We start from the raw sequence: 245,478 nt of genomic DNA on the forward strand, positions 1-245,478 counted from the left end.
AAGTATTTACAAAAACTCAATATTTTTGTAGGGGTTAGCCCATAGATTTTGAGAAAATTTCAAAAAATATGACATATTGTTTTAATGATTGGTGCATCATTCACTAACATATGATATGATGTTCAAAGAGGTTTGGAGCTTTGTCGTCTCCGTTTATCAAGAAAATAATAATTTTATAGTGGTTATTCATCGATTAGGGAGTGTTATGAAGTTTTACTAAATTATTGATAAAAACAATTGAACGATGCTCATTTACCATGAAAAATAGTTTAGCATACCATTAATACAAATTTAGAATATGGTAGAATTTTAAAACAACACTAAAGATTATAGGCTTTAGTATATAAAGTATTTACCAAAAAACTCAATTTTTGTAGGGGTTAGCCCATAGATTTTGAGAAAATTTCAAAAAATATGACAATATTGTTTTTAATGCTTGGTGCATCCTTCACTAACATATGATGATGTTCAAAGAGGTTTGGAGCCTTTGTCGTCTCCGTTTATCAAGAATAATATTTTATAGTGGTTATTCCATCGATTTAGAGAGTGTTATGAAGTTTACTAAATTATTGATAAAAACAATTGAACGATGCTCATTTACCATGAAAAAGAGTTTAGCTACATTAATACAAATGTAGAATATGGTAGAAATTTAAAACATCACTAAAGATTATGGGCTTCAGTATATAAAGAATTTACCAAAAACTCAATATTTTTGTAGGGGTTAGCCCATAGATTTTGAGAAAATTTCAAAAAATATGATAATATTTTTTTAATGCCTAGTTGCATCCTGCACTAACATATGATGATGTTCAAAGAGGTTTGGAGCCTTTGTCGTCTCCGTTTATCAAGAAAATAATAATTTTATAGTGGTTATTCCATCGATTTAGGGAGTATTATGAAGTTTTACTAAATTAATTGATAAAAACAATTGAACGATGCTAATTTACCATGAAAATGAGTTTAGTATACATTAATACAAATTTAGAATATGGTTAGAAATTTTTAAACAACACTAAAGATTATAGGCTTTAGTATATAAGTATTTACAAAAACTCAATATTTTTGTAGGGGTTAGCCCATAGATTTTGAGAAAATTTCAAAAATATGACAATATTGTTTTAATGCTTGGTTGCATCCTTCACTAACATATGATGATGTTCAAAGAGGTTTGGAGCTTTTGTCGTCTCCGTTTATCAAGAAAATAATAATTTTATAGTGGTTATTCCATCGATTTAGAGAGTGTTATGAAGTTTTACTAAATTATTTGATAAAAACAATTGAACGATGCTCATTTACCATGAAAAAGAGTTTAGCATACATTAATACAAATGTAGAATATGGTAGAAATTTTAAAACATCACTAAAGATTATGGGCTTCAGTATATAAAGAATTTACCAAAAACTCAATATTTTTGTAGGGGTTAGCCCATAGATTTTGAGAAAATTTCAAAAAATATGATAATATTTTTTAATGCCTAGTTGCATCCTGCACTAACATATGATGATGTTCAAAGAGGTTTGGAGTCTTTGTCGTCTCCGTTTATCAAGAAAATAATAATTTATAGTGGTTATTCCATCGATTTAGGGAGTGTTATGAAGTTTTACTAAATTAATTGATAAAAACAATTGAACGATGCTAATTTACCATGAAAATGAGTTTAGTATACATTAATACAAATTTAGAATATGGTTAGAAATTTTTAAACAACACTAAAGATTATAGGCTTTAGTATATAAAGTATTTACAAAAAACTCAATATTTTTGTAGGGGTTAGCCCATAGATTTTGAGAAAATTTCAAAAAATATGACAATATTGTTTTAATGCTTGGTTGCATCCTTCACTAACATATGATGATGTTCAAAGAGGTTTGGAGCTTTTGTCGTCTCCGTTTATCAAGAAAATAATAATTTTATAGTGGTTATTCCATCGATTTAGAGAGTGTTATGAAGTTTTACTAAATTATTTGATAAAAACAATTGAACGATGCTCATTTACCATGAAAAATTGTTTAGCATACATTAATACAAATGTAGAATATGGTAGAAATTTTAAAACATAACTAAAGATTATGGGCTTCAGTATATAAAGAATTACCAAAAACTCAATATTTTTGTAGGGGTTAGCCCATAGATTTGAGAAAATTTCAAAAAATATGATAATATTTTTTAATGCCTAGTTGCATCCTGCACTAACATATGATGATGTTCAAAGAGGTTGGAGTCTTTGTCGTCTGTTTATTATTTGTCTCCGTGTTTATCAGAAAATAATAATTTATAGTGGTTATTCCATCGATTTAGAGTATTATGAAGTTTTACTAAATTAATTGATAAAAACAATTGAACGATGCTAATTTACCATGAAAATGAGTTTAGTATACATTAATACAAATTTAGAATATGGTTAGAAATTTTTAAGCAACACTAAAGATTATAGGCTTTAGTATATAAAGTATTTACAAAAAACTCAATATTTTTGTATGGGTTAGCCCATAGATTTTGAGAAAATTTCAAAAAATATGACAATATTGTTTTAATGCTTGTTGCATCCTTCACTAAATATGATGATGTTCAAAGAGGTTTGGAGCTTTGTCGTCTCCGTTTATCAAGAAAATAATAATTTTATAGTGGTTATTCCATCGATTTAGAGAGTGTTATGAAGTTTTACTAAATTATTTGATAAAACAATTGAACGATGCTCATTTACCATGAAAAAGAGTTTAGCATACATTAATACAAATGTAGAATATGGTAGAAATTTTAAAACATCACTAAAGATTATGGGCTTCAGTATATAAAGAATTTACCAAAAACTCAATATTTTTGTAGGGGTTAGCCCATAGATTTTGAGAAAATTTCAAAAAATATGATAATATTTGTTTAATGCCTAATTGCATCCTGCACTAACATATGATGATGTTCAAAGAGGTTTGGAGCCTTTGTCGTCTCCGTTTATCAAGAAAATAATAATTTTATAGTGGTTATTCCATCGATTTAGGGAGTGTTATGAAGTTTTACTAAATTAATTGATAAAAACAATTGAACGATGCTCATTTACCATGAAAATGAGTTTAGTATACATTAATACAAATTTAGAATATGGTTAGAAATTTTTAAACAACACTAAAGATTATAGGCTTTAGTATATAAAGTATTTACAAAAAACTCAATATTTTTGTAGGGGTTAGCCCATAGATTTTGAGAAAATTTCAAAAATATGACAATATTGTTTTAATGCTTGGTTGCATCCTTCACTAACATATGATGATGTTCAAAGAGGTTTGGAGCTTTGTCGTCTCCGTTTATCAAGAAAATAATAATTTTATAGTGGTTATTCCATCGATTTAGGGAGTGTTATGAAGTTTTACTAAATTAATTGATAAAAACAATTGAACGATGCTCATTTACCATGAAAATGAGTTATTATACATTAATACAAATTAGAATATGATTAGAAATTTTAAAACAACACTAAAGATTATAGGCTTTAGTATATAAAGTATTTACCAAAAACTCAATATTTTTGTAGGGGTTAGCCCATAGATTTTGAGAAAATTTCAAAAAATATGACAATATTGTTTTAATGCTTGGTTGCATCCTTCACTAACATATGATGATGTTCAAAGAGGTTTGGAGCCTTTGTCGTCTCCGTTTATCAAGAAAATAATAATTTTATAGTGGTTATTCCATCGATTTAGGGAGTGTTATGAAGTTTTACTAAATTAATTGATAAAAACAATTGAACGATGCTCATTTACCATGAAAAATAGTTTAGCATACATTAATACAAATGTAGAATATGGTAAAAAATTTAAAACATCACTAAAGATTATGGGCTTCAGTATGTAAAGAATTTACCAAAAACTCAATATTTTTGTAGGGGTTAGCCCATAGATTTTGAGAAAATTTCAAAAAATATGACAATATTGTTTTAATACCTAGTTGCATCCTTCACTAACATATGATGATGTTCAAAGAGGTTTGGAGTCTTTGTCATCTCCGTTTATCAAGAAAATAATAATTTTATAGTGGTTATTCCATCGATTTAGGGAGTATTATGAAGTTTTACTAAATTAATTGATAAAAAAAATTGAACGATGCTAATTTACCATGAAAATGAGTTTAGTATACATTAATACAAATGTAGAATATGGTTAGAAATGTTTAAACAACACTAAAGATTATAGGCTTTAGTATATAAAGTATTTACCAAAAACTCAATATTTTTGTAAGGGTTAGCCCATAGATTTTGAGAAAATTTCAAAAAATATGACAATATTGTTTTAATGCTTGGTTGCATCCTTCACTAACATATGATGATGTTCAAAGAGGTTTGGAGCCTTTGTCGTCTCCGTTTATCAAGAAAATAATAATTTATAGTGGTTATTCCATCGATTTAGGTAGTGTAATAAAGTTTTACTAAATTAATTGATAAAAACAATTGAACGATGCTCATTTACAATGAAAATGAGTTTATTATACATTAATACAAATTTAGAATAGGGTTAGAAATTTTAAAACAACACTAAAGATTATAGGCTTTAGTATATAAAGTATTTACAAAAAACTCAATATTTTTGTAGGGGTTAACCCATAGATTTTGAGAAAATTTCAAAAAATATGACAATATTGTTTTAATGCTTGATTGCATCCTTCACTAACATATCATATGATGTTCAAAGAGGTTTGGAGCTTTTGTCGTCTCCGTTTATCAAGAAAATAATAATTTTATAGTGGTTATTCCATCGATTTAGGGAGTGTTATGAAGTTTTACTAAATTATTTGATAAAAACAATTGAACGATGCTCATTTACCATGAAAAATAGTTTAGCATACATTAATACAAATTTATAATATGGTTCGAAATTTTAAAACAACACTAAAGATTATAAGCTTTAGTATATAAAGTATTTACCAAAAACTCAATATTTTTGTAGGGGTTAGCCCATAGATTTTGAGAAAATTTCAAAAAATATGACAATATTGTTTTAATGCTTGGTTGCATCCTGCACTAACATATGATGATTTTCAAAGAGGTTTGGAGCCTTTGTCGTCTCCGTTTATCAAGAAAATAATAATTTTATAGTGGTTATTTCATCGATTTAGGGAGTGTTATGAAGTTGTACAAAATTATTTGATAAAAACAATTGAACGATGCTCATTTACCATGAAAAATAGTTCAGCATACATTAATACAAATGTAGAATATGGTAAAAAATTTAAAACATCACTAAAGATTATGGGCTTCAGTATGTAAAGAATTTACCAAAAACTCAATATTTTTGTAGGGGTTAGCCCATTGATTTTGAGAAAATTTCAAAAAATATGACAATATTGTTTTAATACCTAGTTGCATCCTTCACTAACATATGATGATGTTCAAAGAGGTTTGGAGTCTTTGTCATCTCCGTTTATCAAGAAAATAATAATTTTATAGTGGTTATTCCATCGTTTTAGGGAGTATTACGAAGTTTTACTAAATTAATTGATAAAAACAATTGAACGATGCTAATTTACCATGAAAATGAGTTTAGTATACATTAATACAGATGTAGAATATGCTTAGAAATTTTTAAGCAACACTAAAGATTATAGGCTTTAGTATAGAAAGTATTTACCAAAAACTCAATATTTTTGTAAGGGTTAGCCCATAGATTTTGAGAAAATTTCAAAAAATATGACAATATTGTTTTAATGCTTGGTTGCATCCTTCACTAACATATGATGATGTTCAAAGAGGTTTGGAGCCTTTGTCGTCTCCGTTTATCGAGAAAATAATAATTTTATAGTGGTTATTCCATCGATTTAGGTAGTGTAATAAAGTTTTACTAAATTAATTGATAAAAATAATTGAACGATGCTCATTTACAATGAAAATGAGTTTATTATACATTAATACAAATTTAGAATAGGGTTAGAAATTTTAAAACAACACTAAAGATTATAGGCTTTAGTATATAAAGTATTTACAAAAAACTCAATATTTTTGTAGGGGTTAGCCCATAGATTTTGAGAAAATTTCAAAAAATATGACAATATTGTTTTAATGCTTGGTTGCATCCTTCACTAACATATGATATGATGTTCAAAGAGGTTTGGAGCTTTTGTCGTCTCCGTTTATCAAGAAAATAATAATTTTATAGTGGTTATTCCATCGATTTAGGGAGTGTTATGAAGTTTTACTAAATTATTTGATAAAAACAATTGAACGATGCTCATTTACCATGAAAAATAGTTTAGCATACATTAATACAAATTTAGAATATGTTAGAAATTTAAAAACATCACCAAAGATTATGGGCTTTAGTATATAAAGAATTTACCAAAAACTCAATATTTTTGTAGGGGTGAGCCCATAGATTTTGAGAAAATTTCAAAAAATATGATAATGCTTTTTTAATGCCTAGTTGCATCCTGCACTATCATATGATGATGTTCAAAGAGGTTTGGAGTCTTTGTCGTCTCCGTTTATCAAGAAAATAATAATTTTATAGTGGTTATTCCATCGATTTAGGGAGTGTTATGAAGTTTTACTAAATTAATTGATAAAAACAATTGAACGATGCTCATTTACAATGAAAATGGGTTTATTATTCATTAATACAAATTTAGAATATGGTTATAAATTTTAAAACAACACTAAAGATTATAGGCTTTGGTATATAAAGTATTTACCAAAAACTCAATATTTTTGTAGGGGTTAGCCCATAGATTTTGAGAAAATTTCAAAAAATATGACAATATTGTTTTAATGCCTAGTTGCATCCTTCACTAGCATATGATGATGTTCAAAGAGGTTTGGAGTCTTTGTCGTCTCCGTTTATCAAGAAAATAATAATTTTATAGTGGTTATTCCATCAATTTAGGGAGTATTATGAAGTTTTACTAAATTAATGGATAAAAACAATTGAACGATGCTACTTTACCATGAAAATGAGTTTAGTATACATTAATACAAATTTAGAATATGGTTAGAAATTTTTAAACAACACTAAAGATTATAGGCTTTAGTATATACAGTATTTACCAAAAACTCAATATATTTGTAGGGCTTAAAACATAGATTTTGAGAAAAAATCAAAAATATAAAAATATTGTTTTAATGTATAGTTTCATCCTTCACTAACATATGATGAAGGTCAAAGAGGTTTTGAACTTTTGTTGTCTCCGTTTCTCTAGAAAATAGCAATTTTATTTTGGGTAGTCCACCAATTTAGGGAGTATTATATAGTTTTATTAAATTAATTGACAAAATAATTAAAACGACGCCTATGTACCATGAAAGATAGTTTAATATACCTTAGTACAAATGTAGAATGTGTTTAGAAATTTTAAAACAACACTAAAAATAATAGGCTTCAGTATATAGAGCATATACCAAATAATTCAATATTTTCATAGGTGTTAGTACATAGATTTTCAGAAAAATTTAAAAATATGAAAATATTGTTTTATTGCATAGTTACATTCTTCGCTAACTTATGATGAAGGTCAAAGAAGTTTGAAACTTTTGTTGTCTCTGTTTCTCAAGAAAATGGCGAGTTTATACTGGTTAGTCCATCAATTTTGAGATTGTTATGAAGTTTCACTAAATTAATTGACAAAATATTAAAACGATGCCTATGTACCACGAAAGAGAGTTTAATATACATTAATAGAAATGTAGAATGTGTTTAGAAATTTTAAAACAACAATAAAGATCATAGGCTTCAGTATATAGAGCACTTACCGAAAAATTCAATATTTTCGTAGGGGTTAACACATAGATTTTGAGAAAAAATCAAAAATATAAAAATATTGTTTTAATGTATAGTTTCATCCTTCACTAACATATGATGAAGGTCAAAGAGGTTTTGAACTTTTGTTGTCTCCGTTACTCTAAAAAATAGCAATTTTATTTTGGGTAGTCCACCAATTTAGGGAGTATTATGAAGTTTTACTAAATTAATTGACAAAAAATTAAAACGACGCCCATGTACCATGAAAGATAGTTTAATATACATTAGTAGAAATTTAGAATGTGTTTAGAAATTTCAAAACAACACTAAAGATAATAGGCTTCAGTATATAGAGCATATACCAAATAATTCAATATTTTCATAGGGGTTAGTACATAGATTTTCAGAAAAATTCAAAAATATGAAATTATTGTTTTAATACATAGATACATCCTTCACTAACTTATGATGAAGGTCAAAGAGGTTTGAAACTTTTGTTGTCTCTGTTTCTCTAGAAAATGGTGATTTTATACTGGTTAGTCCACCAATTTTGAGATTATTATGAAGTTTCACTAAATTAATTGACAAAAAATGAAAAAGATGCCATGTACCACGAAAGAGAGTTTAATATACATTAATACAAATTTAGAATGTGTTTAGAAATTTTAAAACAACTATAAAGATCATAAGCTTCAAGTATATAGAGCACTTACCAAAAAATTTAATATTTTCGTAGGGGTTAACACATAGATTTTGAGAAAATTCAAAAATATAAAAATATTGTTTTAATGTATAGTTTCATCCTTCAATAACATATGATGAAGGTCAAAGAGGTTTTGAACTTTTTTTGTCTCCGTTTCTCTAGAAAATAGCAATTTTATTTTGGTTAGTCCACCAATTTAGGCAGTATTATGAAGTTTTAATAAATTAATTGACAAAAAATTAAAAAGACGCCCATGTACCATGAAAGATATGTTGATATATATTAGTACAAATGTAGAATGTGTTTAGAGATTTTAAAACAACACTAAAGATAATAGACTTCAGTATATAGAGCATTTACCAAATAATTCAATATTTTCGTAGGGGTAAGCACATAGATTTTCAGAAAATTCAAAAATTCAAAAATATTGTTTTAATGCATAGTTACATCTTTCACTAACTTATGATGAAGGTCAAAGAAGTTTGAAACTTTTGCTGTCTCCGTTTCTAGAGAAAATGACGATTTTATAATGGTTAGTCCACCAATTTTGAGATTATTATGAAGTTTCACTAAATTAATTGACAAAAAAAATAAAATGATGTCCACGTACCACGAAAGAGAGTTTAATATACATTAATACAACTGTAGAATGTGTTTAGAAATTTTAAAACAGCACTAAAGATCATAGGCTTCAGTATATAGAACATTTACCAAAAAACTTAATATTTTCATAGAGGTTAATGCATAGATTTTGAGAAAAATTCAAAAATATGAAAATACTGTTTTAATGTGTAGTTGCATCCTTCATTAACATATGATGAAGGTCAAAGAGATTTAGGACCTTTGTTGTCTCCGCTTTTCTAGAGAATAGAGATTTTATAGGTGTTAGTCCACCAATCTAGGGAGTATCATAAAGTGTTAATAAATTAATTGAGAAAAAACTAAAAGATGCCATGTACCATGAAAGATTGTTTAATATACATTAATACAAATGTAGAATTTGTTTAGAAATTTTAAAACAACAATAAAGATCATAGGCTTCAGTATATAGAGCACTTACCGAAAAATTCAATATTTTCGTAGGGGTTAACACATAGATTTTGAGAAAATTTCAAAAATATAAAAATATTGTTTTAATGTATAGTTTCATCCTTCACTAACAAATGATGAAGGTCAAAGAGGTTTTGAACATTTGTTGTCTCCGTTTCTCTAGAAAATAGCAATTTTATTTTGGTTAGTCCACTAATTTAGGGAGTATTATGAAGTTTTACTAAATTAATTGACAAAAAATTAATACGACGCCCACGTACCATGAAAGATAGTTTAATATACATTAGTACAAATTTAGAATGTGTTTAGAAATTTTAAAACAACACTAAAGATAATAGGCTTCAGTATATAGAGCATATACCAAATAATTCAATATTTTCATAGGTGTTAGTACATGGATTTTCAGAAAAATTCAAAAATATGAAAATATTGTTTTAATGCATAGTTACATTCTTCACTAACTTATGATGAAGGTCAAAGAGGTTTGAAACTTTTGTTGTCTCTGTTTCTCTAGAAAATGGCGAGTTTATACTGGTTAGTCCATCAATTTTGAGATTGTTATGAAGTTTCACTAAATTAATTGACAAAATATTAAAACGATGCCTATGTACCACGAAAGAGAGTTTAATATACATTAATACAAATGTAGAATGTGTTTAGAAATTTTAAAACAACAATAAAGATCATAGGCTTCAGTATATAGAGCACTTACCGAAAAATTCAATATTTTCGTAGGGGTTAACACATAGATTTTGAGAAAAAATCAAAAATCCAAAAATATTGTTTTAATGTATAGTTTCATCCTTCACTAACATATGATGAAAGTCAAAGAGGTTTTGAACTTTTGTTGTCTCCGTTTCTCTAGAAAATAGCAATTTTATTTTGGGTAGTCCACGAATTTAGGGAGTATTATGAAGTTTTACTAAATTAATTGACAAAAAAAGAAAAACGATGCCCACGTACCACAAAAGAGAGTTTAATATACATTAATACAACTGTAGAATGTGTTTAGAAATTTTAAAACAACACTAAAGATCATAGACTTCAGTATATAGAACATTTACCGAAAAACTTAATATTTTCATAGAGGTTAATGCATAGATTTTGAGAAAAATTCAAAAATATGAAAATACTGTTTTAATGGTTTTGAACTTTTGTTGTCTTATTTTCTCTAGAAAATTGCAATTTTATACTGGTTAGTCCACCAATTTAGAGAGTATTATGAAGTTTTACTAAATTAATTGACAAAAAATTAAAACGACGCCCAGGTACCATGAAAGATAGTTTGATATACATTAGTACAAATATAGAATGTGTTTAGAAATTTTAAAACAACACTAAAGATAATAGGCTTCAGTATATAGAGCATTTACCAAATAATTCAATATTTTCGTAGGGGTTAGCACATAGATTTTCAGAAAAATTCAAAAATATGAAAATGTTGTTTTAATGCATAGTTACATCATTCACTAACTTATGATGAAGGTCAAAGAGGTTTGAAACTTTTGTTGTCTCCGTTTCTCTAGAAAATGGCGATTTTATAATGGTTAGTCCACCAATTTTGAGATTATTATGAAGTTTCCCTAAATTAATTGATAAAAAATTAAAATGATGCACGTACCACGAAAGGAGTTTAATATACATTAATACAACTGTAGAATGTGTGTAGAAATTTAAAAAAAAACACTAAAGATCATAGACTTCAGTATATAAAACATTTACCGAAAAACTTAATATTTTCAGAGAGGTTAATGCATAGATTTTGAGAAAAATTCAAAAATATGAAAATACTGTTTTAATGTATAGTTGCATACTTCATTAACATATGATGAAGGTCAAAGAGGTTTGGGACCTTTGTTGTCTCCGTTTTTCTAGAGAATAGGGATTTTATAGGTGTTAGTCCACCAATTTAGGGAGTATTATAAAGTGTTACTAAATTAATTGAGAAAAAACAAAAAGATGCCCATGTACCATGAAAGATAGTTTAATATACATTAATACAAATGTAGAATGTGTTTAGAAATTTTAAAACAACACTAAAGATAATAGGCTTCAGTATATAGATCATTTACCGAAAAATTCAATATTTTCGTAGAGGGTTAGGTTAAATAATAGATTTTGAAAAAAATTCAGAAACATGAAAATAATATTTTAATGCATACTTGCATCTTTCAATAACATATGATGAAGGTCCAAGAGGTTTGGAACCGTTGTTATCTCCGTTTCTCTATAAAATAGCAATTTTATACTCGTTAATCCACCAATTTAGGGAGTATTATGAAGTTTTACTAAATTAATTGACAAAATAATTAAAACGACGCCCATGTACCATGAAGGATAGTTTAATATACATTAGTAAAAATGTAGAATGTGTTTAGAAATTTTAAACAACACTACAGATAATAGGCTTCAGTATATAGAGCAATTACCAAAAACTTCAATATTTTCGTAGGGGTAGAGACATAGATTTTGAGAAAATTTCAAAAATATTAAAATATTGTTTTAATGCATAGTTGCATCCTTCACTAACGTATGATGAAGGTCAAAGAGGTTTTGAAATTTTTTTTGTCTCCGTTTCTCTAGAAAATAGCAATTTTATACTCGTTAGTCCACCAATTTAGGGAGTATTATGAAGTTTCACTAAATTAATTGACAAAAAATTAAAACGATGCCCATGTACCGCAAAAGAGAATTTAATATACATTAATACAACTGTAGAATGTGTTTAAAAATTTTTAAACAACACTAAAGATCATAGGCTTCAGTATATAGAACATTTACCGAAAAAATTAATATTTTCATAGGGGTTAACGCATAGATTTTGAGAAAAATTCAAAAATATGAAAATACTGTTTTAATGTATAGTTGCATCCTTCATTAACATATGATGAAGGTCAAAGAGGTTTGAGACCTTTGTTGTCTCCGTTTTTCTAGTGAATAGAGATTTTATAGGTGTTAGCACACCAATTTAGGGAGTTTTATAAAGTGTTACTAAATTAATTGAGAAAAAACAAAGATGCCCATGTACTATGAAAGATAGTTTAATATACATGAATACAAATGTAGAATTTGTTTAGAAATTTTAAAACAATAATAAAGATCATAGGCTTCAGTATATAGAGCATTTACCGAAAAATTCAATATTTTTGTAGGGATTAACATATAGATTTTGAGACAAAATTCAAAAATATAAAAATATTGTTTTAATGTATAGTTTCATGATTCACTAACATATGATGAAGGTCAAAGAGGTTTTGAACTTTTGTTGTCTCCGTTTCTCTAGAAAATAGTAATTTTATACTAGTTAGTCCACCAATTTAGGGAGTATTATGAAGTTTTACTAAATTAATTGACAAAAAATTAAAAAGATGCCCATGTACCATGAAAGATAGTTTAATATACATTAGTACAAATGTAGAATGTGTTTAGAAATTTTAAAACAACACTAAAGATAATAGGCTTCAGTATATAGAGCATTTACCAAATAATTCAATATTTTCATACGGTTAGCACATAGATTTTCAGAAAAATTCAAAAATATGAAACTATTGTTTTAATGCGTAGTTACATCCTTCACTAACTAATGATGAAGGTCAAAGAGGTTTGAAACTTTTGTTGTCTTTGTTTCTATATAAAATGGTGATTTTATACTGGTTAGTCCACCAATTTTGAGATTATTATGAAGTTTCACTAAATTAATTGATAAAAAATTAAAATGACGCCCATGTACCACAAAACAGACTTTAATATACATTAATACAAATGTAGAATGTGTTTAAAAATTTTAAAACAACAATAAAGATTATAGGCTTCAGTATATAGAGCACTTCCCGAAAAATTCAATATTTTCGTAGGGGTTACACATAGATTTTGAGAAAATTTCAAAAATATGAAAATATTGTTTTAATGTATAGTTTCATCCTTCACTAACATATGATGAAGGTCAAAGAGGTTTTGAACTTTTGTTGTCTTAGTTTCTCTAGAAAATAGCAATTTTATACTAGTTAGTCCACCAATTTAGGGAGTATTATGAAGTTTCAATAAATTAATTTACAAAAAATTAAAACGATGCCCATGTACCACGAAAGTTTAATATACATTAATACAACTGTAGAATGTGTTTAGAAATTTTAAAACAACACTAAAGATCATAGGCATCAGTATATAGAATATTTACCGAAAAACTTAATATTTTCATACAGGTTAACGCATAGATTTTGAGAAAAATTCAAAAATATAATAATACTGTTTTAATGTATAGTTGCATCCTTCAATAACACATGATGAATGTCAAAGAGGTTTGAGACCTATGTTGTTTCCGTTTTTATAGAAAATAGAGAGTTTATAGTGGTTAGTCCACCAAATTAGGGAGTATTATATAGTTTTACTAAATTAAATGAGAAAAAAAAACTAAAAGATGCCCATGTACCATGAAAGATAGTTTAATATACATTAATACAAATGTAGAATGTGTTTAGAAATTTTATAACAACACTAAAGATAATAGGCTTCAGTAAATAGAGCATTTACCGAAAAATTCAATATTTTCGTAGGGGTTAAGACATAGATTTTGAGAAAATTAAAAAAATATGAAAATATTGTTTAATTGCATAGTAGCATCCTTCATTAACATATGATGAAGGTCAAAGTGGTTTTGAAATTTTTTTGTCTCTGTTTTTCAAGAAAATAGCAATTTTATACTGGTTAGTCCACCAATTTAGGAGTATTATGAAGTTTCACTAAATTAATTGGCAAAAAATTAAAAAGATGTCCATGTACCACGAAAGAGAGTTTAATATAAATTAATACAACTGTAGAATGTGTTTAGAAATTTTAAAACAACACTAAAGATCATAGGCTTCAGTATAAAGAACATTTACCGAAAAACTTAATATTTTCATAGGGGGTTAACGCATAGATTTTGAGAAAAATTCAAAAATTTAAAAATACTGTTTTAATGCATAGTTGCATCCGTCACTAACATATTATGAAGGTCAAAGAGGTTTGAAACTTTTGTTGTCTCTGTTTTTCTAGAGAATAGCGATTTTATAGTGGTTAGTCCATCAATTTAGGAAGTATTATGAAGTTTAACTAAATTAATTGAGAAAAAAATAAAACGATACCCATGTACCATGAAAGATAGTTTAATATACATTAATACAAATATAGAATGTGTTTAGAAATTTTAAAACAACACTAAGGATCATAGGCTTCAGTATATATAACATTTACCGAAAATTTTCATATTTTCGTAGGGGTTGTTAACACATAAATTTTGAGAAAAATTCAAAAATATGAAAATATTGTTTTAATGTATAGTTTCATCATTCACTAACATATGATGAATGTCAAAGAGGTTTTGAACTTTTGTTGTCTCCGGTTCTCTAGAAAATAGCAATTTTATACTGGTTAGTCCACCAACTTAGGGAGTATTATGAAGTTTTACTAAATTAATTGACAAAAAATTAAAATGTTGCCCATGTACCATGAAAAAGAGTTTAATATACATTATTACAAATGTAGAATATGTTTAGAAATTTTTAAACAACACTAAAGATCATAGGCTTCAGTATATAGAATATTTACCGAAAAACTTCATATTTTCATAGGGGTTAACACATAGATTTTGAGAAAAATTGAAAAATATGAAAATATTTTTTTAATGCATAGTTGCATCCTTTAATAACATATTATCAAGGTCAAAGAGGTTTGAAACTTTTTTTGTGTATGTTTCTCTAGAAAATAGCAAATTTATACTGGTTAGTCCACCAATTTAGGGAGAATTATGAAGTTTTACTAAATTAATTGACAAAAAAATAAAACGATGCCCATGTACCATGAAATAGAGTTTAATATAAATTAATACAAATATAAAATGTGTTTAGAAATTTAAAACAACACTAAATATAATAGGCTTCATTATATAGAGCATTTACCAAAAAATTCAATATTTTCGTTGGGGGGGGGTTAACACATAGATTTTAAAAAAAATTCAAAAACATGAAAATAATTTTTTAATGCATAGTTGCATCTTTCACTAACATATGATGAAGGTCAAAGAGGTTTGGAACCTTTGTTATCTCCGTTTCTCTAGAAAATAGCAATTTTATATTGGTTAATCTACCAATTTAGGAAGTATTATGAAGTTTTACCGAAAACCTCAATATTTTGGTACAAATTAACACACGTGTGAATGTTACCTTTTGAAAAATATATTTAAAGCGCATTATAGCAAACTTTCCGTTTAAAGCAAAGGCTTTAGATGATTACTTTTTTTTTTGGTAGGACTTTAGATGATTACTTGCACCAACACTAACCGCTTCTTTCCTTTTATAGGTTTCTAGATGATTGAATTTAAACAAAATGTTGCCATCATTTTCCCCATGACCTTCTTGGCTTCTTTCTTTTCCTTTCTATCTTTTTTTTTCGTTTCATGTACGTGTATGTATGTTTTAGTTATCGATAAATAATGTAACATACTAACTAACATGTCGACTATATATATCTTATATAGAATATGATCATAACTTTTTTTAACTCTTAAGATACGAATCATATCAATTATAATGCACAACGAGTGTTCGAACAAGGATTTTGTGACAAATATTTTACAACAAGTAACTTGCCTTCGTAACCGGTGAGGACAGTCTGGGTGAGGAACATGACTTTTCCACTAATTGGTTTTGAATTTTTCAGTCGAGGTGCCAACAAAAGAAAATAGCATAAAAGGCCCAAACATAAGCCCATATATAATATCTAAGAAGACAAGCACGTATGCGTTTAATGTTCCATGCACGTAACTTTAGAAAATGTCAAAAACCTTTAATAATGCGATAAAAAGAGGCTAAAACTAAATTTCTCCGACACTAATTGTGACCCCACAAAACTTCAAAACTGACCCCATGTCCTAAGAAAAGACCAGTCTAGTCCACAAGCAGAGTCTTGATAACAGAGGAACCATCGATGTAATGCACCAAGACAAGAGAGTCTCCAACCTTACAGATTCCCTTCTCCTTGGCGAACTCAACCGCGAATCTCGTCGCCTCCTCCGCCGAACCACTGTTCGCAACCACCGGAATGATTCCACGGTAAATCAAACCACGTTTCGCCACCGAAAGAGAGCACCTCGACTCCAAATCATCCGAAACAGCCACCGACAGAATCGGAACGCTTGGCCTGTGCTTCGCCACAAGCCCCGCCGTGTATCCTCCCTTGGTGAGAACCACAATCGCCTTGGCTCCATGACTCATCGCCTTGGAGACGGCTGAAGCGGCTAGGTCTTCCACTGTAGACAGCGGCAAGGGCACAGCTTCTTGAATCTTCTTATGCACGGCATCGTAGTCAAGGGTTTCCTCCGCCACCTTACAGATTCTCGCCATGATTTTCACGGCGGCTTCAGGGTGGGCTCCGGCGGCGGTTTCTCCGCTAAGCATGACGCAGTCCGTTCCGTCGAGGACAGCGTTGGCCACGTCTGTAGCCTCGGCTCTTGTCGGAAGAGGAGATTTAGTCATAGACTCAAGCATCTGTGTGGCTGTCACGACTGGTTTCCCGACAGCGTTAGCTCTCTCGATCATCATCTTCTGAGCTTGGAAGATCCTCTCGATCGGAATCTCCATACCTAGATCGCCTCTAGCCACCATGAATGCGTCAGAGTTCTTGAGAATCTTGTCGAAGTTCCTCACTCCTTCTTGATTCTCAACCTGTGAAAACAAGAAACATGTAAGCATATTTTACTTGCGAAACAAGAAACATGTGTTTTGTTTTTTTTAACTCACCTTTGACATAAGCACGATACTCTTTGCGTGATCTCCAAGTAACTCCCTGACTAGATCTAGGTCAGATCCTTTACGAACAAAGGAAAGAGCGATGATATCGATCTTGTTTGGAACACCCCAATTGAGAATATCTTCTTGATCTTTCTCCGTAAGTGTTGGGAGATCAACTACAACTCCTGGGAGATTAACGTTCTTTTTCTCTCCTAGGGTTGCTGAGTTCTCGCATCTGCAACGGACAAGACCGTTAACCTTGTCACAGGACAAGACAGTCATAGAGATTGTCCCGTCGGAACAAAGAATCCTGTCCTCTGACTTGAGATCTTCTGCAAGCTTCTTGTAGCTCATCGAGATTGTGTTTGAATCTCCTTCCAAGGTGTAATCAGTTGAGATTGTTATCTCTTGACCGTGAATTAGCTGAACCGGTTTGCCTTCTTTGAGAAAGCCGGTTCTAATCTCAGGACCCTGAAAACCAAATTAAATTAAAATATTATTATTAGGTCACATATAAAGAGAGGTTTAAAAACGTTTTGGTGAATTAGGTTACCTTTGTGTCAAGCATGACGGCACACAAGATACCAGTGTTCTTCATGGCGATTCTTAGATTATCGAGAGTTCCTTGGTGGTACTCGTGAGTACCATGGGAGAAGTTGAAACGAGCTACGTTCATACCGGCTTTAAGAAGCTTCTCGATCATCTCAACGGACCTGGACACTGGTCCAAGAGTGCACACGATCTTGGTCTTCTTGAGTGCTCCATTAGTTCTTCCGTCAAGAATCTTCTCCATTGTGAACTTTTAATGAAAATTACGAAAAAGGGTTTTAAACTGTGATATTGAGAGCTTGTGAAAGATTATGAATTGTGATTAGAGTCTTGCAGCTATCTTTGTTTATATAGGAATTGGTTTAGAACTTGGAGAGAAATAGTATCCTTTTTCACATTATGAAAAAGGAAAATATTGAGAAACAATTTCCATTTATGTATGGTTTTAATTTGGTAATAATGTTCGACTTTTAGTCGAAACTGAAGGAAAAAGGAAACGCTTTAACTGAATTCTTGTGTCTCAAGTAATGACAGTTATTTCTGTACATGGTTTTTGGAAATAGGAATTTTCGATTTTGCATTCGAATTAATGCTTAAGATTAAAAAGGGAAACGTTACTTCTTAACATTTATTGATGTTCTTGTATATCAAGAATGAAAAGACAAAACCGTCAAAGAGAAAACTTAACAATTTTGATTAGCAGCGTATTGAACAAACCATCGATAAAAACTTTGACAATTTTACTAAATTTGCACAATAAATCAGTAATTTCATAGAGACGCACAGTTTCTTATTATTGAAGCAAAATTTTCTGTCGTTTTCTTGTAAGATACACAATAAGTGAATAACATTGTTATGAATTTTTTTTTGGAAACATCATTTAACTAGGAATGAATTAGTATACACGTCAAACATATAACTACCAAGACGACTAATGTTTCAATTTAGTAAATGCCAAAGACATCTATAACTTTCACTAGTTGAAATATTTTCTACATTGGCAAGGAAAACAAGAGGATGTATAATTGTATATGATTTTTAAACCTGCAGGTGCAGCACAAGCTGATGAAACAACTATTACAGCAAATTACAGGTGGTTCATTGTATGATTTGGTTAAATTTTTAAGCTCCTTAGACTATATATGAACCCGAGACATAAGCCACGATGAACAAGCAATGGAAAAAAAACGAAAAACATTAAATTGAAAGCTAATCTTCTTCTAGTCAATGATGTTAACACGTAATGAAACAAGACTAGCTATAAGTGGCAAGAAAACGAACCTCGAATAGTTTTTTTTTTTTTTTCGTTTTTTTAATTATCATCTGGTTATTCTTGGCTTAAGAATGCGACTCACCTTTTTACACTTTATTTTCCTTCGGAGTTTCTGATTCTCATTCTGCAGAATCGCATGAAGAGAACCCACTTTCTATTTTCCTTTATTTTATTTTATTTTTCATAAGCAAAAGAATACAATTCCGTGGGTTATTTATTTATTTTTCCAGGCGAATGTAGCCCATGTGTACAAGTATTCTCCCTACGCAGAGAGCTTCAAAAGCATCATTAAGAATCTGTTAAATGAACGTACAAGAAAGAACATTTAGTCTCTATCACACACACACACACTCTCTCTTTCTTTTCACTTTCAACAGTGACTATTCAAATGTGTAAAAGGGTGACTGAGAGTGTGTAATAAGAATTGTTACAAAATCTCAAATCTTTCTTGTTCAACTTTTTGCCGTGAACTCAACATATGACTTGCAGTCGATAAAAGTGAAATAATATCAAGAATTGTCTACAAATTATGAAAATTTTGATAGGGTTAGGAACTAGTTCACTGGATAACCTTTACAAAAGCACTGTAATGAGATACAAACTTTTTTATGAGAAGAGTGAGTTTGATGAGATTCATTCAAGTAGACTTTTTTTTATAGAGACTTGCAACGCACAACATGAAAAGCATATTCTCACCCCACATGGGGATCAACTGTTTTGGTAATATGCTTAAGGTTATGATAGGTTCTTCCTTCCCCAATAACCGAATAAAGTGTATTGAGAAATCACAACCATGAGATATATCTCCTATAAAGTTTGGTTCGGTATCAAATAAATGCAAAGATATCATTCAAGGAACATAATATTTGTTTTTTTTCTTCGTTATGAACAATGTAGACCATATCGTAGCACTCATTGAGCTAATGTGGGAGGATATATTCTCAGTTGCATAGAGTAGTACTAGCCTATACTACTTTAACATTTGGCAATCAGAGCCTCTCTATATCTTTGCTAGAGAGTAATAAAGTAGCCAAGCAATAGATGCAGACATGTTTCATTCCTATCTATGTATAATGTGTGAACATATAAACACACACACACATGCACCGGAGAGATAATTGTGATTAGAAGGATACAAACATAATAAAACACATGCAGGCATGGAGGGGCCAAATGTTGTTTTTGTGCTAATCAAAGAATGTTAAGGAAATGGGACCCTCCAGTAATTTTATACTGTGTAGAGAGAATATGTACTAAACTTGTTGAAGGAGACAATATGAAAATATTCCTTGTCATCTTTGAAAGCAAAAAAAAATTCTAACAAAAAACTTCCATGTGTTTGCTATCTTAAACTAATTAAAGGCTTCGTTGCTCGAGTGAGTACCCCCAAAAGTACTTATCAACAAATAACATTCTTGAAACATAGTCAGATAATCCCTTTAAACATCAATAACAGCTGAGGAAAAGTCTTTATAAGATAATTAAACTCATCATAATGAACCTAGAGACCGAAAATGACTCTATGAACAACGAACAAAAACAATCTAGACGAATGAAAAGCATTAAGAATATTATGAGAGAGGTAGAGGTTAGAGCTGTGACTATGAAAAAAATCAAGGAATGAGATACTTCCCTCTGCCAGAATGGCGAGAGAATGCGCATATGATGCATTAATTGTGGATCAATTCTGGTATCTAATTAGTGTTGAAAAGTTGTAGTCCATAGGAATCAATCAATAGATGAAACAAAACCAATAACACTTAAATGATAAGGACACACAACTAGCAACGCATCGATTGGACCAGTTATTCATATTCCATACCTAAATTATCATTCTCTAATTTGCCCCCGTTTTCTCCATTCAACTTCATATATAAAGCAAAGTTGCACCAAACCAACCTTAGAAAATATAAAGAACAAGTAAGAATTAGCAGCAAAAACACCTTCCTTAGTTGCTGGAGTACTTTACATACTCTTGGAACTTCTGAGAGAAGCAGTTTTGATTTAAGATTCTAAGATCTAGTCAGGTAAGATTCATGACAATCATTATTTCATGTAAACTCCAGCTGGTGATAAACTTACATTTTGCTCTTTTGTGAATTAGACTTTATGTATTACCAAAACCAACACCAAGGAAAGAGCATACTCTCATCTTCAAGAATGCACTTACCTTCTGAGAGGCATCATCAATTCCTTAGAGGAGGGAATAGTCCAGGAGGTTCTGGTCTCATCCTTTCAACCGATGCAAAGCCGCGCTTAAAATGGACTCCAGATCTTCATGAGAGATTCATTGAAGCAGTTAATCAACTCGGTGGAGCAGATAGTGAGTTTATATCATCACCAAGAGTATTGATCAGCTTTAGCTAGCTATCAGGCTTTTTAGATATAATAATGTTTTATTAATTTGTTGCAGAAGCTACTCCTAAAACAATCATGAAAGTCATGGGTATTCCAGGTCTTACTTTATACCATCTCAAAAGTCATCTTCAGGTAAACCATCAACACTTGATACACACAAATATGCTTTAAAAAGGTTATTAACTTAATGAAATTGGCTATTAGAAATACAGGCTGAGCAAGAATCTCAACGGACAAGCTAACAGCGGCTTAAACAAAATAGGTAAAAGTTTATTTTCATAATCATATTAACAGATACAATACAAGAAGTTTAAATCCCTAACAAAACCTAAATATAACATGACTCTTAATTATAGGTATGATGACCATGATGGAAGAAAAGAGCCCTGATGCAGATGAAATTCAAAGTGAGACTTTAAGCATTGGACCACAGCCAAATAAGTAAGAAATATAAAATATTTTTATATTTGGCTTCTAACTTATTAGTATGATCACCAAATGACCTAATCTATCTGCAACCAGGAACTCGCCTATAAGTGAAGCACTACATATGCAAATAGAGGTCCAAAGAAGGCTTCATGAGCAACTTGAGGTATCATATCCATACAGCACTTCTACTACAATTGAAAACATTAAAGATTTCTTGCAACTCAAGAAACACTTAGAAATAGCAGTCAATAATAGAGGATATACGTTTGTAGTAGTATCTAGAAATATAAAAGCATTCAGTTTTAAACTTTGTGTTTAAAACTGAGCCAGGTACAGCGACATTTGCAGCTCAAAATAGAGGCTCAAGGAAAGTACCTGCAATCAGTTTTGGAGAAAGCACAAGAGACTCTTGGAAAACAAAACCTCGGTGAAGCTGGACTCGAAGCTGCCAAAGTTCACCTCTCTGAGTTTGTATCTAAAGTATCAGCAGAGTACCCAAACACAAGCTTCCTAGAACAAAAAGAGTTTCGGAACCTATGCACACAACAGATGCAACCACCTGATTGCTCCCTAGAAAGCTGCTTAACCTCGAGCGAGGGAGCTCAGAAGAACCCTAAAACGCTAGAGAACAACAGGTTAGGACTCAGAACATATCTTGGTGATTCAACATCCGAGCAGAAAGAACCAATGTTCAAACGGATGGAGCTCACGTGGACAGAAGGTCTACGAGGGAATCCATATCTTTCAACAATGGTTAGTGACGCAGAACAAAGAGTCTCATATTCAGATAGAAGTCCAGATAGACTGTCAATAGGAGTAGGAATGCATGGACACAGAGGTCATCAACAAGGCAACAATAAGTTTAAAGACGAAAGATTCAATGACAAGAGTGAAGATCATAAGCTTGAAACCCAAGGCACAACAACAGAGTTAGATCTTAACACTCAAGTTGATAACTATTGTACAACGCGTCCTAAACAGTTGGACTTAAATGGTTTTAGCTGGAACTGAAAAGTATCCTCAATATATAGATACAATCTTGAATCAATAGTGTTATTACGCACATCATATATACAGAGCTAATAAAACTGTAGAGCTAATATTTTTCGATTAAAATTTATAATTTTCTCCATTTATAGTTCAAAAAACTTGACAAGAACGAGACAAACCGTTATCGTATATAGGATTTAAGTAACTGGTCATAACCCACCACAACAGGATGATTGTTAATCATACACACAAAAAAACACAACATTACATGTCTCAACTCATCAACGGGTATTAAGGTAATGAACTCCACATTCTTTTATCATCCATTCTTCTCTGTTGACTCCAAATTCAAAGAAAAGTTCGTCTGAAGTCACGTCTGCTTCGAATTCAAAGATGTACAGATGTTCCGTTAAAGGGGGTAACAGAATGTGGTAACTTGGGCTGCACGGGACATCGAGGCTATTCTGTTTGATCCCATGATGTACATGCACTGTTTCTCCTTTACCAGCTTTAACCTCATCTTCACTAACCAGCAAGATGCAAGCCTTCCATATCACTGATGAAGGTGAAGGCCTCTATCACTGATAAGGAACTTGGAAGCTGTGGGAGTGATAAGAGCTCTTTCCATCCGTTGAGTACAAGACGACGAAGACGAGAGCTTCTCTTGATCCAAGGAGGAATCTCTTGTATTTCTGTGTTGCTCATGACCAAATCTGTCATGATGTCAAGAACATGAGGGAACTCCTTGAGGTTCTCGTCGTATGACAGACGCAATTCATCTAGATGAGGCCACAACCTGATCGATGAAGGCACTTCTTTAATCGCAGTTCCAGTTAGATTCATCCACTAAAATCCAAATCCGTGAGATTAGTGGCGTTTCCAATAGAGGAAGGGACTCCCACTAAACTTGAGCATTCACTGAGATTCAACTTTTCGAGATGAATGGCATTCCCAATAGAGTAAGGGAGCTCTACCAAACTTGAACATCTAGCGAGATCCAACTTGTTGAGATGAATGGCATTCCCAATAGAAGATGGAAGCTCCACTAAACTTGAACATCCTCTCAGATCTAATTCCTGTAGACTTGTGGCAGTCGAGAGACTAGAAACATCCTTCAAGTTTTTAGACTCACTCAGATTCACCCACTTGAGATTGCTAAGCGGCTGACGGACAAAATCAACAAGAACACATTTGTTACATGCTATTAGTCTAGGTTTTTCATGTTACATTACTGTACAAATCTGATCAAATAATAACGATAATAAATTGGTTAAAAACATATGATATTCTTATGTTACTTACTTTAGTTCCTTTCCACAAATTCTCAAGTTTGCTTTCACGCATGATTAGTTCCACGAGGAGCTCTGGGTTGGGAATACAATGCAAACATGTCATCGGAAAATAGCTCCAATCTAGTAATCTAAGTTTGCGAGATAAATAGCTTGCTCCACCAAATAGATGAAATGTATCTCCTTCACCATCACGTTCCACTCTGAATCTTAAGAACTGGAGATTAGACATTCCTTCAAAGGCTCTCTCACTCATATATATTTCGTCTCTATAGAACGTTATGCCAATAACACTTGTACTACCCTGATAACAGAACCAAAAATAAGGTATAGATGATTGTAGTTTGTAACGAGCAGTACTGCAATAAAACACTAAAAGCAAAACTTACCGCTGCATCATCAGCCAGTACTTCACAAATCTCTCTTTCATCGACCAGAAACTGGCGTTGTCCAGGCTCACTGGACTGTTTGCGGACAATATCTCTACCCAGCTGGACTAGCAGATCATGCATATCCACATATACACTTTCCAAAGATATGAGAGACTTATCGGCTAAGACGTCAAGCCGTTGCCTCATATTAGAAAATCTCGTTGAAAGATGCTCTGCCACTTTCTCTATCATAACATAGTTGAAAAAGCAGGCAATATGAAGAAACAAATCTTTATTTTCTTGAGATAATGCGTTATAACCGAACATCAAAATGCTCTCAATTTCTCCATCAAGGCATCTCCATAGCTCTGGTAGTTCATTCTCCCACTCCTGCTTGGACATTCCACGAAAATAAGATCCCATAACCCTTAGTCCCAAAGGGAGGTTCCCGGCGAGTGTTGTAACTTCCCATACGAGGTTCTCAAAACCATCTTCAGGGGACTTTTTACCAAAAGCATACATACAAAACATCTGAATAGCCTCACAGTCTGACGGAAAATCAACCTTGTAAATATCAGTGATCCCATGTGCCTTCAAAATCTTACGATCTTGCGTTGTAATGATAATCCGACTTCCATTACCAAACCACCCAGTTTTTTTGGCCATGGCTTCTAGTTGTACTAACCGATCAACGTTATCAAGAACAACAAGAACTTTCTTGTCATTCAGTCTTTCTTGTGCAACTCCCAAGTGAGAAATCTTGAAATCTTCCTTCTGGTTGGTTAATCGAGACAGAAACATTTGCTGCAAATGCAACTTCACGTTGTAGTCGTCTGAACAAACCGGTGGAGTACACATTGCTTTGACATTCATCATAAAGACACTGTATTGAAAAGTATGGGATAGTTGATTGAACAGACACCTAGCAATGGTGGTCTTGCCAATCCCAGCCGGCCCCCAAATCCCTATCATCCTCACTTCATCCAAATCTGTGCCTAAAACCAGCGAAATCTTGTTCATGTGAGCTTCCATCCCAGTGAATTCATCGAAATCTCTTGACGGCGTGGAGTTAAACAACTTTTTTGCAACATCAGTGGCAACATCTTCGATCATTTTTGCCTCATTATCCCTTATACAACATATTCAATATATATATATATATATCAATTAAATTGTTCAAAAGACATTCATATATAGTTTGATTTGTGCTTGGAAAGATTTTAAAGACGAACCAGTTCTTTGAATGGTAACCAGCGAGTGTGGCCACTTTTGCTAGAGCTTTACTCCATTTTCTAATAACCTCATTTTTTTTACCTTTACAAGTTTTCTTAAAGACTTTCCCAAACTCACCGGCCTGCTTCTTGACATCACTTGGATTCACTTCATAGAAAACAGGCATCACTGTTTGACCTAACTCTTCCTTACACTTCATAATCTCCACTAACTCGTCAAGACACCAAGAGGAAGAAGCGTATCTTTTCGAGAGCAACACAATCGCAATTCTTGATCCTTGAATTGCCTTCTTGAGCTCAGGGCCGATAAACTCTCCTCTAGTGATCTCGTTATCGATGAACAGGTTGATTCCTTTGATCCCACACTCCTTGAGAAGATGACTGAGAAAGGATTTACGGACGTCTTTTCCGTGGAAGCTAGGGAAGACATCGTGTATGCAGTTACGAGTCAAAGTTGACTTGGGAGATGGTGGAGATGGTGATGAAGAAGAATAAGCAATTATTTTGTTTTCTTGGACTCTGAACTTTCCATAAACAAAAGAAAAGATTCTACTACACAAAAGCGTAGCAATTATCACAAGGATAAGGTAAAGATCCATTACTACGCTGGAGAGAAGATCTATAGATCACAGAGGTTTTACGAGATAGAGAGTAATGATTTACAAAGAGGTTTTGTATAATCTAATGAGAAAACGTTGACTGTAAACATGCCATCTGATTATCACATATTTAACTAAAAATGTAAACCGGTTCGGTTAATGCATGGTTCTTAAGAAACTGTAATTGAAATCACAAACCGGTATGGTTAGTGAACTTGTTCACAACCTCTTGTTCCATTCCTACAAATTAGAACCTTAACTCTCTCCATTGATACTCATCTCTAGCTTCTTCCTCACTCGGTACCTTTCCCAGCAAGTCAAAACCTTTCTTATCCACGGTCCATGTTGGTAAAATAATTTTTTTCATTGTCACCTTTTATATTAAACTGCTAAATATAAAACTGCAACATATATAAATCTTATATACATAAATTTTATTTCAAAACTGTAAAATACATTAATAAAAGAATAATATAACTTATATAAAAAAATAAAAGATGCAAAAAGTTCTATTATAAAAGAAAAGAAGATGAACATATTAGAATATAGTTGTAAAAATAGGATATATTAAAATTAATTTCAAAACTGTAAAATACATTAATAAAAGAATAATATAACTTACATAAAAAATAAAAGATGCAAAAAAGTTCTATTATAAAAGAAAAGAAGATGAACATATTAGAATATAGTTGTAAAAATAGGATATATTAAAATTAACTAGTCATAATTAACATCTAAGTCATACCTGTAAAAGTAAGAATCAATCAGTAAGGTTTTGTTTATGGACAGACTATACAAAAATATGCCCTATAATTTTTCTACAAAAATATCCAACAGAAGCGAATGTTTCAAATTTCTTTAGGCAGGCACGGCTCTGGCTGTCCTACTTACAGTATATGTTAATTTGAAGGGAGATGTTATGGATTCATAGGTGTAGCATATATTTATACAACGTGATTAGTGGGTTGGAGACAAATAAAAATACTGCTAATATAATCAGTAAACTAGATTTCGATCTGCGCAACCGCGCGGATTTTTGTTTTCATTTATTTTTATATAAACATTTTATTTTTAATTCTAAATTGGTATATATATTATAATATATATGTGTCTATCAATTTTTAAAATATAATAAATTTACGGTATATTTATTTTATTGAATATATTGTTTCAAACTTTTACATGTATTTGTATCTTCTTCTATATATATATATTTGAATTATTATTTCATTACTAATATTGTAAATATATATATATATATATATAAATATTAGTAAAATATTGTTTTATTGTTATATTCAAAGATATTGTAACATTTCACAAATTTAGAAAGTTTTTTAAAAAATTAAACTTTTCGATTCATAGATTTATATTATCGAGTAAAAAATTAAACATTTAGTTTTTGTTTAATTTTTAAAATAAACTATATAGTTTTAAATTTTTTTATTGGTTTAAGGTACTAAAGATTAATCATTGTTAGATAATATGATTTTTGTTATTTAAAAAAAAATCTTTATAATTTTAAAGGTTAACATCGATAAATATTTAAATAATTAACATATGGAGATATTGTATTACAACATTAAATTATATCTATTTAATTTACACTATCTATAAATTCAATGGATCATCTATTGTTTAAATCGAATTATTGATAGCCCAACAAAAATTTCTGATAAGTCTAAAATTTAAATGATAAGATTATAGATGAAATGTAACATGACTTTATAGGAATAAGTCCATTAGGTTTAGTTTTGAAAAAATCACACATGAATCAAAGTCGTGACTTCTATTTTAATATATAAGATAAGAAAAGTATACTTACTCTCTTGGTCAACAAAAAATAGTCTCATATACCAAATTACTGAATTGAAAGTCTTTGTATATATCTCTCATATACCAAAACTATCGAGACTTTCCAATTTCAATTACTCTGCTACCATTAAGTCAAAAAATTTCCACCTCTCCTTTCTTAACCTCGTCCCAAAGGTACTGTAACCGGCTCACATACTTAATGATGAAAGGAAGGTAAAAATTAAAGAAAACCAAACCGGCTAAAAACCGCACATAACCGGAAAAGGAATACAGCGGCCCATAGCCAAGTACGACAATATTAGTTAGTTATTAACTTATCATAGAGATACATTTCAGAAGGAAGATGCATGGAGAGAAGATAACGATGAAAGAGTTATATATATAGCCTTTTCATTATTCAAATCAACATGAATATCATCAAGAGTTGGAGTTTGTCGATGCAGGAGTATGCATTTCATGATGGAAACAGCTACAGAAATAGTCGAGGCAAACTGGCGGATCCCCTGAGATCGGACAGCTATACTTCTGCTTCACACAATCTTCATCTGTTTTACATTCTACAATATTCTGCGTCACAGTCTCTTTCACCATGCCTGTTAATCATTCGTTTACACACCAAAATAGTTAGACATATTAAGGATGTAACATATCAAATGATCGAGATCATTAAACGGATAATGCTTACATGACGAGACCAGGAGGAGGATGGCAAGAAATGCTGAGATTTTCTCCATTTTTTTTATATATTGTCCTACTTATATGTTTGAAGGGAGATGATTATGGATTCACAGGTGCAGCATCTATTTATACAACGTGATTAGTGGGTTGAAGGACAAATAAATATATTGCCAATATAATCAGTCGATAATGAAAGTATTTTTCCTTACAGTCCTGGTCAACAAAAAATAGTCTTTGTATATATCTCTCATATACCAAATTAGTGAATTGAAAGTCTTTGTATATATCTCTCATATACCAAAAATGTTGAGGACTTTCAAATTTAAATTACTCTGTTACCATATTAAGTCAGGAACTTCCACCTCTCTTTTCTTAATCTCGTCCCAAAGGTACTGTAACCAGCTCACATACTTGATCTTCCTTGTACAATCTGCAATGTTTCTTATACGTGGTGTTTAGATGATGACGAAAGGAAGGTAAAAATTAAAGAAAACCAAACCTCAAGAGCTTTGCTGTAGATGTTCGTTTCTCTCCGCAAGTGAGTCTCTCGTGTGCTGAAGTTCAACTCTTTTATATAGTATTGTTTGTTAATCTCTGATTAAGTAAAAGAAAGTTTATTTCTTTTTGGTTTTTGGTTGTGAAAAGATGAATGTGGAAGCTGTGAAAGAAAAGCTGTGGAAGAAATGTGGGACGTCTGTTAATGCTATGGCTTTAGAGCTCTATGATGAAAGTGGCTCCAATGTTGCAGCTCTTAGTGATGATTCAAGACCTCTCGGTTTATACTCCCCTTTTGATGGGTAAATTGGAGCTAATTAGACACAATGTAAACAGTAAACAGAAAATGTAAGCTTTTTACCCTTGCGTTTATATAGAGATAGTATAAACAGAAGAGAATCAAAGCCCGTTTTCTTGATTCGTTCTTGTTGATTCCATCCACAAGTTTTGTAGACCAGCTAGTGCAGAGAGATTCGTCTTGCTTCCATAGGCCCATTAATACTTGTAAGAAACCTCAATAATTGCCCGTTAATATAGTCCCAAAACTATGAAGCAAGCTAATAATCACCACGCGCTGTATTAGCGAACTGTCGACTCGACGCTGCTAACTTTTGTTTTGCAAGTTAAATGGATTTAATTAACCTTATCTTGGATGTTCTGATATCGTGTGTAGCGAACTGTCTAGATAGTCAATTCGTATGCATACTTCTTACAAGTGTTTTCTAGTATTGGGTTTTGTTGTTGTCGTTTTTTGTCTTGTCTCCATCACGTAGAGAAATTTAAGAGAACATGCATGTTTCACACTGTAAAGTGTCCCACAAGGCTAAGCGTATTATTATTATTTTGACTTAAAAAAAGATTATTATATCCAAATCATACCTTTTTGTTTTGTCTTTTTCTTGCTAGTCCATATCTTATTGTTTAGATTTGGCGTCAGAAATTTAAAAGGAGTTTGAAAAAATCCATATTACCATTTAGTTTTAAATTAGAGCCATGTGAAAAAACTCAAATTCAATAACTATAAGAAATAATATGGATGGAGAGACATTAATTTAACATTTCGACCAAAACAATGGATAGAGAGACATTACTATGAAAGTTAGATAAGATTAGATTTGTTTTTTCTTTGTGGGTCTGCAAAAATCAACTGAAAATTAGTATATCTTACGTTTCACAAAGAGTGTTGTTCTAATTTATTGTTTGTTTCTAAAATGTGTCTATAGTTTTAATAGAAAATTTTAATTACTTTAAATTAGAAAATAGTTAATTTATGAACATAAAACAAAACGAATAATTAAATGAGAGAAAAACTCTTAAATGATAGTTTTGTAAAACAAAAATATAAATATTATTGATTATAAAACTAGTGATTAACTAATCTTTTTTTGGTCAAAAAAAAGAAAAAAAAACTAATATTTTTTGGTCGAAAACTCGTGATTAACTAATCAATCATACTCAATACCAAACAAAAATAAAGTAAGAACGCGTTTGTCACGTGTCAAGTGAACAATCTTATCTCCCTAGATTTGAACTGTCCTCCACAAATAGTGTCTCTTCATTACAGACGTGGATCCCACAAAACCCACAAGTCCCATATATATTTTTTCTCTTCTTAAAAAGAAAAATAAAAATTAAAAGTCACCGAGGAAGTGCACGCCGGAGAAACTGAGCCAGCTGCGCCGGAGCACTAAGATGAGGCAAATGCCCTTCAGTCTTAAGCGTCTCCACCTTCGTATCACCACCAAGATTATCCCTTAGATACTCCGCCACCGAAGCAGGAACCGAAACATCCTTAGCCGTCTGAATCACACAACAAGGCACCTTCACCAACCCAAGCACACCTCTAAGATCACTATTAAACACCGTCCTCGACACGAACAGAGATATGTCCGGACGCATGTTAAACAACGTCCGGCTAAACTCTCTAACCGCAGCAGGAACATCAGCTCCAACAGCCAACGGCGCGAACCCCTGAACCCAAGCCTCGTAGTTAGCCTCCATAGCCGAGAACACCTTCTCTATCTCCCCTTCCTCGAACCCTCCGTGGTAGTCATCGTCGTTGAGAAACCTAGGAGAAGCTCCTATGAGGATGAGCTTCGAGAAAAGCTCAGGGCGGCGGATGGAAGCGATGATACCGATCATGGCCGAGACGGAGTGGCCCACGTAGGCGCAGTTTTGGATGCCGAGAGAGTCGATGATGTTGAGGAGGTCGTCGACGTAAGGGTCGAGGGTGGTGTATCGGTTGAAGTCGAAGTAGTCGGGGTTGACGCTGCCGGCGCAGACTAGGTCGTAGAGGACGACTCTATACGTGGGGGTGAAGTAAGGGAGGATTAAGTGCCATGCTGATTGGTCTGTACCGAACCCGTGGGCTAGGACTAGGATCCGGTCGCCTGTGCCAACGACCCGGACGTTAAGAGCTTCGAGGATGTTGTGTTGACTCATGTTTTGGGTTTGTTGTTGTGAAGGGTAAAGAAAAGAAGAGGCTACTGTTTATATAAAAAATAATATGGGTTGGTGTGTGTAATGAAAATGAAAAAGAATTTTTTATTATGTTTATTTTACTTTTTAGTATCCAAAATATAATTTATGCTTTTTGAACAAGACTTTTGGATACAAGAATTGCGTTGATTATTCCTCTCCTACTATGATATTTTTAAAAATTATATAAAGATGCTTGAAGGTTGCCGTTGAGATATTCCACAACCATGTTAGATTCTGTCATTTGTGTGTTTATCAACCAATGTCTATCCATTATCCACTTTTATTTGTAATGTGATTACAAGAATAATGTAAAGCATAACACCGTTTTACTAACGTTCATTCAAATAATAAAAAGATTGAAGACATGAGTAGACAAATGATAAACATTGGATAATTTAGGTTTTTATTTCGATTTGAAAATGAATTAGACGTCATCTAAGAAACAAGAATTTTAAATAGATTCCAAACTCCAGGCACATGAAAGCTTACTGTAAGTCATAATTATCTACAAATTACAAATCAAAGACTAATGATGTGGTAGAAAGAACTAAATGCATAGGTAACAACATCCAGCCTAAAAAGAAAGAAAATCAGCTCTTTTTGAATAATGTTTTCAATCAAAGGGTCGTCCAATCTGCAAGTATGAATGTATGATGCATGAACTAGAGAAATGTATTCCAAGTTCCTTAAACTGTGTGTACACTTATCAATCAAAGTAACTTAAGATTTACAGTAAATCATAACTCTAAAATAGATATAACTAGTCACAGTCAAAAAGAGTTGTATATATGAAAAAACGAATAGGATGTCGACAAAAAAGTTCAATTTGATATTTGAAAAGAAAAAAGCAGAGAATTGAATGTCGACGAATTTGTTGTTATTTGAATACATGTGTTGACTTGTATTCTATTCGTGGGTGCAACACAGTGCCGTGCGAAGGTTTTCGGAGGCCCGAGGCGAGTTCAAAAATATATTTTACATGATATATTTTTAATAATATATATATATAACACTCAAAAGTTTTGAATTATTACATAAACATTTTCTAAATTTTTTTCACCAAAATTTTATAAAATAAATTTTTTAAATCATGAACAAAAAGTATGAATTTGTAATATAAATACAAAGATATAAATTTTTGATTGAAATGTTAGTAGCTGTCAAAAATGTAAATCTTAGCATTTAAATTAACTATAATAAACTATATATTGAAAATATTATATTTTCTTTATCAAATTCTCATAAATATATAAAATAAATCTAACTCATAGCATATAAAAGAAAAGACCAATGTGATCAAATATTTACAGTTTTTCAGCAGTAGAATCTTTATAGTTTTGTTTAAAATATAGCAAAAATAATCACAAACCTAGTTACTTTAAACAGAAGTCCAATTTAAATTCAAATAAAAATAAAAATCTAACTAAGAAAATATGTTAATTACCATGTAAAAGTATTTTTTTTTTTTTGTAATTTGGGGCCTTAAAATTTCTACAAAATTTGGGGGCCCTAGGCAAATGCCTTTTTCAAAAGCCTCTAAGCACGGCTCTGGTGCAACAGCTATAAATTAAGATGAATAAAACATATGTTTTAAACAAGGCTGGATAACAATACCATAGCTTTTTTTTTTAATTTGAAACACAACCATAGCTTCTTCAACTCACAATTGTCTTTATAAAATTTAGAACCAAACCATTACTTCTTCATGTCAATTTTAAACATTACTTTTAAACTATACTGATCAAATCGATTAAAAGGGAAAATTCATTTTCAAATCAAAGGTAATATCCAAGAACTTCTGTTTATAAAACTTGCAAGAATGGTGGAACCTACGTGGTTCACGTATTTTCTATGAAAAGATAACTTTATTTCCATTATTAAGCTTACTTTCTCTCTTGCTAGTGTGAACATTGTTCAGTCAATATCGTCAACGTCTTCTCATTAGATACACAAAGCCTCTCCGTAAATCATTTCTCTCTATCTCGTAAAATCTCTGTGATCTATAGATCTTCTCTCCAGCGTAGTAATGGATCTTTACCTTCTCCTTGTGATAGTTGCTACGCTTTTGTGTAGTAGAATCTTTTCTTTTGTTTATGCCAAGTTCAGAGTTCAAGAAAACAAAATAATTGCTTCTTCTTCTTCATCTCCACCATCTCCCAAGTTGTCTTTGCCTAGTAATCGTGTACACGATGTCTTCCCTAGCTTCCACGGAAAAGATGTCCGTAAATCCTTTCTCAGTCATTTTCTGAAGGAGTGTGGGATCAAAGGAATCAACCTGTTCATTGATAACGAGATCACTAGAGGAGAGTTTATCGGACCTGAGCTCAAGAAGGCAATCCAAGGATCAAGAATTGCTATTGTGTTGCTCTCGAAAAGATACGCCTCTTCATCATGGTGTCTTGACGAGTTAGTAGAGATTATGAAGTGTAAGGAAGAGTTAGGTCAAACAGTGATGCCCGTTTTCTATGAAGTGGATCCAACTGATGTCAAGAAACAGGCCGGTGACTTTGGGAAAGTCTTCAAAAAAACTTGTAAAGGTAAAACAAATGAGGTTACTAGGAAATGGAGTGAAGCTCTAGCAAAAGTGGCCACCCTCGCTGGTTACCATTCAAATAACTGGTTCGTCAAATCTCTCCAAACTATATACGAATGTCTTTTGAACAATTTAAAGGGCATTGACTTTGATATATTTTGAATATTGTTGTATAAGGGATAATGAGGCAAAAATGATCGAAGATGTTGCCACTGATGTTGCAAAGAAGTTGTTTAACTCCACACCGTCAAGAGATTTCGACGAATTCATTGGGATGGAAGCTCATATGAACAAGATTTCGCGGGTTTTACGCACATATTTGGATGAAGTGAGGATGATAGGGATTTGGGGGCCGGCTGGGATTGGCAAGACCACCATTGCTAGGTGTATGTTCAATCAACTATCCCATACTTTTCAACATAGTGTCTTTCTGATGAATGTCAAAGCAATGTGTACGCCACCGGTTTGTTCAGACGACTACAACGTGAAGTTGCACTTGCAGCAAATTTTTCTGTCTCAATTAACCAACCAGAAAGAAGATTTCAAGATTTCTCATTTAGGAGTTGCACAAGAAAGACTGAATGACAAGAAAGTTCTTGTTGTTCTTGATAACGTTGATCGGTTAGTACAACTAGAAGCCATGGCCAAAAAAACTGGGTGGTTTGGTAATGGAAGTCGGATTATCATTACAACGCAAGATCGAAAGATTTTGAAGGCACATGGGATCACTCATATTTACAAGGTTGATTTTCCATCAAATCGTGAGGCTATTCAGATGTTTTGTATGTATGCTTTTGGTCAAAAGTCCCCTGAAGATGGTTTTGAGAACCTCGTATGGGAAGTTACAAGACTCGCCGGTAAACTCCCTTTGGGACTAAGGGTTATGGGATCTCATTTTCGTGGAATGTCCAAGCAGGAGTGGGAGAATGAACTACCAGAGCTATGGAGATGCCTTGATGGAGAAATTGAGAGCATTTTGATGTTCGGTTATAACGCATTATCTCAAGAAAATAAAGATTTGTTTCTTCATATTGCCTGCTTTTTCAACTATGAGTGGAAAGAGAAAGTGGCAGAGCATCTTTCAGCGAGATTTTGTAATATGAGGCAACGGCTTAACGTCTTAGCCGATAAGTCTCTCATATCTTTGGAAAGTGAACGTGTGAGTATGCATGATCTGCTAGTCCAGCTGGGTAGAGATATTGTCCGCAAACAGTCCAGTGAGCCTGGACAACGCCGGTTTCTGGTCGATGAAAGAGAGACTTGTGAAGTACTTGCTGATGATGCAGCGGTAAGTTTTTCTTTTAGTGATTTATTGCAGTTACAAACTGAGTCTGTTTGATAAACTGCAATCATCTCTACCTTATTTTTGGTTCTGTTTTCAGGGTAGTGGAAATGTTATTGGCATAATGTTCAGTGGAGGCGATGTAAATGTGAGTGAGAGAGCCTTTGAAGGAATGTCTAATCTCCAGTTCTTAAGATTGGAAGTGGAACGTGCTGGTGGAGGAGATGAATTTCATCTATTTGGTGGAGCAAGCTATTTATCCCGTAAACTTAGATTACTAGAGTGGAAGTATTTTCCGATGACATGTTTGGATTGTATTCCCAACCCAGAGCTCCTCGTGGAACTAATCATGCATGACAGCGAACTTGAGAAAATGTGGGAAGGAACTAAAGTAAGTAACATACAAATATCATATGTTTTTAACTAATTTGTTATCATTATTAATTGATTAAATTTGTACAAATGTGTTCTTATTGATTTTGTCTGTCAGCCGCTTAGCAATCTCAAGTGGGTGGATCTGAGGTATTCAGAAAACTTGAAGGATGTTTCTAGTCTCTCAACTGCCACTAGTCTAGAGGAGCTAAGTCTCAGTGGATGTTCAAGTTTAGTGGAGCTTCCCTCTTCTATTGGGAATGCCATTCATCTCAAAATGTTGGATCTCAGTGGATGTTCAAGTTTGGTAGAGCTTCCCTCTTCTATTGGGAATGCCATTCATCTCAAAAAATTGGATCTTAGTGGATGTGTAAGTTTGGTAAAGCTTCCTTCCTCTATTGGGAATGCCGTTCATCTCAAAAAGTTGTATCTCAGTAAATGTTCAAGTCTGGTAAAGCTTCCTTCCTCTATTGGGAATGCCATAAGAAACTTCGAGGAATTGGATTTTAGTGACTGCTCAAGTTTAGTAGGAGTCCCTTCCTCTATCGGAAACGCCACTAATCTCAAGCGTTTGGATTTTAGTAGATGCTCAAGTCTTGTGGAACTTCCTGCCTCTATTGGAAACCTCCATAAACTAGAAACTTTGATTTTGGAAGAATGTCGCAAGCTGGAGGCTCTTCCTGTCAACATCAACTTGAAATCTCTGACGACACTTGATCTCACTGATTGCTCCTTGATGAAAAGTTTTCCTGAGATCTCGACAGACATCGAATATATGTATCTCGCTGGAACTGCGATTAAAGAAGTGCCTTCATCGATCAGCTTGTGGCCTCGTCTTCATGTCTTGCATATGTCATACAACGAGAACCTCAAGGAGTTCCCTCATGTTCTTGACATCATGACAGATTTGGTCATGAGCAACACAGAAATACAAGAGATTTCTCCTTGGATCAAGAGAAGCTCTCGTCTTTTTGGTCTTGTAGTCAACGGATGCAAAGAGCTTTTGTCACTCCCACAGCTTCCAAGTTCATTATCAGACCTACACGCAGAAGATTGTGAGTCTCTGGAGAAGCTAGACTGCTCCTTTCTTAATCAAAAGATTGATCTCAACTTCGCCAACTGCTTCAAACTGAATAAAGAAGCGATAGATGTCATCATCAAGTCATCGACTTATTATGTTACGATATTACCCGGCAAAGAAATGCCTAACTACTTCAATTATCAAGCTAATGGAGGTTCACTAGTAATGAAGTTGAACGAGAGGCCTTCACCTTCATCAATGAGATGGAAGGCTTGCATCTTACTTGTTAGTAAAGATGAGGATGAAGCTGGTATAGGAGAAATGGTGAATGTACATCATGGGATCAAACAGAATAGCCTCGATGTCTCGTGCATTCCAAGAAACCACACTCTGTATCGCCCTTTAACCGAACATCTGTACATCTTTGAATTCGAAGCAGACGTGACTTCAGACGAACTTTGCTTTGAGTTCAGGGTAGTCAACAAAGAAGAATGGATGATAAAAGAATGTGGAATGCATTACGTTAATACCAGTTGATGGGTTGATTACATGTAGTGTTGTGTTTTTTTTTTGTGTATGATTATCAATCATCCTGTTGTGGTGGGTTATGAGCAGTTTCTTAATACCCTATGAATAAACGTGGAACCAATTCTCTCATAGTTTACTTATAGGTTAGCTTTCTAACTGAGCATCAAATCAGAATCATTATTGGTTATTATTGTTATATAATCCTTTTACACATATCCACCATTAACAGGAATGATCTGACCGTTGATCCATTCACCACCATCGCCAGCCAAGAACCCAACAAGAGGCACCACGTCTTTGACTTCGCCGACTCTTCCAAAAGGATTCTCTGCGGCTATCTTCTCCACAACCTCCGAGCTCTTCCCTTCGAAGAACATCTCGGTGGCTATGGGTCCCGGAGCAACACAGTTTGCAGTGATCCCTGTTCCTTTGAGCTCTTTCGCAAGAATCTTGACCATCGTTTCCACAGCTGCTTTTGACGCTGCATAGGCGCCGAATCCAGGCTTCAATCCTCGGGTCATGGAAGATGTGAGGAGTATGATCCGACCACCACCTCCTTGTTTGAGTCTGTTAGCAGCTCCCTTGCTGCAAAGAAACGCCCCTTTCGTATTGACACTACACATTCCATAAGAAACAAAGGTCAAACAGAGATAAAGAACATAAAAGTAGCAGCGAATGAAAGAATAAACAAACCTTTAGTTGAAACTTGATTCCATATTAGACATATATACATCTCAAGAACACAAGACATGTTTCATTTGATTCGAAATTAAGGCATACAAATCTCAGTAACTTGTTTTCATTGATTTAAAATTAAGACACACAGTTTACAATTAACATTGGTACATAAAGAAATCATTTTCCTAACTCAAAAAAGAAAAACACAGAACCAATCATATTAGATTCGAATTCAGACATATTAATCATTAATCATCTCACTGTAATAACAACAACCAAATTAACGAAACTGAAAATATTTCTTTTGCTTACTTTTCGACTATTTATCGTGAAGACAAAGATTCTAACCAATGAAAAGTCTCTATTGTACCTGAACGTGCGATCAAAATCTTGGACTGATGTGTTTGCGATCGAAGGGTACTTAGGATCGAGGACTCCCGCCGAGTTTAGAGCTGTAAACTGGATTAGCCCACGTCCATTAACCCATATCTATTTATCCATTTATTGTTTGTGGACAAAGAGTGACCATGTCTATTAGTAACCATGTCCATTAAGAACCAAACCCACAAATACCCATGTTTACATGGACTGCCATGAAATCCATAATGGACCATATAAAGATTTTTTTAATTTTTAATCTATAAGCTTATAAATTTTATAGTTTTGGTAGAAAACTCGATTTTGCGGTTTCGACGCACAAACTCGATTTTCCAATCTTGCAAGGAAAACTCGATTTTCTGGTTTTTGCGGGAAAACTTGATTTTACGGTTTTGACGGGAAAACTCGATTTTACGGTTTTGGCGGCAAAACTCGATTTTGTGGCTTTGACGGGAAAACTCGATTTTGCGGTTTTGACGGACAAACTCGATTTTCCAATCTTACAAGGAAAACTCGATTTTCCGGTTTTTGCGGGAAAACTCGATTTTACGGTTTTGACGGGAAAACTCGATTTTACGGTTTTGGCGGGAAAACTCGATTTTGCTGTTATTTTGCGATTTTGGCGGGAAAACTCGATTTTGCGATTTTGACGGACAAACTCGATTTTCCAATCTTGCAAGAAAAACTCGATTTTTCGGTTTTTGCAGGAAAACTCGGTTTTACGGTTTTGACGGGAAAACTCGATTTTATGGTTTTGGCGAGAAAACTCGATTTTGCGGTTATTTTGCGATTTTGGCGAGAAAACTCGATTTTGCGGTTTTGGCGGAAAAACTCGATTTTGCGGTTTTGACGGACAAACTCGATTTTCCAATCTTGCAAGGAAAACTCGATTTTGCGGTTTTGGCGGAAAAACTCGATTTTGCGGTTTTGACGGACAAACTCGATTTTCCAATCTTGCAAGGAAAACTCGATTTTCCGGCTTTTGCGGGAAAACTCGATTTTACTGCTTTGACGGGAAAACTCGATTTTACGGTTTTGGCGGAAAAACTCGATTTTGCGGTTTTGACGGACAAACTCGATTTTCCAATCTTGCAAGGAAAATTCGATTTTTTGGTTTTTACGGAAAAACTTGATTTTACTGTTTTGACGGGAAACACGATTTTACGGTTTTGGCGGGAAAACTCGATTTTGCGATTATTTTACGGTTTTGACGGGAAACTTAATTTTTACAGTTTTGCCGGAAAAACTCAATTTTGCGATTTTGACGGGAAAACTCGATTTTACGGTTTTGGCGGGAAAAATTGATTTTGCGGTTTTGACGGAAAAACTCGATGTTGCGGTTTTGGCGGGAAAACTCGATTTTGCGGTTTTGGCGAGAAAACTCAATTTTTCGATTTTGGCGGGAAAACTCAATTTCTCCGATGGAACTCAGTTTCAATCACCAAATCGCCAAATGAGTCGCATAAACTCTCTTTCACGATGAAATGAAATTTTCCAATTTTCCCCCAAATTTTAGAACCCTAGAATTTTTTTTAATTGGGCTGCATGTGTCCATATTAACCAAATCCACAAACACCCGTAAATTAAATGGTTTCTCAATTTTGACCATTTAAAGCCCATATGAAAATATGGGTATAACTAATGGAAGCTCAAATATATTTGGACATGGATGCCCATTGGACAGCCCACCCATTTTACAGCTCTAGCCGAGTTAATCAGAATATGAACCGGCGACTCGAAGGCCTTCTCCGCAGCGTCGAAAAGGAATTTCACCTGTCTTGGCTCTGAAATGTTGGCCTGAACCACGATCGCTCTTGGTCCGTTTCCGGTAATGGCTGGAAGACCGTTGATCTCCGCTGCGACAAGCTTGGCGTTAGACTATTTGGTTGTGTAATTGACAACGACTCTCGCACCAAGTTCAGCAAGATGGATCGCTATCGCTCTCCCGATACCGCGAGAAGAGCCGGTGACAATGACAATGGCTCTCCTTGTTTGAGCCTATTGGCAGCTTCCTTGCTGCACAGAAACGCCCCTTTTGTATTGACACTACACATTCCATAAGAAACAAAGGTCAGACAGAGAGTTATTAAGAACATAAAAGTAGCAGCGAAATGAAAGAATAAACCTTTGTCTCGGAATTAGACATACACATCTCAAAAATGCTGGAACATAAACTGTATTAGGATTTTGATCAAGTACAGATCACGAAATGCCAGTTGAAATGCAGTAAAGGAATCATTTATATAACTCAAAAACACACACAGAACATACCACATTTGGTTCTAATTCAGACATAACCATCTCACTGTACAACAAATTAGAAACAGCTTACATCAACCAAGCTAATGAACGGTCTCAATAACATCCGTACATATAAATGTATTAGGATTCATGGAGAGTGAACAATAACATATACAATAACATATACAGCTGAATCACGTACATATAAATGTTATTGGTTTCTGCATTTTAATGGTTTCTGCATTTTAATGGATTTGTAAATCCAAACTAAATGTAGTGTTATTGGTTCTATTATTTTAAAATTCACATTCAAATCCATAGTTATTGGTTTTATGATTTTAAAATAAATTTTAGAATCATTTGTTATTCAATAATAAAGATTTGTGTATGGATTTAATTTTAAACTGGATTTGATTGGATTTGTAACTATTTTAAAGAGTAAAATACAAAGGATCAAATATTGGGGTTAACCTTGTTATTTTGGTTGGATTTGTTTTATATTGTTTTTTTTCATTATTTATAGTTTTGTATCCCAACAAACATCGGTTGATGCATTACTTCAAATTTTATACATTGTTTTTTGCTCATGTTAAAAACATGCACTAAGCACATGTCCATACAACCATATTATATAATGCATACAATAATGAAAAAGAGATGCAACGAGAGATGTATTCCATATGAATGTATCCCCACCAATTGTGTGTGACCAGCTTTTGATGCTTAGCAAAATGAAAAAGAGGCAATAAAGATGATGAATGGTGGAGAAGATGAAGTCGTCAATAAGTTCCGAGAATACTCCGATGAGATTTCTAAAAAGATGACAAGTAAATCTGTTTTGTTAGAAATTTTTACTTTTGATCTGATCAAACTTCCGATAACATGGTGAAAAAATAGTTTGATCCGAAATTTCTGAGGAGATGTCGTGAAAAGTTTATTCTGACAATCCATGTTTTTGGAAGTTGCAGTCGGAGAACATAATGTTCTCTTGTAGTGCTTTATTTAATAAGTCTAGTCACAAATCCATTGATTTATAACAATTCTCATTTATTAGATTTTAAAATACTCATATCAATAATTCTTAAAGCTATTTATTTGATTTGAAAATCACTGGATTTATGGAAGATTTCTAAATATAAGGAAAATTTATAATGGGCAAATCTCCAAAATAGCACATTTCTTAGTTTATATCACAAAAATAGCACTCAAAAACTAAAATGACCAAAATAGCATTTTATTTTTTGAAAAATTTAAATTTTTTTAATTTTCAAAATTTGAAATCTTATCCCCAAAACCTCACTTCTCAACTCTAAACCCTAAAACCTAAACTCTAAACCTTAAACCCTAAATTTTAAACCCTAAACTCCACTCCTTAAATGTTATTTTTGTGACTTTTGGCCTTGAGTGCTAGTTTGGGAACAAAAACTTGATTTAGTACTATTTTGGTCTTATTCTCATTTATAAATCCACTAACCAGAACCAATAACCCCGCTAAAGGAATCATTGTTCTGACACAAAGAAACACAGAACATATATCACATTTGGGTTGAATTCAGACATAACCAAGCTACTGAACTAAAAAAAAAAAACTGCTTAGTTTCGACTGTTTAGCGTTAAGACAAGATTATAACTCAAAAATGCATGTCGAAATTTCAGACATGATCATCTCACTGTACAAAGAGTTTACTGATGTGTTTCTAGTGTACCTGAAAGTGCGATCGAAATCTTCTACTGATGTGTTAGCGATCAAAGGGTACTTGGGATCGAGGTCTCCCGCCGAGTTAACCAGAATATGAACCGGTGACTCGAAGGCCTTCTCCGCAGCTTCGAAAAGCGATTTCACCTGGCTTGGCTCTGAAACGTTGGCCTGAACCACGATCGCTCTTGTTCCGTTTCCGGTAACGGCTGGAAGACCGTTGATCTTAGCCGCGACGAGCTCGGCGTCAGACGATTTAGTTGTGTAATTAACAACGACTCTCGCACCGAGTTCAGCGAGGCGACTCTGCCGTGGAGAGGAAGCGACGACTGTGCAGCCATACTCGCCTCGGGCTCTTTATAACTTTCTAAGCCATCATTGTTTACCCACTCTCAGTTCTAGGGTTTCTATTTTCCGACAATACCAATGAAGAAATGCGATGAGATTGAAGTCTCCTCTAACGAACAAGGGCTTAAAGGGTCTTGGTTCAGAGCCATTCTCGAAACCTCTGTGTCGGTATATGGAAACATAAGGATTCACCACCAGATCTGTTCCAGATCAAGACAGCATTTTGACAGGGTCGGACGAGTATGGGACAGACCACGAAAGAAGGTTCGAGCTTTTCTTTGGTGTGCTTTTTTTTTCTTTTCTTGTGTGTTTATGTGGTTTCTCATTATTTCTTAATTTTTTTTTTTTTGGGTTATTGAAGAGATTTCTATATAAGACATTAACATTTAGCTGTGGAACCATGGTGGAAGTGAATGACACGGATGATGATGATGATGAGGTTGATTTGTGGGTACCATCGGTGATTGTTAAGGTAATGAAGGATAAGAAGAGTTTTGTTGTCAAGCCTTTCAAGCGCATTAACTGGGACGATGGTGAAACACTAAAACCAAACAGAACCGTTGGTTTAAACAGCATTAGGCTCACACCAGTCCATGTTTCTGTTGAAAAAAGCTATGGATTGATGGAGTCTGTTGAAGTGTTTCTCGAACCGGGATGGCATTCAGGGACGGTGACGAGTATCCTCTGTGAGAATAGGTACACTGTGTGTTTGAATGCTACTAATGAGTCTTTGGTGTTCAAACACGATGCTCTAAGGCCTTCAGGGGAGTCAATAACCACACTGGTCTTGGTTGGTTTCTCTAGTTTCAGTCAACTTTGTGTTAGGTTCTTGTTTGATTTATAACTCAGAGTGTTGTGTTGTGTTGTTTCTGTTTTCAGCAAGACACTAGTGAAGTAAATGCTGCCATCACTCCTCAAATGTCTCTGGTTTCAGTAAACTTTGTATGTCTTAACTCTCATTATTTGTCATTATAGTAACAGCAGATGTAGTGAATGTTCTTGATTATTGTTCAATTTATCTGCAAATGTAATATGGATGTTCTTGTTCTTGTTTTCCAGAAACTGAATCTGTTTCATCTCTAGCCCCTTCCCCAGCCAGATCTGCGACAACATTGAATCAAACAGAGGCTGGAACTGAGGGAATCTCTGTTCAGCCGGTGAGTGATCAGAGTGGCTTGGGAAACCATACAACACAAGAGAATGTAAAGCTAAATCTATCTTTGCTTCAGCATTGGCACTCTTACTTTCTAAGCACTTGTATGCACTAACTAAGGTTCCTTTTAAATGGTTTCACGGTTGCAGGAGAGCAGCGGAGAAGTTAACAACAATCAAAAGAGGAGAAGAGAACATAACCTTAGTTCTTCTACTCCTGGTGTTTAGGCCACAACCATTGTTTTGCCTTTTGCGAAAAAGTCACATCTCTGGTAGTGATTATTGGTTAGTCGTTGGTACAAGCTGTTAAAAGAGAAAAGTAGTTAACCATATTCTTTGTTTTATAACTAAGTAATCTATTTTTAACCATCTCTCTTAGCTTCAGTATTTCTTTTTTTTTTGTGATCTCAGGGGAGAAGCCTAAGTAAGAAGGAACAAGAGTTCAAGGAAGTTGTAGATCAAGAGCAGAGTCCGGTGTCTTTTTTCAGTTTTTTGAGTCAAACAAGCTGTTGTGCCATGTGAACCTAAATGGTCTTAGAGCAGGATCATCAGAAATGAAGCTAGCTAACTATTTATTAAACTGAATCTTTTGTTAGTTAATCTGATCTTGACATAGTTAATTAGTATCATTGACTTTGTTTTAAAGTGTTAACCATGTTTGTTCTAAACGTGACTGGACAACGTCACAACAAGACTAACAACACTAGCTTACAGAAGGCACAATGGTCTGGAAATTACAAATCATGGTTTTCTGTCTTATTGAATCTCATTGTAGCAACTTAAAGCAATATTAAGCCTAAGAAGAACAGCAAAGAGGTCTCTCAAGACCAAACATTTTTTTTAACATAATCCACCATTAACATGAATTGATTTGACCATTAACCCATTAGCTGAAGTTTCGCCAATTGATTGCATTTGGAACGATAATCAAAAAAATTGTTGCCTAATTGAAACCATAAATTATATTTAGACAAAAATAAAAGAAAATGATTATAAAAAACAATGAAATAAAAAATGATATGATAGTAAGAATTTTCTGACGTTATTGCAAATTGACCAAACCATAACTCACAGTTTGAAGAAAAGAAAAAACTACTTTTAAACCATGCTGATCAAATCGATTTAAAAAGGAAATTTCATTTTCAAATCAAAGGAAAATATCCAAGAACAATTATCAGCCCATAGCTTCTTCATACTCTGAACCAAATCATAAAAGTAAATTTTAAATATTACTTTTAAAAAGGAAATTTCATTTTCAAATCAAAGGAAATAGCCAAGAACTTCGGTTTATAAAACTTACAAGAATGGTGGAACCTACAGGAAATTTCATTTTCAAATCACAGGAAATATCCAAGAACTTTCGGTCCACTAAAGTCAACCATAACTTCTTCAAGTAAATTTTAAATATTACTTTTAAAAAGGAAATTTCATTTTCAAATCAAACGAAATATCCAAGAACTTCGATTTATAAAACATACAAGAATGGTGGAATCTACAGGAAATTTCATTTTCACATCACAGGAAATTTCATTTTCAAATCACAGGAAATATCCAAGAATTTTCGGTCCAGTAAAGTACACGTCGAGCATATCTCCGGGATCTTCTGCTTCAGTTGTAAACTTTTATGCTCTTTGAGCTTTTTAATATAAGTTTGGTGTTACAAAAATCATTAATTTCTATCTCGTAAAATCTCTGTGATCTTTAGATCTTCTCTCCAGCGTAGTAATGGATCTTTACCTTCTCCTTGTGACAGTTTCTGCAACCATCTTTACGCTTTTGTGTAGTACAATCTTTTTTATTGTTTATGGAAAGTTCAGAGTCCAAGAAAACAAAATAATTGCTTCATCATCTCCACCATCTCCCAAGTCGTCTTTGCCTCGTAACTGGACACCCGATGTCTTCCCGAGCTTCCACGGAGCAGATGTCCGTAAATCATTCCTCAGCCATTTTCTCAAGGAGTGTAGGAGCAAAGCAATCAGCCTGTTCATCGATAACGAGATCACAAGAGGAGAGTATATCGGACCTGAGCTCAAGAAGGCAATCCAAGGATCAAGAATTGCGATTGTGTTGCTCTCGAAAAGATACGCTTCTTCGTCTTGGTGTCTGGACGAGTTAGTGGAGATTATGAAGTGTAAGGAAGAGTTAGGTCAAACGGTGATTCCCGTTTTCTATAAAGTGGATCCAACTGATGTCAAGAAGCAGGCCGGTGAGTTTGGGAAAGTCTTTAAAGAAACTTGTAAAGGTAAAAGAAATGAGGTTATTGTAAAATGGAGTCTAGCTCTAGCAAAAGTGGCCACACTCGCTGGTTACCATTCAAAGAACTGGTACGTCAAATCTCTCCAAACTCTATACGAATGTCTTTTGAAGAATTTATATTGACTTTGATATATTTTAAATATTGTTGTATAAGGGATAATGAGGCAAAAATGGTCGAAGATGTTGCCACTGAGGTTGCAAAAAAGTTGTTTAACTCCACACCGTCAAGAGATTTCGACGAATTCATTGGGATGGAAGCTCATATGAACAAGATTTCGCGGGTTTTACGCACAGATTTGGATGAAGTGAGGATGATAGGGATTTGGGGGCCGGCTGGGATTGGCAAGACCACCATTGCTAGGTGTCTGTTTAATCAACTATCAGATACATTTCAATACAGTGTCTTTATGATGAATGTCAAAACAATGTATACTCCACCGGTTTGTTCAGACGACTACACTGTGAAGTTGCATTTGCAGCAAAAGCTTTTGTCTCAGTTAACCAACCAGAAGGAGGAGGATCTCAAGATTTCTCACTTGGGAGTTGCACAAGAAAGACTGAAAGACAAGAAAGTTCTTGTTGTTCTTGATAACGTTGATCGGTTAGTACAACTAGAAGCCATGGCCAAAAAAACTGGGTGGTTTGGTAATGGAAGTCGGATTATCATTACAACGCAAGATCGAAAGATTTTGAAGGCACATGGGATCACTGATATTTACAAGGTTGATTTTCCGTCAGATCGTGAGGCTATTCAGATGTTTTGTATGTATGCTTTTGGTCAAAAGTCCCCTGAAGATGGTTTTGAGATGCTTGTATGGCAAGTTACAAGACTCGCCGGTAGACTCCCATTGGGACTAAGGGTTATGGGATCTTATTTTCGAGGAATGTCGAAGGAGGAGTGGGAAAACACACTACCAGGGCTAAGGATGTGCCTTGATGGAGAAATTGAGAGCATTTTGATGTTCAGTTATAACGCACTATCTCATGAAAATAAAGATTTGTTTCTTCACATAGCCTGCTTTTTCAACTATGGGTGGATAGAGAAAGTGGTAGAGCATCTTTCAAAGAGATTTTCTGATGTGAGGCAACAGCTTAACGTCTTAGCTGAGAAATCTCTCATATTTTTGGAAATTGGACGTGTGAGTATGCATGATATGCTAGTCCAGCTGGGTGGAAATATTGTCCGCAAACAGCCCACTGAGCCTGGACAACGTCAGTTTCTGGTCGATAAAAGAGAGATTTGTGAAGTACTTGCTGATGGTTCAGCGGTAAGTTTTGCTATTACTGTTTTATTGCATTACTGCTCGTTACAAACTGAGTCTTTTTAATAAGTAGCTACAATCATTCCTACCTTATTTTTGGTTTTATTTTCAGGGTAGTAGAAGTGTTATTGGCATAAAGTTTTATGGAAACAAAATAAATGTCAGTGAGAGAGCCTTTGAAGGAATGTCTAATCTCCAGTTCTTAAGAATCAGACAGGAACGTGATGGTGAAGGAGATACATTTCATCTATTTGGTGGACCAAGCTATTTATCTCGTCAACTTAGATTACTAGATTGGAAATATTTTCCGATGACATGTTTGCATTGTATTCCCAACCCAGAGCTCCTCGTGGAACTAATCATGTTTTGCAGCAAACTTGAGAAGTTGTGGGAAGGAACTAAAGTAAGTAATAAGACTATCATATGTTTTTTTTTTTTTTTGAATTGACTATCATATGTTTTTAACCAAGTTGTTATCATTATTATTAATTTGATCAGATTTGTACAGTTATGTAACTTAAAAAAAAACTAGACTAATAGCATCTAACAAATGTGTTCTTGTTGATTTTGTTTGTCAGCTGCTTAGCAATCTCAAATGGGTGCGTTTGAGGGATTCAAAAAACTTGAAGGATGTTTCTAGTCTCTCAACTGCCACTAGTCTACAGGAATTAGATCTCACAGGATGTTCAAGTTTAGTGAAGCTCCCTTACTCTATTGGGAATGCAACTAATCTCCAGTTTCTGTCTCTTCGTAGTTGTTCAAGTTTGGTAGAGCTCCCTTCCTCTATTGGGAATGCCATAAGAAACCTCGAGGTATTGGATTTTTTTGATTGCTCAAGTTTAGAGGAAGTCCCTTCCTCTATTGGAAATGCCACTAATCTCAAACATCTGAATTTTAGTAGATGCTCAAGTCTTGTGGAGCTTCCTGCCTCTATTGGAAACCTCCATAAACTAGAATCTTTAAATTTGAAAAAATGTTGCAAGCTGGAGGTTCTTCCTGTCAACATCAACTTGAAATCTCTTCGTGAACTTGATCTTGCTGATTGCTCCTTGATGAAAAGTTTTCCTGAGATCTCGACAAACATCGAATATCTGGATCTCACTGGAACTGCAATTAAACAAGTGCCTTCTTCGATCAGGTTGTGGCCTCGTCTAGAAAAATTGCATCTGTCATACAACGAGAACCTCAAGGAGTTTCCTCATGTTCTTGACATCATGACAGATCTGTTCATGAGCAACACAGAAATACAAGAGATTTCTCCTTGGATCAAGAGAATCTCTCGTCTTCGTCGACTTGTACTCAATGGATGCAAAGAGCTTTTGTCACTCCCGCAGCTTCCAATTTCATTATCAGAACTAGACGCAGAAGATTGCGAGTCTCTGGAGAGACTAGACTGCTCCTTTCTTAATCAAAAGATTGCTCTCAACTTCGCCAACTGCTTCAAACTGAATAAAGAAGCTAGAGACATCATCATCCAGACATCGACTAGTTATAAAGGTACGGTCTTACCCGGTAAAGAAATGCCTAACTACTTCAATTATCAAGCTAATGGAGGTTCCCTAGTAATGAAGTTGAACGAGAGGCCTTCACCTTCATCTGTGAGATGGAGGGCTTGCATCTTGCTGGATTGTAAAGATGAGGTTGAAGCTGCTAAAGGTCAAATGTTGTTTGTGCGTCAATGGATCAAACAGAATAGCCTCGATGATGTCCCTTGCAGTCCAATTATGCACATTCTGTATCGCCCTTTAAGGGAACATCTGTACATCTTTGAATTCGAAGCAAACGTGACTTCAAACAAACTTTTCTTTGAATTTGGAGTCATCAGAGACACATGGATGATCAAAGAATGTGGAGTGCATTACCTTAATACCGGTTGATGGGTTGATTACATGTAATATTGTAGTTTTTGTGTATGATTATCAATCATCCTGTTGTGGTGGATTATGAGCAGTTACTTAATACCCTATGAATAAACGAGAAACCAATTCTCTCATACATTTACGTTATCTTTCTAACTGAGCATCAAATAAGAATCACTATGTGGTTATTATTGTTATATAATCATCTGTATAACCAACAACCTAACCACACATCTGCAAACATATGATCAGTAAGCCTCCAAAGAACATCAAAGAGGCTACTAAAGACCAATCCTTTTACACATATCCACCATTAACAGGAATGATCTGACCGTTGATCCATTCACCACCATCACCAGCCAAGAACCCAACGAGAGGCACCACGTCTTTGACTTCGCCGACTCTCCCAAAAGGATTCTCTGCGGCTATCTTCTCCACAACCTCCGAGCTCTTCCCTTCGAAGAACATCTCGGTGGCTATAGGTCCCGGAGCTACGCAGTTTGCAGTGATCCCTGTTCCTTTGAGCTCTTTCGCAAGGATCTTGACCATCGTTTCCACAGCTGCTTTCGATGCTGCATAGGCGCCGAATCCAGGCTTCAAACCTCGGGTCATGGAAGATGTGAGGAGTATGATCCGACCACCGCTTCCTTGTTTGAGCCTATTGTCAGCTTCCTTGCTGCAAAGAAACGCCCCTTTTGTATTGACACTACACATTCCATAAGAAACAAAGGTCAAACAGAGAGTGATTAAGAACATAAAAGTAGCAGCAATGAAAGAATAAACCTTTAGTTGAAACTTGATTCCATATTAGACATACATACATCTTAAGAACACAAGACATACTAATCTCAGTAACATTGGAAAATAGAATGCATCATTTTTTTATTTATTTAAAATTAAGACATCATTTTTCTAACTCAAAAAAGAAAAACACAGAACCAATCACATTTGATTCGAATTCGGACATAATACTGATCTCACTGTAATAACAACAACCAAACTAACGAACTGAATTTTTTTTTGCTTACTTTTCTACTATTTAGCGTGAAGACAAAGATTCTAACCAATGAACAGTCTCTAATGTACCTGAACGTGCGATCAAAATCTTCGACTGATGTGTTTGCGATCGAAGGGTACTTGGGATCGAGTACTCCCGCCGAGTTAACCAGAATATGAACCGGTGACTCGAAGGCCCTCTCCGCCGCATCGAACAGAGATTTCACCTGGCTTGGCTCTGAAACGTTGGCCTGAACCACGATCGCTCTTGGTCCGTTTCCGGTAATGGCGGGAAGACCGTTGATCTCCGCCGCGACGAGCTCTGCGTCATATGATTTAGTTGTGTAATTCACGACGACTCTCGCACCGAGTTCAGCGAGGTAGATCGCTATCGCTCTCCCGATACCGCGAGAAGAGCCGGTGACAATGGCGACTCTCCCGGCGATAGGAAGCAATTGAGACTGTGCAGCCATTACGATGGTTTCGATGAAGAGAAGAAAAATACGAATTCGACTCTTTATTTATTTATTTTTCTTTTGCAACAATTATTTAAAATGGCGCCAAAAATGGAAAATATAATCAAAATTTGTTAACCACTCTTCTGTTTATACTTCTTAAGCCTTGATTATTTATATAGATTTTAACTTTTAGTTTCTACATTTTGAATTTTAGTTTATAAATTTGTTGTTTTCGATCTTGTTTTGTTTTTTTCAAATGATAATTTTATTTTAAAAATCCACCATTAACATGAATGATTTGAACAATTGACTCATTAACTGAAATTTTGCCATTTGATTGCATTGGAATGATACAATGTATTTAGACGAAAATAAAAGAATGATTATGAAAAAGATAAGGAAATACAAATCAAACGATAGTAAGAATTTTCTTTTAGTTAATACAAATTGATCAAGTATATTTGACAATTGTCCTTCCACTGTAATTTGGTCCTCCCACTGTAATTTAATTAAATACTAGAGTTTGATCTCCACATTTAATATGTAGATATTTATTTTTTATTTTATAAATGTTTAACATTGATATATCATGAACATTTTAAATATATGATTTACATTTACCAACCTAAATGCGGGTTTACCAACCTGCTAGCAAGATTACATCTACGCCATTACATCAATTATTTATAATAAGCAACTCTCTCTCTCTGCACGGCCTCTTTCGGGCCTCTCTCTCCTCGGGCTCTCTCTCCTCGGGCTCTCTCCCCCCCATCCGCCCCGCATCTCGCATCCACCCCCATCCGCCCCGCATCTCGCATCCACCCCCATCCGCCCCGCATCTCGCATCCACCCGCCCCTTTCTCCGAAGAGGTGCCTCTTCCCGGGCCGGGCCGCCTCTCGGCTTCTCCCCGGGTTTGGGTTCTCTCCCCACCCGGGTTCTCTCCCCGAGTCCTCCCCGAGTCCTCTCCTCGGGGACCCGAGTCCTCTCCTCGGGTCCTCTCCCCCCGGGTCCTCGGGTCCTCAGGTCCTCTCCCCCCGGGTCCCCCGGGTTCTCTCCCCCCCGGGTCCTCTCCCCCCCGGGTCCTCTCCTCCCCGGGTCCTCTCCTCCCCGGGGGTCCTCTCCTCCGCAGGGGTCCTCTCCTCCCCGGGGGTCCTCTCCTCCCCGGGGGTCCTCTCCTCCCCGGGGGTCCTCTCCCTCCGGGGGTCCTCTCCTCCCGGGGGTCCTCTCCCTCCGGGGGGAGCCCCCCCCCCGGCTCTCCCCGCTCTCTCTCCCTCACTCTCTCTCTCGCCCCCAATAAACCTTCTCTCTCCCCCCCCCATTCTCCCCCTCTCGCCTCACTCTCTCTCTCTCTCCCCACACTCTCTCTCTCTCACCTCTTTCTCTCTAAATATATATATAATTAATAATATAAAAAAATTTTGACAAAAAAAAAATTTGGTGAAAGCTTGATAGTTCCTAATCGGGAAAAGAAGCTGAGAACGATCGTCGTCGGACTTTTTGCTGTCTCTGGCAGCAAGCTCTCTAACACCTGAATCACCACATATCTTAGAATAAGAATGATTTTGGCTAAACAAAAATCAGATCTGAATCGAGATACTTACTTCAGCAGCGAGGTACTCGAGGAGGACGGCGGGACCATGTAAACCGGGAGCTCCACCACTGAGTCTTTCAGCCTTTCTTCGATTTCGAGACCGGTTTGGTCTTTGGGCCTCTGAAACCCCTTGTTCACTTTTTCCGGTGGTTTCTCCATTGCACAGAAACGAGATTACAAGATTAAACAGAGAGAGAGAGAGATTTAGTGGAAGGAGATTGGAGGTTTTGTATTTTTGACATTTAGCGGTCTTCTTCGGACAACGATATCATTGGAGAAGAAAGAAGGAGAAACAATGGTTTGGTTTTTTGTCTGATTATAATGTTTACGAGTTTGGTTTGTTGTCTGATTATAAAAGTGTAGTGTTTTTGAGTTGGAATATTGTATATTTATAGAGAAGCTAGGGCCTTTCGTAACGGCTATATTCTCTCTTAAAGGTTTGAGTCGTTTTCGATAGCCACAAAACGCGTGCTTTTCTCTTAACGGTAATAATTTTGGAATCAAACCGGTCTTTGCAACCCACCTAAACCGGTCTGGCAAGTTCTTCTCGAACCTAAGCACAAAGAGAATATTGGTCCAACATAGATAGACTCTTCATTACTTAACCCAGGCCCAGTAATTTTTGGCCCATTAGCAATTTTTTGGTTTTTTCCATGATAATCTAAATCGCGCCAAAAAAAATGAAAAATACCAAAGTCGGATCATATTTATTTTGTAATCAGTCAACATTTAGATGTGGGACCATGGTGGAAGTGGAAGTTGATAAAGATGTTGATGTGTGGGTACCATCAGTGATTGTTAAGGAGATGGTAAACAGGAAGAGTTTCGTTGTGAAGCCTTTGAAATACCTTAGCTGGAATGATGAAGGTGAAGAGCCAAAACCAAACAGAACCGTTGGTTTAAGCAGCATTAGGCTCACACCAGCGACGGTTACTGTTAAAAGCTTTGGACTGATGGAGTCTGTTGAAGTGTTTTTTATTGAACCGGGATGGTGTCCAGGGACGGTGACGAGTATACGATGTGGTGAACGGTACTCTGTGTGGTTTAAGTCAACAAATCAGTATTTGGAGTTCAAACACGATGCTATAAGGCCTTCCAAGGAGACAATAGCCAAACTGGTCTTGGTTAGTTTTATCTGGCTTTAGTCAACTTTTGTGAATGATTCTTGTTTAATTATATGATTAAATATAATGTTGTTTCTATTTTCAGCAAAACACTAATGAAGTAAGTGCTGCTATCAATCCTCAAATGTCCCTGAGCTTGGGGGAAAATGGAGAGGAAGAGGTAAAAAGTTGGTTTTGTTATTATTTAACTTTAATTTTAATGAGCTCTCCTTTTGGGTTTTGACACTTGTATGCAACAGGTGCCAGAGGAACACAACAGGGAAGATGACAGTCGGAATAGAAAAAGAGGAGAAGTAGAACACACTTCAGACCTCAGTGAGGCTGCTGGTATGTCTTTAACCTTCTCGTTAGTGTGTCATGGACTTAGTTTCTGCCATGTTCTTGAAACAGTTCCACTGTTTTTTTTTCAGCTACTGAATCAGTTTCATCTCTAACTGCAACAGCACTGGAACAATCAGAGGCTGGTACTGAAGAATTCACTGTCCAGCCGGTGAGTAATCTATCTTTGCTTCGGCATTGTCACTCTTACTTATTATCTTCCTTTGGGGATGGCAGGAGAGCAGCGAAGAAGCTAACAACAATCAGGTGGTGCAAATAGTTGTTTTGCCTTTTGCTAAGGAGTCATCGCTTTGGAAGGAACTTGAAACAAAAGAAGTCTTCCAGAGAGCACCACCACAAGCTCCTCACCATTGGTTGGGGAAAGTGAAGTGTTCCGTGAAGGTCAAGCACTTGGTATGATGCTCACCTTTTCCAAGTTGGTGGAGAGCTTTAAAGATCTTGAACCTGACGTTCTCATGAGCCAGCTAGATAGCCTCAAAGTGTCCTTCGCCAAGCTGAAGAAACACGGTTTCGACGTTTCTGCGCCTCTGACACGGATCAACGAACTGTTGGCTCTCAAAGATAGACAACAAAAGGCAATAAAGGAGAAAAATGGTCTAGACAAAGAGGTAATAGCTCTTAAAGAAGAGTTTGGTGGGATGGAAGATAAGATTCTTGAGCTGGAGAGGCAACAAGTGGTTCTGAAAGAGAAGATATGTCAGATGGAGTCATGTGGAAGAGATCGTGGGGTAGAGCTTGACAATTTGGAGTCTGAGTTTAAAGCAACTTCATCTGCTCCCTGGTAAGCAAAACTCTGATGAGCTCTCTGATTATAGTTAAAGGTTTGTCTGAGATAAATGGCTTTTGTGTTTCCAAAAAAAGTGGCTTTTATTGTTAAAATGATTGGTTAGTGGAACTCGTGAGAGATCAGTAAACACATGGTTGATTAATGATTATTGGTTAGTGGTTGGTGCAAGCTATTAAAAGAGCCAAGTAACTAAACCATCTTCTTTGTTTTTATGCTCAGTAATCTATTTTCATAGTGGTTGTTAAGGAGTTGGAAAATGGGAAGGGTTTCATTGTCAAGCCTTTTAGAAACCTGAGCAGGAATGATGGTAGTGAAGCACCAAAACCAAACAGGACCGTTGATTCAGGCAGCTTAAGGCTCACACCGGCCTCAGTTTCTGTTGAAAGATATGGATTGATGGAGTCTGTTGAAGTATTTCTTGAACCGAGATGGCGTTCAGGGATGGTGATGCGTGTCCACTGTGATGAACAGTACAATGTGTTTATAAAGGCTATGAATCAGTCTTTGGTGTTCTTGGTTAGTATCTCAGTCAAAGTTGTGTATGTATGATTCTTGTTTAATTTATAATTGAGTCTTGTGTTTTCTCTGTTTTCAGCAAAACACTAATGAAGTTAATAATTCCGCCATTCCTCAAACGTCCCTGAGCTTGGGGGAAAATGGAGAGAAAGAGGTAAACTTGGTGCCTGAGGAACACAGCAGAGAAGATGAGAGTCGTAAGAGGACTGCTGGTATGTCTTTAGACTTGCTTCTTGTTCAATTTATCTGCAAATGTAATGGATGTTCTTGTTTTCCAGCAAATGAATCAGTTTCACCTCTAAGTCCGTCCTAGGCCAGAACTTCGATAGCGTTGAAACAAACAGGGAATGTAACTCAAGAAATGACTGTTCAAACGGTGAGTGATCAAGAGTGGCGTCGAAAACCATACAACACAAGAGAATGTAAAAGTTAACTCTTATCTTTTGCTTCAACATTGTCACTCTTAGTCTGTTTTAATGATGGCTTACTATAATATCTCCTTTGGTATGCAGGAAAGGAGAACATAACCTTTAGTTCTTCTACTCCTCTTTTTGAGGAAACTCAATCAAAGGACACAACCATTGTTTTGCCTTTTGCTAAGGAGTCATCACTTTGGAAGGAACTTGAAACAAAAGGAGCCTTCCAAAAGAGCTGGAAAAGGCTATTAAAGAGCTGGGTGAAGCGGCCTACCAAAATATATGTCAGATGGAGTCATGTGCAAGAGATTGTGGCTTAGTGCTTGACAGTCTCGAGTATGAGTTTAAAGCAACTTCATTTGTGAAAAGCAAAACTCTCTGATGAGCTCTCTGGGTTTAGTTAATGTTTTAAATGAGATATAAGTGGCTTTTATTGTGTAACATGATTTGTTAGTGGAACTCGTGAGACATCAGTGAGTCAGTGACACATGGTTGATTAATGATAATTGGTTAGTCGTTGGTACATGCTATTAAAAGAGCAAAGTAGTTAACTACCATATTCTTTGTTTTTCAGCTTAGTAATACAATTTTTAACCATCTTTCTTAGCTTGGGTATCTCTATGTGTGGATCGCAGGGGCGAAAACTAAGACAGACAGAAACAAGAGTGCAAACAAGGTGTGGATCAAGATCATCGTGCAATGTCTTTTTTAAGTCTTTTGAGTCAAACAAAATGTTGTTGTCCAAAGGCATGTGAAAATGGTCTTAGAGCAGGATCATCAGAATAAAAGAAATGATCATGAAAAATAAGGAAATAAAAAATCATATGATAGTAAGAATTTTCAAAAGTTAATGCAAATTGACCAAAACGCAAATTTCATTTCGAATCACAGGAAATATCCAAGAACATGGGTTTATACAACTTGCAAGAATAGTGGAACCTACATGATAGCTTTCTCTGTGGTTCACGTATTTTCTATGAAAAGATAACATTTATTTCCATTATTAGGCTTAGTTTCTCTCTTGCTAGTGTGAACATTTTCAGTCAATATCGTCAACGTTTTCTCTTTAGATACACAAAGCCTCTTTGTAAATCGTTACTCTCTATCTCGTAAAATCTCTGTGATCTATAGATCTTCTCTCCAGCGTAGTAATGGATCTTTACCTTATCCTTGTGATAATTGCTACGCTTTTGTGTAGTAGAATCTTTTCTTTTGTTTATGGAAAGTTCAGAGTCCAAGAAAACAAAATAATTGCTTATTCTTCTTCATCACCATCTCCACCATCTCCCAAGTCAACTTTGCCTCGTAACTGCATACACGATGTCTTCCCTAGCTTCCACGGAAAAGACGTCCGTAAATCCTTTCTCAGTCATCTTCTCAAGGAGTGTGGGATCAAAGGAATCAACCTGTTCATCGATAACGAGATCACTAGAGGAGAGTTTATCGGCCCTGAGCTCAAGAAGGCAATCCAAGGATCAAGAATAGCGATTGTGTTGCTCTCGAAAAGATACGCTTCTTCATCGTGGTGTCTTGACGAGTTAGTGGAGATTATGAAGTGTAAGGAAGATTTAGGTCAAACGGTGATGCCAGTTTTCTGTGAAGTGGATCCAACTGATGTCAAGAAGCAGGCCGGTGAGTTTGGGAAAGTTTTCAAAGAAACTTGTAAAGGTAAAACAAATGAGGTTACTAGGAAATGGAGTGAAGCTCTAGCAAAAGTGGCCACCCTTGCTGGTTACCATTCAAAGAACTGGTTCGTCAAATCTTTCCAAACACAAATCAAACTATATATTAATGTCTTTTTTTGAACAATTTAAATGACTTTGTTATATTTTGAATATGTTGTATAAGGGATAATGATGCAAAAATGATCGAAGATATTGCCATTGATGTTGCAAACAAGTTGTTTAACTCCTCGCCATCAAGAGATTTCGACGAATTAATTGGGATGGAAGCTCACATGGAGAAGATTTCGCGGGTTTTACGCACAGATTTGGATGAAGTGAGGATGATAGGGATTTGGGGGCCCGCTGGGATTGGCAAGACCACCATTGCTAGGTGTCTGTTCAATCAACTCTCCCATACTTTTCAATACAGTGTCTTTCTGATGAATGTCAAAGCAATGTGTACGCCACCGGTTTGTTCAGACGACTACAATGTGAAGTTGCTTTTGCAGCAAAAGTTTTTGTCTCAACTACTCAACCAGAAGGAGGATCTCAAGATTTCTCACTTGGGAGTTGCACAAGAAAGACTGAATGACAAGAAAGTTCTTGTTGTTCTTGATAACGTTGATCGGTTAGTACAACTAGAAGCCATGGCCAAAAAAACTGGGTGGTTTGGTAATGGAAGTCGGATTATCATTACACGCAAGATCGAAAGATTTTGAAGGCACATGGGATCACTGATATTTACAAGGTTGATTTTCCGTCAGACTGTGAGGCTATTCAGATGTTTTGTATGTATGCTTTTGGTCAAAAGTCCCCTGAAGATGGTTTTGAGAACCTCGTATGGGAAGTTACAAGACTCGTCGGTAAACTCCCTTTGGGACTAAGGGTTATGGGATCTCATTTTCGTGAAATGTCCAAGCAGGAGTGGGAGAATGAACTACCAGAGCTATGGAGATGCCTTGATGGAGAAATTGAGAGCATTTTGATGTTCGGTTATAACGCATTATCTCAAGAAAATAAAGATTTGTTTCTTCATATAGCCTGCTTTTTCAACGCTGAGTGGAAAGAGAAAGTGGCAGAGCATCTTTCAACGAGATTTTCTAATATGAGGAAACGGCTTAACGTCTTAGCTGAGAAGTCTCTCATATCTTTGGAAAGTGGAGTTGTGAGTATGCATGATCTGCTAGTCCAGCTGGGTAGAGATATTGTCCGCAAACAGTCCAGTGAGCCTGGACAACGCCGGTTTCTGGTCGATAAAAGAGAGAATTGTGAAGTACTGGCTGATGATGCAGCGGTAAGTTTTGGTATTTCTGAGTCTGTTTGATAAACTGCAATCATCTCTGCCTTATTTTTGGTTCTGTTTTCAGGGTAGTGGAAATGTTATTGGCATAACGTTCTTCTATAGAGGCGAAATAAATGTGAGTGAGAGAGCCTTTGAAGGAATGTCTAATCTCCAGTTCTTAAGATTCAGAGTGGAACGTGATGGTGGAGGAGATGCATTGCATCTATTTGGTGGAGCAAGCTATTTATCTCGTAAACTTAGATTACTAGATTGGAGCAAATTTCCGATGACATGTTTGCATTGTATTCCCAACCCAGAGCTCCTCGTGGAACTAATCATGGTTTGCAGCAAACTTGAGAAGTTGTGGGAAGGAACTAAAGTAAGTAACATAAGAATTATTATATGTTTTTAACTAATTTGTTATCATTATTAATTGATTAAATTTGTACAAATGTGTACTTATTGATTTTCTCCGTCAGCCGCTTACCAATCTCAAGTGGGTGAATCTGAGTGATTCAAAAAACTTGAAGGATGTTTCTAGTCTCTCAACTGCCACTAGTCTAGAGGAATTAAATCTCAGTGGATGTTCAAGTTTAGTGGAGCTTCCCTCTTCTATTGGAAATGCCATTCATCTCAAGAAGTTGGATCTCAGTGGATGTTCAAGTTTAGTGGAGCTTCCCTCTTCTATTGGAAATGCCATTCATCTCAAGAAGTTGCATCTCAGTGGATGTTCAAGTTTGGTAGAGCTTCCTTCCTCTATTGGGAATGCAACTAATCTCCAGTTTCTGTCTCTTAATCGTTGTTCAACGTTGGTGGAGCTTCCCTCTTCTCTTGGGAATGCCATAGGAAACCTAGAGGAATTGGATTTTAGTGATTGCTCAAGTTTAGTGAGAGTCCCTTCCTCTATTGGAAACGCCACTAATCTCCAGGAATTGGATTTTAGTAGATGCTCAAGTCTTGTGGAACTTCCTGCCTCTATTGGAAACCTTCATGTCTTGCATATGTCATACAACGAGAACCTCAAGGAGTTCCCTCATGTTCTTGACATCATGACAGATTTGGTCATGAGCAACACAGAAATACAAGAGATTCCTCCTTGGATCAATAGAATCTCTCGTCTTCATCGTCTTGTACTCAGCGGATGCAAAGAGCTTTTGTCACTCCCACATCTTCCAAGTTCATTATCAGAGCTAGACGCAGAATATTGTGAGTCTCTGGAGAGACTAGACTGCTCCTTTCTTAATCAAAAGATTGATCTCAACTTCGCCAACTGCTTCAAACTGAATAAAGAAGCGAGAGATGTCATCATCCAGACATCGACTTATCAATTTTCCATCTTACCCGGTAAAGAAATGCCTAACTACTTCAATTATCAAGCTAATGGAGGTTCCCTAGTAATGACGTTCAACGAGAGGCCTTTCCCTTCACCAATGATATGTAAGGCTTGCATCTTGCTAGTCCGTAAAGATGAGGTTGAAGCTGGTATAGGACAAATCGTGTATGTAAATCATGGGATCAAACAGAATAGCCTCGATGTCCCGTGCAATCCAAGTTACCACACTCTGGATCGCCTTTTATCGGAACATCTATACATCTTTGAGTTCGAAGCAGACGTGACTTCAGACGAGCTTTGCTTTGAGTTTGAGATCGACTGTTACGACTGGATGATAAAAGAATGTGGAGTGCATTACCTTAATACCAGTTGATGGGTTGATACATGTAATGTTGTATTTTTTGTGTATTGATTATCAATCATCCTGTTGTGGTGGGTTATGACTTATGAGTAGTTACTTATACGGTTATACCCTATGAATAAACAAGGAACCAATTTTTTGTGTATTGATTATCAATCATCCTGTTGTGGTGGGTTATTATCAATCATCCTGTTGTATTTTTTGTGTATTGATTATCAATCATCCTGTTGTTATATAATCATCTGGACAGCAGCAGCGAGAGAATCGAGCGCTTGTCAATCACCAGATTCGGTAAAGAGACAACCCCCACCGGCCAAGACCCCTTCTCCGGAAGATTGCACCCTGGTCAGAACAGACGCAGCGTGGAACGAGGCAAATACTACGGCAGGACTTGGATGGGTTGTTGAAGCGCAAAACAGAGTAATGAAGTTCTCTGCTCCAGCTCACTTCGTAGGTTCTCCACTGGCAGCGGAGGGGTTGGCTTTACGTGAGGCACTGATGAAGTGTAGAGATCATGGCATCTCAAAGCTACGGTGTGAATCTGACTGTGCCCAACTGATCAAGGCCCTGTCTTCTGACCATGTCTACGCTGAGCTTTATGGAATTGTTGCAGACATCAAGACTATTAGTCCGTCTTTTGAGTTTATTTATTTTGCTTGGATTTCGCGTGAGAAGAACAAGGAAGCAGATGTAATGGCTAAGCAGTGCTTGGCAGATGAACTTGTGTCTATGAACTCACCTAACAATACCTAGTGTATTGAGTGAATGAAAGTTGTTTGTGTTTCAAAAAAAAAAAAATCATCTGGATAACCAACAACCTAACCACACACACATCTGCAAACATATCATCAGTAAGCCTCAAAAAGAACAGCTACTAAAGACCAATTCTTTTGTTTACACATAACCACCATTAACAGGAATGATCTGACCGTTGATCCATTCACCACCATCACCAGCCAAGAACCCAACGAGAGGCACCACGTCTTTGACTTCGCCGACTCTCCCAAAAGGATTCTCTGCGGCTATCTTCTCCACAACCTCCGAGCTCTTCCCTTCGAAGAACATCTCGGTGGCTATGGGTCCCGGAGCAACACAGTTTGCAGTGATCCCTGTTCCTTTGAGCTCTTTCGCAAGAATCTTGACCATCGTTTCCACAGCTGCTTTTGATGCTGCATAGGCGCCGAATCCAGGCTTCAAACCTCGGGTCATGGAAGATGTGAGGAGTATGATCCGACCACCACCTCCTTGTTTGAGTCTGTTAGCAGCTTCCTTGCTGCAAAGAAACGCCCCTTTCGTGTTGACACTACACAGTCCATAAGAAACAAAGGTCAAACAGAGAGTGATTAAGAACATAAAAGTAGCAGCGAATGAAAGAATAAACCTTTAGTTGAAACCTGATTCCATATTTAGACATATATACATCTCAAGAACACATGACATGTTTCATTTTATTCGAAATTAAGACATACAAATCTCAGTAACATTGGAACATAGAATGCATCATTTTTTTATTGATTTAAAATTAAGACACACAGTTTACAATAACATTGGTACATAAAGAAATCATTTTTCAAACTCAAAAAAGAAAAACACATAACCAATCATATTAGATTCGAATTCGGACATAATAATCATCTCACTGTAATAACAACAACTGAAAATATTTACTTTTCGACTATTTATCGTGAAGACAAAGATTCTAACCAATGAAAAGTCTCTATTGTACCTGAACGTGCGATCAAAATCTTCGACTGATGTGTTTGCGATCGAAGGGTACTTGGGATCGAGGACTCCAGCCGAGTTAACCAGAATATGAACCGGTGACTCGAAGGCCTTCTCCGCAGCATCGAAAAGCGATTTCACCTGGCTTGGCTCTGAAACGTTGGCCTGAACCACGATCGCTCTTGGTCCGTTTCCGGTAATGGCGGGAAGACCGTTGATCTCCGCCGCGACGAGCTCTGCGTCAGACGATTTGGTTGTGTAATTGACGACGACTCTAGCACCGAGTTCAGCGAGGTGGATCGCTATCGCTCTCCCGATACCGCGAGAAGAGCCGGTGACTATGGCGACTCTCCCGGCGAGAGGAAGCGTTTGCGACTGTGCAGCCATTACGATGGTTTTGAAGAAGAGAAGAAAAATACGAATTCGACTCTTTTATTTATTTATTTTTCTTTTGCAACAATTATTTAAGAAGAAGAAGAAGAAGCCAAATCAAATTTTTGTTGTTAACCAGGCCTATTTAGCTTATTTAAAATGGCGCCAAAAATGGAAAAAATAATCAAAATTTGTTAACCACTCTTCTGTTTATACTTAAGCCTTGATTATATATATAGATTTTAACTTTTAGTTTTTAAATTTTGAATTTTAGTTTATAAATTTGTTGTTTCCAATCTTGTTTTGTAGATTTTTTTTTTATTTTAAAATTACATAATTCACCATTAACATGTATGATTTGAACAATTGACCCATTAATTGAAATTTTGTCATTTGATTGCATCGGAATGACACATTGTATTTAGACGAAAATAAAAGAATGATTATGAAAAAAATAAGGAAATACATAATAGTAAGAATTTTCTTTTAGTTAATGCAAATTGATCAAGTATATTTGACAATGGTCCTCCCACCGTAATTTAGTTAGATACTAGAGTTCAATCTGCACATTCGAGCGAATATATTCAATATGTGGATATTCTTCATTTTATAAATGACATTGATATTATCATGAACATTTTTAATATATGATTTATATTTTAGTATACTATATTGTGTGAGTCTTTAGTTTTATTGTTTAGGTTTCTTAATTCATTATTAATATACAGTGATTTATTTTATATATTTTATTTTTTTTATTAATGATTTGAACAATTGACCCATTAACTGAACTTTTGCCATTTGATTTCATTGGAATGATACATTATATTTAGACAAAAATAAAAGAATGATTATGAAAAAATTAAGGAAATACAAATCAAACGATAGTAAGAATTTTTTTTTATTTAATGCAAATTGATCGAGTATTTTGACAATAGTCCTCCCACCACAATTTAATTAGATACTAGAGTTTGATTTGCGCATTCGAGCCAATATTTTCAATATGTGGATATTCTTCATTTTATAAATGTTTAACATTGATATTATCATAAACATTTTAAATATATGATTTATATTTTAGTATTATATATTGTGTGAGTCTTTAGTTATATTGTTTAGGTTTCTTAATTCATTATTAATATATAGTGATTTATTTTATATATTTTATTTTTTTATTAATTGTTATTACGTTTTTGAATTTGGTACAATAATTCTTAATCTGAAATAATCAAATATATATGAAATGAAAATATTACTTAGTTTACAAAGTTTTAACCTAGTTTTGTCATATTTAATTTACATAATAATTCAATTTTAATATAATAGAATAGAATATAAATATATATATATATATATATATATTTAAAAATAGCATAGTACTTTTCATTTTTTAATTACAATAAAATTTAACTAATATTAATTTATATTAATATTATGTTAATAATTAGAGAATTAATTTATGCATTATATCATAAAAATTTTAATAGAATTTTGTTACATTTTTCTTAGCAAATTTTGTTATAATTAAAAATGAAACTCAAATTAATTGTTAAAACTGGTTTATTATTAATATCCTTATTTATTACTATGTTATATTTTATAATTAATGAAATGATAATATAACTTTATAAAAATAGTAACTCTATTTTAGTAGAATAGATACATGCAATTTTTAGAACCAATTAAATATCATAATACACAGGGATTGCATAAATTTTTATAATAATATCACAATTTTGAGAAAAAAATACTATAAATTTTGTAAGGAACACCTTTAAATTTTTGTATTAATCTTATCTGTCATAATGTATGTACGATGATATAAAAAAAAAAATTGGACTTCTTCGTCAGTCATTTAGGACACAGGGTTGGCATTATGTGTTGAAATATATATCAATCGTCTGTCTTACTTTAACATAAAAGGATTTTAGTAATCACATGGACATGTTAAATTATCAAAGGAAATAATTTTTTTTGCACTTCTTCGTCAGTTATTTAAGACACAAGGTTGCATTATGTGTTGAAAATATACATTAATCGTCTGTCTTATTTTAACATAAGCTCCAATTTTGTGGTTTATTTATAGTTAGAGGTTGGTAAAACTAAATGTGGTTTCACGGGTCTGCACCTGCTAGCAAGATTACATCAATTATTTATAATATGCCTCTCTCTTCCCGGGCTCTCTCCCCGAGCTCTCTCTCCCCTGGCTCTCCCCCCGTGTTGCATCTCTCTCGGGCCTCCCGGGCACGTTCTTCGGGCAGGCGGGCCTCCCCCACGCCTCTCCCTGAACACAGGCCTCTCCCCGGACACCTCCAGACGCCTCCAAACCCGGACACCTCCAAACGCCTCTCCCTGAGAGGGGAGATGTGTCTCTCCCCGGGCGCCCTCTCCCCGGGCGCACTCTCCCCGGACGCACTCTCCCCGGGCGCACACTCTCACCGGGCGCTCTGGAAAATTTATTGGGGTTATAAAAAAAAAAAATCTTCGAATTAGACTGAGAAGAATCTTGAAGTCCTAACTTTTTGTTCGATACAAAAAAGTAAAGTATGTAGGTCTAAAATTTTGCACTTATTCTCTTTTGGTAGTTCGACCGTGAATTTTTTTGTATATTTCCGGAATATGAGTGTGTGGCAAAGTCTTAACTAAACCCAGAAAGCCTAAAAAACTCTCCCCGGGGGGCCCTCTCCCCGGGCACCCTCTTCTCGCCCGGGCACCCTCTCCTCGCCCGGGCACCCTCTCCTCGCCCGGGCACCCTCTCCTCGGGTGCCCTCTCCCCGGGTGCCCCAGGTGCCCTCTCCCCGGGTGCCCTCTCCCCGCCCTCTCCCCGGGCCGTCCGTCCTGCGGGCGCCTCTCTCCTCTCGTCCTGCGGGCGCCTCTCTCCCGCTTGCGCCGCTGGCCTCTCCCGCGGCGCTGCATCCTCTCCGCCTCTTCTGGCTGGAGGCCGACGGCAGCCTCGGCCTCTTTCGCCTCTCTCAGTCTCTCTCTCAGTCTCCCTGGACCGTCTGTCCTGCGGGCGCCTCTCCCTGCGGGCGCCTCTTCTCGCTCGGGCACCCTCTCCTCGCCCGGGCACCCTCTCCTCGCCCGGGCACCCTCTCCTCGGGTGCCCTCTCCCCGGGTGCCCCAGGTGCCCTCTCCCCGGGTGCCCTCTCCCCGGGTGCCCTCTCCCCGGGTGCCCTCTCCCCGCCCTCTCCCCGGGCCGTCCGTCCTGCGGGCGCCTCTCTCCTCTCGTCCTGCGGGCGCCTCTCTCCCGCGGCGCAGCTTGCGCCGCTGGCCGCGGGCTGGCCTCTCCCGCGGCGCCGCATCCTCTCCGCCTCTTCTGGCTGGAGGCCGACGGCAGCCTCGGCCTCTTTCGCCTCTCTCAGTCTCTCTCTCAGTCTCCCTGGACCGTCTGTCCTGCGGGCGCCTCTCCCCGCGGGCGCGCCTCTCCCCGCGGTTCCCCGCGGGCGCCTCTCCCCACGGGCGCCTCCCCCCCCCTGGAGGCGCCTCCCCCGGCGCCTCCCCCCGGCGCCTCTCCCCGGCGGGCGCCTCTCCTCTCTCCTCTCTCCGCGGGCGCCTCTCCTCTCTCCTCTCTCCGCGGGCGCCTCTCCTCTCCCCGCCCGCGTCTCTCCCCCCGGCTCCCCGCGGGCGCCTCTCCTCTCTCCTCTCTCCGCGGGCGCCTCTCCTCTGCGAGCGGCGCCTCTCCCCGCCCCCCGCCTCTCCTCTCTCCCCGCGCCCGCCCCGCGCCCGCCTCTCCTCTCTCCTCTCTCCCCGCGGGCGCCTCTCCCACGGGCGCCTCTCCCACGGGCGCCTCTCCCACGGGCGCCTCTCCCACGGGCGCCTCTCCCACTCCCCGCGGGCGCCTCTCCCCGCGGGCGCCTCTCCCACTCCCCGCGGGCGCCTCTCCCCGCGGGCGCCTCTCCCCGCGGGCGCCTCTCCCCGCGGGGCCTCTCCCCGCGGGCGCCTCTCCCCGCGGGCGCCTCTTCCCGCGGGCGCCTCTCCCCGCGGGCGCCTCTCCCCGCGGGCGCCTCTCCCGCGGGCGCCTCTCCCCGCGGGCGCCTCTCCCCGCGGGCGCCTCTCCCCGCGGGCGCCTCTCCCCGCGGGCGCCTCTCCCCGCGGGCGCCTCTTCTGGCTGGAGGCCGACGGCAGCCTCGGCCTCTTTCGCCTCTCTCAGTCTCTCTCTCAGTCTCCCTGGACCGTCTGTCCTGCGGGCGCCTCTCCCCGCGGGCGCGCCTCTCCCCGCGGTTCCCCGCGGGCGCCTCTCCCCACGGGCGCCTCCCCCCCCCCTGGAGGCGCCTCCCCCGGCGCCTCCCCCCGGCGCCTCTCCCCGGCGGGCGCCTCTCCTCTCTCCTCTCTCCGCGGGCGCCTCTCCTCTCTCCTCTCTCCGCGGGCGCCTCTCCTCTCCCCGCCCGCGTCTCTCCCCCCGGCTCCCCGCGGGCGCCTCTCCTCTCTCCTCTCTCCGCGGGCGCCTCTCCTCTGCGAGCGGCGCCTCTCCCCGCCCCCCGCCTCTCCTCTCTCCCCGCGCCCGCCCCGCGCCCGCCTCTCCTCTCTCCTCTCTCCCCGCGGGCGCCTCTCCCACGGGCGCCTCTCCCGCGGGCGCCTCTCCCCGCGGGCGCCTCTCCCCGCGGGCGCCTCTTCCCGCGGGCGCCTCTCCCCGCGGGCGCCTCTCCCCGCGGGCGCCTCTCCCCGCGGGCGCCTCTCCCCGCGGGCGCCTCCTCTCCCCGCGGGCGCCTCTCCCCGCGGGCGCCTCTCCCCGCGGGCGCCTCTCCCCGCGGGCGCCTCTCCCCGCGGGCGCCTCTCCCCGCGGGCGCCTCTCCCCGCGGGCGCCTCTCCCCGCGGGCGCCTCTCCCCGCGGGCGCCTCTCCCCGCGGGCGCCTCTCCCCGCGGGCGCCTCTCCCCGCGGGCGCCTCTCCCCGCGGGCGCCTCTCCCCGCGGGCGCCTCTCCCCGCGGGCGCCTCTCCCCGCGGGCGCCTCTCCCCGCGGGCGCCTCTCCCCGCGGGCGCCTCTCCCCGCGGGCGCCTCTCCCCGCGGGTGCCTCTCCCCGCGGGTGCCTCTCCCCGCGCGCCTCCCCGCGGGTGCCTCTCCCCGCGCGCCTCCCCGCGCGCCTCTCCCCGCGCGGGGAGACGCGCGCCTCTCCCCGCGGGCGCCTCCCCCCCCCGGCGCCGGGGCCTCCCCCCGGCGCCGGCGCCTCTCCCCACAGGCGCCTCTCCCCGCGGGCGCCTCTCTCTTTCCCAGCCCGCCTATCCCCCTCTCTCTCTCCACTCTCTCTCTCTCTCTCTCTCTCCCCCTCTCTCTCACTCTCCCCTATCTTAATATATATATATATAATAATAATATAAAATTACTCTAAAAAAGGTTTGACAAAAAAAAATAAAAAATTGGTAAAAGCTTGATAGAGTTCCTATGCGGCAAAAGAAGAAGATGGGCTGAGAACGATCGTCGGACTTCTTGTTGTCTCTGGCTGCAAGCTCTCTAACACATGAATCACCACAGATCTTAGAAATCAGACAATCAGACAATGATTTTGGCTAAACAAAAATCAGATCTGAATCGAGATACTTACTTCAGCAGCAGCGTGGTATTCGAGGAGGAGGACGGCGCCATGTAAACCGGGAGCTCCACCACTGAGTCTTTGAGCCTTTCTTCAGGAAACGAGTGGCTTTGATCGATTTCGAGACCGGTTGGTCTTTGGGCCACCGAAACGCCTTGTTCACTTTTTCCGGTGGTTTCTTCATTGCACAGAAACGGGATTACAAGATTAGTAGAGAGAGAGAGAGAGAGAGAGATTTAGTGGAAGGAGATTGGAGGTTTTGTATTTTTGACATTTAGTGGTCTTCTTCGGACAACGATATCATTGGAGAAGAAAGAAGGAGAAACAATGGTTTGGTTGTTTGTCTGATTATAATGTTTTCGAGTTTGGTTTGTTGTCTGATTATAAAAGTGTAGTGTTTTTTGAGTTGGGATATTGTATATTAATAGAGAAGAAGCTAGCGCCTTTCGTAACGGCTATATTTCTCTCTTAAAGGTTTGAGTCGTTTTCGATCACCACAAAACGCGTGCTTATCTCTTAACGGTAATAATTTTGGAATCGAACCGGTCTTTGCAACCCACCTAAACCGGTCTTGCAAGTTCTTCTCGAACCTAAGCACAAAGAGAATATTGGTCCAACATAGATAGACTCTTCATTACTTAACCCAGGCCCAGTAATCTTTGGCCCATTAGCAATTTTTTGGTTTTTTCCATGATAATTTAAATCGCGCCAAAAAAATGAAAAATACCAAAAGTCAGATCATATTTATTTTAGAGCCATTTGCACAGAAAATATCAAATAAGTTGATAATTTGCATAGATGGAAAAACAGACAAAAGTGGAGAGAGAAAGAAGTTAAAATGACATTTTAGTCCTTTCTCTTTCTTACATCTATTTTTATGGCTTAGGTAATTATATATTGTTTCTCTTTCTTAAGTTGATATTTCTCACGTTAATTACAAAAGAAAATCAATAGTTTCTAGCCGAAAACTCTCAAACTCATTTTTCGAGAGTCGTCGACTGATATACTATTCGACGCCGACGTCGATCTCGTTCCTCCTCTTTCATTCTTCTCTTTAACATATGATTCTTCATGGCTACTCTCTTTGTGTTCGCTGGTTCATTCCTTCCGGTGTCGTCATCTTTATTGGTTGTGCATCACCGGACATTCCTCGTCACACTATAAAAATGGTAGATTTGGTTCAGATTGTTTTACTGAGTTGACTAGGTGAGTTTGTTTTGAGTTAACTCAACATAACGACCCGGCTCATTATATAATTTGAAGTTGCAGATAAAATTTTACTTGTTCTAATAGCTGACACACAAATAGCTGAAATTTATTAGTCGGATAAACCTTTTCATGTTCAGCTAAGAAAAATATAAAACCACATGTACGAAAATGTTATAGGTGTGCACTTAAAATTATTGTTCGGATAAATTTTTTCATGTTCAGCTAAAAATAATAATAATAGATGTTTGGATTGTGTCTGAATAATTGGATGTAAAAAATTCACATATTCGGCTAAGTATAATATTAGCTTCCTAATAATTCACAACAAGAAATAATTTAAAAAATTGTTAGCCGGATAAAAATTGCTTTGTAGAACTAATTATTTTATTAGCTCTCATTTGAAACTGGTAGAAATTTAAAGAACACTGTTATATGTTAATAGATATGCTAACATGCCAACAATGTCATAAAACATGCTAACAATACCACAATATTATTCGAAGATACATAAACAGATAAATGGTTATATGCTATTAAAATTGTTAGCAGTCTAACATTGAAGGCTATTAAATATGTTAACAGTCTAGCAGTTAGTTATAGATATGTTGATAGCATTTGCTCGTAAAGAATCACAAAGAACACTGTCCAAGAAGTCCATATACGCTGCTCCTCTGATTCCAGTATACACGTAATTTGCCAAGGTGCTTTTGTGGAGGTTGTTGACTAGGCAGTTCATTGATGGTTCCAAAGATTGATATCCAGAAGCCATTATGTGCTCATCAAACAAAACAATAACATCAACTAGTGACATGATCTAGTCATCAAACAAAGCAATAGCATCACTTAAAGGTTATCTTGTTGCTCAAAGATCATGGCGGATCGGATAAGTATACAAATATACGGCTAAGTATATAAAGCTACGGATAAGTATACAAAAATACGGATAAGTATATAAAGCTACAGATAAGTATACAAAGATACGGCTAAGTATACAAAGAATATGTCTAGGTATATAAAGATACAGCTAAGTATATAAAGATCCGATGCAATAAGGGATAAATAGCCGGTTATTTAACAGGTACGACACACACAAAAAAAACAGACAACAACATTTATGGCCATCTTGCAAACATTACTAGCATGAGTACTGTCAGTAGATCAACTCTGGATTAAAGATGTCCTAAATAAACATGGCTATCGTCTTAACTGACCAGAGTATGGTGTCTGATCAGAAAGCTCTAAGAACTTCCTGATAGATGATCTCTTTATAACATTGATTTCGTTTGCATCCAGAAAAACGCAAATAATCAGACAACTATAAATCTACGAGATAGGTCCAAAAATCAAACAAAAGAAGAACTGGATCTACCAAAACAGAGAAACACAATGAAAAAAATCAGAAAGACAAAACACCAAGAGTAAAAATCCATCGGACACTGGCCCTAAAACCCAGATGTGTGTTGCTTTGATTCGCGCATACTCTAATCAAACCTTAAACAAGACAATATGACATTAACAACTAGGGACATGCTTTACTTCCGATGATATCAAACCCAGAAAATTCAGACATAAGCTTAGCAAATCAAATACTCAAACCGAAGTTAAAAAAACCCCACAAATAGAAAACCCATAATGAAATCGTGGATCCAGTCAAAGAAACCAAATCAAGAATCATATAAGAGAAGAGGATGATATACCCTGAAGACGAAGGCGTTGAGCAGCGTCATGGGATTCATATTGCATACAAGGAGGATTGCGTGAATCTCATCCTCACTATAGTTCCCAGCAGTGATCTCTTCGTCTTCTTGGTATCCGCCGGAATCGAAACCCTAGTACCACTCCCAACCATCCTCTATTTTTCAAACGAATATAGCTTCTGGTAACTGAATCTGGGACCAAATCGAAAAGGTTTGAGCAGTTCTGTATATGTATTTATACGAATACGCAAGAGAGTGGAGGATGGGATTTGAAACTAGATTGGTGCTTCGAGGAGGAAGGAGTAGAAGAAGAAAGAAAAGGGGGCGAGATAAGGAGAGAGGAGAGAGATATAGAGATTTTGGAAAACATACGAAATAAGTTGTGTAGAAAAAGGTAGGGACAAAACTGCCATTAAAAAAAACACAGCATCAAAAAAAGCATAATTCCATCGGTGCAAATATAGCAGTTATCGGTGTATAGGAGTGCTAATTTCTTTATTTTACTTATCACTCTCTCTCTTTACTTACACTCAGTTTCTACGGATAGAAAGTTTGGATTTTTTGTAACGACCCTGATTTTGGTTTAGTAGCTCATGGTTTAATTTAATTATTTGATTGAACCTAACCACTAATGAACCGAGTTATATATATATATATATCCATGTGTATATAATCCCTTCTAAAACCTAAAGCGAGAGAAGGTTTGGTGTATCGAGAGAAAGATCAGCCGCCTCCTCCATTAATCTATATCTCTCTCTCTGGTTCCCTTCTTCTTCACATGTGCATGGCTGTCTATCGGAGAAGACGAGACGTAATCACCGTTCACCAACCACCACGGCTCACACCTTGAGTCATCACAGTCCACCGAAGAGACATGCCGTTCCATCACAACACCACCGTTTGTCATAGTCGTCACCTGAGATCCTTGCCGCGCCGGAGTCCTTACCAACTCTCGTCATGGCCGTGATCATAACCGAGAGATGCGGAGGAGACACGATCCAAGCCGGAGCTGTGGCGTTTAACACCAACCACCACCATCGTTAATGGTGACCCATCGGAGATGTAGTTCATGTCACCGGAGTTCAAGATCCATCGTCGCAAGTCAAAGCCGTGAAGGTTATGGAGTCTTCTCCTTTGTTTCTTGTTTTACAAGTAACGTTTATAACTTAAAAACGTAAGGGTTTCATGCGTAGGAAATAATCATGGAACCTTGGATATTAATTGATTGACAAGAAACCCATTCAAAAGCCTAGCCCACCGAGTCTTGTTGCATACAGTTTTTGGGAGGTCATGATCCATCTCTGATCTTGGCTGGCTAAGGTGAGGGTCTTTTCCCGAGCTTCTCTTACACGGCTTAAGACCTCGAATAAGTATAATTTATTTCTAATGTGTTCCGTCTGTGTGAAATCGAGTCTGTCATTGCTTGTTTAGTTATAGGCTCTTTGCTTAAACCGGAACTAGGGTGTTAGATGGTTCAACAGTGCTTGTTCATTTATAATTGATAATATATATGTATATAATATATTGAGATGCTTTGGATGCTAGCCGACCATAGAGACGTAATTCTATGTGTCGGCCGGAGCCAGTACATTGGGTGTGGTGTATGCTGCGGCACAGCTTAGTCGACCTGTTGTGCCAAGGCTTCGAGGTTGATAAATCGTCTACGGGCGTGTGTTACCGAGCACGTATTCGGTGGTGTTTTGGCCTGTTAGTGGGCAGCTTATTTGATCTCTGGGTACTTTAGGTACCGTGTTTTGTAACATGTTAGGATTAAATTATATTTATTCGGAGTGCTCTGTCCGGGTCCATGGACTTCGGGTTTAGTATCCCCATACCTCACTGGGTAACTCACCTGTTACTCACCCCTCTCTCTTCCTCATTTCAGGTGAGACTGACGAGTATACGATATTTGGATGGATTGGTGCTATTGGACTTTTTATTCGGATTTTTATTTGGGCTTTGGGTGAGTGTAATTGGGTATATGGGCTTTTATTATACGAGATATTGTTGGTGGCCCACTGTTCTCCGGATTGGAGGTGACGGGTGTCACAATTTGGTATCAGAGCGGGGTTCCGTCCCGGCCTCGACCCGGGATGGCGATTAGGGGATTCGGTTTTGTACGTTTTAAAAAAAAAGTATAAAATAATTTTTATATATATATAATAAGAAAAAAAAAATGTTTGCGAAGTTCTTTTAGCACCATTCTGTCCAGTAATTACTAACTCAATTGTCTCTTTCTATGACGATGAGTAAAATCATCGTCATTCATCCTTCAACTAACAGGGTTTTAGCCAGATGTTCAGCAGCAGTTGTGTGATGTCTCAGCTCGTCAGTTTTCTCGAGAGTTATCAGTTTCTCCGATCATGATTTCGAGATTATCCAGGAGTGGATATGTGACGTTTCTGCTTCCACCCTACTTCAAGCAATTGTTCCACGAGTTTTTGTTACTAGAGATTATGTGGTGTGACGTATGAGCCATTGGTTGGCATGTGTTGTTTTGTGTACGAGTATATCGACTACCTTGGAGGTATATTTTGTTTGTGAACTCGTGGAGATCGCTTTTGAATTGGGGTGCAGCAGCTTGCGTTATGTTGATATTGGAGTTACGCTTGGTTTTGTTTGCCAGTTTTTGGTATTGTTGATCGTTTCAGAGGTGTGTTAGTTCGGACAGCTGACATAGGACATTGAGAGCTATTTATATACGAGTTGTACCATTTATGTATGGAGGAGTCGAGTTATTCAGAGATTCGTCAGAGATGGAGCTAAAGGATGTCAGTGTTGATTTGCCTGAGGGCGAGAGTTCTTATTCTGGGATACGATGAGAGTTTTTACTATCTGCTTGCTACATGCTAAGGAGTTATTGGATATATGAGTAAATAGATGTTTGGTGACCATTTCGATGGTTAAGGACGATGGACAACATGAGTTGCAGGATCTTGGGGTTATTGCATAGTATCGGGATGTAGTTGAGGCCTTTGGAAGGGCTGTCACCAGCAAGAGGAGCCGTTTTCTTACGATCGGGTTGGAGTAAGGGACAGAACCGGTTTCACGTTTTCTATACAGATTAGCGGCAGCAGAGATGACCGAGCTGAAAGAGCATATGGAAGATTCACCATACATGGGTTTTACTACTTCACCATGGAGAGCATCATTATTTTTGTAAAGAAGAAAGATGAGAGTTTCAGAATTGTATCGACTACAGAGATCTGAACAAAGGGACCCTTAAGGATAAGTATCGCTTCCACGTATTTGATGAGTTGTTGGATTACCTACAAGAGGTTCATGGTTCTTGAAGATTGACTTGGCATCAGGATACCATCAGATTGTTATACCTGAGGAGTTGCTATGGATGTGGATTTTTGTATATGTTATGGATATTATGAGTTGCGGTGATACTATTTAGCTTGACGAATGCACCGTTAGTATTCGTGAAGCTTATGAATGATGTTTTCATGAACACTTGGATAAGTGCGCAATTATATTCATCGATGACATCCTGATTTATTCTTGGAGCAAAGAGGAGCATCTTGAGCAGTTACGGATCGTGAGCATAAATTGGTTGCTAACGGAGTAGGTGTAGTTTCTGGAAAAGGAAAAAAAATTAAATTAAATTTTTGGATCACGTGTTCAGAAGCAGGAGTTGCTGTTTATTCAGAAAGAATTATTACAAGTTCAGAATGGCCGACACCTAAGAGGTGCATAGATCTGAAATGTTACCATCATTGGTCTAGAGTGAAAAAAAAAAAGAGAAAAAGATGTAGCTACATTGTATCTCCATGTCAGACTTATCTGATGGTTAAAACAGAACATCAAAATTATTTATGGGATTATTACACAATCTACTTCTTCCAGATTGGAAATGAGATATGTTGATTATGGGCTTACTGATTGGACTATCGGAGTCAAGTTTCATGAAGAATAATATATGAGCGATCATGGACCGTATCACTAAGTTAAAATCTAGAGGACGTGCCCTTGACTTAGTGCTTAGCTACGAAAAAAAAAAAATAATTTAGTAAAGTATGTACTGCCGAAATAGTTCATGTACAGTAACAATTATTATTCGAGCATTCAGATATCACCTTGCGAAGCTCTTTATGGAAGATCATTCACACACATCATAGACCAAAGTAGGGAAGCACTATGACATATAGCAACCAATGGTTTAAAGGACATTGAAGCAAATAGAAATGCTCAATAACCACCTAAAAGAAGTTGATGACAAAAAAAAATGCAATTAATACTAGAGAAACTGTGAAGTTCAGTTGGATAATTTAGTGTACCTAAAAATGAAGACATTTCAGAGAGGATCTAAGACTCGGGAGCTAAAGGAAGCTTAAACCTAAATATATGTGACCGTACCCCCTTTGTGGAACAATGGTTTATAGATTGCAGTTATCAGCAAAGTTGTCAGAATTCCATGACGGGTTGGTATTGAGGAAGGTCGTGAGAAAGCCATAGTTTATTTTGTAGTAGCCACGACGTGATCTTGGTAATAAAAAAAAAAATAAATTGTATGCACCTATTCATTCAATTGAGATTTTGGGTCGACAAGTGAAAGCAGATCAGGGGATGATGACCATGTTGGTCAAAGCTCGTTGGGATAAACTTGGAATCGAGGAAGAGATCTCGGAGACCAAGACTCAGATGAGGATTAATTATTCATAGTTTTGTTTTGGATGGTATTGGACTGTTAGTCAGGATTTGAATTCGAGGACGAATTCCTTATAAGTGTGGGAGAATTGTAACGACCCTGATTTTGGTTTAGTAGCTCATGGTTTAATTTAATTATTTGATTGAACCTAACCACTAATGAACCGAGTTATATATATATATATATCCATGTGTATATAATCCCTTCTAAAACCTAAAGCGAGAGAAGGTTTGGTGTATCGAGAGAAAGATCAGCCGCCTCCTCCATTAATCTATATATCTCTCTCTGGTTCCCTTCTTCTTCACATGTGCATGGCTGTCTATCGGAGAAGACGAGACGTAATCACCGTTCACCAACCACCACGGCTCACACCTTGAGTCATCACAGTCCACCGAAGAGACATGCCGTTCCATCACAACACCACCGTTTGTCATAGTCGTCACCTGAGATCCTTGCCGCGCCGGAGTCCTTACCAACTCTCGTCATGGCCGTGATCATAACCGAGAGATGCGGAGGAGACACGATCCAAGCCGGAGCTGTGGCGTTTAACACCAACCACCACCATCGTTAATGGTGACCCATCGGAGATGTAGTTCATGTCACCGGAGTTCAAGATCCATCGTCGCAAGTCAAAGCCGTGAAGGTTATGGAGTCTTCTCCTTTGTTTCTTGTTTTACAAGTAACGTTTATAACTTAAAAACGTAAGGGTTTCATGCGTAGGAAATAATCATGGAACCTTGGATATTAATTGATTGACAAGAAACCCATTCAAAAGCCTAGCCCACCGAGTCTTGTTGCATACAGTTTTTGGGAGGTCATGATCCATCTCTGATCTTGGCTGGCTAAGGTGAGGGTCTTTTCCCGAGCTTCTCTTACACGGCTTAAGACCTCGAATAAGTATAATTTATTTCTAATGTGTTCCGTCTGTGTGAAATCGAGTCTGTCATTGCTTGTTTAGTTATAGGCTCTTTGCTTAAACCGGAACTAGGGTGTTAGATGGTTCAACAGTGCTTGTTCATTTATAATTGATAATATATATGTATATAATATATTGAGATGCTTTGGATGCTAGCCGACCATAGAGACGTAATTCTATGTGTCGGCCGGAGCCAGTACATTGGGTGTGGTGTATGCTGCGGCACAGCTTAGTCGACCTGTTGTGCCAAGGCTTCGAGGTTGATAAATCGTCTACGGGCGTGTGTTACCGAGCACGTATTCGGTGGTGTTTTGGCCTGTTAGTGGGCAGCTTATTTGATCTCTGGGTACTTTAGGTACCGTGTTTTGTAACATGTTAGGATTAAATTATATTTATTCGGAGTGCTCTGTCCGGGTCCATGGACTTCGGGTTTAGTATCCTCATACCTCACTGGGTAACTCACCTGTTACTCACCCCTCTCTTTTCCTCATTTCAGGTGAGACTGACGAGTATACGATATTTGGATGGATTGGTGCTATTGGACTTTTTATTCGGATTTTTATTTGGGTTTTGGGTGAGTGTAATTGGGTATATGGGCTTTTATTATACGAGATATTGTTGGTGGTCCACTGTTCTCCGGATTGGAGGTGACGGGTGTCACATTTTTATTTTCCGACAACAGACAATGAAGAGAGGCTATGAGATTGAAGTCTCCTCCGACGAAGAAGGCTTCAAAGGGTCGTGGTTCAGAGCAATTCTCGAAGACCCTCTGCCTAAATCCGAAAACAAAAAGCTGAATGTCTCTTTGCTAGCCAACGATGGCTCCTCCTCCACTACTCTGAAAACCACTTACCGGAGATTCCTCCGGCCGATTCCGCCGGAAAGTCTGTTCACGGCGGCGGTGGAGTTTGAAGAAGGGTGTGTAGTGGAGGCGTCTCTGAGAGGTGGGTGGTGGACTGGTGTGGTTTTCAAGAAGATAAACGATGAGGAAGTTTGGGTTTACTTCGATTCTCCACCGGATCTGCTCCAGTTCAAGACAGGACAGCTCAGACAACACTTTGACTGGGTCAAACAAAAATGGGTCAGACCACAAAACAAGGTTCGAGCTTTTTTGTTTTTCTGCTTTTTGTGGTTTGGTTTCTCATTATTTCTGTTTTTTTCTTTTGGTGTTATTGAAGGTTTTTGTGAGTAAGAAGTCAAGATTTAGATGTGGGACCATGGTGGAAATGAAAGTTGATGATAATGTTGATGTGTGGGTACCATCGGTGATTGTTAAGGAGATGGTAAACAGAAAGAGTTTCGTTGTGAAGCCTTTGAAATACATTAGCTGGAATGATGAAGGTGAAGAGCCAAAACCAAACAGAACCGTTGGTTTAAACAGCATCAGGCTCACACCGCCGACTGTTTCTGTTAAAAGCTTTGGATTGATGGAGTCTGTTGAAGTGTTTATTGAACCGGGATGGCGTCCAGGGATGGTGACGAGTATACTATGTGATGATATGTACACTGTGTGTTTGAAGGCAACAGATAAGACTTTGGTGTTCAAACACCATGCTATAAGGCCTTCAGAGGAGACAATAGCCAAACTGGTCTTGGTTAGTTTTTATTTGGCTTTAGTCAACTTTTGTGTATGATTCTTGTTTAAATATAATGTTGTTTCTATTTTCAGCAAAACACTAGTGAAGTTAATGCTGCTATCAATCCTCAAATGTCCTTGAGTTTGGGTGAAAATGGAGAGAAAGAGGTAAAAGTTGGTTTTGTTATAATTTAACTTTAATCTTAATGACCTCTCCTTTTGGGTTTTGACACAACAGGTGCCTGAGGAACACAACAGGGAAGATGACAGCCGTAAGAAGAAAAGAGTAGAAGTAGAGCACACTTCAGACCTCGGTGAAGAAGGTACCATTCGAAAGAGGCAAAGAGAACATAACCTTAGCTCTATTCCTGTTGTTGAAGAGCCTCAAGCAAAGGACACAACCATGGTTTTGCCTTTTGCTAAGAAGTCACCGTTTTGGAAGATACTTGAAACATCAGAAGGCTTTCAGAGAGCACCACAGAGTCCTCACTTCAGTCCACTGGTTGGGGAAAGTAAAGAACAGTTCCGTGAAGGGCAGGCCATTGGTATGATGGTGACTCACTTCAGTTTACTGGAGAGCTTTAAAGATCTGGAGCCTTACGTTTCCGTGAGCGAACTAAACAGCCTCAAAGTGTCCTTCGCCGAGCTAACGAAGCATGGTTTCGAAGTTTCAGCGCCTTTGGCAAGGATCAACAAGCTTCTGGCCCTCAAGGATAGACAGCTAAAGACAATGGAGGAGCGAAACGGTTTGGACAGAGAGATAATGGCTCTGAAAGAAGGTGTTGGTGAGATGGAACACAAGATTCTTGAGCTGGAGAGGCAACAAGTGGCGTAGAGCTTGACAACCTCGAGTCTGAGTTTAAAGCAACTTCATCTGCTCCCTGGTGAGCTGTGAAAAGCAAAACTCTCTGATGAGCTCTCTCGTTTTAGTTGAAAGTTTTAAAATGAGATAAACGGCTTCTATTGTTAACATAATAGTTGAACTCGTGAGACATCAGTAACACATGGTTGATTAATGGTGATTGGTTAGTCGCTGGTACAAGGCAGCTATTAAAAAGAGCAAAGTAATATTCTTTGTTTTTCAGCTTAGTAATATAATTTTATAAACCATCTTTCTTAGCTTCGGTATCTCTTTGTGTGGATCTCAGGGGCGAAATCTAAGTAAGAAGGAACAAGAGTGCAAACAAGGTGTGGATCAAGATCATAGTGCCAATGTCTTTTTCAGTCTTTTGAGTCAAACAAGATGTTGTCCAAAGGCATGTGAACCTTAATGGTCTTAAGAGCTGGATCATCAGAAATGAAGCTATCTAACTATATTTGTTAAACTAAAAGCTTTTGTTATGTAATCTGATCTTGACATAGTTAATTTGGTATCATTGGCTTATGGTTTTAAAATGTTAACCATGGTTGTTCTAAACGTGACTGGACTAACAACACTAGCTTGCACAATTCTTACTGAATCTCATTGTAGCAATTTAACTCATACATTAAGCCTAAAGAAGAACACAAAAGATGTATCTCAAGACCAAACCTTTTACACAATCCACCATTAACCCATTCGCTGAAGTTTTGCCAATTGGTTGCATTTGGAATGATAGCCATAAAAAAAATCTTGCTGCCTAATTGAAACCATACATTGTCAAAAATAAGGAAATAAAAATCATATAATGGCAAAAGAAGTTTCTGAAGTTAAATGCAAATTGACCAACATTCTCCAAAAAAGAATGGTGAATTTTATCTGGACCAAAATTACACTGGGTGTAAATTGATAATTTAAAAACATAAGTACTATTTAAGTAAAAAACAGAGAAATAAGGGGGTTGTTGATTTGCTTTTAAGACCCAAAAGTTTCGGAGAGTTGCCATAATTAAACCCGCGCTCATCGCACCCAAACGCTCTCAAAGTTCAAAAAAAACAAAAGTCGAATCCTTTTTTTCTGGTTTTTCTTCGCGTCGTATCGTAAGAGGAGAAAGAAAGATCCATCTCTCTCTTGCAATCTAGAGACTTTCAGACTCTTGCGGGTTTTCTCTAATTTTCAGATTCTTGGTTCAACAGACACTGGTACGCTTCATCAACCTTCTTACTATTGCAGACACTCGAAACTCTGTTTCATACCTTTTTGTGTAGATTATGGTTACTGGTTCTCTTCTTTCATTCATTTATATACGTTTTGGATTCGAAATCAAAAGACCCTTTTCGTCTTTTCGATGGTATTGATGTTTCACAGATCATTATGTTTTTAGTTATTAAAGGTTCAAACTTTTTAAGAATCTTCAGTATCAATTTACTCAAATGATAACTTTCTTTCGGTTTACCAAATAAATTAGATTAAAAGTTTTGATTTTTTGGTATAATCCACTTATGGAAAGATTGTTTCTTTTTTTTAGTTTCCTGATTAGGATATGGTTTAGAATCATTGACTAGAATCATCGGTTAAGTTGTTAGGATATAAAAGAATCCATTTTATACTCAAATGATTCTATATACATCTCTAAGTTGTGTATATCTTGTTTAAGATATGGTTTAGAATCATTTGAGTAATGATCATTTCGGTAAAGTTGTTAGGATTAGAGAATCTAATCTCTTACTCAAATGATTTGTATATTTTTTGATCAAAAGGTCTTGCTTGTTGTTGACTTCGTTGTGGCTTTTATTTTCAGAGGGATCAAAGGAGGGAAACAAAAATGGGGAGAAACATCGGTTCAGCGTTTAGACAAGAGTTGGCTAACCTTGACAAAGATCCAGATACTTACAAGACTGCGATGAGCAACTTGAGAACCATTGTGAAAGATTTGGACGCAAAAGCTATACATGTGTTTCTCACTCAACTTTCTGAAACAAAAGAGATTGGTTTTGACTCTGGCGGTGGCTACACGGTCTCTCTCTTTGAAGACCTTGCACGTGCTCACGGAGTCAAAATCTCTCCCCATGTGGAAACAATCATGCCGGTTATCGTACGGACGTTGAGCTCTTGTGGAGGGGCGTTAAGTGTTCAACAGGCTTGCTCGAAGGCGGTTGCTGCTATGGCTAGATACGGAATCGACCCCGCAATGGCAGAAGATAAGAAAAGGAATGTGATCCATTCTCTTTGTAAACCTCTCTCTGACTCTCTTTTAGACTCTCAGCATGAACAGCATCTTGCTTTGGGGTCTGCTCTCTGCTTGAAGTCGCTTGTGGACTGCGACAGCTGGCGTTTTGCTTCTAGTGAAATGGTTAATACCCTTTGCCAAAGCTTAGCTGTTGCTCTTGAAGCCGTTTCAAGCGAAGCTGAGTCTCATATGGCGCTTGTGATAGCTCTTGCGAAGCGCAATGCTTTTATAGTAGAGGCGTACGCGAGGCTTTTTGTGAAGTCGGGGCTGAGGATTTTGGAGTTGGGTGTGGTTGAGGGGGATGCTCAGAAACGGGTTTTGGCTGTGCAGATGCTTAACTTCCTGATGAAGTATCTGAACCCCAAGAGTATATCTTCTGAGGTGGAGCTTGTGTTGCAGGAGATGGAGAAACATGTGGATGATGAGGTGTATTTTGTGAGAGTGGCTGTTCATGAGACCTTGGGTACAGCAGAGAGATTGATAAGAGAGGCTGATGGAGAGAACTGCAAGATTCAGTTCTCTGGTGGAGAAGATGATAACATTGAGTCGGTTTGTTTCCATCAGAGGAACAGAAGCTCTGAGTTTGACGAATCTGTTTGCTCTGTGAGCAATCACTCGAAAAGGTCGAGGCGAAACAGGAAGAAGAGACGGTCAGAACGTAGCAGGCACGGTTTCAGACAAGATTCTTTCACTGTACTGCTAGAGAACAGAGAGCAGCTAAGGCAGTACAGTGAAAGCTCATCATCATCATCGATACATGACAGGTCTGGTACTACTACTCCAACCGAAGACATCTTTGAGAAACCAAAGTCATATTCTGAGGCCAAAGTTAAGACAGAAGAGACTGTAACAGAGTCAAGACGGGACAGGAGCAAGAAGACTGTGTTGAGATGGGGATTGAGTTTCTTCTCTGTTGTAGTTGCAGGGCTTGCTTCCTTCATGTGGGTGCATCTGCGAGATGATATGATGATGCTGCCTCCTCATCTTGTTCCTACTTGAAGCGCACCAAGTGATGAGCATAGAAAGCTCAGGACTTACTTAGCTTCAGATTGTGGGTTCTATTGTTCTAATGTCAATATGTGGATCTTGTTTGAATACTCTTTTGTCTTTTTACTCTCAAAAAGAACTTGTACCATTGACTAATATGAAAACAACACTTGCAATAATCCAATTTAGCTAAACCGGGAAATTTTAAGTCGGGAAGAACCAAACATTGCAAACTAAAAGCAAAACCTTAAGTTGGTGTGTGTCCATAAGATCACAATCGCATACTGAGACATACCAAAATTATCCCAGAACTAAAAAAAATGGTTACAGAAGAAGAGTTTCACTACGAGGTACTTGTTGTTCTACAGCTTAGTCTTCCTCTGCGCCAGCACCGGCTGCTTGTGCAGCGTCTCTCCTTGGCCCACCTGCTTGTTTCGCCATTATAATCTGCATATTTTACATACACCAACCAGACCAGAGTATCAATATGTAGGCTTTTTACTCTACTCATTGAGTAAAGATGCAGATTTAATCAGATGTGCATACCTGGTCCACGCGAAGCACCGTGCACGCAGCATCGGAAGCATATTTCAAAGCAAATAACCTGCACATAGACTTAATGTCTTAGCTATAAATAAAATGAAACTAAGAGGAAAATATACTGTATTCTAAGTGGAGCAACTGCTACGCAATACAGACAAGTATGATAGAAAGATTCAACTGTTGAAAACTTACTTGGTTGCAAAAAGATCCCACACTTTTGTCTCTGAAACATCTTTACAAGCACCTTCCTCCAAGTCAATGCCTAGCTTTGTGTTTCCAGATCCGTGTCCAGTGTACAGAGAGGCAATGATTTCCATCGCGTTGAGGCCAGCGTTGTCTGCAAGGGTTTTGGGTACAAACTCGAAGCTCTCTGCGTATTTGGTGATGGCATACTTGTCCAACCTGAAAAATCAAGTCAAACCTCGTTTTTAGCCACCAAACCATAGGCCGTTTGTATAAGAAGCTGACTCTTCCAAATGAAAAGTGAGCAAAAGAAATTACCCTGTTTCTGCATTGGCATATTCCTTCAGTCTCTGAGCCAGTTCAATTTCAGTAGCTGCAGCCCCAGGAACGATACGGCTGTCTCTGCACATGGCCTGAGAAGAATAGTAGAGTTCAGGTAATAGTAAAAGTCAGGACAAATATTTGGAGCAAAGAAAAATGGATAATGGTGAAAAGATTATAAACCCAGCAAAGATTACCTTGTATGTATTAACTCCATCGTCAACAGCTCTTTCAAGGTCGTCCAAAATACTATCAGTGCTTCCACGCAAAACCACTGTAGAGATTGAGTTACCACCTTGCTCGTTTCTTGCAATAGTGACCTACATACATCAAAAGAAAACCCGGAATTGCTTATCAATGAAATGAAAAATATAATTAACCTGAAAGAACGAAATTGATTTCATAGGAGAAAGGAGTACTTACTGTCACACCACCAATTTCCTCAACAGATATGGAATCAACGTAACCCAGATCATCAGGGCTTGGCCGGCTTAGTTTCAACTGTGCAATAATTATAAAGTGTTAAGGACAAAAACACCATTAGATAGTCATAAAGAATGTGAATAAGAACTACTTACATGAGCCACAGCCCCAGCTGCCCGGCAGAAACGCCTGAGTTCAAACTTTGAGCTGATCTTCAAGACCATTATCCTGCCAAGAAATAAAGTTCATATTAGAAATGACACTATGGCAGTAAAAAACTTGTTTATCATCATAAGCAGCTAGAAGAGAATAATGTCAAGAGGTATCAAGAGTAAAAGCAGTGAAAAGGCTAACTATGATTAAGAAAATATTAGGTATTCACATACTTGTAGCGCTCACAGAAATGCAATGCCATTTCTCCAACTGACCCACCACTAACAATCACTTTGGCTCCTGATTCGGCAACAGCTTTAATCAGCTCCTCGACTTTAGCTTCCTCTGTCTTTGCATAGTTCTCTAGCTAGAAAACCAAACAACAAATCGGTTATAACATGGTTTACAACCCACAACCATACTTCAAAATACCCAGCTTTTAACCCTATCACATTGAAACCAAAGGGTGAAGAAACTAACCTGCTCAGCACTGTGGATCAAGACCGTTCCTTTTGTCTCTGTTGCAGTAGTATCAACGCCCCCAGCAAACACAGCAACCTGAAGACAGGAAACAGGAAAGACATAAGCACAAAGCTATCAATTTTAAGGGCATAAATCCGATAAAATCAGCCAAAAACGTGATCAAAACGCATAAACAAAAGAAAAAGATCTCACCTTTGCCTTCTCCATCCGCTTAATGCTCCCAACAGCATCGCTTCTCAAGACCATGCCACGAACAATGCAAGAGTTGTGCAATCCTCCTCCAAGAAGCTTGGCAACACGAACATTATCCACATTAAAGTTCGTTGGATTCTTAGGGCAGACTTGAATACACGCCTGAATTAAAAAAAAAAAACAAGTAAACTCATCAGCTAAAAAAAACTAAACCTTTTAGTAACTAACAATCAGGACAACGAAACAGAAACACTCACATCAGCAACCAAGGAGCATATAATCTCCTCTTGCCCAAACTGCTTACTCGCAACAGCAGCTCTCATCCTCGAAACAACTTCATCCTTATCACGCACATCCATCGTCTCGGAACCACTCTCAACCAATTGCTCCAGAATCTCAACAACCTGCACTTACAAACTCCATAAAAAAAAAAAAAAAAAAAAGCATCAACAATAAGTCACAAACAAACCAACAAACCTTAATGATAGCTTTGTTATATCCACTAATGATCTCACTAGGATGCAACCCCATCCTAATAAGCTCCTCCGCGTTCTGCAAAAGCTCCCCAGCAAATGAGATCGTCAGATTAGCTCCGTCCCCAATCTCCTCTTGCTGCGCCTTAGCAGCTAGCACAAGAATCTTCGCGGCAGGGTGCTGAATCTCCAGCTCGTTCACAATCGTAGCAGCGTCGTTGGTCACAAAGAGCTTATCCAAATGGTTTATAACCATCTTGTTCATCCCTAAACATCAGATCGAGCACATTAGATTCTAATTAGATCCAGAGAGAAACGAATCGAGGAAGCGATTAACGAAGGTACGAACCGTTGGGGCCGAGGGAAGTGCGAGTGATGGTGGAGAGCTCCTTGCAAGCTTCGATGTTTTTGATGACGGCTTCGTCTAGGCCCGAGAGGTGTCTGTAGCCTTCCTTGAGCATCGATTGGATTCCGTAAGGCTGCATCTTCTTCTCCGATTGAGATCTATAAGGCTTAGCTCGTCGCTTACTATAAAGTTAGTTTGAAAGAGTGTGAAAGTGGCTGTGGATTGATTGCCCTAGAAACCTTTTCGAGGTTTTGAAGTGTATTCTGTTTTCTTCGTTAGGACTCTTAAACGTCGTCGTTTGTCAAGCTTTCACGGGTTGAAGACTTCTGGGACGATGCGACAATCTTTAATTTGAGGGGTGAATAAGGATTTATGCGGAAGTTTAAGGACCACGCGAGAGAAAACGGAGTACTTCAAAAACATATTTCTTTCGTGGTCCCTAAACTTCCGAAAATCCTAATTTCCTCGCTCAAAATTTACTATTGTCGCATTGATATAGAAATTGATAGAGGGTACTTTTTGTAGACATACACATATAATACAGTTTTTTTTTTTTTTTTTGGAACACACATATAATACAGATAAATATTCATTTAGCAAACAAAATTGTATTGAAGAGTTTAAAAAGTAGGAATTAATTTTATTCATTGTAAATGATAGTTTCTCTAATTGATAAAAGAAAAAAAGATTGATAAATAAAACTAAGAATCTGATCAATGAACTGATATGAACTATGAAGGGAAGAAGAAATAAATCATGAGTTTTGTTTTTATCAGATGGTGCGTCCTCCTTATACAAGGAACAAAACATAATGTAATCTTGTTTAGAAAAAAAGCTTAGAAACCCAACATATATAATGAGGTTCTCAGACATCCAAAGCCTGAAGTAAAAAAAAAAGCATAATCCAAACTGTTCTTTTTTTTAAAATATTAAAAGTCATCTTTCCTCCCATTGATCTCAGTGAATCGTTTCAACAGTAGCTCCATCAAGCACCTGCATTAAAAAAACAATCAGAATCAACAACCTCAAGAAGATGCTGAAGTGTGCCTGTTTTTGATGGAGCAGGGTTTAAACAAGTGTACCTGTTTCTTTTGCTTGATCTTCTTATCTCTGATTATCTTCTGTCTCGTCTCATAAAACTTGAAATCATCAAGTATACACGTCTTGCTCATATACTCCTTGAAGATCTTTATGATCTTAATTCCATCTTCCAGTTTCACCTACAACAAAGCCATAAACGTTTAATCAAGTAATCACTCAATTCAAACATGGTTCAATAAAGGTTTAATAACAAACCTCTTGAGTGTCTCTGCTATTAGTAACAGGCTTGTTCTCATTATTCACAAGCGTAATGTGCCTCAAGAGACTGTTCGGTACATCTTTGATGATACGCCACTTCACAGGGAAACAACCAATCCACTTATCTTGCTGCCAATACTCCATTGTCTTGTTGAAATCAACAGCACCAATCATCTCCGCAACGCCAACAAACTGCCCACTCGCGTTCACCTGCAAGACAACAAAACCAATCAACAACGAATCACTAAATCCACAAGAACATTGAATGAAGAGTCTACTCATACTAACCGAGAACAGAAGATACACAGGACAATCTTGAGAACTCTCTTGATACGCAGCGTTCAACTTCTTGTTACCAGTCGGTGTGCTCGACCACATACCGTACTTGATACTGTTGTGAACATCATCTTCGCTGTAAGACTTGATCACAAAGAACTTCGCATTCACCAATGTCTCAGGGAAGTTCTCTACCACTGGAGAGTCTTGCTTCACTGTAGAGTTAAGACCTTCACTGCTCCTTGGTCCTCTACAAAGCTCGTTAAGCCTATCTGCTTTCTCTTCGCTGTAGCCACGACCGTAGTTGAAGCTTCTGGTCTTTTTATAACCATCAACAGGGTACCATCCTCTCCCAAGCTTCCAGGAATCGTAACCGAATGTTCCGTAAGCATGACCTGAGTCTATTACATTCCCATAGAGTCCATAGAGTCCATTGTTGGAATACATATGATCATTGTATCCAAATTGGTCATAACTCAGTGCTTCTTGTGAACTGTTTGGATTCTGTTAAAAAGAAAACATACATTATAGAGCCATAGAGAGACAGGTGAGAGATTGTAACAGAACCAACATACCATGAGATGTGAATAGGTGTTTAAACTGCTGTTGTGGCCATAACCAAAGCTCTGATCCTGGTAGCCACCAGAAGGATGGTTTGTTGGTAAGTAACCCCACGGATATGAACCAAAGAAGTCTCCAACATTCAGATTAGGCCTTCTTTCGCTTCCATGAAGAGATGGAGCAGTAAATGCACCAGAAGGTACATGTCCATACTGCTGCTGAAGAGACCCCTTCTCACAAAAACACAATCAATCAGTATTTAAAGACACTCCACACAACAATTTAATGTTTAAGTTCAAAACAGAAACAAGCAAGTACCTTGTTACGGTTCCTAGAGGCTTCACTTCCATCAGAACCCAAAGACAGCTCCTGAAACAAATCTGCTGTCTCTGAAAACCATTATACATACACAAAGCCAAGTCAGAAACTTTTTAATAAACAAAACCTCAAAATCAAGACAAAACACTGATGAAACTCAACCCATAAAAAGATTAAATCATGTGATAAAAACAAAAACCAACTCAGTATTTTTTTCAATAAACAAAAAATCATAATCGAATTGCATAGTCCAAACAAGACGAAACACTGATGAAAATAAACCCATAAGGAGATTTAAAAAAAAAACATGTGATTTCTATGTTATCTCCGGACACAAGCTAAGAAAGCAGACAATACAATCTACTAGGTTGTACAATCAATACCTAAGACAAGTTCTATGATACCAAAAAGAAATGATCTTTGAGTGAAAATGAACATTACCCAGAAGAGATAAGCCAGTGGCGAGGGTGTCGGGAGAAGAAGCGGTTCCAGCCATGTCGAGAGAGTATCGAGAAAAAGGTGAAAGCTTTGGAGGAGTAGAGAGCCCTAGGGAAAGGTATGTGAGCTTATCGGAACCTCGAAAAACCCAGAGGCTTCGTTGGGAGGAGGGGTTTATAGAAGAAGTTGTTTGTTTCTTCGTCTTCTCCAAGGCGGTGATATCCTTTTGGTTAAAGAGCAAATGCTCGATGGTAAATAAAGTACTAACCAGGGAATTCTAAGCGACGAGAACCAAAACAAACCAATCAAAAGATAAGGCTCTTCTTCTTAATGACACACGAGAAGATTCTGAACATTAATGTTGACTGCTTTTAGTTTAAATTTCCAAAAACAAATCTTTAAATTCAATTTTTTTAATTGTGATATAGTATATTTATTTTTATTACTCTTTTGTTACTGGAAAATATTCATTTGTATAAAAAATATAAATTATTTATTATTAATTTTTACTATACATTGTCTTATACTCCGAATTCGAAAACATGAACTGAATTCGATCCAATAAAAATAAATTTGAACCGATTTGAACATGACATAAATATCGAATGGATTTTGTTTTATGGTATTTCGGGTTATAAATATTATCTGAACCAAACCTGAACTTAAATGGATATTCGTTAGAATCCGAAATTTTCAAAATCTTCAATGTACCAAACATGATTTCAATTCCTAATATGTATCAAAAATACAAAAAATATTATTGAATATCTAAAATAATTAAATATTACATAAAGGTTGATGGTTGAAGGTGGCGGTTAAAATTTGAAGTTTTTAGATTTTGGTTTTGTTTTCATTGAATAATGTTTTCATTTCATGATAACTTGGTTTTGTTTTATGATTTTATTTATTTAGTTTTCTTTCTATCAATAACTATGTTTACTTTTCGTTTGGTTTTGAATGATCACATTGGATGTTTATTTTTTATTTTTGAATTGATTTTACTTATATTTTGATTACAAAATAGGTAGAAATCATGTACCTTAAAACCGAAAAACTGATTTTACTTATTTTTTTGTTACAAAGTAGGTATAAATTAAGTACTTTTAAACCAAATAACCAATTAGGACTCAAACCCGAAAGAACATCTGGTTGCACCGATTCTTTGAAGATTTACTAACCCCGATCTGAGTCCAATAGAACTCGAACCGGTCTCAGGGGATGATTTTGATAAACCTAAAAAACCAAGACTCAAAATTGGACAAACCGAAATCCTATACCAAATGCCCAAACCTACTAATAAGTAATAACTATCAACTGATTATATTTAATCAATTCAATTATTCAAATATTTTTAATTAATGTTTTTAAAAGTGTATAAAAGTATCTTTGAATTATAAAAAAAATTGTATAACAAAAAATTATAGGAAATTTTAATTTCAGAAACGAAAGGAGTATATTGTTATTTCTCTTATTAAAAATAAAATCTTAAGTATGCATTAGTTTTTCTGTCATTTAAAAAAAAAATCCACCATTATCTGTCATAATGTCATTTGTTATATGATTACGATTTTCCTTAAAACAAAACACACGAACTTATGGATGCCCCTCATGTTTTGCTTAAAACCGACACTCTAGGACTTTTGGTTAAGAGCAATTATCGTGAATTCCATTTGTTTAAGATGTATCGATATTGCGGATGTTTGTAACATGAAACGTATACACAACTGATGTTTTGAATTTTAGAAAATAAAACAAATTGGTTCTAAACTTCTAATATATGATGTCATGGCAAGAAAAATAAGTATACAATTAAAAACTATGTATCAGTTAGTAGTTTGACACCTATAGTTTTTCTTTTGTATATTTTAATATCATTGTTGTTGAGGTCGGTCTAGATTTAGCAGAATGTAAAAATGTGACTTTCATTCAAAACTCCCAAAACAAATACTCTCGGGCTCGCAAATCCTTATTCGCTCATCGTTCGGTTTCAATACGAGAAGCACTTCGCATATGAGTATTTGACCAATTGAGCACCTATAACACACAGAATGATATTGCATAGACATGCACAACCTGTCGTTTGCCTATATATGCACTCTATAATGCACCAAAACTTTCCAGTTAAGCGTAACTCAATCCAGCCACTAGTAAATTTAGCCTACCAAGACATATATTGTAGTATCCATAATTAATCACGTCTTCGTTTGATACAAATGAACGATCAGTCTTGTGATTCTTTGTTCGACTTTAATTTGGAAAGGCATCTAGTTCATTCATCTTCCTAAAAACTGTACTGGGGCTTTGTGTTTACTCAAATGATCGGGCTATAATATTTATCCCCAAAACGTACGGTCTAATTGATTCCAAATTAAACAACTACATTTGAATCTTAAGAAGTTCCACGGCTATAATTTACGTCTAATTATCACTCGTAAACGTATGCTTTACCGATCTAGGATACCAAATCATCGACGTCCAATACCATGCATTATGCATGTAGTGTGATCTGTTTTCACCGATCTCCATGAGTTAAACGATCATGTGACATGTTTTTCAGCTAAGTTCTTTTTTTTTTTTTGATTAAACAAGATTAGTATTCAGACTGAAACTCACTAATCTTGCTTACGTGGGCCCGGTCCACCAAGGACAAGACAAACCCGATTGTTTTACGTGAAAGTTAGAAAAAAAGAGAGTTAGAAATCTACAGCATTTGGTCATATATGTAAGTTAACACTGGAATTAAATAGATTTATAGTCTAAACCAACATATATGACTAAAACGATACAATTTTCTCATCTTGTGGAAACCAGTATACGATGTTGTTCATGCTAATTTTTTTGGTGTGTTTTGTTAGTCGTAAATAGTTTTATAATTTTCTTACCATTTTTTCTAAAAAATACGTTATGTCAAGCTAGTTACAGGATACTTGAATACAATACAACTTCTCACAATACAAGTAGTACACATGTTGTATATATACCGTATTTTAAACCAATACTTACAAAAGAATGTTATGAGCAAAATATATGCATACGCATGCTGTCCATGTCGATCATTTTCCTATAAACAACACATTTTACGTCCGAAGTTTTCGATTTGTAAAATTTTATTATATGAATATTCAGACACTAAAAAGAAAATTTATAAGAATATCATAACGTACATATTAATAAAAATATCAGCCACAGAAAAGAAAATGCACGCGAGGGAACCCAAGCGTCCTAGCGATAGCCAATCAAAGTGTACTGTACGCTGTACCCATTATGGGAGTAATAATAATATATAAAAATAAAAAGTTAACGTTGCAAAACGAATTTTGAAAAAAGAAATTAAAATAGAGAGAATTAACAAAATAGTATTTAGTAATTACTCCATTCCCCAAGAAAAATAAATATTTGATCTAAACATGAAAAACTTTATTCCCAAAAATTGCAATCGGGTGGGGGTCATCTTCATCGTCTTCTTCACTATTAACCCTAAATCAAGCCGCAACTACCTCTCTCTCTAGGTTCCTCTCTCTCTCTCTCCTTCTCTTACTTCACAGATGAGAAGCTTTTTCACATTCTAATCGACATTGCAGGATTTGAGAAGGAGCTTTAATCGGTTACTCATTTTTTGGAACTCGAGCTGGAGGAAGAGATCTAAAAGTTATTTGATTCTTCTGGATCGATCCTGTTCAACTCTCTTCGTAGTCAAATCATCGTTATCATTGAAGTATTATTCAGAAATCGATCTTCTGGTAAATAGACTTTTATCATCTTCGATTCGATTCGATTCGAGTCCTGCTCTTGTTGTGATTGTTGTGCATTTTGTATGAGTATGCGAAAGATAGTGACTTTAGATGATTATCGAGCTCAATGTTATGATACTGATGAATGGTTAGTTACAGCTAGCTTTCTTTTGCTTTAGGAGTTTGTGTTGGTCGAGCTATGAGGTTGTTAATCAATCACCAGCTCTTTGTAATGGTGTTCACTTTAGGGAAGCTTCGATTTTTTCTAATTAGTTTTTGATACTGCTGAGCTACTTATCATTCATTGTAAGATCTAATTTTGGCTAGAGATCACTTCATCATTCTCTTTACATCAGTGTAGCTCGTGTTTTTAGCTAATTGCATAAAATAAACCGTTTTTTTTACACAAAACCTTACACTCTTCTTTCTATGACGCAGGTAATCTTAAGAGGTGACTGAAAAAAAGATTTTTTAACGTCTTGAATGGACTAAGAATGCCAGAGTTAAGAAGTGGAGCTAGGAGATCAAGACGCCTAGAAGATCAGCCTAACAACCCTCAGGTGGTTGAGCAAGCTGAAAATATCGTTCCTCCTCCTCCCCAGACTGCAACAAGGAGGAGAGGTGGTGGTAGAGGAAGGGGGAATGCTGCTTTAGCTAAAGCGGCTGTACCTCCGAGACCAGCTGCTGCCGGTAGGGGCAGAGGTATCAGGTTGAGAGACTTAGAGCCAGAGCCTTGTGAGGTTCGTCCTGCTGCAGGTGCTTTAGGGGCCACTGAACCTGCTTTAAATCGAGTTGAAGGGGTAGCTGATCAGGATATTGCTGCGGAAGGTGGTGGTAGCCCGGAGAAAATAGCAGGCATGGAAGATGATTCCAGCATGGGTCCAGTCCCTGAAAGGGTAAATTCTGTTAACCTTATGACATCATTAACTGAAGTTCTGCAATGATACATATATGAAAAGTTCTAGGATATGTTTTTAAGTTCATCATATTAGTTTTTATAACCATTATTCATCATATTAGAACTCTTTAGATCTTTTGTTGATATGTGGTTTGCAAGCCATGCTGTTTATTTGGGCATTGTGTCAGCTTTTCATTTGAGAGAGATTCACTATATTTTCATTTTTTTTATAGGTGCAAGTTGGAAATTCTCCTGTTTATAAGACAGAGAGGAAACTCGGTAAGGGTGGCTTCGGTCAAGTTTATGTTGGCAGAAGGGTGAGCGGTGGTAGTGATAGGATTGGAGCAGATGCAATTGAGGTATAGTAGATAAAAGCCTGGTGAAAATCATAGGAGTTGACCAAAAATGTGAGTTTTTTATAGAGAGAGTTTATTATTTTCCTTTTCAGGTAGCTCTGAAACTTGAACACCGAAATAGTAAAGGATGTAATTTTGGCCCACCTTACGAGTGGCAAGTGTACAAGTAAGTCTTTCATGCTCTAAAATTTCGTTACCAGTTTCTCTTGTGATTATTTGTCACTACTCATCTGTTCTTTTTTTTTCTGCTGTAAAGTACGCTCAATAGCTGTTATGGAATTCCTGCTGTACATCACAAGGGTCGTCAAGGAGATTTCTACATCTTGGTAAGCGTTTAAGTAGAGCCTGGCTACCCTTTGAGAGTAGTAAGGTACCGTTTATAAAGAAACATCTATAATTATTTCAGGTCATGGACATGCTCGGCCCTAGTCTTTGGGATGTTTGGAACTCTTTGGCTCAATCGTAAGCACTTTGATCATAATTTATTTTCATATAATCCATGCTAATGCAGATGTTCTAAATTTATCATCATATGTGGTTAGGATGTCACCAAACATGGTAGCTTGCATTGCAGTGGAGGCGATATCCATTCTTGAGAAACTGCATATGAAGGGGTTAGTGCGATTCTTTGTTGTTTCCAAATTCTTAGCAAATATACCATTTACTTTGGAGCAAAAAGATTTACATTTACAGCTAAAGTTCGCTATCATTGAGCTAACCATAACGCCATGTTCAATCTCTACATCAAACAAGGTTTGTGCATGGAGATGTGAAACCAGAGAACTTTTTACTTGGTCAGCCTGGAACAGCAGACGAGAAGAAACTGTACCTTATTGATCTTGGTCTGGGTGAGTTTCTGTGATACTGATATGTTTACAAACATCCTGAGTCATGTTGTGTGTTTTCAACTGATTTTTATCATTCTTTTGTCTCTGCAAAGTTCTTCTGAGATATTTTTAATCGTTCTTATCATATATCATCTTTTATTTCAGCATCAAGATGGAAAGATTCGCACTCAGGCCAGCATGTTGAATATGATCAAAGACCAGATGTATTCAGGTATTGTTGATTGGTGCATGCTACTGTTTTCTATAAACATATCATATATATAGATTTATTTTACTTACATCTTTGTTATGCTTCGTTTGCAGGGGAACAATAAGGTATGCAAGTTGTCACGCACATCTTGGTCGTACTGGAAGTCGGAGGGACGATCTGGAGTCATTGGCTTATACATTGATATTTCTGATGCGGGGAAGGTTACCATGGCAAGGGTACCAGGTGAGTTTTCTATCTCTCTATTCACAACCAAAAACCTTTTTAGTTCCATTTCTAGTTCAGTGATATATGGTTTTTTGTACGCAGGGTGACAACAAAAGCTTTCTTGTTTGCAAGAAAAAGATGTCAACCTCTCCTGAATTGATGTGCTGTTTCTGTCCTCCCCCATTTAAGCTGTTTCTCGAGGCAGTTACTAATATGAAGTTTGACGAGGAGCCGAACTATGCCAAGCTTATCTCGATCTTTGATACTCTTATTGAGACATGTGCTATATCTAGACCGATTAGAATTGATGGGGCTCTTAAGGTGGGTTGTCTTTGGTTCCTATGGTTATTTTTTACGGTTTACAAATATTTTATAAGTGCTGATGATATCTTTGCTTTTGTATGAATAGGTTGGCCAAAAACGAGGAAGATTGCTTATCAATTTGGAAGAGGATGAACAGCCGAGGAAGAAAATCAGAATCGGTAGTCCTGCTACCCAATGGATCTCAGTCTATAATGCACGTCGTCCTATGAAACAGAGGTGCAAAACATATAGTTTGAGGCTTTGCATTTATTGCTTTGGTTATAATCTATTTGGCAAAGTACAAGTAAAGTTATTTGTTTCTTTTGGTACATTGCATGGCTTTCCTTTGTATAACCAGTCTGTTTTCTTGTTACTCTTTGTAGATATCATTACAATGTTGCGGAAACAAGGCTGCAGAAGCATGTAGAGAAAGGTACCGAGGATGGCCTTTTCATAAGCTGTGTAGCATCAGCAGCTAATCTCTGGGCCCTCATCATGGATGCTGGGACTGGGTTCAGCTCTCAAGTTTATGAATTGTCCACAGTCTTCTTGCACAAGGTAGATTCAGCTGAAGCATTCTATCTGTCAGACTTCATCACCTCACTATTTGTTTATTGATTCATTACAGGACTGGATCATGGAACAATGGGAAAAGAACTTCTATATCAGTTCCATAGCTGGTGCTAATAACGGTAGCTCATTGGTCGTTATGTCTAAAGGTTAGTATTCATGCCTGATGTCTTTTCTTTGGGGGCATGAAGCCGTTTAACTTATTCTACTTCATGTGATGATGATAGGAACTCCTTACACCCAGCAATCTTACAAAGTCAGCGACTCATTCCCATTCAAATGGATAAATAAAAAGTGGAAAGAAGGGTTTCATGTAACCTCCATGACCACTGCTGGGAGTCGTTGGGGTATAGTAATGTCCAGGAACTCAGGCTATTCTGAACAGGTTCCAGTCTCTTAACTTCTCAACCCCTTACAGGCACTTCAACATTTCTAACTTTGTGTGGGGGCAGTATAATGTATTAATGATGTCTTCGTGGTGTGTGTATATATATGAAGGTGGTGGAGCTTGACTTTTTGTACCCAAGTGAAGGAATCCACCGAAGGTGGGAGAGTGGATTCAGGATAACATCAATGGCTGCAACAGCAGATCAAGCGGCTCTTATATTGAGTATACCCAAACGAAAAATAACCGACGAAACCCAAGAGACTCTCAGAACTTCTGCTTTCCCAAGCACCCATGTTAAGGTTTGGTTCTTTAGCCATAACTGTTTCAAGAAACAAATACTAACGTTGGATTCTTCCCCAGTTGTTTGTTCTATGTAGAATGTCATGACTCTTTTACTTTTTGTTTCAGGAAAAATGGACCAAAAATCTGTACCTTGCATCAATATGCTATGGTCGGACCGTGTGCTGAATAAAACACAGAGTATACTGTGTCACCCTCTCTCTAGGTTTCAACGATGACCTTCTCTAGAAGCCTTACAACGTGAAGCTTTGGTTTGAGTACCAGTTGCCAACATATGTGTGTAACTGTGTAATTGAGATGAAATTTGTCTCACCTATGTATTTTAGTAAAAAAAGCTAAGAGTAAAAACAGAGTAGAAGAGATGCATTATTAATAGAATTGAAGAGCTGGAAGAAATTATATGCAGCTTCTGGCTTATTGCTACTACATCTTTGCTGCCAAGTTTCTTTATATAAAATCTTATTGGCCTCAAAGAGGAATCAATGCATACGATGAACCGGTATATATTGACCAATGACTAATATTTGACAAATGAGTAATGACTAGAAGAAGCTAATCCATGTTTACTTGCCCCACAAGACTGTCGTCTATACACTTGACTAGACGTCAATCAGTTACTTCTTTCTATTTTCTGGTTCCTATAAGAAGATTGACAATATAAGAAGAGATCAATGACTGAATTAGTTTTATACGAGGCTCCTTGTTTGAAGGTCTTCATTGTTTTTCTATAGTTACGATGCTCGACCAACTATGTCAGCTGGCTTTAGTTTTCTTTATATCAGATTGTATGAAACAGTTTACGAATGAAATCAATAGGTGACAAATAAAACAGAGAGATCAAAAGAGAAGGCAAATGTTTCCATTTCAAGTTAAACCGGTTCAGTTATTGTTAAATTAATCATCGGTTCAAGTAAACCGAGTCCGGTCAAGGGTTTACAGAAAACCCCTAAATACCCACCTTCTTCACCTATTTTGCGCCGTCGCTCATTTAAACCCTAAAAAGGAGGCGGAGAGAGAGAGAGAGAGAGAAAAGTCGCAGTCTTTGCGGAATCTAGCGAAGGAGAAAAGATGAGACCACCAATGGGAGGAGGCGGGTTCAGAGGGAGAGGAGGAAGAGACGGCGGCGGTCGATTCGGTGGAGGAGGAGGACGATTTGGTGGCGGCGGCGGACGATTCGGTGGAGGTCGATTTGGCGGGTTTAGAGACGAAGGGCCTCCTGAAGAAGTCGTGGGTTAGTTTCTATCCTTGTGTTCTGTCTGAAAGTTTGAGACTTTAACTACTTTGGCATTGAATGAGCTTATGAAAGTTTGTTACTTTGTGTTTGGTTGGTTATACAGAGGTTGCAACGTTCGTCCATGCTTGTGAGGGAGACGCTGTGACCAAGCTCTCTCAGGAGAAGATTCCTTATTTCAATGCACCTATCTACCTTCAGAACAAGACTCAGATTGGTAAAGTTGATGAGATCTTTGGTGCCATCAATGAATCTGTAAGCTCTCTCTCTCACTATCTATGTTGTCGTGTAACTAAACTAGAGGTTTTGGAGATTGATTTATGTTTTTGTTTTGTTTCCTCTCTTCAGTTGTTTTCTATCAAAATGATGGAAGGTATTGTGGCGACCTCGTATGCTCCTGGAGACAAGTTCTTCATCGACCCTGCAAAGCTTTTGCCCCTCGCTAGGTTCCTTCCTCAGCCAAAGTAAGCTAACATGTTAAACATTAGTGAACTTAAGTACACATTGTTAACTTCAGTAGTTAGCTATGAACATTCTAGTTGAGAGTTGTTCCATTGACTGTGTTATGTCTTTGTTCTTTTAGGGGTCAGTCAGCTGGCGGCCGTGGTGGTCGTGGCGGTCGTGGAGGATTCTCCAGAGGTAGAGGCGGTCCTCCTTCAAGAGGGCGAGGAGGTTTCAGAGGAAGAGGTCCACCAGGAGGAGGCAGAGGATTTCCCTCACGAGGTGGTGGTCGTGGAGGCTTCAGAGGCAGAGGAAGAGGATTCTAGTTTCTTCTCTTCCTACTCTATAAGCTTTATCTCAACTTGTAGCCCTTTATATTATCAAATGAGACTTTGTTTTCCCACATTATCAACTTTGGTTTAATCAATGGAGTAGAAGATTTGCTTTAATTAGCTTCTATTGATGAAAAAATTTAAAGATTACATTGCAATTTTATTACTGTGAAACTGAATGAACTTGCATGAAACAAAAGGATTATATGAGTTATTATCATTGAACTTGCATATGAGTATTTCAAGATCCCCAACCTCTGATAACGGTAGCTTGAGCCACACGGTTGACACCAAGGGTGAAAGCTCCCATACGGAGATCACATGAATGTGTCTTACACATCTCTTTTAAATCTTTGAAGCCGCGAGTCATGTAGTTTTGTAGCTCCTTGTTCACCTTTTCTTCTTCCCACATGAATCCTTGTATGTTCTGCACCCACTCGAAGTAACTTACAGTAACTCCTCCCGAGTTTGCGTATATATCTGGGAGGATCACAACACCTTTCTTCCTCAGTATCTGCAGAGAAGGATCACAACACCTTTCTTCCTCAGTACTGAGTTTGAGAAGAAGAGTAAAGCGTTAAAATCAAGAATCTACCTCGTCAGCCTCAGGATCAGTTGGATGATTAGCACCTTCTATGATGAACTTTGCTTTAATCTCATTTGCATTCTCCCTACACACAAACATACTCTACCGTTTTCAAACGAAGTTCAAGAGAAAAAGGTTAACTTGTGTAACAAGAAACTTAAAAAGACCTGTTGATGACGCCTCCTAAAGCTGCAGGGACAAGAACATCACAATCTTCAACAAGAACTGAATCAGGATCGATGGAATCAGCACCATCAAACCCTTTGATTCCTCTGTTTTCTTCGGTATGCTCGAGCAAGCCAGAGATATCGATACCGTTCTTGTTCTTGATTGCTCCTGTGACATCGCTCACCGCCACAATCTTCCCACCTTTTTCATTTATCAACTTAGCCGCCCAAGAACCCACATTTCCAAAACCCTAAAAAACAGAGACAGTACGAGTGTCTTGACACGCAAGCAACCTCTAAAAAAACTGAAAACTTCTAATCTTTTAATACCTGGATGACGAATCTCTGTCCAGATATGCTCTTTCCATGTTCATTGAGTAGAGCTTCTGTTGCAAACAACACTCCTCTTCCTGTAGCAGCATCTCTCCCCAAAGATCCACCAAGATCCTGCTCAAACCGAACCGGTTTTAGAATGGTTAGGCGTCATATAAACCGAACCGGCCTAAAACTTGTCTTACAATGGGTTTTCCTGTCACGACAGCTGGAGAGTGTCCGTGAAACTTCGAGTATTCATCAAGAATCCATGCCATTGTCTTAAAGAAGGCATGATTATATATATTTCAGACAACAACAACAACACAAGAACTCCAGTGGAAGTACAAGAAGATGTTTACAAAACCTGAGGACCGGTTCCCATGTCAGGAGCTGGAACATCAGTATGAATCCCAATGAGATCATGGATCTTCTGTGTGAAAACACGAGTCAAACGTTCAAGCTCTGAGATGCTTAGCTCGCTCGGGTCACAACCAATGCCTCCTTTGGCTCCACCGTAAGGTATCTTAGCCACTGCGGTTTTCCATGTCATGAGTTGTGCCAAAGCGTTTACTTCATCCGGTTCCACCTGTTAAATAACCGAAACCCGGTTTAGTTCATACCATAATCAAAGCTGCTTTGGTTTAAGTGGAAGCAAACCTCTGGATGATATCTGATGCCACCTTTCATGGGACCTCTTGCGTTGTCATGTTGGACTCTGAATCCAATGAAGGATGCAAGAGTTCCATCGTCTTTCGGTATGGTACATTCCACCTGTACCAATTGGTTACATTCCGGTTTAGTGATCTTTAACCGATCAGTTTGAAAACAGATAACATAGGTACCTTGATTTCTCTGAAGGGAATGAGAAGACTTTTCTCAAGCTTTGAGTCCAAACCAAGAAGCCTAGAAGCTAGCTTGAAGTTTCTGTTGGTTGCTGCTAAAGCGTTCATGGTGTTTTTGATTTTTGGGTTTACTCTATGAAAGACTTTGATAAGAAAGCTATTGGAAAATGTGATTCTTGATATTGCAAGTGCGTTTATATGTATAGAGAGAGAGACGTATACACCTTGTGTTTATGTGTGTATATGTGTTTGAGTGCTTCATAAATTAGAAGAAGAAAACTATAAATGATATTTCTTTTGGTGGCAAATAAATGAGTTTATATAAGGTAAATGGATAACCAAATAATATGATACCCATAATTGATCCTGATTTTGAGTGGTCATAGTATCCTAGTAGGTCTTTGCTTAGTAAAGCTTTTTCACATTAAGTTACAAAACATGTAACAGTTTTTTAGATATTGCACATGTATTTCATGTGTTTAAATAAAAAAAATGGAAAATTAATTTAATCCAACGATTTTGAACCAAATCCGAAGATGAGGTGAGCAGAACAATTTTTTTTCATTCTCTAAAGAACACAATAAAAATAGAAAAAATGAAGAGACAGTTAAAAGATCAATTCAACTTAAACAATGACTATTATTAATGAAAAACCAAAAATAATGACCATGTTAATATCAAATATATACCTTCTTCTTGAAAGCAATGTAAAGTATTTCCACATTCCTACTTGAATTTGATTTATAGTAATTTTAGACTCACTTTTTTAACCTGCCCTATGATTTATCAAATTTTAATTATTTTGTAAGAATCATGAATGTGATGGTCTAGCTAAGGGTCCACGTAAATAATATATACGGAGCATTGATCATGCATTAGACCATGAATTCTACTTCATGCATAACAATTATTGTCGTGTCGTAGAGAGATCATATCTTAAGATATTAATGTGATAATTCATCATTTTCTTGGCTTCTGGTATATATTTCTTGCAATCATTTATATATTTGTGATATTCAGACCGCAATGAATATTGCATGTCATGAGATCTTTTCGTGTTGTTAACTTATTTCATTCTATTAGTCCCTACATTTAAATAGCGTATACACTTTTGTGAGTTGTGACAAAAGAACGTATACACTAATTAGTTAGTGGCACAAAAAACGTATACATTTCTTACATCTAATATTCAGTCTTTATTGTAAATATTCTTCGCATATATTCTTTTAAAATTCTCGGATCAGAATCTTTAGAGGATTAGAGGAGGACACGAGAGGATGCAACAAATCAAGAAACATAAAGAATTACAAGATTCCACCATCAAAGAATCTTTTGGAAAAGAGATTCCCCCATGATTTATGCTTCCACTAATTTAATTGAATTTTCTGTGGATTTCCACCAAGATTTTCTTTCTCTTTCACTTTCCTAAAGAAGATATTAAATTTGGTTAGAACATTGACCGTAGCCTAGTGTTTCTAAATTTGAGCCAACCTCTTTGGTCGAACAAATAAAAAATATGATAACCCAAACAATTTCGGTTTATGTGGCTAAAATGTCATGGTTCTTTTGTTAAATTGGTAGCGAGAATGGCTTTTCTATTCCCTAGATCTGCATAACTCACTTGTAACTTGATTTACATACTAACCGAAAAGAAACTTAATGAAGTCGGTTAAGCCTAATGAGCATGTTCAATTTTAGTCTCTCGTTGTTTTAATAATATTATTTACTAGTCTTTCAAGCTTAGAGAGTTTGTTTTGTCCAATTGATATTGGATGTTGTTATCTTAATTGGGTCTAGTGTAAGCCAAAGACTGAAAATAATTTAAAAGTTTTGCCTTTACTTGTATCTTTGTAAAATAATGAAATACAAACAAGTAAAATGATTATCGGCGAATGAATATGTTTATATGTGTTAAGGACATAAAATTGGATTGTCTCTAGTGGTGATGTCTTGATTTGAAATTCTATTTTCTACCAAAATAACGCGTATGTTGGAGTTCATGTATCCAAGAACTATAGTCTAATTTATAGTGCATGTAATCAAAAAAATTTGATGCTAGATTTGCATCAATATTATATTGAGTTTTTGATGAAGAACATAATATCTAAAGCAACCGTAACTAAGAGCAAAAGACTCAAATGAACATCTATATTCATTGTAAAATTTGTGGCCTATAGATGCATAACGAGAAGAGAAGACCACGATTTCAATGTCCATAAAACTAGTATTATTTAATCTAAAGTAATTATAATATTTAGCGAGTTTGTTGTTTATTATGTTTATCAATTTGCATGGTCTTGTATGTAAATCTATTGCAAATTTCTTTCCGCTACAAGTACTTAAATCCTCTTGACCCCCAAATAATATTAGGAAGGGTTAGACATATGAGGTCTTAGTGTTCCATATGCTAGCAACGAGTTTTATAAGCAATGTTTGAATAAATGTCACATGATGGCTCACCTCTCTTCTCTAATATTTTATTGAAATATGTTATTCCGGTTTAAGCTGTAAACCGATGAACAATGTATTTCTTTTTTTTATTAGTTGGTATGGTTAACTTTTACAATTATTTTATGCTAAACCGTCCATGTAGCCACCAATTAAAACCTAGTACACAGATGGCGACAAAGTTGCAACGTCAATTATCTCAGCCTATTCCAAGTACTACAAACTTGTTCGCATCATCTAGAATCATTCAATAACTTCATAACACAGAGTATGAAGAAACATATGTTAAAAAAAGACAAAAAAAAAGAACAAATCCACAAGAATTTAATCAAAGTTCAAAACAACATTACAAATTATTAAGTCTAAATTGCAAGAACACCAACTTAATGGCAAAACACCAACTGAAATTACCAAATTACAAACCAAATCAAAACCACCAATTCCTAAAACTCTAAATTATAGTCTAATTTATAATGTATGCCATCAAAAACTTCGATGCAACATTTGCATCTATTATGTTGAGTTTTTAATAAAAAAATATATCTAAAACAACCATAACTAAGATCAAAATACTCTAATGAACATCTATATTCATTGTAAAATTTGTGTACTATAGGTGCACGACAAGAAGAGATGACCATGATTTCAATATTCATTAAGGTATGATGGTTTAACCAGTTAACTCATCGTAGAATAGCAAAATTTCTCATCTAGTAATGATATTTCATTTGGAAAAAGAAAAAAAAACGACAATGAAACACACATACAGAAAGATATTTGAATTCATCAACGACAATTAAATTTACAATGATTCTATTAACAAAATAAGTATATTTACAAAATTTATAGACAATAATCACGCATGCACGCTATTCACTATTGGATTTATGAAGAAGCCGATGGGTGATGTAGACTCGAGCTGACCCCATAATTCGAAAGAGAACTATGGACAATTGAGATTGAAAGTCTATCAGAGTTTTAGAAAGAAGAAAAAGATTTTATTTCTTTTGAATTATTGGAGGCAAATGTGTTTAGGTATTCTCCATCTCCTCTTGCTCGTTCTCTCTCCAATGTAAAGTGGTTTCAAGATCATATTATAGAAGAGAAGATAGAAGATTCAAAGAATGTTTGGATTAATAATAATTGAGACATGTAAATGATTTTTTTTTTTTGAATTTATTCATTTTGAGAGTGAGATAGAACTTATCTAACGCAATTAACTGATCTCAAAAGAAGAAATGGTCCTCTTGGGACCCGTTTCAAGAACTATGGATTGCCTCATTTGACAAGATCTTTTAGTCCTAGTTCTTACTACTCATGATCAAGTCCTCTTAAGCTATTTTAGTATTTTTATAACTGACTGCGAGATATACTGATTTTGATTTCTTGGATTAAAAGTTGTTTCATTTATTTTTATATAAATTTTTTTTTTCAATTATAAATTGGTATATATTATAATATATATTGTGTCTATCAATTTTTAAAACATAATAAGTTTACGGTATATTCTTTTCATTGAATAGATTGTTTCAAACTTTCACATGTATTTGTATCTTCTTCTACATATAAAGATTAGTAATTATTGCTTTATTGTAATATTCAAATATATTGTAACATTTCACAAATTTAGAATTTTTTTTAAAAATTAATATTTTCGCTTCACAGATTTATATTATCGAGTAAATAATTAAACATTTAATTTTGGTTTAATTTTTAAAATAAACTATATAGTTTAAAATGTGTTTTCATTGGTTTAAGGTAGTAAAGATTAATCATTGTTAGATACTATGATTTTTGTTATTTAAAAAAAAATCTTTATAATTTTAAAAGTTAACATCAACAAATATTTAAATAATTAACATATGGAGGTAAAATATTACAACATTAAATTATATCTATTTAATTTATATTATCTATAAATCCAATGGATTATCTATTGTTTAAATCTAATTATTGATAGCTCAATAAAAAAATTTGGTAATTATAGACCCATTATGTTATTGTTGAGACCAAAGTAATTATTTTCAATTTTTAATTTACTTTTTGAGGCTCTGCAAGTTATTCCATATGTTTCTACTCTGTTCTCTTCTTTTGGACATTTAAGTTTTGATTACTAGCACATGCTATAGACTATAGTAACATTCATAAAATGCTACGAATGGGAGCTAACCGCAGACCCAACTATAGCTCTTGCTGCAGAGGAACGAGATGGTGATGAATCTACAACTCCACTACCTCTTCATTTAAGAGAACATCCCAAATCTATCACACAAACATAATATTAGCCATTCCATAGCCTATCTACCGGATTACTTGCAAACCGTTTTAATGTGCAACTAAAAGTTGAACAATTTTGATGTAAGAATCAAGATTCTATATCATTACTGGTTAGATCAAAGCAGTGGAGAAACAACAGAACCCTATAAGAGCCATAACAAAGACGTTAAAAATAGAAGAAGACTTAATGTTCTGGACTAACTTCCAAACAACCATGGCATCTTACACCTATATGCATTCCAAGAACAGACGCCGAGAAACTATTTGCGTATAAATATTCAAGCAAAGACTAGAGAACACACTTAAGTGGATTTCGTTTTCGACCTCTCCTGCTTTGCTACACAGACCAAATGCTTGAGGTTATTTGATATTAAAAAGATAAATTTGTTCCTTGTGTTGTTTATCAATAAAGTATCGTATTCCCATTTTTGTTGAAACAATCATGATTTTGAAGAGAACGATTAACACAAATATAAAGTATTATAATTGGAGCTTTTGAGAAGAAAAAGGATGAAAAATGGAAACATTCCCCCTTCAACAGACAAAATTTTAAGCATGAGAAGTGTCTTTATAGACACAAACCATTATTAGATCATGTGATGGTTCTCCACTCTTCTTTACTGACATCAAGAAGACAAAACTGAAAAATATATAAGATCCAAAACCAATGAGTCTGACATAAAAAGAAGGAGAAGAATAAGAGATCAATGTAGATAATTAAGAAAAAAAACAGCAATGGAGTTGGATCACACACTCAAAATGTAATACACAAAACATTACAAGACAAAGTTGCCCTGAAGATTCAGACAAATTTTAATCAACTCAGTCAAATTATTCAGTAAAAGAAATGAGGTCAAAAACAGACATCTCAACTTTTTATAAAATAAAAAAAAGGTGAAAGATATTCACAAACAGAAGCAAATTAAGATGTTCCTGGATTTACATGCTTTCATGCAGACAAACTAAAAAACTCAGTGTTCCCGAACTCACTTAGTCTTTATCTCTTCCCAGTGCTGACAAGATACTACTACAAGGATGTTTCTCAGGACTGGTTTGATGAAGTTTGGCCTAGGGAGACAGATGCTAGCGATGAAGCCCACGCTCGAGCGTTCTTTGCCCTTTCATGGAAGCTCCTTGTTTTGACGAGCGTTAGTTTCAACCACAGCCTCCTCACGTCCACCATGTGAACAGCACGCCTGAACACTTGGCTCACCTCTCCAAATCTTTCCAGGTTCAGATTGGGAACGTAAGAAGCCCACAACGCTCTCAAACGCTGTTCTGCTATGGGGAAGACGAGGATTGCCATTTGTAAGCAGACAAACACCAGAGACAGCACCAAGAAGGGATCTCCTTTGAATATTTCACTAATAGATGTCCCTTTGCGTAACCATGTGATCAGGTTACCATCTGTAGCGTCTACGCTGGTTGTTGGTTCTGGTTCAGACACATACTGAACAGGTTTGAGACCTTGAAAAAACAAAAGAATAATCAATTATTATTGATTGAAGTTTAAACTGAAATGTGCTATAGCCAATCACCTGTTGATTCCTCATAAAACTCAATCAGGGATGTAAGATCCTTTCGACCGTGGTACCGCGCTTTTGAAGTTTGATTTACCATCAGGATTGAAGGTAGGCTATGGATGCCATACCTTGAAAAGACACTGCAACAAATTAATTATTGAAATGAGTTAATAAAGGTGGCCAATCACATGGAAGAGGAACCCACTAATGAGACAATTACACAAAGGAGACATGAATTAGCTAACCTATATTTGTGATCAACAGATATAAATCAAATGAATATTTTTCAATGAAATGTAAGATAAAATTAGAAGCAAACACACATAGCATTATTTTCACATAATATTGTTGACAAACTGATCCTATATCAATGAAAAATATCTGATTTGGGAACAACTTAATCTACCTATGAAAAATATAAGAATCCATCTAAGATTTATTTATTCCAGAGTAAACTATAAGTAACCAATTGTTTTTTTTATGCAAGCCATTCAATCCACTTCGTAGCTATACATAAGTAGTATGGGAATAGAATATTTAGTCTTTAAAAAAAGAGTAATAAATAAGTAGGCATCTTACGATGGTAGAGCTTGAGAATGGTCCAGAGCTAGGTGGTGTATCTGAGGGAACATGGAGCTCAACATATCAAACTTAGAGCGCAGAGCACGTGAGAAGGGGCACCAGGAAGCGTAAAATAGCACTGACACATAAGCATTTCCATCATGGTTCAAAGACATTAACCTATCAAGTGAGTCTCCATCTATCTGCATCATGCAAATTTAAACACTGCTTTAATTACAAATAAAAGCTTCAAAATCCAATTATATGCTCTTGAGAGATAGCCTAAGACACCTATTTTTATTTTTGTTAAATCATCTCTACAGACACTAGACAGAGCTATGTTTAAAACATAAGTAATCATATGTCTTAAAGTAAATTTCATAAGTATTGGACCACTAATTTAAATATAACACTGATAATACAAAATTCAAGAGCCTGACCTCGATAGGAGGCGTTGGATACATAGAAGGAGGGCATTTCGAGTGTATATCGAACCAGAACTGCTCGGACTCGTGATTGCAAACGGACGGCGACGAAGAAGCGAAGCTAGAGCGAAAGCATGAGACAGCTATGAGGAGGAGAAACGGAACACGAAGATCCATGGCGGTGATTCGAGGTAGAATTGAACAGAATGATTTTATAAAAGATAATGAATTGGTGAAGAACAAAACCTAATGTCTCGCGAATTGGGGCAAATCCCGGATTTTTTCTTTTACCTTTTGTCTTTTTCCCCAAGTTTTATTAATTTTTCATACATTAAGACAAAACATAATCTAGTGGGACCCACCTTTGTCTTTCTTTCACAAAGTGTTGCGTTTTAATCAACATACGGGCCCTATCAAAAGCCTTATTTCGGCCCAACACGGCTCAATATATTTCATTGGTCAACATCACACAAGTCAATGATTTTTTTTTTTTCAGATTTGTTCATGTGATTTGTATATACGTGAAATTAATACACTTTTAGTCTAATAATGGCGATCATTTAGGGTTGATAACATGCTAGGGATTCAGTTCAATGTGTGCAACAATCAAGTTTTTTATTTTATTTTAGTGAATACATATTATTAACGAAGAGATAAAGCTTAGCATATACAAAAACATCGAATCGTACAAATGATTTGACACCTAGGTGTGTCGCATCTAAATATAAACTTTTGTGGAGATTCATTTTGTGAAGAACCTTCACGATGCAACAAAACGTAAGGAGCTTCTTCTGGTGCTAACTGTTTTGCTTCAACATCTGGAACTGCTACTATACTCATCACTACAATACCAATATTTATATATGTTATTCAATAAAATTCGCATAGTAAATAACTAATACTACATGTTAAAAAAAATGAATTTTACCCCATGTAATGGCGCAGAAGAAAACAAAAGCAAACTTCATTGATGATGTTTTCATTATTTTACTTTCAGATGATATTATTACAAAATGATGATGAAGAAGGTGTTATCCAAGATTGTTTAGCTATTTGAACCGTTTTTATAGATGAAAAGAAAATCATGATTGTATTATCGAATTTGATAAGACTGAATTGAGATTTTTTACCATGTTTAATGAAATAAAGAAGACCAAATCCAAGTCTGGAAAGGTAAGAATTGATACACCTTGACCATTTGCATTCTATCGTTACCCCCATAAAATCCGTGCAAAGTCTCCCTCACTCATATTTAAAGTAGCACCTCAGAAGAACATTCCAAGCTTCTTTTTGGCCTTAAATTACATGTGATCTTGTTGTTGGATGTACAAAAACATGTACGTGTGTCAGAGATTTCTTTGTTCTATTGGTGAAACTGAGTCTGTCTTAAGAACAAAGATGGAACAATTAATCTTCTTTTATGTCTTTCTTGCTCTCTCTCAAACATAACACTAACACAGCTTAACCCCCTTTAAATCTCTACATAGTTAATGATATTAATATAAACGTTTTTGCTAGCTAATGACCTTTTTTACTAGTGTCTTTCTTAATTACTCTGTTTTATAGTGAAGACAAAAACACTTTATTTCTGCATTGATGTTGTGAAGTGACTTTGTTTCTCATCAAATCAACCATATGACTTTTTTTCTCCAACAGTGACAATTGGGCTCCTCCATTGATCTATTATGATTGTGTTCATTTCATGATCATATCAATACCACAAAGAGAAAGAGACAAAAAATTTAGCCATATAACTTTCCTTTATAACATTGGCATGTGATCCTATTTCTGAATATGATTGAAAACATCTTCATTAGAATGTCCCCACATATGTACATGTTTGGCCTCTACTAGAAAGATTTTGTGATGATAACTCAGTTTCAACCATAGAAGAGGACAAAATACTCCTAGTGAAACATGAAGAAACAAGAGCATATATGCCAATATCTAATCATGTTCTTCAACCTTATAGCATCTGAGAAAACATAACCATGTGAAACACTATTCTTGAATGTCCCACAAAACACTTGTTAGTCCTATAAATATCGACCCAAAGCAGAATCATCACCATCAGCAAACAACCACCAATCCAAGAACGTGAAACTTCAAAATAATTTTGGTAAGAGGTTTCTTGCTGCAAGTAAACCAACTTCAGCACCAAAAGTGTTTCTTGCTGTGTACTTAGGAGAGAACCAGAGATACATTGTGCCAGTCTCTTTACTTGAACCAGCCTTTGTTTCAAGCTCTTCTAAGTAAAGGTGAAGAAGAACTCGGTTTTTTCCATGGCTTCCCTTGTCCTGATTCTGAACAAACCTTCCTCACAGTAACTTCCCAGATCCAAAAATGATGATCATCATCTGAAAAACATTTTAAAAACATTTTATATACTGTACAATATAAATGACATTTTTTTCACATTTCTTATATGAAAGATATGATAGAAATCTCAATGTAAATATGCCAGTTTTGCGTAATGAACGATGGAATCAAACAAAAAAGATTTCTCAAATATGTTTAGTAACAGTTATATACTGCAAAATCCAAAAGATTTCTTCATGTTTATCTACAGAATCAATCATGATCAAAATAAATTCCCCAAACCGGGTTCAGAGCTTGAACCATTGGGTTTGAACCGGCAAAACAATTTGGGTTTGGATGCCAAGTTTGTTGGTTTGAGTCAAACTAAACCGTACAGAACCGAGACAAATACTAACCCGATGATATAATTGGGTATTATTGATATGTAGATTAAACCGAGAATCGTAAACCGAAATCTAAACCGGTTAGTAGTTACAGTGTGAGTTCGTTCATATATAAAAAAATGCAGACTCTCTCTCTCTCTCTCTCTCTCGCTCTGTCTCGCAGGAGAAAATATTAAATTTCAGTTCTGGGAATGTGTCAGTGAGTTGTCTCTCTGTGGATCTGACTCGAAATTGAATTGAACTACTTCTTCTTCTTCCTCTGACTCCTTTGCACGGGTTGCTTGTTTGCTTCCCCCTGGAACCTTCGATGCGGAGATATCTCCTCTTCTTGATACAATCCCTCTGATCAGATCCAAAGCGTATAATCCTGGATCTCGCCTTTAATTCGTCCTCTTGGGTATGCAATTGTAAAAAATAAATAAAGAGGAAGCTCCTTCGTTGTCGGTGTGATTATTCTAAATTGAGCTTTTGAATTTTGGAATTTAGGGTTGTTTGATTAGAGAAAGGAGCTCGATTTTTACGAGCTGGTGGTAGGAGGCGATGGTGTTCAGATCGAGGATAAAGTGGATTGCACTCTTGGTGCTCATTTTATCAGTAGGATCTCTCCTTGTTCATCTCTCGATCACAAAGTCTTCTTCTGTACAGCTGGCTTCTTATGCGAGAGGCACTCTTTGGCAAGATTTTGATTCTTTGTTAGGTTCACAGGTTAGTATAAAAAGAAAAGAATTGATTTTGGTTTCAGTTTTGGAGAATTTAGTTTAAGTGTTGTGTTTACTGTTGTTGTTGCAGGATTTTAGAAATAAGCACTTGTGGCGGCCTGTCAGATCGTTGGAGACCTTACAACCCTATGCCAATCCTAGAACTAGTTATCCTGGTACTACTACTATGTTGTGTGTTCTGTTCTGCATTGATCATTGTTGTCACCAACATGATTGGGAGCCATTATTATGGATGTTGTATGTTGTGTTTGAACATGAGAAGCCTCTTGAGGTCTTTTATGATTTTTTTTTTATTTCTTTGGAATATTTGGATTTTTGTTTATTTTTCTTGATGTTTTCTCTTTGCAGCGCCCAGTTCAACAAACAACGGCTACATTTATGCGAAGATATTTGGGGGATTTGACAAGATCAGATCTTCTGTATGTATCACTTGACTTGATACTTTGAAATCCATTTTTTTTGTTGTTATTCATGTTGATGACATCTTTGTCAAATTTGCTAGATATGTGATCTTGTCACCATCTCCAGGCTTCTAAATGCTACTCTTATCATTCCAGAGCTTCAGGAAAGTCTTCGCTCTAAAGGCATCAGGTAGTACCTCCTAACTCTATGTTCTGTCAAAGCATTTTTCTTTGCCTTTGGTATCAGACTTGTGTTTACTCTAGTGTATTTTTTTTTACACGATGTGCAGCAACAAGTTCAAGAGTTTCTCTTATCTTTATGATGAAGAGCAGTTTATATCCTTTCTCAAAAACGATGTTATCGTTGCGAAGACACTCCCTGAGAGCTTGAAAGCCGCAAGAAAAAGGAATGAGTTCCCTCTTTTTAAGCCCAAAAACTCTGCATCAACAAAATTTTACCTCGAGGATGTATTGCCAAAGTTAAAGAAAGCTGGTGTTATTGGATTGGTCGTCTCTGATGGGGGATGCTTGCAGGTAATGCGTGTCTTGTTTTGTTTCCCTTAAGAGTGATTTTTGCTTGTATGCAGTAACTATTAGATCAGTAGATATCTTTCTGCTTGCAAACTACCATAACTCGCCATATCATGTTTTGGTTGTTATATTGGTTAGAGTTAGACAAAGTGTTTTATTCTCAACCAAGCTGTCTTGTTTTCAGTCAACTTTGCCAGCTTCAATGCCTGAACTACAAAGACTAAGGTGTAGAGTTGCCTTCCATGCTCTCCAGCTTCGTTCAGAAATCCAGGTGCTAGGCAAGAAGATGGTTGACAGGTACTTATGATACTTGCAGTTAGAAATTTAACTGGCGCAAAGGACTAAAACAGGATATAGTTATGGCTCTTGATATGCTAAGCTTTTGTTTCTTTAGTCCCGGGGTACCTAGCTGGGAATAATTATAAATAAGTGTTAGGGTTTGCCCTTTTTAAATTTAGCTTGACTATACTTATGTCACGATTTGTCCATCGGCTCCCTAATAACTGTGCGTCCCTGATATTTTTGAGCTACGTATTTTACCTTTGCCAGGTTACGGAGATCAGGTCAACCCTTCTTGTCTTATCATCCTGGCTTAGTGAGGGACAAATTGGCATATCATGGTTGTGCTGAGCTTTTCCAGGTAAAAGTTTTCAACCTTCTCCATGTTTATATCAGAAACTCTTTTTTTTTCCTATCTACCATTTGCGCTTGAGTTACATGGGGAAGTAGTTTTGAACGATGGAGATGGCTTCTTACATCATCGTTTCTGTTTTTAAAGGATCTTCACAGTGAACTCATTCAGTATCGGCGGGCTCAGATGATCAAGCAGAAGTTTATTTCCGAAGAACTTATTGTTGACTCACACTTGCGCAGGGACAATGGCTTATGTCCTCTCATGCCAGAAGAGGTAGAACCATTTTATATCTTAATGCTTAATGCTTATACATTGTTGCTTCTCTCAGATTATGCTAAAAATGCTTAATATGGACCCATTTTATATCTAAATTCCCTTTATGTCTACCTTCATGATGCCTCTTGAAAGCTGAGCCTGCCTCGGAAACATATGGTCCCTATTTGTTTGAATTCTTGGAGTTTCTAACAAAAAAAAATATATGCAGCCTAATGCACCAATTGGACATTTCCCTACTGCTGTTCTGATGGAAGTGCATTGGCTATTGTGATGATGCTAAAGAGTTTATTGATATTGAAATGTTGCAGGTTGGAATTCTTTTGAAAGCATTGGGTTATTCTCAAAAAGCGATTATATACTTAGCTGGTTCAGAAATGTTTGGCGGCCATCGTGTTTTGATCCCTCTGCGTGCCATGTTCCCTAATCTAGTGGACCGAACTTCTTTATGCAGCACGGAAGAATTATCAGAATTGGTTGGTCCTGAGACGCCTCTTCCAGAAAATACGTACGAAATGCCTCCTAGAAAAAGCGATAAGCAGCTCAAAGAAGAGTGGAACAAGGCAGGTCCTCGGCCTAGACCTCTCCCTCCTCCTACAGACAGACCTATCTACCAGCACGAAAAAGAAGGATGGTATGGTTGGCTTACAGAGAATGATACAGAACCAATCCCTTCACCTATGGATCTCAGGAATCAAGCGCACAGGTTACTGTGGGATGCACTTGACTTTGTGGTATCTGTAGAAGCTGATGTGTTTTTGCCTGGTTTCAACAACGACGGTAGTGGGTTGCCAGATTTTTCAAGCTTGGTGATGGGTCAGAGACTCTATGAAAGACCCTCGTCACGAACATATAGACTGGACAGGTAAGAAAGTTTATTACTCGTCAGTTAATGATTCAAATGATCTTGTTGGCTTTAGCTCACTACTTAGTTAATGGCTGGTTGTTTTTTTTTCTCACAGGAAAGTTATTCAAGAACTTTTCAACATAACCCGTGAGGACATGTACCATCCCAACCGTAACTGGACAGTTCGTGTGAGGGAACATCTGAACTCAAGTTTGGGTGAAAGTGGGCTAATCAGGCAGTCTATGCTGTCGAAACCGAGGTTGTTTCTTTCGCATCCACTTCCTGAATGCTCATGCAGAACATCTCCCCTTGAAGAATCCAGACAGATACGAAGTGATGACGGCAGATTTCTCTATGGAGGTGAGGATGAATGCCCTAAATGGATAAAATCAGCTGGGGTGGAAAAGAGTAAAAATGATGATGGTGATCAGCCTGATTATGAACATGACCTTCTCACTGAACAGTCAGAAACTGAAGAAGAGTTTGCGAAGAGTAAGGTGGCTTCAGCCTTTGACCAGGATGAAGAATGGGATCCCAATGACTAGCACTGTGACTAGGATGCAGATTCTGCTGTCAGGTGTCATTTGATTCTTCAGATAAGGCGAAGAAGCAAACAAACGGAGGTTTTCTTTTCTTGTTTTCTATAGTTACTGAGAATAAGCTTTTTTAGTTTTATTCTTTTGGTAGTAGTTCCTTAGTTGCATACTCTTTATACGTCAAAGATATTGGTATTGCCTCCAAGCGCCCTTATGCAGCGAAGGATGACTGACGCAGCAAAGGACGACCGTTATGCTTCATCCTTCTCTAAGGTCTTCCCATGAAGCAAAGGTGAAGCTGGAGGTATCTTTGTTTCTTTTTCCACATTCATTGTAAATCTGATAAAAGGTTTATTCAGATTCTTTCGTCTCTTTTTCTCCAATAGTTTTTTTTTCTGGAATTGTTTTCACACACTACAGATATGAAAGATAAAAGTAAATTTCAACAGAGTTTTTATATTCACTTGCTGTCTCCGGTTTTGCTCCACATTCATATTCATTAGACTGGGATGTTCACTGAGATGGTATTAGAATAGTTAAGTTCTTTCATTGATCCAATCAAAAGAATACATCATTTTGTTAGTGACAATGGAAGGATGTTTTTTGATGGGTTGATACATGTATGTATATGTTAAACTGTTGTATACAAAAGCTTCAGAAGCAGGGCAGGGAGAAGAGAACTCTAAGCACCACCATGTTTCTGTGTCCATGGTTTGATAACAGAGACAACTGTAATGATGATGATGATAAGAAGGATGAGGATGGCAATGCACATCCATTTCCTTGAACTTTTCTGTTTCTTTAGTGCCTTTGTTAGTTGGTTGTTCCCGGATTGAACATGATCCACGGCGCTTGAGACCTGTTAGAGCAGAAACAGAGCAATAAGGGTTTTGAATAATTCTAAACTCAGAAGAGTTTCATCAAAGATAATGAAGAGACTGTTACCATATTCTCTATGTTGTCTAGCATCTCTCCCTGTGCATCCACCAGCACGGCCATATCAAGAAACACCTACCAACCAAAAACAGAAGGTGAATCATTCCGACAATTTTGGTAAAGCAGAGCAAGGTTTACCTGTTGGAGGTCAAGGAGTTTCTTCTCTAAATCTCTGACAGCGTCATGACGTTCCTGAATCTCAGCTAGTGTATCCATTATCTGCAAAGCCAGAAAATAACCTAACTTGAGATACACGTAGCTGTCTTGTTGCTTACGTAGTCATGCTATTAGCCTAAACATAAATACTAACCTGGCCTCGTCCTTGCTCCATGATTGCTTTCTGAAAAATCTGCTCACTGTCTCCCGTTTCAATCAATCTATCGACCATCTACACACCAAACAAGATTATCATGAACCAGTACTAAAACCAATTCAATAGATTTTAAATTGAGAAAAATTAACTATAAGTTCTTGCCTCTTCATCAGCTCGTTGCCCAGTCACTACCATTGTCAAGAACCAAAACAACACAAACAATAGCTATCAGAAGATCAACAATGAAAAACAGTTAGAGTCTTTAGATAGATGCTCAAATTCAAAACCTGTAAACACACGCCTCTCCACAACTTCTCTGTATTCTTGGTGAATGTTTTGTCTTAGAGTCTGCAGTGAACAAACTTTAAAAGCTTAGGACTAACTTTCTTGGAGGATTTTGAAGAATCACTTCTCAAAACTTACTTGGAATTCAGATATCTTGTCCTTGAACTTCTTCTTTATCGCGCTGCGGATAAAAAACATATATTAAGGAAGGGACCAGAATCTTGAAACATAGCAATTGATTAAGTAAACAAATACTCACATAGTTGTGGCTGCTCTTGTTCTGTCTACTCCAGTTCCTTTCCCACATCCCGGTTTACTCCGGTTCTCAAGATTCTGTACAAATCAATTCAGAACATATAAAGAGAAGCAACAATGTATTCATCTCTAAGCGGCCTAACCTCTCTATCAAGTTCTTCGATCTTTCCTTTGATGAAACGAGAGATTCTTCCCACTTCATCAACATCTCTCTCCATCCTCTGCTTGATTGCTACACAACAACAACAAAGAGAAGCCATCTTTCAATTCATCTAAATCTTGAATCAAGAACTTGTCTCTAAGTTTTTAATTACATTTCATTGCAGGACCCTTGGTGACGGCTTTAGTCTCCTCGTGTGCTGCCTGAAGCTTCTTGAGATGCTTGTCAAGCTTCTCATATTGACTATCGATTTCTCCGACCTAAACAGTAATTAATATGATCTCAATATACACATTCGACACATATTGAGAAGAGTTAAATAGAGATGAAACGTATTACCTTTTTGAAGAAACCGGCGAGGCCGAGATCTCCAGAGTTACCTGGTCCATGTGCTGACTCAATATCGCTTCTGTTTGATCGATCTCTCGAGAACTCTGACGAGCCCTGTCCAATAAAAAGCGTTTGTCACATCATCTTATTAAACGGTGTAACCCAAGCCTTTGTCCCGGGGAAAATGTCGAGCTAAAGAGACGTTATATAATACAAAACTTGTTACCCAAGCAAAAAGCCCTACGTAGTTTCTAATTTTAATTACACGGAAACGTTGCTTGGCATAGAAGTTAGAACAAAAATGGTCCAAAGAAAAGTTGGAAGGGAAAGATAAAGACAAACCTTTAAGAGGTCGTTCATTGTCGGAGAACTTGGTTAGAGAAGAAGAAGATCTATAAGATAGGATGAAAAGAAACTTGCTCAACAATCAACCAAACTCCAGATCCCATGCAGAAAAATCTAACCTAAATATGCATAAATAAAGTTTAAGAAAATAGAACAAGAAGGAAAAGCAAACCTGGTTTTATCAGATAAACCCAGATCTCTCTTGTTCTCTTTCTTTTTGTGTGTTTTCCCTTTTTAATCATAGAATTTAATAAGAAAAGATAATACAAAGAGGAGATGAGAGATGGCCCTTCTTTACCGTATCAAACAGAGCACTAAGGTTAGGGTGAACGGTTAAGATCTCCTTTGATATTTGATTTAGTTTTTTTTTGTAACAACAAAAAAAAATTTGGTGAATCATGTTGATGACAGATCACTACTCAAATAATCTTATTTTGGACTAATATGTTTTACATGAAGAATTATATCAAACACAAACAACGTCTGTATTCAAAGCTTTCTTGCTACACAAGGAAACCTAAAATCACAAGTTTATACGGCACATTACATTTTCCGCCTCCACATATAAAACCAATGTATAGAAATAGCTTTTCAAGATGAATGTACTTCACGCCTGTACGTGACTGCTAACCAAAAGAGCTGCAGCCACATTAGGTTCTGAAAGAAGAATAGTATTGTGTAATAAGCTCATGTGATTTATGATATTCTTCGGTTAGGAAGAGAATGTTTAACCGGGATAAACGTACCAATGCATCGGTTATGGACACAGTCCCCTATGTAAGCACACGTCTCAGGAGGATAAAACTAGGACAACATCATTATTTCAACATATATAATGTTATGGTCTCATTAGGTTGGTTTTTTATTCGTGTAAATGTGATATGAGTAATCATCTTTCGAGTTTGTTAACTCTAGTTAGAGCTGTCTGCGTTTACTTATGTTATTCAATGGTTAATACTCTAGTCAGAAAGGAATCTTCCAAGCAATCTTATATTATATTCTAAGACATGCCAACACGTTCCAAGAGATTGTCCTGAGATCTATTCAATCCCAAACATGTGTTTGACCTTTGATGAACATAAGTAAATGCAGATAACTGTGACTTGTGAGTTGTGACATGTCCCTCTCTTGATTTTGAAACGAAAAAAACAACAACAGAAGTCTCTTTATTCTCTCTAATGGATGTTTCTTCTTTGGCCTCTCCTCAGGGGGGATACGATGTGTTCCCAAGCTTCAGAGGTCCAGACGTCCGTCAAACTTTTCTCAGCCACTTGCTTAAGGAATTTGAGCGCAAGGGAATCAATACTTTCAAAGATAGTCAGATCAAGAGAGGCAAATACATCAGTCCTGAGCTCAAACAAGCTATAAGAGAATCAAGAATCTGCCTCATCATCCTCTCTAAGAACTACGCTTCCTCAAGCTGGACCCTGGGGGAGTTAGTTGAGATCTTGGAGTCTAGGAAAGCTTCTGGTAAAACGGTAATGACAGTTTTCTATGACATTGACCCGTCTCATGTAAGAAAACAGAGCGGGGAATTTGGAATGGCATTTAGAAAGACTTGTGAGAGAAAGACAGAACATCAGAAGCAGAGATGGAAGCAAGCTTTGACCAATGTTGCAAGCATACTCGGAGAAGATTCACATAAGTGGTTTGGTCCTCTCCTTGAAACATTATGCTATCTTTATCCTATAACAATATATATAATGTTCAAGAAATTGGTAGGCCGTAAGTAGGCATTTTATAGTGGATTAGCTATTAAGAGGATTATTCCAAAGATATGTTTCGTAGACGTTCATTAATTATTGATTATTTTTATATATTTTACAGTTAGATTAAATATTTTAGTTTTTGAGTTTAATTATAAAATTGTTTTGATAAATTATAATAATAGATATACAAAAAAAATATTAGATTAATTTTTGGATTCGAAGTAGTATTATTATTTATTTAAATATTTAAACAAATTTAGATCAATTTAGATTGATTTTAAATTTTAAAACGTTTAAACAATTTGAATGCATAATGTATTTTAAGAAAATCGTTTCGGTTGTGAACGATTGTTAGAACATTGTATATATATATATATATATATATATTGGTTGATACTTGCTTATAATATGATTCATTGTGCAACATTTTGAATTTTTGATGGAGGAGCCAAAGATTCTCTCTTCTCAGGGACAATGAAGCAGATATGATCTCAAAGATTGCCAAAGATGTTTCTAACGAGTTGAACTTGACACCATCAAGGGACTTTGATTATTTAGTTGGAATTGAAGCTCACCTAGCCAAGATGACTTCACTGTTATGCCTAGAATCAGATGAAACAAGGGTGGTTGGGATTTGGGGGCCCTTGGGGATCGGCAAAACAACAATTGCAAGAGCCATATACAATCAGATTTCAAGAAGCTTCCAGCGCAGTCTCTTTATGGATAATGTCAAGAGAAGTTACAGATGTGGTGGTGACTCTGACATTTATACTTTAAAGCTGAGGTTGCAAAGAGAGTTTCTTTCCAAGATTTTAGACCATAAGGATATGGAGATACACCATTTAGGTACAGCTCAACAAAGGTTGAAGTACCAGAAAGTTCTTGTTGTTCTTGACAATGTTGATAAGCTAGAGCAACTACAAGCTTTGGCGAATGGACCTCCCTGGTTTGGTAAAGGAAGTAGGATCATCGTGACGACAGACAATAAACATCTCTTGGAAGCACATAAGATCAAGCATATATATGAAGTGAAATTCCCATCTAAAGATGAAGCTCTGAAGATTTTCTCTCAGTCTGCTTTTACACAAAATGCTCCCCCAGAGGGTTATCTGAACCTTGCAGTTGAAGTAACGGAGCTAACTAGTCATCTTCCATTAGGCCTATGTGTTCTTGGCAAAGCATTGTGCGGGGAGAGCGTGAGCATGTGGACTGATCAACTACCTAGGATCAAAACCAGTCTCAATAGGGACATTGAACAAGTCCTAATAGTTGGTTACAATGGATTAGATGATAAAGACAAAACTATATTTCTCCACATTGCGTGTTTGTTTGAAGGCAAAAGAGTTGATTGTGTGACACAGTTTCTTGGAAACAGTGGTCTAGATATCAAATATGGACTTGGTGTTCTTGTCGAAAGAGCTCTCATTAGTATACTGAGTGACAAGCTTATTATAATGCACCGTTTGCTAAGACAGATGGGCAGAGAGATTGTTCGTAAACGCTCTATTCAGTTGTCTATGAGATGCCGGTTCTTGATGGGTGCTTGCTACATGTACCATGTTGTTGCTGATAATATTGTAAGTCCTTTTATCTACATCACTTCATTCATTGTGGTTTCATTCAGGTGATGCATAGAGTTTGTTCTTTTGGCTATTTTCCAGGGCACTGGAGCTGTGTTAGGCACAACCAAAGTCTGCCTCACAAATGAGAAAGCCCTAAGCGGCATGCATGATCACCAATGTATACGATTTTGCAGAGATATGGTGGATAAGGTTAGTCTGAGTATTATACATGAGCAGTGTTTTAAAAATCGGTTCGGCAAATAATACCTAAATGAAACAATTTTTCTAAACCAATTCTTGAAAAAATCGGTCTAGACACCCACCTAATCAATAATCTCATATAAAACATCTAACAGTCGCCTAACGATTTTTCGAACATGTTAGCTACTTCATTAACTTTAGTCATGATTTCTATTTTCTAAACTTGGATTCATTGTCCTATGAAATGCACGCCTTCCGGTTTTAGTCCTGACTATCTTATCAAAATTGATATGCAGGGGAGCAAATTGGCCAAACTAGTCTGGGATGGAATCAGTGTCTTGGTTTTGTCCATGTTTTGGCTCCTTAGGTGTGCCTTTCTTTCCATCATGAGTATGCCCACTGCTGCATTTGAACATCCGTTTTGGAAACTCAAGAAGAGACTTTCCCATCTGAAACCCAGCAAAGAGGTGAACTGCTGTGTGGACGTTGCAAGGAGCTAGGAGACATCTCACCAGATATCTTGCTCATGTAAAGTACTTCACAATGTTAAAACTTTGGCCCCTAGTTTGATTTGGGACTGAGCTTATCAGTCGTATTATGTGTGTCTTTGACTTAAAGCAATTTCTGTTTCTGGTCTCTTTTAGATGCTTCCTCATATTAATCTTGTAATAATCTGCTCGAAGTGTTCAAGGGGAATACATAATAACAGTTTCACTAGTGATGTACATGAACATGAGCATCACTTTTACATCTAAAAGTTGGATAAAAAAATGGCTGACGATTAAATGGGAAACTCACACTATAGACAGTGTGTGTACATTGAGGAGAAAGGAGGACAGTGAAGTCCCACCATGGGGTTGGTGTGACGTCTTTTGAAGTCAGTACTGAACTCTGTGCCACACAAACAAGTAAAGAGAGATTTGTTTGGTAAACAAAGTAGGTGAAGGATTATAAGATCCACGTCCCATTCCTTGTAGGTTTCTTCACATAGTAGTATTATACTATTTTTTATTATTGTTTGTTGATGGCTTGGGGCACCAAATACTGAAATTTCAAAGCCTTAAGCATTCGATAAAGTGTGTCACAATATTCAAACTAAAGATGACTCCCCTAAGAAACCTAAATTAAAGGTACAAAGTGTTTTGGTTTAGCAAAGTACAAAACAAACTGGATTATCCTAAACCACTCTATGATTCACTTCTTAATCCTTTTGCCTTTTTTTTTCTTCAGCTTCCTAAACAGAGTTGGTTGGTTGTTGCTGATGGTTAGCTAGTTGTTTCTTGCCTTTTCCAGATCCGGAAGATCTGAGATCAAATACAAATTTTTAATGTAAGATCAATCATATGACAAAATGGTCTGAAGCAGAATGATTCCATCAATCTTCACTTAGACTCTACTTGAAGGTAAGGAGATTAAGGTTGTTGAAACTTACAAAGCAATCCATCATCATCACTGCTCTCACAATCTTCATCAACAAACTATGAAAATAAAGAGGAAAGATTATCAATCAGAGCGGCTTAGCTAAACAACAATAGAAAGAACCAAAGCAATTATGAGAAAGCACTTACTGCACTCTCATCATCTGAGGCTGTCTCAGCTGCAAACAAGAAGCAAAAATAGAGATTCTACAGTTAGAAACAACTTATGACCAAGCAAGGATGATGTGAATACTTTAAATTTTTATATGCCTTTCTCAAAGGAGACTAGACAAAACTAAGATCTCTTGTATGCAGAATACTTACAGTTGACTTCCTCATCCTCATCACACCATTTGTTCCAGTCCACTTTAATGTAAGGTGCAGGCTTCTCTTCTGATTTCAAGATTCGTGGCCACCAGCTTCTCTCTTCTTTCTGAATCGAAAATATGATGTTCCTTAGCCCAACGTTCTTCCTATACTCCTGCATCATACATGAACATAGGACACTTGTAAAAACAAGTATGCGCTAGTTCTCATCACTCAAAGGGGAGAGAGATGGCACACTTACTGGCACAACTTTCCCATATAGCTCCAAGCCGAACTCAAAGAGCTTGCCTTGGGCGCCAAGAGCAGAGAAAGTGAATAGACCCTGAGGCTCACATTTGACTGAAATGTCCTTTGCATCAGGTAAGGCGACGGTTAGGTAAACCTTATCAGAACGCTGAGCCCAAAGAACCTCCGGGTTATGACTGCATACATGACAAAACACAACACTTGTAACTATACTGTCTCGCCACCTAATTACACAATAAAATCAGTTCAAAATCATCACCAAAACAGAATAAAACTTCGAATTCTCTGTGACCATTTTTAACACTCAATTAATATAAGTAGAATTAAAAGATTCAAACTTTTACGAAGCATAGTGCTTAAGGCAGACTTAACACTGTTGAAGCACATCAAAATGCAAAACTTTGAAAAAGATTGTTACAGAGGAACTGTATCAATCAAGTGAAAGATCATTTCTTTGTAAATCATTATAAAACAAAGTTCTAAGATTTGTGTCACAAAGCATTCAATTTCTCTATGACCTCAACGATCACAAGGTTCGAGCTTAACAATTAAACACTATACAAACATGAAAGCATCTTCTAATCCAAAACCCATTAGTAAACTAACTAAAAGATGATTACTTTACATCTTAGATCACAAATCACAAACTGAATCAGATTCATCTTCGGGTTCAAAGTCTACTCTTCAGTAAATCTTAAACACATACCTCATGTCTTGGTGGTCGGAAGTGTGAACGGCGGATGTAATAGCGTCGATCAAGCTCAAGCGACAGAGACAGAGAGTGAACTCAACGAGTCTTGTAGGGTAATAAGATTCTTCTGGAGTGAAACAAAGGTAAAGGTCAAGGTAAAAAGAATCTAACAATCAGCCCCCACAGTTTTTGAGTATTTACTTACAGATCCATAAACTATAGAGATATTGCACTTTTATCCTAAAAGAAAAAAATTGTTTTCATTGGATTTCTGTTTTTTTCATATGATCTTAAAGACGTAATTCACCAAGAAGAAAATCTATTATGCCAGTTTGTGTGATTAAATTATCATCCACTAGAAGAGGTCATATCAACAAATTTTGCTAGAAAACAATATTGAGAAATTCACAAAAATAGCTTTAAATTTTTTTTATTACAAATATAACTTCTAAGAATCAAAATAACTAAAATGTTTCATTAGAAATATAAATATACATTTATACCCCTAAAATAAATTGATATATATATATATATATATATATATATATATATTAGGGTTTAGAGTCAATGGATGAAATTGGGTTTAAGATATATAATTTAACATTTATGGTATAGAATTTAGGATTTAGAGTTTAGAGTTAATAGTGGAGTTTTGGGGATAAGATTTCAATTTAAAAAAAAATATTAAAATTTTCAAAATAAAAAATACTATTTTGATTATTTTATTTTTGTAGGACTATTTTGTGATAAAAACTTAAAAATGGTTATTTGAAAGAAAAAAATCCCAACAATATATTCAATTTTAATAAAAATATTTAAATATAATTTAGAACTATTTAATGAAAAAACAAAGAGATCTATACACTAAAAAAGAGTAGTAACCAGTAATAATTAAATAAATAATACTGAGTATATATATATTATTTGCTAAGCTAGTAATTAACTAGTTAATAATGGACATTTTTAGACTCTAAATATTTAATTGTAACTACGTATATATGTGACCAAATCATTTCATATTGTTAATTTGCCACATCATTTTAAAAATTTCAAGTAAACTCCATTTAATGACAAGAAAGAGTTTAAAGACAGTTTTTCTAAATATAAAAGACGATTTGAGAGAGATTCTCATTTTTGCTTTCAGTAATAAGTAATAACTAATTAAAGAACACTAGCTAGTTATATGTTTTATTAGGATGCTTGTAATTAAACAAAGAACTAATGGACATATGCATGTTTAGATTCTAAACATTTTCTTTAACTACGTCGATACAAAAACTTAAAATTTGTAAATTATGTTTATAAATACTAATTTCTAAACAAAAAAGAGGAGTTATGTCATATATTCATCTTTCTTCGAGTTCGAAAATGAAATGGATGCTATTCTCATTTCTACTTATCCTTCAAACGTCGTCATCTTTTGGAAACCATTCGTCCATCGATGGAATATTACCGTTTGCACCTAAACATGTCGTGATTATTAACAGAATTAACACAAGAGCAACACTGATCTTGCATTGCAGAAACAAAGAGATAGATTTGGGGATAAGAGCAGTCCAATTCGAAGGTAGCTTTGATTTCAGTTTTCATGTCAACCTAAACAACAAGGTATACTTGCACTTTCAACTGGCCTGAGCATAACGCAACCTTTGCTATTTTTACGGTCGATAGAGATGACAACCCAAAAAGTAAGCTTGGAGTTTGTAGAGAATGCATTTGGATCATTTTTGCTGGTGGCCCTTGTCGTGATAAACGAGATAAAACCGGTATGACTTGTTTCAACTGGGATTCTGTATCGCTTTAAAATATATATTACATTTTTTTGTATTTTGATTCATAATAATAATAAAATAAACAGGTCTGGTAGGAGGTATTATTATTACATATTTGTAGCTTTTCTCTTGTGATAAGAGATTATATTTCTCTTGATGAGATATTATTGAGATATGATCTCCATATATTCGGATATATCTATATTTCCTATTCTACCAACTTAACATTATTGTATTAGGTTTAGGAAGATATCTCGAGAGATGTATATATATTGTGTAATCGTGATTATGAGGAATCAAGTTGATATTCAGTAATTCATAACTTGTCTTGGTATCGAAGTTAACAACTATTTATGAGAACTATACTCAATATAGATTTTGTGGATTTCTTTTTAAATCATTATAAAGAAGTTCTAATCGTTACAAAGAATTATGAAATAGCTCTCTAATCGTTACAAAGAATACAATTATCTCTATGACTGAACGATACCAAGAACTTTCTCGTCAATAACATTAATTGATATTTTTCTTCTGGGAGTGTAACACTTAAACACTAAAAAACATGAACATATATTCTAATGCATTCCTCTTAAGTAAGACGGTGGATTTTTTTTTAACATCACAAAACACCCTAAACTTTTTGTTGATTAAGCGAACATACATCAATGCGAATCAGTTTAATCTTCGAGTTTAAAGTCTTTTAATAAATCTTATACACGTATGTTACATTTAGAGAATTGTGTTGTTTTAAATTAGTTGATGCTTTCAAATTTCAATGCAGAATATATGAACCTTACAAGCTATATCACTTTTTATATTATGCAGTTTAATTTTTATTGGTTAAAATATAATTAATTGTATGGTTAATGATGTATTTGTTTATAAAATATACAAAATTAATTTTTTCATATATGTACAAAATTCTAAAACGTCAAGTAAAAAGAAATGGATAGAGTATGTTTTATTTAGTACTAGTATTACCACATGTGCTGTGCACAGCACAGGTTAATTTACTTTTAAAAAAAATTATTTGATCATTGTCATAATTTAATATCAGAATAAATTATTATTTGAACTATTATATAAAAAATAGCACGTCATAATAGAGATTCCTACATTGAAACAAAGCAGTTGAAGGGATAAAACAGATATCATTATAAAATGGATATATGTTTGTACAACTTTTTAAAATAACAAAATATAAAATATAATTAAAATGATTTATTTGATCCCTTAATTTTGTTTGATGATTTTATAATAACATATACTTAATATAATTTACTGTAAATGGCAAAACTCTTAGGTTGGTTCCGTCCTTTTGCATGTTGAAAATCTCGGAATTGCCGTCTGATTTAAAATATTATACGACCATGGTTTGTATTTTCTTAATGGGTCATTTTTGGACAAATCCAAACACTGATTTCTTATTGAGAATAAGGCCTCCATGTTCTGGATCAAGCCCATTAGCTTCTCTCGGTCCAGAACTTCATGGATCAAACCGATAAGATCCATTAAACCGAGCTATGATCAGTTGCTTAACTGGTTCGTACCTTAAGCTCCTCATTAAGACATATCTGTTGATTTGGGTCGCATCACCACCAGAATCGGGTAACCACGGATTGAATCCTTTTACACAGCAAGACCGGGAGTTTAAAGCACATCATGGTGTGGGAGGGTATCGGAGTTAAGACACTCTTGAGCATGACAAGTTTCCCGGCAATAGAAAGGTATTGGTTTGCCCACCCTTTACAAAGGAGTTGATATGGATGAAATTTAACAAGGAGTTTATAAAAGTATTTAGCTAGGCAGAAAGTTGAAAACAACAAGAAGAGACAACTATATTATTTCATTAAGACAAAGCAGGCATATATGTCTAAGAGGACATGGTAGTAGCATTCTTTGGAAGGGAACACTCGGCTTCTTCTGCAGTTTCCAACCTTTTTGACTGCAACCACCAAGGGAAAAGAGAAATGTAAAATGTCTTTGCTAGTCAAATTCGTTAATGAGAAATCAGTAGATTTGTTAGAAAAACTTGCCTTTGATGGCTTCTTGGGCTTGGCAGTAGACTTCTTCTTAAGAGAGGAAGACTTGCAAAGAAGGGCGGCCTTGAATTTTTTCCCCTGAAATCATACAGTTGTTAATGAGAAATCAGGTTTTGATTAAGAAAGTAAATAATGTTTGGTTAAGAAACTTCTTCAAGCTCCTTTTGGACTGTACAAAATAATGAGTAGAGCTGACGAGTTGTTTTATGGAGAAAAAGATTTATATTTATGTATTAAAAAAAAAGAAACTCTAACTTGCCTTCTGAGGCTTGGGAGTATCATCCTCATCATCAGAATCATCCAAGCCGAACCACGTTACAAACTCTCGCCTTTTTGCCTCCACTTTTGCAAGATAAGACTGAAACAGTAGGAGTCAGAGATTAGATATTATCTCTATGTGAAAAAACAACTCTGGTATTATAATAAGAAGAAAAGAAGAAAAACTTGCCTCTTGAAGCCTAACGGCGGACTCAAAATTTTCTAAGACCCGATAAAACCTCCCAGCAAGGTAACTAAGATACTCACGCATCTAGAATGAAAAGGAAAACGGGAGATAAGAGGATGAAAAATTGTACTTAAATTTACAGGAGGCAAGGATGCTTTACCTTATCTGCATGTTGGGGACTGTCGAGGTGGGCTTTGAAATCATCAAAGCTGTCGGAAGAAAAATCATCGCATAATCCGCAACAATGCGATTCACAGCCTGTGTCCTGTCTTCTGGTATCATAGTTGGCAGACCCTGGATCTGTAGAGGAGAAACAACAACAGCATAACTAATAATAATTTGGTGGTGTAGAGGTAGAGAGAGATAGAGAGGGAGAAGACAAAACAACCTTTCAGTAAGCCAAGCCTATCCCAGACCCACTCTCCACCAAAGTTGTCGACTAGTAGGGTTGGAGGCTCTGGATCTGCATGTTCGGTAACGGCTGGAAAAGCCAGCAGAAGATTGTAACGGGGGCCACGATTAAAAAACACGCAAACGATATCTTCCAATAGATCGGCATGGACGGCAGTTATGAGCATCATTGACAAGGGAGGTTCAAAACGAGGTTCTCTCGAAAACAAAGCACGGCGCACACAGCTCATCATGTCGGATCCTGAATGCCAGTTGAAAATCTAAACCTCTGATTTTTTTTTGCTACAAAAAAATTTTGAGATAAAAAAAGAGAGATTGATTTTTTACCTAGTGGAAGCTGTTTAATAACGACTCCACCGGAAGAGAGCGCTTTCAGAAAATCATGAGGGACTCCTTCCAGGTTACCAATGCCAATTATGGTGAGCGGACCATTGTAACCTTGATTCTTCAACTCTGTGTCTATTCTCGGACCGACTCGACTTGGGTCATAACCATTTGGGAGCGGACAGCTGTCCATGTCCCACCACACGATCGTTTTAGAGGTCGCCAACTCTGGCGTCGCCTTCTTCACGTTCTTCATCATCTTTTTTAACCTAACCCAATCAGTTAGACCGATGCTAATAACAGACAAACCAGAGACTGAAAATAACTGACCTCGTGTTTGAACCGCCAACAGGGAGTTAGAGATATAAGCTAGACGTACCATTTAGGGTTTCTTAAAACTTTACTTTGTATAAGCTTTTCTTAATGGGCTTACTACCTTTTTTATTGTTTTCTTGTCTCGGTCAGATCCGAGAATTTGGGAGCCATAAACATTTATTAAGAACATTTGTTACCAGTTTTTTTTTTAATAATCTCGGAATCTATATCTATATAAAAAGATCTGAAAATTTCGGGGGTCATCAACCCCAATGAAATCATTGGTAAACAACAAGTCATTGTCTAACTAAAATGTTTGAAGCTTTCAAATCACGTATGGATTCACTTATATCAGGCAAGCAAACATTTAAAAGTAAAACCATAATGTTTCAACCCTCATTATTTTTGAATACAGTATATTTTTGTCACTGTTTTGAATACAGTATAAATGATCATAATCACCAGAATACAAAAGCATTATCTAGGTAAATCATTTTGATGGCTAATGAAAAAAAAAACTGATCGAGCATATACTATGCAGCTACAATATAGATGGAATTTAACAAGGCGTTGATAAAGTATTAGCTAACATACAATTTAAAACAAGACTTGAAAACAGCAACTAATAGTACAAGTAGTACAAACTTTTCACCATACGAAATGGCCTTTAAAGAACAACAAGACAACTCTCTTTCATTAAGATAAAAGACGCCTCTCTAGGAGAACATTGTAGTAGCATTCTTTGGAAAGGAGCACTAAGCTTCTTCTGGAATCTCCAACTGCAATGTTGTAGCACCCAAAAAAGAAAATCCAGTAAACCAAAATGAGAGATGTAAGTGCACCCCCCAATGGGGCGTTCTAACCAAAAGGTTCTTAAAATAGCCCCATTGGGGGTGCTCTAAATGTTTTAGTCGTAGTTTATGAGAAAACAGATTTGTTACAAAAACGTGCCTTTGATAGCTTTATAGTTGCCTTTGATAGCTTCTAGTTAAAAAAAAAAAAGTAAGCAAACAAAAATGAGAGATGTAAATGTCTTAGTCATAGTTGTTTACGAGAAATCATAGTTGTTTACAGGAAATCGGATTTGTTAGAAAACTTGCCTTTGATAACTTCTTCGCCTTGGCAGTAGGATTTTTCTTTAGAGAGGAAGACTTACAAAGAAGGCCAAACTTGAATCTTTTTCCCTGCAATCGTAGTTGTTCCTGAGAAATCATATTTGTTAAGAAATTATGTTTGGTTAATTAAGAAAAACTTGCCTTTGATTGCATCTTAGGCTTCTTCAACCTTTTTGACTGTAGAAAAAGTCAGTAAAGAAAAATAATGAAAGCTGCATAGTTTATGTGAATTTTTTTTTTGTATTTCTGTATTAAAAAAAAAAAAATCTAACTTGCCTTCTCAGTCTTGGGAATATCATCATCCTCATCATCATCTTTAAAATAATTGTCAAACTCTATAAACTCTAGCCTTTTTGCCTTCACTTTTGCAAGATAAGGCTGTATATTTCACAACATTTGGAGTGAGAGATTAGATATTATATATCTAATTAATTTTCTGTGAAAATACTCTTGTATTAAGAAAAAACTTGCCTCTCTAAGCTTATGGGCCTCATAAGATTCTGCTTCACGATTAAACTTCCACGCAAGGTAACTAAGATACTTATCCATCTTAATGAGGAGAAGAGAATCAAAAGGGAAACGAGAGATTAGAGGATGAAAGATGTATTGATACAAAACTTAGAGGAGGCAAGGATGCTTACCTTATCTGTATGTGGGGGAGTTTTGAAGTGCGTGGTGAAATCATCAAAGCTGGGAAAAGAAAGATCGCATAATCCGCAAAAATGCATTTCACAGCCTGTGTCCTGTCTCCTAATCTCATTGGCAGACCCTGAATCTGTTGGGGCAAACAACAGCTTGATTAATTTGGTGGTGTAGAGAGAGAGAGAGAGAGAGAGAGAGAGAGAGAGAGAGAGAGAGAGAGAGAGAGAGAGAGAGAGAGAGAGAGAGAGAGAGAGAGAGAGAGAGAAAAAAAATACCTTTGAGTAAGCCAAACCTATCCCAGACCCACTCTCCACCAAAGTTGTCGACTAGTAAGGAGGAAGGCTCTGGGTCAGCATGTTCGGTAACGTATGGATAAGCCAGAAGAAGATTGTAAAGGGCGCCACGAATATAAAACACGGAAACGACTTCTTCCAATAGATCAGCATGGACGGCAGATATGACCATCATTGTCAACGGAGGTTGAAAACGACTTTCAGACGAATTCAAAGCCTCGTTCACACATAGAATCATGTTGGATCCTGCATGCCAATTGAATCTAAACCCTAAATTTTTGTGATCTGAAATTATTTTAAAAGAAAGAAAGAGAGCTTAACCTAGTTGAAGCTGTTTAATAACGACTCCACCGGAAGAGAGCGCTTTCAGGAAGTCGTGAGGGACTCCATCCAGGTTACCAATGCCAATGATGGTGAGCGGACCATTGTAGCCTAGATTCTTCAACTCCGTGTCTATTCTCGGACCCAGCCGACATGGGTCATAACCACTGGGGAGTGGACAGCTGTCCATGTCCCACCACACGAACGTTTCAGATGTCGCGAACTCTGGCGACGCCTTCTTGACGTTCTTCATCATCTTTTTAACCTGACACAATTAATCAATCAGACCGACGTGAATAACAGACAAACAAGAGACTGAAAATCACTGACCCCTTGTCTGAAACGCCGACAGAAATGTAGAGATAAAATAAAAGCTAGCTAGGCAAGGTATACGCACCATTCAGGGTTTCTTATAATTTTATAATAAGCTCTTCTTAATGGGCTTTAGAGCATCAGCATTAGAGCATCTCCAATGGTGTTATCACCATTGGAGTCCTTAACATTATTAAACTATTTTTTTTTTAAATTTGAATAGTTAAGGATTCTAATCAAAATTGTATCTCCAATGGTGTTTTCTAATTTGAAATCCTTAGGAATTAGTAAGTTGAAATTTTAAGAGAAAGAGTAAATTACTCTATTCCACATATATGCATCTCAACGAAAATGAAAGCAACGACAATGCAATACAATTAAAAACCATTGTAGCAAAGGATTACAAGTAGCTTCAGCAAAGATGAGAATCAAAATCATTCCCACAAACAGCTTTGATTGCTGTGCATTCGCTCTGCAATACACAAATCACACCACATTACAAAGAGAACATCTCTCTCAACTCCAACTAGATACAAACACTAATGCAACAATAGACAGAAATTGGTAACGTGTGGCTATTTTTAGCGACTATGGCTTTAACTACTTTCAGGTACGTACTGTTACAGTTTAGCTAATGTTTTGAGTAGGTTTCGTCTGATAATGAGATCTTGTTGTTTATTATCAAAGGTTATGGAAGAAGCGAGGAAGCACAAGAAAGAAACAACAAAGTCATCCATCATCAACCGTTTTAGCTCTAAATAACAACTCACTCTCCAATTATATAACACCAAGATTAACACTTAAACATAGCATCATCAATCTAGAAACAAAGAATCTATCTTTTTAAAGAGACTATATAGTTTTTGCAATTACCTGACACCTGCGTCGCCGACGATTCCAATAGCCATACCAGCGGAGAGACCGGCGAGACCACAAGCGAGACCCGAAGAGAGATGAGCATAGCCATCGAATAGATAGTAAGACTTGGCCTTTGGATTGATTCCAGTACTGATGATGACATCAATGATCAAACCATAAATACCCAACACACCAGCCATAACCACGGGAACAATCGATTTCATCACAAGCTCTGGTCTCATCACACCCATCGACGCCACACCGACCCCGCTCTTCGCTGTCCCGTACGCTGCTCCCATACCTGACTGCAACATCAAACAACAACGAACAATAAACATCTCTTCAGATATTGATTCACCACCTAACATCGAAATCAGAAGGATATGCATTGTGAAAAACTGAAACCCACAATCAAAAAACTGTTTCCAACCCAACAACTGATCAATCCTCCCGAGTAAGAAAGTTTATGCCTTTTTGAATACCCAAAGGAGTCGAGAGTGGATTCGAGTAATTTAACCGTAAGTTCCTTCACCGATTTGTTCGAGCTTCTCGAAGCAATCGACGCTGCGAGATCCCCATAGCGGAGGAGACTCCTCTATATTTAGCTTCCCGGGCTCTGCCACCGTCATACTCTTCTTCTCCGCTTCTCCGGTGATTAAATTTCGCCACCTCCGATTTCCTTTTTTTTTTCTCAGACAGCTCCCCGTAGGTTTTCTAACTTTACTAAGCTTGCCACGTCACTAAGGACTATGGTGTTTTAATCCTTAATTAAGGATCATCCTTAACTTTGCCCTTCTCTTTTAATATTTTTTTAATCAAAAAGCATTAAGGATTTTGACTAAGGATTGCACATTTTTACCGTTGTACATGCTCTTAGTGAACCCCTTGGAAGGGGTTCACAAAGCATTTTTTTATTATTATTTTTTTTTCTGTTTGATTTTTGTTTTAAAAAAAAAAAAAAAAAAATTTATAACCGGACCAACCGCGGGCCGCCACGTGTCGTAGGGCCCGCGCTACAGTGATGATCCGGGTTCAGTGCAGTGAACTTCTAAGAGGGAGGTTCATTGCTTTTGTTTATTTTAATATTTTTTTTTTTCGAAAACTGTGTGAACTTCCCATGGAGTTCACTAATGCAGATGCTCTTATGGCCAGCTTAACATTTATTAGGGCCCTAAGGCAAAACTTTTTTTTAACCCCTTAAATTTTAAAGTTTATATTTATTTAATATTTTAATTTTTTAAAAACTTTAGTAGTAATATTTTGTTTATTTGTGATGAAAACAAAACTATATACTTAGAAAATACTATTGGACCCCTTCTCAAATTTATTTATAACTTTTTTTAAAAGAAAAATACATATAGAAACATGTATTTATAAAAAGAAATTTGATCATTTAACTATTAATATATGGAGGGGCTCGTAATTGGATCCGGAGTGGTCGCACGTTTGTTCTCCTAATTAGTTGGCACTGGGTTTAATAGTTTTATGGTGATCAGCTGGGCTTTATCTCACTTTTTAGCTTTATTTATGTTTAAATCATCAAATCTTACCAATGATTTAGATATAGTTTTTAAATTTAAAGCATATATCAAAATTGTACTAGTTTTTGTGAATCATAACTTAGCCTTATTTCTAAAGCTATTAAAATAATTTTTTCTTATGTAAATTAGGCAAAAAATCCTACATCTTTATTATTTAGGTTGTAGCATTTGTAAAATGAAAAAATCATGTACAGTATCAAAATAAATGTGATAATATAGGTATAATTTATTACTATTTAGATATTAACTTTTGCTATAATTTTAGAAATTTATAGATAACTTTAAATAACCTTTGGATAATTTTTAAAAAATTAAAATTTCAAAAACTTAAATGTCATTTATATATTACATTAAATAATAGTATAACGTTGATAATTTTATTTTGCTTATTAATATAAATTATTTTTATTAATAGAAAATAATTAAATATATATATATACATCACATATTTCATATGTGTTATTTTAAAATATCTACATCTAAGAACTCACAGCTACAAGCCTACAACCAACATAACTATGTAAAAATCTCTGTAAAAAAATTTACATCAATAAATGTACATCTACAACCAAATCATTTATAAGTTATATCATAAAATCTTACAGCAAAATTTATGCAGCTACAATCCAACCGATTACAACTGCAATCCAACTAATCACGTAATCATCCACGTTTTCTTTATTGCTTTCTCGTCTCCGATTTTAAGTATGAGAGCTACGAATCAATATCATTTAATTAATACCTCCTACAAGTCGATTAATCACTATGAAAAAAGCACTCATAAATCATTTTAGCAAATATAACCGTTTTGATTGGTTGCACTAATAGAATATTGTACAAGTTGTGTAGCAATGCATGCTTTGTAAACCAATCCAAAACTGTATTACAAAAGTGAGCATTGCAAAATATATATGGAAGATTACCTTTTGTTTTTATTTAAAGTAAAATTGATGGTACAAATGCAACCCCTATACTACATATAAACACATAAGTTAAAGAGAGAATTTTAAATTAAATTCTCTCAGAATAAAACCACATTAGTTTTTACACATGTAATTCTTCTTAAATTTTCACATAAGATCCCTTCAGCGCATAATATCTTTCCTATCAGCTCTTTATTTGTTAATATAAATCATCTTTTTTTGGAGAGTGCAACCGAAAATGGATGACCATCAGTTTGCATGGATTTTATGGTATATTTGAAAAGTCTGAAATAACAAAGTTTATAGTAATTTGGATATTGATCCGCGGGACACTCTTAAATTAACTGAAGTGGAATCATCACTCTGGGCAGAAGCACATGTGGGAAATGAGCCAAGGAGGGGGCTCTCGGTACAAACCATTTCTTCTTTAGAGACATCAGGTCGATGGTGTTTTATTGATGGCTCATGGAAGGATAAGGACTTAATGTTAGGGCAAGGCTGGTATAGTACTTTACCGGGATTTGATGGTCTACTGGAGGCAAGGAATGTACGGGCATGCCTCTCTCCCCTTCATTCGGAGATAGAGGCTTTGATTTGGGCAATGGAATGTATGACGAATTTAAGACAGGTCCAGGTTACGTTTGCAACATATTGTTCTCAATTGATAAAGATGGTTTCGGAACCAGAAGAATGGCTAGCATTTGAAAGCTATTTGGAAGATATCAAGCTTCTCAAAGGAAGCTTTCTCAACTCAGACATCGTATATGTACCTCGGACGGCGAACCTTCGGGCGGATAGCTTAGCACGTAGTGCACACAAGCAACTGTACTTTGTCGTTCACATGGATGCGGAGTTACCAATATGGTTTACAGAGTCAACATGAATCTGTAAATTTCTTGCTGAAAAAAAAAATAAAAAAAATTCATGTTCGTTTTATTTAACCTAATTAACTACTTTCTAACCTCTATAAATTCGTTTTCTTTAACCAAAAAAATCTCCCTTTATAGTGAATTAATTTAGCCTTTTATAAATAAAAAATAATAATTTGTTAGCCTCTAAAACAATAATCTAGTTATATATCTCATTCAAATATTTCACATCAAGTCTTCATATATTTGGTATACCGTATACGTATGTATGTAGATACTATATATTATTATCTTTTTCAACATTAAAGGGAGATATATATATAGCTTTAAAGACAGTCCCAGTGATATATATTCATATCCGGTGAAAACCCTCCGCCGGATATATAACCTCCGCAGCCAACGCCGTCGAGCCCACAGCCACCGAAAACTCAGTACCACTCTCTTCCTCGTCCTCATGCTGATTTCCGCTACCTTGTTGATGCCGTGGCACATGCTGCAACGAATGCTCTAAATTAGCCGGGGCCATGACGTCATAGCTAACGGCTGCTGCTGCTTCTGCCGTCGCGGTGAAACTATTCATGGCGGCTCCGGCAAGAGTGGTGGAGGCGGATGAGTTGTTGGAGTATTCAGGTTGTTGCATAACGACTAGTTGTTGATGTTGTTGGTGATGATTTTGTTGTTGTTGCATAACGTTGGCCATTGCGACTCTACTGTTTATTAGTTGTGATTGCACCAGTGATAACTCCGCCTGTAGCGAGGCCACCTAATATTTTCATGGTTATAAGATTACTTTTATTTATTGATGAAAGATGAATAAAAATATGTTAAATTTTGTTTGTCAAAAGTTAGAATTAACTTATATGCTTTTATAGGTCGGAAAACATGTATATGATGTCAAAGAAATAAAAATAACCTGCAACCAACAAATTAAGGGGAATCAAAGTACTGAAGTTTTTAATTAGACCCAAAAAACAAGTACTGAAAATTTTACCTTTTCTTGTGTTGTAATATATCAAAGCTTCTATGTTAGTTTCAAAAAAAAAAACCTTCTATGTTATCTTTTTTTTTTCTTTTTTTGTAAATGTTCTGTGTTATCTTTATTATTACTTTTATATTTTTGTTTATCTGAAACTTTCAAAGATACGCACATCGCCAACTTTAACCGTTACAAACTATACTAGGTAACAAAATTCGAAGTCTCATTGAATAATTTCATTTTTGTTCATTTAAAAGCTAATATACTAATAGACACTTTTATTTTCTACCGTATGAAATTCACCTGTTGTTGGAGAGCAAGGATAGTTGAGACGCAGCCATACACAGGATCAGAGAGCCTAGCTTGAGCCTCATATGAAATCGTAACTACAGCGTCATGACGACGGTTCACCGGAATATGATGCAACAGTTTCGACACGTTGCTGGCTCCAAATACCTTATGGACCGCCGCGAACCTAGCCGCTCCTTGGTCCGACCCGAAATGTGGAGCGAAAATGCATCCACTCACACACTTCCTTCTCAAGAACTTGCAAGCCCCACAAGGCGAGACCGTTCCTGTCCCCGTCGTTGCAGCTGCCGCCATGGCTCCTCCACCGGAAGATAATGATGACGTCGTAGTGTGTTGTGAGGTTCGTCTCCCGGCTGCTGATTTCCGGCGAGAATCTGAGGTGTTGTGGCCAGATCGCTGCTGATCAGCCATAACCAAATCAGCATTAATTAATTAGCTTTAGTTGATGAGAGGTACTTGTGAACTAATAATATCGATAAATGTACGTTATTTATATATGAGTGTTTATGTAGAAGTATAAATGTGGGTATATAAGTAGAAAAACGGAGGAGGCCACGTTTGTTTCATGAAGGAGGTCGCGAGGTGAATGGGGTAATCGTTTCTTTTTTTTCCTTGTTGTTATTTTAAAATTAAATATAAGTAATATTCTTGTTATTGGAATATCATCAATATTAGCATAATAATATAATAATAGCAATGTATGCAATTAAATTTCTTTATAATTCGAATTCTTTTTATACCAAACGTATGGTTAGGTGCAAGAAAGAGAGTATAAATGGGAAGAAGGTGTGATGGTAGATGCACGTGCAAAGAGAGTGTTTGTGTGTGTTGCTACTAGCTAGTATTCATTACTGTATACTTATTTTCATATTTCGTCTCTTAAATTTTGAAGTTCTAGATACTAGTAGTTATGCTTATGACATATCTTAATTAGCACTAGTCTGACAAACGTCTTACTGAAATGCGTACGTTAAATATAAACGTCTGAAATCATACAAGGAATCCCTATTTTTAATATCTTTTAATCATAAAAGATGAGCACTAATAAACGTTTCCAAAAAGGGAAAACTTTTGGAAGTTGTTAACATGAGATGCATGGCAGGGTACTATTAAATGAAGTTAATTATAACTTGGATGGTTAGTTTAGGTTAAACTTAGTAAATCTAACCCAAAAGTATACTCAATTGCTAGGAAAAGAGTAAAAAAAATTATACTTATATTTCACTGAAAATACATGAAGTACACAATTTTTTTTTAAAAAAGGCAATCGTACAACAACTTGGAGTTGTAGATGCAATTTAAATTAGCATCTGATATCATATACTCATGAGTTTACAGCACTTCGTTTGTGTATATAAAATGATATCTAGACCTGATGACATTTACTTTCAATTCTCATGTTCCAGTTATGGTTAGGTTTCGTTCATAGTTGATGGTAGACTGCTGAAGGCTATCTGTATGATCAAAAGACTTGTAAATGTCCGATTACAATGATTAGTAATAACAAATTGTGTAGTCGTATCATCTGATTAAGTATCGTATACGTATGGATACGTACGTACGTATATGTGATGTGTAAGTACGTATATGTGTAAGTTTATGTCTGAGGGAGGAGAGGCACAAGAATCGTGTTGACCGTTTCGTGTGGAGTTCTTTGGAAGCTAACCAACCTTCATGTCTGTCGTGCTCCTTTCTTCACAACATTATTCCCTTTCGTTTCACTTCCTTATTTTACCAAAATTTTATTTATATATGTATTTATGAAATTTAAAACATCATACTTCTAACTAATAATGTTTTCTTTACGATAACCTCATTCATTATTGCATATTTATTCGGAATGAATCAAAATATTGAAATGTTATCAGCATATTAGCAGATGAATAGGTCTTTCTTGATGAGTTGATCAGCTTAGAAGTGTCAACCTTTCTTCTCATTCTTTTTATGATTTTCAGACTAATAGAACTCTAATTTTGAGTGATCCCGTCTGGATAACCTAACCCGCACCCACAACCAAATCCACATTCATTGCCTCCTTCGTGCCTACTGAGAGTGCTAAGCACTATCAATATCCTCCCACACATTCATGTACATCTTTTCTACTGACTCATATATCCACTAGACTCAATGTAAATCATCACCACTCATTCTTGAGATATAGTTTTCGGCATGAAATGGAAAATTGAGAAATTAGGGATAAATTAATTTGTGTAGGCTAGATAAATTTAGAGAGAGAGAGAGAGAGAGAGAAAGAGTTCAAGAGAGTTTAACCGTTCAAACTACCACATCGGAAGAACTGATTAGTAGCCAGAATAATGAATTGAATTTTTTCCAATTTTTTTTTGTTGGTTCATTAAAATACCAAAAAAAAACATATAGCAATTTATATTTCTTAACTTATCAGAAACATTTAATTGAAGTAATGTTTGATCAAATAACATGTTGTCTTAATACAAGAAGAAGTACATATTTTAATTTTGTTTCCATGGAAAAGAATTATATTGTAGTTTTTTTTTGTTATGATTATCATAGTTTCATTACAATTATTTTTTTCTTTCTTAATTTTTGTGGTTGAGTGGTAAAAATACAAATTTGAATGTCAAAATGTTTCAAGTTTGATTTATTTGTTATAAAAATTACGCTTAAACGGTCTACTTGTTTATTCGGAAAAATGTCTATCCGTAAAATGCATTTCTAATTGGAAATTACTCAGGCTCCTTCAAAGCTTTGAAATATACTCCAAAATAGTAAAAAAATAATTTATGTTTTGGCTTTTTCAGTTAAATATTTACGAAACCAATTTTAGCAACAAAAAGAAAACTTTTTGGTCAAATCGAACATATGTGGTTAAGTGTCGGTTAAATTGGGAGACTCCATTGGTCCGTGTCGGACCGTTCGTCTAGACATCTATATTAATAAAGTAGCTTGGAAAGGCTCCTCAGGCCTCCACCTCAGCACACCATGCTCCTTTTCGTGACACGTGTCGAGCAGGTGAGGGCTTCATTTTTTTCCGCGTGAAACTGTGGTTTTATTGGGCCTCTCATGATTTATTGGGCTTGAATGCTATTGCGATTAGGGTTCGGGGTCTCTTCGAGATTGCGATCTTCGCCTTCCTCTTTCCATCGTCTCTGCTTTCTCTCCTCTCTGTAACGTATTCGTTGTCATTGAAACCAATCTTTAATTCGGTCATCAATCTTTACCCCACCTCTCTTCCCACTTCATCTCATTTAACCAGCTTCATCATCATCTACGGTGACCCGATTGCAACCCCACTTATAAATGTTCGTAGAAAGCGATGAACAACTACATCTCTCGAAAACACACTATGTCAAGCATCAACTCGAAATATGGAATTCAAGCATTTTCCTAGACGATTTAAAAGTTGGCAGCTGCTCAACAACCATCGAGAACATCGTGCTCTCATCGCCTCCACATCCTTTCAATCCCAGCTCCGTGAACGCTCTAATCTCTTTATTCACATTAATCTTTAACGCAGTTTTGAACCTCTTCAGCTTCACATTAAAAGTTGCTTCTCCGCAGTTCTATTCTCAGATGAGCCAGATGCGTGGGTGGCAAGATCACCGGCATCTATAGTCACGGCGGAGCCGTAAAGGTTGAGGTTACGTTTATGGCCGAAGAGGATTGGGTAATTGTAAAGCTCGATCCTGCTCAGTTTGAGAAAGTTGTCGCCGATTCGGTCGAGCTTCTTTGTCCTGGTCTTGGGAGATGCGACGGCGGATAGGTGGCAAGTAGTGGGTCAAAAGCGTTGCGCGGTGGAGGAATACACTGGATTCTCATGAGATCAGAGATTGCGATTTTGCTGTGGATTTGATTAATTTCGTCTATATCTGGCCCAATTAATAAGGCCCATGGAGACAACAACATCTGTTAATAAAAAAAGAGAACGTATGTATAAGTATATGAGGCCCTAAAACCCAATAAATAAAAATAATTATGCCGTCTTAGGAAGTCTCAATAACTTTAAACAACACCGTCAGATTCAAAAACGTATTGTATTCAGTAAGATAGCCCACTCAAATGTCTCAAGGCGGGCGCTAGGCGCTACTAAAAGCACATGACATCAATAACCACGACACATCATTAGCAAAAAGAATCAAATGCTTTCCAAAACAGATATAATAATCAAATACATAAATAATCAATGTCTTTGGTCTAAGGGAACCAATCAAATTGGTCCAATGTGAGTTTTTGTTTTTGCAATAGTCTTGGTCCTTCTTTATAAAAAGCACTAGCTGCCAAACAATAAATACACAAATGTTACCGAATATATAAATAAGTAAATCTTATCTTAGACATAGCACAACCTCAGTTTAGACGTGTTCTAAAAAATATTTTGCTAATTAATTTTTTTTAAACGATTATCCTCCATTAATTCATTGTATTTTGTTTTTCTTAATCAAAGAATATACAAAATTCTTTCACAAATTAGGCAAGAAAGTTTATCACTTAATCAAAAGACCATTAGCCAGTTATAATCTTTAACAAGTCCTGAAAAATTAAATATGTCCGAAAACCAGTGAATTAATACTGATTACATCTGGATAGCTCTAAAGCCTCTAACAGTGGCGGTTGAGGGACAGAAGTTGCCATCATTTCCCGAATAATCCACTCAATACACTAGATAATCAGACTTTTTCTCCCTTGGGATTTTGCTTTGTTTACACGTTCAACTACAATTACAAAAAAAATTTCATTTTGTCTATTAAAAAAAAAATTCTAACCTAAGCAAAGCCATAACTAATTAAGTTAAAGCCCCTGAGACGACATACAAAGACACATATACAAGCTACGGTACATAGATAGACAGTTTAAACCGTGCAACGTAAATCCCAAAAAAACTACGCATGAATTGTACTCCTGATTTTTTCTATTAAAAATTACTCTAAAGACATCTCCATTTCCACTCCATAATTTATTCCTAAAGGCATCTATTTCTCACTCTATTTTTTTTTTAGCAAAAAAAAAATAAAGTGGGAAATAGAGTATGAATAAAAAATAAAAAAAAACTCTATTTATGGAGTAATTACTTTTTTATTTTTCATTACTCTATTTTTAATTCCATTTTGCAGTAAATTATGGAGTGGAGATGGAGATGCTCTAATTTATAAGAACATTTTTAGTGTCACATGCACATAATATATAGAAACTCAGAAACAGTAATTGTTTTTTTTTAATAAAACCTACATATAACTAAATAAACCAAATGATTCAATAGTGAAATTAATAAATAACACAAACGTATTGATAAATTAGTTTGGCAAACGGCACACCAAGTTACCCCCGACAAAAAAAATGACCCCCAAACTTAATTATTGAACCTTACCAATATATGAATAGCCTTTTTAATACCAAAATAATTAATACCCCAACTTATAACAACATTCTTAGTGTCACATGCACATAATACAGAGAAACTCAGCTAAATACAAATACATAAAACAGTGATTGATTTTTTTAATAAAACCTACATATAACTAAACAAACCAAATAAAGATTCCATAGTGAAATTAATAAATAACACAAATGTATTGATAAATTAGTTTAACAAATGGCACACTAAACTACCCCCGACAAATTACAGAACCGTTACCAATATAGGAATATCCTTTTTAATACCAAAAATAATTTACATCCCCCCTCCCCCACATTACAAAAACCATTCTCATAATTAACTCAATAAAATTTTACGATAATTACACTAGCATGCCAAAAATAAAATGTCTTATTTAACATATATTTTACATGACTATATAAATCAAAATTTCCATCACAAAAAAAAACAACAATCTCTTACACAAAATAAGTTAAAAAATGAATGCATATAAACCATTATCAAGTTTTGAACAACTTCTTCGAGATATCCAATGAGATATCATATCTAGAATTATGCAGTCATAAAAAACCATCACCAACATGTCATGCAATCATTATACATTGGCTAAAACTGCTTAAAACAGTTGTATTGACATGATTCAACACCAAAACTATTAAACATTTACCCACTTGCACAAAAAACCTGCATACCAAATTTCACCAATAACCAACAAAATAATTCACAAATTTGAACAGCACATATGTCAAACAACCCGCGCGTAGCGCGGGCACACCACTAGTTTAAAAATAAAAAGAATAAAAATTTTACTTTCTCAGAAAAAACTTATCAGAAAAAATCCACCTGAGAAAAATTCACAAAGGACCAAACGAGAGTTCCCGAGGATGCCGTCACCACCGACGACGACTTCTCTCTCCGTGACTCAAACCATAAACGGATCTCACAGCTTCACGATCAAAGGCTACTCTCTAGCCAAAGGAATCGGGATCGGGAAACACATCGCGAGCGACGCGTTCACCGTCGGCGGGTACGAGTGGGCCATCTACTTCTACCCCGACGGCAAGAATCCTGAGGATAACTCGGCGTATGTCTCTGTTTTTATTGCCTTGGCTAGCGATGGGACCGATGTGAGGGCGTTGTTCGAGCTGTCGTTGCTGGATCAGAGTGGGAAAGGGAAGCATAAGGTTCATAGTCATTTCGATCGGGCTCTTGAGAGTGGGCCTTATACTCTTAAGTATCGTGGCAGCATGTGGTTCGTCTCTTGATTTTGTCTTTAGCTTTTTTTTTTTTTTGTTAGGGTTTGGAATTAGCCTTTGTCTGGTCTTAAAGGTGATGTCTTTGGTTTTGATTTTGGAATTGAAAGAACCAAACGTAGTTTAACTGTTTGGTAATGAAAAGGAATTGTATATCATTTACCATAGTGTCTTGTTCTCTGCAATCACTCCCCATTAGATTAACCTTTTGTCTGGTCTTAAAGGTGATGCCTTTTGGCTTTGATTTTGGACTCTGAAAGAACCCAAACGTAGTTAACTGTTTGGTAGTGGAAAGGAATTATTCAGTTTTGTACATCATTCACCATAGTGTCTTTGTTATCTGTTTGTTTAGTTTCAGGGGAATCAGTCTCTTTTGGATCAACCTTTGTCTGGTCTTAAAGAACCAAACGTAGTTAACTGTTTGGTAATGAAAAGGAATCTTTCAGCTTTGTACATCATCCAACATAGTGTGTTGCTCTCTGCTTGTTTACATTTAGAGGAATCATTTTCCTATTGGATCAACCTTTGTCTGGTCTTAAATGTGATGCCTTTGGCTTTTGATTTTGGACTCTGAAAGAACCCAAACATAGTTAGTTAACTGTTTGGTAATGAAAAGGAATCTTTTAGCTTTGTACATCATCCAACATAGTGTCTTGTTCTCTGCTTGTTTAATTTCGAATCATTCCCTCTTAGATCAACCTTTGTCTGGTCTTTAAGGTGATGCCTCTGGCTTTGATTTTGGACTCTGAAAGAACCCAAACGTAGTTAGTTAACTGTTTGGTAATGAAAAGGAATCATTCAGTTTTGTAGTAGTCCAACATAGTATCTTGTTCTCTGCTTGTTTAATTAGAGGAATCATTCCCTGTCTGGTCTTAAAGGTGACGCCTTTGGCTCTGATTTTGGACTCTGAAAGAACCCAAAACATAGTTAACTGTTTGGTAATGAGAAGGAATCATTGAGTTTGTCATAATCCACCGTACTGTCTTGTTCTTTGCTTGTTTAATTTCGGAGGAATCATTCACTCTTAGATAAACCTTTGTCTAGTCTTAGAGGTGATGCCTTTACTTAGTTTTGGACTCTGAAAGAACCCATACAGAGTTAGTTAACTGTTTGGTAATGAAATGACATCATTCAGTTTTGTATTAATACACCATAGTGTCTTATTCTCCGCTTGCTTAATTTCACTCATTCATCTATGTACTTCACTGTTTCTTTACAGGGGATACAAACGCTTTTTCAGAAGAACTCTCCTGGAAGCATCTGACTATCTCAAGGACGATTGTTTGAAGATTAACTGCACCGTGGGAGTTGTGGTCTCCGAAATAGACTGCCCACGCTTACACTCCATCCACGTCCCTGCTTCCGACATTGGATCTCATTTCGGTATGCTCCTTGAGAACGAGGACGGCTCAGATATAACCTTCAACGTCTCCGGTGAAAAGTTCCGCGCTCACAGGCTTGTGTTAGCTGCTCGTTCTCCCGTCTTCGAAAGCGAGTTTCTCGATGTTATTGGAGAAGAAGAGGGGCGTGAGATCGAAGTTAATGACATGGAACCAAAGGTTTTCAAGGTATAACTTTGTCTTAAACCTTTTGAAGTTACTGTAAGCGCCTGTCTGATTCTTGATGCTTTTTTTTGTGTTGAAGGCTTTGCTTCATTACATATACAAAGATGCTCTCATCGAAGATGCAGAGTCAGCATCATCTTCCGGCTCTTCCGTTGGTCCATCAGCGTCAGATACATTAGCTGCAAAGCTGCTAGGAGCTGCTGATAAGTACAAGTTGCCTAGACTGAGTTTAATGTGCGAGTCAGTGCTCTGCAAGGATATCTCAGTAGACTCAGTTGCTAATATTCTAGCACTTGCTGACCGTTACAATGCCTCTGCCTTGAAATCAGTTTGTCTGAAATTCGCAGCGGAGAATCTCATTGGTAATGAAATGATCTTATTGCCCTTATGTCTCTCATAACTGAGTACTAAACTCTGATGTTTACAGCTGTGATGAGGTCAGATGGGTTTGACTATCTAAGGGAACACTGCCCATCACTTCAGTCTGAGCTTCTCAAAACAGTTGCTGGATGTGAAGAGGAGTTAAGCGGAGGAGGAGGAGGAGGAGGGAAGACGAGAAGCGTGTGGGGGCAATTCTCAGACGGTGGAGCTGACACAAACGAGAGGAGCGTTAGGCAACAACATGCTTGGGGAGAGGTCAATGGAGCAGAGAGAAGCCAGAGTGTTTGGGTTCAAGTTGTGAACGCTAATGCAAGCGGTAGAAACAATGATGATGATAATAACAACGAGAACGGTGATGATGACGACGACCCCATGGCAGAAGATTGAGCAAATAAAAGAGTAATAAAGAGGGTGTTGTCGTTTGTATATTTTAATGGAATTGAAAATCTAAGTCAAATCTAATGTTATTGCTTCTGTCATTTTAAAATCCAATTTTAATTGGTTCTATGATTTTAAAACAGATTTTATGTGTTATTTCATAACATGGATTTGTTTAAAGATTTGATTTAGATTTGGATTTAAGTGGATATATAAACAATTTTAAGAGTTAAATACAAAGAAGCAAATATTGATAGGAACCTTGTTATTTGGGTTGAATTTTTATTATTTGTAATTTTCTATATTTTTTTGTCCTAATAAACATCAGTTGACATACCCTAACCGTCAAGAGAAAAAGAGAGATTTTTTTTAGTTTCAAAGCGATGGCCGGAGAGTTCTATAGTTCCGACATCAGTTTATTTAATTTGCTTTGCTTCTTTTTTTTTATTTGCTTTATTTTCTATCATTTGATTTATTTGATTGTCAATTTATTTTAAATCTGACAAAAAAAATTATTGTTCTTTTGTATGTTTCTTCCAATTGATGTGGTAAGACAAAAGTTTCGGTTCATTAGAAAAGATAATTGACAGATCTACTGCGGATGGTGGCGACGGATCTTACCGGCTTCAATCGTTAGTGATGGAGTTTTTGCTGCAAACTATGGTTACTTCGAAAGGTAGCACAAAATTCTATGGAATGGTAATTTCTTTGTCTCTATTATTTTCAATAGAGCAATATGAAAAGTTGTCTCGTCTCGGTGATTTCTACTGGAGTATTAAAAAGAGAGTGACAATCGTTTCCAATTCAATTTGAAACGTGGTGGTTTTGGATTAATATGAAGATTATCTCCATTGAAATTCAATTATTTTAAAAGTAAATATAAAATTTTTATATGAAAAATCTTTGGTCATTCACACGGAAGATATATTTGTGTTAGTTTACTTTGGATCTTTACTGGTATATCTTTTTTCTATATTTGTTTTGCTAATTTTCATTATTTAGAATTTTTTTGCCTAGAAAGCTTATAATACAATCGAAAAAAAAGAGGATGTTATATTACCAACTGGTGCTATTAATTTTCTCAGAGTATATGTTTGAAGCATTTATAACTAGAACTTCAATTGCAAACTCATTTGTTAATTTTCTGTTTGAGTTATATTATTTTAAATAACACAATTTAACATAGATTATATATAAACTTAAAGAAAATAAAATTAAAATGATAGAAAACATAAAAAACCATGATCCAAATATAATTAATTCGGCTATATAATTATTGTAATAATCTTATACTATTATATAGCAATCAGAGATAACATACTATTGTTGTATATCTTAAATAGTGTCAATTAAAATGAATAAGGATATATAATTTTAAGATTCAATTTCTTAAAGAAAAAAATCCTATAAAGATGGTGTAGATAAAAACTGGAGTAATAATAGCTTAGGAGTAAATCATAGATCAGGAGTGGCCTTTTAAGCTTGTTACATAAATACACTATCTAACAGAATAATGAATATCTCTTACCAATGAGAATCTTGGTTCCAATCTCATAAAAGTTAGAATCGTGCACGCCTCTCTAAGTATCTCATACATTACAGACCCCATCTTGAGTTAGAGATCTTGTCCGAGGGAAAAGGTTCACACTTCTTGTATTCCCTGAGATATAAAACCAGATGGGTTCACTCTGAATCAATCGAAAAATCAAATCCTTGTAGTGTTTTGTTGCTGTCTGGTTGATATGAACAGTGTTGTGAGAAGGAAACAAGTTGATTCTGCTCATCATATCAAAAAACACGATGGAGAAGATCATCGTCATCAGCTCGCCAAGAAATTAACAGCTGTTGACCTTGTTGCTATTGGTAATGAGACAAAAAGATCCAAACTTTTTTTTTAATCATTTTTTTTTGTAAATTAAATTGATCATTTACTACCTTTGTTGGAATTTTTGAAGGAGTTGGAACAACAATTGGAGCAGGAGTGTATATTCTAGTGGGAACAGTAGCTAGACAACACACAGGACCTGCTCTTGCTGTATCATTCTTCATTGCTGGTGTAGCAGCTGCTCTCTCCGCTTGTTGCTATGCTGAGCTTGCTTCTCGTTGTCCTTCTGCTGGCAGTGCTTATCACTATGCATACATATGTCTTGGAGAAGGGTATGGATTCTATTGTCAGAAATTTTACTGAAACATAGCTGAGAGTCTTGGTGTTCTTATTTTCATAGGATTGCTTGGTTGGTTGGTTGGGCACTGGTGTTGGACTACACGATTGGTGGATCAGCCATTGCACGTGGCATATCTCCAAATCTGGTAAATTCCCTTTGAGAGTTATATATGTAGATACTTGGATTTGATTCTGAGCGGTGTTTTTTTTTTGTTTTAAGGCATCTTTTTTTGGAGGGTCAGACAAACTTCCTGTGTTCTTAGCTAGACAAACTATACCTGGACTTGGTATTGTGGTTGATCCATGTGCAGCACTGTTGATTATGATTGTTACAATACTACTATGCTTTGGTATAAAGGAGGTACTTCTTTCAAAACCTTGAAAATGAAATTCATTTCTGGATTACTAAGATAGTTTTAACAGTTTTGGTGCCGGTTTTAATTATTGACAGAGCTCATTAGTACAAGCAATTGTAACATCAGTGAATGTATGCACCTTGGTTTTCATCATAGTAGTTGGTGGATATTTAGCTTTTAAGACTGGCTGGGTTGGATATGATCTTCCTGATGGGTAATTAACCTATTCTTCTTCTTCTTCAATTGTGTCACAAAACTATTTTAAAAGTCAACGTATTGATTCTTGTCTTTTACAGATATTTTCCTTTTGGATTAAATGGGATTCTTGCTGGATCTGCTGTAGTATTCTTCTCATACATTGGGTTTGATACTGTAACAAGCACAGCTGAGGAGGTACACTGCTCTTGGGATTATATATATAAACTTACAGTAATGAAAGAGGGTGTTTGGTATTAGTGTTGTCAACTCTTTCTTCCATAAATAAACTTTTAAACTTTGGGTAATTGACACAACAGGTTAAAAATCCTCAAAGAGATCTTCCGTTGGGGATTGGGATTGCATTACTGATATGCTGCATTTTGTATATGCTTTTATCAGTAGTTATTGTCGGATTGGTCCCTTACTATACACTGGATCCTGATACTCCTATCTCCTCTGCATTTGGAGACAGTGGGATGCAATGGGCAGCGTAAGCATAATACATGAGAGTGAATATAATATATATACTACTTTCGTCTTTCCCTTACTCTTACTATTCTCATGTTTCAGGTACATCTTAACTACGGGGGCTATAACTGCTCTGTGTGCGAGTTTGTTGGGTTCGCTTCTGGCTCAGGTACTAACCAGTTCTTATTGTTCTGAAGATCCCAAGTTCAATATTAGGTCCATGCCATTGCTAGGTTCTGTGTGGGTCGTGGTAATGCATCCATGTAATTTTGACAGTGCTCTTGTGGTTTCTTTTTATCAGCCGAGGATCTTCATGGCAATGGCTAGGGATGGATTGTTGCCAGCGTTCTTTGCAGAAATTAACCCACGAACACATGTACCGGTGAAAAACACAATAGTAATTGGTGTGCTGGCTGCTTCACTAGCATTTTTTATGGATGTTTCACAGTTGTCTGAGATGGTAAGCTCTGATCTTTGCTTACATTACATGTCTCATGGAAGGATTCTTACCCTACAGTTAATGGCCAAGAGAAAAATAAAGGTTTCATTGATAAGTTTAGTATTGGTATTCATTGATCAGGTTAGTGTAGGCACTCTGATGGCATTCACTGCCGTAGCAGCTTGTGTGTTAGTCCTCAGATATGTACCACCTGATGGAGTTCCCTTACCATCCTCCTCTCAAACTTGGACTGATAGCGTTGAAAGTAGAGTGCAACCTGAAAATGTTCTTGAAGATGCTATAGAATCTTCTGATTCTCCTCTTCTTGGTGATGAAACAGCTCAAGGTACTCAAATGTGATCATTCACATACTTACCCTTTGCATACGTTATTAAGATGATATTGTATTGTAATATACTCAATGTTTACTGCCTTTCATCCGTATTTCTTCTTTTTCATTGAACAGATGAAAAGTATTTTGGAAAGAGAAGAAAAATTGCTGCATGGAGTATAGCTCTTGTGTGCATAGGTGTCTTAGGCCTTGCTTCAGGAGCTTCTGCTGAGCGTCTTCCAAGGTCGGTTCATCTTCTGATAGCTTATGAACAAATAGATTTAATTTAGTTGAGGTGGATAGCTTGAACTATAGCACTTATACTTGTGTGTGTCGAACTCAAGTACAAATCCACCCTTGATTGTGAAACAGTTCTCAACTCTGTGTTGAAAGATTTACATGTTTTTTTTTTAATTTTTGTATGGTTTATATCATCTAATGCGTTTTCTTCTTGACCATGACAGTTTCCCTCGGTTCACTATGTGTGGTGTGAGTGCAACCGTTTTACTTGGCAGTTTGATTACTCTTGGTTGCATTGATGAGGATGACGAAAGGCACAACTTTGGACACCAAGGAGGTAATGTTTTGAGTCTTAAGCCTTTTGTTTCCTATTCATACAGAACAAAAAATGAGAAATCTAGTTGAATATAAGTTGCTTCAAGCCATCATTGAGCTTTGGTTGGTGCCTCACGTTCTCAGTGGTGTTGCTTGCTAAACAGTTTCTATATTTGATTCGGTTTCAGGGTTTCTCTGCCCATTCGTCCCCTATCTACCTGTTCTCTGTATTTTGATCAACACCTACTTGATCATCAACATTGGGTGAGTGAGTTTGATGGACCATCATGAATATGTATGAATCAAAACTAGATCTAGCTAAAAAGTTGTTGGTATTTGTAATGGCAGAGCTGGGACATGGATCAGGGTGTTGATATGGCTGCTTATTGGAAGCATGATTTATCTATTCTATGGAAGGTCACACAGCTTACTGAACAATGCAGGCTACGTTCCAACGACTTGTACATGGGAAACAACAGATCGCCTTGTTTGAGATGGGTGGTTCATAGAAAAGTTGAAGGCGTTGGAAGCTCAAGCTTTGTTGCAGCATTTTAAAGAGATGGCAGAAGAGTAAAAACACATGCCAATGTATACAACATTCATGTACATTGTTTAGTTATTCAATATGTTTGTTCCTTATCTTGTCATTGATTAAAGCAACGTTAAGAATGTCCAGAAACGTCAATTAGCTTCTAGACCATCACTCTTGAGCAAAATAAAAAGGCTACGTGCTACGCAAGAGAAGATCCTTGTACAGAGGAAACAACAGATCGTCTCGTTTGAGATGAGTGATTCATAGTAAAGCTGATGGCACAAGAGTAAACACACAGCTAAGGTCCAACAACAAAGTTTGTCTAATCCAAAATCTTAGAGAGGAGAAGATTCAAAGGAGATAGAGAGGTGAAAGAGAAGCTGAACGAGGGCAAGGACGTTTGAAGTTTAAAACAAGAATAAATAATAACACGTGCTTGTACATTAGTATAAATACTAGCTGGGAGTCTGTTAGACGGTTATCGAGAAATTACAGTTGTAAACTGAGCTCATGTGCTTAGTACTACTCAGGTGATAGAGTAGGTAGAGATCTCAGGTGATAGAGTCTCTCAGTTGTAATTCTTGACATTGGATATCAATACTACTAGCGATTCCGGTAGATCCGATCTCTGATCTTACCAATTGGTGCGGTGAAACTGATTCGAGCTCACGTGGCGGTGGTAGTTACGATTTACAGTTCACGGCGATGTCGAAGGCGAAGGTTACATCGGAGAATACGACGATCGGTTCGGAAGACGAATTTGAGATCGACGAATCTGATATGACGGTGGATTTTCTGAGAGGAGGATACTCGAGACTCAATCGAGCGATGAAGGAGATGGAGAGTACTCAGGAGAAAACGAATCACGAGCTCAACGCGATGCGACAGATCCTCGAGCGTCTCGATCCGTTACGAAATCAACAACAACATTCGCAGCCAAGTTCTTCACGCGATCAGGTACATTCTCGACACTGGGAACGAAATCGGGAAGAACACTCGCTAGGTTATCGATCTGGGAATATGAATCTGGATACTAGAGACTCAATGTTGAAAAAAATCCCAATGCCTGTGTTCTCTGGCAAACAACCATATGTGTGGATCACAGATGTTGAGCGATGGTTTAGTATCGGGAGATATGAAGATATGGAGAAACTGGAGTTAGTAGCGTTGAGTTTAGAGGGATGTGTGAAGAAATGGTTTGGATGGGAGCTAAAGCGGAGTGGTTTCCAGAATTGGCAAGAGTTCAAAGAGAAACTGGTACTGAGATTCACTGAGTCGATTGAAGAAGAACCGGCAAGCCGTCTCATTGCACTCAAACAGACAGGGTCAGTAGCTGATTATGTATCAGAGTTTGAAGAGTTATCAGAGCTGGTTCCGGGATTAACTGATGAGTTTCTGATCAAGATATTCTACAATGGGCTCACACAAGAGATGAAGGAAGTCATCAGAATGAAAGAGCCGAAAGGTCTGGAGAGTCACATTGCAGCAGTCTTGAGAATGGAAACAAGCGCCTTCTGTAAAGTGGTTAGCACAGGAGGAACTCGTTCTCAAAGTCAGTCGCAGTCGAATACGTTGAAATCATCATCAGGATACAATTCACAGCGACATTGGCACGACGCTAATAACAAGAAACCGCAAACAACAATTACTCATAAAAAAGAGGATGACAGTATCACACCAGCTGCAAATCTGCGTCCGCGGCTGAAACATACTAAAGAGGAGTTGGACAGAATGAGGAAGGAGTTCATTTGTTTCAAATGTGGTGCTAATGGTTGGACACGGGCTCACATATGTCCAAACAAGGAGCTCCGGGTTTTAACGATAGTGAATGGAATAGACATGGAGGTCTTGGATGAAGAAGAGGAGTCGGAGGAAGAAACGATAGTCTATACGCCAGCAAAGGAAATGAGAGTACTTTCTCTCAGCTCATTTTTGGGAAAACACTCCCCGAAAACAACGAAGCTATATGGGAAGATCAACAACAGCAGTGTGATCATTATGATTGACAGTGGAGCTTCCCATAACTTCATCACACCTGATACGGTGCAGAGGCTCAAGCTGAAAATTTGTGTAGATAAGAGCCTCGACGTCTTGCTAGGTAACGGAGTAACAGTCAACGGCACAGGAGTGTGTAAGTCTGTTACATTCAACCTAGCAGATACTGAATTCACCTCAGAATTCATAACTTTGGAATTGGGAATGGTTGATGTTATTTTAGGAGTTCAGTGGCTGGAGACCCTGGGAAAATGCGAAGTTGATTGGAAAACGCAAGAGATGTCCTTTGTGCATCAAGGCAACAAAGTGACAGTCCTTGGAGATCCAAACTTGCATTGTTCTTCACTCTCTTTTAAGTCACTGACCCCTATCTTTAATGCTGATATGGGAAGAAGAGAAGAGTTCCTGTTATCAGCAAGCGAGGTAACTACCACCATTCCAGAAATTCCGAAAAAGCTGCAGGCCGTCTTGGATGAGTTTGATCACGTTTTTGCCCTACCCACTGGATTACCACCTTTTAGAGGCTATGATCACTCAATAAACTTACATCCAGGCGTGTCTGCAATCTCTGTGCGTCCCTACAGATACCCTCACGCAACTAAAGTAGAAATGGAGAAGATGGTTGGTGAGATGTTGCAAGCAGGGATTATCAGAGCAAGTACTAGTCCGTTTTCAAGCCCCGTCCTCTTAGTCAAAAAAAAAGATGGTTCTTGGCGATTCTGTATCGACTATAGGGCTTTGAACAAAGTGACTGTACCTGACAAATTTCCAATACCGGTGATTGATCAGCTATTGGACGAGCTACATGGTGCTACATTCTTCTCTAAGATCGATTTAAGGGCGGGCTATCATCAGATACGAATGAAGGACAGTGATGTGGAGAAGACTGCGTTTCGCACAGTGGAAGGTCATTATGAATTTCTAGTGATGCCCTTCGGCCTCACTAATGCACCCGCAACCTTCCAAGCTCTGATGAACTCAATCTTTCGTCCTTACTTACGCAAGTTCGTCTTGGTTTTCTTTGATGATGTGCTAATTTACAGTCGTAATGAAGAAGAACATGAACAGCACTTGCGTATTGTGTTGTCAATTTTGGCAGAACAGAAGTTATTGGCCAACAAGAAGAAATGTTCATTTGGGTTGTCACAGGTGGAATATTTGGGACATATTATATCAAGAGAGGGTGTAGCTACGGACGCGTGTAAAACGAAGTGTATGAGGGAATGGCCGACACCAAAAACAGTAAAGCAGTTAAGGGGTTTCTTGGGCCTTACGGGGTATTATCGAAGATATGTGAAGGGATATGGAACTATCGCAAGACCCCTAACCGAATTGTTAAAGAAAGAAGGGTTCTTATGGTCAACAGCGTCACAGGAATCATTTGAGCAACTTAAGAACGCAATGACCTCAACACCTGTGCTGGCTTTACCAAATTTTGAGAAAACATTCGTGATTGAGACAGATGCATCAGGATTTGGAGTGGGCGCAGTACTGATGCAAGATAAGCGACCCATTGCGTTTTTTAGTCATGGTCTTACTCCACGGGAAAGGTTAAAACCAGCATATGAAAGAGAACTGATGGCGGTGGTAATGGCAGTACAAAAATGGAAGCATTATCTGTTAGGAAGGAAGTTTGTGGTACACACAGATCAACGGAGTTTAAAGTATCTGTTGGAACAGCGAGAGGTCAACATGGAGTATCAGAAGTGGCTTACGAAACTATTGGGCTATGATTTTGAGATCTTATATAAGCCGGGTTGTGATAACAAGGCGGCGGATGGTCTTTCAAGAATTGAGAACGACCATAGGATACAGGGCAGCTCATTATGTTTGGCATTGACGGTTCCGTCGGTGATCCAGGTCGAGGACATTTACAGAGAAATTGCGGCAGATACAGAGTTGCAGAAACTCATTGTAGCAGTCCGAAAAGGTGAATCAGTTAACCCACATTTCAGAGTGATCAATGATAGACTATGGTACAAACAGAGGCTGGTCTTACCAAAACAGTCGCAGTGGATTCCTCTTATATTGTTTGAGTGTCATGACGGAAAAGTGGGTGGTCATTCAGGTGTTCTTAAGACTGTCAAACGCGTGCAGACTATGTTTCATTGGGAAGGGTTATATAAAACGGTTCAGAAGTATGTAGCAGAATGTGGTGTATGTCAGACCCATAAGTATTCGACCCTAACTCCAGCAGGCTTGTTACAGCCTCTGCCGATACCCCTCCGCGTGTGGGAAGACGTCTCGATGGATTTCGTAGAAGGATTGCCTACTTCACAAGGTATGAATGTGATCATGGTGGTGGTAGATCGTCTGAGTAAGTATGGCCATTTTGTGGGATTAAAACATCCGTTCACAGCAGTGGACGTCGCGAGCAAATTCATGACAGAGATTGTTCGTCGTCATGGTTTTCCCAAGTCCATTGTCTCAGACCGTGATCGAATTTTTTTGAGTAACTTTTGGAAAGACTTGTTTCGCCTATCAGGTACCAAGTTGAAGTATAGTACAGCGTTTCATCCACAAACAGATGGTCAGACAGAGGTCCTTAACCGTTGTATGGAGACATATTTACGCTGCTTCGCGTCTGGTCATCCGAAGACTTGGTTTAAGTTCCTACCATGGTCAGAGTTGTGGTACAATACGTCTTTTCATACGTCGCTGAAGGCTACTCCGTTTCAGATTGTGTATGGGAGAGAACCGCCGCAGTTGCTACGGTTCGAAACAGGCTCAACTAAGAATTTTGAATTGGAAGCGGCGTTACAGGAACGAGATGCTATGTTGGTTCAGATTCGTATTCACTTGGCTCGTGCTCAGTCCCTGATGAAGTCACAAGCAGATAAGCATAGACGGGATCTTCAGTTTGCTGTGGGGGATGCCGTGTATCTCAAGTTAAAACCATTTCGACAAAACACAGTCGTCAAACGTTACTGTCAGAAGTTGGCTGCGAAGTTTTTTGGGCCGTATGAGATTTTGGAACGTGTGGGTAAGGTAGCGTACCGCTTACGGTTACCAGAAGGATCTAAAATTCATCCGGTATTTCACATTTCACAGTTGAAAGCGGCGTTGGGTCAGAACCAGTTACTACAGGAGATTCCTCCATCATGTACGGATTTGGAGAACATAATGATGGAGCCTGAGGAAGTGATTGCGTCTCGCCTCGGGGTGGATGATGAGGTGGAGTTGTTGGTCCGGTGGAAGAACTCTCTTGAGCATGACAATTCTTGGATGTGTATGAGCGACTTCGTATGTCATTTTCCAGATTACAAGCTTGAGGGCAAGCTTGCTGTTAATGGGGGGAGTATTGATAGGTACAAGCATACATATGAGAGGAGAATATTCAAAGGAGATAGAGAGGTGAAAGAGAAGCTGAACGAGGGCAAGGACGTTTGAAGTTTAAAACAAGAATAAATAATAACACGTGCTTGTACATTAGTATAAATACTAGCTGGGAGTCTGTTAGACGGTTATCGAGAAATTACAGTTGTAAACTGAGCTCATGTGCTTAGTACTACTCAGGTGATAGAGTAGGTAGAGATCTCAGGTGATAGAGTCTCTCAGTTGTAATTCTTGACATTGGATATCAATACTACTAGCGATTCCGGTAGATCCGATCTCTGATCTTACCAATTGGTGAAACTGAGATCGGATCAAACGCGGTGGTGCGACGGTGTGACGGAGCGGTGAAGCGATTTGATCGGAGCGGAGGAGACGAAGTGATTGATCAGAGAGTTTGTCATCTATCGTTACGGAGGTTACTAAACTATGGGAATCGTGGTGGTTCCGCTGTTTCCTGATGTTGAATTGCAGGAATGGATTTCTTGGATGGAGAATTACTTTGATCGGAAGGGACACACTGATTTCGAGAAGTTACACATGGCTCATGGATTTATTTGGGGAGAAGCTGAGAGGTACATCAATTCATTAAAGCCTATGAGTAGCTGGAAAGAGATGAAGGAAACGTTGCTGCTGAGGTTTGGCGAGGATGATGATCCCGAGAAGATTAAGTTGAAAAACAAAGATAGATTCAGAGAGCAATTGATTGAACGTCACAGTAAAACAGAATCTGAGATTTTGCAGGAGACGTCAACAAATCTCGAGGAAGTTACCTTGTCGTCTGAGTTTCTTCTTCAGGTATCTAAGACCAACTCTGAAGATATTGAGAAGGATAGCCAGTTAGGTTATTGGAGAACAGAGAATAGAGATGATCTGTTGATGAATGTTGATAAACATGAGGTCTTGCCTGTATTTGATGGAGAAGATCCAGAAAGTTGGATTGTGAAAGCTGACCGGTTCTATCGTCTTCGGAGTGATGACTATAAATTTGACATGATATTTCTGAATTTAAGTGGAGATGTGCGTGTCTGGTTATTCGGGATGAAGCGCAGGCAAATAATCAAGGATTGGAGTGATTTCAAGCAACAATTGCTGAATCACTTTGGTTCAGTCGAAGATTGTGCTACTCCAGCAGTATTTCAGAAAGAATCAAGTCTTGAAACTGTTCAAGATGCAGAAGTGAACCAGAGAGATTTGATTCCTGAAGTTGTTCTTGGTAGTGAAATGATGAAGCAGACCATCAATAGTGACGTTTCTCTGACCTTTGAAACAATGCTCGAAAAAGATTTCCTTGCTGAGACATTGATGGAAGTTCCTCTGGAGCCTGCAGTATTGCTCGAGAGAGATTTAATTCTTGAGACTGTTCTGAGTTGTGATTCAGTAGCTAGGATTTTCAGGGATGAATCGGTTGGTAGCAATGAAGTGGTGCAGGAGACAGAAATAGAGAAGCAGACTGCAACGGTGGAAGAAGTTTCTGTCGCTTTTGTTGCAGGAGTGCACCAGAAAGAATTGAATCAGGCGACTGTTCAAGAAGCAGATATGCTGATTAAAAAGGACTCATTGGTTGAGACCGATGAAGAGATGGATTTGCACTGTGAGATTGGTTATGTGTTTAGTTATCCTGCAGGAGAAGTGTCTCAAAAAGCAGACTCAATGGTGAGCAGTGAAGTTGTTCATGAGATAGAAGAAAGTACATAACAGATTGAAGAAAAATTACAGATGCCTCAGACGTGGACTGCTATTTCAAAGATTTCTTGTGTCAAGAGTAAACGAGGATCACATAAGAGGGAACAGAGGAAGTGTGTTAAAACTTGGAAATTCAAATTCAAAGGTACAAATTTGAAGAGAATATTCTATCTCAAGAACATGTTACAAATGGGAAAGAAACTGTATAGGATACTAGCTGTGAAGAATGAAATGATTTCAAGCGAGGAATATGTTCCTAAGACAGCGGTTGGGCATGCGAGGTTCTTGTTTCGAAGATTGATGAACTTAAAAGCAGTATCGGAGTTGGAGGTTGGAGGAGTTTTCTATGGTTCAGAGCATCAGCTGTCTCAAACCAGAGTTGTACCAACTCTTCTACTGTCCATTGCGTTAGAAGAAGATTTGTATAATGGAGATTGGTGGCATAAAAGAGTAGATGGGACGTTGGTGAAGTATTGGACGTCTCTGTTCCAATATTATTCTGTCCGGATTGAACAGTTGAGGATTTTGCACAAGAAAATAATTCGCAGTGATGGGAAGTTCCAGGTGAAACATAAATGGAGATTTAAGCAGTTACATCAAGCTTCTGTTTTGAAGTTTGTGTTGGAACAAACTGTATGCGGAAGAACAGAGTTGCTGTATGGGCAGAAGTTCATAGCGTTTGGTACTGGCTTGAATAGGATACGGGGTCAGATTTGGAATCAGTTTGGCACAGTTCCTGGTTCGAGGGGATCTTTGGAGTATCAGTTGAGATGGAGACTACATCAAGGCTTGAGAAGATACATGAGGCAAGACCACTCTTCTATATGGCATCGATGGAGATACAAGACCTTGGAGTGTGCAACAGTTTCCCATACGTGTGAAGCAGATTCATTGACACTTGGAGTCAATGACGTTCATTGGCAGTGGTGGAGTTTGGAGTTGCAGCAACATGGGTATTGTCGTGCGAGTAATTCCATCATTATGCTAAGCTCAAGCTTGAGGTCAAGCTTGATTTCAAGGGAGAGAGTATATAAGAGCATACTTATCTGCTTATGCATACTGGCTGTGTTGATTTGGAGATTTGATAGAGAAGAAAAGAAGGAATCTGAGCTGAGGATACAAGAGCTGTTCTATACCAGAGTTTCATACATGTTATTAATGCATCACGAGAGTTATCGGTTAAGAGTTCGTGTACAGCAAAGTCATAAGAAGAAAAGGCCTTTGAAGACTTATATGTTTAAGTATAGACAGCTGCTCAGTAAAGTAGGTGCTTGGCCAGAAATACAGCAGCCTAATGTACAAAGAGCTTACAGATATGTTACAATACGAGAAGAGGGCACTGTACAAAGTCGTGAGAATGGAAGATTGTGGAGTGGCTGGTATGTTCACAGTGGCAAGGTGATGCAACAAAGGAGGAGAAGTAAAATGGCCAAGTCTTGGATGTTCAAGTATAAAGATAAGCACCAGCAGTTTCTTTTCTTCTTCCAAGCTTGTGGACAAGCTTGTTTTTATGGGGGAAGTATTGATAGATATCAATCTATCTTTACACGGCCTTGAGCCCTTGGCACGCAAGGAGGATGACGTGGCTAAATGAAAGATGGTTGAGAAGACTCTGGCTGAGTAAGAAGCTTTGCTGTTACGGTGGATTGAAGAGTATAAGAATGATGGACAGAGGAAGAGGAAGATTATGCTTTGTATGTTGTTGTTCGTAGACGCCATGAGTCTCGGCACGGTCGCCATGAGATCGTCGTGATCAGTCATCTTCGCCATGAGAAGGTGATTGTGATCGGAATCTGCAAAGCTATCTTGTATTCATTGTTCTATCTTGTATTCTGGTTTGATTGAGGAGTTATAGATATCAATACTCTATCATTGAGAAGCTTTGCTGTTACGGTGGATTGAAGAGTATAAGAATGATGGACAGAGGAAGAGGAAGATTATGCTTTGTATGTTGTTGTTCGTAGACGCCATGAGTCTCGGCACGGTCGCCATGAGATCGTCGTGATCAGTCATCTTCGCCATGAGAAGGTGATTGTGATCGGAATCTGCAAAGCTATCTTGTATTCATTGTTCTATCTTGTATTCTGGTTTGATTGAGGAGTTATAGATATCAATACTCTATCATTGGTGCGGTGAGCGTGGATCGAACACGCGACCTTCAGATATTGCATGCTCACCGCACCAATTGGTAAGATCAGAGATCGGATCTACCGGAATCGCTAGTAGTATTGATATCCAATGTCAAGAATTACAACTGAGAGACTCTATCACCTGAGATCTCTACCTACTCTATCACCTGAGTAGTACTAAGCACATGAGCTCAGTTTACAACTGCAATTTCTCTGTAAATGTCCTCGACCTGGATCACCGACGGAACCGTCAATGCCAAACATAATGAGCTGCCATGTATCCTATGGTCGTTCTCAATTCTTGAAAGACCATCCGCCGCCTTGTTATCACAACCCGGCTTATATAAGATCTCAAAATCATAGCCCAATAGTTTCGTAAGCCACTTCTGATACTCCATGTTGACCTCTCGCTGTTCCAACAGATACTTTAAACTCCGTTGATCTGTGTGTACCACAAACTTCCTTCCTAACAGATAATGCTTCTATTTTTGTACTGCCATTACCACCGCCATCAGTTCTCTTTCATATGCTGGTTTTAACCTTTCCCGTGGAGTAAGACCATGACTAAAAAACGCAATGGGTCGCTTATCTTGCATCAGTACTGCGCCCACTCCAAATCCTGATGCATCTGTCTCAATCACGAATGTTTTCTCAAAATTTGGTAAAGCCAGCACAGGTGTTGAGGTCATTGCGTTCTTAAGTTGCTCAAATGATTCCTGTGACGCTGTTGACCATAAGAACCCTTCTTTCTTTAACAATTCGGTTAGGGGTCTTGCGATAGTTCCATATCCCTTCACATATCTTCGATAATACCCCGTAAGGCCCAAGAAACCCCTTAACTGCTTTACTGTTTTTGGTGTCGGCCATTCCCTCATACACTTCGTTTTACACGCGTCCGTAGCTACACCCTCTCTTGATATAATATGTCCCAAATATTCCACCTGTGACAACCCAAATGAACATTTCTTCTTGTTGGCCAATAACTTCTGTTCTGCCAAAATTGACAACACAATACGCAAGTGCTGTTCATGTTCTTCTTCATTACGACTGTAAATTAGCACATCATCAAAGAAAACCAAGACGAACTTGCGTAAGTAAGGACGAAAGATTGAGTTCATCAGAGCTTGGAAGGTTGCGGGTGCATTAGTGAGGCCGAAGGGCATCACTAGAAATTCATAATGACCTTCCACCGTGCGAAACGCAGTCTTCTCCACATCACTGTCCTTCATTCGTATCTGATGATAGCCCGCCCTTAAATCGATCTTAGAGAAGAATGTAGCACCATGTAGCTCGTCCAATAGCTGATCAATCACCGGTATTGGAAATTTGTCAGGTACAGTCACTTTGTTCAAAGCCCTATAGTCGATACAGAATCGCCAAGAACCATCTTTTTTTTTGACTAAGAGGACGGGGCTTGAAAACGGACTAGTACTTGCTCTGATAATCCCTGCTTGCAACATCTCACCAACCATCTTCTCCATTTCTACTTTAGTTGCGTGAGGGTATCTGTAGGGACGCACAGAGATTGCAGACACGCCTGGATGTAAGTTTATTGAGTGATCATAGCCTCTAAAAGGTGGTAATCCAGTGGGTAGGGCAAAAACGTGATCAAACTCATCCAAGACGGCCTGCAGCTTTTTCGGAATTTCTGGAATGGTGGTAGTTACCTCGCTTGCTGATAACAGGAACTCTTCTCTTCTTCCCATATCAGCATTAAAGATAGGGGTCAGTGACTTAAAAGAGAGTGAAGAACAATGCAAGTTTGGATCTCCAAGGACTGTCACTTTGTTGCCTTGATGCACAAAGGACATCTCTTGCGTTTTCCAATCAACTTCGCATTTTCCCAGGGTCTCCAGCCACTGAACTCCTAAAATAACATCAACCATTCCCAATTCCAAAGCTATGAATTCTGAGGTGAATTCAGTATCTGCTAGGTTGAATGTAACAGACTTACACACTCCTGTGCCGTTGACTGTTACTCCGTTACCTAGCAAGACGTCGAGGCTCTTATCTACACAAATTTTCAGCTTGAGCCTCTGCACCGTATCAGGTGTGATGAAGTTATGGGAAGCTCCACTGTCAATCATAATGATCACACTGCTGTTGTTGATCTTCCCATATAGCTTCGTTGTTTTCGGGGAGTGTTTTCCCAAAAATGAGCTGAGAGAAAGTACTCTCATTTCCTTTGCTGGCGTATAGACTATCGTTTCTTCCTCCGACTCCTCTTCTTCATCCAAGACCTCCATGTCTATTCCATTCACTATCGTTAAAACCCGGAGCTCCTTGTTTGGACATATGTGAGCCCGTGTCCAACCATTAGCACCACATTTGAAACAAATGAACTCCTTCCTCATTCTGTCCAACTCCTCTTTAGTATGTTTCAGCCGCGGACGCAGATTTGCAGCTGGTGTGATACTGTCATCCTCTTTTTTATGAGTAATTGTTGTTTGCGGTTTCTTGTTATTAGCGTCGTGCCAATGTCGCTGTGAATTGTATCCTGATGATGATTTCAACGTATTCCACTGCGACTGACTTTGAGAACGAGTTCCTCCTGTGCTAACCACTTTACAGAAGGCGCTTGTTTCCATTCTCAAGACTGCTGCAATGTGACTCTCCAGACCTTTCGGCTCTTTCATTCTGATGACTTCCTTCATCTCTTGTGTGAGCCCATTGTAGAATATCTTGATCAGAAACTCATCAGTTAATCCCGGAACCAGCTCTGATAACTCTTCAAACTCTGATACATAATCAGCTACTGACCCTGTCTGTTTGAGTGCAATGAGACGGCTTGCCGGTTCTTCTTCAATCGACTCAGTGAATCTCAGTACTAGTTTCTCTTTGAACTCTTGCCAATTCTGGAAACCACTCCGCTTTAGCTCCCATCCAAACCATTTCTTCACACATCCCTCTAAACTCAACGCTACTAACTCCAGTTTCTCCATATCTTCATATCTCCCGATACTAAACCATCGCTCAACATCTGTGATCCACACATATGGTTGTTTGCCAGAGAACACAGGCATTGGGATTTTTTTCAACATTGAGTCTCTAGTATCCAGATTCATATTCCCAGATCGATAACCTAGCGAGTGTTCTTCCCGATTTCGTTCCCAGTGTCGAGAATGTACCTGATCGCGTGAAGAACTTGGCTGCGAATGTTGTTGTTGATTTCGTAACGGATCGAGACGCTCGAGGATCTGTCGCATCGCGTTGAGCTCGTGATTCGTTTTCTCCTGAGTACTCTCCATCTCATTCATCGCTTGATTGAGTCTCGAGTATCCTCCTCTCAGAAAATCCACCGTCATATCAGATTCGTCAATCTCAAATTCGTCTTCCGAACCGATCGTCGTATTCTCCGATGTAACCTTCGCCTTCGACATCGCCGTGAACTGTAAATCGTACATCAGAGATTCTATGTAAGTGGTAAATGATTCTTTACCAAATCATTGCGTTGCCAATATCATTTCATCACCTTCCCCTGAACCACTTTATCCTCTCTCCTCTGTCCTTTCTTATGATAACATTTCTTTTTCCTACAAAGATGCTGTTCTTACATGTTCCCTTGAGACAGTACCTACATCTTTTAAGCAAGCTGTGAAGTCTAAGTTCTGGACACAGGCGATGAATGTGGAGTTTGAGGGAATGGAACGTAATAAGACTTTCTCTGTTGTTTCTCTGCCCCCGGGTAAAAATGTTGTGGGTTGCAGATGGATCTATACGATCAAGTATCATGCTGATGGCACGGTGGAGAGACCTAAAGCACGTCTTGTTGCCAAAGGGTATACACAGCAAGAAGGACTGGATTATACAGACACGTTCTCTCCTGTTGCGAAAATGACTAGCGTGAAGCTTCTTCTTAGTCTTGCTGCTTCGCATGGATGGAGTTTGGATCAAATGGATGTTACTAACGCCTTTTTGCACAGTGAACTTGATGAAGAAATATATATGAGCTTACCTTTGGGTTATACACCTCCCCCTGGCGTTGTTTTGCCTCCAAATCCGGTTTGCCGTCTTCACAAGTCACTTTATGGCCTTAAGCAGGCATCTAGGCAATGGTATAACTGTTTCTCTTCAGTCCTCTTAGCTAATGGTTTCTCACCATCTCCGGGTGATCACTCTCTTTTTGTGAAGACTTCTGGATCGTCTTTCATTGCATTGCTTGTCTACGTTGATGATATTCTAATCACCAGCAATGATCCTCAAGCTGTTCTTGATGTAAAGAAGATTCTTCATCAAGCGTTCAAGATCAAAGACATGGGTCAAGCTCGGTTCTTTCTTGGTCTTGAGATAGCACGGAACTCTACGGGTATTTCTGTTTCTCAGCGAAAGTATACTTTGGATCTTCTTGCTGATACAGGGCTACTTGCTTCGAAACCATGTGCCGTGCCTATGGATCCTTCCATTCCTATGAGTGCTACTACTGGTGTTTTGTTGACTGATGTTACATCTTATCGTGAGCTAGTAGGACGGTTACTATATCTCACGATAACTCGTCCTGATATAACATATGCTGTGCATCGCCTGAGTCAATATCTCTCGGCTCCTACTGATGTACACTATCAGGCTGCTCAACGGATTCTCCGATATCTGAAGTCCAATCCAGGTCAAGGTCTTTTCTATGCAGCTAACTCAGAGACCTGCTTGAATGCCTTTGTTGATGCAGATTGGGCTTCATGTCCGGATACTCGACGTTCTGTTACTGGGTTCTGCGTTTATCTTGGAAAGTCATTGATTAGTTGGAAGTGTAAGAAGCAGCAGACAGTAAGCAGAAGTAGTACCGAAGCAGAGTATCGGAGTATGGCTTTGGCGACTTGTGAGCTTATCTGGTTGCAGCAGCTGCTTACGGATTTGAAGATCAAAGTTCAGCATACTGCTAAGCTCTTCTGTGATAACAAGTCAGCGATCCACATTGCCACGAACCCTGTGTTTCATGAACGAACGAAACACATTGAGATTGATTGTCATACTACACGTGATCAGGTTAAGAAGGGATTCATCAGGCTTATTCACGTGATCAGTGCTGACAATCATGCGGATATCTTCACAAAACCACTTCATCCATCACCTTTTCATCATATCCTTGCTCGAATGTCAGTATCAAGCCTCTTCTCTCCATCACTATCATCTGTTTCATCATCTTCAACTTCCATTTCATCACTTCCACCTTCCGTTTCAGAGGCTTGAGAGGGGCGTATTGAGTATACTGAGCCTAATACTTGTATATAAACAGAGGCTCTCTATATACTGTATACTTGTATATAAAGAAACTCCCCTTGTACATTCTCATTAATCTAATATACATACATTTTAAGTTCTTGCGCTCTCGTTCTCAATATCCTTGATATGGTATCTGAAGGTCGCGTGTTCGATCCACGCTCACCGCACCAATTGGTAAGATCAGAGATCGGATCTACCGGAATCGCTAGTAGTATTGATATCCAATGTCAAGAATTACAACTGAGAGACTCTATCACCTGAGATCTCTACCTACTCTATCACCTGAGTAGTACTAAGCACATGAGCTCAGTTTACAACTGTAATTTCTCGATAACCGTCTAACAGACTCCCAGCTAGTATTTATACTAATGTACAAGCACGTGTTATTATTTATTCTTGTTTTAAACTTCAAACGTCCTTGCCCTCGTTCAGCTTCTCTTTCACCTCTCTATCTCCTTTGAATCTTCTCCTCTCATATGTATGCTTGTACCTATCATGCTCTCGCATGTCCTGTAACATTTTCTGGCTGGCAATATACTTTTCGCCCTTTCTTCCACCAATCAGATTTGACACAAGTTGTAGAAACTCTGGGTTTGTCCTGTAGATATCCTTCCCGGGCTTAAGTCTATCGAACAAGAACTGTAGCGCTTGAAGATTGTCTTCCTCCTCATCTAACAGTTTATGCGTCACCATATGAAGAACTCGAAGAAGCAGAGGACCGCCTTGGTGGTAGTTTCGTATGTATTGAGAAGTGTATTCCTCGAAATCGAACATGGCCGCTTTATTTTCTGAAAAAATGAGAAAACATTGAAAGGTTACGTCTCGTCCAAGAAATGGAATTGGACTCTAACGTGAGTTATTTGTACACTGAATCCAGACTTTGACAAAAGTAGTCCTTAAACATGGGTAAGAGATACATGACCAGCCTTCTGGTAAGAGTTAGTTTATCATGTCAACAGGAAAAAAGATCGGTTCAGTCCTTTAACAAACACATTGACGAAACATAGAGAACATGACCTTGCCTATTTGTTAGTGTTAGTTTATCATGTCAAACCGCAAAAAAAAAGGACCGGTTCCGTCATGTAGCAAACAATGACAAAATAGAGAGACTAGATATGTACAAACCTTGGGGTTTCATGTTCTCACGCATTTTAGCTATCTTGTTCTTGATCTCCACGGATGGTTTGAAAACTCCTAGAGTTGGGTTCTTACACACGAAACAAGTTGGGTCCTTCTTGTGGTGCTGCCATAATAAATCCAAAATAACAACAACAAATAAAGCTGCGTTTCGACTTAACTTTTGTTGCAAGTTACAAAACTTGTTCGGTAATGGAAGGAGACAAAAAATGGTGTGCTTTAGGGGCTCATTCATACCTTTCGAGCACAGAGATTGCAGAAGTAGTGGTCGCAAGTTGTTACAACCGGATCCAAGAATGGTAATTCGCAAAACGGACATGCTAGAGGCAATGCATCATCATCCTCTGCTCTAGCGACTTCCTCTGAATCTTCATCAAGCTTTCCTTTGTTTGAGCTTTCAGCCATTTCACCATGCTGAGATTGGGACTCCTTCTCAAGCACTTTAGCTATCTTGATCTCCACGGATGGTTTGAAAACTCCCAGAGTTGGGTTCTTACACACGAAACAAGTGGTGTTGCTCTCATGGTGCTGCCATCATAAATCCAAAACAACAACAACAACAACAAATGAAGCTGTGTTTCCATTTAACTTTTGTTACAAGTTACAAAACTTGTTGGGTAAATGAAAGGAATCGCAAATGGTGTTTTAAGGGAATCATTCATACCTTTCGAGCACAAAGATTGCAGAAGTAGTGATCGCAATTTGTTACAACCGGATCCAAGAACGGTGCTTTGCAAATAGGACATGCTAGTGGCAATGCATCATAATCCTCTGCTCTAACGACCTCCTCTGAATCTTCATCAAGCTTTCCTTTGTTTGAGCTTTCAGCCACTTCCCTTTGTTGAGACTGGGACTCCTCCTCAGAAGCTTGAGATTCGAGCTCCTCATGCGTTTTAGCTTCACCAGAGTTTGACATTCTCGCACAGATTCAGAAACAACTTGTAATTTTCTCCTTGTGGTTTCCTAAAAGTAGCAAGTATTAAGCGTCATCAGCATCAAATTAAGATTCACGACTCTAATTTCGATCAGATTGATCACAGATCACACACAACGGTAGCGATCTTCTTGCCGAATTCAATTTTACCCTAAGTTTACGCGTAACGGAAATTTCAAGAAAAGAGACGACGAACATACGCAAATATTGAAAAGACATACTCGAAATCCACCACGAGTGAGTATTGCCGAAACAAATTCACAGTACTGAGAAGAAGCTACGGATAGCATACTGAAAATGGCGGGAAAATCGAAAGAAGCGTAACGAAACGAAACGAAACAGAGAGAAAATGAACGGAAGAGGTTGATCACCTCGAATTAAGAAAAAAACAGTTGAATCGCCGGTGTATTACGCCGGAACTAAGCAAATCGACGGTGAAGAACTCTTCCGATTGCGAGAGCGATGGCTAGAGTTGCAGAGCAAAACAGAAGGAAGAAGACGTAGACGAGTTGTCAAAAGTACGGAGGGAGAGTTTGTTAGTTACGACGATGCGTTCGATTTGAATGATCTACTTTGGGTTTAATGGGCCTTTTGTTGAGGCTACAAAGCCCACTAAAGTTTGCCTTTCCTTATAAACACCATACATAACAAATTAATTAGTAGAATTTTGCATACGCTATCTTTTCTCTTTCTTCTTACTAAACCAAAGCCTTAGACTCGACCCTCCACTTAATTTATTTTCTAATTTTATTAACATTTGATTAAGAAAAATTCTCTAAAGACGGTCTTTTTAAAGTTTTTGTCACAAAAATAGTTCTCAGTGAGAAAAATGACCAAAAGAATTTTTCTTCAAGAGTAAAAATGCATTTATATCATATGATTAACTAATCTAGACTTAGGTTTTAGAGTTAAGGAGTAAAGTTTTGAGGACTGAGTTTCAAATTTTAAAAAATCAAAAATAAATTTTCAAAATAAAAGATACTATTTTGGTCATTTTTTATTAAAAACTATTTTCGTAACAAAAACTTAAAAATTGCTATTTGAGAAAATTGCCATTTGATTAAAATATACTCTCTACGTTTCTAAATAGACGATGTTTTAGGGAGCTTTTAATGTTTCAAAATAGATGATGTTTTCATATATAAATGCACTTTTTCACATTATCAAAAACTGTGTAACCAATGATATTTTGTAGTTTGTTTTGTGACTGGTTAAATAACTTTTAATTTATATTTTAGTCATATTTTTAAGATAAAAAACAAGTTTCTTAATAGTTGTGCACAATCTTAAAACTTCATGTATTTTGAAACAGGGGGAGTAGTATATACTTTTGGGTCATTTTAGTTACCTTTCTGTTATTCGAAAGGGATTTTTTTTCTAATTTTACCCCTTTTATTTACTAATTTATTCTCTAATTTTATTAAAATTTGATTAAGATACTTCTTTTGTGTTAATTTTAGTGACCTTCTGTTATTTAAAAAAATCACTTTTTCTTATATAAATTTCTAATTTGATTAAGATATACTTTGGGTTTAAAGTAAATTATTCCCTTTTTCTTTCTATTATCCCTAAGAAAAGTAAATAAGGACAAACCCTAAAACACAACTATATATCGTTTAATAAAAACTATCATAATGACCCCAAAGTGGAGATGATCGGTTCCAACAAAACTATACGCAAGGACCCGATGCTTATCCTCGACCTGGCCGCTTCACTCGCATTTTTCATGTAGGTTTCACAGTTTTCTTAGATGGTAAGCTGATCTTTGCTTGCATTATTGTCTCAATGTCTCATGGAAAGATGCTTTACCTACAATTAGTGGCAAACAGAAAAGTAGAGGTTTTCATACTAAAACTAGATTTTGAATCAAGCGCGGGTTTTTTGGATTATATTATAATACAAAGTCTAATTATATCAACAAATATATTTTTTAACAGTTATATAATCTATTAATTAGTTTATTTGATATTTTATATGTACACTTTTACGTAAGTTTTTTTAGGCATGAGAATTATATCCGGATAAAAAAAAAACCTAACCGACCCGGAAATATAGGTTTAGTTCAGATCGAGAGAAGATAACCTAGTGGGGTTTTTTTTGGACCCACATGTCTTTGTTTGAGTCCGGTCCTACCCTAGACCCCGATCATAAATATGTTGTGTTTATTAGGTATATTTGGATATTTCGAATAAATTTCCGGCATTATGGATATTTTTTTTAGGTTTTTGGTTTACGATTATAGTTTTTGATTTCAGGTAAATTTTCAAATTAAAAAAAAAATTTGTGTATTTGGATAAAATTTTGTGTATTTTCAGTTCAGTGTCAGATTTTGAATAAGATTTTGAATTTTTAGGTATTTGAATTTTTTGGGTATTTGTTTGAAGTTTCAAGTAATTTTCGTGTTTCAGATATTTTTCAGATTTTTCGAATCTTTTTAGGATCCTAAATACCCGAACAGATGTGGACCCATTACATCCATATCGAATCCAACAACCTTTTGATATAGATTTTTAACGTTATTGTACAAAAACATGGTTGATGAAATATTTTTAGAAAACTCATTTTTAAATATGAAAATATCTATCAAAATATAGACGATTGAAAGTTTAGTATATAATATGAGATTTTAGTGGGAAAATTTATATATGATATGATTACGTTATTATAAAAGAAAGAGGAAGTTAAAATGTACACATATATGTTGTGTAACTTCTCTTGCTTTAAATTATATATTATATGATAAAAGTGATAATATAAAACATTAGTTTCAATGCTTTTACAATTAAAAGTCAAAATGGTAAATATAGTAATAGTAATGATTAAGATTTAGGAGTGGTATTTGAATAAATAATGAAATTGAATAAATTATTGTTAGAGAAATATATGGTAACATATTGTTAGTCTAAGTTTAAGGTAATACCAAAAAATAATGAGTTAAATAAAAGGGTCCAAACAACTTTGATAGGTAGTTTTTTTAAGACTTCTTCCCTTTTAATAGTATTGACTAGATTTTGACCCGCGCTTTCAAGCGCGGGTTCCTTTGTTATAACAAATTTGATATGAATTAGTATTTTGTGATTGTTTTACATTATTATGTTACAAAGTCGAATTATATAAAATAATTCTTTTAAAAAATATATATACATATAATTCATGAATTATTTTATTTGGAATTATGTATAAATCTTATGTAATTCTCTCTTACGCATGGGCATTTAACATGAATCCCGAAAACCAAACCAAAATCAATTCGAAAATACTGGTTCACATCGGATCCAGAGAAAAATACATATTTTTTTGGAAATATGGTTCTCTGTTCGCGTTTGAGACCTACCCGAAACCCGTTTGGAAGCCAAAGTACCCAAATGTTTGTGTATATTAGATGTATTTGTGTATTTTGGATATGTTTATGATATACATATATTTTTGAGATTTTGGTTTGAATTTCCGGTTATAGTTTTGGATTTCGAGTAAATATTCAAATTTTAAAAATATATTTTTGAGTATTCAGATACAATTTTGGGTATTCTTTGGTTCCTTGGGTCAGATTTCGAGTAAAATTTTAGGTCTTTTGAGTATTTTTTAGATTTTTGGATATTTGTTTAGATTTTTGGATATTTTTTCGTGTTTCGAGTATTTTTATGTTTATTGAGTATTATTTGAGTTCTAAATATCTGAACAAATCCATACCCGTTACGTACAAAAAATAACAGATATTTTATAGGTATTTGAATTATGTAGCCGAAACCATCCAGATCCGAAAGAAATTGATCCGAACCCAAATATTTTTTTCTAAATACCTAATTAGGTCCAAAAACTACAGACCTAGCAAAATTCATTGATTTGTTTTATAAAATTCTGGGTGGAAAATACTCTTGAAGTTTGATCAATAATATTTGATAAGACATGGCTCATTTATATTTCAAAAGTTGATCTCGTAAGAAAATTTTGATCTAATGGAGGATGATGGTATATATGATAATGACCCTTACGTATTGAATCTTCGGTGCCGTTTATATTAAATGTATATATGTTAAATTGAATAAAGTTGATTTAAGTATAATAACCATTTGAAACATTACATATATTATAGTCATGATCTTATTAAAGTGAGTGAGATTTATTTAAACGTTAGAGGACATTATATGGTTGTTATATAATAGGGGTTAGTTAATAATATTTAGTTGTATACTATAGATTGTACTAAAAAATAAATAGGTGCAACAACCTTTTGTAAGTAGATTTTTTAGGAATGCTTCCCTTTTAATAGTATTGATACTTTCATTGTATAGTATAGTAATTATATTATTGTTGAGACAGGCTGTAACTTACTTCTATTATGAGAAAAGATTATTCTCTTTGTAACACACTGGTTTTCATCCATCAGCTCTGATGGCATTCACTGCCGTAGCAGCTTGTGTGTTAGTTCTCAGATATGTACCACCTGATGGAGTTTCCCTACCATCCTCCTCTCATACTTGGACTGATGAAAGTAGAGATCAACCTGAAAATGTTCTTGAAGATGCTATAGAATCTTCTGATTCTCCTCTTCTTGGCGATGAAAGAGATCAAGGTACTAAAATTTGATCATTCACATATTTACCCTTTCTATATGTTATTAAGATGATATTGTACTGTAGACTGTAGTTTGCTAAATCTTTACTGATTTTTCATTGAACAGAGGAAAAGTATTTTGGAAAGAGAAGAAAAATTGAAAAATTGCTTCCTGGAGTATAGCTCTTGTGTGCATAGGTGTCTTAGGCCTAGCTTCAGGAGCTTCTGCTGAGCGTCTTCCAAGGTCGGTATCTTAGTCCTGTGTATCCATGCGTCTTGTTTGATTCTTTATTGTTTCTAAACAATTAGATTTAGTTTTAGTTGAGGTGAATAGATTTTGTGGAACTCTGTTGTTGAAAGATTTACATGTTCTTAATATTTGTATTGTTTATATCATCCAACGCCTTTTCTTCTTGACTAGGACAGTTTTCCTCGGTTCACTATGTGTGGTGTCAGTGCAGCCATATTACTTGGCAGTTTGATTACTCTTGGTTGCATCGATGAGGATGATGAGAGGCAAAACTTTAGACACCAAGGAGGTAGTAAGGGTCTCATGCCTTTTGTTTCCTATTCAGACAGAACAAAAAATGAGAAATCTAGTTGAATATAAGAGGCTTCAAGCCATCATTGAGCTTTGGTTGGTGCCTCATGTTCTATCAACGGCGCTGCTTGCTTAACAGCTTCTATATTTGATTCGGTTACAGGGTTTTTCTGCCCATTCGTCCCATATCTTCCTGTTCTCTGCATTCTGATCAACACCTACTTGATCATCAACATTGGGTGAGTGAGTTTGATGGACCATCATGAACATGTATGAATCAATATTGGATATTTTTAAAAAGTTGTTGGTACTTTGTAATGGCAGAGCTGGGACATGGATCAGGGTCTTGATATGGATGCTTATTGGAAGCATGATCTATCTATTCTATGGACGGTCACACAGCTTACTGAACAATGCAGGCTACGTTCCAACGACTTGTACATGGGAAACAACAGATCTTCTTGTTTGAGATGGGTGATTTGACAGCAAAGCTGAAGGCGTTTGAGCTCGAGCTTTGTTGCAGCATTTAAAGAGATGGCACAAGAGTAAACACATGCCAATGTATACTATATACTATTAAAAGATAAGTACAAAATAGAAATATCCCTAACTTTTAACCTTCTTACAAGAAAATACCATTGAAGTGATTAATCTATACTATTAAAGGATAAGTACAAAATAGAAATATGCCTTAAACTTTTAACTTATTTACAAGAAAATACCATTGAATTGATTAATAAACTTACATTTAAGTAATCTGTGTCTTTTCCTTATTGATTAATGCATTCTCATAAATTGATAATTACCTAAATCAAAAGTCGTAATCTCCCTTTTGGACAAGAAAAACTCTCTAAAATCTAGATCACCAATAAATAATATTATTTGTATTGTTCCTAAATTCTGGATTATCAATTATAAATAAATAAAATTCTCTGTTTATCAAAAAAATATGTAATAATAGTTTAGTAAATTATAATTTTGTTGGTCCAAATTACTTCCTAAAATCCAGGTCACCAACAAATGATATTCTATAAATAATCAATCTGCCTTTAATTTAGCTTATACGATATTTATCAATATCATCATCCAACCTACTTGGCTACATAATCAGAAATAATAATATACCTTTTTTGAAAAAGTTAAATAATAATATGCCTTTTTCAGTTTCAAAAAATCTATAGTATCTGAAGTTTCTTGGTATTAAATATTTATCTCGACTATTTTCACATAAATATAAGCCTGATTAGTTATACATATAGGTTTTTTTTTTGTTCAACTCATATAGGTTTGTTTTATGATACCAATGTATGTGGTAAAATTAACCGATCAAAACACAAAATATAATTACTCAATGTAAAAGTTATATGTTTATGTTTTAAAATAAATTTTACATATAAAAAAGTAAAACAAATACTTGCGCGGTTATGCAGATCAAGCTCTAGTTGTTACTTATTCTATATGTAAATCTCTTATAGTGCCAATTTCATCTTGATTGTTTGTTCCTTTTACAATTAAAACAACCTTAGAGAAAAGTCTACAAACATACATTAGCTTCTATAATCACTCGAATGCCGAAGCTAAGATCCAAACCAAAATGTTTTTCTAATCTAATCTTATAAGTTAAGACTCATCTTGACAATTCTATGAAGTTTGGATGAGATTCCCTCTCGTCAAAGATACTCTCGAAAATGGTTGTGATCAGAAAGAAACATGTTTTCATTGTGTAGTGTCCTAGGGTTGCACATTTGTCTAGAGATATCAAAGAACACAATTACACGGCTGTATCATATAAGTGACATCAAAGACATTATAGTGAGAGAAATATGTACATGGATGACTTAGCTTGAAAGCAAAGAACTCAATCTTACAACATTTCAGATATTCTTAGTTTTATACTCTCAATCTAGATCAGTTTCAACTTAAAAGTCATTACATTTGTAGTTCCCATGTTTTCAAAATGAATTTTACACTTGTATCTCATGTTTAAAGTATAGTATGTTGCTATTGTCCGGATAAAATCAAACTAAAATATGTGTTTTATCAGCATTGATATTTTCTTAAAACCAATAAACAAATACCACTAAATTTACATAATTTATTTTAGTATGTTACTCTATTTTGAAAAAAGAATATAGACTATTAGACCATTTTTGAGTGGATCACTCTATATTTTTTCTATTAGACCATCTCGAATGGATCACTATGAAAAAAAAAATTAGATATAGTACCAACATTGATATCAAAGACTATTAAACACTATTGATTCATTTTAGTATGCTACTCTATTTGAAGAAGAAATATAGAGTAATCGATTCAATTAGCTTTAAAAAAACAATGCTACAACCTTCTTAAATATTTAAAATGTTTAGACCATTTCGAATGGATCACTATGAAGAAAAAAAATTTAGATATGGTACCAACATTGATATCAAAGACTATTACACGATGATTCATTTTAGTATGTTACTCTATTTGAAGAAAAAAAATATAGAGTAATCCATTCACATAGCTTAAAAAAAAATGTTACAACCTTCTTGGATATTTCTAGTTTTTAGACCATTTCAAATGGATCATTTTATATTTTTCTTCAAGTAGACTATTTTTATTACGGAGTTGGGTTCTACTTTAATGCTACTTTATTTTGAGTGAGAAATAGAGTGATAAATAAAAAATAAAATAAAATACTCTATTTATGTAATAAACTCGTTTGTTACGCTACTATAAATTGAAAAATAGAATACAATTAGAATATTTTTATTCCAAAATCTATTTTAAAATTAAAAAATAAATTGACGTTGGATATGTGTTTTTTTTTGAGCAAGATGAGACTTAACTTAAAAGTCATTACATTTCTAGTTCACGTGTTTTCAAATAATTTTTACACTTTTCATGTTTATACGATGTTGCAACAAATTATTTTTTTTGGTCAATGTTGCAACAAAGTTATACTATATTTTTTTGTTGCTATCATCTGGATAAATTCAAACTAAAAGTATACTCCCTCCGTTTCATTTCAAAATATAAGATGTTTTGAAGAATTTTTTTGTTCCAATATATAAGATGTTTTCATATTTCTAGGTAACTTTAAATTTATCAAAAATTGTGTAGCTAATCAAATTTAATAGTTATGTTTTGTAGTTTATAATTTTAATAATGCTTTTAAGATAAAAAATAATTATTTTAATAAATGTGTTTTACCTAAAAAATCTTATATTTAGAAACAGAGGGAGTATGTGTTTATCAACATTCATATTCATATTTTCTTAAAGACCAATACACAAATACTACCAAATTTACAACATTTATTTTAAGAGAAATTCTTGGGTTCACCTCATAGGTGAACATATAGGTTCACCAACCAATGAGAATTAGTTATTTTATATACAAATTTTTTCAAAAAAAGAAACATAATATTTAGAATATATTTAAAAAAAATAAAAGGATAAAAATAAATAAAAAGAGTATTATCAATAAAACATGAATTTTTAACATTGTTAAAATCGTTCATACTAAATCATATACCCTAAATCCTAAACACTAAACCTTAAACCCTTGATTAAACCCCTAAACCCTTAGGTAAAATATAAAAAAATAAATAGAAAATAGTAGCAGCCATAAAAAAAAAAAATTCTTTAATGTTATTAAAACCGTTTGTACTAAAACCTAAATCCTAAACTCTAAACCCTAAACTTTTGGGTAAATCCTAAACCCTTGGGTAAAGAGATATTCCAAGGCTTATGAGTCTATCCATGGGTTTAGAATTTACCCAATGGTTTAGGGTTTAGTGTTTACCTAATGGTTTAGGGTTTCATGTTTAGATTTTATGGTTTAAAGGTTTAGTGTTTAGTATGAATGGTTTTAACAATATTACAAAAATGTTATTGCTATTACACTTTTTTATTTATTTTCTATCATTTATTTTTTAAAATAAATTCTAAATATTCTATTTCCTTTTTGAAAAAAATTGTATATAAAAAACCCAATTCTCATTGGTTGGTGAAACCCAAGAATTTCTTTTATTTTAATTAATTTTCTATTATTATAAAGGAAATTATTCCTTTTTTTTTTTTCCTTAGAGTAAACAAGGACAAACCCTAAAACACCAACAACCGTTTAAGAAAAACCTATCATGATGACGCCCAAAGTGGAGATGATCGGTTCCAACAAAACGATACGCAACGACCCTATGCTTATCCTCGACCTGGTTATATTGGTCATGGAACGATTAAGCTTTGTTGATTTTCATAGAGCTAGATGCGTTTCTTCAGTATGGTATTCGGCTTCAAAATCATGCCGCATGAGACAAGCAAATCCATGGTTCGTCCTCTTTCCTGCAGACGTGCTTCACTTACCTCTGGAAAGCATCGACGATTCATGTAAGTTGTTCGATCCTATTGACCAGAAAACATACACCATAAGAGATCTCGGTTCTGATATCCTTAGGACTTCTTGTTTGGCAAGTTACAATAGCTGGTTCCTCATGTTAGACCGTAAAACACGTTTTTATCTTTTGAATATGCTCACTCGAGAGAGGATTCATCTCCCGTTTCTTGATTCAATGGAATCAACCGACGGATCAAAGTTGAAATTCAAGAGAAATTTTGACTCTAGTTTCACGGTTACAACATTCCGTTACAATAACGTACCATTATTATCAACGTGCTTTGGAATAGACGCTGCCGTTTTGTGGGTAGATGAAAGAAACAAAGATTATCTAGTTGTGTGGGCTTTTGATCGCACTCTTGCATATCACAAGAAAGGAGACGATAGCTGGAGGGTGTTTCGGTCATCAACGAATCAAAGCTGCGTCGATATGGTTTTTAAAGAAAGCAAGCTTTACGTGCTTGTTGAAGACGGAAGCATCACTACTTTTGATTTCTCTTGCGGTGATTCTCCTATGGAATTTGCAAGTTTCACCACGTCACCAGAGTGTTGTGACTTCGAACATCTTGCTGTGACTTTGTCTGGACAAGTTTTGGCTATTTCAAGTGAGGAGAGACACTCATATGACCTGTACAAGATGGATCCTAAATCATCAAAATGGAGTATAATCAAGTCTCTAGGGGACGAAGCATTGCTTTTGGATCAACGAATAACGGTTCCAGCCAAAGATGGAGTTTTGAAAAATTGCTTATATTGTAGTTATAGTGATCAGTTTCGTAGAGACGATGATTATAACCTACGGGAGGATGATAACGGCATTTGCGTCGTCAATATTCAGACCAATAATGAAGTTCAATTGTTCAACCATCTTACTGCTTCGTCGCCACTACCTTTCAAGGATGCTCGTTGGTTTATTCCCACTTTTGGTGGAAAATGATTACTTTAAATTAATTTACTTATCTTTTTCGTAAGGCTGAATGATTTTTTTTTTCCTTTCTATAAATTTATGGAACAAGAGTTTTGGTGATTTTAATCTATAGTTGTATGCGTTTCAAATCCAAAGTGTTTAACTAGAAATCATACTCAAAGATCTATTATAGTTTTAGAATATCTCAGAACACTAGAGAAATATGTTCATGGAGGACTTAACTAGAAAGCAAAGAATCCAATCTTAAAACCTTTGTAGATATCCTTAGCTCTTAATCTCAATCTAGATCAGTAGATAATGTTTGCACTTTTCTTTTCAGGTTTAAGATATAGTATGTTGCAACAAAATTATATAACAAAATTTTATGAACATTGATATTTTGTTAAGAACAATACACAAATACTACTAAATTTACATAATTTGCTTTATTTATTGAAGTTTTTTCTTTTGATAAAAAATATCATTTGTTGGAGTTGGTTAATGTTTATGTCAAGTTTGGTGCCAATCATCTTTCAGACTATTGGTACCGTGCCTAATATTTGTTGGTGCCTATTTTAAACCAGTTTAGCTCATAAATGACGATGAAAAATTAGAATATGAATTTTGATTCATACGTCTATGTGATATTTAAATTGTTTAATCATTTTGTAACATTTTGATTTCCCCTAGTATTGTTTTTGGAACTTGTAAACTTTTCTGACAATTGTTAAATATACGGGTGATAACAGAAAGAAACAATAAATAGAAACCCCTATTTATTATTCAACAAACTAGTTCTCCATTAAACCATACAACACTCTCTCTCTTCTTCTTGTCTAGATTCCAAGAAAATTTACAGAGAGAAACAAAATGGCGTTGAAGAAGCTATTGATGATCTCCTTCTCTCTAACTTCTCTCCTCTTCTCATTCTTTTACATCATCCCCACAACCACAACTCTCTTTACTTCTTCAAAGATCCCCACTACATCCCTTGAATCCAACCAAGACTTCAACTCTACACTTCCCTCTTTCGCCTACCTAATCTCTGCCTCCAAAGGGGACGTTGATAAACTCAAACGCCTCCTCAGATCTCTCTACCACCGTAGAAACCACTACTTGATCCACCTAGACCTCGAGGCCCCCGAGGAGGAGCATTTGGAGATGGCCAGGTTCGTGGCCGGAGAGCTTCTGTTTCAGCCCGAGGGTAATGTAATGATCGTAGGTAAACCGAATCTTGTTACCTACAGAGGACCAACGATGCTCGCGACGACTCTTCACGCAATGGCTTTGCTCTTGAGATGTTGTCGGTGGGACTGGTTCATTAATCTAAGTGCTTCTGATTATCCTCTAGTCACACAAGACGGTACGGTGAGTGTACCCTTTTATTTGATTTTGACTAACCAAATCTATTAACGATCTATGTATTTTTCATCATTTCTTGCTTTTAAAATGATCAAGATTTGGATCTAGATTTGTATGATGTACAGATGAACCGGTTAAGATGAATGTATACCTTTGGTTATCTATTTTATCTTAGTTTGGGTTTGGACTTATGATAAGAATGCAATGGTTAGGATCGGTTTGTGTGGCTTAGGATTTGTTTAGACATTGATTCTCAACTCAAGTTATTATTAGGCTGATAATGGTGTGTCTATTTATGGGAGAGTGATGCAATTGTTATGTAATTTATTAATTTGTTAATTAAATGCAGATCTGATCTATGCTTTTTCTGAGTTGCCTAGAGATCTCAACTTCATTCAGCACACAAGCCGGTTGGGATGGAAAATGTTAGTTGTACTCATTTTCTTTTCTACCTTTTTTCATTGAGATTAAGACTATACTATTGATGAGAAAAAAAAACAGAAAAATAATGAACATGGTTATAAATATAAATTTGAACTATATGAAAGCAGTATTATTGATTTTGCAAGAAAAAAATGATTAATATTAGTAATACAATGAAATGTGTAGGAACAAAAGAGGGAAACCAATAATAATAGATCCAGGGCTTTATAGCCTCAACAAGTCAGAGATTTGGTGGGTTATCAAACAACGAAGCCTCCCTACCTCTTTCAAGCTCTTCACAGGTTTCCTTTCCTCTTTCAACTTTTATTCATTATTAATTTAAAGACCAAACAAGTATATGATGTTTAGAAATTTAATCTGAAAATGATTAGAAGAGTGTTGCGTCCAAGGATTGATTTTAGTTGAGTAAGACATAAAACCTAATTTGTTTTTGTTAAAAAGGATAAAAATGTAGAAATTTTCTTTTTGGTGAAATGTATTTTGATTTAGTAAAGAATGTATAAATGATACAATATAGCATGTGAAATATTTCAGGTTCAGCTTGGACATTCCTATCAAGACCGTTTTCAGAATATTGCATAATAGGTTATGACAACTTACCAAGAACTCTCCTACTCTACTACACCAACTTCGTTTCATCTCCCGAAGGCTATTTTCAGACACTCATATGCAACTCGGATGAGTTCAGGAACACGACCGTGAACCACGACCTTCACTACATAGCGTGGGACAATCCTCCAAAACAGCATCCTAAGACACTAGGGACAAGGGATTACAGAAAGATGGTAATGAGTAACAGGCCGTTTGCAAGGAAGTTCAAGGGCAATGACCCGGTTCTCAATAGGATAGACCGAGAGCTTCTGAGAAACAAACGGAACCGTGTGTCAAAACCCGAACTTGGTCCTGGTTCGGGGGCTAGGAGGTTGAAGAGTTTGCTTTTGAGGCTTATGTTGAGAAGAAACTTTGTCAAGAGACAATGTAGATAGGAAATGTGAGCTATGCTACTCTATATGGAGATACCTTTGACCTTATTCTTTCTTGGTTTGTTTCGGTGTTTAGTGTTTAGTGATTCCTAAAAATAATAATGAAAATTTTAGATATACTGTTGGGGTGGATTTGGTTTTGGATTTCCAAACCATTATACTATATAGAATTTTGGATGGACGAGGTTGTGATACTCCATATTATAAGCGTTTGACCAATCTTTGATCTTTGTGAAAGCATATATTTCTATAGCTGTTGATAATTGTTTCTTTGGGAATGAGTAGATTTAAGTTTTTTTTGTTGTGTTTTTACTAGGAGTACTTAATTTGTCTTGATTTTCTACAAGACATTAATGTTTGAAACTATAGTTGTTCAATGTGGGAAAAGGCAAGTGAAAGAGGTCAAACTAAACCAAACAAGACTGATCTTTAAATCAAAATGAAATACTTGTTGAAATGAGTAATTTTATAGGTATCCGAAAATTAAAAAAAGTCCAGACATGAAGTAAGGAACTAAGCATCATTGAGATAGATTGGTAATGCTATGGTTCACGGTCATAATCCGGTGGCGAGACCGGTCGACCAGCTCTCTACATTGGCTTTTTGGTAGGACAACTTGTAAGGGCAATATTTATCTTTATTATTCTATGGTTTGAGTTTTCCTTTTCCTAGAGCAACGCTCCTGCGATGCAGCAACGGTCATACACACTAACTTCTTCACCTAAACCACGACGGATCAGATTTTCTTGAGCTTTATACGAATGTCTTTTAATGTTCTAATTAAATATTTGGCCCACAAAGCACTAACGGTCAAATTTCCATCTATTGGTGTGATGAGATCTTAATGTCTACTCACGGACCTACCACCACAAACTTATGTTAAAAAACAATGAAGGTATATAAAAAATAATAATAATTAAATATTCCGAGAATTACATGACAAGAAATAGATAAAACAACAAAAGACAAGATTAATACTGGACCACCCCTTGTCTGAATCACAGGATCTGATCAGACATAGAAGGAAGTCGACGGAAAAAGTTGGCCGGAACTGAAGGCATATCGTCCCTGAACCTCGGGTGTCGGATGTAGTAAAAACCAAACCCCAAAACGAAGATCTTGAAGGGCACAATGTAGAACAAGAACGACGCGAAAAGACAGAACACCACAAATATACATGTGGCGCGTGGGTCCTTCCAGTTGAAAAGCGCCTCAATACGCTCTCCTTGAGCCGCCACATCACCTAGTAAAGTCTGTGCTCGACCGGCTAATGCCCTTAACCGGTCATACCTGATGCGGACAACCTCAGGTGGTCTAGTCGCCGGGAAACCGTCAAACTCCTCGTCTAGCTCGTCGGGTGCAACAGAGTCAACGCAGGAAAGACGAGTGTCAACGCTACTGACTTTGAATCTGCCACGGCAACGGAACCTCAAGGCAAGGATCAAGAACGCGTACATGAAAACAGTTGGTAGAACTAAATGCGGACACAAGACGATGGCCACGAGAAGCAAGTGAACTAGCACGGTGGTTGGTGGGTGGACCCAAGTTCGAATCCCGTGAACCCAACGGGCTATAGTAGCGGCACGTGACAAGAACGTGATGACACGGAACCAATTCGCTTTGCTTCTCCTCATGCTCCACACATGATTGTCCGTGTCAAGCATGTACTGAACCACCTCTTGACCCAAAGGCGGCTCAGACCGGGCGAGGCGAGCAGTTACAATACGCATAGCCGTGTGACGGAGAATGTCTTGTTGAGCCGGGCCGAGGGGGCGGACGTAGTGCATCCTAGGTAGCATTGGCGTGACATAAGCTTGAATAATGCTTAGCCAAGACGGACAAGAAAACCGAACAGCAATTTCTATCTCTCCCATCTTCTTGGCTCCGCTCGGTAGTACTACGGTTAAGGTGTAGGAGTTTAGGTAGACGCGGTTCATGTCGAGAGTAGAGAGACGTATGCGGATTTTCCCAACCCTTAAGTCTCTACCTTGTTTCCCAGCTTCGTCGCGTTTGTATCGTCCGTTGTCGAAAACTCCAATGGTTAGGACCGTGCACGGATCATAAACATCCCATGTGTACTGCTCGTTCCACCGCGGATTAAACCGGTCTAGGATGGTACGAGTCCGAACCCATTTCGGTCCATACTTTGCAACCACATAAGCATCAGTAGTACCACGCGTACCGTCTCTGGTTTTCACCGGAAGTAAATTAGTAGCTCCACGGACACCCACTTCCAACAAACCAATAGGTGGCTTGGCTAGCTGCTTAGCGGAAGGTCTAACATCACTCGTCACATGAGCTGCTTCATCCAACACATGATACCCACCCTCAAGGCAAACCTTCACATGGATTCTTCCAGAGTATGGTTTCTTCTCGTCCCCGGCGAGATTAAACCACCTCGATTTCGGTTCGGTCCGGTCATCATTTCTCCTCTCGACGCTCCCCATGTGAATCTTGGTCTGACCAATTGACTGACCATTCGTTATATCTTCCACATTCACTATCAAGAACGGCTCAAACGGCTCAGAAGCTACGAAAACAAGATCCTCGTTCCAAGTCGGGTTACCGGATCCAGACGAGGAAGCTGACGGTCCGATCGAAGTCCTAGCCGTTTTGAAGACTTGAGGTCCAAGCTGAGCTTTCACATACAACTCAGTGGTGGGGTTCTTCGCTTTAGGTTCGGGACCCGAACCTAGCTGCAAGTCTTGGGTTTGTATAACCGTTAGCCTTAAATACCAAAGCTTCGGAGATAAGTAAACCTTGGACCGGGTCTCCGGTATCAACCCGCCGGAGTCCGACTGCCAAGCCTCTTGAAACGCTTCATCAGCTTGAGTCCCGAGCCAAACAGCGAGCATGACGTCATTCCCAGGAGACTTCTCAGACTCCAAAGTGTACCATTGAGGAGCCAAAGGACTATCCGGAGGCACTCTCTTGGGAACCTCTTGAAGATCAAACGACACCGTTCCAAGACAACTCTCCGTTGTTGTAACCGTTTTGTCTTCCTTCTCGACTTTCTCTTCCGACCAAACCGAAACTTCCAAGGAGCTCGAGTTTAAGCTCTCTTTCTCGAAGGCAAACACTTGGTCCCAATCTTTACCGGTTTGGCATCTGGTTTTCACACCGGTTGTACCGATCACGAGCTTGGCGTAGATCGGACTGCTCCCGTCGTTGTTAGCTCGCTTCGCCTTGGCTACGCGGATGTATAGAAACGGCATTCGATCGACGAGATCGTAACCGCCACCACGGTTCTGATCTCTGGTTAGAGAAGGGAGATCAAGATCCGCTCCGATTAAGTCTTGCCGGTTTAGATTCTCCGGTTTAATTTCTATCTCTTTTTGCTTCACCGTCTCTGTCTTCTGCGGTACAGCCGGAGGAGGAGGAGCTGCTGCGGCGGCGGCTTTCGGAGGATTTGTTTTTGTGTCCGCCGTAGCCGGCGGAGCTGCTGCGTCTGGTTTCTTCTCCTCCGGTTTGGCTTCCTCCTTCGGTTTAACCTCCGGTTTAGCCTCCGGTTTAGCTTCTTCCTTGGGTTTCTCCTCTGTTTTCGCCGCCTCTGCTTCTTTCTTCCCCTCCTCTGTTTTCTCCTTCTCCTTCTCCCCCGCCTTCTCTTCCGCCGCCGGAGCAGCCTGACCCTCCGCCGCAGGCTTCTCCTCCGTCGCCGCCGCCGCCGCCGGTATACTCTCGTCAACATAATAAGCCTTTAAACCGATCTCGCCTTTGATCTGAGAGAAGACGCTCCTCTTCTCGAGGGGGTAATAGACAAGAGTCTCGGACCCCGCCGCGGCGAACGCGTTTCCGGCGATCTTGACTTTCCCGAGAAACGTGCTCCGCTTCCCCGTCTTCTTGTCGTTGCACAGATTGATCTCGAGAATCTCCTCCCCCATGGTCGCCACGTCGTGTACGAAGAACTCGAGCTTCTCGTCCCACTGGGGATTCAGATCTCGGAACTTGGTCTTCGTCCTCCGTCGCTGGCCGTCGAAGTCGACGATCGCGTAGGCGCTCGCCGTTCCTTGGCCGTCTTTCGGCATTAGGTTCCTCGCGTTGCAGATCTCTACGATCAGCTTCCTTAGGACAGTGTCCGCCATTGTGTCTTTCTTGCAGCAATCTGGAACTGATCGGTTTTGTTTCTTCAGTTTCTTTTTAAGAGAGAAACAAAATTTGAAATGTTTTTTTTCTAGAGAGAGAGAGAACTGATTGTGTGTTTTTTTTGAAGTACTGTTTGTGTTCGAAGCTCGAGAGTGAAGGGTTTAAAAAGGCTTTAGAGGTAAAGTTACTACACGTCAGCATTGACACGTAAGATAGTACGCCACGTGATTTAACATAAGAGGACGAATCAAATTGTTATTTGTTTTTAAATTAAAAAAAGTTTAGTGCAGGTAATCTGAGCACCGTGCTTGATGCTGGTAAGTGGAATCTCACGTTCATTGATGAAAAAAGAAAATAAATACTGATTTTATTTTATAAAAGTCATGTGTTTTTATTTGTTGTAGTAATAAATAACGGTTTCTACAATTTTGAAAATAGGAGTTAGGTGATGTGGTTTGTGCATTTTTCAACTAAATAGCTCCCCCTTTGAAAAATACGAACGAAATGACAAATGACGCATTGATAACGTTAAAAGATAATTAATGAACTGATATTTGCTTAAATCTAACGACTTACAACATGCAGAGACTTCCCGTTAGAACATGAACGAAATGACAAATTGTTTTGTTATCAAACCGTGTTTACAGCGTTACAAACTTATAACGTTCAAATTTAGTTAATGAACTGATATTGCTTAACTCTCTAACATTATGCATTAATTAATGTAATCTCTTTTTATTTTTCTAAAATAATTAATGTAATCTCACCAAATTAAATTAGATTTAACATTATATTAAAACCAGTTTCATGGGAAAATCAGAATCTTGGTTTAGGATTCAAGCTTCAAATGGTTGCTATATGTCCCCCGCCCTCTACGTGATTCAATCAATATAATAAGCAAAGCCTTGCTTTTTGTTTTTCAAATATTTAAATAATTAGAGATCTTTATTGACATTTATGAATTATAAATCTGTATAATGAAATTTGATTTACAGTAAATTCATGTTCCTTACGTGAAGTATAAAAAATAACGAAAATGCTTCTTGATTATGTGAACATGGAATATATGCTTGCATGGCCGGTAAGATAACATTCATGCAACTGGAAACTAAAGAAGAATCTTCCATAAATACAAATTGCATTGAAAAAAATGCATAGAACTTGCACTTATACTTATACTTGTACGTTCTTGAACTATTATAAATTACATGGTTTTTTCTCCCTTCACACAAGATGTGTCTGTGTACTTGTGTATATCACTGGGCACTGAATTATAAATAAAATAGTACAAATAAATCAGAAGCCGTTAGTTCTTGTTCCAAAATACGCGCACGTGCAAGACATATTTACAAATCTTTCATGTCTATAAGTAGTAGTACTGTTTTATTATAATTTTCAGTGAAGTTTTTGGAATTTACTTAGGTCATTACGAATCTTGTCAGAATACTTTCCCTCTGAATCGTACGTGGATTCCGAACATCTAATCAAAATATAGTACTTTGTGAAATTTTGGACCAAGATTTTTGTGACGTTTATGTAATGTAGCATACTTATAATCTTTTTTTATGTTGACAAAAAAAATATAGTCTATTTTCATACATGCATAATACATGACACAAATTTGGGTCTGAATATAATTAAGAATTCGACGTCTCACTTTCTTTAGGTGGGAGTAAATTGCGTTTGTCTGAATCATTTCCCTTTTATATTTCAAAGATTTGAAATATATCTATAATCAACAGTCAACACTAATTAATCTCACCTTTATAGGAAGCTTTCATTTGAAGCAAATAACTTTAGAAAATGGGGTTGCTGTTAAAATTAAAATTGAACATATATGTTCGGAACAAGAACATCAGAGAATCTTGATGATTTGGCATAAAGATGAAATTACCTATTCTTTTTTCGTTAACTTTACTAATTATTAATTATTGATGATAGTACCAATACCAGCATAAAAAATTGTATGACACAGTACTTTTTATCAATTATTAAAATATGAAATATTTCAACTTGCTTTGCTTTTAGTTTGCTTACTTGCTGCTCTCTGCAAAAATGAACGTTGCTTTGTTTTCGTGTTTCTTGCAGCAATAAAAACATACTTGATATTTTAAATGACATATATTTACCCTGTCCTATAACTTTCTTCGTGAATTTGTTTTTGAAGTATAGAATTTATATAATACTGTTGTCCACCTTAGGTCTCTGTCTGATATGTTTTTCCCCAACGGTATTTATTTTTTTGTAAAAAACTAATTTTATTTTTGTTTGTTTTCGTATGGGCCTTTCACGAGAAGTGAGTTTTGAATTTCGGTAGACTTTTAAGTTACTTAAATTCAACGTTTCTTTTGATCCAAAAAAATGCTGAACTCTTTGGATCAATGGGCTCGGGTCGCAACGGGAGAAAGATTTTAGCTAGGCCAAGCCCTTTTTATCAAACGAGCGGGCTTCAGATCAGCAATGTTTATACCCACATGCCAGCCATCGCCATACAGAAGAAATAAAAGTCTGAATGAGTAAGCCGTAAACTTGAGCAACAATACACATACACAAATGAAATTATTTTAGAATTAACCTTTTATTTTTATTTTATATCATATGTTGAAAGCATCATAAAATGATATCACCAACCTCAAGGTTGTTTTTTTCAAGTATTATATACATATATTTTCATAGCTATTTTGTCATTTATTTTAAAAGTTACTTACCTGTCTTTTGAGGAAACTAAAGAAAGTAAGAATGAGTCATTGCATTAAACTAACGCCATATTGGTCTATAAATAATTGGACAGTGGATTATTTATCTATATGAATTATTTATAAAATTTAAAGCTACCAATTTTAATTATTATTTAAAATTTGGGGAAACCCCTAAAAATATTTTTTATATTTCGTATTATAAATAATTTTAAATGTTGATTATTTAATATACATATCAACTTATTTTTAAAAATATTATTAATACACCTAGCTTTCCTAAATTTTAAACAATTACATGTGAATTTTGAAAATAATTTAAATATTCAATCTCTGCCCCCCCCCCCCCCCCTTTTTGTTATATGAATTATTTATAAAATTTAAAGCTACCAATTTTAATTATTATTTAAAATTTGGGGAAACCCCTAAAAATATTTTTTATATTTCGTATTATAAATAATTTTAAATGTTGATTATTTAATATACATATCAACTTATTTTTAAAAATATTATTAATACACCTAGCTTTCCTAAATTTTAAACAATTACATGTGAATTTTGAAAATAATTTAAATATTCAATCTCTGCCCCCCCCCCCCTTTTTTGTTATATCAAACATAGCTACTAACTTAAAAATACATATTTCATTTCTTAATTTTTATATCTTCACAATTGAAGTATCTAAATACACTATGGATATTGAACAATATATAGCAGCAACTGAACTAACTATATATTGCATTAAAGAAAACAAAAACTCAGCTTACTGTTTCCGAAATTTATAGTTTATCACTTAAATATTTACATTGAATATAAACGACAATAATTTGACTTAGGTTACTCTACTAGAAACATACATCTTACCGACTATATAATATAAAAGGTCTACTGGTATCTAATTTTGTGTATAAATATTATTGTCGACTAAGCTACATCAATTTTCAGCCCATAGTGTTTGTTAAATATTCCACAAGGCAACGGAATGTTTCCCTTAGCGTTTATACATTTACATCTCTTATTTAAAATCATTTATTTTACACGTATGGCATGTCAGATATCGACGGTCAATTTTTGGGTATATATAGGAACTAAGGTTTGATCTCAAAGATATCATAATACATATTTTTACAGAACAAGATGAAGATTGCAAACTTTTCCATTCTACTTTTAGCTTTCTTTATTTTTCCTATCACGTTTGCTCAACTACGAGTAGGGTTTTATGACAACTCATGCCCTAATGCAGAAACTATAGTTCAAAATCTTGTGAGCGATGAGTTCGAAAGTGACCCCACGATCACGGCCGCTTTGCTTCGCATGCATTTTCACGATTGCTTTGTTGGGGTATGAGTCTCATCAAATATTTATTTCTAATTGCAACACAAGGGACACAAAAAAGATATGTAGACTAACACATTTTCCCCGTTGTGGTAGGTTTCTACTTAACATGGAATTTAAATATTCTTAAGCACATACACAAAATCGATACAACCATCGTAAATTTTGACTGATTTGACTAGTTATGTTTATAACATATTAATTGTATGTCATGTCCTAGGGTTGCGACGGTTCTATCCTCTTAAACTCAACAGATTCAGAAAGATTCGTCGGTCCAAACTTGAGCGTGAGAGGGTTTGAGCTGATCGACGAGATCAAGGCCGAGCTTGAGGCTCAGTGTCCCTCCAACGTCTCATGTGCCGACATAATGGCTCTTGCCACCCGTGACTCTGTGGCCTTAGCTGGAGGTCCGAGCTACAACATTCCCACTGGGCGACGTGATGGGTTGAGAACAAATGCGAACGGCGTGTTCAACCTTATCGGACCAACCGCCTCCGTGGCTGCGTTTCTCAGCTTCTTTGGGGACAAAGATATGAACACGTTGGATGCGGTGGCTCTTTTGGGTGCACACACGGTTGGAGTGGGATCTTGTGATCTATTCCAGGACCGCCTTGTGAATTTTAATGGAACCGGACTGCCTGATCCGTCCATGGACTCCGATTTGGTTGCAAAGTAAGTTAGACCGGATATTTATATATATGATTAAATATTTTTGTTTTATTTAAGTCAAAATAGGTCCATGCATTATCACCTTATCGACCATAAACAGCAATAACGTAAATTCACTTAATAATAACTTCTTAATACGTACAGTTTAACCACCATATGTGAGGCCTCAGAGAACCCATCAACAGGACTTGACCGGTCAACGCCATTGACTTTCGATAATGCATTCTTCGGACAAATCCGAGTAAGGAGAGGAGTTTTGCAACTTGACCAGCGCCTCGCAACCGATGAAGCCACTTCTAGTGTGGTGGCTCAATACGCAGCAGACAACGACTTATTCAAACGCCAGTTTGCGATCGCGATGGTGAAAATGGGAGCCGTTGATGTCTTTACAGGCGAAGACGGTGAGATCAGAACGAATTGTTGGGCGTTCAATAACAACTAACTTGACTTGTGTGTGTTTAATACTCTGAATCTTGATTGTTTGTTTGGTATTTATTTTATGGCCATGTTATTTTGGTTTTAATCTGGGTGAATTGTGAAGCATTTGAGTTGCTATATTTTTTTTTGAATAAAATATTTTCTATTTATTTATGTGATTAATGTATATCGATCAAATATTTATTTAAATATGGACTTCATTAGATAGAAAATGTATTTACTAAATAAATTCATCCAGTGATCTATACTGGAAACACATTCATACTTTTTACATTTTAATTTGGTCTAAAAAATTTGTATACTAACCACATTATCGTGCTTTGGTGGTCAAAACTAGAAGAAAAGTCATCATGTTGGTCTAGACCAGAAATCGATTTTCTTTTAGTGTGAAATTATCAATCTCACGTGTGACTATCGTCAATTAATATGGGCGAAATTGGCGGTCTTCCGGAATACCTTCGAGGGCGTGTCATTAGGCGCTAATCATGTTCCCTATGGTATCTGGATCTTCTAAGATCGATAAAGAAAAAAAAAAACTGTTCAAATGTTAGCGTTGTAGCTTGCATACGAATTATGGGCCAATTAAATGATATAGCGCTGCCCCCGAACTTCTTAATTTACGTTACACAAACTTTAGTGGGCCTCGTTACTCTGTTTTTTCATTTATTAACCGGCGTCGTTACAAGTCAATCTTCCTAGTATATCACATAAATCAAAAACTTACATGAACACATGACACATCTTTTGGAACGAAGCCGAAATCGATATGAAGATAGTCTCCCTAAGCTAGAACTCACACATTTAAGACTTTCTCATTTTTTCAGTGTAGACTAGACCTTAGCATGCTACAAAAATGACCTATGAACTCGTACTATTAAAGTATATTGGTGATTGATTAAATGGGACGCGATAAATTTATGAACCAAAATGACCATATTTAAAGGAAAAAAACTAAACCTAGATTCGGTACATACTCGATTGGATCTGTAAATCCTATCTCATATGGATCTGAAAAATGGCATTTTATTCTTGATAGAAAATTAGTTATGTTGAAAGTATTTAGTGTACATATAAATAACACACAACACAAGAAAAAACCAAAGGATAGACATTCTATTTGGCAATCTAAAAATAAGACTATTATAACGCACTTCGGACTCCAGTAGTTAAATGTAGAGAATAGTAACAAAGAATAATGAGCTCTAACCTCTAAACAATAATGCTAGCTACCGCTCTTAATTATGTACAAACTTACAAAAATCATATAACTATATAATATGTTTAGAGTAGTTTAAACTTTGTAGCTACTTTTTTTGTAAATAAGTACTACTTATAGTATATAAACAATAAAGTTCTTGTTAAAAGAAAGAATTAATAAGTAGAGGTTCGACCGGACAAATAAGTCTTATGGTTGCCCAAAAGTCTCACCTAAGCCGTCAGCACAACAGTTTATAAATAAGTAATATAATAGGAAGCTCGACACTCTCCTTTTATGGGCACTGGACAGTACCATAATTAAAGAAAATAAAGTGCAGTAAAGTATCTCTATTATTCCCTTTAATAGACACTTATACACGCGTATAAGTGGGAAAAAATGGGAATAACTAACTAGAGTTTATTTAGAATCTAGTCACAATAATAGCAATTATTAAAATGGTGATGTTTTGTGCTCGTGTGTGACACTAGGAAAGATGTTGTCTTTGTTTAGTTCACATGTCCTTTTCGCAGCAACATTGCCATTTGTCTTAACAAAGGCCAAACATAGTGCCGGCGAATGATGATTTATTTAGCTTTAGCACGTAATTAAAATTTCGAACGATCTGAACATGTATAATAAGTGCATTTTACCCAAAAATGTATAATAAGTGCATGAATCTGCCCCACTATTCTCTGATCATTACATAGTTTAATTAGTTTAAATAAATAAAAATGGAAAGATTAGAGGTTTAGCCTTTTCTTTCTTTTTGTGATGGCGAAGCATTCAAGTGCGGGACAAATCAGAGTCACTTGAAACAGCTGAAGGCATATATAATTATTTTAAAATCATAAAGATGTACAAATTTATTATTTCAAAAATTACTTGCGCCGTATCTTTGGTATGTTTAAATGTTTTGCACCAAACTCATATGCCCTTCATGTTAATGGAAAGATAAGTCGACGTTTTCTCGACTCCAGGAGACCCTATATATGTTTAAAGTATATCAATTTGATCTTATTGGTGGATAAGGCATACGAACGAATATTTTTGAAGTATTTCTTGTTGAAATATTGTAGATGAATCTTAGCTTCTTTTATTTTCCAAATCATCCAGATATAGATAAGTCTATGATTTCTTCGAGCCACAAATTAGAGCGGGTAATTTAAACCAGCTTTGCTTATTATAAGTATCGTTTTAGATCATATTTGAGTTTCAGTTATGCATATTAATTTTTTTAATTATAAAGGTAATATTACTTCCACAAATGCAAACTATATGTGGTCCACGGCCGGTTTAACCCCTCAGTTTTTTTTTATGAATGAAATCATTCGATGAAAGAAATAAAGGAAAGCTATGATAAAAACTATTCTAAATTAAAAGTTTATATATATATTTGTTTTGTTAGAGAACTAACATATATATTTAGTACTAATCAAAAATACTATAGTAGACTAAATATAACCTTTGCTGCATTATAGGTATTGTCTCTTAAAACATGTTTGAGATTATATCCTTAATTCGTACATATATAGATTTGTTTTTTTTTCTAGTCAATAACTAAACTAAGAAAGATAAAATTGTTTTTTTTTTGCGTTGAAACTAAATTAAAAATACGAAAAATACTTTTGTGAAAATAAACAAAATCATACTACATTGTGAAAGCGGATGTAGCCCTCACTAATTATTAGTCCAGTTTATAAATACGTGAGAAGATATTTATCATGAGAAACTATGCTTATGGTTATCGAAATCCTTCAACCAAATTTATCTTTACATAGAATTTAACATACAAAAAGTAAATAATAAAAAATGTAAAACATACGAGGGTATATTGTTTGTTTGCCTTCTCTAAAGAGAGAGATGATCGTAGGTTTTTGTCAGGATACATGCATCTAATTAAATTATTGATGTTTTATATTGTAAACTTTTTGTTCCTTTCCTCTTTTTTTTTGTCTTTTCCTGAGTTTTTTTTTGTTTTAATATCTCCTCAAGTGCTCTGCAAGTTCACTGGGAAAATCCACAAAATTCAACTCCATATGTCATCTCTGTTCGTAAAAACTTATGTCTTCGATAATACAATGTATATACTATATAGAAACCAAGCCTCTTCAAAAATCTATAAAGGATGATCATATGTATATTTTTATTATGATTAGTTTTAAAAAATCATTCTTTGTTTCGTCGTTAATAGTAATTTACGATATTCTTAACAAGATAAAAAAGTATATTTAAAGTTAATTGATTTGTTTGCGTTTAGCTCAGTTGTGCTTGTAAAGCATATCAATATGCGTGTGTGTGTAATTTATGGAGAAAATGAGGTTCTTTTAGAATACTAGGAATCTAGGATTAAGGAAATAAGGTACTAGAGCAATATCTCCCACCCTAATTCATATGTCACTCAAAAATGAAATTTGAAATAAGAAATGCTCAAACATCACTTCATTTTCTATTCCATAATAGAGTAAAATAAGCTTTCTCCAAAACTAAACTAATACTTTATTGTTTGTTTATCATTTCATCGTTCATCTCAAAAAGTAGTAGAGTAATAATAAACTTAATTTTATTTTAAGTTACTTTATTTTATAGAAAAAAATAAAATTTTACATCGGATGTGTTATTAGACGCGAAGAACTTTTTCTCATAATATATACACTTACTTTTTAAATAAGGGATTCAAAGATGTACAGTCTTGAAAAAGAAGTGGTAATAACTTTTAAAAAAAAGTATAGTTCTGAAATGGAAGGAATATTAAGAAATGATATTATCGTCTAATATTAACTTCAACGGTCAGATCACATATAATACGACCTAGAGTATTTTCTTGTGGACCTGGAGAATAAATAAGTCTGATAATGGTTACAACCCGAAAAAACTAATGTTATTAATTATCATCTGAATTCATCATTTTGGATTAGAAAAAAAAATCCATCATTTAGCTCTTACACAAAGACACATTATTTATCATGTAAGTATAGAGTCCGTACATGTCACAGAGCAGGACCACATATCTATTATTTTTAGACGAACAAAATTAGTCTAGAAGTCTTACAAGATTTAAGATTTCAGGACCACAGAGATCGTACAAGGTTTTTTTTTTCCAAGTCCAAATCCAAGTTCCTCCTCTATTTTTGTGAAGCCTTGTCCATTTTTAGTCCAAATCCTAACCTCTATTCTATTCTTAATTAACTAGTTAATGATTTACAATATCTCTCTCTCTTATATATATATATATATATATACATGTTTTTTTGGGAGAAATTCTATACATATTCTTTTCTATCGTTTACTACTGAAGTTACTTTACCGATCAGATTACATATGACCTAGAACATTTACCTTTTTTCCCACTATAAATAAAAGCATATATATATAATAGTATTTCTACCGTTTCTAACTTTCCAAAATTTCACTGCACACTATATATTGTTATGGCATATCTAATTTAAAGTTTTAAATCGTTTTATACAAAAAATAGTTTTATGTGGATAAATTAATATCAAAGAAATGTGCACACTTACAAAAGTGAATAATATATATATCTTCTGGATAACTTATCCCTAATATATAACTCAATCGACTGTTTTTGACGTCGAACAATTTATATAATTGATGATCACTTAAATGGACTGATTTTCAATAACATACTAGTTTATGTTATGGTGATTTTCAATAACATAATAGACATTTAGAATTTAACGTAGTAGCGCACATATTGTCATATGAGAATAGAATCACAGACTGAAAGTGCGTTTAGGAGTCCTACATATAGTTGCAGCCAAAACATATACTCATAGCATCGAGATATCATAATCTATATGACACATGTGACGTCTCGTTTCGATGCTCATCGTAATGTCCAAAATATAGACAGAGTTAAATAAATTGAAACTATAGTATAGGTAATTCAGCAGCAATCTATTTCGGAAATATACAATAGAACTTAAATACAAAAAAAAAACTTAAATGCAATTTTTTTGATAAAATATTAAATACACACTTGCTTCAAATATGTAAACAGATAAACTGGTTAAATATTCTGATAAGCAATAATTGTATATATCTATAGACAATTTTTTTCACTCTAGGAACAAAGGTTTCTTGTGGGTGGACATGAACCTAAAAAGTGAATTTTATGTAGGCGGGTGAAACACAAGTATTGTGATAAGTAATTATGTTGATAAACAAACAAAAGAGACACCAACTTGTGCCCTAAAAGCATGACCACATGCTGGTCGGTGTCTCCCTGAATCCGAATAAATTCAAATAATATAAGCTTGTAGAGACCTTTTTATAAAATAAAAAAAAAATTGTGAGAAAAACTAAGAATATCAACTTGATAGAAAATGCCAAATAGCATTTATATAACAACAGAAAACTATAATTTTATCGATATATATATATATATATATATATATATATATATATGTTACTATTGGCATATATGATGCCATTTCCTCTATGGTCGCTTGATAAGATTTAGATAGCATCGTTAATCATGTTGCTTTATTTTTCTACACGCGAGTATATATGTTTTGTAGGTGAACATAGAAATATCTTGCTAGACAAAACTGATATGATAAGAACTTATACTGTGATAAATGGAGAAACTTGAGCATGGAAATATATCAAAACTAGATGATTTTTGACTACTAGAATTTTTGGAACCTTTCAAAAGTTGTACTTTTTCAGACACCATTAGTTTGATTTCATTTAGAAATGTATTGGTTTCTATGCAAAAAACTGATTAAACTAAATATAAATTGATCATATACCATTTCGTAGCTGAAACTATACATATCACAGATCCAAAGGTATTATTTATATAGCAATATATATTTATGAATAGATCAAAAGGTAACTAATTTTAGTTTCATATAAATTAAATATGTATGTGGTTCTAGCTGTATTTGTTTGTTTTTTCAAAAATATTTTCTTAGTTAACTATAATCATCCTTTTAATATCGTCAAAAAATATCATTTAAACTTGTTAAAAAAGTCGCTCATTTTATACAAGTTGTGCTATTTCCGTTCCAAGTAAACTTTTATATTTTCATATATTTGAATTATATTAGGGGGAGGAGATTCTGCAGATCTAGAAGTGTTTCTGACTGATTAGATCGATTTGATATAACTGGGTATTGTATGTGTTCAAGTACCCCAGTTTTTGATCCTTTACAAAAGATTATGCCTTTTTCTACGACTTCCTGACAGGTCTTAAATCTTAATATGAAGGTTATACATTCCTAAATACAGCTACACAAGCTTCCATTTTTAAAAAAAGTTTCCTCACGTTTTCATATATTAATTAATTCGCAGAACTAATACTAATTTTGTAAAGTAATATATTTAATAAAACATAATAAAAAGGTCCTTTTCTAAAAAAGGTCTTTTTTTTCTTTCTCAAAACACGTAGTTAAGTAGATAAACGGGTAGCCAAACCCACAATCCTATCCATAATTCTGAAAATTTGGGATGGATCAAACAAGCAATGGATCACTCTGGTATTTTGAATAATATGTCCATCCCTTAAAACAAAAAAAATTAGAAGAACTTTTTTATTTTTACGTAATATCCATGTTGTATAGAAAAAAACACGGTACAACATGAAAAAAAAAACATTAAAACCAAACACAGCTATACATATACAGGCAAAAACAGAGGGCATCTGAAAAAAGCAAGTTGTCTCCGACTGTGTCTTTCTACACTCTACCTATTGCATACGTATTCGCACACTCACCTATGTACAGACTATTTTATTGTCCATTTAAGTTACATTCATTCTCCCTAACAAAAAAAAAAAACCAAAATACTTTTGATCCATCAGACATCATTGTACATTGAATATACACTAATTCGCATATTAATGGCATTTGTTCATTTCACATCTTATTATAAAATAACATGCATGCATATGTGTTGCTCTACTCTCATAAGTCGCTACTGGTATGACCTATGGTTAGTATTTTGGAAAGATCAAAGTATTTGTGAGCAGTTAATTTTATAACACACTCACTTGATTTGGTAAATACTTAGTAAACTCCAAGATGCAATAGACAATGGCCGTACCTTTGTTTAAAAAAAAAGACAACGACCGTCCCAAGAAGAAAATGACTTTATTAATATTCCGTTATTAAAAAAAAATTTACATAAAAATATGTTCAAAAAAAAAATTACACGCTTGATCAGAAATCTGGACTCGATATTTATTTGTCAGCATTTTCGTTATTATTTTAAAACACCTTGGATCAACTATGATCAAAAGTATATTTTAAAATCGTCGTTGGAGTTTGGTCAAAAAAAAAAATCGTCGTTGGAGTCTTGATCAAAAACATGATAATAAAATATAACTTTACAGGAAGAACACAGTTAAATCTTAACTGTCAAATACAAATTTATAGGAATCAACACAAATATGATGATAAAATATTAGTTATAATCATATTTTTGTTCAACTTACAAAATAGAAACGAGTGGCTGCCCACTGTAAGCCATGTTTCCCTAACGTCATATGCAATAACTAATTGCACGGTTTCTTGACCTTCAGTTTGGCTTTTCCTCCGTAATTGCTCTTTTATTTTTATTTTGTCAACTCTATATGCTTATTTAGAAAAAAGTATGCACTTATATATATACCATGTCAAAGATTTGACTAATAATTTACCAATCATATGATACTTATAAAGTTAATATAAAATGCGATATTGGTGATATTATTTTCAAAGTTAGTTAATTTATTTTTGAAAATTATATGTCAGTTACTAGTTTATTAATCAATTTATTGAACGACTAACAAGGGTACATTAAAGGGGGAAAAAAGCCACACTAAGTCTTGTCACTTCTTCCCTCGAAGCATTTATTTTTTGAGAGTATTAAATTAAATGATTTAGTTCACTAATATATTACACTATATAGTATAACAGAGCTCTATGAACTATATCCAAATTAAGTCAGAAACTAATATTATATCATAATTAAATTTTATTAAGTAATAATTATCAATATGTCAATGATATATCCATATTTTTATTTATTAATTTTCCCATAAATTGATATTTGTGAAAACTTATTGTAATGTAAATGTATTCATGTAAAATATTTTTAGGGAACTACGGAGATTTTCCGAAGTCAAAAAAAAAGGATTTTCCTCGTTTCATAAGTTTTAGAAACTTAGTTGCAAAGAAAAACATTTTGACTTCATTCGTGGAAGTGACAAAAATAATCTTTTAGGCGTCTCTGTTGCATGACGCCAAAAATAGTGTATTTCACGGAAGAAAATACAAATAGGGAACGATAAGGAATTGATTGGATGTGTGGAAATATCTACATAGTTATTTTAATAACTTTAATAAATTTGTTAAATTCCAATTTTCTTAACAGGATGAAACCAATTTTACTTGAGAAGCAGTAGATTTGAATTTTACGAGGTACTCTATACTCATTGTTTGGGAAATTAAAAATTAACATAACATTCCTGAAGGAGAGTAGAGTAGTTATAAAAGGTTTGACAGCTCTTATTTATATATATGTACAAACAATAAAATTAATATTTAGATGTACTCTTTTTATTTTAGTATAAATATCATTTTACCATGCTTTATACGAAATAATCAGTTTTGTTAGAAATAAACAGTTACACGACAATAAAAATAAAACAAGAAAGTATTTTTAGCCTTATAATTTAATAATGGTGATTCAACAGAGTGTTTTTAGTATCTATGTTCACTTGCAGGAATATGGGTGTTCGGTGAATCAGATCGCCAGTGTTTACTATGTAAATTTATCTCATGTTACATTACATCACATGTACAGTTTAGACAGGTTAATAATTATGATCTCATGTTTTCTTTAATAAAGATGATTTTCGCTGCACTATAAACCACTGTAGAATAATGGTTGTATTACCCTAAAAATCTGATGTAATCTTTACTAATTTAAAATGAAAATATATTATCATTTAAATATAAAATTAAATTTTGTTTTTAAATCCAATATTATAAAAGGGGATGTGTTATTTGATAAATCATTTTAAAACTCATTGTTAATAAATATATTTGAAGTTGTGCATTTTAATTATTATCTAGATTTTGACCCGTACGTCCGTGCTGCTATTTTTTATTTTATAAATATATTTGATATTATTACAAAATTTTCAAATATATATTTCCATTTTAGTGTTATATATTGTGTAATTCTATAATATTATTGTTTATATCTCTTATTCGGTATTATTAATATATAGTGATTTGTTTAATATATTTTACTTTGTTATTAATTTTTATTACTTACAAATATATTTTCAAATTAGATACAATAAAATAACAATTTGAAATAATCAAATAGAGAACCTTCTGCAAAATATATATATTTTTTCTTTATTTATACGTTTTGCATATAATACATTTTTTAATTTATTTATTTATATTATAGAAAATATATTTGTTTAAGATAATTTATATTTACTGTTAAAATATATTTTAATATATATCATTTTAATATTTTACGAGAATTATAAGTAAAAACATTGTATTGTTTATATAATATATAAATATTTTAAAATAATCTATTGTAGAGAGTTTCAAAATAAATAAATAAATAATATATATTTATAGATATAAAATTTTAACCTATGTTAATAAATTTATTCTTGTATAAAAATATTATATAGTTACGAATTTTAACCAATTTTAATGATGAATGATCATTTATTTAAATGATACAATTTAACAAATAAAATTTGTTAATTTACCTATATAATATAATTTTGTCATATTTAATTTTATATAATACAGAATATAATTATAAAATTTATAAAAATAATATAGGCTTTGTATTTCTTGTTTTAGAATAAATTTTACTTAACATTGATTTATATAATATTATACTACTAATTACTAAATTAATTAAAGTGTTATTTTATAAAATATTTAAAATTTTAGTAATATTTTTTTAGATTCTTTCTCAACAGATTTTGTTATAACTAAAAAATAATATTCAAATTTATAGTTGGTCATACTATACAATGACTTATTAATAGTAAATAAAACTATGACCATAAATTAATAAATTACATTAAAATGTTTGAGTAGAATTTCTTATTAAAAAAATCAAATTTCATAATCTTAGATAATATTTTAACATAGTTTAATAAAATCTATAGTAAATTTTTATTTCAAATTAAATCATCTAAAAATCATTATCAATTCAAACTGTAATTGAATACATACCCCCATAATGTCAGAATAGTGTGAAATTTTCTCCTTAAAACATTAGAAATTGATCATTAGCCTATCCGAAATATTTCTATCAAAAAACAAAAAAAAATACTCTATCTAATTATATTTTTTTACATTTATATAATTATTATTGAAAATATGACTATATCTGAAATATTTCTATCAAAAAACAAAAATATTACTCTATCTTATTGAAAATATAATTATTCTTTATGTTAAATTTATTAACTTTTTATTATATATCTACCAACTTATAATATTGTAATATATTTTAAATATTATTTATAAAAGAGTGAATTTGTTAGAAAACCAAAACAAAGTGTGAAATTAGGAAAATGCATAATACAGTGAAACTAGTAAACGCACAGTGTACATGTCATACTGCAAATTACCTTTGTCAAACAGTAAATAATAGTATTTTTAGGTATATTGCTAATTATGGGATAATATTAACGTATGGGATGCAAATACTCTTTATAAGAAGTATTTTTACAATCTAGAAAAAAATGTAGAACAAAAAAAGTTCTAATGAATCTGGAACAAATGGAATACTTTATAGAGCAGAAAGAGAATCATAACGGCCGATTTCTCGTTTAATTATTTCTCGGTGGACGGTACCATTAGTTTACATTAGCTTTTTCTTAATATAACTATAATACATTTTAGACAGTATAATATATTTCGGAACTGCTACAGTAATATTTAGACTTATCCTGTAGACTGTCGTCTGGTCTGGTATTCATTTTTGCGTGGCAAAAGCACCTATAAGTGAAATTGCAAATAATTTTTGTTAGCTAAGCACATGTTCATGTTCTTAAAACCTTTGGTTTTTTTGGAACGGACTTAGCCAACGTTAAAGTATCAAACCACTAAAGGTTAGCATCGACCGAGTAATAAATGTTAAATGAAGCCGACTCCGGCTGAATAGAACCGGGCTAACCAGTCTAACTATATTCATCATATTGTTTGCAACTTTGGAAATTTAAATATATTAGTGAAAATATGATTATATTTAACATATATACGCTGACAAAAAAACATGTATATTACATATAACTGATTAAAACGGTTAACTGATAGCAAATACCTTTCAAGGTAGTACTATTTCTGCATATAATGCAGTTACAAAAACGGTGTGTGCATATAATGAGTTTAATTGCCCATGCAAATAAAAACGGATAAGGAGTACTGTAAACTTTTTGGATACACGTTCTATTATTAAGGGCATCTCCAATTCTACTCAATTTTTGACTCTAAACTCAATTATGAAGTAAAATTTTCTCCAATCTCACTCTATATTCAACTCCAAAATGGAGTAATAACTATGATTACTCCATTTATAGAGTAATCTTATCCATTATTTCATTTTGGAATTGAACTTTTTATATTTATGAAATGGTTCTTTTAATTTTTAATGTTTTTATTTCATACTTAAAATAATATAATAACATAAGAAAATATAATACTCCGCAATAGATTACTTTATAATTTACATAAAATATGCATAAACTCATAAAAGTCAAAACTAAAAATAAATAATATAAATAAATATAATATAATATAAATAATAAATTTAATAATTAATTCGGTAAATTGTTTTTGAAACTACCAAAATCGGTGAAGTATTATTCAAACGGAATAGATGAGTTTTTTAATCTTGTGGGTCAAAATTTTGATTGATAACATTTGTACTTGTTAAACTTGATATATGCACAAATAATAAGACCCAATACATAATTCAAATTACAAAACTAAACTTTATTTTTTTCTTTATGTTCTTTTAATGCATATAAATATTTTTGAATTAGAAAAATTCCATATGATAAAATCTGCACGAATTGAAATTGGAAGATAATCTCTAATTGTATTTTAATGATAAATATTGAATTTAAATAAAATATATTATTATGAAAATTTTGTAAACATAAAGTAGTTGGGTTAATTGTTAAATTTTTATAAGTTGAAGGTACTACTAACAATTATTAACTAAATAAAAAAAATATTTTGTTTGGAGTAAAAAATGGAGTAATACATTGGACTAAAACCCAATTCCATTTTGAAGTTACACCATTTTAGAGTAAAATTTGGAGTAATACATTGGAGATGCTCTAACCCCTGATGGATAATAGTCAAAAATTATTTTTCTTATTTACCAAATTCTCAAATGCCAAACAAATCCCACAGCTTTTGTATCTCCGAGTACGCGTTAACACTAAAGTTATAATTCTGTACCACTTAATTAGCGCATAAAACAAAAGATAGTATCTGCTTAAATAATTCGAGTATATTTAAAGAAGCCTAATATGTTGACAAATTTTTTTTTTAACGAAGCCGCTAAAAGATAAATATATTAATCCACATGTAACTTAATAAACAAAGAAAAACATATTATATGAAGGAATAACTCTCCTATAAATTTATGAGTTTACTCTCTAGACATCACCTCTCACAAACTCAAACTAAAAAAAAAAGTACTTTTCTCTTTTATTATCAATAAGCAACAGAAAAAGAACCAGTGAAACAATTTCAATATTCTTGAAAGTAATGGACCAAGAACAAACACAACATAGCCCAACCGGCCATAGTCACTCACCTTCTTCCCCAGCTTCGGGTTCCACCTCGACCGAAACGGTTCGGTCACGATGGTCACCTAAACCGGAACAAATACTCATACTTGAGTCGATCTTCAACAGTGGTATGGTTAACCCTCCCAAAGAAGAGACGGTAAGGATACGAAAGATGCTCGAGAAGTTTGGGGCGGTGGGAGATGCAAATGTCTTCTATTGGTTTCAAAACCGGCGGTCAAGATCTCGAAGGAGGCAGCGGCAGCTCCAGGCCGCAGCTGCGGCCGTAACCACCAATACTTGTGACCAGACCATGATGGTAAACACCAGCTTACCACAATATAGTGGGGCTGATTTGGGGTTTGGAGGTTGTAGCACTTCCTCTAATTACTTATATGGTGGGTCATCATCTCAAACTCCTTCATTTTTTCTTGGTCTTTCTTCTTCTCCTCCTTGCTCAAGCTCCTCTTCAACTTCTTCTTCAGCTAGCTCTTCAACTTCTTCTTATGGTGGTGGATATGATAATCATAGCAATAATGGCATGGAAAATCTCTTAGCAATGTCTGGTCAATTGGGTTACCATGAAGCTAGTCAGCATCATTATCAACATCATAGCTCAAATCTCTCACCAATGATGTGCCCATCTGATCAAAGCTCCAGTTATGATCACTACCAACAAGGTAAACAAAACAGTTTATTTGCATGCCTCTTTTTGCTTTTTAAACTCAAGTGCTTTTTCCTCTTAACACTCTTTCTTTCCCCAAAAAGTCTTTATAACATTATAAAAATCGTAAAAGTTGAATTAAACTAGGAAAATTCCAATTCTTGGTGGGTTTCAACCAAACTAACTAAATTTTATTTATTTGGGGGTTAATTAATAATAGCCCGTGTTAATTACATTTCCAATGGTGCCTAACATCTTGTACTTGAAAGCCAGTCCTCTAATATATTGGTTTATATATAATATAAAAGCAAAATTCTGAGGTTAATTTCTTTTCTTTTATTTCAGAACAAAACTCTCTCTTGATGTCTTTATTTTAACTATAAATGTTAACCAAAGAACCGACTTCTAAGACTATTAGATGAATTTTTCTTCCAATATCGCCTACTCTTGTTCTTGATAGGTAATTTTATAATATAATTTTCGGACATATTATTAGAGATATTTTTGAAATTTAGGGTTAACGGTCTTTATAAACGGAGTTCCGACAGAAGTGACGAGTGGAGGTATAGACATGAAAGCAATGTTTGGAGAAGATTTGGTTTTGGTGCATTCCTCAGGTGTTCCTCTTCCTACTGATGAGTTTGGTTTTTTGATGCATAGCTTACAACATGGTGAAGCTTATTTCCTGGTAATATTTTAATCTCACATCTTTGTATTTTTTTTTGTATTATATTTTGTTTTATTTCTGATCGAATTCCTCGTGAAGAGCTTTATCACATTGTTTGTTTTCGAGCTAATTTTATATATTATACTTTTGTTTTGTTCTTTATCTCTCCATCTCCATCTTTCCATCCTCACTTTGGTGTTGAAAATAGGAAATGAGATGGAACCCAATTGGGGTAAAGTCCTAAATTGTCTGCTATAATATATTTTAATCATCATAACTTAACAATATTATAGTCTTTCGTAAGAGAAACAGAATATAATTCTTAATTGATGAGTGTCGGTTTGTGGAGTAAATGAACATGATATGTTAAGGCTTTCTTTGTTTTTTTTTTTGGGAGGGGGGTAAAAATGTTGACTTTCTGTAACTGAAGCTTTGTGATTTGACGAGGTTTTCAACATTTGAATAGAAAAATACGAGTTTTTTTTGGTAAAAAAAAAGAAACGAGTTTTTTCCATGATTTTGTTCGCATATTTGAATATAAGAATTCATATTCATGTTTTCGAACTGAGATAACAACGTATAAATTGCTATTTTGGTAAATGTCTTTCACTTACGTACTAGTTTGAGCAACTTATTTATAAAATGCTAGTTTTTTTTGTCAGCATTCATGTTAATATGTTATGATGTCCATGGTTATGCTCACTAATTTATATAAAAAAGAAATATGAAAGTTAAGATATTTTTTAAAAAAGAAATGAAAGTCTACAACTAAATGATTAATTATGTGTCTGCAACTGCTTATGAAGTATCGTACTATATAGTTTATGAAATTAAATTAAGTCTTTTCTAAATCGAAACTTTATTTTTATCTAATGTTGTTGTCTTATTTTTGATATAGTTGATCTAGTCTCTCTATCTCTAAATGATTCTTTTGAAAATTTGAGTGTTAAAATCATATTCGGCATTAGGGTTTCTTCTGTCTACATCTCTCTTTCTTTATCTTTTCATCAATTAGTTAGCGTTTATATTTGTAAGTTCTTCTTGTTAGTGTTTGTTATTTGTTTTGCGTTTTGTTATCAACAGGTTCCAAGACAGACATGAACTGGCTTTACTATTGGGCTGTGTGGTTCTCCAACAGATGCCTTATTAATCTACCTTGGACTTTATTGCTGCGATCCATCCGTTTTTGTTTTACTTTCCGAGTCGACATATCGTGCAATCAAATTTTCTTATGTATTTCTTAATTTTGTAATAATTAAGAAAAAGTGAAGTCAAAAATCTCTTATAAGACGAAGAGATTTTAGGTTTCGTATCAGTTTAGTGATTTAGTTTAAAAGTACGTAACTATTTTTGCAATAAAATCTGTGTCTAGAGATCTCCGAGGTAGTTCGTGTGCAGAGTAATGAATGTTATTGGGAGTACGAAAAATAAAATAAAGTCGAAGTCTATTAGTTGCGTTGAACACTTTTCCGATTGTATAAAACTAATGTAGTAAAAGGTTGCTACTACTAAGACGATCTTTAGCTTGGGCTATATACTAAAATAATACCATTGGTTAACTACGGTGTATTTGTTGTCGATATTTGTACCCTTTGTAGTTTGTATGTATCTACAAGTCGACACACAGCATCAGTAATGTCTTAGTTAAGTCCATCGCAGCTAGTTATGTCATATATTTGAGGACCAAGTGAGGATGTATCTAGTATTATCGGTAAGTAGGTAACGAACTAGGGTCGTTAACGATATTATTACAATATGTTGCAGTCTGTATTAATGATGTGAAAGGGAAGTGGCCGATTAAGATATGATTAATCAACTAATATTTGTTAATTCAAACAAAAAGAAACATCGATCCCAAAGTACTGCAATATCAAAAGACTTGTATGATATCAGTGGAAAGAAAAAGTGACCTATATGATTACGCTTTGAGTTTATCTGGTTGACAGCTGCACTGGGACAAATTGTCACATTAGCTAATTTGTGGATCAGCTCAATAAAATTAAGCAACTACTTTTAAGATCAAACCTTATTCATCCCATTTTATACTATACAATTTGCATTTCAATATTTCTTTTTCTTTTGTCAATATTTCTTTACATAGTAAAATGGAATATTTTAGTCCTTGAATAGATATAAGAATAATGAAAGAGCATAAGACAGCTGGGTTCGCCAGAATTTGTATTCTTGTCGATTTCTGCTTTCCGAAACATAAACCTTAATTAACACGTCGAAGCAAAATCTTAATCCCCGATGCTTAAGACAAATCTATTACTTTTTGTAAAGCTAAATTCTGACCATTAGATCTAACTTTGTAAGCATCAAGTAAATTTGGAGCGCTCCTTCTTCTTGCGCTTTGATTATGGAGTAAATTTGGAGCGCTCCTTCTTCTTGCGCTTTGATTATGGAGTAAACACCTTGTAAGTATAACTTTGGAGCGTTCCTTCTTCTTGCGCTTTAAAAAAAGGAATTATTTATGTGAACCGGTAGAACTAGTTTGGCTACAAGAGATCGGTAGAAATAAACAAGTTAGAAAAACTGAACTAAAAATTAAAAAAAAAATTGATCTTTGAACCAAAAAATCAAAGTTATAATAACGAGTGAAAAAGATTCTATATTATTACTATATATACTAATAATCGTATTAATAATAAATTAAAGCCACTAGGCGACAACACCGACCACTGTAACCACTGAGTAGGAGACGCATGTTTGGTTAGTTCTTGAATTCTGAACTCAACGAAGAAAACATATATTTGAGACTTAGCATATGGATCTTTTTCAAACTCACTCCACACATTTTCCCATTGGCTACCATGTGGATCACTAATATTTATATACTATATCTATATGTTACCTCCCACATATTTTATGTCTATTCTGAATTTGTAGGTTTTTATTTTCCTACGTTTGTTAGAAAGTATTACAAGAGTTGTGTGCCTTCTAATTTCTGTTTTGTTAATAATCAATAGACTATTACTTATGGGCCTTTTCCATGGCCCAACGTATTGTAGGCCTACTTAGTTGCATTATAATATGCAAATCAAATTTGGTGATTTTACCATATTATTTTTCTTTGCATCATAGGGTCATGTTTACTTTTTCAAAACCGTTGCATGTTTACTTTTTTTTTTAGAAGTCTAAGAATAATTAAGGTATAGCTTGTGTATATCGATTTAAAAAGTAACTTAAAATGTAAAGATGATGGTGGAGATTATGGAGTTCAGATGGTTTGGAAAGTTTGGCGAGGAAAGCTCATTTGGTGAAGATGAAGGTTCATAGGTTTACAAGGCCTTTTAAACGGTGAAGATTTGTGGTTTCTTTGGGATTTGATTTAGACATAACCGTAATGTAACGTGTGACACAAGGTTCTTATTTATTTATTGATTACTGTTACATAACTACTTAATATCATTGGCTTTCACTCTTTTGATGGTATAAAAGAACACACATTATCTAAGTTGTTCTTTTTCAGACCTAACGTGTAACACAAGATTACTGATTACTATTACATAACTACATATATCATTGTCTTACACTCTTTTGAAGATATAAAAGAACACAAATTACATAAGCAACTTGTTCTTTGCTAGCTAACGTGTGACACAAGGTTCTTCTTTATTTATTGATTACTATTACATAACTACATATATCGGTCTCTTAAACACTTTTGAAGATACAAAGGAACACACACATTACATAATATGAACGGTTAAACAGAGATATTATAGTTTCTTCTCCGATCATTTATAACTCCTTCCTTGATTCCAAATCAACCTTGGACTGAATAGGAGCTTTCTCAAGGAGCTTAGAGAGCCACTTAGCTGACTGTTTCTCGTGCCTTCCCATGTTGTTAGCATAGTCGACATAGTAGAGTCCAGACCTAGTCTTGTATCCATCTTCCCACTCTAGTCCATCCATAAGCGACCACACAAAGTACCCTTTAACATTAACCTTATCCTCACTACAAAAAAAACAACATAAAAGCAAATGGTTATGTCACCAAATCCATCAACTAGAGAAGGAGAAGAACAAGCAAAAAAAACTAACCAGACTGCTCCATGTAATGCCATGAGATGTCTCATATGATAATACTTCCTATTACTGTCGCTGAGAGCATCAGGAAGTGCATCTTTCTCTCCGAGTGTCTCCTTGTACCCTGCAAAAATGGAATTGGTATATGACCATTCATATCAAGCTTAAGGTAACTGATAGAAGAAAGCAAATAACTTACCGTTTCCAGTGATGATGATCTCCGGGTCATTGTAGTTCTCTTTGATGTATTTCAAAACTTTTCTTAACCCATCAGCACACACTGGATATTTAGCAGTAGCCGGCTGAAACATCATCAGCAAATACATTAGTAAGAGCTCAAAATATGTGTAGATGACGCATATATAAATACCTGAGAACCAATCTTGTACCCATCTGGATTTTGTACTGCAAGTAAAACCAAAAGAAAGATTATAAAGAAGAACACTAATCATCAAAAACAAATGTAGTGGTTAGAGAAAAGTAGAGCATACAATGTAGTTTGAAGCGAGAATCAGCTTCCCAGCTCGGTTTCTCTTGATCAACATCCTCCACATGAGCTACAAAAGCAGAAGTGAAGTAGTTGACACCAACAAAATCACAAGAACCCTTCAGTTTATCCTTCTGCTCGTCTGTAAACGATGGTAATCTAGCACCAATACTATCTTTCATGGTTTGAGGGTAATCTCCATGTGTTATTGGTTCCAAATGCCTGCACGGAACTATCAGAATCCAAACTCAAAAACGCTAAAAGCTAATTTTCTTTAACACTATACTCACCAGCCTAAAGTGAAGTCCATTGCTCTCTTCACTATCTCCTCTGAAGACTTCTTCTCGTAAGGCTCAAACCACATTGGACTCTGAACGATACCAATCTTCCCATCTTTGCACTGTTTGATATGAATCCACACATTAGATCATGATTCTAAAAGTCGGTCTAGGCAGAAACGGCAAATAGATCCTAGCCGAAACAATTAAAAAAAATCTGATTTATACAACTCATATCGTTTCAACCATTCTAAATCAGTTTAAATCGGTTTAAATCTATAAAATTAAGTAATAATGTTAGTACAAATCCACAAATTTGTCTATTTCTTTTGTTTTGTATATCTAATTTTGATAATTGATCAAAATTATTTTATAATTAAACTCAAAAATTATAATATCTTATATAAATATAATATATATATATAAAATAAATCAATAATTCGTTAATGCTCCACCTATAAATTTCTTGAACATTGCATTAGATCAATATAAACTTGAATGAATCACATAGACTGGTTCATAAGAGATTTCACCTTTGCACATTTTCTGAACTCTTCAACAGCTTCAGCATGAGCCAGCAACAAGTTGTGACTGACGGTGTAGACTTCATGTCCAGAATCACCCGCAACGCATTTCTCATTGACGTATTTAGAGCATCTTCCTGGTGCTTTCTCTCCAGTGCCGTAACCACCAAGGCTAAACTCATAAGGCTCGTTTATAGTAACCCAATGCTTCACTCTATCACCATATTCGTTGAAAGCAAATTTCGCAAACTCCCGGAAGTCCTCCCTATCCATCCAATGAGTATGCAAAACTATGATCAGTGAACATAAAAAAAAAAAAACTAAGATCTGGATGCTTAAAGGTACTTACAAGATAAGGTCACTCAAGAAACCGCCATATTCATCTTCTAGGGCTTGAGGTACATCCCATTGAAATAATGTAACCACAGGTGTTACACCTGCATAAAGAATGGGAGTTTAGCCACATGTTTAAAGGTAAAAAAAGAGAGTTAATATATGATTTGAATTGTTCTGACCATTTGCAATGAGCTCGTTGATAAGATCATTGAAGAATTTGACTCCGGTTTCACTCACTCCCTTGTCCTTCTTCCCATCTGATTGTTTTACAATAAGAAGAATCAAACATCTCATACAATAGCAAATGAATAAATCAGTAACCAATACAAAATTGTATATTGGTCTTACGGGGAAAGATTCTTGACCAAGAAATGGAGAACCTAAAGGCATCCATGTTCAACTTCTTCAATAGTTGAACATCCTCCTGCAAAATATTTTAAAAGGAAACATGAACCACCACTAGTTGTTTACACACTTTAAACTTCACTCTAAGGCTATGGATAAAGTTGTTCATTCAACATTGAATATATATACCTTGTAATGATGATAGAAATCAACTCCCAGAAGGTTATTGTTCTTCTCTGCAGATTAAAATCAGATTCTCATGAATTAGTTTCAGGACTTGTGCATAGAGAGGAATCATTTTAATGAGGAAAGACCTGAATGTTGATGAGTGAATGAGTCCCAAATGCTCAAACCTCTGCCTCCTTCCTCTGGTGCACCTTCATGCTACACAAATCAAATCAAGCAAGCAACATTAGAACACACAGTCTTATCAAAATCCACAAAATTTCAAGCACGAATAACAATAAGTCAACCATGAAAACAGAGCATTAGAGAGGACTAAAAGTGACTGCAACTATATAAAGCTAAAATCAGAAACTTGAAAAAATCACATATTGGCCTACTACTCTATTAATGTATAAAGCTTTCAATTTTTTCACTTATAAGCTTCAATCATTTCACTATTAATGCCAAATTCGATTTCTTTAAATTGAATTTGTGACTCTAAACATTATTAACCACACTTACAAAGTTACTTAATTAAAAAAAGTCAAACTTTGCTCATCGGAACCGGAGAGTAGATCCGACTAACACATAAAGTCAACGGCGACTCAACAATACTTGACTTCTGAATTCAAATTAGAATTTTACCTGGAAAGCAGAAGTGGTAGCACCGAACAAGAAACCATCGGGAAAGCTCCCTCGACCAAAAGTGGAAGCCTTCGGACAAACTGATCCACCATCGACGGTGGTCGGAGAAGATATCACGGCGAGAAGTAAACCGAGAAAGAGAATCGCTTTGAGTGCCATTGTTTCAGTTAGTTTCTTTTTAATGCTTAACGTGTATAACGTGGTTGAGTATTTATAAGGATGGATGAGATGAGAAAGAATCATGAATCCAATACTTCGAGACGAAGATTAAAGCAATGTGAGAGCGACGTGTGTGTGACACATGACTTAAAATATATTATCTTTAAATGTTTTTTTAATTAAAATTCGATTTCTTAGCCTTGTCTGGTTAGAAACGATGGGGGTGATTGGTTGGACTTTATCTCCCTACTTTAGCTTTATTTATTTTTAAATCACTAAATTTTACCAATCATGCTTTAGTTTTACTTTTAAAAATTAAAGTCTACATCAAGTTTTTATTTAATTTTACCAATCATGCTTTAACTTTATTTTTAAAGCTACAGCAAAAAAAAACAAATCAAAACTTTTTATTATGTATTTTAGGCAAAAATGCTACATCATATTTTTATAGGCTGTAGAATCTGTAAAATGTAAAAAAAATATCTATAATATCAAATAAATTATATAATCATAATAAAAAACTTTTATAAATATTTTAGTTTTGAATTTGAGTGTTTTTTTTTAATTATTAAAATATTTAAATAATATAAATATTATTTACATATCACTTTTTAAATTACAATAAATTTTGATAATTTATAAAAAAATATTAATATAAATTATTTTAATTCATATAAAATAATAATTTTATATATACAACACATATTTCATATATTTTATTTTAAAATATCTACAACCTATAACTTACAGCTATAACAAATTTAACTACAACAAAAGTCTCTGCAGAAAAAATATACAGTAACAACTTTACAGCTACAACCAATTTATCTACAGCTAAACATCTACAACTAAATTTTTTAAGCCACAGTCGAACCAATCATCACCGATGTTAAGCTACCTTGGTAATGACATGGTATTTGAAGTGTTAATCTATGGTTAATCGATGTATCTATAATATATGGTTAATCATCTATCTATTTTAATTGTTTTCATTTTTATTTATAGAGAAATTGCAGTGTAAATGTTTCTTACAGTTGGTTGGGCCGACATAAAAGTAAATGTTTATATAACTGATATTTTATGCTATTACAATGTTTGTCCGAATGACATCTGTATTTTCAAAGCTTAAAAATATCTGAACATTTACATTTCTTCAAGATTAAAAGATTTATCCTCACTATTGATTTATATGTTTTTTTTCTTAATTTTCTTGCGTGAGAAAATTAAAAATAGAACATTTATAAAAATTTATTTATACGATTTTTTTAAAAGTTTTCTTACAGTTAGTTGGGCCGACATAAAGGTAAATATTTACATAGCTGATATTTTATTTTATTTTATTTTATTACAACACTTGTCCGAACGACATCTGTATTTTCTTACAGTAAAAGCATTTTCACAATTTCTGTAAAACAATTATAGCGATAAAATAAAAATAGAAGAATTAAAGAGAAACGAAACCTAATCCGTTAAACCTCACCGGCGACGAAGAATGGCACTCTCGTCTCCTTCGCTCCTCCGTCTTCTTCCTCACCACCCCTTCACTCTAACAACCTCAAAACGGCACCGTTTCTTATCCTTTAACCATGAAGCTTCATCATCCTCCCTCGTCGTAGCCGCCGTCTCTTCAAAACCCTCCACCGGAACAAAACCAAAATCTAAATCCAAATCCAAACCTCCTCCTCCTCCTCCTCCGGCTCCAGTTACTACTGTTGCTCACGAAGTGGGAACAGAGGAATCAGAAACGGTCAACATTGCTGAAGACGTCACTCAAGTGAGTTTTCAAAGGACTCAACTTTATACAATCAAAGATTAGTCCTTTTGTGATGGGTTTTTGAAATTGTGTTGATTTTGAGCTTAGTTGATTGGAAGCACACCAATGGTGTATCTCAACAGAGTCACTGACGGGTGTGTGGCTGACGTTGCTGCAAAGCTCGAATCAATGGAGCCTTGTAGAAGCGTCAAAGACAGGTCAGCAAAAAAGATTCCATCTTTCGTATCATTTGGATTGTTTAATTTGACTATTGTCTCTCTCTGTCTCTGCAGGATTGGTCTCAGCATGATTAACGAGGCAGAAGACAGAGGAGACATAACTCCCAGAAAGGTTATTGTTTCTTTGCCTTTCTATAGTTTTAAATGTTTTTGATAGATTGCTGATTTGGTAAGTGTCAAAGCAGAGTGTGTTGGTAGAGCCAACGACGGGAAACACTGGCCTCGGGATAGCTTTTGTGGCTGCAGCTAAAGGGTACAAGCTTATAGTGACCATGCCTGCTTCTATAAACGTTGAGAGAAGGATGCTTTTACGCGCGCTAGGAGCGGAGATCGTGCTCACGAGTCCAGAGAAAGGTCTTAAAGGTGCGGTGGATAAGGCTAAAGAGATTGTTCTCAAGACCAAGAACGCTTATATGTTTCAGCAGTTTGATAATACGGCTAATACAAAGGTAAAGCTTTTAATCTTTTCCTTGGCTTTAGACTTTGTGAGACTAATCAAATGTTTTTGTTTTTGTTTTTGGTAAGATCCATTTTGAGACTACAGGACCAGAGATTTGGGAAGACACATTGGGTAATGTTGATATATTTGTTGCTGGAATTGGAACTGGTGGGACTGTAACGGGTACAGGAAGTTTCTTGAAGATGATGAACAATGATATTAAGGTCTTTTTCTCTTTCTCTTTCTCTGGCTTTCTGGTTTAAGCTTATGGTTTCCTTATCCCTAAACATCATTTGAAACATAGATAGTTGGTGTTGAACCCTCAGAAAGAAGTGTGATCTCTGGAGATAGTCCTGGTAAGGAGCATTTGATTAGGCTTTACAAATTCATTAAGTGTAGTAGCATCTTCCTTACAGTCTTACAGAACACTATTACTACATGTTTTTTTTTCAGGTTATGTACCGGGAATCTTGGATGTTAAGCTACTTGATGAAGTGTTTAAGGTTAGCATTAATCTCACATTTCAAATAACTATAAAGAATATATATAGATGATGATCATTTGAAACGGTATAGGTTAGCAACGAGGAAGCAATTGAGATGGCGAGAAGACTAGCTTTAGAGGAAGGGTTACTGGTATGGACAACAATCTCTTATTGTTCTTTCTTCTCTTCTTTAGCTACTTAACTTTTGCGGATACACATTAGGTTGGGATCTCGTCTGGAGCTGCTGCAGTAGCAGCAATCAGCTTAGCTAAAAGAGCTGAGAACACCGGGAAACTTATCACGGTGAGGACAAATAGAGTTCAGTTTCTAGTAACCATGTTAGTGGTTTAGCTTTGTCTCTAATATATAGATTTCGTGAGAACAGGTTCTGTTTCCGAGCCATGGGGAGCGGTATATCACAACAGCTCTGTTTAGTTCCATCCACAAAGAGGTTCAAGAGATGAGCCATTAATTAGTAGCAGCCATAAGAAAGGCCTTGAAGTAGAGTGTAAACTATGCAACATGGAAACGAGAGGTAAAAAGTCTTATTTTCTCTTTTTCATCTTAAGTATTGTATTAATTTTACAAGCCTAAGCTTTTACAGGTTTTGGCAAGGCCATGCGGGGATTGAGAGATCAGACATTTTTTTTCAAAGATTTTGTGATATATAGAGGATTAAAGACCATCTTGGATTCGCCCTAGTCTTCTTCTTTTCTAACTCATATCTTGATGTTCAAGTTACGGAAGTGTATGGCTAAACAAGTAAAGTTTGGGTACCTAAGCCCTAACACTGATCACAATTTAGATATTCAATAGCAATAATTAGTAGTGCTCGGAAGTTATAAAAGTGAATTTGAATTTAAGTAGAGAGTGCAACAGTGACTCAACTAAAAGTTTTGAATACAAACAGAAAAAACTTTAAAAGTATAAATAAACAAACATATCCACGTTTTGTCTAGAGTGGAATAAAATTTGATTTGCATGCATAAAGGGCCCAACTAACACAAATTATAATCCAGGACTCCGTAACTCTTGAACAACCGAAGATACTTTATTTTGTTCTTTCAAGAAATAAGACACGAGAGCATTTTCAAAGGGACAAGAGTTTACACATGGAAGGTACTGCATGGAATGTGCATGTGTGTCACGTGCAGTGCATTTACTGTCTCCTTTGCTTGCATAACGTGGAGGCTCATAGTCATAAGGTGACCTCTTTATCCGTTCAACGGAAATTGGATAAACAAGAAAAGCATTGTCGAAGCAGCATGCAGTGTTAATAAACACAGAAATGTTATTATTTGGTAACCACAAAAAAAGAAGATAATAAACACACAGAAGAAGATAATAAACACACATTTTATCCAAAAAAAGATAATAAAACACAACTATTAAGCAAAAAAATAACAAAAACAGAAAAAGAAAACTGAAGAGAATAATACCTGACGATCGAGCGGTGTCGACAAGAAAAACAGCTAATGATGGATCGGCCACGATTGCATCCCGACGAAGAAAGAAGATCATTGGACCCTAAGATTAGGGAGGGGGGGGGAAACTTTTTCTTTTCTTTTGTTAAGATACAAAAATCGAATTTGTTTTCAAATTGGATAATAATCCAATTTAAAAGAAAAAAGAGGAAATGATATGATATTCATATTAATGTGAATATCATTATTAACTGGAGGTTTAAATATTTTGTATTGTGCCATTTTGTAGTAACTAATGACTATGTATATGTAGAACGTAGTATAGTTTAGTATTCTGATTTGTATAATCAATTACTAATAACACGCACAGAATCACAAAGTCAATTTATCTATGTTTTCACTCTTTTTCACATACGAGTATCTTAGCAGATACATACAGTTTTCTGTACATACGTAATACGTATAAAGATATACTCTTTTATCGCTATTTGTATAGATATCGAGACGTTTCAGTTCTGTTCTGACATATTCCCCCAAAAAGGAGAAAAAGCTAAATTTAAGTTACAAGTTTGTTTTCGGTGAAATTTTCTTCTTGATGATCATCGCTGAACTCTATGTCTCTCTCTCTCTTCTCTGGTCTTCTTGACTTTTAGTATTTTCTCTTAAAACAAAGGTAATAAATCACTTGCTTCATAGGTTCAGTCAACATCTTTTGTTTTTCAACATTTGTGTCTTCAATTTGAACCTTTAGTGTAATATATGTGTGTTTGATTGATAAGTCCAGGTGGGTAAGTCTTCTACTCATACATCTTTACTCTTGCTTTTTGATGATAAGTATTTGTTTTCGTGTCCGAAAAAGTAATTGTTCTTGTATGGATAATTTCAGATTCAAGAACGGAAGACGGAAACAACAACAACAAAAATGAGCAGTCAAGGAGAAATGGAGGAGAGTCTACTACGTGTAGGATCAGACGCTAAGGCTCAGAGCAACAGTATAGAGAGTCTCTATCTGAGAGCAAAGGTTTGGAGTGAAGTAAGCAAAATGTGGAGAATAGCATTACCTTCCTCTTTGTTCCGAATGACTTCGTTTGGTAGCATCATTGTAGCTCAGGCCTTCATCGGTCACTCGTCTGAGTTGGGTCTAGCCGCTTATGCTCTCCTCCAAAGCACATTCATTCGCTTTCTCTACGGTTTAACGGTAAACAAGCTATTAATCTCAGTTCAACTATTGTACATTTGGATATGGAAAAAAATATGTTTATTGAAATATAAGTCTTTTTGGTTGTTATTATATAGGGCGGTATGTCAAGTGCCACGGAGACGTTATGTGGACAAGCATACGGTGCAGAACAGTACCACACAATGGGGATATATCTACAACGTTCATGGATTATAGACATAGCCGTGACCACTTTATTCCTACCGTTTATCATATTTGCCGGTTCCATTCTCCGTCTTTTAGGCCAAAATGTTGATATCACGAGGACCGTTGATGAGATATATCCTTGGACGATCCCTTATGTCTATAGCTTAATCTTCACTATGACTATGCAAATGTACCTCCAAGCACAAATGAGGAACGCTATCGTAGGCGTTCTCTCGGTCTTGTCATTGGCTCTTGACCTCTTGGTCACATGGTGGTGCGTGAGTTTTATGGGGATGGGGATTGGTGGTGCGCTCCTCGGGCTTAATGTGAGCTCGTGGGCTTTGGTATTGGCTGAGTTTGTGTACGTTTTTGGTGGATGGTGTCCTTTCACTTGGTCTGGATTTAGTACTGCTGCTTTTGTTGACCTGATTCCTATGCTCAAACTCTCCATTTCTTCAGGCTTCATGATCTGGTAATTACTAAACTTTAAATAATTTTTTAACAACTTATATGTGTTATAACACAAACCAACGCTTGAAGTGGGATCCAACTTATTATTTTTTAGTCTACTTAAAATGATGTTATACTGGGAATGTTTATACTTCTGATAATTTTGTTGCTTTCATTTAACAGCTTAGAGTATTGGTACCTGAGTCTCCTTGTATTAATGGCTGGTTATACAAAAGACGCTAATATCGCAATCTCTGCTTTCTCAATATGGTGAACTCATCTTCACAGTCATTCACATATTTTGCAATTAGTGTGAATTTCATTCATGCAAATAAACATTCTGTATATAAATTATCTTGGAAATTTTCAGCCAATACATATATACATTGGAATTCAACATATGCCTTGGCTTCTTGGGTGCAGCTTGGTAATGCTCACAAGTTTATAAGCTAAGTATATTCATAGTTAATAATATTAAATGATCAATTATGTTTTCTTACATGCATCGTATAGCGTCCGAGTGGCTAACGAGTTGGGGAAGGGAGATGCAGCTGCAGTGAGATTCTCTATCAAAGTGATAATCACAGTATCAACAATCATGGGAGTGATATTCTCTGTTCTATGCTTAGCATTTTGCGGTCAGATATCGTATTTGTTTACCAATAGCAAAGAGGTTTCAAAAGCAGTGGATGATCTATCGATAATCCTTGCCGTATCAATCTTACTCAACAGCATTCAACCTGTACTCTCAGGTCAAAATTAAAAACAAAAATTCCTATGTATATGTTTCATACTTAAAATATAGGTTTGGTTCTAATAACTAAATGAAAATTATAGATAAATGGTTTAAAATGTTGAATAAAACAGGTGTGGCGGTTGGAGCAGGGATGCAGAGTATAGTGGCAGTTGTGAACTTTGTTTCATATTACGCAGTTGGTATTCCTTTGGGTCTCATCCTTACTTATGTTTTCCATCTCGGTGTTAAGGTAACTTTTTGATTAGTACTAATTAAAATATAATGTAAGAAAAGTCTGTTGTTAAGGCAATTACATTTCATTTGTCTGATATCTAGGGACTATGGTCTGGAATGTCGGCTGGTATAGCGATCCAAACAGTCATATTGTGTTATATCATTTACAGAACTGACTGGGAATTAGAGGTAAGCAAATAAATTTGTACTTCTTACTTAAACAACGAAGATATGAAAATTCTTGAAATCTTTTTTATTGTGTAGGTTAAAAAGACAAGCGAACGTATGAAAGCGTGGAGCATTCAGCCATCTCATGAGGATTCGAATCCTATAAGAGAAGATGAGAGGAAGTGAGAAGTGAGAAGTGTGTATAAACTGTTCCCTTGTGTAAATTCATAAACATATAAATGCATAAATGTACCTACGTTGCTTTAAAATCAAATTCAGTTTTTCGAAAATAAAGTAAATACATGTCGAACTATATAATAATGGTTTCTTAGTTTTACACTTTTATTTTATATATGGAAAACAAATTATTTGCCGAACAATTTCAGCAAAAACAGATTATTCAATACACTGAATTTCTCAAATTATTATATAAATACAGATAGAAAATTGAAAGTAAATATGTAAAAATTATTTTTTGTACAATAGATTGAAAGCAGGCAAATCTCTGATGCTCGAAACATCATCCAGAGCCAGCTCACGTTCCAATTGTGTCCTCGTTGATTTAAGAACTTCCTGCCAAATTTTTTTTACAAGAACCGGTTAACACAACCAAACCGAAAATTCCAAACGGTAAACAAGCCTGGTTCAAAGACTATCTTACATTAAATTCCATGTAAGAAGCTCGTTTGGCAAGCCATTGAGCATCCATCATTTGGAAAGCTATACAGTAAAGATTATCAAACGCCATTTCATCTTCCTCCAGAAACTCCAAGAACCTTATCCCAGCGACCGTTGATGGCTTCCCTGTAATAGAAACACAATTATAAACACATTTCATCGGTTTTCACTTGGTAAATTCTTGAGCATTTTTACCTGATTGGAGATCTAACATTTGTGCCAGCATGAATGAGATGTTGATCCCGGCGACCGCGAATGGATATTCCCATTCAGCTCTTGTTCCATCTTGTTTATGTAACAATCTTTGGAATGATTCCGGATAGGTCTTAGCAAAGAAGATTAGATTCTCCAGTGATACATAACCTCCACCTCTACAAAACCATTTACGAAAGCCATCATCAGTAAAATGACTAGTAATGAAGAAGATCCAAATCTACACTAGTGTGTACCGAAAATCTGTTGAAGGGTCTGTTCCTTGCCACCCCATCTCCTTCCAGAGTTCGGATTTTAGAGGTGGTAGCTCCCTCTGTGGATAAGCTAGCCTCCATAGTTGTCTAAGTGCATCCTGTTAATCATGCAATTACATAAACCTTCACAAAAATTTGGATATGTAGAGTTAATATAGCAAACAGAGAGTCCATGAGAAACACTTACTTGATGCTCCATTCGAGATCCATCAAAGGGTATTTCTATTCTTCTCTTAATGTTTCTCAGCCTCTCTTCCTAGTAAGAGGTAATCAAATACAGTCAAATTGACCATATCATTTGATATAAGATGTTCACAAGATAAAGATAGATGCTTTGAGTATTACCTGCAACAAACTAAGAGGAGGTGGCAAAAGCCTTCCACCAGAGCCTATATGAGGCAGAGAAAGAAACCTCCCAAAAAGCGAGCCAGATCCAAACACAACTTTGGCTGCCAAAACCAAGAAACAAACTGAAAAGTGACAATCAGGGAGCACTAGTAACAACTAACAAGACAAACAAACCAAACCTATCCACTGAGCCCATTGTGCAATCAACTGAGAAAATATCAATGTCCAATGACTTTGCTGTTTCTTCCGTTCTTCTTCCCAAATATCCTCCAGAGTACGCTCCTAAGTCGACACATAATAATACATAAAAGGGTTCCTCTCAATCAACTCTATTTAGAAGAGAACAAAGAAACACAACTAACCTCATTGTACACAGCTTTACTATCATTACTACTACTACTTCCCAACAAAGGCTCGCTTAAAGTATCAGAGTCTGTAGTAGCATCATAACGTTCAAACTTTCTCCCATCTATATCCCCGTGATGAAGCCGTCTCCTAAGCGTCGCAGATGCCATCTTGTAAACCAATATATACCAACGAATCAGCCCCTACACAACACAAAGGAATCATAATGAATGCAGTAGAAAAAAAAACTAAAAAAGCCTTTCACTTTGACAATCATCATCCACACAAGATCACATAACAGATCAATCAATTTCAACAGGGAGGTTTTCGATCTAGCAAAACTACACACCAACCATTGAGTCTCTGAACATCAATTACAACGGAGATCTCAAAATCAGGAAGCTTTAATCTAAAGGAATCTAAAGGAAGAACGAAATGAAAATCTGGGAAGTGGGTTTGGTAGATGATCTTACGGGGAACGTGATCTGCGGTGAAAGATGAGAGCTTTCCTTCGAGAGAAAGGTAGGAATAGGAATAAGCTCTGCAAACCCAGAGGAAACTGTCGCCGCCAACTCTCCAGAATTTCCAGAATTATTCTATTTATTAATTTCTCTTTCCTTTCTTACTACGTTACTTTACGTTAATATTAATTCATTAATTAATTGTTGTTGGTCAACGACTTGTGAGCAAGGTAAGTATCCGGTTTAGATTTTTGGTTTAGACATCAGAAAACCGAAATAGGCTAATCAGTGGGAACTATGCATTAAAATATTATTTTCATATTTTCAAATTTTTCTGGAAGTATATGTGTTAACCCCTAAGAAAATATTGAGTTTTTTTAGTAAATATTGTATATACCGAAGTTTATAATCTTTAGTGTTGATTTAAAATTTCTAACCACATTTAACATTTGTATTAATGTATGTTAAACTCACTTTCATGGTACATGAGCATCTTTCAAAATTTAATTAATTAATTTAGTAGAACTTCGTAATACTCTCTAAATAAGTGGACAAACCACTATAAAATAGCTAATCTCTAGAGAAACGGAGACAACAAAGGTTCCAAACATTTTTGACCTTTATCATATGTTAGTGCACGATGCAACTATGCATTAAAACAATATTTTTATATTTTTCACAAAATCTATGAGTTAACCTCCTAAGAAAATATTGATTTTTTTGGTAAATGCTCTATATATTGGAGCTTATGATTTTTAGTGTTGTTTTAAAATTTCTAAACACATTCTACATTTGTATTAATATATATTAAACTCTCTTTTTACATCGTTTTAATTTTTTTATCAATTAATTTAGTAAACATTCATAATATTTCCTAAATTGGTGAACTAACCGCTATAAAATCGCAATTCTCTAGAGAAAAGGAGACAACAAAGGTTCCAAACCTCTTTGAACTTCATATATTAGTGCATGATGCAACTATGCATTAAAACAATATTGTCATATTTTGGAATTTTTCTCAAAATCTATGTGGTAACCTACGAAAATATTAAGTTTTTCGATAAATGCTATATATACTGAAGCCTATGATCTTTAGTGTTATTTTAAAATTTCTAAACACATTCTACATTTGTATTAATGTATATTAAACTCTCTTTCATGGTACATGAGCATCGTTTAAATTTTTTGTCAATCAATTTAGAAAAATTTCATAGTATTCCCAAAATTGGTAAACTAACCACTATAAAATCACTATTCTCTAGAGAAAAAAAGACAACAGAGGTTTCAAACATATTTGACATTCATCATATGTTAGTAAAAGATACAACTATGCATTAAAACAATATTTTTCATATTTTTGAAATTTTTTCAAAATCTATGTGTTAACAACCCCTACAAAAATAATGAGTTTTTCGATAAATATTCTATATGCTGAAGCCTATGTATGACTCCCTAAATCGATAGAATAACCACTATAAAATCACTATTTTCTTGAAAAACAGAGACAACAAAGGCTCCAAACCTCTTTAAACAACATCATATGTTAGTGAAAGATGCAACTATGCATTAAAAAAATATTGTCGTATTTTTTAAAATTTTCTCAAAATCTATGTGGTAACCCCTACGAAAATATTGAGTTTTTGGTAAATACTTTATATACTGAAGCCTATAATCTTTAGTGTTGTTTTAAAAATTCTAACCATATTTTACATGTGTATTAATGTATTTGAAACTCTTTTTCATAGTATATGAGAATCGATATAATTTGTTTATAAATTATTTTAGTAAAACTTCATAATACACCCTAAATCGATGGAAAAACCACTATAAAATCACTATTTTCTTGAAAAACGGAGACAACAAAGGCTCCAAACCTCTTTGAACATCATCATATTTTGGTGCATGATCCAACTATGCATTAAAACAACGTTGTCATATTTTTTTAAAATTTCTCAAAATCTATGTGTTAACCCCTACGAAAATATTTAGTTTTTGGTAAATATATTATATACTGAAGCCTATAATCTTTAGCGTTGTTTTAAAATTTTTAACCACATTCTACATTCTACATTTGTATTAATGTATTTGAAACTCTTTTTCATTGTATATGGGAATCGATATAATTTTTGTATCAATTAATTTAGTAAAACTTCATAATACTCCCTAAATCGATTGAATAACCACTATAAAATCACTATTTTCTTGAAAACGGAGACAACAAAGGCTCAAAACCTCTTTGAACATCATTATATGTTAGTGCAGGATCCAACTATGCATTAAAACAATATTTTTATATTTTTGAAAATTTCTCAAAATCCATGTGTTAACAACCCCTACGAAAATATTTAGTTTTTGGTAAATATATTATATACTGAAGCCTATAATCTTTAGTGTTGTTTTAAAATTTCTAACCACATTCTAAATTTGTATTAATGTATTTGAAACTCTTTTTCATGGTATATGGGAATCTATATAATTTGTTTTATCAATGAATTTAGTAAAACTTCATAATACTCCCTAAAATGATGTAATAACCACTACAAAATCACTATTTTCTTGCAAAACAGAGATAACAAAGGCTCCAACCCTCTTTAAACATAATCATATGTTAGTGCAGGATCCAACTAATCATTAAAATAATATTGTCATATTTTTAGAAATTTTCTCAAAATCCATGTGTTAACCCCTACGAAAATATTTAGTTTTTGGTAAATATATTATATACTAAAGCCTATAATGTTTAGTGTTGTTTTAAAATTTCTAACCACATTATACATTTGTATTAATGTATTTGAAACTCTTTTTCATGGTATATGGGAATCGATATACTTTTTTATCAATTAATTTAGTAAAACTTCATAATACTCCATAAATCGATGGAATAACTACTATAAAATCACTATTTTCATGAAAATGGAGACAACAAAGTCTCCAAACCTCTTTGAACATCATCATATGTTAGTGCATGAAGCAACTATGCATTAAAAATATTGTCCTATTTTTCAAAATTTTCTCAAAATCTATGTGGTAACCCTTAAGAAAATATTTTGTTTTTGGTAAATATATTATATACTGAAGCCTATAATCTTTAGTGTTGTTTTAAAACTTCTAACCGTATTTTACATTTTTATTAATGTATTTGAAACTCTTTTTCATGGTATATGGGAATCGATATAATTTGTTTATCAATTAATTTAGTAAAACTTTATAATACACCCTAAATCGATGAAATAACCACTATAAAATCACTATTTTCTTGTAAAACGGAAACAACAAAGGCTCCAAACCTCTTTGAACATCATCATATGTTAGTTCAGGATCCAAATATGCATTAAAACAACATTGTCATATTTTTTTGAAATTTCTCAAAATCCATGTGTTAACCCCTACGAAAATATTTAGTTTTTGGTAAATATATTATATACTGAAGCCTATAATCTTTAGCGTTGTTTTAAAATTTCTAACCACATTCTACATTTGTATTAATGTATTTGAAACTCTTTTTCATGGTATATGGGAATCAATATAATTTTTGTATCAGTTAATTTAGTAAAACTTCATAATACTCCCTAAATCGATTGAATAATCACTATAAAATCACTATTTTCTTGAAAACGGAGACAACAAAGGCTCAAAACCTCTTTGAACATCATCATATGTTAGTGCATGATCCAACTATGCATTTAAACCATAATGTCAAATTTTTTGAAATTTTCTTAAAATCCATGTGTTACCCACCCCTACGAACATATTTAGTTTTTGGTAAATATATTATATACTGAAGCCTATAATCTTTAGTGTTGGTTTAAAATTTCTAACCACATTCTACATTTGTATTAATGTATTTGAAACTCTTTTTCATGGTATATGGGAATCAATATAATTTTTTTATCAATTAATTTAGTAAAACTTCATAATACTCCCTAAATCGATGGAATAACCACTATAAATCACTATTTTCTTGAAAAATGGAGACAACAAAGTCTCCAAACCTCTTTGAACATCATCATATGTTAGTGCATGAAGCTACTATGCATTAAAAATATTGTCCTATTTTTTGAAATTTTCTCAAAATCTATGTGGTAACCCTTACGAAAATATTTTGTTTTTGGTAAATATATTATATACTGAAGCCTATAATGTTTAGTGTTGTTTTAAAATTTCTAACCACATTCTACATTTGTATTAATGTATTTGAAACTCTTTTTCATGGTATATGGGAATCGATATAATGTTTTTATCAATTAATTTAGTAAAACTTCATAATATTCCCTAAATCGATGGAATAACCACTATAAAATCACTAATTTCTTGAAAACGGAGACAACAAAGGCTCAAAAACTCTTTGACCATCATCATATGTTAGTGCAGGATCCAACTATGCATTAAAAAATATTGTCATATTTTTTGAAATTTTCTCAAAATCCATGTGGTAACCGCTACAAAAATATTGAGTTTTTGGAAAATACTTAATATACAGAAGCCTATAATCTTTAGTGTTGTTTTAAAATTTCTAACCAAATTCTACATTTGTATTAATGTATTTGAAACTGTTTTTCATGGTATATGCGAATCGATATAATTTGTTTATCAATTAATTTAGTAAAACTTCATAATATTCCCTAAATCGATGGAATAACCACTATAAAATCACTAATTTCTTGAAAACGGAGACAATAAAGGCTCAAAAAATCTTTGAACATCATCATATGTTAGTGCAGGATCCAACTATTCATTAAAACAATATTGTCATATTTTTTAAAATTTTCTCAAAATCTATGTGTTAACCCCTACGAAAATAATTAGTTTTTGGTAAATATATTACATACTGAAGCCTATAACCTTTAGTGTTGTTTTAAAATTTCTAACCACATTATTCATTTGTATAAATGTATTTGAAACTCTTTTTCATGGTATATGGGAATCAATATAGCTTTTTATCAATTAATTTAGTAAAACTTCATAATACTCCTTAAATCGATGGAATAACCACTATAAAGTTATTATTTTCTTGATAAACGGAGACGACAAAGGCTCCAAACCTCTTTGAACATCATCATATGTTAGTGCAGGATGCAACTAGGCATTAAAACAATATTGTCATATTTTTTGAAATTTTCTCAAAATCTATGGGCTAACCCCTACAAAAATATTGAGTTTTTGGTAAATACTTTATATACTGAAGCCTATAATCTTTAGTGTTGTTTTAAAATTTCTACCATATTCTACATTTGTATTAATGTATGCTAAACTCTTTTTCATGGTAAATGAGCATCGTTCAATTGTTTTTATCAATTAATTTAGTAAAACTTCATAATACCTCCTAAATCGATGGAATAACCGCTATAAAATTATTATTTTCTTGATAAACGAAGACGACAAAGGCTCCAAACCTCTTTGAATATCATCATATGTTAGTGCAGGATGCAACTAGGCATTAAAACAATATTGTCATATTTTTTTAAATTTTCTCAAAATCTATGGGGCTAACCCCTACAAAAATATAGAGTTTTTGGTAAATACTTTATATACTGAAGCCTATAATCTTTAGTATTGTTTTAAAATTTATACCATATTCTACATTTGTATTAATGTATGCTAAACTCTTTTTCATGGTAAATGAGCATCTTTCAATTGTTTTTATCAAATAATTTAATAAAACTTCATAATACTCCCTAAATCGATGGAATAACCAATATAAAATTATTATTTTCTTGATAAACGGAGAGCACAAAGGCTCCAAACCTCTTTGAACATCATTATATGTTAGTGCTGGATGCAACTAGGCATTAAAACAATATTGTCATATTTTTTGAAATTTTCTCAAAATCTATGGGCTAACCCCTACAAAAATATTGAGTTTTTGGTAAATAATTTATATATTGAAGCCAATAATCTTTAGTGTTGTTTTAAAATTTCTACCATATTCTACATTTGTATTAATGTATGCTAAACTATTTTTCATGGTAAATGAGCATCGTTCAATTGTTTTTATCAATTAATTTAGTAAAACTTCATAATACCCCCTAAATCGATGGAATAACCAATATAAAATTATTATTTTCTTGATAAACGGAGAGCACAAAGGCTCCAAACCTCTTTGAACATCATCATATGTTAGTGCAGGATGCAACTAGGCATTAAAACAATATTGTCATATTTTTTGAAATTTTCTCAAAATCTATGGGCTAACCCCTACAAAAATATTGAGTTTTTGGTAAATACTTTATATACTAAAGCCTATAATCTTTAGTGTTGTTTTAAAATTTCTACCATATTCTACATTGTATTAATGTATGCTAAACTCTTTTTCATGGTAAATGAGCATCGTTCAATTGTTTTTATCAATTAATTTAGTAAAACTTCATAATACTCCCTAAATCGATGGAATAACCGCTATAGAATTATAATTTTCTTGATAAACGGAGACGACAAAGGCTCCAAACCTCTTTGAACATCATCATATGTTAGTGCAGGATGCAACTAGGCATTAAAACAATATTGTCATATTTTTTAAATTTTCTCAAAATCTATGGGCTAACCCCTACAAAAATATTGAGTTTTTGGTAAATACTTTATATACTGAAGCCTATATAATCTTTAGTGTTGTTTTAAAATTTATACCATATTCTACATTTGTATTAATGTATGCTAAACTCTTTTTCATGGTAAATGAGCATCTTTCAATTGTTTTTATCAAATAATTTAATAAAACTTCATAATACTCCCTAAATCGATGGAATAACCACTATAAAGTTATTATTTTCTTGATAAACGGAGACGACAAAGGCTCCAACCTTCTTTGAACATCATCATATGTTAGTGCAGGATGCAAATAGGCATTAAAACAATATTGTCATATTTTTTGAAATTTTCTCAAAATCTATGGGCTAACCCCTACAAAAATATTGAGTTTTTGGTAAATACTTTATATACTGAAGCCTATAATCTTTAGTGTTGTTTTAAAATTTCTACCATATTCTACATTTGTATTAATGTATGCTAAACTCTTTTTCATGGTAAATGAGCATCGTTCAATTGTTTTTATCAATTAATTTAGTAAAACTTCATAATACCTCCTAAATCGATGGAATAACCAATATAAAATTATTATTTCGTGATAAACGGAGAGCACAAAGGCTCCAAACCTCTTTGAACATCATCATATGTTAGTGCAGGATGCAACTAGGCATTAAAACAATATTGTCATATTTTTTGAAATTTTCTCAAAATCTATGGGCTAACCCTACAAAAATATTGAGTTTTTGGTAAATACTTTATATACTGAAGCCTATAATCTTTAGTGTTGTTTTAAAATTTCTACCATATTCTACATTTGTATTAATGTATGCTAAACTCTTTTTCATGGTAAATGAGCATCGTTCAATTGTTTTTATCAATTAATTTAGTAAAACTTCATAATACTCCCTAAATCGATGGAATAACCACTATAAAATTATTATTTTCTTGATAAACGGAGACGACAAAGGCTCCAAACCTCTTTGAACATCATCATATGTTAGTGCAGGATGCAACTAGGCATTAAAACAATATTGTCATATTTTTTGAAATTTTCTCAAAATCTATGGGCTAACCCCTACAAAAATATTGAGTTTTTGGTAAATACTTTATATACTGAAGCCTATAATCTTTAGTGTTGTTTTAAAATTTATACCATATTCTACATTTGTATTAATGTATGCTAAACTCTTTTTCATGGTAAATGAGCATCTTTCAATTGTTTTTATCAAATAATTTAATAAAACTTCATAATACTCCCTAAATCGATGGAATAACCACTATAAAGTTATTATTTTCTTGATAAACGGAGACGACAAAGGCTCCAACCTCTTTGAACATCATCATATGTTAGTGCAGGATGCAACTAGGCATTAAAACAATATTGTCATATTTTTTGAAATTTTCTCAAAATCTATGGGCTAACCCCTACAAAAATAATGAGTTTTTGGTAAATACTTTATATACTGAAGCCTATAATCTTTAGTGTCGTTTTAAAATTTCTACCATATTCTACATTTGTATTAATGTATGCTAAACTCTTTTTCATGGTAAATGAGCATCGTTCAATTGTTTTTATCAATTAAATAAAACTTCATAATACTCTCTAAATCGATGGAATAACCACTATAAAGTTCTTAATTTCTTGATAAACGGAGACGACAAAGGCTCCAAACCTCTTTGAACATTATCATATGTTAGTGCAGGATGCAACTAGGCATTAAAACAATATTGTCATATTTTTTGAAATTTTCTCAAAATCTATGGGCTAACCCCTACAAAAATATTGAGTTTTTGGTAAATACTTTATATACTGAAGCCTATAATCTTTAGTGTTGTTTTAAAATTTCTACCATATTCTACATTTGTATTAATGTATGCTAAACTCTTTTTCATGGTAAATGAGCATCGTTCAATTGTTTTTATCAATTAATTTAGTAAAACTTCATAATACCTCCTAAATCGATGGAATAACCACTATAAAATTATTATTTTCTTGATAAACGGAGAGCACAAAGGCTCCAAACCTCTTTGAACATCATCATATGTTAGTGCAGGATGCAACTAGGCATTAAAACAATATTGTCATATTTTTTGAAATTTTCTCAAAATCTATGGGCTAACCCCTACAAAAATATTGAGTTTTTGGTAAATACTTTATATACTGAAGCCTATAATCTTTAGTGTTGTTTTAAAATTTCTACCATATTCTACATTTGTATTAATGTATGCTAAACTCTTTTTCATGGTAAATGAGCATCGTTCAATTGTTTTTATCAATTAATTTAGTAAAACTTCATAATACCTCCTAAATCGATGGAATAACCACTATAAAATTATTATTTTCTTGATAAACGGAGACGACAAAGGCTCCAAACCTCTTTGAACATCATCATATGTTAGTGCAGGATGCAACTAGGCATTAAAACAATATTGTCATATTTTTTTAAATTTTCTCAAAATCTATGGGCTAACCCCTACAAAAATATTGAGTTTTTGGTAAATACTTTATATACTGAAGCCTATAATCTTTAGTGTTGTTTTAAAATTTCTACCATATTCTACATTTGTATTAATGTATGCTAAACTCTTTTTCATGGTAAATGAGCATCGTTCAATTGTTTTTATCAAATAATTTAATAAAACTTCATAATACTCCCTAAATCGATGGAATAACCACTATAAAGTTATTATTTTCTTGATAAACGGAGACGACAAAGGCTCCAAACCTCTTTGAACATCATCATATGTTAGTGCAGGATGCAACTAGGCATTAAAACAATATTGTCATATTTTTTGAAATTTTCTCAAAATCTATGGGCTAACCCCTACAAAAATATTGAGTTTTTGGTAAATACTTTATATACTGAAGCCTATAATCTTTAGTGTTGTTTTAAAATTTCTACCATATTCTACATTTGTATTAATGTATGCTAAACTCTTTTTCATGGTAAATGAGCATCGTTCAATTGTTTTTATCAAATAATTTAGTAAAACTTCATAATACTCCCTAAATCGATGGAATAACCACTATAAAATTATTATTTTCTTGATAAACGGAGACGACAAAGGCTCCAAACCTCTTTGAACATCATCATATGTTAGTGCAGGATGCAACTAGGCATTAAAACAATATTGTCATATTTTTGAAATTTTCTCAAAATCTATGGGCTAACCCCTACAAAAATATTGAGTTTTTGGTAAATACTTTATATACTGAAGCCTATAATCTTTAGTGTTGTTTTAAAATTTCTACCATATTCTACATTTGTATTAATGTATGCTAAACTCTTTTTCATGGTAAATGAGCATCGTTCAATTGTTTTTATCAATTAATTTAGTAAAACTTCATAATACTCCCTAAATCGATGGAATAACCACTATAAAATTATTATTTTCTTGATAAACGGAGACGACAAAGGCTCCAAACCTCTTTGAACATCATCATATGTTAGTGCAGGATGCAACTAGGCATTAAAACAATATTGTCATATTTTTGAAATTTTCTCAAAATCTATGGGCTAACCCCTACAAAAATATTGAGTTTTTGGTAAATACTTTATATACTGAAGCCTATAATCTTTAGTGTTGTTTTAAAATTTCTACCATATTCTACATTTGTATTAATGTATGCTAAACTCTTTTTCATGGTAAATGAGCATCGTTCAATTGTTTTTATCAATTAATTTAGTAAAACTTCATAATACCCCCTAAATCGATGGAATAACCACTATAAAATTATTATTTTCTTGATAAACGGAGAGCACAAAGGCTCCAAACCTCTTTGAACATCATCATATGTTAGTGCAGGATGCAACTAGGCATTAAAACAATATTGTCATATTTTTTGAAATTTTCTCAAAATCTATGGGCTAACCCCTACAAAAATATTGAGTTTTTGGTAAATACTTTATATACTGAAGCCTATAATCTTTAGTGTTGTTTTAAAATTTCTACCATATTCTACATTTGTATTAATGTATGCTAAACTCTTTTTCATGGTAAATGAGCATCGTTCAATTGTTTTTATCAATTAATTTAGTAAAACTTCATAATACCTCCTAAATCGATGGAATAACCACTATAAAATTATTATTTTCTTGATAAACGGAGACGACAAAGGCTCCAAACCTCTTTGAACATCATCATATGTTAGTGCAGGATGCAACTAGGCATTAAAACAATATTGTCATATTTTTTGAAATTTTCTCAAAATCTATGGGCTAACCCCTACAAAAATATTGAGTTTTTGGTAAATACTTTATATACTGAAGCCTATAATCTTTAGTGTTGTTTTAAAATTTCTACCATATTCTACATTTGTATTAATGTATGCTAAACTCTTTTTCATGGTAAATGAGCATCTTTCAATTGTTTTTATCAAATAATTTAATAAAACTTCATAATACTCCCTAAATCGATGGAATAACCACTATAAAATTATTATTTTCTTGATAAACGGAGACGACAAAGGCTCCAAACCTCTTTGAACATCATCATATGTTAGTGCAGGATGCAACTAGGCATTAAAACAATATTGTCATATTTTTTGAAATTTTCTCAAAATCTATGGGCTAACCCCTACAAAAATATTGAGTTTTTGGTAAATACTTTATATACTGAAGCCTATAATCTTTAGTGTTGTTTTAAAATTTCTACCATATTCTACATTTGTATTAATGTATGCTAAACTCTTTTTCATGGTAAATGAGCATCGTTCAATTGTTTTTATCAATTAATTTAGTAAAACTTCATAATACTCCCTAAATCGATGGAATAACCACTATAAAATTATTATTTTCTTGATAAACGGAGACGACAAAGGCTCCAAACCTCTTTGAACATCATCATATGTTAGTGCAGGATGCAACTAGGCATTAAAACAATATTGTCATATTTTTGAAATTTTCTCAAAATCTATGGGCTAACCCCTACAAAAATATTGAGTTTTTGGTAAATACTTTATATACTGAAGCCTATAATCTTTAGTGTTGTTTTAAAATTTCTACCATATTCTACATTTGTATTAATGTATGCTAAACTCTTTTTCATGGTAAATGAGCATCGTTCAATTGTTTTTATCAATTAATTTAGTAAAACTTCATAATACCCCCTAAATCGATGGAATAACCACTATAAAATTATTATTTTCTTGATAAACGGAGAGCACAAAGGCTCCAAACCTCTTTGAACATCATCATATGTTAGTGCAGGATGCAACTAGGCATTAAAACAATATTGTCATATTTTTGAAATTTTCTCAAAATCTATGGGCTAACCCCTACAAAAATATTGAGTTTTTGGTAAATACTTTATATACTGAAGCCTATAATCTTTAGTGTTGTTTTAAAATTTCTACCATATTCTACATTTGTATTAATGTATGCTAAACTCTTTTTCATGGTAAATGAGCATCGTTCAATTGTTTTTATCAATTAATTTAGTAAAACTTCATAATACCTCCTAAATCGATGGAATAACCGCTATAAAATTATTATTTTCTTGATAAACGGAGACGACAAAGGCTCCAAACCTCTTTGAACATCATCATATGTTAGTGCAGGATGCAACTAGGCATTAAAACAATATTGTCATATTTTTTGAAATTTTCTCAAAATCTATGGGCTAACCCCTACAAAAATATTGAGTTTTTGGTAAATACTTTATATACTGAAGCCTATAATCTTTAGTGTTGTTTTAAAATTTCTACCATATTCTACATTTGTATTAATGTATGCTAAACTCTTTTTCATGGTAAATGAGCATCTTTCAATTGTTTTTATCAAATAATTTAATAAAACTTCATAATACTCCCTAAATCGATGGAATAACCACTATAAAATTATTATTTTCTTGATAAACGGAGACGACAAAGGCTCCAAACCTCTTTGAACATCATCATATGTTAGTGCAGGATGCAACTAGGCATTAAAACAATATTGTCATATTTTTTGAAATTTTCTCAAAATCTATGGGCTAACCCCTACAAAAATATTGAGTTTTTGGTAAATACTTTATATACTGAAGCCTATAATCTTTAGTGTTGTTTTAAAATTTCTACCATATTCTACATTTGTATTAATGTATGCTAAACTCTTTTTCATGGTAAATGAGCATCGTTCAATTGTTTTTATCAATTAATTTAGTAAACTTCATAATACTCCCTAAATCGATGGAATAACCACTATAAAATTATTATTTTCTTGATAAACGGAGACGACAAAGGCTCCAAACCTCTTTGAACATCATCATATGTTAGTGCAGGATGCAACTAGGCATTAAAACAATATTGTCATATTTTTTGAAATTTTCTCAAAATCTATGGGCTAACCCCTACAAAAATATTGAGTTTTTGGTAAATACTTTATATACTGAAGCCTATAATCTTTAGTGTTGTTTTAAAATTTCTACCATATTCTACATTTGTATTAATGTATGCTAAACTCTTTTTCATGGTAAATGAGCATCGTTCAATTGTTTTTATCAATTAATTTAGTAAAACTTCATAATACCCCCTAAATCGATGGAATAACCACTATAAAATTATTATTTTCTTGATAAACGGAGAGCACAAAGGCTCCAAACCTCTTTGAACATCATCATATGTTAGTGCAGGATGCAACTAGGCATTAAAACAATATTGTCATATTTTTTGAAATTTTCTCAAAATCTATGGGCTAACCCCTACAAAAATATTGAGTTTTTGGTAAATACTTTATATACTGAAGCCTATAATCTTTAGTGTTGTTTTAAATTTCTACCATATTCTACATTTGTATTAATGTATGCTAAACTCTTTTTCATGGTAAATGAGCATCGTTCAATTGTTTTTATCAATTAATTTAGTAAAACTTCATAATACTCCTAAATCGATGGAATAACCACTATAAAATTATTATTTTCTTGATAAACGGAGACGACAAAGGCTCCAAACCTCTTTGAACATCATCATATGTTAGTGCAGGATGCAACTAGGCATTAAAACAATATTGTCATATTTTTTGAAATTTTCTCAAAATCTATGGGCTAACCCCTACAAAAATATTGAGTTTTTGGTAAATACTTTATATACTGAAGCCTATAATCTTTAGTGTTGTTTTAAAATTTCTACCATATTCTACATTTGTATTAATGTATGCTAAACTTTTTCATGGTAAATGAGCATCGTTCAATTGTTTTTATCAATTAATTTAGTAAAACTTCATAATACTCCCTAAATCGATGGAATAACCACTATAAAATTATTATTTTCTTGATAAACGGAGACGACAAAGGCTCCAAACCTCTTTGAACATCATCATATGTTAGTGCAGGATGCAACTAGGCATTAAAACAATATTGTCATATTTTTTGAAATTTTCTCAAAATCTATGGGCTAACCCCTACAAAAATATTGAGTTTTTGGTAAATACTTTATATACTGAAGCCTATAATCTTTAGTGTTGTTTTAAAATTTCTACCATATTCTACATTTGTATTAATGTATGCTAAACTCTTTTTCATGGTAAATGAGCATCGTTCAATTGTTTTTATCAATTAATTTAGTAAAACTTCATAATACCTCCTAAATCGATGGAATAACCACTATAAATTTTATTTTCTTGATAAACGGAGACGACAAAGGCTCCAAACCTCTTTGAACATCATCATATGTTAGTGCAGGATGCAACTAGGCATTAAAACAATATTGTCATATTTTTTGAAATTTCTCAAAATCTATGGGCTAACCCCTACAAAAATATTGAGTTTTTGGTAAATACTTTATATACTGAAGCCTATAATCTTTAGTGTTGTTTTAAAATTTCTACCATATTCTACATTTGTATTAATGTATGCTAAACTCTTTTTCATGGTAAATGAGCAGCATCGTCAATTGTTTTTATCAATTAATTTAGTAAAACTTCATAATACTCCCTAAATCGATGGAATAACCACTATAAAATTATTATTTTCTTGATAAACGGAGACGACAAAGGCTCCAAACCTCTTTGAACATCATCATATGTTAGTGCAGGATGCAACTAGGCATTAAAACAATATTGTCATATTTTTTGAAATTTTCTCAAAATCTATGGGCTAACCCCTACAAAAATATTGAGTTTTGGTAAATACTTTATATACTGAAGCCTATAATCTTTAGTGTTGTTTTAAAATTTCTACCATATTCTACATTTGTATTAATGTATGCTAAACTCTTTTTCATGGTAAATGAGCATCGTTCAATTGTTTTTATCAATTAATTTAGTAAAACTTCATAATACTCCCTAAATCGATGGAATAACCACTATAAAATTATTATTCTTGATAAACGGAGACGACAAAGGCTCCAAACCTCTTTGAACATCATCATATGTTAGTGCAGGATGCAACTAGCAGGCATTAAAACAATATTGTCATATTTTTTGAAATTTTCTCAAAATCTATGGGCTAACCCCTACAAAATATTGAGTTTTTGGTAAATACTTTATATACTGAAGCCTATAATCTTTAGTGTTGTTTTAAAATTTCTACCATATTCTACATTGTATTAATGTATGCTAAACTCTTTTTCATGGTAAATGAGCATCGTTCAATTGTTTTATCAATTAATTTAGTAAAACTTCATAATACCTCCTAAATCGATGGAATAACCACTATAAAATTATTATTTTCTTGATAAACGGAGACGACAAAGGCTCCAAACCTCTTTGAACATCATCATATGTTAGTGCAGGATGCAACTAGGCATTAAAACAATATTGTCATATTTTTTGAAATTTTCTCAAAATCTATGGGCTAACCCCTACAAAAATATTGAGTTTTTGGTAAATACTTTATATACTGAAGCCTATAATCTTTAGTGTTGTTTTAAAATTTCTACCATATTCTACATTTGTATTAATGTATGCTAAACTCTTTTTCATGGTAAATGAGCATCGTTCAATTGTTTTTATCAATTAATTTAGTAAAACTTCATAATACCTCCTAAATCGATGGAATAACCACTATAAAATTATTATTTTCTTGATAAACGGAGACGACAAAGGCTCCAAACCTCTTTGAACATCATCATATGTTAGTGCAGGATGCAACTAGGCATTAAAACAATATTGTCATATTTTTTGAAATTTTCTCAAAATCTATGGGCTAACCCTACAAAAATATTGAGTTTTTGGTAAATACTTTATATACTGAAGCCTATAATCTTTAGTGTTGTTTTAAAATTTCTACCATATTCTACATTTGTATTAATGTATGCTAAACTCTTTTTCATGGTAAATGAGCATCGTTCAATGTTTTTATCAATTAATTTAGTAAAACTTCATAATACTCCCTAAATCGATGGAATAACCACTATAAATTATTATTTTCTTGATAAACGGAGACGACAAAGGCTCCAAACCTCTTTGAACATCATCATATGTTAGTGCAGGATGCAACTAGGCATTAAAACAATATTGTCATATTTTTTGAAATTTTCTCAAAATCTATGGGCTAACCCCTACAAAAATATTGAGTTTTTGGTAAATACTTTATATACTGAAGCCTATAATCTTTAGTGTTGTTTTAAAATTTCTACCATATTCTACATTTGTATTAATGTATGCTAAACTCTTTTCATGGTAAATGAGCATCGTTCAATTGTTTTTATCAATTAATTTAGTAAAATTCATAATACCTCCTAAATCGATGGAATAACCACTATAAAATTATTATTTTCTTGATAAACGGAGACGACAAAGGCTCCAAACCTCTTTGAACATCATCATATGTTAGTGCAGGATGCAACTAGGCATTAAAACAATATTGTCATATTTTTTGAAATTTTCTCAAAATCTATGGGCTAACCCCTACAAAAATATTGAGTTTTTGTAAATACTTTATATACTGAAGCCTATAATCTTTAGTGTTGTTTTAAAATTTCTACCATATTCTAATTTGTATTAATGTATGCTAAACTCTTTTTCATGGTAAATGAGCATCGTTCAATTGTTTTTATCAATTAATTTAGTAAAACTTCATAATACTCCCTAAATCGATGGAATAACCACTATAAAATTATTATTTTCTTGATAAACGGAGACGCACAAAGGCTCCAAACCTCTTTGAACATCATCATATGTTAGTGCAGGATGCAACTAGGCATTAAAACAATATTGTCATATTTTTTGAAATTTTCTCAAAATCTATGGGCTAACCCCTACAAAAATATTGAGTTTTTGGTAAATACTTTATATACTGAAGCCTATAATCTTTAGTGTTGTTTTAAAACTTTCTACCATATTCTACATTTTTATTAATGTATGCTAAACTCTTTTTCATGGTAAATGAGCATCGTTCAATTGTTTTTATCAATTAATTTAGTAAAACTTCATAATACCTCCTAAATCGATGGAATAACCACTATAAAATTATTATTTTCTTGATAAACGGAGACGACAAAGGCTCCCCTCTTTGAACATCATCATATGTTAGTGCAGGATGCAACTAGGCATTAAAACAATATTGTCATATTTTTTGAAATTTTCTCAAAATCTATGGGCTAACCCCTACAAAAATATTGAGTTTTTGGTAAATACTTTATATACTGAAGCCTATAATCTTTAGTGTTGTTTTAAAATTTCTACCATATTCTACATTTGTATTAATGTATGCTAAACTCTTTTTCATGGTAAATGAGCATCGTTCAATTGTTTTTATCAATTAATTTAGTAAAACTTCATAATACTCCCTAAATCGATGGAATAACCACTATAAAATTATTATTTTCTTGATAAACGGAGACGACAAAGGCTCCAAACCTCTTTGAACATCATCATATGTTAGTGCAGGATGCAACTAGGTATTAAAACAATATTGTCATATTTTTTGAAATTTTCTCAAAATCTATGGGCTAACCCCTACAAAAATATTGAGTTTTTGATAAATACTTTGTATACTGAAGCCTATAATCTTTAGTGTTGTTTTAAAATTTCTACCATATTCTACATTTGTATTAATGTATGCTAAACTCTTTTCATGGTAAATGAGCATCGTTCAATTGTTTTTTATCAATTAATTTAGTAAAACTTCATAATACTCCTAAATCGATGGAATAACCACTATAAAATTATTATTTTCTTGATAAACGGAGACGAAAAGGCTCCAAACCTCTTTGAACATCATCATATGTTAGTGCAGGATGCAACTAGGCATTAAAACAATATTGTCATATTTTTTGAAATTTTCTCAAAATCTATGGGCTAACCCCTACAAAAATATTGAGTTTTTGGTAAATACTTTATATACTGAAGCCTATAATCTTTAGTGTTGTTTTAAAATTTCTACCATATTCTACATTTGTATTAATGTATGCTAAACTCTTTTTCATGGTAAATGAGCATCGTTCAATTGTTTTTATCAATTAATTTAGTAAAACTTCATAATACTCCCTAAATCGATGGAATAACCACTATAAAATTATATTTTCTTGATAAACGGAGAGACAAAGGCTCCAAACCTCTTTGAAACATCATCATATGTTAGTGCAGGATGCAACTAGGCATTAAAACAATATTGTCATATTTTTTGAAATTTTCTCAAAATCTATGGGCTAACCCCTACAAAAATATTGAGTTTTTGGTAAATACTTTATATACTGAAGCCTATAATCTTTAGTGTTGTTTTAAAATTTCTACCATATTCTACATTTGTATTAATGTATGCTAAACTCTTTTTCATGGTAAATGAGCATCGTTCAATTGTTTTTATCAATTAATTTAGTAAAACTTCATAATACTCCCTAAATCGATGGAATAACCACTATAAAATTATTATTTTCTTGATAAACGGAGACGACAAAGGCTCCAAACCTCTTTGAACATCATCATATGTTAGTGCAGGATGCAACTAGGCATTAAAACAATATTGTCATATTTTTTGAATTTTCTCAAAATCTATGGGCTAACCCCTACAAAAATATTGAGTTTTTGGTAAATACTTTATATACTGAAGCCTATAATCTTTAGTGTTGTTTTAAAATTTCTACCATATTCTACATTTGTATTAATGTATGCTAAACTCTTTTTCATGGTAAATGAGCATCGTTCAATTGTTTTTATCAATTAATTTAGTAAAACTTCATAATACCTCCTAAATCGATGGAATAACCACTATAAATTATTATTTTCTTGATAAACGGAGACGACAAAGGCTCCAAACCTCTTTGAACATCATCATATGTTAGTGCAGGATGCAACTAGGCATTAAAACAATATTGTCATATTTTTTGAAATTTTCTCAAAATCTATGGGCTAACCCCTACAAAAATATTGAGTTTTTGGTAAATACTTTATATACTGAAGCCTATAATCTTTAGTGTTGTTTTAAAATTTCTACCATATTCTACATTTGTATTAATGTATGCTAAACTCTTTTTCATGGTAAATGAGCATCGTTCAATTGTTTTTATCAATTAATTTAGTAAAACTTCATAATACTCCCTAAATCGATGGAATAACCACTATAAAATTATTATTTTCTTGATAAACGGAGACGACAAAGGCTCCAAACCTCTTTGAACATCATCATATGTTAGTGCAGGATGCAACTAGGCATTAAAACAATATTGTCATATTTTTTGAAATTTTCTCAAAATCTATGGGCTAACCCCTACAAAAATATTGAGTTTTTGGTAAATACTTTATATACTGAAGCCTATAATCTTTAGTGTTGTTTTAAAATTTCTACCATATTTCTACATTTGTATTAATGTATGCTAAACTCTTTTTCATGGTAAATGAGCATCGTTCAATTTTTTTTATCAATTAATTTAGTAAAACTTCATAATACTCCCTAAAATCGATGGAATAACCACTATAAAATTATTATTTTCTTGATAAACGGAGACGACAAAGGCTCCAAACCTCTTTGAACATCATCATATGTTAGTGCAGGATGCAACTAGGCATTAAAACAATATTGTCATATTTTTTGAAATTTTCTCAAAATCTATGGGCTAACCCCTACAAAAATATTGAGTTTTTGGTAAATACTTTATATACTGAAGCCTATAATCTTTAGTGTTGTTTTAAAATTCTACCATATTCTACATTTGTATTAATGTATGCTAAACTCTTTTCATGGTAAATGAGCATCGTTCAATTGTTTTTATCAATTAATTTAGTAAAACTTCATAATACTCCCTAAATCGATGGAATAACCACTATAAAATTATTATTTTCTTGATAAACGGAGACGACAAAGGCTCCAAACCTCTTTGAACATCATCATATGTTAGTGCAGGATGCAACTAGGCATTAAAACAATATTGTCATATTTTTTGAAATTTTCTCAAAATCTATGGGCTAACCCCTACAAAAATATTGAGTTTTTGGTAAATACTTTATATACTGAAGCCTATAATCTTAGTGTTGTTTTAAAATTTCTACCATATTCTACATTGGTATTAATGTATGCTAAACTCTTTTTCATGGTAAATGAGCATCGTTCAATTGTTTTTATCAATTAATTTAGTAAAACTTCATAATACCCCTAAATCGATGGAATAACCACTATAAAATTATTATTTTCTTGATAAACGGAGAGCAACAAAGGCTCCAAACCTCTTTGAACATCATCATATGTTAGTGCAGGATGCAACTAGGCATTAAAACAATATTGTCATATTTTTTGAAATTTTCTCAAAATCTATGGGCTAACCCCTACAAAAATATTGAGTTTTTGGTAAATACTTTATATACTGAAGCCTAATCTTTAGTGTTGTTTTAAAATTCTACCATATTCTACATTTGTATTAATGTATGCTAAACTCTTTTTCATGGTAAATGAGCATCGTTCAATTGTTTTTATCAATTAATTTAGTAAAACTTCATAATACCCCCTAAATCGATGGAATAACAATATAAAATTATTATTTTCTTGATAAACGGAGACGACAAAGGCTCCAAACCTCTTTGAACATCATCATATGTTAGTGCAGGATGCAACTAGGCATTAAAACAATATTGTCATATTTTTGAAATTTTCTCAAAATCTATGGGCTAACCCCTACAAAAATATTGAGTTTTTGGTAAATACTTTATATACTGAAGCCTATAATCTTTAGTGTTGTTTTAAAATTTCTACCATATTCTACATTTGTATTAATGTATGCTAAACTATTTTTCATGGTAAATGAGCATCGTTCAATTGTTTTATCAATTAATTTAGTAAAACTTCATAATACCCCCTAAATCGATGGAATAACCACTATAAAATTATTATTTTCTTGATAAACGGAGAGCACAAAGGCTCCAAACCTCTTTGAACATCATCATATGTTAGTGCAGGATGCAACTAGGCATTAAAACAATATTGTCATATTTTTTGAAATTTTCTCAAAATCTATGGCCCTACAAAAATATTGAGTTTTGGTAAATACTTTATATACTGAAGCCTATAATCTTTAGTGTTGTTTTAAAATTTCTACCATATTCTACATTTGTATTAATGTATGCTAAACTCTTTTCATGGTAAATGAGCATCGTTCAATTGTTTTTATCAATTAATTTAGTAAAAACTTCATAATACCCCCTAAATCGATGGAATAACCACTATAAAATATTATTCTTGATAAACGGAGAGCACAAAGGCTCCAAACCTCTTTGAACATCATCATATGTTAGTGCAGGATGCAACTAGGCATTAAAACAATATTGTCATATTTTTTGAATTTTTCTCAAAATCTATGGGCTAACCCCTACAAAAATATTGAGTTTTTGGTAAATACTTTATATACTGAAGCCTATAATCTTTAGTGTTGTTTTAAAATTTCTACCATATTCTACATTTGTATTAATGTATTCTAAACTCTTTTTCATGGTAAATGAGCATCGTTCAATTGTTTTTATCAATTAATTTAGTAAAACTTCATAATACCCCCTAAATCGATGGAATAACCACTATAAAATTATTATTTCTTGATAAACGGAGAGCACAAAGGCTCCAAACCTCTTTGAACATCATCATATGTTAGTGCAGGATGCAACTAGGCATTAAAACAATATTGTCATATTTTTTGAAATTTTCTCAAAATCTATGGCTAACCCCTACAAAAATATTGAGTTTTTGGTAAATACTTTATATACTGAAGCCTATAATCTTTAGTGTTTTTTAAAATTTCTACCATATTCTACATTTGTATTAATGTATGCTAAACTCTTTTTCATGGTAAATGAGCATCGTTCAATTGTTTTTATCAATTAATTTAGTAAAACTTCATAATACTCCTAAATCGATGGAATAACCACTATAAAATTAATTTTCTTGATAAACGGAGACGACAAAGGCTCCAAACCTCTTTGAACATCATCATATGTTAGTGCAGGATGCAACTAGGCATTAAAACAATATTGTCATATTTTTGAAATTTTCTCAAAATCTATGGGCTAACCCCTACAAAAATATTGAGTTTTTGGTAAATACTTTATATACTGAAGCCTATAATCTTTAGTGTTGTTTTAAAATTTCTACCATATTCTACATTTGTATTAATGTATGCTAAACTCTTTTTCATGGTAAATGAGCATCGTTCAATTGTTTTATCAAATAATTTAGTAAAACTTCATACTACTCCTAAATCGATGGAATAACCACTATAAAATTATATTTTCTTGATAAACGGAGACGACAAAGGCTCCAAACTCTTTGAACATCATCATATGTTAGTGCAGGATGCAACTAGGCATTAAAAACAATATTGTCATATTTTTTGAAATTTTCTCAAAATCTATGGGCTAACCCCTACAAAAATATTGAGTTTTTGGTAAATACTTTATATACTGAAGCCTATAATCTTTAGTGTTGTTTTAAATTTCTACCAATTCTACTATTTGTATTAATGTATGCTAAACTCTTTTTCATGGTAAATGAGCATCGTTCAATTGTTTTTATCAATTAATTTAGTAAAACTTCATAATACCCCTAAATCGATGGAATAACCATATAAAATTATTATTTTCTTGATAAACGGAGAGCACAAAGGCTCCAAACCTCTTTGAACATCATCATATGTTAGTGCAGGATGCAACTAGGCATTAAACAATATTGTCATATTTTTGAAATTTTCTCAAATCTATGGGCTAACCCCTACAAAAATATTGAGTTTTTGGTAAATACTTTATATACTGAAGCCTATAATCTTTAGTGTTGTTTTAAAATTCTACCATATTCTACATTTGTATTAATGTATGCTAAACTCTTTTTCATGGTAAATGAGCATCGTTCAATTGTTTTTATCAATTAATTTAGTAAAACTTCATAATACTCCTAAATCGATGGAATAACCACTATAAAATTATTATTTTCTTGATAAACGGAGACGACAAAGGCTCAAACCTCTTTGAACATCATCATATGTTAGTGCAGGATGCAACTAGGCATTAAAACAATATTGTCATATTTTTTGAAATTTCTCAAAATCTATGGGCTAACCCCTACAAAAATATTGAGTTTTTGGTAAATACTTTATATACTGAAGCCTATAATCTTTAGTGTTGTTTTAAAATTTCTACCATATTCTACATTTGTATTAATGTATGCTAAACTCTTTTTCATGGTAAATGAGCATCGTTCAATTGTTTTTATCAATTAATTTAGTAAAACTTCATAATACCCCCTAAATCGATGGAATAACCACTATAAAATTATTATTTCTTGATAAACGGAGAGACAAAGGCTCCAAACCTCTTTGAACATCATCATATGTTAGTGCAGGATGCAACTAGGCATTAAAACAATATTGTCATATTTTTTGAAATTTTCTTAAAATCTATGGGCCCTACAAAATATTGAGTTTTTGGTAAATACTTTATATACTGAAGCCTATAATCTTTAGTGTTGTTTTAAAATTTCTACCATATTCTACATTTGTATTAATGTATGCTAAAACTTTTTCATGGTAAATGAGCATCGTTCAATTGTTTTTATCAATTAATTAGTAAAACTTCATAAACCCCCTAAATCGATGGAATAACCACTATAAAATTATTATTTTCTTGATAAACGGAGACACAAAGGCTCCAAACCTCTTTGAACATCATCATATGTTAGTGCAGGATGCAACTAGGCATTAAAACAATATTGTCATATTTTTGAAATTTCTCAAAATCTATGGGCTAACCCCTACAAAAATATTGAGTTTTTGGTAAAATTTTATATACTGAAGCCTATAATCTTTAGTGTTGTTTAAAATTTCTACCATATTCTACATTTGTATTAATGTATGCTAAACTCTTTTTCATGGTAAATGAGCATCGTTCAATTGTTTTTATCAATTAATTTAGTAAAACTTCATAATACCCTAAATCGATGGAATAACCACTATAAAATTATTATTTTCTTGATAAACGGAGACACAAAGGCTCCAAACCTCTTTGAACATCATCATATGTTAGTGCAGGATGCAACTAGGCATTAAAACAATATTGTCATATTTTTTGAAATTTCTCAAAATCTATGGCTAACCCCTACAAAAATATTGAGTTTTGGTAAATACTTTATATACTGAAGCCTATAATCTTAGTGTTGTTTTAAAATTTCTACCATATTCTACATTTGTATTAATGTATGCTAAACTTTTTTCATGGTAAATGAGCATCGTTCAATTGTTTTTATCAATTAATTTAGTAAAACTTCATAATACCCCCTAAATCGATGGAATAACCAATATAAATTATTATTTCTTGATAAACGGAGACACAAAGGCTCCAAACCTCTTTGAAACATCATATGTAGTGAGGATGCAACTAGGCATTAAAACAATATTGTCATATTTTTGAAATTTTCTCAAAATCTATGGGCTAACCCTACAAAAATATTGAGTTTTGGTATAATATATACTTTATATACTGAAGCCTATAATCTTTAGTGTTGTTTTAAAATTTCTACCATATTCTACATTTGTATTAATGTATGCTAAACTTTTTTTCATGGTAAATGAGCATCGTTCAATTGTTTTTATCAATTAATTTAGTAAAACTTCATAATCCTCCTAAATCGATGGAATAACCACTATAAATTATTATTTTCTTGATAAACGGAGACGACAAAGGCTCCAAACCTCTTTGAACATCATCATATGTTAGTGCAGGATGCAACTAGGCATTAAAACAATATTGTCATATTTTTGAAATTTTCTCAAAATCTATGGGCTAACCCCTACAAAAATATTGAGTTTTTGGTAAATACTTTATATACTGAAGCCTATAATCTTTAGTGTTGTTTTAAAATTCTACCATATTCTACATTTTGTATTAATGTATGCTAAACTCTTTTTCATGGTAAATGAGCATCGTTCAATTGTTTTTATCAATTAATTTAGTAAAACTTCATAATACCTCCTAAATCGATGGAATAACCACTATAAAATATTATTTCTTGATAAACGGAGAGCACAAAGGCTCCAAACCTCTTTGAAATCATCATATGTTAGTGCAGGATGCAACTAGGCATTAAAACAATATTGTCATATTTTTTGAAATTTTCTCAAAATCTATGGGCTAACCCCTACAAAAATATTGAGTTTTTGGTAAATACTTTATATACTGAAGCCTATAATCTTAGTGTTGTTTTAAAATTTCTACCATATTCTACATTTGTATTAATGTATGCTAAACTCTTTTCATGGTAAATGAGCATCTTCAATGTTTTTATCAAATAATTTAGTAAAACTTCATAATACTCCCTAAATCGATGGAATAACACTATAAAATTATTATTTTCTTGATAAACGGAGAGACAAAGGCTCCAAACCTCTTTGAACATCATCATATGTTAGTGCAGGATGCAACTAGGCATTAAAAACATATTGTCATATTTTTTGAAATTTTCTCAAAATCTATGGGTAACCCTACAAAAATATTGAGTTTTTGGTAAATACTTTATATACTGAAGCTATAATCTTTAGTGTTGTTTTAAAATTTCTACCATATTCTACATTGTATTAATGTATGCTAAACTCTTTCATGGTAAATGAGCATCGTTCAATTGTTTTTATCAATTAATTTAGTAAAACTTCATAATACCTCCTAAATCGATGGAATAACCACTATAAAATATTATTTTCTTGATAAACGGAGCGACAAAGGCTCCAAACCTCTTTGAACATCATCATATGTTAGTGCAGGATGCAACTAGGCATTAAAACAATATTGTCATATTTTTTGAAATTTTCTCAATTATGGGCTAACCCCTACAAAATATTGAGTTTTTGGTAAATACTTATATACTGAAGCCTATAATCTTTGTGTTGTTTTAAAATTTTACCATATTCTACATTTGTATTAATGTATGCTAAACGTTTTTCATGGTAAATGAGCATCGTTCAATTTTTTTTATCAATTAATTTAGTAAAACTTCATAACCCCCTAAATCGATG

At 35.2% G+C, this 245,478-nt stretch overlaps 36 protein-coding genes, 1 long non-coding RNA gene and 1 pseudogene across 65 annotated transcripts; 19 read left to right on the top strand and 19 right to left on the bottom strand.

Moving 5' to 3' along the window:
- Nucleotides 1-15,510: 15,510 nt before the first annotated feature.
- Nucleotides 15,511-20,659, bottom strand: LOC111213209 (pyruvate kinase, cytosolic isozyme-like). The gene is made up of 3 exons (XM_022714896.2): nt 17,792-20,659; nt 17,248-17,709; nt 15,511-17,172 (listed from the first exon to the last, which is right to left on the bottom strand). The coding sequence occupies exons 1-3, from the start codon at nt 18,029-18,031 to the stop codon at nt 16,396-16,398; spliced, it is 1,479 nt and encodes a 492-aa protein (XP_022570617.1). The 5' UTR covers nt 18,032-20,659; the 3' UTR covers nt 15,511-16,395.
- A 251-nt stretch (nt 20,660-20,910) lies between these two features.
- Nucleotides 20,911-22,963, top strand: LOC111213208 (myb-related protein 2-like). Its single transcript, XM_022714894.2, has 7 exons — nt 20,911-21,087; nt 21,165-21,383; nt 21,474-21,550; nt 21,623-21,680; nt 21,775-21,859; nt 21,941-22,010; nt 22,178-22,963. Exons 2-7 carry the CDS (start codon nt 21,170-21,172, stop codon nt 22,856-22,858), a joined length of 1,185 nt encoding a protein of 394 aa, XP_022570615.1. The 5' UTR covers nt 20,911-21,087; nt 21,165-21,169; the 3' UTR covers nt 22,859-22,963.
- A 44-nt stretch (nt 22,964-23,007) lies between these two features.
- LOC106445295 lies at nt 23,008-27,424 on the bottom strand (annotated as a pseudogene).
- A 3,364-nt stretch (nt 27,425-30,788) lies between these two features.
- Nucleotides 30,789-32,125, bottom strand: LOC106445297 (strigolactone esterase D14-like). The gene has a single exon (XM_048745784.1). The coding sequence runs from the start codon at nt 31,756-31,758 to the stop codon at nt 30,955-30,957; it is 804 nt and encodes a 267-aa protein (XP_048601741.1). The 5' UTR covers nt 31,759-32,125; the 3' UTR covers nt 30,789-30,954.
- Nucleotides 32,126-33,579: 1,454 nt separating this feature from the next.
- On the top strand, nt 33,580-37,662 carry LOC106431321 (probable disease resistance protein RPP1). Its single transcript, XM_048745768.1, has 4 exons — nt 33,580-34,416; nt 34,508-35,618; nt 35,713-36,003; nt 36,103-37,662. The coding sequence occupies exons 1-4, from the start codon at nt 33,824-33,826 to the stop codon at nt 37,540-37,542; spliced, it is 3,435 nt and encodes a 1,144-aa protein (XP_048601725.1). The 5' UTR covers nt 33,580-33,823; the 3' UTR covers nt 37,543-37,662.
- Nucleotides 37,663-37,690: 28 nt separating this feature from the next.
- Nucleotides 37,691-42,883, bottom strand: LOC106447907 (NADPH-dependent aldehyde reductase-like protein, chloroplastic; the record flags this gene model as incomplete). The annotated part of the gene is made up of 2 exons (XM_048744087.1): nt 37,691-38,148; nt 42,537-42,883. Coding segments are annotated over 2 exons (756 nt in total), but the record flags the coding sequence as incomplete, so codon positions are not given.
- LOC106445303 (DUF724 domain-containing protein 3) lies at nt 42,875-44,678 on the top strand. The gene is made up of 6 exons (XM_013886825.3): nt 42,875-43,138; nt 43,236-43,664; nt 43,754-43,816; nt 43,934-44,076; nt 44,177-44,311; nt 44,438-44,678. The coding sequence occupies exons 1-4, from the start codon at nt 42,953-42,955 to the stop codon at nt 43,955-43,957; spliced, it is 702 nt and encodes a 233-aa protein (XP_013742279.1). The 5' UTR covers nt 42,875-42,952; the 3' UTR covers nt 43,958-44,076; nt 44,177-44,311; nt 44,438-44,678.
- Nucleotides 44,679-45,464: 786 nt separating this feature from the next.
- Nucleotides 45,465-49,537, top strand: LOC106445300 (disease resistance protein TAO1-like). 4 transcript variants are annotated; one of them, XM_022688569.2, is made up of 5 exons: nt 45,465-46,350; nt 46,437-47,550; nt 47,657-47,947; nt 48,123-48,682; nt 48,766-49,333. In XM_022688569.2, exons 1-5 carry the CDS (start codon nt 45,752-45,754, stop codon nt 48,950-48,952), a joined length of 2,751 nt encoding a protein of 916 aa, XP_022544290.2. In that variant the 5' UTR covers nt 45,465-45,751; the 3' UTR covers nt 48,953-49,333. The 4 variants fall into 4 exon arrangements, with proteins under 4 accessions (XP_022544290.2, XP_013742273.2, XP_013742274.2 ...); XM_013886820.3 differs by having other exon boundaries at nt 45,473-46,350; nt 48,123-48,356; nt 48,446-49,537; XM_048745769.1 differs by lacking the exon at nt 48,766-49,333 and having other exon boundaries at nt 45,473-46,350; nt 48,123-48,356; nt 48,443-48,672.
- A 34-nt stretch (nt 49,538-49,571) lies between these two features.
- On the bottom strand, nt 49,572-50,892 carry LOC106445301 (NADPH-dependent aldehyde reductase-like protein, chloroplastic). The gene is made up of 2 exons (XM_013886822.3): nt 50,490-50,892; nt 49,572-50,109 (listed from the first exon to the last, which is right to left on the bottom strand). Exons 1-2 carry the CDS (start codon nt 50,870-50,872, stop codon nt 49,701-49,703), a joined length of 792 nt encoding a protein of 263 aa, XP_013742276.1. The 5' UTR covers nt 50,873-50,892; the 3' UTR covers nt 49,572-49,700.
- Nucleotides 50,893-54,650: 3,758 nt separating this feature from the next.
- Nucleotides 54,651-82,222, top strand: BNAA01G33820D (protein SINE2). Of its 6 annotated transcripts, none has more exons than XM_013886832.3 (7): nt 75,567-76,299; nt 76,865-77,467; nt 77,547-77,963; nt 78,038-78,112; nt 78,183-78,828; nt 78,923-79,008; nt 79,093-79,345. In XM_013886832.3, the coding sequence occupies exons 2-5, from the start codon at nt 76,961-76,963 to the stop codon at nt 78,777-78,779; spliced, it is 1,596 nt and encodes a 531-aa protein (XP_013742286.1). In that variant the 5' UTR covers nt 75,567-76,299; nt 76,865-76,960; the 3' UTR covers nt 78,780-78,828; nt 78,923-79,008; nt 79,093-79,345. The 6 variants fall into 6 exon arrangements, with proteins under 6 accessions (XP_048601729.1, XP_013742286.1, XP_048601728.1 ...); XM_048745771.1 differs by having other exon boundaries at nt 75,567-76,095; nt 76,173-76,299; nt 78,183-79,008; XM_013886834.3 differs by having other exon boundaries at nt 75,568-76,299; nt 76,865-76,942; nt 77,051-77,467; nt 78,183-79,008.
- LOC106445304 (disease resistance protein TAO1) lies at nt 56,642-60,455 on the top strand. Its single transcript, XM_013886826.3, is given in 5 exon segments — nt 56,642-57,381; nt 57,480-57,988; nt 57,991-58,589; nt 58,663-58,956; nt 59,057-60,455. Coding segments are annotated over 5 exon segments (3,228 nt in total). The 5' UTR covers nt 56,642-56,782; the 3' UTR covers nt 60,284-60,455.
- Nucleotides 61,029-62,477, bottom strand: LOC106447908 (NADPH-dependent aldehyde reductase-like protein, chloroplastic). Its single transcript, XM_048745785.1, has 2 exons — nt 61,998-62,477; nt 61,029-61,574 (listed from the first exon to the last, which is right to left on the bottom strand). Exons 1-2 carry the CDS (start codon nt 62,378-62,380, stop codon nt 61,166-61,168), a joined length of 792 nt encoding a protein of 263 aa, XP_048601742.1. The 5' UTR covers nt 62,381-62,477; the 3' UTR covers nt 61,029-61,165.
- Nucleotides 65,030-68,332, top strand: LOC125580108 (vegetative cell wall protein gp1-like; the record flags this gene model as incomplete). The annotated part of the gene is made up of 2 exons (XM_048744088.1): nt 65,030-65,797; nt 68,321-68,332. Coding segments are annotated over 2 exons (780 nt in total), but the record flags the coding sequence as incomplete, so codon positions are not given.
- LOC106347435 lies at nt 69,516-71,724 on the bottom strand. Its single transcript, XR_001270704.3, has 2 exons — nt 70,799-71,724; nt 69,516-69,915 (listed from the first exon to the last, which is right to left on the bottom strand). It is a non-coding gene; the product is annotated as an uncharacterized LOC106347435 (long non-coding RNA).
- Nucleotides 82,223-82,246: 24 nt separating the features above from the next.
- LOC106445308 (T-complex protein 1 subunit theta) lies at nt 82,247-85,411 on the bottom strand. Its single transcript, XM_013886829.2, has 13 exons — nt 85,141-85,411; nt 84,796-85,058; nt 84,576-84,722; nt 84,319-84,480; nt 84,124-84,201; nt 83,877-84,010; nt 83,646-83,718; nt 83,491-83,568; nt 83,265-83,387; nt 83,065-83,159; nt 82,756-82,965; nt 82,567-82,624; nt 82,247-82,467 (listed from the first exon to the last, which is right to left on the bottom strand). The coding sequence occupies exons 1-13, from the start codon at nt 85,274-85,276 to the stop codon at nt 82,390-82,392; spliced, it is 1,635 nt and encodes a 544-aa protein (XP_013742283.1). The 5' UTR covers nt 85,277-85,411; the 3' UTR covers nt 82,247-82,389.
- A 473-nt stretch (nt 85,412-85,884) lies between these two features.
- LOC106445311 (YTH domain-containing protein ECT1) lies at nt 85,885-88,284 on the bottom strand. Its single transcript, XM_013886836.3, has 7 exons — nt 88,033-88,284; nt 87,592-87,662; nt 87,288-87,503; nt 86,725-87,216; nt 86,434-86,646; nt 86,220-86,357; nt 85,885-86,130 (listed from the first exon to the last, which is right to left on the bottom strand). Exons 1-7 carry the CDS (start codon nt 88,085-88,087, stop codon nt 86,095-86,097), a joined length of 1,221 nt encoding a protein of 406 aa, XP_013742290.2. The 5' UTR covers nt 88,088-88,284; the 3' UTR covers nt 85,885-86,094.
- A 3,054-nt stretch (nt 88,285-91,338) lies between these two features.
- Nucleotides 91,339-96,311, top strand: BNAC01G40370D (casein kinase 1-like protein HD16). The gene is made up of 18 exons (XM_048745770.1): nt 91,339-91,538; nt 91,611-91,769; nt 92,199-92,656; nt 92,892-93,017; nt 93,107-93,180; nt 93,271-93,340; nt 93,421-93,476; nt 93,557-93,628; nt 93,768-93,862; nt 94,007-94,073; nt 94,166-94,295; nt 94,380-94,598; nt 94,687-94,817; nt 94,964-95,138; nt 95,209-95,299; nt 95,378-95,535; nt 95,649-95,837; nt 95,947-96,311. Exons 3-18 carry the CDS (start codon nt 92,255-92,257, stop codon nt 96,004-96,006), a joined length of 2,115 nt encoding a protein of 704 aa, XP_048601727.1. The 5' UTR covers nt 91,339-91,538; nt 91,611-91,769; nt 92,199-92,254; the 3' UTR covers nt 96,007-96,311.
- Nucleotides 96,312-96,785: 474 nt separating this feature from the next.
- LOC106433072 (putative H/ACA ribonucleoprotein complex subunit 1-like protein 1) lies at nt 96,786-97,959 on the top strand. Its single transcript, XM_013873921.3, has 4 exons — nt 96,786-97,069; nt 97,176-97,324; nt 97,418-97,533; nt 97,653-97,959. The coding sequence occupies exons 1-4, from the start codon at nt 96,907-96,909 to the stop codon at nt 97,834-97,836; spliced, it is 612 nt and encodes a 203-aa protein (XP_013729375.2). The 5' UTR covers nt 96,786-96,906; the 3' UTR covers nt 97,837-97,959.
- On the bottom strand, nt 97,940-100,007 carry LOC106433071 (probable glutamate dehydrogenase 3). Its single transcript, XM_013873920.3, has 8 exons — nt 99,753-100,007; nt 99,568-99,681; nt 99,275-99,496; nt 99,114-99,188; nt 98,926-99,042; nt 98,596-98,846; nt 98,438-98,513; nt 97,940-98,356 (listed from the first exon to the last, which is right to left on the bottom strand). Exons 1-8 carry the CDS (start codon nt 99,858-99,860, stop codon nt 98,084-98,086), a joined length of 1,236 nt encoding a protein of 411 aa, XP_013729374.2. The 5' UTR covers nt 99,861-100,007; the 3' UTR covers nt 97,940-98,083.
- A 5,167-nt stretch (nt 100,008-105,174) lies between these two features.
- On the bottom strand, nt 105,175-107,330 carry LOC106433062 (5'-adenylylsulfate reductase-like 5). Its single transcript, XM_048745783.1, has 4 exons — nt 107,002-107,330; nt 106,580-106,764; nt 106,016-106,140; nt 105,175-105,944 (listed from the first exon to the last, which is right to left on the bottom strand). The coding sequence occupies exons 1-4, from the start codon at nt 107,161-107,163 to the stop codon at nt 105,520-105,522; spliced, it is 897 nt and encodes a 298-aa protein (XP_048601740.1). The 5' UTR covers nt 107,164-107,330; the 3' UTR covers nt 105,175-105,519.
- A 2,452-nt stretch (nt 107,331-109,782) lies between these two features.
- LOC106445307 (protein EMBRYO SAC DEVELOPMENT ARREST 30-like) lies at nt 109,783-114,092 on the top strand. The gene is made up of 11 exons (XM_013886828.3): nt 109,783-110,085; nt 110,175-110,393; nt 110,478-110,562; nt 110,756-110,826; nt 110,910-110,998; nt 111,099-111,342; nt 111,524-111,636; nt 111,889-111,979; nt 112,118-112,246; nt 112,558-113,111; nt 113,209-114,092. Exons 2-11 carry the CDS (start codon nt 110,229-110,231, stop codon nt 113,636-113,638), a joined length of 1,971 nt encoding a protein of 656 aa, XP_013742282.2. The 5' UTR covers nt 109,783-110,085; nt 110,175-110,228; the 3' UTR covers nt 113,639-114,092.
- A 38-nt stretch (nt 114,093-114,130) lies between these two features.
- Nucleotides 114,131-116,489, bottom strand: LOC106445313 (putative syntaxin-131). Its single transcript, XM_013886839.3, has 13 exons — nt 116,426-116,489; nt 116,251-116,300; nt 115,918-116,022; nt 115,733-115,838; nt 115,562-115,650; nt 115,423-115,496; nt 115,302-115,344; nt 115,166-115,226; nt 115,041-115,066; nt 114,876-114,953; nt 114,704-114,784; nt 114,575-114,640; nt 114,131-114,488 (listed from the first exon to the last, which is right to left on the bottom strand). Exons 2-13 carry the CDS (start codon nt 116,266-116,268, stop codon nt 114,312-114,314), a joined length of 924 nt encoding a protein of 307 aa, XP_013742293.1. The 5' UTR covers nt 116,269-116,300; nt 116,426-116,489; the 3' UTR covers nt 114,131-114,311.
- A 130-nt stretch (nt 116,490-116,619) lies between these two features.
- LOC106433079 (putative disease resistance protein At4g11170) lies at nt 116,620-120,363 on the top strand. Its single transcript, XM_048745787.1, has 4 exons — nt 116,620-117,901; nt 118,432-119,539; nt 119,624-119,734; nt 120,022-120,363. The coding sequence occupies exons 1-4, from the start codon at nt 117,432-117,434 to the stop codon at nt 120,223-120,225; spliced, it is 1,893 nt and encodes a 630-aa protein (XP_048601744.1). The 5' UTR covers nt 116,620-117,431; the 3' UTR covers nt 120,226-120,363.
- Nucleotides 120,364-120,767: 404 nt separating this feature from the next.
- LOC106445320 (co-chaperone protein p23-2) lies at nt 120,768-122,569 on the bottom strand. 2 transcript variants are annotated; one of them, XM_013886844.3, is made up of 6 exons: nt 122,423-122,569; nt 121,712-121,892; nt 121,468-121,624; nt 121,294-121,322; nt 121,158-121,203; nt 120,768-121,029 (listed from the first exon to the last, which is right to left on the bottom strand). In XM_013886844.3, exons 1-6 carry the CDS (start codon nt 122,425-122,427, stop codon nt 120,995-120,997), a joined length of 453 nt encoding a protein of 150 aa, XP_013742298.1. In that variant the 5' UTR covers nt 122,428-122,569; the 3' UTR covers nt 120,768-120,994. The 2 variants fall into 2 exon arrangements, with proteins under 2 accessions (XP_013742298.1, XP_048601743.1); XM_048745786.1 differs by having other exon boundaries at nt 121,712-121,940; nt 122,423-122,560.
- Nucleotides 122,570-125,894: 3,325 nt separating this feature from the next.
- On the bottom strand, nt 125,895-127,865 carry LOC125580740. 3 transcript variants are annotated; one of them, XM_048745781.1, is made up of 8 exons: nt 127,732-127,865; nt 127,405-127,670; nt 127,055-127,318; nt 126,827-126,966; nt 126,670-126,750; nt 126,481-126,579; nt 126,216-126,299; nt 125,895-126,124 (listed from the first exon to the last, which is right to left on the bottom strand). In XM_048745781.1, the coding sequence occupies exons 2-8, from the start codon at nt 127,658-127,660 to the stop codon at nt 126,053-126,055; spliced, it is 996 nt and encodes a 331-aa protein (XP_048601738.1). In that variant the 5' UTR covers nt 127,661-127,670; nt 127,732-127,865; the 3' UTR covers nt 125,895-126,052. The 3 variants fall into 3 exon arrangements, with proteins under 3 accessions (XP_048601738.1, XP_048601739.1, XP_048601737.1); XM_048745782.1 differs by having other exon boundaries at nt 127,405-127,660; nt 127,732-127,810; XM_048745780.1 differs by lacking the exon at nt 127,732-127,865 and having other exon boundaries at nt 127,405-127,723.
- Nucleotides 127,866-128,235: 370 nt separating this feature from the next.
- On the bottom strand, nt 128,236-132,088 carry LOC106447910 (V-type proton ATPase 16 kDa proteolipid subunit). 12 transcript variants are annotated; one of them, XM_048745775.1, is made up of 10 exons: nt 131,273-131,438; nt 130,804-130,871; nt 130,088-130,352; nt 129,749-130,012; nt 129,473-129,606; nt 129,303-129,380; nt 129,108-129,209; nt 128,973-129,008; nt 128,817-128,900; nt 128,236-128,700 (listed from the first exon to the last, which is right to left on the bottom strand). In XM_048745775.1, exons 3-10 carry the CDS (start codon nt 130,341-130,343, stop codon nt 128,635-128,637), a joined length of 1,020 nt encoding a protein of 339 aa, XP_048601732.1. In that variant the 5' UTR covers nt 130,344-130,352; nt 130,804-130,871; nt 131,273-131,438; the 3' UTR covers nt 128,236-128,634. The 12 variants fall into 12 exon arrangements, with proteins under 12 accessions (XP_048601732.1, XP_048601733.1, XP_048601731.1 ...); XM_048745776.1 differs by lacking the exons at nt 130,804-130,871; nt 131,273-131,438 and adding an exon at nt 130,418-130,685 and having other exon boundaries at nt 128,236-128,495; nt 128,668-128,700; XM_048745774.1 differs by lacking the exon at nt 130,804-130,871 and having other exon boundaries at nt 131,273-131,486.
- Nucleotides 132,089-134,769: 2,681 nt separating this feature from the next.
- LOC106433087 (LOB domain-containing protein 20-like) lies at nt 134,770-136,384 on the bottom strand. The gene is made up of 2 exons (XM_013873935.3): nt 135,870-136,384; nt 134,770-135,353 (listed from the first exon to the last, which is right to left on the bottom strand). Exons 1-2 carry the CDS (start codon nt 136,284-136,286, stop codon nt 134,943-134,945), a joined length of 828 nt encoding a protein of 275 aa, XP_013729389.2. The 5' UTR covers nt 136,287-136,384; the 3' UTR covers nt 134,770-134,942.
- Nucleotides 136,385-141,704: 5,320 nt separating this feature from the next.
- LOC106447911 (BTB/POZ and MATH domain-containing protein 4) lies at nt 141,705-145,004 on the top strand. The gene is made up of 4 exons (XM_022688566.2): nt 141,705-142,480; nt 143,701-144,049; nt 144,126-144,408; nt 144,474-145,004. Exons 1-4 carry the CDS (start codon nt 142,113-142,115, stop codon nt 144,812-144,814), a joined length of 1,341 nt encoding a protein of 446 aa, XP_022544287.2. The 5' UTR covers nt 141,705-142,112; the 3' UTR covers nt 144,815-145,004.
- A 1,307-nt stretch (nt 145,005-146,311) lies between these two features.
- LOC125575003 (cationic amino acid transporter 4, vacuolar) lies at nt 146,312-171,900 on the top strand. 2 transcript variants are annotated; one of them, XM_048744355.1, is made up of 15 exons: nt 146,312-146,445; nt 146,525-146,668; nt 146,761-146,962; nt 147,031-147,115; nt 147,190-147,330; nt 147,421-147,539; nt 147,622-147,718; nt 147,841-148,013; nt 148,094-148,160; nt 148,293-148,451; nt 148,572-148,776; nt 148,897-149,005; nt 149,226-149,338; nt 149,505-149,580; nt 149,665-150,016. In XM_048744355.1, the coding sequence occupies exons 2-15, from the start codon at nt 146,548-146,550 to the stop codon at nt 149,807-149,809; spliced, it is 1,812 nt and encodes a 603-aa protein (XP_048600312.1). In that variant the 5' UTR covers nt 146,312-146,445; nt 146,525-146,547; the 3' UTR covers nt 149,810-150,016. The 2 variants fall into 2 exon arrangements, with proteins under 2 accessions (XP_048600312.1, XP_048600313.1); XM_048744356.1 differs by lacking the exons at nt 149,226-149,338; nt 149,505-149,580; nt 149,665-150,016 and adding exons at nt 171,260-171,372; nt 171,538-171,613; nt 171,699-171,900 and having other exon boundaries at nt 146,319-146,668.
- A 2,659-nt stretch (nt 171,901-174,559) lies between these two features.
- On the top strand, nt 174,560-177,177 carry LOC125580441 (F-box protein KIB4-like). Its single transcript, XM_048744873.1, has one exon. The coding sequence runs from the start codon at nt 175,504-175,506 to the stop codon at nt 176,692-176,694; it is 1,191 nt and encodes a 396-aa protein (XP_048600830.1). The 5' UTR covers nt 174,560-175,503; the 3' UTR covers nt 176,695-177,177.
- A 156-nt stretch (nt 177,178-177,333) lies between these two features.
- LOC106445322 (beta-glucuronosyltransferase GlcAT14A) lies at nt 177,334-179,681 on the top strand. Of its 2 annotated transcripts, XM_013886846.3 has the most exons (4): nt 177,368-178,027; nt 178,376-178,451; nt 178,636-178,751; nt 179,005-179,681. In XM_013886846.3, exons 1-4 carry the CDS (start codon nt 177,535-177,537, stop codon nt 179,454-179,456), a joined length of 1,137 nt encoding a protein of 378 aa, XP_013742300.1. In that variant the 5' UTR covers nt 177,368-177,534; the 3' UTR covers nt 179,457-179,681. The 2 variants fall into 2 exon arrangements, with proteins under 2 accessions (XP_022544286.1, XP_013742300.1); XM_022688565.2 differs by lacking the exon at nt 178,636-178,751 and having other exon boundaries at nt 177,334-178,027; nt 179,005-179,062.
- A 668-nt stretch (nt 179,682-180,349) lies between these two features.
- LOC106433070 (FT-interacting protein 7) lies at nt 180,350-183,982 on the bottom strand. Its single transcript, XM_013873918.3, has one exon. The coding sequence runs from the start codon at nt 183,533-183,535 to the stop codon at nt 180,452-180,454; it is 3,084 nt and encodes a 1,027-aa protein (XP_013729372.2). The 5' UTR covers nt 183,536-183,982; the 3' UTR covers nt 180,350-180,451.
- Nucleotides 183,983-186,770: 2,788 nt separating this feature from the next.
- Nucleotides 186,771-192,299, top strand: LOC106433084 (peroxidase 57). Its single transcript, XM_048744096.1, has 3 exons — nt 186,771-187,573; nt 187,788-188,239; nt 188,381-192,299. Exons 1-3 carry the CDS (start codon nt 187,370-187,372, stop codon nt 188,676-188,678), a joined length of 954 nt encoding a protein of 317 aa, XP_048600053.1. The 5' UTR covers nt 186,771-187,369; the 3' UTR covers nt 188,679-192,299.
- Nucleotides 192,300-200,569: 8,270 nt separating this feature from the next.
- LOC106433067 (WUSCHEL-related homeobox 11) lies at nt 200,570-204,377 on the top strand. Of its 3 annotated transcripts, XM_013873916.3 has the most exons (4): nt 201,119-202,067; nt 202,155-202,349; nt 202,849-203,021; nt 204,084-204,377. In XM_013873916.3, exons 1-4 carry the CDS (start codon nt 201,650-201,652, stop codon nt 204,099-204,101), a joined length of 804 nt encoding a protein of 267 aa, XP_013729370.3. In that variant the 5' UTR covers nt 201,119-201,649; the 3' UTR covers nt 204,102-204,377. The 3 variants fall into 3 exon arrangements, with proteins under 3 accessions (XP_048600860.1, XP_013729369.3, XP_013729370.3); XM_048744903.1 differs by having other exon boundaries at nt 200,570-202,349; nt 202,882-203,021; XM_013873915.3 differs by having other exon boundaries at nt 200,579-202,349.
- A 2,221-nt stretch (nt 204,378-206,598) lies between these two features.
- On the bottom strand, nt 206,599-210,091 carry LOC111213181 (probable inactive beta-glucosidase 25). Its single transcript, XM_022714861.2, has 13 exons — nt 209,813-210,091; nt 209,317-209,386; nt 209,192-209,238; nt 209,006-209,081; nt 208,837-208,914; nt 208,671-208,758; nt 208,331-208,586; nt 207,810-207,919; nt 207,524-207,741; nt 207,403-207,437; nt 207,232-207,334; nt 207,048-207,156; nt 206,599-206,961 (listed from the first exon to the last, which is right to left on the bottom strand). Exons 1-13 carry the CDS (start codon nt 210,053-210,055, stop codon nt 206,745-206,747), a joined length of 1,650 nt encoding a protein of 549 aa, XP_022570582.2. The 5' UTR covers nt 210,056-210,091; the 3' UTR covers nt 206,599-206,744.
- Nucleotides 210,092-211,384: 1,293 nt separating this feature from the next.
- On the top strand, nt 211,385-213,705 carry LOC111213180 (S-sulfo-L-cysteine synthase (O-acetyl-L-serine-dependent), chloroplastic). The gene is made up of 11 exons (XM_022714860.2): nt 211,385-211,745; nt 211,833-211,942; nt 212,018-212,075; nt 212,149-212,412; nt 212,489-212,626; nt 212,707-212,758; nt 212,856-212,905; nt 212,978-213,037; nt 213,109-213,189; nt 213,272-213,421; nt 213,491-213,705. Exons 1-10 carry the CDS (start codon nt 211,464-211,466, stop codon nt 213,356-213,358), a joined length of 1,182 nt encoding a protein of 393 aa, XP_022570581.2. The 5' UTR covers nt 211,385-211,463; the 3' UTR covers nt 213,359-213,421; nt 213,491-213,705.
- An 880-nt stretch (nt 213,706-214,585) lies between these two features.
- LOC111198065 (protein DETOXIFICATION 24-like) lies at nt 214,586-217,577 on the top strand. Of its 2 annotated transcripts, none has more exons than XM_022714862.2 (9): nt 214,586-214,983; nt 215,197-215,508; nt 215,607-216,148; nt 216,310-216,396; nt 216,497-216,553; nt 216,640-216,878; nt 216,994-217,112; nt 217,199-217,285; nt 217,361-217,577. In XM_022714862.2, the coding sequence occupies exons 2-9, from the start codon at nt 215,233-215,235 to the stop codon at nt 217,448-217,450; spliced, it is 1,497 nt and encodes a 498-aa protein (XP_022570583.2). In that variant the 5' UTR covers nt 214,586-214,983; nt 215,197-215,232; the 3' UTR covers nt 217,451-217,577. The 2 variants fall into 2 exon arrangements, with proteins under 2 accessions (XP_022570583.2, XP_022570584.2); XM_022714863.2 differs by lacking the exon at nt 214,586-214,983 and adding an exon at nt 215,078-215,098.
- On the bottom strand, nt 217,555-219,734 carry LOC111213182 (ELMO domain-containing protein A). Of its 2 annotated transcripts, none has more exons than XM_022714864.2 (9): nt 219,576-219,734; nt 219,120-219,305; nt 218,937-219,039; nt 218,755-218,858; nt 218,597-218,665; nt 218,392-218,507; nt 218,138-218,313; nt 217,926-218,068; nt 217,555-217,837 (listed from the first exon to the last, which is right to left on the bottom strand). In XM_022714864.2, exons 2-9 carry the CDS (start codon nt 219,270-219,272, stop codon nt 217,733-217,735), a joined length of 969 nt encoding a protein of 322 aa, XP_022570585.1. In that variant the 5' UTR covers nt 219,273-219,305; nt 219,576-219,734; the 3' UTR covers nt 217,555-217,732. The 2 variants fall into 2 exon arrangements, with proteins under 2 accessions (XP_022570585.1, XP_048600878.1); XM_048744921.1 differs by having other exon boundaries at nt 217,926-218,063; nt 218,133-218,313.
- Nucleotides 219,735-245,478: the final 25,744 nt, after the last annotated feature.

The sequence above is a fragment of the Brassica napus genome, chromosome C1 (genome assembly GCF_020379485.1).
Source record: "Brassica napus cultivar Da-Ae chromosome C1, Da-Ae, whole genome shotgun sequence".
In the NCBI taxonomy this organism is placed as follows: Eukaryota; Viridiplantae; Streptophyta; class Magnoliopsida; order Brassicales; family Brassicaceae; genus Brassica; species Brassica napus.

Bases quoted from the DNA above. Each gene is read 5' to 3' on its own strand.
- LOC111213209 (XM_022714896.2), bottom strand. From the start codon at position 18,031: ATGGAGAAGATTCTTGACGGAAGAACTAATGGAGCACTCAAGAAGACC. The intron at 17,710-17,791 runs GTAACCTAATTC...TTTGGTTTTCAG, and splicing joins CCGTCATGCTTGACACAAAG to GGTCCTGAGATTAGAACCGG. The intron at 17,173-17,247 runs GTGAGTTAAAAA...TTGTTTTCACAG, and splicing joins GTATCGTGCTTATGTCAAAG to GTTGAGAATCAAGAAGGAGT.
- LOC111213208 (XM_022714894.2), top strand. From the start codon at position 21,170: ATGTATTACCAAAACCAACACCAAGGAAAGAGCATACTCTCATCTTCA. The intron at 21,384-21,473 runs GTGAGTTTATAT...AATTTGTTGCAG, and splicing joins TCAACTCGGTGGAGCAGATA to AAGCTACTCCTAAAACAATC. The intron at 22,011-22,177 runs GTATCATATCCA...AAACTGAGCCAG, and splicing joins GGCTTCATGAGCAACTTGAG to GTACAGCGACATTTGCAGCT.
- LOC106445297 (XM_048745784.1), bottom strand. From the start codon at position 31,758: ATGAGTCAACACAACATCCTCGAAGCTCTTAACGTCCGGGTCGTTGGC.
- LOC106431321 (XM_048745768.1), top strand. From the start codon at position 33,824: ATGGATCTTTACCTTCTCCTTGTGATAGTTGCTACGCTTTTGTGTAGT. The intron at 34,417-34,507 runs GTTCGTCAAATC...TTGTTGTATAAG, and splicing joins GGTTACCATTCAAATAACTG to GGATAATGAGGCAAAAATGA. The intron at 35,619-35,712 runs GTAAGTTTTTCT...TTCTGTTTTCAG, and splicing joins TACTTGCTGATGATGCAGCG to GGTAGTGGAAATGTTATTGG.
- LOC106445303 (XM_013886825.3), top strand. From the start codon at position 42,953: ATGAAGAAATGCGATGAGATTGAAGTCTCCTCTAACGAACAAGGGCTT. The intron at 43,665-43,753 runs GTTGGTTTCTCT...TTCTGTTTTCAG, and splicing joins CAATAACCACACTGGTCTTG to CAAGACACTAGTGAAGTAAA. The intron at 43,817-43,933 runs GTATGTCTTAAC...CTTGTTTTCCAG, and splicing joins CTCTGGTTTCAGTAAACTTT to AAACTGAATCTGTTTCATCT.
- LOC106445300 (XM_013886819.3), top strand. From the start codon at position 45,752: ATGGATCTTTACCTTCTCCTTGTGACAGTTTCTGCAACCATCTTTACG. The intron at 46,351-46,436 runs GTACGTCAAATC...TTGTTGTATAAG, and splicing joins GGTTACCATTCAAAGAACTG to GGATAATGAGGCAAAAATGG. The intron at 47,948-48,122 runs GTAAGTAATAAG...TTTGTTTGTCAG, and splicing joins AGTTGTGGGAAGGAACTAAA to CTGCTTAGCAATCTCAAATG.
- LOC106445301 (XM_013886822.3), bottom strand. From the start codon at position 50,872: ATGGCTGCACAGTCTCAATTGCTTCCTATCGCCGGGAGAGTCGCCATT. The intron at 50,110-50,489 runs GTACATTAGAGA...TGGAATGTGTAG, and splicing joins GATTTTGATCGCACGTTCAG to TGTCAATACAAAAGGGGCGT.
- LOC106447908 (XM_048745785.1), bottom strand. From the start codon at position 62,380: ATGGCTGCACAGTCGCAAACGCTTCCTCTCGCCGGGAGAGTCGCCATA. The intron at 61,575-61,997 runs GTACAATAGAGA...TGGACTGTGTAG, and splicing joins GATTTTGATCGCACGTTCAG to TGTCAACACGAAAGGGGCGT.
- BNAA01G33820D (XM_013886830.3), top strand. From the start codon at position 76,961: ATGGGCTTTTATTATACGAGATATTGTTGGTGGTCCACTGTTCTCCGG. The intron at 77,468-77,546 runs GTTCGAGCTTTT...GTGTTATTGAAG, and splicing joins GGGTCAGACCACAAAACAAG to GTTTTTGTGAGTAAGAAGTC. The intron at 77,964-78,037 runs GTTAGTTTTTAT...TTCTATTTTCAG, and splicing joins CAATAGCCAAACTGGTCTTG to CAAAACACTAGTGAAGTTAA.
- LOC106445308 (XM_013886829.2), bottom strand. From the start codon at position 85,276: ATGCAGCCTTACGGAATCCAATCGATGCTCAAGGAAGGCTACAGACAC. The intron at 84,011-84,123 runs GTTAGTTTCTTC...TTGGTTTTCTAG, and splicing joins TGATCCACAGTGCTGAGCAG to CTAGAGAACTATGCAAAGAC. The intron at 82,625-82,755 runs GTAAGTTTTCAA...GTCTATGTGCAG, and splicing joins TGGGATCTTTTTGCAACCAA to GTTATTTGCTTTGAAATATG.
- LOC106445311 (XM_013886836.3), bottom strand. From the start codon at position 88,087: ATGGCTGGAACCGCTTCTTCTCCCGACACCCTCGCCACTGGCTTATCT. The intron at 86,358-86,433 runs GTTTGTTATTAA...GCTTTGTTGTAG, and splicing joins ATAGCAGAGACACTCAAGAG to GTGAAACTGGAAGATGGAAT. The intron at 86,131-86,219 runs GTACACTTGTTT...TTTTTAATGCAG, and splicing joins AGATCAAGCAAAAGAAACAG to GTGCTTGATGGAGCTACTGT.
- BNAC01G40370D (XM_048745770.1), top strand. From the start codon at position 92,255: ATGCCAGAGTTAAGAAGTGGAGCTAGGAGATCAAGACGCCTAGAAGAT. The intron at 94,599-94,686 runs GTGGGTTGTCTT...TTGTATGAATAG, and splicing joins GAATTGATGGGGCTCTTAAG to GTTGGCCAAAAACGAGGAAG. The intron at 95,536-95,648 runs GTTCCAGTCTCT...ATATATATGAAG, and splicing joins ACTCAGGCTATTCTGAACAG to GTGGTGGAGCTTGACTTTTT.
- LOC106433072 (XM_013873921.3), top strand. From the start codon at position 96,907: ATGAGACCACCAATGGGAGGAGGCGGGTTCAGAGGGAGAGGAGGAAGA. The intron at 97,070-97,175 runs GTTAGTTTCTAT...TTGGTTATACAG, and splicing joins GCCTCCTGAAGAAGTCGTGG to AGGTTGCAACGTTCGTCCAT. The intron at 97,534-97,652 runs GTAAGCTAACAT...TTGTTCTTTTAG, and splicing joins AGGTTCCTTCCTCAGCCAAA to GGGTCAGTCAGCTGGCGGCC.
- LOC106433071 (XM_013873920.3), bottom strand. From the start codon at position 99,860: ATGAACGCTTTAGCAGCAACCAACAGAAACTTCAAGCTAGCTTCTAGG. The intron at 99,497-99,567 runs GTTTGCTTCCAC...GTTATTTAACAG, and splicing joins GCATCAGATATCATCCAGAG to GTGGAACCGGATGAAGTAAA. The intron at 99,189-99,274 runs GTTTTGTAAACA...GCCTTCTTTAAG, and splicing joins ACATGGGAACCGGTCCTCAG to ACAATGGCATGGATTCTTGA.
- LOC106433062 (XM_048745783.1), bottom strand. From the start codon at position 107,163: ATGGATCTTCGTGTTCCGTTTCTCCTCCTCATAGCTGTCTCATGCTTT. The intron at 106,141-106,579 runs GTAAGATGCCTA...AATTTGTTGCAG, and splicing joins CATTCTCAAGCTCTACCATC to TGTCTTTTCAAGGTATGGCA. The intron at 105,945-106,015 runs GTGATTGGCTAT...TGTTTTTTCAAG, and splicing joins GTTTTATGAGGAATCAACAG to GTCTCAAACCTGTTCAGTAT.
- LOC106445307 (XM_013886828.3), top strand. From the start codon at position 110,229: ATGGTGTTCAGATCGAGGATAAAGTGGATTGCACTCTTGGTGCTCATT. The intron at 110,394-110,477 runs GTTAGTATAAAA...TTGTTGTTGCAG, and splicing joins ATTCTTTGTTAGGTTCACAG to GATTTTAGAAATAAGCACTT. The intron at 110,563-110,755 runs GTACTACTACTA...TTCTCTTTGCAG, and splicing joins TCCTAGAACTAGTTATCCTG to CGCCCAGTTCAACAAACAAC.
- LOC106445313 (XM_013886839.3), bottom strand. The intron at 115,651-115,732 runs GTAATTAAAAAC...GTTGTTGTGTAG, and splicing joins CAAGGGTCCTGCAATGAAAT to CAATCAAGCAGAGGATGGAG. The intron at 115,345-115,422 runs GTGAGTATTTGT...TTTTATCCGCAG, and splicing joins ACAAGAGCAGCCACAACTAT to CGCGATAAAGAAGAAGTTCA.
- LOC106433079 (XM_048745787.1), top strand. From the start codon at position 117,432: ATGGATGTTTCTTCTTTGGCCTCTCCTCAGGGGGGATACGATGTGTTC. The intron at 117,902-118,431 runs GTTTGGTCCTCT...CTCTCTTCTCAG, and splicing joins GGAGAAGATTCACATAAGTG to GGACAATGAAGCAGATATGA. The intron at 119,735-120,021 runs GTTAGTCTGAGT...ATTGATATGCAG, and splicing joins GCAGAGATATGGTGGATAAG to GGGAGCAAATTGGCCAAACT.
- LOC106445320 (XM_048745786.1), bottom strand. The intron at 121,625-121,711 runs GTAAGTGTGCCA...TGTATGATGCAG, and splicing joins TATATGGGAAAGTTGTGCCA to GAGTATAGGAAGAACGTTGG. The intron at 121,204-121,293 runs GTAAGTGCTTTC...TTATTTTCATAG, and splicing joins CCTCAGATGATGAGAGTGCA to TTTGTTGATGAAGATTGTGA.
- LOC125580740 (XM_048745781.1), bottom strand. From the start codon at position 127,660: ATGATGAAGAACGTGAAGAAGGCGACGCCAGAGTTGGCGACCTCTAAA. The intron at 126,751-126,826 runs GTAAAGCATCCT...TTTTCATTCTAG, and splicing joins GTCCCCAACATGCAGATAAG to ATGCGTGAGTATCTTAGTTA. The intron at 126,300-126,480 runs GCAAGTTAGAGT...GTATGATTTCAG, and splicing joins ATACTCCCAAGCCTCAGAAG to GGGAAAAAATTCAAGGCCGC.
- LOC106447910 (XM_048745774.1), bottom strand. From the start codon at position 130,343: ATGATGAAGAACGTCAAGAAGGCGTCGCCAGAGTTCGCGACATCTGAA. The intron at 130,013-130,087 runs GTTAAGCTCTCT...ATTGGCATGCAG, and splicing joins TATTAAACAGCTTCAACTAG to GATCCAACATGATTCTATGT. The intron at 129,381-129,472 runs GTAAGCATCCTT...CTCCTCATTAAG, and splicing joins CTCCCCCACATACAGATAAG to ATGGATAAGTATCTTAGTTA.
- LOC106433087 (XM_013873935.3), bottom strand. From the start codon at position 136,286: ATGGCTGATCAGCAGCGATCTGGCCACAACACCTCAGATTCTCGCCGG. The intron at 135,354-135,869 runs GTGAATTTCATA...TGAAAATATTAG, and splicing joins TCCTTGCTCTCCAACAACAG to GTGGCCTCGCTACAGGCGGA.
- LOC106447911 (XM_022688566.2), top strand. From the start codon at position 142,113: ATGCCGTCACCACCGACGACGACTTCTCTCTCCGTGACTCAAACCATA. The intron at 142,481-143,700 runs GTTCGTCTCTTG...GTTTCTTTACAG, and splicing joins AAGTATCGTGGCAGCATGTG to GGGATACAAACGCTTTTTCA. The intron at 144,409-144,473 runs GTAATGAAATGA...TGATGTTTACAG, and splicing joins CGCAGCGGAGAATCTCATTG to CTGTGATGAGGTCAGATGGG.
- LOC125575003 (XM_048744355.1), top strand. From the start codon at position 146,548: ATGAACAGTGTTGTGAGAAGGAAACAAGTTGATTCTGCTCATCATATC. The intron at 146,963-147,030 runs GTATGGATTCTA...TTATTTTCATAG, and splicing joins TACATATGTCTTGGAGAAGG to GATTGCTTGGTTGGTTGGTT. The intron at 148,014-148,093 runs GTAAGCATAATA...CTCATGTTTCAG, and splicing joins AGTGGGATGCAATGGGCAGC to GTACATCTTAACTACGGGGG.
- LOC125580441 (XM_048744873.1), top strand. From the start codon at position 175,504: ATGATGACGCCCAAAGTGGAGATGATCGGTTCCAACAAAACGATACGC.
- LOC106445322 (XM_013886846.3), top strand. From the start codon at position 177,535: ATGGCGTTGAAGAAGCTATTGATGATCTCCTTCTCTCTAACTTCTCTC. The intron at 178,452-178,635 runs GTTAGTTGTACT...TGAAATGTGTAG, and splicing joins AGCCGGTTGGGATGGAAAAT to GAACAAAAGAGGGAAACCAA. The intron at 178,752-179,004 runs GTTTCCTTTCCT...GAAATATTTCAG, and splicing joins CTCTTTCAAGCTCTTCACAG to GTTCAGCTTGGACATTCCTA.
- LOC106433070 (XM_013873918.3), bottom strand. From the start codon at position 183,535: ATGGCGGACACTGTCCTAAGGAAGCTGATCGTAGAGATCTGCAACGCG.
- LOC106433084 (XM_048744096.1), top strand. From the start codon at position 187,370: ATGAAGATTGCAAACTTTTCCATTCTACTTTTAGCTTTCTTTATTTTT. The intron at 187,574-187,787 runs GTATGAGTCTCA...GTCATGTCCTAG, and splicing joins TTCACGATTGCTTTGTTGGG to GGTTGCGACGGTTCTATCCT. The intron at 188,240-188,380 runs GTAAGTTAGACC...TAATACGTACAG, and splicing joins GACTCCGATTTGGTTGCAAA to TTTAACCACCATATGTGAGG.
- LOC106433067 (XM_013873915.3), top strand. From the start codon at position 201,650: ATGGACCAAGAACAAACACAACATAGCCCAACCGGCCATAGTCACTCA. The intron at 202,350-202,848 runs GTAAACAAAACA...TTTGAAATTTAG, and splicing joins TTATGATCACTACCAACAAG to GGTTAACGGTCTTTATAAAC.
- LOC111213181 (XM_022714861.2), bottom strand. From the start codon at position 210,055: ATGATTCTTTCTCATCTCATCCATCCTTATAAATACTCAACCACGTTA. The intron at 208,759-208,836 runs GTCAGAACAATT...TTCTTTATGCAG, and splicing joins CAACGAGCTCATTGCAAATG to GTGTAACACCTGTGGTTACA. The intron at 208,587-208,670 runs GTAAGTACCTTT...TTGGATGGATAG, and splicing joins TTCTTGAGTGACCTTATCTT to GGAGGACTTCCGGGAGTTTG.
- LOC111213180 (XM_022714860.2), top strand. From the start codon at position 211,464: ATGGCACTCTCGTCTCCTTCGCTCCTCCGTCTTCTTCCTCACCACCCC. The intron at 212,906-212,977 runs GTTAGCATTAAT...GAAACGGTATAG, and splicing joins TACTTGATGAAGTGTTTAAG to GTTAGCAACGAGGAAGCAAT. The intron at 213,038-213,108 runs GTATGGACAACA...GATACACATTAG, and splicing joins CTTTAGAGGAAGGGTTACTG to GTTGGGATCTCGTCTGGAGC.
- LOC111198065 (XM_022714862.2), top strand. From the start codon at position 215,233: ATGAGCAGTCAAGGAGAAATGGAGGAGAGTCTACTACGTGTAGGATCA. The intron at 215,509-215,606 runs GTAAACAAGCTA...GTTATTATATAG, and splicing joins GCTTTCTCTACGGTTTAACG to GGCGGTATGTCAAGTGCCAC. The intron at 216,554-216,639 runs GTAATGCTCACA...TGCATCGTATAG, and splicing joins GGCTTCTTGGGTGCAGCTTG to CGTCCGAGTGGCTAACGAGT.
- LOC111213182 (XM_022714864.2), bottom strand. From the start codon at position 219,272: ATGGCATCTGCGACGCTTAGGAGACGGCTTCATCACGGGGATATAGAT. The intron at 218,666-218,754 runs GTAATACTCAAA...ACCTCTTACTAG, and splicing joins CTCCTCTTAGTTTGTTGCAG to GAAGAGAGGCTGAGAAACAT. The intron at 217,838-217,925 runs GTAAGATAGTCT...AAAATTTGGCAG, and splicing joins CTTCTTACATGGAATTTAAT to GAAGTTCTTAAATCAACGAG.